At 39.7% G+C, this 239,353-nt stretch overlaps 27 protein-coding genes, 4 long non-coding RNA genes, 1 other non-coding gene and 1 pseudogene across 52 annotated transcripts; 19 read left to right on the top strand and 14 right to left on the bottom strand.

Moving 5' to 3' along the window:
- Window positions 1–10,662: 10,662 nt before the first annotated feature.
- On the bottom strand, window positions 10,663–18,625 carry LOC144026922 (histamine H3 receptor). Its single transcript, XM_077534059.1, has 4 exons — window positions 18,125–18,625; window positions 17,645–17,811; window positions 12,683–13,054; window positions 10,663–12,595 (listed from the first exon to the last, which is right to left on the bottom strand). Exons 1-4 carry the CDS (start codon window positions 18,354–18,356, stop codon window positions 12,110–12,112), a joined length of 1,257 nt encoding a protein of 418 aa, XP_077390185.1. The 5' UTR covers window positions 18,357–18,625; the 3' UTR covers window positions 10,663–12,109.
- A 5,582-nt stretch (window positions 18,626–24,207) lies between these two features.
- On the bottom strand, window positions 24,208–44,406 carry impact (impact RWD domain protein). Its single transcript, XM_077533996.1, has 12 exons — window positions 44,366–44,406; window positions 44,212–44,282; window positions 43,702–43,830; window positions 43,567–43,619; window positions 43,388–43,450; window positions 43,177–43,262; window positions 39,854–39,976; window positions 39,631–39,725; window positions 36,941–37,014; window positions 36,572–36,662; window positions 29,801–29,935; window positions 24,208–24,641 (listed from the first exon to the last, which is right to left on the bottom strand). The coding sequence occupies exons 2-12, from the start codon at window positions 44,260–44,262 to the stop codon at window positions 24,582–24,584; spliced, it is 960 nt and encodes a 319-aa protein (XP_077390122.1). The 5' UTR covers window positions 44,263–44,282; window positions 44,366–44,406; the 3' UTR covers window positions 24,208–24,581.
- Window positions 39,920–76,548, top strand: osbpl1a (oxysterol binding protein-like 1A). 5 transcript variants are annotated; one of them, XM_077533993.1, is made up of 28 exons: window positions 39,920–40,001; window positions 48,207–48,336; window positions 48,464–48,549; window positions 49,130–49,204; window positions 49,265–49,376; window positions 49,441–49,526; window positions 50,924–51,068; window positions 53,306–53,373; window positions 53,459–53,503; window positions 56,295–56,368; window positions 56,679–56,742; window positions 57,751–57,852; window positions 59,658–59,795; window positions 60,510–60,591; window positions 61,497–61,603; window positions 63,828–63,981; window positions 65,294–65,486; window positions 66,536–66,611; window positions 68,373–68,507; window positions 68,598–68,695; window positions 70,118–70,300; window positions 70,380–70,487; window positions 70,670–70,759; window positions 72,805–72,931; window positions 73,831–73,938; window positions 74,167–74,290; window positions 74,471–74,561; window positions 76,046–76,548. In XM_077533993.1, the coding sequence occupies exons 2-28, from the start codon at window positions 48,213–48,215 to the stop codon at window positions 76,146–76,148; spliced, it is 2,898 nt and encodes a 965-aa protein (XP_077390119.1). In that variant the 5' UTR covers window positions 39,920–40,001; window positions 48,207–48,212; the 3' UTR covers window positions 76,149–76,548. The 5 variants fall into 5 exon arrangements, 4 of the variants coding, with proteins under 4 accessions (XP_077390119.1, XP_077390118.1, XP_077390117.1 ...); XM_077533992.1 differs by lacking the exon at window positions 39,920–40,001 and adding an exon at window positions 44,630–44,706; XM_077533991.1 differs by lacking the exon at window positions 39,920–40,001 and adding an exon at window positions 44,632–44,860.
- On the bottom strand, window positions 67,475–67,546 carry trnap-agg (transfer RNA proline (anticodon AGG)). The gene has a single exon. It is a non-coding gene; the product is annotated as a tRNA-Pro (tRNA).
- Window positions 76,549–78,829: 2,281 nt separating the features above from the next.
- LOC144027690 (uncharacterized) lies at window positions 78,830–81,075 on the bottom strand. The gene is made up of 3 exons (XR_013285508.1): window positions 80,987–81,075; window positions 79,659–79,898; window positions 78,830–79,162 (listed from the first exon to the last, which is right to left on the bottom strand). It is a non-coding gene; the product is annotated as an uncharacterized LOC144027690 (long non-coding RNA).
- Window positions 81,076–81,100: 25 nt separating this feature from the next.
- On the top strand, window positions 81,101–87,159 carry ankrd29 (ankyrin repeat domain 29). The gene is made up of 11 exons (XM_077535456.1): window positions 81,101–81,421; window positions 81,638–81,748; window positions 81,976–82,074; window positions 82,921–83,019; window positions 83,102–83,200; window positions 83,441–83,539; window positions 83,610–83,708; window positions 84,576–84,671; window positions 84,755–84,853; window positions 84,932–86,290; window positions 86,753–87,159. The coding sequence occupies exons 1-10, from the start codon at window positions 81,410–81,412 to the stop codon at window positions 85,052–85,054; spliced, it is 936 nt and encodes a 311-aa protein (XP_077391582.1). The 5' UTR covers window positions 81,101–81,409; the 3' UTR covers window positions 85,055–86,290; window positions 86,753–87,159.
- Window positions 86,144–90,726, top strand: LOC144027683 (vacuolar protein sorting-associated protein 4B-like; annotated as a pseudogene). Its single transcript, XR_013285507.1, has 9 exons — window positions 86,144–86,290; window positions 86,753–86,822; window positions 87,042–87,158; window positions 87,408–87,564; window positions 87,640–87,761; window positions 87,846–87,927; window positions 88,914–89,133; window positions 89,406–89,547; window positions 90,443–90,726. The product of XR_013285507.1 is annotated as a vacuolar protein sorting-associated protein 4B-like (transcript).
- Window positions 90,724–97,478, bottom strand: plekhb2 (pleckstrin homology domain containing, family B (evectins) member 2). Of its 3 annotated transcripts, none has more exons than XM_077535460.1 (9): window positions 97,213–97,478; window positions 94,799–94,854; window positions 94,192–94,239; window positions 93,875–94,027; window positions 93,692–93,794; window positions 92,367–92,406; window positions 91,972–92,058; window positions 91,772–91,886; window positions 90,724–91,662 (listed from the first exon to the last, which is right to left on the bottom strand). In XM_077535460.1, exons 3-9 carry the CDS (start codon window positions 94,226–94,228, stop codon window positions 91,526–91,528), a joined length of 672 nt encoding a protein of 223 aa, XP_077391586.1. In that variant the 5' UTR covers window positions 94,229–94,239; window positions 94,799–94,854; window positions 97,213–97,478; the 3' UTR covers window positions 90,724–91,525. The 3 variants fall into 3 exon arrangements, with proteins under 3 accessions (XP_077391586.1, XP_077391587.1, XP_077391585.1); XM_077535461.1 differs by lacking the exon at window positions 97,213–97,478 and adding an exon at window positions 95,550–95,604; XM_077535459.1 differs by lacking the exon at window positions 97,213–97,478 and having other exon boundaries at window positions 94,799–95,392.
- Window positions 95,312–100,387, top strand: ing5a (inhibitor of growth family, member 5a). The gene is made up of 8 exons (XM_077535458.1): window positions 95,312–95,465; window positions 96,094–96,165; window positions 96,246–96,412; window positions 96,769–96,880; window positions 96,962–97,061; window positions 97,258–97,393; window positions 98,549–98,610; window positions 98,675–100,387. The coding sequence occupies exons 1-8, from the start codon at window positions 95,429–95,431 to the stop codon at window positions 98,712–98,714; spliced, it is 726 nt and encodes a 241-aa protein (XP_077391584.1). The 5' UTR covers window positions 95,312–95,428; the 3' UTR covers window positions 98,715–100,387.
- Window positions 100,388–100,699: 312 nt separating this feature from the next.
- On the bottom strand, window positions 100,700–102,025 carry cep19 (centrosomal protein 19). The gene is made up of 2 exons (XM_077535462.1): window positions 101,627–102,025; window positions 100,700–101,464 (listed from the first exon to the last, which is right to left on the bottom strand). Exons 1-2 carry the CDS (start codon window positions 101,781–101,783, stop codon window positions 101,118–101,120), a joined length of 504 nt encoding a protein of 167 aa, XP_077391588.1. The 5' UTR covers window positions 101,784–102,025; the 3' UTR covers window positions 100,700–101,117.
- Window positions 102,026–102,133: 108 nt separating this feature from the next.
- Window positions 102,134–104,137, top strand: pigx (phosphatidylinositol glycan anchor biosynthesis, class X). Its single transcript, XM_077535457.1, has 6 exons — window positions 102,134–102,280; window positions 102,389–102,470; window positions 102,589–102,724; window positions 103,084–103,297; window positions 103,362–103,462; window positions 103,722–104,137. Exons 1-6 carry the CDS (start codon window positions 102,211–102,213, stop codon window positions 103,857–103,859), a joined length of 741 nt encoding a protein of 246 aa, XP_077391583.1. The 5' UTR covers window positions 102,134–102,210; the 3' UTR covers window positions 103,860–104,137.
- Window positions 104,138–107,615: 3,478 nt separating this feature from the next.
- Window positions 107,616–114,822, top strand: pak2b (p21 protein (Cdc42/Rac)-activated kinase 2b). 2 transcript variants are annotated; one of them, XM_077535454.1, is made up of 15 exons: window positions 107,616–107,920; window positions 109,059–109,434; window positions 109,517–109,623; window positions 109,819–109,969; window positions 110,084–110,115; window positions 110,840–110,953; window positions 111,021–111,153; window positions 111,291–111,354; window positions 111,670–111,718; window positions 111,811–111,923; window positions 112,075–112,192; window positions 112,261–112,360; window positions 112,446–112,642; window positions 113,736–113,873; window positions 114,128–114,822. In XM_077535454.1, exons 2-15 carry the CDS (start codon window positions 109,245–109,247, stop codon window positions 114,212–114,214), a joined length of 1,593 nt encoding a protein of 530 aa, XP_077391580.1. In that variant the 5' UTR covers window positions 107,616–107,920; window positions 109,059–109,244; the 3' UTR covers window positions 114,215–114,822. The 2 variants fall into 2 exon arrangements, with proteins under 2 accessions (XP_077391580.1, XP_077391581.1); XM_077535455.1 differs by lacking the exon at window positions 107,616–107,920 and adding an exon at window positions 108,015–108,352.
- Window positions 114,823–115,135: 313 nt separating this feature from the next.
- rpp21 (ribonuclease P subunit p21) lies at window positions 115,136–116,798 on the top strand. The gene is made up of 5 exons (XM_077534000.1): window positions 115,136–115,296; window positions 115,414–115,514; window positions 115,713–115,792; window positions 115,881–116,021; window positions 116,131–116,798. The coding sequence occupies exons 1-5, from the start codon at window positions 115,240–115,242 to the stop codon at window positions 116,235–116,237; spliced, it is 486 nt and encodes a 161-aa protein (XP_077390126.1). The 5' UTR covers window positions 115,136–115,239; the 3' UTR covers window positions 116,238–116,798.
- On the bottom strand, window positions 116,494–118,467 carry aqp12 (aquaporin 12). Its single transcript, XM_077533998.1, has 3 exons — window positions 117,825–118,467; window positions 117,040–117,156; window positions 116,494–116,929 (listed from the first exon to the last, which is right to left on the bottom strand). Exons 1-3 carry the CDS (start codon window positions 118,417–118,419, stop codon window positions 116,805–116,807), a joined length of 837 nt encoding a protein of 278 aa, XP_077390124.1. The 5' UTR covers window positions 118,420–118,467; the 3' UTR covers window positions 116,494–116,804.
- Window positions 118,468–119,177: 710 nt separating this feature from the next.
- LOC144026896 (nucleotide sugar transporter SLC35D2-like) lies at window positions 119,178–125,112 on the top strand. The gene is made up of 12 exons (XM_077533997.1): window positions 119,178–119,608; window positions 119,787–119,820; window positions 119,919–120,005; window positions 120,091–120,158; window positions 120,235–120,306; window positions 120,376–120,444; window positions 121,383–121,485; window positions 122,286–122,378; window positions 122,486–122,553; window positions 122,673–122,751; window positions 123,069–123,151; window positions 123,779–125,112. Exons 1-12 carry the CDS (start codon window positions 119,499–119,501, stop codon window positions 123,882–123,884), a joined length of 972 nt encoding a protein of 323 aa, XP_077390123.1. The 5' UTR covers window positions 119,178–119,498; the 3' UTR covers window positions 123,885–125,112.
- Window positions 125,113–125,195: 83 nt separating this feature from the next.
- LOC144026898 (transmembrane protein 205) lies at window positions 125,196–131,696 on the bottom strand. Its single transcript, XM_077533999.1, has 5 exons — window positions 131,518–131,696; window positions 130,851–131,050; window positions 129,134–129,297; window positions 127,478–127,817; window positions 125,196–125,877 (listed from the first exon to the last, which is right to left on the bottom strand). The coding sequence occupies exons 2-4, from the start codon at window positions 130,948–130,950 to the stop codon at window positions 127,515–127,517; spliced, it is 567 nt and encodes a 188-aa protein (XP_077390125.1). The 5' UTR covers window positions 130,951–131,050; window positions 131,518–131,696; the 3' UTR covers window positions 125,196–125,877; window positions 127,478–127,514.
- Window positions 131,697–132,045: 349 nt separating this feature from the next.
- Window positions 132,046–135,635, bottom strand: LOC144027408 (transcription factor 7-like 1-A). Its single transcript, XM_077534892.1, has 7 exons — window positions 135,305–135,635; window positions 134,709–134,755; window positions 134,547–134,624; window positions 134,312–134,468; window positions 134,127–134,234; window positions 134,005–134,062; window positions 132,046–132,913 (listed from the first exon to the last, which is right to left on the bottom strand). The coding sequence occupies exons 1-7, from the start codon at window positions 135,365–135,367 to the stop codon at window positions 132,735–132,737; spliced, it is 690 nt and encodes a 229-aa protein (XP_077391018.1). The 5' UTR covers window positions 135,368–135,635; the 3' UTR covers window positions 132,046–132,734.
- A 716-nt stretch (window positions 135,636–136,351) lies between these two features.
- LOC144027403 (transcription factor 7-like) lies at window positions 136,352–138,723 on the top strand. Its single transcript, XM_077534888.1, has 7 exons — window positions 136,352–136,782; window positions 137,195–137,241; window positions 137,313–137,393; window positions 137,466–137,631; window positions 137,710–137,817; window positions 137,899–137,941; window positions 138,263–138,723. The coding sequence occupies exons 1-7, from the start codon at window positions 136,708–136,710 to the stop codon at window positions 138,718–138,720; spliced, it is 978 nt and encodes a 325-aa protein (XP_077391014.1). The 5' UTR covers window positions 136,352–136,707; the 3' UTR covers window positions 138,721–138,723.
- A 1,243-nt stretch (window positions 138,724–139,966) lies between these two features.
- Window positions 139,967–144,663, bottom strand: LOC144027409 (uncharacterized). Of its 2 annotated transcripts, none has more exons than XR_013285456.1 (3): window positions 143,438–144,663; window positions 143,096–143,239; window positions 139,967–142,491 (listed from the first exon to the last, which is right to left on the bottom strand). It is a non-coding gene; the product is annotated as an uncharacterized LOC144027409 (long non-coding RNA). The 2 variants fall into 2 exon arrangements; XR_013285457.1 differs by having other exon boundaries at window positions 143,921–144,663.
- Window positions 141,347–142,635, top strand: LOC144027407 (transcription factor 7-like 1). Its single transcript, XM_077534891.1, has 4 exons — window positions 141,347–141,506; window positions 141,585–141,692; window positions 141,774–141,816; window positions 142,047–142,635. Exons 1-4 carry the CDS (start codon window positions 141,402–141,404, stop codon window positions 142,493–142,495), a joined length of 705 nt encoding a protein of 234 aa, XP_077391017.1. The 5' UTR covers window positions 141,347–141,401; the 3' UTR covers window positions 142,496–142,635.
- LOC144027404 (transcription factor 7-like) lies at window positions 143,447–146,293 on the top strand. Its single transcript, XM_077534889.1, has 7 exons — window positions 143,447–144,262; window positions 144,700–144,746; window positions 144,816–144,896; window positions 144,970–145,135; window positions 145,214–145,321; window positions 145,402–145,444; window positions 145,766–146,293. Exons 1-7 carry the CDS (start codon window positions 144,188–144,190, stop codon window positions 146,209–146,211), a joined length of 966 nt encoding a protein of 321 aa, XP_077391015.1. The 5' UTR covers window positions 143,447–144,187; the 3' UTR covers window positions 146,212–146,293.
- On the bottom strand, window positions 144,672–147,659 carry LOC144027410 (uncharacterized). The gene is made up of 3 exons (XR_013285458.1): window positions 147,508–147,659; window positions 146,809–146,975; window positions 144,672–146,207 (listed from the first exon to the last, which is right to left on the bottom strand). It is a non-coding gene; the product is annotated as an uncharacterized LOC144027410 (long non-coding RNA).
- A 910-nt stretch (window positions 147,660–148,569) lies between these two features.
- LOC144027406 (transcription factor 7-like 1-B) lies at window positions 148,570–150,102 on the top strand. Its single transcript, XM_077534890.1, has 5 exons — window positions 148,570–148,663; window positions 148,737–148,902; window positions 148,981–149,088; window positions 149,169–149,211; window positions 149,505–150,102. Exons 2-5 carry the CDS (start codon window positions 148,798–148,800, stop codon window positions 149,960–149,962), a joined length of 714 nt encoding a protein of 237 aa, XP_077391016.1. The 5' UTR covers window positions 148,570–148,663; window positions 148,737–148,797; the 3' UTR covers window positions 149,963–150,102.
- A 1,137-nt stretch (window positions 150,103–151,239) lies between these two features.
- On the top strand, window positions 151,240–153,420 carry LOC144027220 (transcription factor 7-like). Its single transcript, XM_077534579.1, has 7 exons — window positions 151,240–151,606; window positions 152,029–152,075; window positions 152,147–152,227; window positions 152,302–152,467; window positions 152,546–152,653; window positions 152,735–152,777; window positions 152,975–153,420. The coding sequence occupies exons 1-7, from the start codon at window positions 151,532–151,534 to the stop codon at window positions 153,418–153,420; spliced, it is 966 nt and encodes a 321-aa protein (XP_077390705.1). The 5' UTR covers window positions 151,240–151,531.
- A 430-nt stretch (window positions 153,421–153,850) lies between these two features.
- LOC144027201 (uncharacterized) lies at window positions 153,851–156,023 on the bottom strand. Its single transcript, XR_013285398.1, has 3 exons — window positions 154,903–156,023; window positions 154,005–154,171; window positions 153,851–153,935 (listed from the first exon to the last, which is right to left on the bottom strand). It is a non-coding gene; the product is annotated as an uncharacterized LOC144027201 (long non-coding RNA).
- LOC144027199 (transcription factor 7-like 1-B) lies at window positions 155,019–157,173 on the top strand. Its single transcript, XM_077534541.1, has 6 exons — window positions 155,019–155,245; window positions 155,644–155,842; window positions 155,917–156,082; window positions 156,161–156,268; window positions 156,350–156,392; window positions 156,627–157,173. Exons 3-6 carry the CDS (start codon window positions 155,978–155,980, stop codon window positions 157,082–157,084), a joined length of 714 nt encoding a protein of 237 aa, XP_077390667.1. The 5' UTR covers window positions 155,019–155,245; window positions 155,644–155,842; window positions 155,917–155,977; the 3' UTR covers window positions 157,085–157,173.
- Window positions 157,174–157,226: 53 nt separating this feature from the next.
- dhcr24 (24-dehydrocholesterol reductase) lies at window positions 157,227–180,923 on the bottom strand. 11 transcript variants are annotated; one of them, XM_077534533.1, is made up of 16 exons: window positions 180,625–180,923; window positions 180,043–180,094; window positions 179,477–179,622; window positions 177,680–177,766; window positions 177,472–177,593; window positions 176,825–176,990; window positions 167,836–167,895; window positions 165,577–165,628; window positions 161,772–161,927; window positions 161,596–161,701; window positions 161,118–161,236; window positions 160,686–160,949; window positions 159,967–160,110; window positions 159,210–159,407; window positions 158,915–159,093; window positions 157,227–157,633 (listed from the first exon to the last, which is right to left on the bottom strand). In XM_077534533.1, the coding sequence occupies exons 7-16, from the start codon at window positions 167,838–167,840 to the stop codon at window positions 157,480–157,482; spliced, it is 1,377 nt and encodes a 458-aa protein (XP_077390659.1). In that variant the 5' UTR covers window positions 167,841–167,895; window positions 176,825–176,990; window positions 177,472–177,593; window positions 177,680–177,766; window positions 179,477–179,622; window positions 180,043–180,094; window positions 180,625–180,923; the 3' UTR covers window positions 157,227–157,479. The 11 variants fall into 11 exon arrangements, with proteins under 11 accessions (XP_077390659.1, XP_077390664.1, XP_077390660.1 ...); XM_077534538.1 differs by having other exon boundaries at window positions 177,684–177,747; XM_077534534.1 differs by having other exon boundaries at window positions 179,485–179,622.
- LOC144027200 (uncharacterized) lies at window positions 163,682–166,196 on the top strand. Its single transcript, XM_077534542.1, has 2 exons — window positions 163,682–163,998; window positions 165,807–166,196. Exons 1-2 carry the CDS (start codon window positions 163,682–163,684, stop codon window positions 166,042–166,044), a joined length of 555 nt encoding a protein of 184 aa, XP_077390668.1. The 3' UTR covers window positions 166,045–166,196.
- Window positions 168,605–172,331, top strand: LOC144027180 (uncharacterized). Its single transcript, XM_077534508.1, has 2 exons — window positions 168,605–169,115; window positions 171,262–172,331. Exons 1-2 carry the CDS (start codon window positions 168,871–168,873, stop codon window positions 171,437–171,439), a joined length of 423 nt encoding a protein of 140 aa, XP_077390634.1. The 5' UTR covers window positions 168,605–168,870; the 3' UTR covers window positions 171,440–172,331.
- Window positions 173,483–173,864, top strand: bsnd (barttin CLCNK type accessory subunit beta). Its single transcript, XM_077534578.1, has 2 exons — window positions 173,483–173,659; window positions 173,748–173,864. Exons 1-2 carry the CDS (start codon window positions 173,483–173,485, stop codon window positions 173,862–173,864), a joined length of 294 nt encoding a protein of 97 aa, XP_077390704.1.
- pcsk9 (proprotein convertase subtilisin/kexin type 9) lies at window positions 175,890–182,500 on the top strand. Its single transcript, XM_077534528.1, has 11 exons — window positions 175,890–176,167; window positions 176,835–177,023; window positions 177,487–177,622; window positions 177,686–177,807; window positions 178,014–178,155; window positions 178,355–178,542; window positions 178,611–178,794; window positions 178,929–179,105; window positions 179,502–179,662; window positions 180,618–180,750; window positions 181,441–182,500. Exons 1-11 carry the CDS (start codon window positions 176,021–176,023, stop codon window positions 181,572–181,574), a joined length of 1,713 nt encoding a protein of 570 aa, XP_077390654.1. The 5' UTR covers window positions 175,890–176,020; the 3' UTR covers window positions 181,575–182,500.
- Window positions 182,501–184,005: 1,505 nt separating this feature from the next.
- Window positions 184,006–220,479, bottom strand: usp24 (ubiquitin specific peptidase 24). Of its 2 annotated transcripts, XM_077533944.1 has the most exons (67): window positions 220,062–220,479; window positions 215,518–215,686; window positions 214,117–214,184; window positions 213,878–214,021; window positions 213,664–213,789; window positions 213,034–213,069; window positions 212,201–212,266; window positions 210,074–210,139; window positions 209,833–209,907; window positions 209,507–209,665; window positions 209,325–209,439; window positions 208,994–209,097; window positions 207,883–207,990; window positions 207,707–207,802; window positions 206,319–206,480; window positions 205,544–205,627; window positions 204,929–205,036; window positions 204,454–204,603; window positions 204,240–204,371; window positions 203,933–204,044; window positions 203,784–203,860; window positions 203,563–203,703; window positions 203,391–203,444; window positions 203,161–203,276; window positions 203,021–203,087; window positions 201,857–201,967; window positions 201,668–201,766; window positions 201,202–201,375; window positions 201,030–201,115; window positions 199,937–200,045; window positions 199,594–199,749; window positions 199,406–199,503; window positions 199,189–199,284; window positions 198,882–199,104; window positions 198,655–198,817; window positions 198,263–198,424; window positions 198,122–198,192; window positions 195,547–195,707; window positions 195,419–195,480; window positions 195,067–195,258; window positions 194,841–194,955; window positions 194,599–194,743; window positions 194,408–194,527; window positions 194,176–194,301; window positions 193,996–194,094; window positions 193,384–193,466; window positions 192,941–193,082; window positions 192,739–192,858; window positions 192,454–192,668; window positions 192,250–192,374; window positions 192,027–192,168; window positions 190,929–191,079; window positions 190,751–190,846; window positions 190,561–190,664; window positions 190,374–190,487; window positions 189,883–190,090; window positions 188,563–188,652; window positions 188,368–188,470; window positions 188,144–188,265; window positions 187,121–187,234; window positions 186,980–187,045; window positions 186,847–186,913; window positions 185,720–185,798; window positions 185,571–185,646; window positions 185,404–185,490; window positions 185,029–185,139; window positions 184,006–184,098 (listed from the first exon to the last, which is right to left on the bottom strand). In XM_077533944.1, exons 1-67 carry the CDS (start codon window positions 220,338–220,340, stop codon window positions 184,036–184,038), a joined length of 7,860 nt encoding a protein of 2,619 aa, XP_077390070.1. In that variant the 5' UTR covers window positions 220,341–220,479; the 3' UTR covers window positions 184,006–184,035. The 2 variants fall into 2 exon arrangements, with proteins under 2 accessions (XP_077390070.1, XP_077390071.1); XM_077533945.1 differs by lacking the exon at window positions 205,544–205,627 and having other exon boundaries at window positions 220,062–220,478.
- Window positions 220,480–221,343: 864 nt separating this feature from the next.
- On the top strand, window positions 221,344–223,470 carry bloc1s2 (biogenesis of lysosomal organelles complex-1, subunit 2). Its single transcript, XM_077533946.1, has 5 exons — window positions 221,344–221,566; window positions 222,090–222,206; window positions 222,333–222,452; window positions 222,532–222,636; window positions 222,979–223,470. Exons 1-5 carry the CDS (start codon window positions 221,401–221,403, stop codon window positions 223,008–223,010), a joined length of 540 nt encoding a protein of 179 aa, XP_077390072.1. The 5' UTR covers window positions 221,344–221,400; the 3' UTR covers window positions 223,011–223,470.
- The last annotated feature ends 15,883 nt before the right edge of the window (window positions 223,471–239,353 follow it).

Raw genomic sequence — 239,353 nt, 5'->3', positions numbered from 1 at the left:
AAGCTCCCCGTCTCGTTCCTCCTCCCGATGCGTCACCCGTGAAAATAAGCCAATTTAGTTATGACACAGTCCCTTGCCTTTGTGTGGCGGCAGCATTTTGTCCCGCAAATTGGAGACGGCGAGCGCAGGCAACGCGGAGGAGGGACATCACTCTCCAGGCAATGTGAGGACAACTCCTGATGCAAGAGACGCATCCAGCGCGTGACTTACAGGTGTCGGCGGTGTGTTTGTAGGGACCTAATTTGCTTTCATTAAAAAAACTAAACAAAAACAAAAAACAGTGGTCTTTGATGTTTTCAAATACATTTATGTCAGGTTCTTTGAAGACTCCCCATTGCCTTTTTTGTCTGCAAAAACAAATTGAAGGCTAATTTGTCTTTGATGTTCACAAAAGTGATAGCAGGTTAATTGAAAGTAATTGCCTTTGAAGTCTACAAAAACAATAATTGAAGACGAATGTGTCTTTGATGTTCACAAAACAATGTCAGGTCAATTAAACTAATTGCTTTTGTTGTCTACAAAAATGAGACTAAATTGTCTTTGTTGCCAGAAATTGTTTTAGGTTCTTTAAGACTCTATTGCCTTTGATGTTTACAACTAAACGGCCAATTTGTCTTTGATGTTGCCAACATGTCAGGTCAATTAAACTAATTGTTTTTGTTGTCTACAAAAACATTAATTGAAGGCAAAATAAAAAAAAAAACGTTCTTTGAAGATTCTCCACTGTTTTGAATGAAAAGTATGAATGAAGCACTATATTGTCTTTGATGATCTCTAAAAACGTGCATGTAATTGCTATAAAACCAATAATTGAAGACTAATTTGTCTTTGATGTTCACAAAATGTGTCAGGTTAGTTGAAAGTAATTTCCTTTGAAGTCTACAAAAACAATAATTGAAGACTAATGTGTCTTTGATGTTCACAAAAGTATGTGAGGTCAATTACACTAATTACTTTTGGTGTCTTCAAAAACAACTGAAGACTAAACTCTTTGTTTTCAAAAATAGTTTTAAGTTATTTAAGCCGACATTGCCTTTGATGTATACAAAACAATAACTCATGACTAATGTGTCTTTGATGTTCCCCAACATGTCAGTTAATGTTTTGTTATAGACAAAAACATGAATTGAAGACAAAATATTCCTTAATGTTTTCATGTCTGCAAAAGCAGGAATATCTTTGATGATCACAAAACATTACATTAATTGAAGCTAATTTTCTATGTTGTGAACAAAAACAAGAATTTTTTTTAAGACTAATTTGTCATGTTTAAAAAACAGACACGTAATTCAAATCGCTGCCACCTACCAGACTGAAATGGAACTGCACTTGCTGATTTTTCATGTTATGAAAGACATTATAAAAGCAATGACAAATTTGTCCGTCTTTGTTTGGCTTATGTAAGAAGCCTTCGGGAAGGTTTTCATCTCGATCCTCCGACACCTGACGACCAGCCTTGTGCGACGCGGCGGCATTAGCGCCGCGGGTCAAGTGAGGTTGAGGTGAAACGATCTCTACATCGATGTGACCCGACCAAGAGCTACACCTGAGACACCGATAATACCCCTAAATGCTTTCCAAATCTGCTCCGACTGGCAACGTGGCAAAACTCCGAGATTAAAAGCATCTTGTCTGTCGATGTGATAGCGACTGAAACGAGTCACTCAATTTACTCTAGTCAGTACGTTTGAGTCTTATCTTAAAAGTCCGCGGTCTGTTTGGAGGTGATTTTATTGAGTGGGGCTGGCAAAATAACAAACTCAATCTTTAACAAAGACGCTGGAGACCACGGACATCAATACGGCAGCGACCGTTTATTTGGGGAAATTGCCGAAACAAGCATTACTTCGAAAATATTCCGCAGGATTATTGACGCTTTTACCTCACGTTGTACTTGAGTGCTTGCATCTAATGATCGAATTTATACAGATAAAAGCTATGCGATGCAGTGCTTTTATTGATTATTTTGTCTCCACTTCTAATGGCCATGTTTGATTTTTGTTTTTGTTTGTATGGTTAACTCTTAAGTTGGTTTAACTTCAGTTAATCTTTCTCTTGGTAAGTTCGGTGTTTTTATAGCAATAGAACTCAATATTCTAATTATAAATCAGTCAAACAGCCTGGAGCGAAGGGGGTTTGCTTCTGTGAAAATGGCTGCGAGTGAATAATATTAACATTTCAAGTGAGATTTTTTATGGGGGGGAAAAAAATGTTCAAAATGATTTCTTGCAGTTAACTCCTTCACTGCCATTGACGGATATACACGTCAATGGCAACGGAATTGACTTAACTCATTCACTGCCATTGACGGATGTACACATCAATGGCAGTGAATGAGTTAATGTTGGTTTGCAGTTCAGCATTTTTTTTTTTTTTAATGCAAGAGAGCCCTTTAAACTGGAGGGAAAATCACAGTATGTGGTTCACCTTGTAGCTTGCGCCAGATGTTGCATCATCGTGGAGCATCTGCTCCCTCCCCTGCTAAACGTGATGGAAGACGTACATAAAAAAAAATAAGATAAAATCACGGTGGGCCTGCGCAGCCAACTGTCAGCCAAAGTTCAACCTTCATTCTACCTGACGGACGTTGTAACTTACACACACGAGAGCGCTGTAACGTTGTTGCATCATGTGCAGAAAACGACAACATGGGAAAATTCGCAAAAACGACTAAAGTTTGACTGCAATCAACTATGAGGCCTTGGAAGCCAAAAATTACATTTAGCTCAACTTGTGCTTCTTACGGGATTACCCAAAGAGAACAAAAAATGCGAATAGGTGAGTTTTCAGCGAGCAAAGATTCACGGTAAAATAGTGAAAAGATGAACTCATATGACATGCACCATAAAAATCTCAAACATACTCCCATAAATCTCTCAAGCACAGAAAATCCTAACACATATGAAAAAAAAGTGAAAATAATCACACACAGATTCAAATTGCACCTAAAATCTCACTCTATGAAAAATCTCTCATATAAACCACCACCAAAAACTTGTCATTCTTACCAAAAATCTTTCATAGGTCATAAAATCTCACACAATATTCTGTCCTCAATCACAAAAAAAACTCTTACAAACACCTAAAATCTCTCACATGCAACAAAAAACTCACACACACGAAAACCTCTCACACCCCACCAAAAAACCCTCACACATCAAAAATCTCTCTCACCCCGAAAAGGCTCTCTCACACCTACCCCAGAATCTTTCATACACACAAAACACAACCACACACCAAAAAATTCCCATTTGGAGCGTCTCTTTCCTGTCATCCATTTTGAGATGCGACAGCACGTCAATGCTAAAAGGGTGCTATCATGCAAAATGTCATTTGCATATTCATCACAGCCAATTAGGTGTCTATATACTCCTGTGGCTGAGTTCTTATTTATCTCCCGGCTGCTCATTTCCAAATTAACTCACAAAACGAGGTCAAAAGTAATCAAGCTTCAAATACGTATTTTAAAAAAAAACAAAAAAGGTCTCACGAGTGACAAGCAGTGAGTGAGTGACAAGTTGACAGCCTGTTGTTTTTCCACTCACGCACAATTAGAGTAACGATCAATATAGCTGATTTTTGGAGTGTCCACAAAACAATTCATCACCCTTGTGCAGTGTTTTATATGAGTTTTATTTTTGTCAACCTCCTGTTGCTTGTGTGTGGCGTAATTGCTGCTATCACGTCACTTACTGCAACTTTGACCTAACTTTGACTTTTATGAGGCTAGCATGGTAATAAATGTTTTGTTTTGTTTTTTTTCAGTATGCAGCTGTAGATAAGGGGGACAAAGGTGAGCAGCAACAGGGAGGGTGACCGCGGGGTAATTATACTACAATTTAAGACAGGGCTGGACTGGCCATCTGGCAACGAGCTGATGCTCAGTGGGCCGGTCTCCTTTTAGTGCTTTTTAATTATTATCTTCCTACATTTTGCCCACAATTTTGAAGGAACAATCCATTAATCCCTTTCACATGCAGATAGCAAACTGAAGCATCATTAATAAACAGTGGCAGAACTACACGTCAGGCTGGGCCGGCGAGCCTAAGTTCAAATTCCAGGGCCGATTTATTTATTTATTTATTTATTTATTGTGCCAGTCCAGCTCTGATTTAAGATGAATACTAATTCAGTTTAATCTGAAAGACTGATGCAAACATAATGAATGAGAGGGTTAGAACTATGTCTAAGAGAAGTGCATAGGATTCCATGATCGAAAACAACAATCCATTCAAATGGTTTATTTTAGCTTTGGGTACATAAATATATTATATAGGCTACTGTATAAATATATGCAGTATATGGCCTGTATAAACTATTGATGGTGAAAAATTGATAAGGGATGTGTTTTCTACTTATGTTATGGTTAGTTTTAATGTTGTTTGTGGATTTTTTGAATGTATACAGTATTTTCCCTGCTTAGTAAATAGTTTATATTATATATACAGTACATATTTTCTTTTCTCACCATAGGAACTATAAATGGATCAATTTATTGTTAATATAAAGCTAAAGTAGCAGTTTAAAATTTGTATTTTCTTTATTTTTATGACGTTGTAGCCACTCCTCATGGCCACTTGTGGGTTAGGCTACATTTAAAACTTGCTAGCTTACCACTCTAAGCTCTCCCTTTAAATATGAAATCTAAATCACTTTAACATGAAATGTACATGGCACATATGAGCAAAATAAAAACATTTGTTGACTACATGAACAGTCTAGTAAACATTATTGAAGCAAGGCTAATGTGATACCTTTGCTAGCTTGTGTGCTAACTTGGCTAGGCTATGTAAATACACACAAGAAAGTAGGGTAAAAATAAATGTTTTTGCTTTAGTGTTCTAAACTTCTTTTTCCACTCGAGTGTTGTTGATTTTGTCCATAGCTGATTTATCATTGTCTTTTTTCAGAGCAAAAGAACAATTAGTGCTAGCGCCTCCACAGCGCCGCTACTCCATTGTGACTCCATTTGAGATGGATCAATTGAAATCCTGGCTCTAAATAATGAAGATCAGAACAAAAAGCGACATTTCTCTAGGTTTATTACAAGTGCCAGCAACATTTCCAGTAACTGTAGTATTAGAGGGAGGAAATTGATAGAAAATTCAATAAAAAAATAAATAAAAAGTCAGTGGATAATGTAAGCAGTATTCGACTGTGAGGCTTTGTTGGTCCTCTGATTGTCGTCACTTATTATTCATGTCTCCTCCTGGCTTCAATCTGAATTTCGGGAATGGGATCACCGGGTAAAACATGACAAGAGCATTGGGAGAATTGCATTAGACGGAGCGCTTTGCACATTCAACTTTATCCGCCGTAAATTGTCTTCTGACTACAAAGTGACTTCCAGTGGAGAGCAAAACAACAAATGCTCAGGTGTTGTTGACCGCGCTGGCGCAAAAAGTCATTTGTCTGCCCAAAGTAATGATGTTGCGGCGCCTGGAGAATAACGCTGTAGAATGATAAGGAGTTAAAAGTTGCGCTTTTGTCCTTCAGCCTCAGTTAGCAATTGCTAGCCGAGATGTTTTAGAAGGCCGCCATGTCACAACAAGGCTGCAATGTCAGCAAGGATGTGGCGGACTGATGTTTTGGTCTGCAATTTCATGGAGTGAGATGGTAGGATGGCCTCTGTAAAATATGTGGAGAGTCTAACTGACTATTTCCTGCTGTGATATAACGTCCACAGTAGGACAAGACCATCCCACAGGGATCCCATTAAAACTGTAGCTTGTATGGCAAAGGGAGGAAGACTACCCAGTGTGCTAACCCGATTTCATCTTTTATTTGATTGTTTCATATTTGTGACCTAGAAGTGTTCAATATTTATTGTAATTGAGCCACTGAGAACTGGAGTGGAAAAACTCTAGTTTTGTCATGTATTAGAGTCATTTAAAGTATAATGGTGGCAACAAAATCTGGGGGATTTATATCTTGGTGATTCACATGGCAATGATCACTTCTGGGTACTGTTTTACAGGACCAAACAGGATTTTGCTATATTTCAAACATCCATCAAATCTATCAATTAAAAAAAAAAAGCTTTCCTAGCCCATTCTCTGGGTAGCTGTGGCTTTTGTCCAGATCGAGTTACTTTTACTGTAGGTTGGGGTAATTATTTTTGACCCAGCAGGTCACAATTTTGGACAGTTTTGCCACGTACTGAATTTGAAGTATCGTATTTTCACGACTATAAGGCGCACCACATTATAAGGCGCACATTCAATGAATGACATACGGTATTTTAAAACTTTTCATATATAAGGCGCTACAGTAGGGTTACGTTATGCATCCATTAGATGGTGCTGCGCTAAAGGGAATGTCAACAAAACAGTCAGATAGGTCAGTCAAACTTTATAAATAAATATATAAATTACAAACCAGCTTTCTGACAACTCCATTCACTCCCAAAATGAATAAACAGCTGTTTTTTTTATTTTCTCTGAGCTAAAGTATTAGTATTAGCTAGCGATCCAAGATGGCGGGATCTTCTGCGCATCCGATAGCGTCTTGACAGCGAGACCTGTTGCGGCTCAATATTGATCCATATATAAGGCGCACTGGATTATAAGGCGCATGGTCGGCTTTTGAAAAAATTGAAGGCTTTGAGGTGCATCTTATAGTCATGAAAATACGGTAATGTAACATTAAACTGTTGGGTTAAACTAACCAAAATGTGTGAAATACATAACCAAGCGCTGGGTCAAAAAAACGGAACCAATGTTGGGTTATTTATACCCAATGTATTGGGTTGAGTAGTTGACCGAGTACGTTAGGTTCAGATTTGGATCCAATAAGTGGTAAAAAGATCTAAGAATTTTACGTTAAATTTACTTCAAATACACTTAAAACAGCTCAATCAAAAACAACCCAATTTGGGTCAAACATTGGACTGACCCACTAACTTGGGTCAATTTGACCCAACGTTTTGTACAAGACAACTCACTTTTTTTTTTTTTTGTGCAGCACAATTATTATTAAAAAGTACCTTTTTTGCCCATTTGGATTATTTTTGACCCAACTGTTTTTACATTGTACCCAGAAAATGGGTTAGAAAAACCACACAGCATTTATTTAGAAAAAAAAAAATGGAAAAAGCTACAAACTTTTTTTGATGAAAGGAAACTTTACTCATTTAAGATCAATCGAAATCTTCTAAACGACTTGAAATACGGGTTTTGAAAACGACTGTAGTTCGTTAGTCCCAAACCACTGCTAATTAACGGGCTCCAAGGGGAATCATTTGGTGTCCTCGTCACTTTGTATTTCACATAAATTACTTCACACCTCGTTGCTACCACTTCCTTCTTGCGCGGCATACAAATCGGTTTGAATGAGAAGCACATCTGCCCGTTCACATCTGCCACTGTTTTTTTTTTTTGCATACTCACTAGCGGTCGTGTTGGATAATGATGTCGTTCCCTCGCAAGCGACATCAAAGCCACCTGACTATTTGCCATCGCCGTCCTACCAGCCGAGTCCGTTGATGCAAGTTTGAATTATTTCTTTTAAACTCAGCGGGGGCGGCGGGTAAAAATAATATTCAATGTGAGGGATTTGCAAAATATGGAATGGGGTGCTGTAAGAACTATAACCAAAATCAAAGTAATGTTGTTTTGTTACTTGACATCGGATGGATGGATGGATGGATGGATGGATGGATGGATGGATGGATGGATGGATGGATGGATGCAGACAGACAGCTGACAGATGGTCATGTTGCCGTGGACTAACAATTCTGGCCCCCAAAAACCTTGTTGTAACGCAACATGAGAGGTGCCTGGTGCTGATGAGGGGTCGCCATAGCAACCTCACAGAAGCTATTGTCCTTATTACGAACCAGTGAGGCAGCCAAATGATTTCCCAGCCGCTATTTTAAGGTCAAATTACAAAGTATTGCTCTAAAGGACGCAAGCCCGGAGTGGGAGAAAAGTGCAATGATGTGCACAATGGCTGCTTTGACCTCCCGCCGCACAATGCTATTTTTTTATTATTATTATGATTTCATCACTGTCCCAAGGACGCACCACCAGTGGATCTTTTAAGAGAGGTGATGATCACGCCTGTGTCTGTGCTTGTCATCATTCCCAAGGCAACAAAGCAAATCTAGAAAAATGTACCATAGGATGTGCTAACCAGGCCTGTAAATTCCTTTGTGTGTCATAAATTTTTTATGTAATGCAGAATAACTTAAGTTCTAAGAAACATTTAACAAGCAAAAAGAATCGTTGCAAACAATTCTCAGCTAAACAAAACAAAATACTGATACTTTAGAAAAGTGCAGCATCAATAATTTGTGTAATCTTTGCAACGTGTAATCTTAATACTTTCCATTTTTTCCGTTCTTTGTTTTTTTTTTTTTTTTTGGTTTGTTTCGAAAAGTGCCCCTCAATCATTTGTCTTCTTTTTAGGAAAATGCAACACTTGTTTGTGTTCTTTCTAGGAAAGTCAAGCATCCAAATTTCTTCTTCTTTTTAAGATACAGCACATCAATCAAGTTGGTTTTCTTTTTAGGAACTGCGAAATGAACTTTTTGTCTAATGTTTGGAAATTGCAACATCAAAAATTTGAGTGATTTTGGGAACGTGCAAAATGAATACTTGGCTTTCTTTTTTGGAACATCAATCAAGTTGATTTTCTTTTCAGGAAAGTGCAAATAAAGCATTTGTCTTCTTTTTAGGAAAGTTGAGCTTCAAAATTTGAGCGATTTTGGATATGCGCAAAATGAATATCTGGTTTTCTTTTTCTAAATGTAAACATCAATCAGGTTGATTTTCTTCTTTCAAATTAATCAGTTGACTTCTTTTTATGAAAATGAAACATGTAGCTGGACTTCTTTTTAGTAAAGTTTAGTCTCAAAAATTGTCTTTTTAAGACACTGGTCATCAATAATTATAATTTTTATTATATTATATAATATAAATAATTTGTCTTATTTTCGCAAAGTGCAACATTACTAGTTTGTCTTAATTTTAGAAATGTGCAACAATAGTTTTTCTTTTTAACAAAGTATGTTAATAGTTTTTCTTGTGTTTTGGAATGTGCAACTTCAAGTTTTTCTTCATTAAGTATAACATCAATAGTTTTTCCTTTTAAGAAAGTACAAATGAATAGTTTGTCTTCTTTTTCGGAAAGTGCAACATCATTAGTTTGTCTTCTTTTTAGGGAACACAAAATGCAAACAAATGCAGCAGTAATATTATAGTTTTAAACAGTGTGAATTATTATGCTTTAATGTTTATATTTTGATGCATATTTCTGCATTTTGCCGTCATGTATTCCGCAAACAATTCAACAAAAAGAGGTGTGATGTATACTTTGTGTTGGGGTGGAAATTGTTCCAACGGGCCAATTTTGCCGCCGTCACCCGGCATTTGATCCCAAAGCGATTTCGATGAGAAGACTGCGAACCGCCTGTAATTTCCTTTTCCGAATGGCTCTGACTATCTATCACCTGGTGGCTCTCCCCGGACGCGCTGAAACAATATGATTCCTTGCAGCGAGCTATTTGTTTTCTATTTGCAAGTCCAGCTGCGTCTCGTCACAGGTCACCTAAGCCGCAGTCTATTCATCGTATCCTCTGCTGCCCTTTTAAGAAATGCTTCTAAATTGACTTTGACACGTTGCTGTGCCTGTAAAAATGTGTCTGTCGGCCCCTCGTCCGACTCGACCGGTGGAGCCTATTTGCATCCAAACTTAAAGCTTTTGACGGGCGGCGCGTCTCGGGAGTGGGTCACTTGTTGAGGGAGCGTTTACGCCTTTGAGTGCTTGTTTTGCAACCTCCCAGGGTTTGCACATATTCGGCGAGGACAAAAAGAATAATAAAAAAAAAAGACAACTGCTAAATGGGGTTAGTGGCAGAAAAACAACACTGCAGTTTTTCTTTTTCTTTTTTTTAACAACTTTTTTGGATTCAGTGAAAAATGGATGCTTTTTCCTCCCTTTTTTTTTTTTTTTTTTTTTTTTTTTGCAATTACCAACTTCTTTTGCTGCTGCCTTTAATTCTTTTTTTTCTTTTTTTTCTGATAAAGGTGCTTCCTGTTTTATATCTCATCATGTACACTTATCTTCACAGCTCGGAAGTATGAACATACTGAATTTCCAAATGCATCCAAAATAAACAGAAATGTTTTTGCTAGCTAACTTTCCTTTGTGTTTTGTTCTTCATTATTAACAAATGTTTCATGATATTCTGAATTTACCTCAATGCTAAAATGAGCTAGCATAGATAAATTGGGACTTTAGGTCACTGCTGAGCTAAGCTAACGAGCCTGCTGAATGTCACGTTTTTTTGTAAACACTTTTATGAACATAAATAATCATGGGAACCCAAAAATGTATTCTTTCAAAGCTTTTGTGTCTACCATTTTCAAAATTTTTCGACACATATTTGGGGCAATTCAATAAGAGACTAGGAGTTTAGCTAAAACGTTAAGCTAAGCTAGCTAGCATTCTGAATGGAATATAAATTACATATAGTTAGCTGTCATGTCTTAACACCAAATATACTCTTTTAATTTTTTTTTCTCTCAAAACATTTATTTTGTGGGCGGATTCAAAAGGAAATATGGACTTTAGCTCAATGCTAATCTAAGCTAACTCATGCGAGCTCTCTAGTTAATATAAATAAAGACGTGTTCACAAGAAAATGTACTCATTGAAAGCTTCTATTCTTATAGTCATTTATTTTATCTTATTTTTTCCTTTGGCTACTCACACCAACACACATTCATCGCCAAGTTCCAAGGTTGTCAAGTCCTTTTTTTTTCTTTTTTTTTTCTCCTTTTTTTGCGGGGAGTGGAGGGGGGGTGGGTGAGAGTACAAATCAGTCTTTGAATAGTAGTAAATACTGCATTGAAAGAACACACAACTATTTAACACAGAGTTGCCACAGATATTTTTGTACAAAACCGCTTATTGTTCTGTACATTTAGGAGAGTCAAGTGCAGATTTTTAGTGTTGGCAGGTTTCACCTATTAAGCCAACTTTTCACAACAGATGATATAAAAACAAAATGACATTCAGTATTGAGCTCTTGACTTCCTCGCAGGTGTTCTCAATGTTAAAGACTCCCCATTTGTCACCATATTGCTGCGCGATGACAGGATGGAATTTGCTATCTTTTCAAAATGTAAAGACCTCGCGTTCTCCTAACGGCCCCCGTTGCTTGTGAAAGGACATTTTGTTGAAGGGGCCGATATTAAAAGGTATCATAAAACATCTTGGGATGAGTTATTGTCGTCATCAGCACACAAAAAGGACACATGCATACACACAACGGCTGGCGCGTCGCTGCAGAGAGATTGTCTGTGAACGTTGGCATGCGTTTACGCGTGGACATGTACATCCCACAGAGAATCTGTGCTTTTCATTTTCATTTTTTTTATGGTGCTTCTTTTACTTTTTTTTTATTTATTTATTTTTTGTTAAGGTGCCATAAGAGTCCCAAGCTGTTACCTCCGCCGACGTGGTTATATTGTGTTGATTTTTCTAAAACTTTATGAACAAAGAAAAAAGGTAAAGGATCAAAGTGTTTTTTTATTTTTTTATTTTTACCCACCACATTTTGCGGAGCCCCTAAGGTGACATGGTAGAAAAAAAACAAGTTTGCGTTCCCTCGCAAAAAACTTTGCGTTCCCTCGCAAAGATTGTGAGGTTTTTTTTTTCTTCCATGTCACCTTAGGGGCTCCGTAACATTTCGACTTCTTAAATGAGACATATAATGCTAATAATAATAATATAATTTTTTTCCACAATTGAAACTGTTTCCAAAGTATCTTAACAACTGTTATGTGACATGTTTTTGTCAAAATACCCCTTTACATTTTCTTTTTTTTTTTTGCCTTGCTGCCAGTTTTAAGAGCGCAGCCACACTTTTTTTTTTTTTTTTTAATTATTCTTTCATTTATTTTTTTTTATTTTAGATTGTCCGGCCTTGGCGGAGGTCTTCGCTCTTATCTTTATGTGCTTTGAACATCCTTACAGACTCTTTTTCGCTCTTTTTTTCTTCTCTCATTTTGGACTTTTGGGATGGAAGAACAAGGTGTTTTTCTTTTTGTTTTCTTTTTTTCACAGTTTGGCAGTTTTTTACATTGGCTCAAGAGTTTTACTCTTAACACGACTGCGCCTCCACCACGCGAGGCTGAACCGACTGTCTCTTGGGACACAGGATCTTGGTGAAAGCCCTTCGGAAGCTGCTGTGGCACAGCGGGTACAGGAACGGGTTGATGGCCGAGTTGAGCCACAGGAGCCAGAAGGTGATGTCGTACCAGAAGGTGGACATGCACGTGCCTCTGCAGGCGGCGCGGATGATCATCATCAGCGTGTACGGCGCCCAGCAGATGCCGAAAATGCACACGATGATGGCCAGCGACTTGGCCACCTTGATGTCTCGGGAAAGGCGGGATCCCTGCGCCCTGCGACCCGGCGCCGACACCGCCGGCGAGGGCTGGAGCGGCTGCGAGTTACTCCCTGCCGGCGAGAAATTCTCCCGCTGCGCCAGGATCTGACTGGCGTTGAGGTTGACGCTGGACGACGGCAAGAGTCCGTTGTCGTCTTCGATGACGGCCAAGATGGCGGTGGGCTCGCTGCACGACACCTTCATAATAATAATAATGATAAGTTGTTTTTGAGCACATTCAAACAGCAAAATGAAAAATGAGGAACGCGAAGTGTCGCGAGTAACCTTGCGCGTCTTGACGAAGAACACGGACCACGCCGCGCCGTCCCGCTGCTTCTTCACCGCCCGGGCTGCCGGCGGCTCCTCGAGGCCGGCGCCCAAGTTCTTGTTGCGCCGGTGGATGTTTTGGTAGATGCTGAGGTTGAAGTAGGCCACCGACAGGAAGGGGGTGAAAAACTCGAAGGTGGAGGCGGACAGCAGGAAGTACCAGGTGAAGTAGAACTCGGCGTAGCACTCGTGCGCCGGCACCACGCTCTTGCCCACCCACGCCTCCCAGAAGATGATGGCGGGGCCGTAGAGGAGGAAGGCCAGTGCCCACACCGCCACCATCTTGAGAACAGCCTGGTGCGTCATGTTGCGCTGCGCTCGGTATCTCACCTGAAATGGAAAACGGGCGCGGGCTGACTTTCGGCGACACAAACACATGACACAACTCAGTTTTTGGTTATAATACTATGACGTGACATGATTCTATAGCCTGTCTATGGTGGTGCAACGGATCAGCGTTGATCCGTGGTCGGTTCGTATCGCTTACAATCAGCGGATTGGTTGGTTGGTGGGGACGACGACAATGAATGACACCATTCAGGCATGTCAAGGAAGCTAAAACGTAACACACCGCTTACGCTCAGGCTAACTTCAAAATAAAGTTTGTTTACATTGATTGTGGCCCACATCTTGGCATAATATAGCTAGCTTAATTCTCTTTTAGACGTCTGTAATTTTAATAGACATTAAGTTGCGATCAGATCAACACAACGCTATCCCAAACTCACATTCAATCGCTAATTTAGGACACTAAGAGACCGCTAATCATTTACGCCGTCATCAATACAGCAGAAGTCTCCCCGACAAAAGTGGCTACTGGCTAGCATGCAGCTAGCTGTTAGCATTACCTAAGGGTACTTGGCTGGTAGCTGCAAATGAGTTTGACGACTGGTAACTGGCTTACTTGAAATTCTTTTTCAATATTCTGGACCAAGGCTACTTTGTAATTCACTCTCCTTGTTTAAAGGAAGGGATGTGCCTTAAAATTACACTTTGAGGTCTTTTCATTATTAAAAAAAACAAACAACAACTTTGAGTTCATTTATCTTTATAAAAACACTTTTGCCCATTAAAAAACAAAAACACTCAACTCAAAATGTCAATCATAGCATAGTTTAGATTGGAGGAACACAAGTACCTTGTACATGAACCATGTATAAAATGAGAATGTTTCTGCCTCATATTGTAAAGATGTGTTTCTAAATCTAAACGGCTATATTAGACATTTTGAATTTATTTTTTATTTAATGTAATGGGAAAAAACGTTTTTTGCAAAATAAATTAAGACACGAAATCCTAAATGGCTACATTAGACATTTTGATTTTTGTTTTTAATGGGGAAAAGCATTATACAAAACAAATGAAGACAAAGTACTACTGTATTTATCTTCTTTTTTTTTCCCCCAATCCGTGGCTCATATCCGTGATCCGATCCAGACTGTGACTTTTGTGACCCGTTGCAGGACTAGCGTTCAGTGTAGTTTATTAGCATTAAGCTAAGCAGACTTTCCTAAATCAAAGCTATGTGATTATTTGGAATAAGTGCACCTCTAAATGGGGCGTGGCCTAGTGTGTGACATCAACAGCCGGTTGGCCATTTTCCACGTCTGTTCCATATTCCTTGCAAGTGTTTTCATTGTGTACTTGCTGCTTAGTAAAACATTGGTTCTGGTCACAAAGTAAAAAAATTAAAATAATTGACCAAGCCATGGTACCACTGTACCTAAAAAAAAAAAGTACTTTCCACCGCTAGCGATGACTTATATTTCAATCCGCCACAACTGCCAGTGCCCTCGCCGAGCAGACAAACATAGCCTACCCGGAGCGGCGCGTTTAAATGAGCCCCGAGTGCTGCCGCGCTGACAGAGTGATGGCGTAAACAAAAAGCCACTCATGATGCTCTTATTCTGCCTTGTGACGATGGGGAAAAATGTAGGGCTGGGTGACTATCGCAAAAAATAATAATCACAATTATTTTTGATATACATGATTATTCACTGATTTTAAAACATTGTAGTTACTCAAGTATTCAACCTCAACTTTAAATATAACTAACAATCAGAAAATAAAACTGAAATAAAATAATTGAATTTTAAAGTGTTGTGTGCACCTTGGCCTCTAAGGGGCAGTGTGGGAGTACACTCGTTGAACATCGAAGTAGAAGAAGAACGTTTTTAAGTGTATACTGTATATACCTTTGAGTATTTCTACATTACTTGTGTGTATGATTTTCTTCAGTGTTTTTGTGTGAATATTTGTTATTTGAAAAAATAGGGTTTTTTAAGACATTTTGTACACTCAGTTAATAAAATTTTAGTGGTCTCTTCACTTAGCAACAATTAAAGTCACAGTACAAGTCATTTATATGTAAATATTAATTTTAAATGACAAAAATGCAGTATATATTTTGACGGTGATGCCACTCTGACAAGTGAACGGGTTCATTTTTCATTCGGACAAATCAAGCACCACTTTAAAAAAAAGGCGACTAAAAATAACGAAAATGTAGGCCAACTCGCTGTCAAAGGCAGCAGCTTGTGCCTGAACTGAATATTGAAACCCACCTAAAATATTCCAAACGCATTCATAAATCGACACAAAAAAAATGCTGCTTGATATTCTCCGGCTGTCAACATTTTTCCAAATAAACTCAAGGTTACATAACAGACGGTCTTGTGCCTTTCAAGTGCACATACGCTCGACATTCGTGGGTGTTCAAATGCATAAGGAATGACTAATGTTGGCCAATAGGAGGGAGCTGTGCTAAAAATGAACATGAAATGGCCAGTAATTGTTGTTTGAAAAATTCTCTTTGAAGCTCTCCTCAGGACATTTATTAAAAGTTAGCTTTCATGTAATTCCCACCCTGAGGCTTGTTTTTTTTCTTTTTTTTTCTCAAAATATTTGTTTTCTACACCATGCTGCGGCCGAGCTCGATGAAGTGATGCTCCCCGTCGTGCTGACCTCCGAGAGGAAGATCAATGGAACTGTGCTCATTCATACACATGGCTGAGTTTGCATGTTTGTGCAATGCAATTCGAGTGCGCGAGATCGTCGGCAGACGACTGTGAAGTTGACTAATCGGCTGGTACATCGGCCGGGCCCTAATTGTCACACTGCACTGTCGTCCAAAGTCCTCACTCACAGCAGCAATGGACTTAAATCAAGATGACTTGACTTGTCTTGACTTAACCATTAGGCAACATCTCACCAAAACTGATGAATAAAGTTTAGTTTTGATTTTGATTACTCACACCGACTTCCCGACCATATAAGAAGCCTTTCACACTTCACAAAGTACAAAAGAGGCGGAGCTTTACGACAACTGCGTCAAAATAAAAAACTAACCCAGTTAATACAGTTTTATTTTCTTCTCTGTGACGACCTATATCCTGTGCTCATGCATGCAGTCAAACTTAAACGAGTCACTGGCATGAATATGGAAAAATACTGGCTGTAAAAAATGTTTTACTTTCAGTTTTATGTGCTTGACGCTGGCTGGAGTCAGTTTCAAGTGTTGTATTTAACAGGCGATGAAAATTTCCAAGGATCAAAGAAAACTATTCGTAATATAATTTTTGCTAGATTAAATTTTTTTTTATTTAGATTCAAAGTTCTAATAGACTATTAGCCAATTAGAACAGTCTTTGAATGATAGTCTTCTCTCTATTAAATGATTTCATTTTATTCCAAGATTTTACTTTGGAAAATGCAAAAACACAAATTTGTGCGATTAATTAGTTTAACCCTCCTGTTATGTAATGGGTCAAATTGAACCACTACATTTTTTTTTTAGGTACAGTAGTATATTTAGTGACTCAATAAACAACTATAATTATTCATAAAATGGTGAATAATGAAGTTCATACTGCAATTTTGTTTTGTTTTATTTTTTCGAGTCAGGCATTTGGTATGACGGGTCAAATTGACCCAGACAGCCAGTTGGTGTTTTTGACAGAATCAGCTAACTCAACTGAAGCAACAAAAACTGGTTGACGAAAATTTCTTCCTGGTGGAGCGTTTACCCAAGTAATCGATGGAATAATCGACAATAATCAGCAGCTGTTGTTATTGGATTACTAGAACTCTCTTCCATTGTTTTACATTTTCAAACGATCACTTCTACCAACATTCCTAGAAAATGACAATGTCCCTTCAGTGATGAGCTATTCAGGCTACTCATGCATCCCTTGGGGCTAACTGGTACCCACGGGTACCAAGTTGGTGACGCGTTATATCAACAAACAAGCAATGAACATCAAGCCATCCATTTTCTACTGCGCGTTTTTCTCATTAGACTTGCGAGTGAACAGGAGCCGATCCAGCAGACCTTAAATAAACTTGGAAAAACACTTACTCACATTCACACTTATGGACTCAATTCATTTGGAATCTAAATGCTTGAAATGCTGAAAATGTTACTGGATTGGACAAAACCAAGGTCTGAACCCAGAACCACGAGGCAGAAATGCTCTCCATTTAGTCCAATGTGCTGCTCCATTCATTCCTGTCATTTTTAAATGGAAACATTGAAACCATAAAAAAAAAAAAAACAGCTTCTCAGAGTGACGCATGCAGTCCACCTCCAAAATTGAGCCTCAGCATCAACAGCACTTTTTTTTTTTCCCATGCAGCAGGTGCAGTGATACTGGAACCTCTAGTGACAGCGCATGAGAGAAGCGTACACCCTGGATTGGTCGCCGACCAATCACATGGCACATATAGACAAAAGACCATTCACACACTTTTTTTTTTTTTTTTTTTTCCCCCCCAGCCTTTGCCAACTTGTTCGGAGACAATCAAACATTTTTCGGTGTGACGCATTGCACCTCACCTCCAAAATTTCAAAACTGAGCTTCACCATCAAAATAATAAACATATATATATATATATTTTTTTTTTTTTTTGTGGTATACTCACAGCTTTAGTAACAGACAGGAATCGGTCATAGCTGATGAGCACGATGTTGAAGACGGAGGCGGTGCAGACCAGGTAGTCCAAGACCAGCCACACCTTGCACAGAGCCTTGCCCAGCATCCACCTGCCCGTCAGGTTGTACGGGATGTACACCGGGATGCAGAAGGCACCTGGGGGCACACCATCATGCATATCATGTCGTGCCAGTTTGCTCACGCGAGGGGGGGAATGCAATCAGACTCCCTGCAGTGGTTTGATTGAGGAGGTAAGGGGGTGATGGGTTAATTCACCCTGTGCTGCAGCACAAAGAGGGTAATGGGGAAGAAACCCCTCCAAAAAAAATCATACAATTTGATCTATTTTTAGATGATTGTAAGAGAAATAATCCACTCCATACTGAGTGATTGGGAGATAATTGCAGGGGGAACAAAAGACTTGAGGGAGGAGTGCGAAAAGAAGGCTCGACACAAAGAGGCAACTCACCCACGAGAAAATCCGATATAGCCAGGTTGAGGAAGAAGTAGTTGCTCTGAGTTCTCAGCGTTTTGTCCACGGCGAACGCCAGGATGACCAGCGCGTTGCCCGCCACCACCGTCGCCACCAGCGTCACCATCGCCGCCGACAGAAGCAGCACCAGGTAGGCCGGCAGCGCGTCGCCGCCGCCGGACGCCGCCCGGGTCAAGTTGCCGCTGGAGTTGGACTCCAACACGTCCATGGTTTTAGAGGGGCTCCCGCAGCATGGTCACCCCACCTTCGTCGCACCTGCCAAGTTCAACCGCGCGCTTCAATGAGATGTCCAAATGAGATGACGGAGACGCGCGGGTGGAGGAACGGGCCATTGTTGGTTTGAGGACTTTGGAGGAGTTTTTGGAAGAAGTGGGGCGGGGGGCGTCTTGTGGTCACCTCGCTGCTGGAGCGCGGGAAGATTCTCCTCTTGCGCGCGCCTTTATTCCTTGTGCGCATTGGAGGTGTGAGCGCACCGTCTTTTTTTTTCTTTGTCACCACGCAGCGGTGTTAACCACGCTCGACTTCCGCTTAAAGCTCCACAATAAAAGCATTCAGTACAAGGTCACACAAACACGCCATCAAAGCAGCAGGTGAAAAATGTATACATAAATATTTGGATAATGAAAAAATGTTCATGATTTTTGCAATTGGAGGCACCCACGATAGATTCAGTTTCATCTGCAAAGCAGGTTCATTTGTATGTGCTCTGCACTCTTTTTAGGTACAAAAGTGCTTTTAAACAGCTTTAATTAAGTGTTTTTTTAATTATTATTTTTATTTTTATTTTTATTTTTATTTTTATTTTTATTTGTATTTTTATTTTTATTTTTATTTTTTATTTTTATTTTTATTTTTATTTTTATCATTATCATTTTAAACTTCCTTATGTTAAATTTTTTAAAGTTTGTTGAATAATGTTTTAAGATTGTTAGTTTGTAACCTATTTTCATTTATTTTTCTTCCTCTGAATGTTAACTACTGTTTCTTGATGCTTATGTGTTGTCTTTCCTCGTGTAAAGCACATTGAGTTGCCTTGTGTATGAAATGTGCTATACAAATAAACTTGCCTTGCCTTACCTTGCCTTTACATAAAAGCATTACAGAAAGAGAAACTCATATGGGTCATATTTCAACAAGTTTTGCTTCTCTCTGTCTCCGTTCATTTCTTTTTTTTTTAGAGTGAAATAAAAATTTGGATTGAATTGAAAAATTGAAATATTTTGAAATATCATTAGCCAGCTGGGATAGGCTCCAGCACCCCCCGCGACCCTTGTGAGGAATAAGCGGTCAAGAAAATGGATGGATGGATGAAATATCATTCAGACATTGCAAAAAATCATAATTAAAAAATCATCTCAAATAATTAGATTAACAGTAAAAGGGTTTTAATCCTTTTACCGTTAATCTAATTATCCTAATCTATAATCTAATCCTTTTCGGTAAAAGGAAACCAAACAGAATAGAATAGAATAGAATAGAAAAGAAAAGAAAAGAAAACATTTCATCTTTGGTGCCAGTAGATCACTTATTCAAAAAGTCGGTCATAAATAACTCAATTCATGTTAAAACTGGATCAATCTATTGGGTCAATTTGACCCATTTTAGGGGGATTATTTTGTACATTATTTTGTAAGTTGGGTCATTTGGGTTGTTTTTATAAAAGGACCCAATTAACCCCTCCAAAACTGGGTTAAAAAAAAAACAACTAATTTCATCCCTCGTTATCAAGAAAAATTCATTCTTAGCATACCTCAGACACAAGTTTGAACAGAGGTATCCAAACTATGGCTCGAGGGCTATTTGTGGCCCACCGCCCACTTTTTAGCGGCCTGAAACGTATCCTAAAAATCAATTTTTACATTTGATATATTTTTTCTTTGCCATTTTCTTACACTCAATGTAAATTTTAAAACCTATGTTTGAACTTGCAAACACCACTTCATTTTTCTTTTGTGTGAACCTAAAAGAAAACTTGTTTTTAACACTCAGGCCCAAAAAACTCAAAATCAGTTACATGATTTTCATTTAGCAATGTTGAAAATAGAGAGCTTGTTTGTATGCAATATGAATATAACGGACAGCAACATTTAACTTGGTTCGATTTTGTAGCCTAATCTGCTGCAAACTGAACGCCTCCAAGTGAGTAACAGATGATGGTTTATGATTGACAGGTGAGCCATTAGTCATCCTGGATTTCTTGTGTCGCACTAAAATTGGTGCAACTAACAGGATGACGACGTTAAGAGATATTTCTTATTTTATATGAAAGGTACACCGTGCTCTCTCATGTCCACAAAGAAAGCACGTGCGTCATTCATTAAACTCGAGCACGCATGCACTGAATACTCTGGAAAGCAAATACAGAAAAACATCCAAAGTCAAACACCTCTGAGGTCGTACAATTGAGAACTTTCTGGCTAAACTATGCAAAAAAAAAAGGATCTAATGTATTCTGTGAGACTTTTTTTTGTCTTACTTTATATTTTAAGAATGTTTTACTTGTCAAAAATGATTAATTATTATTTTAATTATTATTTAATTGTAATCATTAATGATTATTATTAAAATAATTATCACAACAACATCCGTGAGAGTTTGACCCGGGAACAAAAAAAATCCCGAAAGCCCAAGGTTAAAAAACAAATCTGATGTTGTGTTCAACTTTGGAGTTTCCACCACAGTTGGAGCAGAATTTGAAAACATCAGCTCTCGCCCGGCACGAGCCGACTACAAAGGCAGGTAATTCCCATCAACCGCACCCCATGTTGGGTGTGCTCAGCTCAAGGCGCTTCCCTCCCGAGGATAAGAAACCGAGATTGAATCCTATTCTGGGATTATCGCAGCCGTCCGTGAAATAAAAGCCAAACGAGAGGCAAAGTTCTGCTGAGACGCGTTTGATGGCTCATCCCCAATGTCGACAATCGCTCAACATTATCCTCTTCACTATACGGAAGAGAGATGCAGGACTGTTGCAAAAGTCTTGGCCCACTAAAGGGATACTTGACTCATTTTACCATTTTAAGCAATAAAATTAACTTCATTATTTTTCATGTTGATTTAATACCTTTAAAAACCCACTTTGCTTTTTGCAGTCAACTTAAAATGACATCACAGGTACTAAGAAAACAGATAACGGCCAATCATGGGTCACCTGTTGGAAATGCTGCCAACTTTATTTCCTTTTGAAATACGATGCTTTTACTTTGACATGTCAAACCGGAAGTTGCGCGCTTGCAGGCAGTTCCGTCAATTAACGCAGCTGTAAACAATCATTGGACGACAGTGCACGGCTTTTTCCTTTCGAGCAGGTTGCCGTTCGTTATCATTCTTCGTTGGAAAAGTTGAGCAAATGGACAAAGTTGATTTAAGAAGCTGTCAAAGCATTCATGACTGTGATGATTGCTTGTGGAAGAAGACTACCGTTGATTGAGCAAACCAAAGTGGTGAGTCACATTTCAATTATCTATTGTTAGCTTAGATGCTACGCAATGCTATGTTTGTAGTAAATATGTTTGTTTGTTTTGTATGTCAAAAATTTTTGTTCTACGGTGTTTTGCTGTTAAATAAACATCTGTGCAAGGCACTGGAGACATCCAATCAATGGGCGCTATAGGCCTTCCTGTTTTCTTGGTTTGATCATGTGACAGAGCCATGATTGGTCGTTACCCGTTTCCAGAGCATGCGTGATGTCATCTTCAGTCGACAGCAAGTGGCAAAATGTGTTTTTAAAGGTATTTATTGGACATGAAAAATAATGAAGGTATTGTTAAATATAAATATAGACAATATATCAACTTTTTATTACTGAAAATGGCTAAATTAGTTAAGTATCTATTTAAAAGATATGTACTACAAGCAGCCATTTTTATACAGTAAACCAGTTAACGCTTGTCAATTTAGCGTCACCCATCTGCTTAGGATACATGCTACCGATTTTAAATAGTATCGCAATGCATGCATGACCGATGATTGTACGTTCCAAACAATACAACAACAAACCGATAACATTTCATTTTTAGCAGTACTCCATCATAAGGAAGTCATGCTAGCAATGTAGCAGCTTTAGCGTCCGACTGCGGGTCACTCAAATCTTGCTAGCAACCCCATTATCTTTTTACGCATGTATTGTACAGGAAACTCCACAAGGGGGCGCAAATTCCAGATACAAACGCCAATAATTTACACGTCACATACGATTGTGGCATGTGATGAAAACGAGCTTGACATCCCACAGTCACAGCGGTGGCCTAATACTTTTGCATACTATTGTCGATCCATGTATTGGTTTTTCACAAGCTTGTGGAGAAAATCTGGGCTGACACGATGATGATGATGATAAGCTTGTGGGGGCGTACTCGCCGCTCCTTGTGATTATTCTCACATGAACTTTGCACGTCGAACTGAATGCGGCATCCTTGAAGGCCACCCCCTCCCCATCCTTTCAGAGCTAGATGACTAAACGCTGAATTAAATCACCATTTAAAGAAGGACTCGTGAGGATGATGTATGCCGGGAGCTCTGCAGACGAACCTGCGGATAATTATAGGAGACAGTCAACATCTGCCCTAAGCCAACAAGTGAACGTTTTCCATATGCAGATGATGTCTCCCCATGAAGTGACATCCAAAGAGAGGTGAGGGAGCCCCTCCACGCTGAATGCAAAACACTTGACGATGACACATGGATGCACGGACATGAGCAAACTTCTCCCAAGTCAACTTGGTCTCTGATTCACCGGAAGATGGAATATATTTGTCGATCTCGTTTGGAATTGGGAACAAATGCCGACGGGGACAAAAAGAGCCCCCGCAATGACACTTGTTGGAGTGTTCACAGTTTTACATTATTTGTGAAACTGCCGCTTTGCTGAGAGAAAACCTTAACATCATTTTTAATGAGTACAACCACGGTCATTAATTGTACAACTCGAGTGGATGTCGAAAGTCCCCTGTTCAAATGTCATGTTTTTGTTATATGGAAAATGATACCAAGATTTAACTCTTTGACCGCCAAAAACGTTTAATAACGATTAGTAAAATCCAGATGTATGCTGCCATAAACGTTAAACGTTTTTTTTGTTTTGTTTTTTTTATCAATAGGCAGTTCACCATCTAAGTGCAGCACGCGCTGCCTGCTCAATGAGTTGTGGAATCAAAAACACTCACTATCCATGGCCAGCAGATGGCAGCAATGTATCTCTTTTAAATGGGCTCATTGCGTATGAAATTGCAATGAAACATGATGAAATCTGATGCAATTGGACGTTTTTTTTTTTGATAATGTGTGGCAGTAAGAGTTTTAAAAAAAAAATTCCCACAAGTAATAAATCCCTACAAACAAATGAGTTGTTGTGGTTGCATAAGTGTGCACACCCATAAGTGGGAATGTGGCTGTTCAGAATTAACTGATCACATTCAAACTTATTTAATTAATTTCAATGTTTTTAAAGCGTTTAAAAAATTTACTCAGTTTTATATACTGCTTCGTACAAAAAAGTAGCTGAGAAATGTAAGTACTCGTGATAAATTACGGCACATTTTGCGATTAATTCTGTTTTTTTTTTTTTATCGTTTTGTCACATACGTGCAAGAATTGCAAAGCCGCTACCAAATATGAGGTTCTAACATGAAATGTAATTTGTCCAGTTAAGATGTTTTTGATTGAAATTGATGTTTTATTTCTGCAAATACAGCCTCCTATTCAAATTCTGAGCATTTTCAGCTTTTTACAACCGATAGTGTCTTGATATATTGCTGTACATAATAATTTGGATCAGTGCGTTTCTTTTTTATTTTTTTATTTTTTATTTTATTTTTTGAAAAAAAAATATATTATTGGGAGGTTTGTTTGAAGGGATTAAATTATGCACTGATAGTTGATGATGGTGTGAAAATGATTTCCATTTGAATAGACTATTTGTAAAAACCAATTTGCAAATATAACGTAATTATTATTTAACCTTTTTCCCTCTTCCCCAGTTTTTCATGTGACCTTCACACTTCTCTATAACTGCAATAGTCATAAACCCAAATTGTGTGTTCAAATGAAAATGCTGAAAGTGAAATGCGGAAGGCTTTTAATGCTTATTAATATGCTTTCAATTTGACATTTTCTCAGAGTAAAACAACAAAGGCCGGAAAAACTGAACCTGATTAACACATTCACTGCCAGCCCAGCAAAAATGCATTATTTGACGTCTTTTTCCGTGAATGGCAGTCAATGAGTTCAGATGAGATGTAACCAAAATTGACGGATTTTTAAGCAAAATTTGCCTTAAAAAAAGAAAAAAGGAAAAAAGGATGCTGCAATATAATCACAAAATATATTGGCACATTGTGTTTAACACATTCACTGCCAGCCCAGCAAAAATGCATTATTTGACGTCTTTTTCCGTCAATGGCAGTCAATGAGTTAAAAGTCTTTCTCGGTATAATCATTTTGTCTTCTTGCTTTTTAGCCGCTTTGCCTTCCCCGCTGATTTGGTGACATCATTCTGTGAAAAAGCAAAACAAAAAGAAATTGTATTAGGGTCTTATGATTATGCTACATTAGTGTTCCACTTGGCTTTTTTTTTTTCTTCTTTTTTGGAGTAGCGCTTCAGAGCAGCTTTGCTTCTTCAACGTATGCCCATAAATGCATCAAACACAGCACTCCTTGATAAATTTTGTACAAAAGCCTCTCATGGCCTGTGTACCACCGTGAACTTTGACCCCAGCTGGATGGAAAATATCAGCCATCAGACAGAGGAGAAATAATCCGAGGGAATCTCACAAAGCTTACGAGAAGCCAGCTCATTTCACCTTCGCCCGCAGCCGTATCTTCCATCTTTTATCAGACAGCCGTTGAAATCAATACGCTTCTCGTTGCACAGGTTTGAGAATTGATTGACAAATTGAGTCTTTTAAGGGCTTTAAAAAGAAAAATGGAAAGTGAGTGGGGGTATCTTTTCGGCTTCTTTCGTGATTTGTTCAACATGCCTTACAATGGCAACAAAAGAAAATATGAATCGGCGCCCTCCACTGGCAGAACAATTCTTTATTGCTCAACCCAATGCACCCGCTAATCGATTCGCCACCTTTGGAGCTGATTAGAACCTTGAACGCACAATCTCGTTGCTACATTGGAACAAAATAGCATGCACTATTTTTCTTTTTAGCGATTTTCCTTCGATACCGGTTAGCTAATTCTTAGCAGTAAACACTAGGGATGTCACGATAAGGGCAATATCGTGATATTAAAACTGCCACAATATCGTCATCGTCATGTTCACAATATTTAAAAGGAACACATCTGTTCAAAAAGTCAGGTTGATTTCCATTTGTGCAGTTCTAGCACCCTCTAGTGGCTAGTTTATTAGCGCAATTTAATTTTCATTAGGGATGTTTTGGCCTTCTATGTTTAAAATCTATGCTAAATGTCAGATGAAGGGGAACCTAATTTGCTTGTGAAGCAATCAATGTGTGCTTGCATTACCAAGTAAGTGCCTCAATATTGTTATTAGATATTGTAGGTGGTTTATATGCATTGCTGTTATGTACAAAAGCACAATATTGTGCTTTTTTTTTTTTTTTAAGTATATGAGCGCTTTTTTTATTTTATTTTTTTTATTTTTTTTACAATATTGTGATCTTTTTTAAATATCGCCAACACCCCCACAATATTGTGATAATTATCGTATCGTGACCTTCATATCGTGATATCGTATTGTGATGTTTGGATATTGTCACGTCCCTAGTAAACACAGGAGTGAGACTAATAGGCATAAATCACAATTGCGCCAATCATAAATAATAAATCTTGCACATTAGTGTGTTATTTTAATTCCTCTTTAACTAAATAGGCAGCTAAGCTCAGATTAATGCGCCCTGGTCAGACCGTATTTTTCCCGCAAGGCCAACGTGGCTCATCATTGCAGAGTAAATCTAATTAATCACATTAATCGGGACACTTAAATGGGCCACACGGCTGATATTGTTACCGGCGTGCTAAAAACAACAGCACCGTGATTAATTTGTATCGATTACCTCCGCTCGGGAGCCTCGGGCCGGCTCACGGCATACGAGTAAATACTTGGATAATCGAGGCAGATGCTCGCCGATCGGCTATCTGGCTACGCCTGAGGAAATTTGTCCTCGGCGCAGACGTTACCTGGAGCGCCAGTCCATGAGGACTGTGACCTATTTATCTCACGACACTATAAGCGCACGGGTTCCCGGCGCCACGGCGGCGTTTTGCAGAGTGGGGAATCAGGATGCAATTAGAAGTGTAGATTGGGCCTGTGATTGCTTTCCAAATACAAAATTGAAGAGGTTTGTTTGACAAGGTGACCTTAGTGTAAACATGCGGAGTTCTAATCCACATAAACGTTTATCCATATTTTAAATATCATTTGCTACGAAATAAGAATTAAATTACATATTTTTTCTTTCCCCTTGGAAAAATTCCACAGAAAATTCCAAGAAAAAAAATGGCTTGTAGATTTAATTAAAAAATGAAAAATGTGGGGGGGGGGGGGGGGACTCAATTTTAAAAGTTGGACTGTGCAAAAAAAAAAATAAAAAATCACAAGATTAGGTGAATAAAATCCAATAAATTAATAATTTGAGAGAAAAATGTGCAAAATAAGAATCAGTCAATGAATGCAAGAATAAAGTCCAGTATTTTTAGAAATAGGTATCAGGATATTAGGAAATATTACAAGGAAAAAAGCCCTATTATGATTTTTGATTTATTTTTTTTATTTTATTTTATTTTTGGTACGGATGAGTCATAATAGCAAGACAAAAAGTCATCCTAATACAAGTTTAGAATTTGTTTTGTTTTTTCTGGGAAATGTTTTCCATGAAAAAAAAAATAGTAGCGGTAATACAATGCATTTCCCCCCATTTTATTTTATTATTTTTTTTAAGAGAAAAAAAAAACAAGAAAAATATTATTTGCATAAAATATAAATATTTTTGAAACTTTTTATTTTTTCATGAGGAGAAAAAAGTTTTTATTTTTTATTTTTTAGATCACAAAAAATATAGTAATAGAATGTGGTCCAATTTAAGAGAAAAAATTATTTTTAAAGACAGAAAATTTAGATTATTGGGCCGAAATAAATAAAATAATATCAGACTTTTTGGGAGAAACGTATCATAATAAAGTCAGAATAATATAAGATGAGAATAAAATCTTATTTTTGCGAAAAATTACAATATTGAGAGAAAAGAAGTCAGTTAAAGGAGAAAACAAAACTTATCTTCTGGGAAACAAGCCATCATAACACATAATTAACACACTTGTAAAAATATATGACTTTTTGAAAAAAAAACAAATTGAAGAGAGAGAGAGCGAGAATAGAGAGAAAAAAAAAAGTCAAAACCCCAAATGTTCTGATTTAAATGGCTCACATTTGTCTGTACAGAATTCCAACTGGAGCCCACCCGAGGTGAAATTTCATTTTATCTTCTAGCTTGTTATTCACGCAACAGACAAGACTAGTGTAATATTCATGCTTCAAATTGGTTCCAAGACCATTAGCAGGTAGTGCCATGCACCTGTTTCTGTGCACAGTTTGACGTTCAGCTGGCCATTAGAGCTGAAATCAAGCATCTGATTTTTTTTTTTGTCCTTTTTTAACAGTAAGCTGACATGTTTTTCAGGTCCTTTTTTGGTGACTACCTTTAATCTACGTGTGACGTTCCAGCTCAAAAGCTCCATGGTGGTATCAATGAAAGAAAATTGCGGAACATAAAAATGACTTCAAAGCGGACGGGCGGCCGACTATGGGGAGGAAGCGTTTGATCTCGAAAAGCAGCTGCTTCAAAATGGTGTCCGAATGTGAAGGCGCTTCCTGAAGTGACAGACGGAAAAGCCACGGATGGTATCAAGTATGCATGTGTAAGTTTTGACCTTCTAGTCTCAAATAAGACTTAAGGCATCTGACCTGGGCAAGTCAAGTCACCTTATTAATGCCGTCTAACCTGTAGCAGGGCTCCAGACTGCCCCTAAATGGGTGCATTAAGTTAACATAAACATTTTCCATCCAAATGCATATCTCAGAGGAACAGCGACCGGTGGAGATTTTCTTGAAAGTTGGCGGTTCCTTTTCAGCAGCTGCAAGTCCGAGGTCTTCTATGAGAAAGCCGTACCCGTCCGCTAATGGTCGCCCTCGCTCAGCGGGGTAGCGCCAGTTGTCACGCAGCCGCCTCACCGGGTCCTTGAACCCGACACTCAGTCGGCCTTCGGAGGCCTTTTTGCGGTCGCCGCATGATGCTATTACTGTGTCAACGTGACACGGCGGCACTCACTAATGTTTGCTGGCATTTTGATGGCTTTAGAAGTCATATCAGAGCCTCAGGACAGCGCCTGTGTGGAAGTTTAACACCTGATGTTGAAAGCCTCTCAAACCCTGGCTTGAAACCCAATTTTACAACGCTAACCCCGGCTTGAAATCCTGACTCTGGTTTGAAACCCTGGCTCAAAACGCTGGATTAAAAACCCTAATTTACAACCCTTAACCCTATTTTGAAACCATTATTTGAAATCCTAATTTGTCTTGAAACCTAAATCTTTAATTGAAACCCTAGCACAGGCAGGCAACTTAATTTAAAACTCTTAACCACTCACCCTGTTTTAAAATCTGAAAATGGGCTTGAAACTCTAAAAACCCTACAGGTATGATAACCTAATCTAATAATAATAATAATAATAATAATAATAATAATAAAGCCAGGCATTATCTCAAAACATAAACCAGGCTTGAAACCCTAATATGTAAACTTAATTTAGGCTTCAAGCCCTAACCAAACCATACACTCTGAAAACAGTTGCGTCAAAATTAACCCAATTTGGGTAAAATAAATAAATAAATAAATAAATAAAAATCTATTATGACTACTTGGATCACGTTGACCCAACTCTTTCAATTTCCAAAAATTAGGTTATTTTGTTCAAAACAGCCCCCAAAATTGGGTTATATTCTTCACAATGATCCCAAAAAATGGATTTTGTTCAAAGCAACACCAAAACATTCAGTTAGTTTGTAGAAACTTAGGTTATTTTGGTTTAAAAAATAATAATAAAAATAAAAAAAAATAAAAGATTATTTTGTACAAAATGAACCAGAAAGTTGGGTCATTTTGTTTAAAACAACCCTCCGAAAATTATTATTCAAAGCAACACCAAAAAATGAATTAGTTCAAACAAAACCACCCACAAAGTTGGGTCAAATTGACCCAAGTAGCAGATCGGTCCCTTTTTGACCCAAATTGGGTCATTTTCCCAACAGTTTTTAGAGTGTGGCCAACCCATGTTTTAAACCGTACTTCAAAAGTTTGGCCCTACCTTGAAACTTTAATTTGACACCCCAGCCCAAACTTTGCACCTTAACAATCTCTAATGCCACAAAATGTGTGATTTTGTGTCATCAGTAACAATACTCAGTTGAGGAATTGTGTACATTAAAGCTACATTGTTTTTTGCATGCATTATTATTGCTAAATCAAGACACCTTCATGTAGGGAGTTGTATTCATTTTCCACAAGGGTAATCAGTGTAATGCCTCATGAAATGATATTCAATAGCTTTTAGAAGGTGTTAACGTTTTTATTTGCAGCCGACACTTCAATAAAAAATAATAATAAAAAGAACAGAGAAGTGTCTCACCGATGAGGCGGTGTATCCCTCTTGCACTAGGATGCTTCGAGCGCAGTTGTTGATGTGCTTGAAGCGATCAGGGCCCAGCAGAATGCCTCCATACCACCGGGACACGACCACCAGCACGTTGCGTACGTCCAGAATCTATAGGGGGACACAAAGTGGAGATATTATGGAAACTCGGATTTCTTTTTATTGTAAATATAGAATGAATGTGCCAACACTTGGGTGTCAGGAGTGTTTGCCCACCTACTGCATCAAGTAAAGGTTTTGTTACATCCCTATTTCCCAAAATGGGTCAATGAGTTAGCTGTTGTAAACTTTTCTGTATTGTGATGTCACAAGCCGGTTCATTTTCATAACGTCACGGCTCACCACTTTTCTGAGATTCATCTGCTTAATCCTTACAGAAAACAATATTAATCAAAAACAGCTGTGCTTAGACTAGTGTGGCTACATACCACATCTTATTGCAGAGAACATTTTTGACTAGACTTTCACTTGAAATGGAAAAAAAAAAAGTTAATCACACCATGCAGTAGAGAAGCGTGGAGACAGGGGGGACTGATACACATCAATATGTCTGCGATGCGATAGCTCGATATGGAAAAACTTCATCCCAGATCTAATTTTAGATTGAATCATGATGCATGCGTAAAAAAAAAAAAAAAAGTTAAGAATTATGTTGAAGCTAGCAAAGTTGTGGGTCGTCTTCAAACCCCATTCCACATTGGTGCCTAAAGCAGACTACTGTACACTGATACCGACAATTTCCATTTTCCCCAAATCACTAAAGACTTGATTATCGGATGACCCGAAAAAGATTATCCGAAGGGATTATCATGTGGTATGGGCTGAGTGATTTTTCTTCCCAGTCCCAGATCTGCTCTGAAAACCCTGGGAGCGAACAACCGTAATTGTTAAATCTGTTCAATATTTGCCTTGGTGATCCACAAAGTTATTTTCAATATGACCTGAAATGGACACACAAATAAAGGAGAAACTGGTTGTGTTGTGTTTCTAGTTTGTGTGTAAAACAAACAAAAAAATAACTCAATGACAAGCTGCCAGTTAGCCTAGCTAGACTAACAGTTAGCCGAGCTAGACTAACTGGTAGCTAGGCCCTAGCGTTTCTTCCATTTCTTCTTCTACAACTACTCTTTCTTCTTCTTTGTATTTTCTGCCAAGCTTTATAAATTTTTTTAAAGACAATAAGGTGTGTATTTATCTTTTACTAGTTTTCCTGTACACTGCCACCTTCTTGCCTTAAAAAAAAACAAATTATTGTATAAAGGAGAAGACATGATAAACGTAACCATTAACGGCAGAATTTATGCCCTGTGGTACCATGCTGCCACTCATAGGTGAATCTTAGTACTGCGTCCATTAGTGATGCGTTGTCTTGGGGTCTATCTTATTGCATTTTTTTTTTTTTAACAGTATACAGTGGGGCCTTATGATACAAGTTGAATTAGTTGTGAGACGACGCAAAAAGAAAAAAAATCATTTCTTAAATCATAATTCCTCGTTGAAATTTTAATGTTTTAGCCCCCAAAATAGAATTTTTTTTTTAATAATAAAAAAAACAGCACTCTATATTGTACTTCATAAAATTAGACAGTAATTTAAACACATATAAATCTATTTTTGCTTCGGTTCAACAGATATTGCAGCTCCACAGTAAGCGGTAGTAATATTAGTCATTCCTCACAGAGGATAAAGAATATACTCCTGTGAGTATTGTTGTGTCATGTGTCCACGTTTGATACTAAACTTCAACTGAGAATGGCAGCAAACAGCAAGCAGAACTTGAAGCCTCTTGAAAGTTGTATCAAATGATGTCACATGTATGCCATTGCAAATGGAGTGTATCGCAACAGAGTAGCTTTCCACGTATTGTATGGTTGGCCAAATATCGAGACGCATATTGCATCGGCATCAGCAATGAAGATGCACAATCCCCCCCCCTCGCATAACAAGCTCCGCTGAAGACGGATTAAATTCTAATCCTCTCTTCAAAGTCCCAGTAAATCGCTAATCAGGACATCCTCTCTTTTAAAAATGCTCAACTCACACAAAGAGTCCAATCTTTCGGTTGTGGGGGGGAGGACTGCACATCTGGCCACCCAAATTATTAATCAGCAACTTCTTTTATTCATCATGGTGCACTTGGATGCTCAGTGGCGGAAAAGCACCAATCAAGAATGAGCAAACGGGAAGAAAGGCTTGCTTGGAGAGCAGCGAGATGAGAGCAGAACAGATTAATGCCGAAGCACTTGATGTAAATTGCTCTGCGCGCGCTGCGAGTGTCACAAGGAGAAGATGAACGAGCGCGCGCGTTCCCTCGCCGAGGCGGACGGAAAGATGGAAAGTGTCACTTTGAGATAAGAATGGAGCGCGTGCGCAGGTTTTCGCTCATGTGTGGAAGTTTTGACATCCATCAGGTGGCTCGTGCTTTTTGCGAACAATTTGAAGGCAAATGCGTGGAACAATGCGGGCGAGGAACTCCAAAGAATTCAATTTAAAGGTTATTGGTAGGAATGGATGTTCAATTGGCTCTGTTAGAACTTTTCTAACATATTTTCTTTTTCATTTGCTCATTTCCGGAGCTAAATTCGCTTTGCTGGATGTCATTCCTCAGTGGTTAGCTCGCACAAAAGACCACCTGGTGGGAAATTAGCAATTTAGTTGCAGAATTTATGCCACTGGATACAGAGTAGCTCCATTTCCAGAGGCTCAAAAGTATCTGGACAACGTGACAATTAGAAATTTAACTCCTTGAAATCTGGAAACATTTCTGGTTGGCATAGTTAAAGATGATTAGCCGTAAAACATGATTGTGTAGTTTAAGGCACAACTGTTTATTAGAAATTGCTTGTTTCTTTTTTTTATGTATATTTTGTGCGTATGTGTGCGTTTGTGTGCATGCATGTACGCGTGCGTGTAAATACGTGTAGATTTATACTCATTAATTCACCTAAAACCTGATAAAAATCCCATTACCATTCACCTTAAGTTCAGAAGGTCAGGAGACCAGAGGAAAGGTCAAAGAAAAGAAAGATAAATCAAAGTGAAATCCAGCACCGACTAAACACCTCCTGCCATCCACAGTTACAAAATCAGTCTTACGCCAACCCCAGAAACCTCCTAAATTCCAACAAATTCAGGAGATCTCAAGAGACCAGAGGAAAAACTAAAGAGAGGAAGGAGGGAAGGATAGATAAAGCAGAGTGAGATCCACAGACACCAGCACCCACTGATTCAACGACAAAATATTAACTTTTTATTGCTATAATGGGATAAATAAGTGAAGTATCCCTTTAATTATAATGCATAATAGATTAAATGCAACACTTTCCGGGTATCAACAAGAAAATGAAATGAAAGTGCCGCCGCCGATGGCCCACTTTGACCAAAGGAGTCGTCAAACGACATCTCCTGTCACTTGCGTCACGTGGAGGTCAACTCGCTCCAGCGTCAAGAATCAAAAGAGTGATTGGACATCCGTTTAATCCTCGGACCGCAAATGAACAACGCTCACCCGGCGCGACTCGGCAACTTCGCCTAACGAGCCCGGCGAAGGAAACTTTCTAATCGTTTCAAACTATCGCGTCTTCATAATGAGTTCCGCGCTCGCCTTCTGTGTCGCAGAGTCACAAAATGACTTGACAATTACTGGTGTGTGCGTGGGATTGTGAATCACGATGCCATCTGACAACAGCAGCCCAAACAAAACAACAACAGCAAGTGTCTCCTTGATATGAGAAATGAGAAGATTAATAAGAACTCTGTTGGGGAACAGACTGTCACGTTACACAATATGGAAATGCTGCAAGTTGTCTGTGCTAACTTGACTTAGGAGTTTCATCATTGTGTGACCGAATACCTAAGTACAATTACTCCAATATCAAAACACTCTTCCCCATTGAAATGAATCAAAACGACATTAATTTGTTCCAGCACCCCAAAAAAAATATTAATTTCACTGCCAGCCATTTTTAATCATTTTGACTATTTCAAGACCCACATGTTCAATGATTATATACATAACAAATCTAAAAAAAAAGTAAAAAAAAAGGCTTTCTCCTTTCATCAGAAAAAAAAAAAAGAATCAGCCTTTCCGGTTCGTTTTAAATCAACAGTAGAACAAAATTACGTTTAACAAAATGGAGTCCTTTCTCCGAGTGGACTCACAAACTGTCATGTCTAAAATAGTGCATCACTGCCATCTACTGGTGGTTGTGTGTAACTAAAGTTGTTATCAAGCTTGAAATTTACAGTGGAGCAGGAAAATTGTAATTGACGGGTATACACGTCAATGGCAGTGAACCTTAAAAAAAAAACACACCAATGTATTGTACACAAAAAAATATTTGTTTTCACACCAAGTTAACACCTAAAAAATGTTTTTCTCTCTAAGTATTACCATAATAACCAAGATAAAATAACGGCAGCGTGGTGTGCCCCGAGTGTTCCTGCTCTGTATTTAAAGAATGGCATAATTAAAAAATAGATTACGCCAAATAGAAATAAAAATAAACCAAAACTAGCCACTTCAATACAAAATGGCAGACTTTGAGACCTTTTTTTTTGTGGATCTTCTAGCAAATATCATGCTCCTACTTACCTATAAGTGAAACAGCCTTTCGGGGCTGAATTTCACCCCAAAAAAATCTAAGCTCATGTGAGCTCCTGATGGATTCCTAGTGCATTACAGATAGAATATCCATATGTAGAATGCGCCACACTTTTTGTTAAAGGTCAGCAAATTAGTGCGGAGAGCGAGCAAAGCAGCGGGTCGTGGGAGGCTGCGCCGCGGAGAGCTTCTTCCTCATTAACTATCACATTTTAAAAGGTTCGGCAGACTGTGGAAATGAACAAGTTGTGAGCTTGGAACAGACACAATTAGGAGTAAAACATTTTCTTTCTGATGCAGCTGGCAAATTGTACTGTGTTCATCTGTTTCGCAGCCAAAACTTTGCTTCTATCTTTCTTCTATGAGTCTATTAGATTTAAAAATAAAAATCAAGAGACAAAATCAACTGAAAATCAATATGGCTTTATCACTATATCATTGATTCCTTGCTTCTACTTCCAACTAGGGCTGGGTTTAAATTTATTTTTTTATTTTTTTAAATCGAATAATCAATATCAAATTGATTTTCCTTTTCGAGCCCGATATCGATTCATAAAACCATGATTTGATTATTTTAATATCTTCTTTTCCATAAATTAAGAAAATAGAATTTTTTTTTTGTATCTTAACTGTTTTCTTGAAATGTATTGTTCACATGAATTTTAAAGTATGTTCTTACATTATTGAAAGACCTGACTTATTGCACATTAAGACAATTCAAAACCTGAATACAGTATTTACAATTATTGAGTTTGTGGCGTTTTTATCATGTCCTTAACATTTAACTCTTTTCCTGCCGTTAACGTTAACGTGTACAGAAATCCCAACGAGTACTGCCATCAACGTGAATTGACGTCAACTACTTTTTTTTTTTTTCCAGAAATATCCACCCGCGAGACCACAAAATCACGGCGGTTCACGCTGGAGAGTTGAGTTCACGCGTAATAACCGTGTATATAGAGTCCTATTTGTACACAATATATACACTTGCCTGCCGTCACATCGAAATGCTTTTTGGACATTATTTCTGGGACTTCTTCAATGGCTCTTCTGCCATGGGTAAGTATGTTTTGTGTTTAAATGGTGTTATTTTGTCATGCTTAATTTATTTTGAGCTCTTTTTTTTTTTTTTTTTAAATGTCCGACTCATATCTAGCATTGTAGTTAGCTAGCTTCCCTCCCAAATAATGTATCTTTTCACAAAAAGCTTGTTTTCTCCATATTTTTTTTAGATTATATCATGGTGTCACTAAAATGACCTATTTTCAAATGGTGATTACTAAAGAACGAAATAAGGTAGGTTCTTTTTTTTCCTTGAAAGATGACTGAAAATGCTCACAATTGCCTGGCACTCTTGGGGTTGTCTTTTTGGATAACGTTCAGCAGTAAAAGACTTGAGTGATTTATGTTCCATAATTAATCGATATCCGATTGAAATGAAGTGAGTTGAATGGGGGAAAAAAGAATTATTGTGAATTGAAATCGAATCAATTGAGGAACTTAGAATTGATACTCAGCCCGACTTCCAACAATTATATTCAGCATAATAGTAAGTTGTATGATTAATCGATTGTTTTTTTACTTTCTTTTTGTTGTTTTGACGGTCCATGAAAATATATTTTTTGAATTTTTTTTCTTATTCATTTATTTTTTTATTGTACCATTGCAAATTTTTCCGTGAAAACTAATTGCTGTTAGGATTATGATGAGATCCTTGGAAAGTTGACCCCTGTATTTATTTATTTTTTTTCCCCTTTAAACCACTGGTGGGTCCTCAGAATGTTAAGGTTAACTCTTTGACCACCAAAAACGTTTCATAACGATCAGTAAAATCACGACGTAAATTGCCATAAACGTTAAACAACGTCAACAATTTTTAAAATTTTTATTCACAGTGCAACGTCTAAAGTGCAGCGCTGCCTGGTCAATGGGTTGTGGAATCTAAAACACTCTAAACTATGGCCAGCAGATGGAAGCATTGTATCTATTTTCATCAATGATCAAAGCCTCTGTCATATCAAAGTTTTTCTTTGATAACGTGTGGCTGTAAAAGAGTTAATGTAGTAAAAAAAAAAAAAAAAGTAGTCTCCACTAAATTTTCACCCCTGCGTTTCCAGCACGTAATGAATGAATGGAACGCTCACCTGCAGCAAATGGAGCAACCTGCCACCTGCTGCTGTCTCGCCGTCGTCCTCGCAGTCCTGCAGGAAGCTGTTCTTGTCCTCACAGTAAATCCTAGCACACGCACACACACAAAGTCTAAAAATTATTTGTCAACTTGTCACCACCGCCAGTGAAGTCTGCTTTAAATGTCAGCAACTCCTCCCCGGTCAGCCAGGCAGTGCTTCAGCTGCTCCACCTCATTAGAGCATGCTAAAAAAAAAATGGAAGAAAACACACAAAAAGGCAACACGCACACACATGTAGCAAACACAAGACAAGCCACTTGTTTTTTGACCTTTAATTTGCGCGGCATTTGGAGGAAAAGGAAAAGGAATGCGAGTGTCACCGACCTGTACGCGTAGATGTTGTGAGTGGCGCTGGCGATCTTCTTGTTGTCGTACAGCCGCTCCAGCACGGCTTTGACCTGCCGCGCGCCGGAACAAACAAGCATCAGCGACGGGCGAGCCGCGCTCAAAAATAAAAACGCCGTTCTGAAATTGTGTCACGCACGCACGGGCCAAAGGGAAAAACAAGAAGCTTTGTGGTCCTGATGGCAATTTAAGGAGGAGAGGGAGAGGTTTGTTTCAGGGGGTCTTGACACGTTTACAAGATACAAAAACGTAAACACTGTAACCTTCAAGTAACTTTGGAAGCAAAAAACATTTATATATAACAGGCAACACATGTTTTTTGAAACCCTAATTTGAAACTGTAATTTGCCAGCCTAATTTGAAAGCCCAACTTCGGGCTTGAAACCGTAATTTGAAACCCTGGCCTTTGTTTGAAACCCAAACATAGTTTTGAATCCTAATTTTACGTTGCAACAATTGTTTTAAATGCTAATTTGAAACCTTAATTGATGTTCAAAATCTTGCTGGAAAACCTTAATATCAATCTCTAAACCTAATTTGAAGCCAAACTTTGAAACCCTAACCAAGGCTTAAAACCCTAATGTTTTTAAGCTCTATACTTGGAACCTTAACCTGACTCAAAAAAGCCTCATTAGAAAACCATACACTGAAACCCTAACCAAACCCTAAATTGAATCACTGCCCTTTGTTTGAAGGCCTAATTTGAAAGACTAACTCTGGCTCGAAACCATAATTTGAATCTCTATCCCGTGTTTGAAAAACCTAACCCGGGCTTGAAACACTAACCAAAACTTCAAACCCCAATTTGAATAAGTAACTTTAAAAAAATAAAAAACAAAAAAAATAAAAAAATGGAACTTTAACCAGACTTGAAAGCCAAATTTGAAACCACACATTAAAACCCAAACCAAACCCCAATTTTAATCCCTAACCTTTGTTTCAGGGCTGAATTTGAAACCCAAACTCTGACTCAAAACACTCGTTTGAAACTCTAACCCTTGTTTGAAAAGTTCTAACCCAGGCTTGATACCTTAATTTTCATCCTTAGCACTTATTTGAAACCTTGTTTCAAACCTTATTTTGAATCACTAACCTTTGTTTGTAACTCTAATTTCAAACCTGAACCATACATAAAACCTTCATTTAAATCTCTAACCCTTGTTTGAACCCCTTACACTGGCTTGAAACCCTAATTTGAAACCAAGACTGGAAATGTCACTGACACAAGGGCCTCAATTCCCAATCATGGCGTCCATCAGCGACTGAATGACTCTGAATAATGTGTATTTATACTTGTAGTGAACCGTACACTTTGCACACAGCCTCTTGATAATTAACAAATGATTACACAGAAAAAGATATGACACTCCAAAGTCCATTTACCCTCCCGAGAAAGCAGACACAGCCTGTGTGCATTAGAAACCACTAAGAGCACTAAAACGTCACACGGAGCAGTCGGCAAAATGGGAGCTGGCGGAGCAAATGATTTTTGTGGCTTTTAGACAAACTGGCAGCAGCTACAAAAACGGACTATTTGTTTTTATTGTCACTGAGTGGCACTTATGAGAAAAGCTTTCAGATGGATTATGTTAATCATACATTATGATGACAACATTTGTATTTATTTTTTTTTCTTTCCTCTCACTTTGACAAACAATGAGGCACACTGGTGCAAAACACACACTTGTGGTAAAGGGAATTGCGCAATCCCGGGACATGGGAACTAGCTAATTTCAAGCTTGTTTAATACCCTACTTTGAAACTTTTAACTTTGAAACAGAATTTTAATTTTTTCATTAGTTTTCGTGAACTAAAATAACCTTTAATAGCACCTGTGCACCCTCCCTTCTTACTTTGAATATCTCCAAACATTTTTGTTTTTATTTTATTTGAACTGAGTCAAATGCCATTTTTAGCATATGTCGTGGGCCACTAAAAAATGGACGGCGGGCCGCAAATGGCCCCCGGGCCGTCGTTTGGACACCCCTGCTCTAGCACAAAAAACAAAAAAACAAGACAAAAAAAAAAAACATACATACGTCTTTGGGACACTTAAAACATTTAAAAAAAAAAAAAAAAAAAACATTAAAATTGAAACTTTATAATTATTATTATTATTAGTAGTAGTAGTAGTAGTAGTATTATTTAGTTTTATTTACTTTTCTTATTTAAACTAACTAAAATAACCTAACTGACTTGAAACTTAATTTTGAAGCTATCTTAAGCTTTGGTTAAAAACCTAATTTGAAGCCTTAATTCTAATTTAAAACCCTGATTGGGGACAAATCCTAGATTGAAACCCTGGACCTCGTTTAGAAACTCTAAAACTAGCTTGAGATCCTAATTTGAAACCCGAATCCTTAATGGAAACTTGAACTTGTCTTGTGTTGAATAAATTCCGGATCTCCTTAAATGACTCTCCTGTGTGAATTTTTCAGTAATCTCCGTATTAACCAGGCTCCATTTAACAAAATGCATTTGCATAAGACGTGAGCCGAAAATGAAGATGTCACTTTGTATTCACTTCCCTCATGTTGATGAACTTTAAAGCCGCTTATTCCGATAACTTCTTAATCCTTCCAGTACGTTTCCATGACTCTCATTCAATGATGCAGGTGAAATGAAGTCCAATGAGTAGAACTGCGTTTCTGTGTGTGTTGTTTAGTCACCTGTCTTGGCGTCACCACAGTGGCCAGGTGAGGCTGGAAGGTGCTGCGGCGATCTGTGATGCAGTCGCCATGTTTGATCGGGGGCACCTCTTCATCTAAGTCGGGGTACATCAACAAGTGTTTACGTGCGTTTCTCACGGTGTTCCACTGTGTTTAAATGCGGGTTTCAATGAATTGACTTGTGTTTTTAGGTGAGCGTTTAATGAACGGGCGTTCTTTGTACCGTTAGCGTGTTCCAGAAATTGTTGCGCCTCCTCCGCACTCAGCGTGAGACGTGTGAAGTCCGGCACATCTTCGCCATCCACGTCCTCCTCTGCGGTGAGGGTCACCTTCTTGGACTGCTCCACTGAAGTTGGGAACGGAAGAGACAGGTAAATTATTTTAAAGGTGTAAGGCGGTTTAACAGGGGAAGTTAAGTCAAAAACGTTCTTAAACTCATTTGCTCCCAATAACGTATAAATGTTATTTTTTTATGTTCTAAGTGTCCCAAAGACGTATTTAGACGTTTTTTTTTTTTGTTTTTTTTTGTTTTTTTTTTAATGGTAGAGCATACAGAAGGCTTTGATGTAGCCTCTCAACTGCAAAGAACGGTTGCAGAAATGGTAGTTATTACACAAACGGTCAGCAGGTGAGAGATCAACCAGGGCCATGTTGAAAAAAGCTCAATTACTCACAATTCTAAATAGATCTGTGAAAACTGATGAAACTTAGCTCTCTTCTAATGCTAATTGCTGCAAAACGGAAACAGATAGAAACATACTTTTTTTTTTTTCCTGATGAAAGAAGAGACTTTAATCTTTCTTTTGATAGGTTCCATGCTTTTATTGCAAAAGGACACAATATTCTGTGGGCCTTGCAAAATCAGTCAAAATCCAGTAAAACAGCCGGGAGCGAACGGGATTGCTTATGTGAAAATGGCTGGGAGTGAATGAGTTAATAAGTAACTAGACTAAGTGCAATTTCTGGAGAAATTGTGTGGGGCTGAGCTGACAACCAATCACGACTCACCTCTTTTATTTTTTTTTATTTTTTTTTGTTTTTTTTGGTTGACGTTTGCAAGCAGTATCAAGTTATCTCGTTATGTTTGTTTGTCTGTCTTTTAATACTTTGTGTCACTACTTTTTTTTTTTTTTATCTTTCCCTGTACGAATGTACATTAAAAAAAAAAAACATAACTAGCACTGTCTTAAACTATAAAAATAAAATAATGTATTTTCGAAGGAATAAAAACAAACAAAGCCGCTCTGGCTAACTCACTAGCAAACTGAATTTGAAAAAAAAAAAAAATAAATAAAAAAGTCAAAATGAAATAAAAACTAAATAAACCTGGTGTGTGTGTGTGTGTGTGTGTGTGTACCGCTATATGCGTGGGGGTGCGTGTGTATGTGAGACGGCGCATGTCACCCGGGGCAACCACATTATTCAGTGATGCGCTTTTAATTGTCTTCACATTAAAGTCGAGTGGGTGGCACAAAGGAATTTATGTCATATCTTGCCACACACAAACACGGCCAATTAACTGTTGCTGTGGTGGGGGGTTCTTTGTTTGGGAAGGGGGCCAATTTTAGCTTTTGACATAAACGATGGCATTAATTTTGCGTTTTGTCAACATACGATCAAATAATCAATGACCAAGTTGAACCTGTCTTTTCTTTTTATGTGGTCTTTGTCAAATTTGCCACCTATCATTGACTAACTCAAGAGCGCTCACCCAACTAACGCACCCCCCCCCCCCCCCCACCTCATTCCACCCTTCCCGACGATTCTTCAAGCGCGCCAACGTCATGAGCCATCAATCAGGCATCTCGTGTTAGATTTATTACCACATGAATCCCAAGAAGAGGACGTTCTCTGCCACACAACAATGGCGGCAGACCATTAATACCCTATCACAACCTGAGGTTGTTGCTCAAAAGGAGCATCTGTCGAGGTAATGGACTCCGTCGGGATGGACCCACAGATAACAGAATCACCCTGATTCAGAATGACACGTGTACAAAATCTTTCTTTTGGGTATCTAGTCCACCTCAAAAGATGCTGTCAAGGAAACGGCCGCCATTAGGTAGATATTTATCTAAATGTGATGCCGTCACTCAAAGCCGGACGCCGGGTCACCAGGCTTTTGTGATCATCTGGCTTATATCATGACGTTTTGTTCAAAAAAAAAAAAAAAAAAAGGAAAATGTTTATTTTTGTATGGATGGAATCTGAGAGAGGCTGCTCGCTGTCGCCGAGTCCGCCGCTTATTCAAGCCCCACAATACACCGCTAGTTGTCAGGATCTTTTATGCAAATGAGTCATCAGAGTGACGCGGGACTGTTCGAACGAAGATTGCATTGCGAGGCGGCTCGCAGGCGCTGCGCGGCGAGTGTGCGAATTGCGTATCCTGTTGAGACGGTGCCGTGAATCCACCTTGTGTCATTAACTGCTGGAAATGTATGAAAATTATCTACAGAGGTGGTTGACAGAAGCGCATGAATAACTTGTACATTAAAGGAGGAACAGCACAGTAGCTTAAATTCAGCACTCATATTGCCTTTATCCTTGAAAATATTATATTCGCATGTAGTAGAATGCAATTTTCAAATCACAGAGCTGCTTCATTTCAATTTTTTTGTGTTTATGTATATATTGTCAATGTCAAGATATGTTCAATGCCTAAAAAGCGCAGTCCACATGTTTACATGTAACTTTAACCGAAGCACATAAATTGTCTCATATTGCTTCATGGTTAACTTGCCTTTAGTTTACTCCAAGCCTAACCTATAATACCAAAACATTTATGTCTAATAAATATATTTTTTAATTGTAAATGAAATACAAATTAATTTATTGCTTATTTGTTAAAAAAAAACAGTATATGTGAAGAGGTCCCTGAAAAAAAATAATTACATTTTAAATCATAATCACAATATTGCTGAAAAAAAGTTTAGTATGTACAAGTACAAAAAAAAAAAAGGTACTGTAAAATTCCATGAATAACATCCACCACTGTAAAATACAAAAACAAAACAAAACAAAACATAAAGAGCATTTTTTTTTCTTTTATCCCTTATTTGGTATCCTTTATTATACGAGTGAATACTATGAATAAAGAGTCAAAACATAATGTGCATTTTTTTTTCTATCCAGGTTAATAATTATGCTCTTTCCCCATAACTTGGTTTAAGGTCAAATTATTTTTAAAACAAATATTTTAAAAATATTATTCTTGCACCGTACACTTTTAATAATTATAGTACGCATTTCTTCATTTATTTACTTTTAAATCTACTAAATTTACTTTAGCATTGCTGTAACTGTGTAAATGTTTTGCTTTTAATTACAGAATGTGAAGCATATTGAATTACATTGTTTATGAAATGCGCTATAAAACGATTTGGGATTGTTGTTTTTTGTTTTGTTTGGTTTTTTAAGACAGTATATGATTTTTCATTATATACCGACTTTTCGCCTATTGCTGGTGGGTCAGCAACGTCACCTTCACGATGAATATTCTCGTTTTTTCCACTATCTTGTGTCCTTTCAACAACCTGTCCATCTCACCTGTTTCAGAGTCTTGCGCTTTCTCCAGCAGAAATTCCCTGACTTTTTCCACCCACATGTAGAGGATGCTCTCCCCTGCATGCTCCCTGCAAAACATTCAGCAGGGTGACTTATTTGATACAACTCGGCGGGGGTGGTGTGAGGGAACAGTCACGGGGGCTTCTGTTAACGCCCTCTCGTCAAAAGCCAGAGATGAGAGAAAGGCACTCACACGTAGAGGTCTTCCAGGCTGTTGGCCAATCTAACCCTCTCAGAGCCCCGCAGCCACGCCGCACTACAAGAAGCCGAGAACAAACACAAGGGTTATGAAGTGGGGCCGACGAGTGGCTTGTTGTCGGATAAATTGGTCAGATCGCCCGAGAATTAAATTTGAAAGGCAAATGCACCGACTTGATCTGGTAGATTGGCGGGGCAGCGCTGGGATAATCAGGAGGGAGAATTATCTGGAGGAAAGGAGGAAGAAAAAAAAATCATTATCCAGATTGCAGGGGAAAAAAAGATGTCTGTTTATTTATTTATTTGAACCTGCAAACACGCCGTCAGCTTGGTCTCCTCCATGTGGTTTGATATTTTGATGCAAAATATTCTGGACGCCTCGTCGATGACACACCATTCGTCACCGTAGATGGACGACAGAGCCTCCACCTCCTCCATCTTAATCGAGTGACAATAACACATCAATCACATCACAATATTTACCTCCTCATCCTCCGCAACTAAGACATCAAAACTGTCACAAATGGCACATTAGTGTTGCATCAGGGAACCGTGCCGTGTTTTTTTCTTATGCATAGCACCTATTATAAAAACGTATATACAACTTTAAGAGAGGCAATTTAACTTCTTTGTGGGTTTCTTGATCCTCGAACCATCACAGAACCTTGCATGACTTCCGCTGGCATGCTTACAGTAAAAGTGATGGACTTACGCGCTCTCTGCAGGCTGCATCAAACCATTGCACGCTCAAAAAAAAAAAAAAAAAAAAAAAGTAAAGAAAAATGACATCTCGCCAGGTGGATTAAACAGGTAACTTACCTGTGACTGCAGATCCTCTTCTTCATTTTCTGTATTTATCGTGTCGGCCATCGAAACATCACTACAAGTTTCTAGTGAGGAAAAAAAAACACTCAAAGAGAGTTAATAAGTTGAAAAAAATACGAAATACGATGACGAGTGATCGTGGACTCACACGTGAAGACGACGAGCCTTGCATTTCCGGGAAGAAACAGCTGTTAGCGTATTGTGTTTATTTTTCCGCTTTGACCCTACAAAATAAAAGTCTAAAAACACATTTTTGTAATTCGGAAAGAGGTAAAACAACATAATACAATAAAATATGCGAAAATATCATAATATAATGTATTTGAAGCTAATACATTCTGCTAAAATACTTATTTGAGCCGACTAAATAAGCAAAAACATTTAATTTGAAAGACAACTCGAAATGAATTCCGCTATGTCAAGATCAGCTGATTCGAATGTAAACAGAAGACAGAGACGCGTGCGTATGTGCGGGAAGTGTTTACAACGGTGAGCTGGGTGTTGTGCCTGGGGCGATCCCTTGTAGTAATTACGCCTTAGTAACTTGTTGGGCTCGGGCGGGGGCTCAAAATACATCACATGCAGCCGCACGATAAAGGCAGCTGACACACTACTGCTGGATTTCAACGCCTAGTTACTTCCAGTAAGTACTACAATACTGTGTAGTATACTGACGTGTGTTGTGGCTTGCTCAAACGTGGCAAAAGTACTCAGGCTGTGTACTTGTATGTACATATACTTGCGTAAAAACAAATACTGATCTGGCAAGTAGTGATTAAAGTCCTTTACTAAGTAAAAATTGGACAAAAAAAGAAAAAAGTACAGCTTCTGAATTGTGTTTACACACATCAGTAAAAGTGAATTTTAGAATGTCACTTAAATAGAATAAACAGTGGTGAAGTACTAATACTTTGTTACTGTACTTAAGTATATTTTTCAGATTGGGCCTATCTTACTTGAGTCGTTTGTTTTTACAACTAAACAGCTATCTATACTTTCTATTCATTGTTTTGTATTAATAAACGTCCCTGTTGTTTTTCACCTTGTCCCTAACGATCCCAACCGCAGTTGACTTTCCCACTCTTTATTTACTTTTTTTTTTTGCATTGTGTCGTCATACACTGACATTAAAAAAAAGCAACAAGTAACGATTCTGCCAAAGTAAGGACACGGATCTGAAGGAAGTACAAATAAATAAATGGTGAAGTAAAATAGCGATACCTGAAAAAGTACAATAACTTGATTACTTCCCACTCCTGCTGCTTGTGTAACGTGTGCTTGCCTCATCACTCCAGGCTACTTCGTCTTTTTGAAGTGATGCAAATGGAAATATAGTGGCTGGACGTCATGAAATTTACTTATGGAACTACTGTAAATGGTATAGGGCAGAATTCATGAATCATAAATAGATTTGTTAAGAGAGTATAATTAATGCAACCTGTAGGTGTACAGTTGTGACCAAAATGGTCACAAATGTACAGATTTCATTAACCCACCCATTACTCTGCAAATTTCAATATGTCTGTTTAGCAAAACAATCTGACACAATGAAGACATTTCACCAAGTTACGCAAAACATATTGGAAATAAAATGCATGAAATTGAGAATATTCAGAAATGTGAGCAGAAATGGATCAGTAATATTATAGAATTATATAATGTATATAATTAAGAATCTCATCTAACCTTATCAAGAGTAATAAATGGTAGCAATCAAGACAATTACTTGTAGATAGAAACAGGAGTTATAACTGTGTGCTGCCATTTCACCAACATCCTTAATCATAGTACATTAATATTCAATGTTACCACAAATCCCCCCATAATCAGATTAATAGCGTCAAAATGTCATTTTCACAAGGCGTAATCACATGCAAAAAAAAAGAATGCGGAGAAATGCGGTTAGTTGTGGTATGCGGAGGGAATTTTTCATCTCTTCATGTTTAACGTTTTGCATTTGCTGAATGCCTCGATGGGAAGTTCAGCTGCCTGTCAGCAACTGGTGGTCAAAACAAAAGCCACATTTATGAACGTCATTGGAGAATTCCGCTAGTGTTGACACAGTTACAAACTTACATACAGTTCTGGTTAGATAAAAGTGTGTATTTTGATGAGTAGAGATGTTCAATACTTAGTTCGGATACTTCTAGTATTATAACAGTTTATTTCACACAGTAACAAAAAAACTGCAAACAGATGCATGATATTCGCAATGTGTAAAACTGCCGCAGTCTAGCGCCAACTACTGCCGAGGAGAAGATCAGCACTTCCAGTGTTGCAAGTAAAAATTAATTTTCCCTTTTCTTTGAAACGTTGATTAATTGTTAATAATTAATTCATTATGTCAGACAGGTCATTATCACATTTGGAAACGAGCTGTTATATCTGTATGATGTGCAAAATTAGTATCAGCAATATTCTTGGCTTGAGCAGTATATTAGAGTTTAATCGTAATGCTAATGCTAACGCTAGTGCTAATAAACAAGCTAATCCTTTATTATTTTTGCCCCACTAAAGTCTGTTCTTTGTTGTTGTTTTTGACTGTTACTGATAATGGCACACGCCAACCAGGTGGCCCCTCAAGTTTGAACATTTCCTATATCGTTTTTTCATCACCTCAACACGATCCAGGCATCAGTGGGGGCTGCACTTGATTGATTTTGCTGGTGCCCATGTGACCTTCTCAGCATGTCAGACCTCACGTCAGACCTTCCTGTTACGCTCCAGCCTTCTGATTCCATTGTGATCGTCCTATCAGGCGCTCGCTGACCGACAAATGACTCTCATGTGACTTGGCTCCTCTCGCATACTCTCCGCCGCCACAAATGACACAATCACACCGAGCGGTATTTCCTCAAAAATAGTGGCCCTAATTAGTGGCGGAGTAGGAACTGTAATCATTACAGTTCCTCAACGCTTTTGTTCACAGCATTGAAAATATTAATGGTTGAACTCATTTGAACTCTGTTGCTAACCAAAACAGCTGTACTACGTAAATTATTTGAACTCGAGCATAAGGGTCTCAAATTAGGGTTGCAAGGAAGGTTTAGGGTTTCAAATATAAGTAAAAAAAAAAAAATTGGTTCTCAAATTAGACTTTCAAACCTGCGTTAGGATTTCAAAGATTTAACGTTTCCTATTAGGGTTTCAAACAGTGGTTAGGGTATGAAATTACGGGTTTAGACAATGTTTAGGGTTTCAATGAAGGGTTTGAACTAAGGTTCCAAACAACAGTGTTGGGTTTAGTTTTTGAAGTAGAGTTTCAAACCTGGGTTCAGGTGTCAAAGTAATGTTTCCAGCCTGGGTTATGGTTTTAAATGTGTTTATAATACTAACTATATAATAAGCCATGGTTTCAAAGTAAGGTTTCAAGTCAGAGTTTCAAACCGTTTTAGGCAATGTTTGTGGTTTCAAATTAGGGTTAGGGTTTTAAAATAGGGCTACAGATTAGGGGTTCGGGTAGGACTGAACCAAAATCAGCATGTCTATTTAATCAGATGATAAGTAGCTGTTTATAAAAAAAAAAAATTAACACCAAAAAAAGGCTAAATAATTTGCAGATTTTTGCTGATTTTTTGTTGTTGTAATAGTTGAACAAATACTAAAAGACAAATTATTGTAAAACATCAAATCCTCTGCCTGTAATTCATATCATTATTGTTGCAAGCGTAAAGGGACCAAATATGAAGTTATTTTATTAATTGTGTATTTTTTTAGTTAATCAGGCGATTAATGGGATTTTTAGCATCAATATAAAAAAAAATCCATATTGGTCAAGCCCTAATTTAAAAAAAGATTTAAAACTTGGGTTTCCAGCCTTTAAATTAAGTTTACAAACTCGGGTTAGGGTTTCAAACCAGGTTTTAATCAAGTCAAAAATTCTAAATGAAAGATGCGTTTCTGTAGGTTGGTGTCATGATTTGAATGTGACGCGCTGTCATCCCGGAATCATCATGTTGTCGTTTCCCGTCCTCCGTGTGGCCTTTCAGGTGTTCATGGACGACCCGGAGCCGGACGAGCAGTTTCTGTGCTGCGCCAGGAACGGAGACCTGGACGCCGTTCGGAAGCTCCTCGCGTCCAAGGTGTGCGGGGAGAACGCGTTGGACATCAACTGCAAAGGTTCGTCGCCTACGCTACGTTCTGTTTGAGTTTGCTAACCAAAACAGCAGCACTGAATTAAAGCATGGGGTCTTGGTGGGTGTGCTTTCAAATCAGCATTTCAACGCCGATTGTTTTTATGTTCTAGGTAAGAGTAAGTCCAACCGGGGATGGACATCTCTTCACTTGGCTTCATATTTTGGTCACACGGATGTCGTGGACGAATTACTCAAGGTTTGTTCTTCAAAATTTGCAATAATCAATCACATGAACAATAATTCATTTGCTCCCATTAACGTGTAAATACGTTTTTTTTAAATGGTTTACGTGTCCCAAAGACGTATTTATACGTTTTTTTTGTTTTGTTTTTTTGTTTTTTTTTATGCTAGACAGAAGGCTTTGATGCAACCTCTCAACTGCAAAGAACGGTTGCAGAAATGGTAGTTATTACACAAACGGCCAGAAGGTGGCAGCAGAGGAAAGGGGCTCAACCAGGGCCATGTTGGAAAAAAAGCTCAATTACTTACAATTTTTAATAGATTTGTGAAAACTGATTAAACTTAGCTCTCTTCTAATGCTAATTGCTGAAAAACAGAAACAAATAGAAACATACTTTTTTTTTCCTGATGAAAGAAGAGACTTTAATCTTTCCTTTGATAGGTTCCATGCTTTTATAGCAATAGAACACAATATTCTGTGGGCCTTGCAAAATCAGTCAAAATCCAGTAGAACAGCCAGGAGCGAACGGGATTGCTTCTGTGAAAATGGCTGGGAGTGAATGAGTTAAAAATGTGCGTGATTCCGTTAAAACCAGGCAGGGGCGGATGTCAACTTGCCCAACAACGTCGGAGACACGCCTTTACACAAGGCCGCCTTCACGGGGAGAAAGGTACCTAAACGCGTCCGTTCAACTCAATCAATCGAGTGACCAATCAACCAAATCGTTCAGGAGGTTGTCATGCTGCTGCTGCGCTACAACGCCAGCGCCACCGTCATCAACGGAACGGCTCAGATTCCCAAAGACGTCACTCAAAACGCCGAGATCAGACACATGCTCGCAGGTGAGCGCGCACGCACGACACGTTGGGCTAATTGTGACTAATTTTCGCTGTGTTGTTTTTACAGCGGTCGAGAGGACGGAAGAGCGGCAACAGGAATGGAAACTTCTCGAAGCGGCGCGAGAAGGCGACATCGCCACTCTGAGTCAGCTGGTTAGTGGTTTATGCTGTTTCAACTAGCCTGATTACCAGTTTGGCAGTCAAGGTTTCATAGCTGTCACTTTAATAAATTCTTCTTTCTTTTTTTTTTTAGGTTACTTCTAAGTCGTGTGCAATACTATTGGCTACTTGCATAGATGAAGTTAATTGCCTCCAATTAACTTTTTTTTCCACATTATTGGGAGCAGGGAGGGGAGGGGTGAGTTATGTATGTACGGAGGAGGAGGGAGACAGCAAGACGAAAGATACTTCGAACATGGATGACTTTTTGCTTTGTTGAGTAATGAGCATTATCCTTAAAAAAAAAAAAAAAAAAAAAAAAAAAAGTGCCAGCGGTTACCAGTCAGTCCCAAGGACAATATGAGTAGCACTTTTCTAAAAATAGGTCACCAGTGATGAGACACTGATTTACTAAGAATAATTAAAACAGAACAACATTAACATGTATTGATTTATCGAAACTTAACGTGGTGCATATTTTTTTTGTGTACCAAATATTCTATATTTGGTTTAAAAAATGAAATTGATTGAAAATGACGTTTTTATTTACTCAAATATTTTCAAAAAAAAAAAAGTTATTTAGTAGCTGTAATTTTAATACAGTGATTGTGCAATATATTTTCTTGCTTGGACTAGATTTTCATACAAATGTTAGGGTTTCAAGCTTCAAATTCAGGTTGGGTTTATTGTTGGGTTTATCTACTATCTATTTACAATCTATCAAAAAAAAAAAAAAAAAGCCCTCATGATCCAAAGCATACCACATAAAATCCCAAACAACCATCCAGCTATCCATGGATAATGTTACGATCCAAAGCATACCACATCATATATCAGGCTAGGTTTAAATAAGTTTTTGGGTTTCAGACAATGTTTAGGATTTCAAAACTGGTCTTTAAATTAGGGTTTAAAGACTGTATTGTGGTTTCAAACAAGGTAAAATTAGGGTTTCAGGCCTGATTTCTACTATAGTTGGCGTTTTGAATTGGAATTGAAATCCATGGTTAGGGTTTCAAAGTAGGGCTTGTAATTAGAGTTTGAAAGTCAGGTTTCTAAATAGCAGGGTTTGAATCTTGAGCTATGTGTTTACACAAGGATTAGGGTTTCAAGGCTGGTGTGGTGTTTCAAACCAGACTTTGGGCTTTGAATTTGTCTTTCAAGCCCCGTTAGGGTTTCAAATAAGGGTTAGGATTCTAAAGTAGGGTTTCAGGACAGAGTTTGGATCAAATCCAAATCATACCACATCATCTATCCATAAACCATAGTGTACTTAAATTCCACACTATCACGTTCTCACCTCTTCACAATCTAATAAACACCTCAGGGAAGCTGGCAAAACCATCCGTGTTTACTTACTCTCTTTTATTGAACTTTTATTGAACTGCGTGTAGCTGAGCAGCAAGAAGGCGCCCAACATCGAGTGCACAGACGTGCTGGGCAACACTCCGCTGCATTGCGCCGCCTACCGAGGCCAGACGCAGTGTGCCGCCAAGCTGCTGAGGGCCGGATCCTGCACCGGTGTTAAGAACAAGAACGGTAAGGACAGCACGACACGGGACACCAAAATGTCTTCAAAATGTCGTTTGGCATTTATTGCCGTGAGTGAAGTTGTTTCAAACGTGTGATTACCTTTGGAAGTTCTCCATCCAGCTTGTGTTATTGTTTGAATGGAGTGAGGAAAATGAGATGGGACGGGGACTTTCATTTTGCCAAATCCCATTGGCAAGATGCTGACACGCTGCTCGGCGCACGTTCCCAATTATTGCCATTTGAATAGCAAATTGCTGCAGCACGCCGACATTTAACTGACACGCATATTCCATTACAACCTGCCAGAACTGTCAAGAGCAGTTTTTAGTTCATCTTTTCGCATCTGGCTGGGTCTAAAATATCGATATATCGATATCGAATCGATATTCCTATTCATTCATAGCCCAATATCGATTCATAAAACCATGAATCGATACTTTTAATAGTTGTTTTTTTTACCCTCTAAATCAATGTGCCAAATAGGACCCAACCGATTAACTCATTTGCTCCCAATAACATATAAATATGTTTTTTTATGTTCTAAGTGTCCCAAAGACGTATTTATACGTTTTTTTGTTTTTGTTTTTTTAATGCTAGAGCATACAGAAGGCTTTGATGCAGCCTCTCAACTGCAAAGAACAGTTGCAGAAATGGTACTTATTCAACAAACGGCCAGCAAGTGGCAGCAGAGCAAAGGAGATCAACCAGGGCCATGTAGAAAAAAAGCTCAATTACTTACAATTTTAAATAGATTTGTGAAAACTGATGAAACTTAGCTCTCTTCTAATGCTAATTGCTGCAAAACGGAAACAGATAGAAACATACTTTCTTTTCCTGATGAAAGAAGAGACTTTAATCTTTCTTTTGATAGGTTCCATGCCTTTATAGCAATCGAACACAATATTCTGTGGGCCTTGCAAAATCAGTCAAAATCCAGTAAAACAGCCGTGAGCGAACGGGATTGCTTCTGTGAAAATGGCTGGGAGTGAATGAGTTAATAGGCCGCCGATTATAATCGGCCGATTATTGGCCTTTAAACATCGGCCAAAACAATCGGACAATTGAGCTAAAGGTTGATTTTTTTCCCCATAAAACGTTATCAAAGAAAGCCGAAGTTTCCGACGCTATGAAAGTACCCTGAATACACCATTTTGCTTGCGTAGCATTAGCAAGTAGCAAGTGTGTCGCGTATGTTATTCTGTTGTCACAAGGCATCCTTTAAGCTGTTTAATGACGTCGCACTTGGAGTTAACTCTAAAACTAAATACACAATGTTAAGAATTACATCAACTCTACATTTAAATACAAAATGCCTTTCGTTTTTAAAACATTGCTAGCGTAGCACAAACAGGAAGTTAGCAAATGCTAACGGGAAGTTAGCATCGACTTCGGGAGTGTTTTTCCTTCAAATAAGGAATCGAATCGGGCCCTTCTGAATCGAATCGAATCGATTTTGGAAATCTGAATTGATACCCAGCCCTAGGAGAGACACTTCTGAATCTCACTGCACAATAAATTACAAAAATGCTGGGTTATTTTTCTAACCCGTTCCCTGGCTAGCTGTGGATTTGGAGAAGATTGGGTTACTTACTTTGACCCAGCAAATTGGTTTGAAGTTTGGATTTGCATTTATTTTTGCTAATAAGCAGCGGTAACCCATTTCTTGGTAGCTTTAATTCATCCGAATGCGTAGTTTTTACCCCTTGTTGGATCAAAATATTGACCCAATGCCCTTGGTCCAATTCTCAACCCAATGTGCTGGGTTTGAGTGAATAACCCAGCATTGGCTCAGTCCCTTTTGGACCCAATGTTGGGTTAGCCATTTCACCCAATTCGGGCTAGTTTTGACCTAGCAAATCACCAGAAAATACATTATAATGATTAGTGTTCCAGACTCAACCAACCACCAATTGAAAATATGTGATAAAGACACAGTGTAAAACAAAATGGATAAAGGGAAAAAAAAAAAAAAGACTTCTACAATATAGTGGTGGCTCGCTCAGTTCTTTTCTTTCCGTCTGATTAAATGCTTGACGCTGAGTGATTAGCGCCGTGACTCAAGAAGCGATGATTACACGAGAGGGCTGACAGTGCTAATTAGCCGTGATGCGGTTCCGTTTTGTTTCTGTTTATGTTGATGATGGTCACGTGTTCCTCAGTGGGAGCTGGTTTAGGTTTCATAGTAGGAAACATTTCAAGCTGAGTTTAGGGTTTTAAGATGTTGCTGTCACGTGCTTTTTCAGGTCAGACCGTGTTGGAGTTGGCCAGCAACGCGGCCATGAGACAGCTGCTTGAGAGCAACACACGGCGGGTGAGTGTTCACACTCAAGCTCATAGCACTTCCGCCCCGTTTGTCGTTTGGTTTTGGTTTTTAGTGGCGTTCCTCGTTTTTGCAGGGGATGAGACGCCACGCCAAGAAGTTTGAGGGACTCCTCTGGAAGGTGAAGTCCACAAAATCCTTGTTTGATGTGTATTAACTCATTCGCTCCCAGCCATTTTCACAGAAGCAATCCCGTTCGCTCTTGGCTGTTTTACTTGATATTGACTGATTTTTTTTAGGGCCCATAGAATATTGTGTTCTATTTCTATAAAAATATGGAACCTATCAAAAGAAAGATTAAAGTCTCTTCTTTCATTAGGAAAAAAAGTACATTTCTATCTGTTTCCGTTTTGCAACAATTAGCATTAAACTATAGCTAAGTTTAATCAATTTTCACAAATCTATTTAGAATTGTGAGTAATTGAGCTATTTTTCAACATGGCCCTGGTTGATTTCCTTTACTCTGCTGCCACCTGCCGGCTGTTTGTGTAATAACTACCATTTCTGCAATCGTTCTTTGCAGTTGAGAGGCTGCATCAAAGCCTTCTGTATACTCTAGCATTAAAAAAAAAAAAAAAAAAAAAAAAAAAGTATAAATACGTCTTTGGGACCTTTAAAATATTAAAAAAAAAAACATATTTATACATTTTTGGGAGCAAATGAGTTAAATGCCGTATTTGTGAGTTTCATTTTAAGATGTCAGCTGAATTGTATGCAGATGAAATTGTAAAGTAGGGTTCCAAGCCATCACGAGGATTTGGTTTCGGGTTTCAGTTTTTAGGATTTCAAGATGGAGCTAGCATTTAAAATGTTTTTTTTTTTTTTTTTTTTTTTTACACCTGTTTCAAGTTTCAAACCAGGGTTAGGGTCTTAAGTTGTAAATTCAGTGTTCAGGTTTCACACAAGGTGAGTTTCACGCCAGGGCTAGCATTTCAAAATAGGGTTGTTAAGCCTATGTTTAAGTTTAAAACCGCTGGGTTAAAAATAACCCAAATTGGGTTTAATAGCTAACCTAGCGCCTGGTCCAAAAAATATTATATTACATTAAATTTACTTCCACTTTAGCACACAATAGAACCAAGTTTCAAAGTTTCAATTTAGGGTTTCAAACTAGGATTTCATTTGCCAGGATTGGATTTCAAGGGAGGGTTTCAAGTCTAGTGTAAGGATCTCATGCCTCTCTTATGGTGCCAATCAAGAATTACAGTTTTGAGTTTGGATTTCAATCAAGGATTACGGTTTCAGATAAGGCTTACAGTTTCAAATTTGGGTTTTGGGTTTTAAATTGGGTCACCGATAGACTGGTTAACCTTTCAAAATAGGGTTTTTAATTTGAGTTTCAAGGCTGAGTTAGGATGCCAAGGTCAGAGCTTTTAAAATAAACATTGCGCCTGTGTAAGAGTTTCAAATCCGCGTTTAATTTTCCGGCCATGCACGTATGACTTGACATGAGACCTCACGAGACCTCAGCTCAACTGCTTGTGAGAGTGTAGCTGCCTTCACTGCATACATCAGCAAGCAGCCATATACAGTCGCGCATGCCGTGAACAACACTTGATGAAGCGCACTCTGAAAGTGGTTCAATACAACGTTGATTGCTCCATTTCAGCGGGCTCAATTCAAACGTGTACGTAATAAAAATGGACTCACGACCGGCCCCTCTTTGCCTTCTGTTTTCACTGGTGTCCGTCTGTAGCCTCACTTAGCAGCCTGTGAAGCGGCAATTGATTAGCGTAATGATTCCGTAAACACCGAGACAGTGATGAGTCAATGAAGTGTGACGAGATTACGGGCCGTGCGCTGCGGACGGCAGCTTTTTACTCAAGCTCCACATGAGATGCGCAATCATCTCACAAAGCACAAAGTCACGCATGTGCTGATTAGCTACTAAGTTAGTGAACTGGTGCTTGCTTGTATTAAAATGAAAAAAAAAATGTAAATGAAAGTCCTCACATGAAGAATTTATGAATAAATATTCAGATTAAAAATAATTATATAGAAGAATATATACAGTATGACTATGTATATAGTTTGTACACGTGTATATATCTATTATGTATGTACCATCACTGCTATGTGAAAAACACTTATGTCCATTTTTTCATTTCGTTTTTGGGATACATTCATCCCAAAAAAGAAAAAAAAAAATGAAAAAATGGGTGGGGATATGTTTTTCACATAGCAACGACAATTATGCACATTTATGTACATCCTTACATTGTATGTACATGCATGTATGTACATATATACAGTAATATAAATATTGTATTTTAAGATAAATAACAATGACATCTCAAGGCTCACCTGTTTTCTGAAGCTGAGCCGTGATTGGTAGTTATCAGAGTCCTAAGTAAATGTGATGTAAAATAATGGTAAAAAACAAAAAAAAAGATGTAAAGTAATTTTAATATAATAAAATATATCAATATACATAATATAAATACAGTAAAAATAATACTAATTAAAATTTGATACAAAATAAATAATACGAGAACAAATAACTAAATTATTAAACTTAAAAAAAATTGTAAAAATGTAATTAAAAACATTCAAATTGTTTAGAAATGGCAACTATCCATAATATTTAATGTGTAATGGATATGTCAACATTTAACTATGCAACTTAATCGACCCACAATTGCACCTCATATTAAGTATCTCTTAAATATATACCATATTTATATACATTTGAAACTTTTAATAATCACATGAATATTTATTAAAACATTTTGACAGCCAGGAACACTTTGTTGTGATTTGGATTCCTCATTTGTGCCTTTCAACCCCCTACCGGGATCGTTCAGAGAGCAAAGCGACTCGCTTGAAGCAAGAAATCCAAAATATGCAAATGCGTTGCCGCTGTCAAAATGAAGCGATGGTGCTGATTCCTCCCTCGTGTGTCATCCCCGCAGAGCTCCAGATTTTTGGGCTGGCGCTCCTACTGGGTGGTCCTCCACGACGGCGTTCTGTCCTGGTACTCCAAACAGTAGGTGGCGTCTCCGACCTTGCTCGCCCTTTGATTAGAAAGGTGGCCACGAGCGGGAAGTGGAAAAGTACCTGAAAAGTGATACTTGAGGAAAAAGTAACAGTTTTGAGGGAAGTTTACGTCTCATTGTGGAGTACTACTTCAGTAAAAATCTTCATGTATCTGACATTTTGTGTATCTATGTATAAAAAGTTGTTTTCTGGCATTAATTGCAGTTGAGTGGAAGTCTACATACCCCTTTTAAATGGCAGGTTTTTACGATGTAAAATTTGAGACCATGATGAATCATTTTTGCCTCCTGCTGCTCAAGATCAGACGCGGTCGCCAACGTCAGGAGGCAGGGATGCAAGTCCCTCACTCATGCTCAGCTTCTGGTGAGAACCAAACTGACTCTTCTTTTCATTTTTGCTCAAATTAGGGTTTCAAATGTTGGTTAGGGTTTCAAATTAGTGTTTTAAAAAAGGGTAAGATTTCAAATTGATCTTTGATAAATTTGATTTTGTTAAGCCTGGGTTACAGTTTCAAACAAGGGTTAGGCATTCTAATTTGGGTTTCAATTCAGGTTTCTACATAAGGGTTAGGGTTTGAAATTAACAGTGGTTTCAAACAGTGATCGGACTTTGGGATCAAGAGTAGGGAATCAAATTAACCCATTTTTACAGAAGCAATCCCGTTCGCTCCCGGCTGTTTTACTAGATTTTGACTGATTTTGCAAGGCCCACAGAATATTGTGTTCTATGTCTATAAAAACATGAAACATATCAAAAGAAAGATTAAAGTCTTTTCTTTCATCAGGAAAAAAAAGTATGTTTCCATCTGTTTCCGTTTTTCTATTAATCTATTTCGAATTGTGAGTAATTGAGCATTTTTCAACATGGCCCTGGTTGATCTCGTTTGCTCTGCTGCCACCTGCTGGCCATTTGTGTAATAACTACAATTTCTGCAAGCATTCTTTACAGTTGAGAGGCTGCTTCAAAGCCTTCTGTATGCTGTAGCATTAAAAAAACAAAAACAAAAACAACAACAAACGTATAAATACGTCTTTGGGACACTTAAAACATTTAAAAAAAAAACATTTTGGGAGCAAATGAGATAAGTGTTACAAATAAGAATTTAAGTTTCAATTAAGGGATTGAAGACATTTTTGGGGGATTAATATTTGGGTTTAAGTCATGATTGTGGTTTCAAAGTAGGGTTTCAAGCCTCATTTATGGTTACGAACAAGAGTTAGGGATTTAATTATTAGCATTATTATTAAACTATCGTATTTTATTTATTATATCTGAAAATAATAACGATAATAATACTGGAGTATATTTTTTAAAATACATTTGAAAACATGTATTTTATTTTGCTTGCCACTTGATTTTTTTTTTTTCAAGATGCGGTCCAAAGATAAGTGCATCTTCACCCTGAAGTGCTTCGATGACAGCATCCATTACTTCAAAGTATCGTCCAAAAAGGAACCCGAGGCGACAAGAAAAGTACGGTTTGATGTTTCCACGCTTTTTCGCTCCCTTCAATGCAATCTCCCGTCCCCGTCGATCAATTTGCGGGCGCCGCCTTCCTACGGCAACTTCTTTTTTGACGACTTGAAAAGTTAAGCTCCCGCCGGTGCGCCCTGTCACGTCCGCGCTCGCCATAACAAATACGTGTGACACAAATCGCCTCACATTTGGCCGGCCCCCTTGCACATTTGCTGTGACATTTGTGTGAGGTGGAAAAAGTCAATGGCTGCCTTGTTTGTCATGCTTTGTACGCTGCTATTTACCAGCTTTGGATGTCCAAATCGTTGTTGTTGTTATTTTTTTTTTCATGTCAGAACAGGCTGACAACTGAATGGATTTCAATAGATGCACACTTGAGTGGTCAGAATTGCAAGGTTAACGTTTGAAATTGGGCTTTTGAGATGAGGTTAGGATTTTAAAAGAGGTTTTCAAGACAGGATTAGGGTTTAAAAGTTGGGTTTTAAAGCCTGGGTTACAGTTTCAAATTAGGGTTTCAAACTGGATCAGGATTTAAAATGACGCCTTTACGACTAATATAGGGCTATTTTTAACCCCTGCGATTGGCTGGCAACCAGTTCAGGGTGTCCCCCGCCTGCTGCCCATAGCCAGCTGAGATAGGCTCCAGCACCCCTTGCGACCCTTGCGAGGAACAAGAGGTTCAGAAAATGGATGGATGGATATTTTTAACCCAGCAGTTTTAAGGTTGTAGGTAAGTCATAGTTATAAACTAGGGCTTACAACAAATTATATTTTAAGACAGGGTTGTGGTCTCAAATTAGGGTTTTAGACACAATAGGGTTTCAGAGTAGGCTTTTAAAACAGGGTTAGGATTTCAAGCCTGGGTTTGGGTCTCAATTTAGAACAGGGGTGTCCAAACTTTTTCCTCTGAGGGCCACTAACTTTTTAAGTTATTTATTAACACATTCATTGCCAGACCAGCAAAAAAAATGCATCATTTGACGTCTTTTTCCGTCAATGGCAGTGAATGAGTTAAACATGGTAAAAATCAATGAAGCAATTATAAATTGTTGATATAATGTGCAGTTACTTATTGAAAACGGCTAACAGTCACAAGGCAAATAGTGACCCCTGTGTGCCACTATAATAGATACGCCTCTCCACTGAGCAGCAGCTGATCCCAACTTGACATTCTGAACCACAACAAGAACAATCGGTCGTCAACTGACCACACTTCAGAACCATTAATCTAATGTGATGTTTTAACAAATTGGACCTTGACACTAAGCAACAAGTGGATGAAACTATTTTTATTTCTGAGACTGAATTATTAGCTGCAAATTTGTGTCTTTGCATAGCTAGAAATGTTTAATCCACCCTTTTTTTTTTCTTTTTTTTTTAAACAGCATTGAAAAATTGTTTTTAGTATTTGCTGCGGGCCGCCAAAAAATGTATGGCCGTAGTTTGGACACCCCTGATTTAGAATTTCAAGGCAGGATAAAGGCTTCAAAACAGGGTTAGGATTTTGAATTGGGGTGTCAAGAAGGTGTTAGGGTTTCAAGCCTGGATTTTAGGGTTTTGAGATAGGGTTTCAAAACGTGTTTCCAAAAAGGGCAAGTGTTTTCTAAGTAGAGATTTAAATAAGAGTTTGAAGACAGAGTTTGGGTTCAAATTACAGTTATTAAAATTGAGCCACGGTATAGGCTTTCACTTTTTCTTGTCATTTTGCACACAATACAAATGTTTGGTTTGTTGTTGTTTGGCTTTTGGTCGAGTCCCTGTCAGTTTTACAGGAAAGTTTTCCCCTTCTTATTGACTTGCAGGCTTGGCTGGACGCTTTGGACGAGCACACAGCCTTCAGCACACACTACTGCTCTCAGGAGCAGGACAGCCGGGAGGGCGACGAGGACGATGATGAGGAGGAAGGCTCCTCGCTGGGTCGGATCGCCGACGCCCTGCAGGTGGCGAACACTTACAAACAAACAACAGCCAATTAGAGTCATTAGAAAGACCCGACGTGGTGCAGGGAACACGCTGAGGAAAGGAGGCCCCCACTCACAACCCTACTGATTAAGTTTCTTTTTGTTGTCAGGACTTCAACAGTTAGGGGGAGGGTCTCAAAGTAGACTTATAGGCCTGTGCTAGCCTTTCAAAGTAGGGTTTCATGACAAGTTTCAAATTTGGATTTATGTATTCAAGGCAGTGTTTGGGTTCCAAAATAGACTTGCAAACTTGGATAAAGGTTTCAAATTAGGATTTCAAGACCATTAACACAATCACTGCCAGCCTAGCAAAAATCTGACGTCTTTTTCCGTCAATGGCAGTGAATGAGTTAAGGGCTCCAAATGAGAGTTTCAAGACAGAGTTGGGGTTCAAAATTCAGGTTTCAAGACAAAGTTAGGGTTTTAAAGTACATGTAGATTTTCAAGACTGTGTTTGAGTTCCAAGTTTTTGCTATTGTTAGGGTTTCAAGACCTGGCTTGAGTTTTAGGTCATGGTTTCAAACAAGAGTTAAGGTTTGAAAATAGGGTTTCAAGAAAAGACTGTGATTTCAAATTGAAGGTTCAAACTTTCATCAAAGTTTCGGATTTGAGTTAGGGTTCCAAATGTGGCTTTGAAACTATAATTAGGTTTTCAAAGTAGCACTGATCGATTGTCTCCCTTTCCCGATGCAGGCGGCGCAGACGAGCCACACCAAGATGGAGCAGGAAGTGGAAGCTTTCCTATCCGCTGTCAAGACTGACAGCCTGGCACAAGGTAACAAGCTTTATTTCATATTTACTGAAATAACCTCGCAAGATATGAGCAGCCGCGCTTCGGAGAAATGCGGCTCTAATCTTAAAATTAGACAGAGAGGCACTCAGACGAGAGCAGACCTCGACCAAGGGAAAACAACCGGCAACAAACAGATACCCGAATGTGCTCGTTAATATTCAGAAATTTAGCAAAATTGATCAAATAAACGTTCGCAAGGTGAAAATGTGCCACAAAGTTCTTTCAAGGAAGTTCATAACGAAGAAGTTTTCTGCTGAGTGGCCAAGGCCCAAAAGATGCGGCTATGGATTCCCACCAAATTGTTTATAGAGTTTGAATTTCTAAGTTGGGTTTTAAGACAGGGTTAGGGGTTCAAATGAGTTTTTGTTAGTTTGTTTTTTTGTTTGCTTTAATCAGTATTGGGATCAAAGAAGAGTTTATAGATGGATTATGGTTTTAAAGTATGGTTTTAAAACAGGGTTAGGCTTTTCAAGTAGAAGTTGAAGACATTTTTGGGGTTTCAAATTAGGGTTTCAAGACAGGATTAAGCTTTCAAAGTTTGGTTGTTAGAGTTGTGGTTTCAAACAAGCGCTATAGGGCTTCAATTTAGGGTTTTAGGACAGAGTTGGGGTCTCAAATTTTGGTTTAGATTTAGACTTAGCTTTCCAGAAGAGTTAGGGTTTTGAAACATTTAGGTTTCTAGGTAAGGTCTCAAGAAAGGGAATGGAAGTTTGGATTTGGGGGTTTGGGTTTCAAATGAGGCTTTCAAAACAAAGTTAGGGTTTCAAATCAGAGTTTTCTAATATAAATTTTGCCGTTTGAATTTTGATCTACTTTGCTGTAGTTTTTAATTAAATTGCACCCTTGCCCGGGTCTGTCCTCGACGATGTTCCTCTTTCCTTTCCTAGAGCTTCCGCCCTTCACGGTGGAGAAGCTGCAGACCATCCGCAACCTGTCGGGAGAGACCAGTTCTCACCTGGCCGTCTGTCTCGGACTGGTCTCCAAACAGGAAATGGTGAGTCATGAACAGTCACAATCCAACTGTGCTTAAATTGCAAACGTAATACTATAACAAATCTGACATCGAGGCTAGTTCCATCAGCCCTTCTATGGTGTTTTGCATTGTGTGTTAGCATCAAGCTAGTAGACTTTGGACATACAAGGTTATGTGGTATAGTTAAATACAGGGTGGGCCACAAGGTGGGTTACAGTTACTACTTTGTTATCTGTTTCACAATCACATTTTAGATATACATTATAGAAAATAATACTGAACCTTTACCCTACTTTTGGCCTTCCCTTTATTAGTTTTAGTCTTAGTTTTGTAGTAAATATCACCTGAGAGCTTTCTAAAATAGGTCTGCCAAACTGCTTCCTGTTGTGAAGTTAAAGGCAGAATGGTTAATTGAGCTCTCGTATCGTTCAGCTGTACCTAACGAAGTGTTCAGTCGTACTACACGCAGACACGGCTAAACCTCCGATAGCGTTCATTTCGAGCAGATCGGTCGCCATCTGCAGCGGTGTCTGTCATTCATGCCTCACGCTCGTTTCCAGAGCTCAGCGTGAAAAAAAAAAAAAAAAAAGGAGGAATGAATTAGCGTGCTCATTAGAGACCAAACAAGCTGCCAGATCATCCAGCAGCAGATTTCTGGGTTGCGACACCTTGGCCCCGGGCCTCCTCGGCTCAGCTGGGCGAAGCCTTTTCAACCGAGACGAGACGTGCGCGGGCATAAATGGCACACGGGCCCACCCCCCTCGGATTCTCACGAATAGGCTGGCGCTCAGTAGGAATAGCCTGAATATACTCCATCTAGGAGCAGCACACACGCCGCCGCCGAGGGTGAATGAAGCAGCAGGGTGTGCATTTAGGAGACGGAAAATCATCTCCAGCGTGACTCCAACCCAAAAGAATTTCACTTGTTAAAAACTGGCTTTTGTCCTCATTAAAGTAACTCTTGTTATATTTTATATAAGAAAATCTGATTCCAGTCTCATTACTTTGAGACTTTTTAATGAACCTGAACAACTTTTTATCCTGGAAAAAAAAATTCTTTATCTGATTACAACTTGCCCTGCAATTGGCTGGCAACCAGTTCAGGGTGTACCCCGCCTACTGCCCAAAGCCAGCTTGGATAGGCTCCAGCACCCCCCGTGACACGTGAGGAATAAGTAATCAAGAAAATGGATGGATGGATGGATGGATAGATGATTACAACTTTAAATCAGATGTGTGCAGCTTTTTATCTGGAAAAGATTGGATTTTAGTTTCAGAAAATTAACCTTTTAAACTTAATACCTTTTTAAATTAAAAAAACAACAACCTTGAACCAATTTATTCTGAAAAATGAAAAATCTTTTATCTAAGAAAATGAGATTATACTTGTCACTTTTTTTCATCATTTTCAAAATCTGACTTTGTTCTTATATTATGACTTTTCAACTCCTAAAATTAAAATTTTGTAAGTAAACAAAATTGAAAATGTGAAAACTTGAAAATATTTACATTTTATCTGTTAAAAATGTCATTTGACAACTTGAAAAAAATAACATTTTATTCTCTTTAGATACTTGAGTGTTCTTTAAAAATATATATTTTTTATTTAAAAATATGCAATTTTAGCATAGAGTAAATAGTCGAATTAAAAAATTGCAACTTTTTACCTTTTTCTTCCTTGTAAATACAAAACTATTTCTTGAAATTGTTTAGAAGTAGAAATAGAAATCGTCCCAATATTCGCCTCACTTGCTTTCACACCATCGGGCAAGACGTTTTGCTGGGCAAAGTACTGCTGGGATCTTCGCTATTACTCAGGCTGCTTTTGCTAATGCTCCATGTGACTCCATTACCCGTCATTTGATCTCCACTCCCGCCGACCAGTCGTGTTCTCGGGCAACGCGTGGTGGCAGCGGCCGCCATTACGCCTCGCAGCTGCATCCCCGTCTCGACGTAACGACGGCGGGCGGGTTCGGCTGGGCTCCGCTCTGCTTGGCTCGGGCACTTTTGTTTAGGTTTGTAAAAGTGGCACTAGTCCTTCACCTGAAGTGTGCGTAGCTCAATGCTAATGCTAATCACCAAATACACAAATATTCAACAAGGAGGTTTCACAATACTGATGAATGGCATTTGCATTCATTTTGTTGGCGTAAGATGCTTTGCTATGATTTTTCATTCAATTTCTGTTGTGTGACACCCACTGTACAAGCAGGAATGAGTCTCGTGTTTCGTTGTGTGCGTGCAGGTACGTAGCATGAAATTGGAGCTGGAGGTGGAGAAGAATAAGATCCTGTCCAAAGCGCTGCAGACGCTGGCCACCGAGCATCACGAGCTGGAGCAGGTCGTCGTCAAGGGCTCCAGCGGCCTCAGCGACGATGAGTTCCACGACGCCGTGTCTGGTCAGTTGAATGCGATGACGTTTGGCGGGTGAAAATGTGCAGCTTTTAAATGCAAAAAAAAAAAAAATCTGACTTTTTTCTAGGACTATCGTGACTTGTAAGAAATGTGTAAATTTTATCCCGAAAAACGTACGGGTAATTTCATTTATTTATTTATTTATTTTTTCAAGAATATGTTGTGACTTTTTCTTAAAAATAAGTACATTTTTGTCTTGAAAAAAAAAAAATCAATTTGAATCTTCTGTAATGTTTTTCTCAGCAAAAATGTACCACCTAAATGGAAAAAATCTGATACAAAAAAAATTCTGATTAAATCTGATTTTACTTCTGATATTGTGACCTTCATCTTGAAAATGTGCAACTTTATATTTATTAAAATCGGAGTTGTATGATGTTTTTTATGGAAAAATATTGGGTAAAATATCGGGGGGAAAAATCCCACTTTAATCTTGTTATGTAATTTTTGGGGGGAAAAGGGAGTACCTTCTTTGGAAAAAACTAATACATATTCTCATAATATTCCTATTTTTTATCTAAAATTATCTAAATTTATCTAAAAATATAATTTTTATTTAAAAAAAAAACACAAAACAAATTGGCTTTATTTTCATTATGTTACAACTCATTATGTCATTATGTTACAACATACTTTTTATATTTTTTAGAAGGACGCTCATAACATTATGAGTTTTAATAGAAAATAATAAACTTTTTCCCCCTCAAAATCTGACTTTATTCTCATATTTTGACTTTTTTTTTATTTAAAAAAATCTGACTTTATTGTTGTTACTGGAAAATAATTTTATTCTGACATTTTGACTTTTTTTATTTAAAAAATCGGACTTTATTCTTGTTACTAGAAAATTCCCGCGGAAATTTTGAATGGGGCTGCTCACTCTTGCAAGGTGGAAGCAACATGTTCTGGACTGTTTTTTTGTAGTAGTAGTAGTAGTAGTAGTAGTAGTAGTAGTACTTGTAATAATTGGAGTAGTAGTACTTGTAGTGCCTGTAAAAGTACTTGTTGTAGTTGTAGTAACAGTAGTAGTAACTGTAGCAATTGTAGTAGTAGTCGTATTTGTAGTGTACATAATATATATTTTTTTTACCCTGATGACAAGAAGCCAAACAGAAAATGGATGGCTGTCATTAAAATAATCTGACTTTCTTCATGTACTGTATTACAAAAAAATTTTCATCTAATAGATTTTTTTTCTTAACCCTGCTATCACTGAATGAAAAGCTTCTTACTCTAAATAACCGTTCTTTTTTCCCCAAAAAGTTCCTTTAAAAAAAAAAAAATGTCTTCCTCCAGGTTCAGATTCGGAGCTCTCCCTGAGCGGCTTTGAGACAGTGGCAAGTCATTCCTTCGAGGAAGAGGAGGACGACGAGGAAGCTCGCGTCATGTTTGGCGGCAGCAGCAGCAGCACTCGGCCCGACGGCATGTCGCAGGGCGATCGCCATGGCAACGACCAGCAGACGCAACCCAACGGGATCAGCAAGTATAGGTCAGCGGTGCACGCCGGCGTTCCGAAATGAGACGCTCCTGTCTTTTATCTCATACACTTAACTCATTCACTGCCAGCCAGTTTTCTTGATGACTTTTAAATTCCTCATCGGCAACTTTAAGCTGTTGCTACCTCCCAAACTTCTCTCCCCTCTCGCTCCTCTTATTTGTTTTGTCCCTCTCGGCTCTTTCCACTTGATGCGCTGAATAATTCAGAGCAGCGGTGGCCCCGAAAAAGAGCGGCACGGAAAGGACAGGTGTCTTTGTCTTCGCCGTTTAAATATTGATGGGGGCTCGGCGCCAGGCGCTAATCAGTCAGCTCTGTTGAGCGTTCCTTGCAGGTAACATTTAATGAACTGCTTCAAGCATGTGCATTGTGTACATGCGCCATGTCAAGCATCATGCAAAAGGCTCCATCACACTTATGTAAGACAGCACGACCATTAAGATGTTTATTTACCTACGTCCTCAGCACATCTTCAGTCAACAGCAAGTGAAAAAAAAAAAGTTTTTAAAGGTCTGAATTCTAAATGAAAAATAATGAAGTTATCACATTCATACTCGACAACCTTTTACTGCTACAAATGGCTCAATGAGTCAAGTATCCGATTCAAGTGCAGACACATATTCTTTATCCTCCAGCAGCTATGGAAGAACGAATGGACCTGGCTGACCCACTGCACATTTTGAGACTTCCAGCCCGGCAGGCCACTTATCATAGAAGCACAGTCGGCTATTGTTGCAGCGTGTCACTCAATACCCGAAAAGCCTCCTAAGCTGGCCGACACTTGAATAAGATATGACGCCCGTATCTATTGTGTGTCTGCCTTGTTTAATCAAATAAGAGCAGTCAGCTGACAAGTTATGTTCAGTGTAATTCATCGCAGATTGTGTTGAGGGTTAAAAGCTTTCAATATTTTCGGTGTACAGCTTGGTCTTGAAAATACTTTATGTGACTTAATCCAACCCAAAAATGAGACTTTAATCATTCTCTTGGTATTCGAACAAAATGCATAATGTTTCTTATCACGTGTATTATTATTATTTCAGAACTAGTTTACCTGCTCCCATGTTTTCAAGAAATGACTTCAGCATTTGGAGTATTCTCAGAAACTGCATCGGAATGGTGAGAACGTGTGCCCATCTTTCAACATGCTATTTTTTATTTTTATTATTACTTGTTTTGTTTCATTAAAGCTGCATTCTGCGTGATTTCGTTCCACATGGCCCCTGTGGTTTGACTTAATGACTGTTGTTTTCGTCAATGACGATGACATGACAGTGACGAGCGAAAGATGGCGGATGCCCTCCAGTACGCAATCGGTACACAGTAGCAGCCAAAGAACCTTTTTGACTGCCCCATTACTTGTCACATGGGCGACCACGTGACAATTTCCAAGAGAAAATTTGGGGGAAATCCATTCAAAAGAGGGCTTGTCCAGGATTCGAACCCAGGACCTCACAACCTAAGTGACAACAAGCCACAGGATGGTTTCAATGACCCTACCGGGCAATAATACTTCCAAACAGGGCTTGAACACCCTAATAGAATCATAGGCCAAAACCAACCGGCCAAAGAACTTTTTTGCTTGCCCCTGACCATGTGACCATTTTCAGCGATAAAGGGAAATACCCATTAAAAGTGGACTCGTCCAGGATTTGAAAACAGGACCTCTCACACCCACAGTGAGAGTCATACGACTATAGCCAGGGGTGGCGAGATCCAGTCCTCGAGGGCCGCATTCCTGCAGGTTTTGGATAGTTTCCTTCTTCAACACAGCTGATTCATGATCAGCTCATCAGCAAGCGCTGCAGAAGAATGTTAACTGGAATCAGCTGCACTGAGTAGGGAAATCTATAAAACCTGCAGGACTCCAGCCCTGGACTAGACCAACAAGCCATGGAAGATCTCTCATGACCCCCTTTCTTATTAGATGGGCAACCATCTGAGAATTACCAGAGCTAATGGGGTGGAAACCAATTATTTCAGGGCTTGTCCGGGATTCGAACCCGGGACCTCCCGCACCCTAAGCGAGAATCATACCCCTAGACCAACAAGCCACAGTAATGTGTTGATGACCCTACCTTAATTGTCAAATGGGCAACTGTGTGTACAGGAAAATTGCTTTTAAAAAAAAGGGCTTGAACCCAGAGCAATTCACGCCCTGGAAAAAAAATCACAGGCCGAAACCAACCAGCCAAATAAACATTTTTTTTTTAATGTCCCTGTTACTTGTCTTATTGGTGACTATTCTGGCAATTTCCAGAGCGGGTAAATAGCATTTAAAACTGGGCTCATCCAGGATTTGATCCTAGGACCTCTCGCACCAAAAGCAAGCATCATACAACTAGACCAACAAGCCATGGACGCCTTCTCAATACCTCCATACTTGGTGGGCCATGTAACACTAAGGGACCAGGAATTGGATCCAAATAGGGTTTGTCAAGGATTTGAACCTGGGACCTCACATCCTCAGCAACAATCATAACCCCAAACCAGAGAAGAGTCCTCTTAGCGGCCCTGATTGCTTGTCACATGGGTCACTGTGTGGCAATTGCGAGGGAGGGGAATAACCTTTAAAACGGGTCACATAGGTCAGTAGCCATAGCATAGCATAACCCTGACCTATTAGACCAAAACATTTCTGTATAATAAATATGATATATTTTTTCTTTTAATACAGATAAATGTACTGCTTGTGTTTAAAACAAAAATAAAACATGAGAAGAGGACCTTTGGATTGGATTATTCTTCAAAATGGTTCAGCCCCAATTGAAATGACTAAACTGTGATTAACACTAATAAGCATTTTCGTCCAAAAGACGAAAAGTAAGATGGCTGCCAAGGGCAACACTGCTTAATGAACCTCCCCGGCGTGGCTTCCAGGAGCTCTCCAAGATCGCCATGCCTGTGATCTTCAACGAGCCGCTCAGCTTCCTGCAGCGTCTGACCGAGTACATGGAGCACACGTACCTCATCCAGCAAGCCAACGCTGCCATGGACTCCCTTGACAGGATGAAGGTAAAGTTAAAAAGAGTACAAAAGTCCTGGCTTCAGTTGGAGTATGTTGTTGATTCTGCAACTTTTTTTTTTTTTTTTTGTTCCTGTCAGTGTGTAGCAGCCTTTGTGGTGTCTGCAGTGGCGTCGCAGTGGGAGAGGACGGGCAAGCCCTTCAACCCGCTGCTCGGAGAAACCTACGAACTGGTCAGGTGAGTGGGAATCAAGTCCTTTCATCCGATATTTCCTGACCGATAGAATCTGGCAGCAAACCAGCAAATAAAAAGATATCACAAAATCTACATTTCATAGAATGAAATCACAAATTTACTTAGTGTGAAGTCTGGGCCTGTTAAGTTGACCACAAAGATGTGATTCTGTTTCGTTATAGTTTAGATAGAGGAACAATGATACATTACCTGTAGTAAATTGATCACTTTCAGTGGTTGTAAGACATGAAGGATAATTAAAAACAGGAGCAGAGACAGAGAATAGTCTCCAACTAAGCTCCAGTAATAATCCTTTTTTTATTTTTTGTTTTGTTTTTTTCCAAAGCAGCTTTGTTTTTATAGCACATTTCTTACGCAAAGTTAAAAATGTAACATTCAAAGGTATTTGCAAAGAAAAGAAGTTAAGACATTTAAAAGCAAAGGGGGGAAGAGAGAAGTATTTAGGACATTTAAAAGCAAAAGTAGTTTATTAAAACCACTAAAAATGTTTTTCATATTATATGTTAGCATTAAGCTAGCAGATATTCGCTATCTGGTTTCTCTGATTATTTTGTTTTTTTTTAATAGGCCTATACAATATTTAACTTACAGATGTTTTAAAGTTTATAATCACCATAGCATCTATGCTAATTCACATTAGCCGGTCTATGGCATTTCACATTATTTGTTAGCATTACGCTAGCAGACTTTTATCTGGTTTGTTTGAACGTTGTCGTATTTAAATATACAATATTTAATTTGCAGTTGTTTGAAAGTTTATAATCATTATAGTGTCTTTGCTAATTCACATTAGCCAGTCTACGGCGTTTCACATGTTAGCATTAAGCTAGTAGACTTTTGCTATCCGGTTACTTTGAGTATGTTGGTATTTTAATATACAATGTTTAACTTGCATTTGTTTGAAAGTTTATAATCACCGTAGCATCTTTGCTAATTCACGTTAGCCGGTAGTTTGTATGTTAGCTTTAAGCTAGTGGTCTTTGATATCTTTAATTCTCTGACAAAAAAAAAAAAGCTGCTTGTGCCTTTTATTTTGAGAACGTCTTTTCTATTCGTCCAAGTGATTTAATACGATAGTCTACCACTTCTTGATAGCAAGAGAGTGAAAGCAGGTTCTAAGCAATGCCTTAAAAAGTCTGCTTTATTCAGTTTAAATGTGTTTAAAGTTAGTGGGATGAGTAAAGCTATTAACTATTACCGGTAAATATGTACATAAACTACTACTATTCTTACTGATCGCGGGTGGGTCTGGAACACGTTTATGTTGCGTTTTCATGAATACCAAGTCAAAGTCATGTGGAGTCTTTTCATAAGCAAAACATGTGCTAAAATCTGCAACTCAATCTGACTGAAGTCATAGCAGCCCTCTCTCTCGGCATCCCTGTTTCAATGTCATCCATACAGGGAGGACCTGGATTTCCGGCTCATATCGGAGCAGGTGAGCCACCACCCTCCCGTCAGCGCCTTCCACGCCGAGGGCCTCCGGCAGGATTTCGTCTTCCACGGCTCCATCTACCCCAAACTCAAGTTCTGGGGTAAGAGTGTGCAAGCCGAGCCCAAAGGAGTCCTCACGCTGGAGCTGCCTAAGTGAGGACCTCTAAAATACACCACCACGTCCGTTCGCTTTGAAATATGATGCTAAAAAGGTTTTTGGCGCGGCGTGCAGGCACAACGAAGCGTACACGTGGAGCAATCCCACGTGCTGCGTGCACAACATCATCGTGGGCCAGCTGTGGATTGAGCAGTATGGAACTGTGGAGGTCATCAACCACAAGTACGAGGATTTCATCAGTTGATAATGAAGAAGGGTTTCTCGTATTTCTGACTCACAGATGCTATTGCTAGTGCTAATGCTAACACATCTTGGATATATTTTTATTATTATTATTATTATTATTATTAGTATTATTATTGTATTCGTTTAGTGCTTTTTGCGCTTTTTTTGGCTTTGTGCAGAACTGGTGAAAAATGCTACCTCAACTTCAAGCCATGTGGCCTTTTCGGCAAAGAACTACACAAAGTTGAAGGGTACATATTGGACAAAAGGTACACACAAAAAAATCAATAGTATTGTATAGTTGAATTGCCATTGTATGCATATCTAACTACTTGCATCATATCATTATTGTTGTTCCCTAAAATACACGTTTTTTTTCCTTGAAAGTATCCATCTTTTTTTGTTAAGCAAACCAGATTGGAAATGAATGTCGAGCAGCTTGCTGTTTAATTGCCGCCATTTACAAAATGATCTGAAAAGCATCCTTTTCATCATCTCTTTAATCACACTTCATTATTCCTTGTGTACTTTCATTATTTCCAAACCCTTGTGCATAGTGGGAAGTACCGTTGTCATCACTCTTGCTTTCGAGTGATTCAGATTAAAGACGTTGCTGCGTCATGCCTGGTGCCTATTAAAAGCAAATCAAAATATCCTCATCCTTCATTATTTTTCCAAACCAGCATGATATAATTCACTTTAAGTATACTTGACCGAAATTATTTGTAAATCAAAACCGGTAGCGTGAAGTGCTTTGGTTGAACTCCAATGTTCGAGCATATTAATTAACGATTCCCGCAATTAATCAATCTTGAAATGCAGCTCTCCAACGTCACAAGATGAATTAAATTCCGTAACTGCCAAGTGGGATTAAAGAGGAACGTGACAAAAAACGTGGAGCAGATGGCTCATTGGAGAATGTGAGATAAGGTGGGATTTTGGGGGAGGCTTTGCACAGCATTAAAAGCTGGTGACAGTGATACAGTGATACCGCCACTTCGTGTGTAATTTGCGATATTACTTGGCGAGAGGCGAGGCGCGCACACGCCGACACACACGGCCAACAAATGCCGATAAGGACGCGTTTTGTGTTGACGAGTCACCCTATAGCAAGAAAACAAGCAAAAATGATGACTGTGTGAAAAAAGATGACAAACTACTCATGCTATATTTCCCTAAAAAGAAGACAAACTACTGATGTTGCACTTTTTTAAAATGAAGAAAAACTATTGATTTTGCATCTTCCTAAAAAGAACCAACTACTTACCAAAAAAGAAGACAAACTAATGATCTTGCACTTTCTTAAAAAGAAGACATACTATTGATGTTGCATGTTTTTAAAATGAAAAAAAAACTATTGATGCCCCACCTTCCTAAAAAGAAGCAAGCTGTTTATGTTAGCTAAAAAGAAGATAAACAAATGATGTTGTATTTTAATAAAACAAAGACAAGTTTGCACTTCGTAAAAATACACACTGTTGATGCTGGGCTTTCTTAAAAAGAAGACAAACTGTTCATGTTGTACTTTCCTAAAGAAAAGATAAACAATTGATGTTGCACTCCTCCAAAATGTGCTTTCCTAAAGAGAGGACAAACTAAAGATTGGTGTTGTACTTTCCTAAAAAGAAGAAAAATTATTTCTTCCTAAAAAGAACAAAAGAACAATTGTTCCAAACCGTTGATGTTGCACTTTCTTAAAATGAAGAAAAGCTATTGCTGTCACATCTTCATAAAAAGAGGCAAACTATTGGATGTACATACCCAAAAATAAGAGAAACGAATGTTGAGAATGTTGATCCTTACTAAAAAAGAAGACAAACAATTTAAGTTCCAATTTCCTCAAAATAAGACTAAAGTGTTGATGTTGCATTGTTAAAAAAAAAAAAGACAAACATTCCATGTTGTACTTTCTTAAAGAGAAGACAAACTAAAGATGTTGCACTTTCCTAAAACTAAGAAAACCTCTTGTTCTTGTAGAGAAGATGAGTGCAATTAAATTTCAAAAGTGCAGGAAAGGCAGCCAACAAGGAAAGCAACAAAACCGACCAACGGATGGCTCATTGGGGAAGGCCAGAACAGCTGACTTCTATTATTTGTACTTGTATATTTTTATTTTTTTTCTTTGCTGTTCATTTAACAAAGTTGAGTGTGAGACCACCACTAAATGCTCATTTTGCAACTTTCCTTGGCGAGAGGCACAAATGCTGATAAAGGCGGTTGTGTTGCGTCGCCTTGTCACCGCCTAGCAAGAAAACAAGCAAAAGTAATGACTTTGTGTGCATGTGCGTGTGTCTTTCTATTTCGCACACAAAAGCAAAAAGAAGCTGTGCGCGCTGTACGGCAAGTGGACCGAGTGTTTGTACGTTATCGATCCTGCTGCCCTGGAGGCTCACAGGAAAAGTGACAGCAAAGGAGCGGAAGGCAAAAACGCCAGCAGAAAGGTAACTTACTGGGACTATAACTACCTATACAGGTCATGTTTGCATTTTTTGTCATTCTACTTGAGATTTTATAAAACATACAACAAACAAGTGTAAATGATTCATGCTCTAGCCATATTTCTATTTTCTACACCATAAATGAAGACAGTGGACCGCAACCTCTGGCGAGCAGACAATCTATTGATGTTGTACTTTCCGAAAAAGAAGATAAATATGTAGCTGTGGTTTTATTTTATAAAAAGAAGACAAACATTTGATGTTCTATTTTCCTAAACAGAATACAAATTGCTGTTGTTACGGTCTCCTAAAGAAGACAAAATACTAATTTGCACTTCCCTAAAAAGAAAACAAACTGCACTACTGATATGGTGCTTTCCAAAAGAGAAGACAACATATCATTGTACCTTTATGAAAAGAAGAACAACTATTGATTTGTGTTTTCCTAAAGAGAAGACAAACTATTTATGTTGCACTTTCTTAAAAAGAAGACAAATGCTTGATTTTGTACTTTCTTAAATAGAAGATAAACTACTCTTGTTGGCCTTGCACTTCCATAAAAAGACAAACCACTGATGTAGTGATTTCCATTGAGAAGACACTTTCATAAAAAGAAGACATACCACTTTTGATGTATTATCCTAAAAAGGAGGCAAACTATTGGTGTGCTTTCTTAAAAAGAAAAATAAGCGACTAGTTGTGCTTTCCTAAAAAGAGACCAAGCAATTGATGCTGCGCTTTGCTATAAAGAAGACAAAATACTGATGTTGCACTTCCCTAAGAAGACAATGATGTTGCACATTGCTAGGGAAGAGGAAAAATGATTGATCTAATGACCTTAGATACGGAGTTGAACTCTGTAAAACTCGGATGGAAGTCGTGTAAAAGTGCATCATGTCCAGGTTGGCAGTGAGGATGACGTTCCCTCTCAAGCGCCCGACAGCGTGGACGTGATTCCCGGCAGCCAGCTCATGTGGAGGATCGCCCCCCGGCCGGCCAACTCCGCCCAGGTAGACTTGGAAAAAACACGACTAGTTAAATTGCAGTCCGTTTATGGCGTGTCAATTTTTTTTCTCCACAGCTTATCCTCCCACTAGGCAAAATTCCACTGATTAGCTGTAATAAGACTGTAGTAGGAAGAGCTGATTTTAAAGTTGTTTTTTGTTAAATATACTAACCTTGCTCGTTGCAAAAGTCCCCTTGAAATCAATCCAACTTGCCTCCTCACCTGATGGCAGATGTACAGCTTCACGTCCTTCGCCATGCAGCTAAACGAGCTTCACGAGGACATGGAGGGCGTCCTTCCTCGGACGGACTGCAGGATGAGGCCCGACATTCGAGCCATGGAGAACGGCGACATCGGTAACGATTCGTTTTGAGCACCGCGTGTGTAGTAAACGCATCATCTTTGAGGGTATTAGGCTCGTAGCGAAGTATATTTTTAAGCTGATAATTGGTGTGAAAAGTTTGCTCGCAACTGTTTTTTTTTTTTTTGTTGTTGTTTTTTTTTAAGAGTTCATGCTCTTGTTATTGTTTCCACAGACTTGGCTAGCGAGGAGAAAAAAAGACTGGAGGAGAAGCAGAGGGCGGCACGCAAAAAAAGCTCCAAAATGGATGATGAATGGAAGACGAGGTGAGTCCGTTTGAATGAAAAGTTCTCAGAATGCTCCACTTAACAACCACTTCATATTTCACGTAGTCTTTCAATTGGAGCCTAAATGGGCACTGGCTGTCTTTGTTAATGACAAGACGGATCCGCCGGAGGCCTTGTCCTCATCAATTCAACAAAAATGGCCCGTAATTGATCGTTGGTATTCAGTGTCCACTCTCGTTCACGTCTGTTTAATGTGCTAAGATGAGCTGCCGTTTTGTGTTAATTATTCACACTGAAAGCATCTTTGGAGGAGGTACTTCTTTGGCAATGTGCTCGTTAGCTTTTCTTCCTCATGCTGAGGTAGTATGAAAAGGTTAGTTACGCTCTCAGGGTTCAAATATGATGCTTAGCTTAGCTCGCAAAGAAGGACATGGCTAGCTTTAGCTACAGAATTAATCCATGAAATATATGAGAGAAAGTAGTTATTGGTCCTTTTGAACACACAACAAAAAATCCACATCCCCTTCCACATATGATATTTGATACATCCGGTCACACTACTTTAAATTTGTGCATAATAAACAGACATATCAATATATCCAAAAATCAGAAAGAACATTCCCCACTATTAATAAGTATAGATGTCTCTCCTTTCTCAATTGGGGCAATCTGCAAGGTTGCTGGAAAAGCCATCAGCTGGGTGATACTGCCCTCTAATGGATTATCCGTGCAATGCATGTGTCAGATCATATACGTCAGGGTTTTAATGGGAAAAAAGGTATTATTTTTCAACCATTAATTCTAATGTGAAAAGCAAAAATGTGAAAGTTAGGCCACCCCCAAAAAGCAATTCATTACTTTTCTATTAGACAGAGCTATGGCCTGTACAAATGAAGCGCCTCCCCATAATTCAACATTCCAAATGTTTTGTTTTTCAGCACTTCAGAACGTTAACTATAAATCTTTCCTCCAATTTGTTGGTTGCTTTAAACGCTTGCGCTAAATGGATGTTTATTTCTCCTTCCATGTGTGTTTAGTGCTGGCGCACTTGGCCCAAGGTTAGACTTTGACGGCTACGTGATCCACATGCACGGTGGGATAACCCCTAAAAATAATTGAAAGAAAAGCCTTTCATATCCTCCGCGTGGAGATATCATCTTGAAATGTGTCTCCCCTCTCGTTGAGATGGACTCGACGGGGGGGCCGGCGAACGATGTGCTTTTATCGCTCATCTGCTCTACTTTTTATCCAGTCATGCACCTCCCTTCCTTCTTTCAACAATAATCTTCCTCTACTTGTGTACTCTAAATGCAACATTCCAAACAAACCATTCATTTAACTAATCCGATACATATTTTTTTTGTTCATTGAACTGGTGTGTTGATGTGTCGCAATGGGCTGGATCTCGCCAGCAAGTGCACGCGTCATATGCGGGCTGACTATTTGTATACAAGCAATTCAAAAGTCCATTTTTCATTCCATGTCGTTTGTCTTACTACTCGCCTGCTTGTCTCGGTTGCCAGGTGGTTCCAGCAGGGCCCCAACCCACACACGGGCTCCCAGGACTGGATCTTCACCGGCGGATACTGGGACAGGAAGTACCCTCATCTACCAGATATTTACTAGAATGCTCCGCAAGCAATACGCGCACATGAACTGAGGCCTTCAACTGTTTTGACATTCAAGAAGTGTGCGTATAAATGTCAGAGTCTCTGGGGGGCAACAAAATGTTCATCATGGTCGACTTTTTAGCTTGTGCGCATGTGTGTTGTTTTTCATAGGCTGCTGTCTAAATATTTTAAAATTCCTGAAGTTCTTGTTTGTTAAGTATAAACACACCGAGCCGTCAACAACCTCAATTTGCTAAGCTACAAAAAAAAAAAAGGATGTTACATTTCCATGTATAGAAAAAAAAAGAGTAATATGATTATGTACTGACACTAACTGATCACTTTATGTATAGCCTACTTGTAAAAATTAAAAGACACCAAATTTGTGAACTGTATCAAAAAATCTTTGAAAAATTTTTGGCCACCTTGCTTCCTTTTTTGAACTATTCTAGCTGGCTGTTTGTTTTTTAAACAAATGTTATTTTTCAATTTGAGTAAGATTGGTTTCATTCTAGTCTCAATACTTGAAAAAATTTCCCTTATATATTGTCATTTTCTCATGGATACTACCTTTGTTGCTGGACTGTAGTCTACAAAATGCTAAAATAATGACACCCAATTGCTAGCATTCCAGCTTTAGCTCCCATCCTTAGCAAATTAGTTGTTTGCTGGCATGTTTTAGATGTATAATTTTTACCAGGTTATGAACCATATTATCTTCATATTCGTACAACTTTTGTTTAGTGGTCTACATGTGACAAAATGGTAAAATAACTAATGAAACACAAGCTCGAGCATGCTAGCATGTTAGCGCCCACTCGTAGTAACATAGTGCAAAACAGACCCATACTGTAATATTATTTAAAAGGTTTTTTTTGTTTTTTGTTCAAGGTAGTTAATCATGGTTTTAGTCGTCTAAACATTTAAAGAAGAATGCAACTTACAATATGCTGAACGAATAACTCGGCACAAATGCTATAATTCCTGCTAGTTAGCTAGTACCTAACAGATGCTATGCTGCTACTAAATATATTGTTTTACCAAATAACGAGTTTTTAAAACATTCTTCATGGTTATCTATGAGTTAGTAATTTTATTGTTTTGTTAGAAATAACCCAAAAAATTCCATTTATAGTAAATTCCCACCCAAAGTAATCTTATATCAGAGAGTAGCGCTATTTGCAAATGATGTTGTTTTCTGGTTCAGAGGTTATCAACCTCGCATGCCCATCCAGTTAAGGGTTTTCAAAAATTGCACCACAAACTCGTAAGTCAGCAGCAGCAATAGCAAACATCTTGAGGTTGTAATTGCTTGAGCAGACTTTGCAGTCCATTTACTCCGCGCCGGTGTCCGTCGTTTGTCTTCACATTGTGGTTGATGACTCTGCTCGGCCCAAGTGACATCTTAATCTTGCCGTTTGTCACGTACAGAGCTAGCGGGGGCACCAGACCCGTGCCCTGAACAAAGAGGGCGACACCCTTGGGCGACTTTGGTCTTGACGTCTAGGGAGAAGTGAAGCCTGAGTCGGTAACAAGATTTGTTCGTGTCAGTCAAGCTATGAATCCATTTTGAAAACATCTGGCATTGAGATTTTGATATGGAAAATAATACGAGGATATTGTTGGCCCATGTCAAAATGTACTCGGATGTGTCCAAGGAAAATGAACAGTATGTAAGGGTCAAGGTGAGCCACCTTGTCAGCAGCCGCGCGGCTTAATGATCACGACACGGCAGCATGTGGTTCCTCTCCTCGGGAAGGACCGGAGAGGATTTCTTTCAAATGTGACATCACCTGTAATTAAGGTCCCACTGGGGCAGCTTGTACTCCAGCCGTCTCCCTGTGAGAGCTCGCAGCTGCCGTGTGGCGCTCGCCGATGTCCGCGCTCGCCGTCTGTGTGGGCCGCAGTCTGACACGGCGCACAAGTGACGAGCGTGTAACCGAGTGGAAACTAATTATTAGCTCTAAAAAACATAAAATGCTGAGAGATGAGACAAAACACAGTGAATATAAAATGTCTGCACTCACATTTTTTTCATGCTATAAAAAATGAGAACAAGACAAATCATTACAAAAAACTTTGTCCACCATTAGTGTGACATACAACTGATTTATTTTTCTGTACAAAAATCATTTTTTGAAGGGCAATGCTGTAAAATGAGTTTGGAAGCAAAATACTTTTATTTAACGCTTGATATGTGGGCAGACAGTCATCGACAACTTGTATACAAACAAGCCAATTTACATAATGAATCTCATTTAAATGTCAAGACTACTGCAGTTCAAACTCAGCGCTGGGAAAATAAAATAAAATAAAATCTGCACCGCTTCTCTGCGTTGACATACATGAACCCAAAAATGAGCAAACAAAAATGAAAGGACTTGGTTGAACATCTGGAGCTGTCTGCTCACGTCTGTGGGTGAACATATACAGTTTGCGTTTTTTGCTAGCTAGCATTTCTGCTAACTAGCTAGCAGGCGCAGCAATGTAAACTATGCGAAAAGTGAGAATTACAATTATGCTATTATTAGTAGTATTGTTTATTCACTATTTTTGTTTACTTTTGAAAACTATTTTCATTAATTTTTTTTTAAATATATATCATTCATTAGTATTATGTTGTAATAATTTTAGACGGAGTTCATCATACAGAACCACTTTTTTTCCTTTTTTTTTTTTTTTTTTTTTTTACATTATTTCACTCAAGTCTGAGTTCAAAAGATAAAATCTACCAATCCCATTTTTAAATGTATCCACTTCAAAGTCTAATAAATGATTATTAAAGATCAACTATAAAAGGCTTTTTTTGACTTCCCTTGACTGCCCTTATTCTAATTCTTAAGAAATGAGCATTACACTATTTGCATAAAAATTAGCATGCGTAAGAGAAAACAATCAACATCACCTTTTTTTTGCCATCCTCCTTACGGTAATCGCCTCTTCGCAAGCCCTGCGTCTCATTTCCTCCACCGGCCTCTTCCATCTTGGCCTTCCTTCCAGCCTGATGGCATCTGCAGCCTGACTCGGCCGCTTTATTAAATCGGACAAACAACAATAGCACGCGTGTACGTGATCCGTCTGCGCCATGATGTGATGCCGTACTTCATGATTTACCTCGTAATGGCGCCAGAACAGACTCAGGACAGTACAACCTTTAGCCTCATTGGCGCTTTATGACCAATTTAATGAATGAATGATTTTATTTATTTATTAAATGAGTGGTTCTAAACTGGTGGGTGAGGATCCATTTGTAAAAAAAAAAAAAAAAAAAAAGAATGAATAATTTGTGCATCGTGATTTATTCATTGTGGCTCCTTCTGCACAACTTGGCCACTGGGGGCAGTATAATACAGTCACGAAGGCTCAAAACAAAGAGGAGTTTCACAAGTACTGTAAGTGAGTTGTAGTAATATTAGCCGTTTTTCCCAGAGTATAGTCTGCTTACATGTTAGCTCATCAATAGCTTTTACATTGTCTGCTAGCATTAAGCTAAGTGGGCTTCTACTGTGGGGTGCAGGAGGTTTACCTGCATGTGTAAGGTGGTCCGGGTCGTATCTGATCGTGTTCACGACTTTTTCCAGCTGCTCAGCCTTTAACTCCACATGTCTCCTTGATGCTGTAACTCTTCACTACTCTCTGAGGAAAAGGAAGCCACCGTAGTCTCTGAAGCGTTGAAACAGGAGCAGAGATGCGAGTCCGCCCACGCAGGTGTCGCCCTCGTTGGCCCTCAAGCGGAGAAGCAAAGCTTCAGTGCAGCACTTCAAGGCTGTCACGGGATAACAAGGAGAGGCTTCATTACTACTAAAGTGGTCCACTGGTAAACCTTAAAAGTGCTCAGGGAGCGATTGCAAGAAGCTCACTGTGGTCGTGAAGTGGTCCTCACCACTGTTGTTGCCGGAATTTTACAAAAGTAACAATTACAGTAAGAATCATAACAGTAAACTTAGCTTAAAAAATAATAAAAGTTATTTCAATTCTAACGATCAACTACTTATGTTAAAATCTTAATTTTAAAATGTTACCAGTAACAACGTTATATTATTACTCCAAAGTAAAGTAAGAATAATTTATTTGGTTTTCAATAAAAATGAATAGTTGATTAAGTAAATAATCATTCCTTTTTAAACAATAAAAAAACACTATTGGTAAGTATGATTATTTCAATAATATCCATAAACAAAATACTAAAATGAATACTATCATTGATCAACTAATTTATATATATTTTTATTTTTTTAAACAAATACCAACATTCTAATAAATTAAATAATTATAGTAAATAATAATCATACAATACAAATAATTTATCAATTAAATATATAATAACCAGTTAGTTGTTAAATAATTAAATAATTGCAATATAACTACTCTTTTTAAAATTAATAATACTAATGCACATGCACAATAATTGTTTGATTAATTACAAATAGTAATAATAATAATAATAATCATAACTATTTAAAGCTACCCAACCAACTTCCACAAAATTAAGATGTTTTCTTTCTTTTTTTTTTCTTTTTTTGGAAAATGTTGATGTAAAATACATAGGCCCGCATTAATAATTAGTATAATAAATATTTTTTTAATAATATATTTAAAAAAAAGAGCTACTAAATGTAATAATTAAAGTAACACATAACTATCTGTAATTTTTTGTTGAGTGTTTTATTATTTTCTGTTATAGACCTACAATATTACTGGTAGCAATTGTAGGAAAAGTAGTAAAATGATTATTTGATTATTTTATTTCTTCAATATGGCTAAATGAAGCCACCGATGGAAGTGGGTCAGTTGGTGTTGCACGACCTTTAATGGAGGTCTTTGCACTACTTTCTCAATGTCGAAAATGTTTACCTCCGGTGAAGGAATGACAAATGTTCCCATCACCATCTGTGTCGCACTCGCATTGGCTTGCAGCTGCCATCGCACGCCGCTGCGTCGCCATAGTAACCAAATGCACATCTTCATAGCCACGTTTGCACACTCAACCACTCCTATGAAGCCCGACTTGGACAAGGAACGATATCATCTTTACGTTGCAATTTATTTATTCATTTATTTTTTTATTTTTTTATTTTGCGTGTGTCAGCAGCGCCTCCCAGTGGCTAAGAAAGTGTATAGCTCGGTCTGTGTGCGCGCAGCACTGCGGATGAAAAGCTTGTTTGCTCCTTGGCAAGCTAGCTGCCGCATGCCTGCTGCTGTGGTTGTGCGGACGCCAACACTTCACTGCTCAGAATGAACCAGAAGGAAGGAACATGACAGCGTGAAAACTGCAGGATGTCTTTCAAGGTAAAACAAAAAACAAAAACATGCATAATATGCTGCCTCCCTGCAGTGTGTCCGACCTACCATGTTTTCCTCCGTCATGGGCAATGTGATTGGCTGCTTGCATGTGATGATGCAAAACCCCCTACGTGCATGCTTCCTTCAGATCTAAACAGGCTCTCCACTCATCTCATACAAATCGTGTTTTCTCTTTGTGTGTGTGTGTGTGTCCTCCTCCAGAAGGACACACCGCTGGCCAATGCCGTGTTCTGGGCGGCCCACAAGGGGAACGTGGCTCTCCTCCAGCTGCTGCTCAACAGCGGGCGAGTGGATGCAGACTGCAGAGACAAAGTACGAGCTGTAATCATGCAAAAACAGACCCTCAGAAGGATTGGAAATCTACATAAATGTGCCTTTTGGGGTATAATGGCTTGTCTCATAAGTTCTGCTTTTGTCTCATTCACTACCTTTTGACCCTGTAAAAAGTAGCCGACACAAAGTGTCCAATAAACAGCCAGACAAGCAATATTTGTGACAATGCATGTTTAAATATTAAATATGTGTTTTATACACTTCAGTGTGGAACAACGGCGCTGATGGTGGCATCCTATGGCGGCCACAAAGAGTGCGTCAAAGAACTCATCATGCAAGGAGCCAACATCAACTACCAGAGAGAGGTATCATGGGAAAGCATAGTGTCTATTTACAATTATAATTGTGTAATTTTTAACTCATTCACTCCGCCATTTTCACTGAAGCAACCCCCTTCGCTACCAGCTGTTTGACTGGATTTTGACTGATTTTGCGAGGTCCGCAGAATATTCTGTTCTATTGCTATAAAAACATTGAACCTACCAAAAGAAAGATTAGTCTCTTCTTTCATCAGGAAAAAAAAGTACATTTGTATCTGTTTCCGTTTTGCAGCAATTAGCATTAGAAGATAGCTAAGTTTCATCGATATTCACAATCCTGGTGAAAACATTGGCAAAAAGAGCTTGTTGCAACATGACACTGGCTGATCTCTTGTACTATTCTTCCACCTGCTAGCTGTTTTTTTGTAATAACTACCATGTCTTTAAGCCACCTCTTCATGACAGAAGCTGTATCAAAGCATTCTGTATACTCTAAAATAAAAAAACATAAAAATAAAAACGTTTTCAGGAGTGCAGGACAAAGTATTAAAAAACGTATTTATACGTTTTTGTGTTTGAATGAGTTAAGTTGCGTTAAATTAAAGAAGACAAAAATTGTGCAATTTTTCCACAAAATCCCCACAATAACTCAAGGATGAAGAATTAGTGTGATCACGTTTCACTTGTTGTAAGCCTTGTTGAAATTATTATTCATATAGTGTAGTTGGTGGCTTGAAAATGGCGGATCACAATATTTACATGGTTGTGTAAATTGAATTCACACTTGACGTGTTGGATGGACTGGATTATTTGTATGCAAGCAAAAAAAGTTCCTTTATAGGTCTCCTTTCATGTATATTTTTCATGTTTATTGTTTATGGTTTGCTGCAGACAGGTTCGACCGCTCTGTTCTTCGCTTCCCAGCAAGGTCACAACGACGTCGTCAAGCTCCTCTTTGAATTCGGTGCCTCCACGGAATTCCACACCCAGGTGGACTTCTGGAAATAATCGTTAGAATTACATGTTTACCGCCATTTTTTATTTTTTTTGGTGACATTTTGTCTTGTGGCAGGAAGGAGGCACCGCTCTCACCGCCGCTTCCCAGCACGGCCACGCCGACGTGGCGGAGACGCTGCTGAAAAACGGCGCCAACGTCCATGACCACCTGAATGTGAGTAGTTATAGTTACCCTTTTACGTCTCTGTTATTTTGCCTGTTTGATTCCTGTAAAATGGGAATTCACAGTCATTAACTATGAACATGGGCAAGAATAAAACAATTTGTGCATCATGATTTGGCCACCAGAGGGCAACATAATACAGACGTAGATAATACGCAAAGAAGAATTTCACAACTAAGTGACTCACATAGGATAAAGTATATAAGTATATCAATTGTTTCTTTGCTACAGGACGGCGCCACGCCTCTTTTCCTCGCCGCTCAGGGCGGTCACGTGACTGTCATCCGTCAGCTGCTGGCATCCGGCGCCAAAGTGAACCAACCGAGAGAGGTATCGAAAAACATTTGTGTCTCTCAATTTTTCTCTTTTCTTGAGTTAATCTGGAACAAATCTCTTGCAGGATGGCACTGCCCCCTTGTGGATGGCGGCTCAGATGGGGCACAGTGAAGCGGTCCGAGTGCTCCTCTTGCGCGGTGCAGATCGAGATGCTTACAGAGAAGTAGCCTATATTTTATAAGTATTTTTTTTTTTTAAACAGGGAAAAGGTACGGAAGCGTATTGCATTCATTTGGGAAAAAAAATCTTTTTTTCTGACGATTTTTTTTTTTTTTTTTTTTGTAATTCTGTTTTCCTGAATATTTTTCTCTGTTTTACTGAATATTTTTTTCTGTCATAAAAAAAAATTCCGATAAACAGAAAAAAAAAATATTGCGACAAACAGCACCGACTTCTATTTTACGTAGTAATTTTTTTTTTTTAACCTCTGAACTCCAAGTGACTTGTTTCAGACCATTGATCTGCATATAGGGCTGGATAGCTGATGGCCCATACATATTTTTCCCCCTGTTTTTCAGAGTAATTTTTTTTTCTGTTTTTCTGAATATTTATTTATGACAGAAAAAAATATTCAATAAAACAGAAAAAAATTCTGAAAAACAAAAAAAAAAAATTACTCGAAAAAACAAAGCTCCAAAAAAAAAACGTTTTTTTGTTTGTTTTGTTTTTCAAGTGAATGCAATACGCTTCCGTAAAAAAAAAGGTGATGTCAACAGCAGCAGGAATAGTCAGAAGAATGTTATGCCACGAAAACTACATGAATTTTCAATTGTTATGAGAAATTATTATTCTTAAGATATATTTCGCAATCCATTTTGTCCCTGAAAGTATTGCATAACTTTCAAACTGAGCATGCGCAATGTAATTTCGACCAATCAGAAGCTGTCTTTCAGCATTAGCTTAGCAACAAGTCGAAAATATTTCCTTGTCAATGGTGGTGCGACTTATGATCAATTCGTGTCGGAAGTTTACATATAATAAATATCTGCAGCATTTTTTTTTTATGCTCATTTGCTTTCTGTGTCACAAGGATGGCTCGACGGCGTTATTTAAAGCGGCTATGAAGGGCCACAGTAGCGTCATCGAGGAGCTCCTCAAGTTTTCTCCGTCACTCGGCCTCCTCAAGGTATGTAAATAGTCAATACTTGTTATTGTTATTGATAATGTTATCAGGATCAGCCATGATCAAATCATTCGTGTTGTCCACAGAATGGCTCCACGGCCCTCCACGCCGCCGTCGCAGGCGGGAGCGTCCAGAGCGTTCAGCTTCTCCTCGGCGCCAACGCCGACCCCACGCTCGCCAACAAGGTCGAGAAAACGAAAGGTGCCAAAGACGGGAAGCGACGTTGACTTCACTTCCTCTTCTCCTCTCCCGTGTGTTTATAGAACGACCAACTCCCGGCGGACCTCGCCAAAAGCCAACGCATCTTGAGGGTTCTTCGTCCCAAAATCTTGAACGTGACGGCAGACGACAATCGCTGTTCCTGTCTCCGCGTCTGCCTGCACTAAAATCAAAACATTATACAGTGGTGCCTTGAGATATGAATGACATAATTGTCAAGATGGAAGCCTTTCACTTGATATTTTACTGTCGAACTAAACATAAAATGGAGAATTACAGTGTATTTAAAACAGCTGTTGTCTGCTAGCTTAATGCTAATGCTAACATTGCCAATGATTAGCATCTGTATGGCTCTGTTTTAACTCAAAAGCCGTTCAGCAATACATGTAGGCAAACAATGTAAGTACTCAGTTAGATACTGTATTCTTTATCCTCGGCGAAGAATGACAATATGAAATCCTCTTGAGTCCGAAATAGGATAATTAATTCATTTTAACTCTGTTTATGTCAATGCTTTATGTTTTTGTTTTGTTTTTTTTGTTTTTTTAAATAAATGTTAATATAGAATGCTATTTTTGTTGTTTAAAAAAAAAAAAAAAAAAAAAAAGACGGAAGAGATTTTATGTCACTTCATTTGAGTTACCAGCGTGGTCAAGGAACAAATCAAACTTATATCTCAAGGCACCATTATGTAGATATGTGATGTCATGACTGAATGTTTAATTTTATTAAATAGCACAAATATCACGCAGCCAAAACTGTGAAGCATCGCCACCATCGTTTGACATAACAGTTATATTATTTTCCACTCTGTTTCCTTCTCTTTTCATTAAAGTGTGGCTTTGATGATGTGAGCAATGCCCATGTTATTAAATTTAAATAATTAAGTTCAGATTCAAAAGAATTGAACAAAGACCGCAAGGTTAGTGCCAAATGTGTACAGTTAAAGATGTCACAACCACTCATTGGTGTTATAAAAGCATAATAATAAAAAAAACTATATGCAGTACATATTTTGACCCATATTTGTTTATTAATTAATTTTCCACTGTTTTTAACACATCTGGCCCGCTCTATTCTTTTTGCACCATTTTCATGAGCAAACGTAAAAGTCCTGTAATATTTGTTACATTAATTTAGCCGTTTTTATCCACAATTAGCTAACATTTAATCACATTTTTGTTTTTAGTACAATCGACCTGAGAGCTATCCCGATTGCGTCATCAATGAGAGACCGTCACGTGACCACCGCGGAAGTGCCATGTACGTGTTTTGTTGACGCCGAAGCAAGAGAGTTTAAAAAGAGACAAAATTAGCTGGAATACCGGGACAAAAGAACACACTGGATTGGTGGATTAATTTTTTCGGAACATACAACCATAACGGCTGATGGTCATTTAAATGTGAGTGACAAGTTGCAACATTTAATGAAGAGAAATAAACGAAAGAGGAAAACATTGCTTTTTGCCGTTTTTTTTTTTTTTTTCTTGTTGTCACTTTTACAATATATTTTTAAATATTGTTTTGTTGTTGTTGAAGTTAGTGTGGAAAAACAAGCAATATCATTTATGAATGAATTGAAATTAGCAATAAAATAACTGCAGTTTGAAGCTTCACTGTTACAAACTCCATGAGTAGGAATGCAATTTCATTTTTTATTTATCAGCCCTACCACGGGAAAAAAATTGTTGATTACCACAATTGATAAAATCTGGAATATAAGGTAGTTTATGACGTCTTTTTTTTCTTTCTTTTTTTGCATTAGCCTCTAATCTTATTTTACATACTGTGTAAATTTTGCAAGCACTTTTCACTTTATCTCGCATCTCCACTTCCATTTTAAAATGTCTATTCCATCTTGACAGAAAACCATGGATCTCGCCAAAAAAGCTGCTGATGAGAACCCAGCCAAAATCTCTGAAGAGGCACTCCGGTGTGAGCTTCTTGATTCATTATCATCATCGTCATAATAACAAATACAAAGTAGGAATATTTAGAATGCTGATGTCGAACATATGATAGGAAATATCATTGGCACACGGGCTAGCCATTAGCATTTGAATTATGTGGCAGTACAGTTCCAAAATCTGCTGTTGAGTGAGATGACAAAATAAATACATTAAGAATCAACACGTGAAATTGTTATCATCAAAGTGCTCATGACGGAGAAGTCAAATATTAAGTGGAGTGATGTCGCTGGCTTGGAAGGAGCCAAAGAGGCCCTGAAGGAGGCCATCGTCTTGCCCATGAAGTTCCCTCATCTCTTCACTGGTACGTTTAAAAAAAAAAAAAAAAAAATGTTTGATTGAATTGTACTTCAAAACTTGAACATCGTCAGTGTTACGTTGTTCAGTTTAATGGCATCCTTCTGTGGTGGCATCACATAAAAAGTTCCCCAAAAAACACTTTTTTTTTTTTTTTTCTTTTGAGGTGTATTTTCCACACAAAAAAAGGGCTTAAATTCAAATTGCACCAGTTGAACTTGATTCCTGCTGTATTTTTTTTTTTTAATTGTCACAGGAAAGCAAGCACCCTGGCATGGAATCCTCCTGTATGGGCCTCCGGGAGCAGGAAAGTCCTACCTGGCCAAGGCGGTCGCAACGGAGGCCGACACGTCGACATTCTTCTCCATCTCCACCTCGGACCTGGTGTCCAGGTGGCTGAGCGAGAGTGAAAAGTGAGTCGTGTCTTCTGTTTTTGTCTTCTTCACGATGAACACGTCAACACTACAGAGTGGTGTTTCTTCTTGCAGGTTGGTGAAGACCATCTTCTCGCTGGCCAGAGATCACAAACCTTCCATCATCTTTTTCGACGAGATCGACTTGTTCTGTATGGCACGCAGGACCGAGACCGAGTTCCTGGTCCAGATGCAGGGTGTGAGACCACCCGCTCCCTCTTCTTCTTTTCTTCTTAATCCATAATTATGATGCGGTTTTGTAAAGACTTTGCACCTTGCAGGTGTCAGGAATGATAATGATGGAATCCTTGTCCTGGGAGCAACAAGTAGACCATGGACTTTGGACTCAGCCACCAATAGAAGGTTGGTAGTAGCCACGCTAGCCGTGTGGGGCTATTATTGTGATTTTAAATGGGACGTCACCAATATCGCTCAATATTAGCCCTTTTTAAGATCATCACAATTAGCGGGAGTTTTGCTGATTAAGCTCCAATGTATGCTCACTTTCTCATGTAAAGGTCAATGCTAATCCCATACACCCCCGTGCAAGCTGTTGAAGTCACAGGGCGGCCATCTTGCTCCTCCCATTTAATTTTTGCCTTTGCTACTTTTATGTGGCAGAAAAAAGAAAAAAAAAGTGGACAGTATGCACTGCTTTGAAGATATTAGATTTGGCAGATGCATCTTTTGTTGAACTACAGTTATAATTCTTCAATAAAAAAATATAAACAAGGTTCCTCCTGTAAATATCATTAAGCATATAATTTATACTTGTATTTAAGGCAAGTTGTAAAATGTCTGAAGTCCTTTTGTTTATGTTGAACAAATTTAAAACATCATAAATCATGCTGTTGCTACTAAGTACTGTCTCAAATATTCTCCAATTTCGATACTGTAAATGTATAGGATCGTATGCCAAGAAACGTCTTGGGAGGAGTAATATGGCGGCCTCGCGACTTCAAAAGTCTTGGCCTATCAACTATCCGAGTCACTCACGATGATGTCATTGCGCCATATGTCCAGTAGATGGTGCTCTAATTCTGACCAAAAGGCATCTTTCTTGAGACAATGACGTCAGTGGCAGATTACCGTTTTATGTTGCTTCTGGAGATTTAACATTATCCTGCATTATGGTTTGCCAGTAAATAAGATCGTTGCCTTGCTTGGTATGGTAAGTGCATAAAGTAATCTATTAATGCTTTTCTGCCATGTTTTGTACTTGAAAATTTCTCTCTGTTCTAAAGCTATACAATACTCAGGGAATTATAAATTAAAAATAATAATAATAAATTAATGGAATCAGCAGTTGTGTGGGTCCTAATTTTGAATATTGTATGCTGTGTTTTTAGTTTTGAAAAGCGCATTTACATCCCGCTGCCGGCACAAACGGCCCGCTCCGTCCTGTTCAAGCAGCAGATGGGCTCCACGCGCCACCAGCTGACGGAAGCCGACTTCGTCATGCTGGCGGAAAAGACACAGGGCCATTCAGGGGCCGACATCGCCGTCATTGTCCGGGACGCTCTCATGCAGCCCGTCAGGGAGGTGCAGGCGGCCACCCACTTCAAAAAGGTAAAGACGCCTCATTTCCTCAAATACTGTTGTGGCGTCTCTCTAAAACACTACTGTCTTTTGTCATCAGGAATTAAAAATAAAAATAAAAAAAATAAAAAAGTAGTAAGCGTCATTATCTCAGTTTACACACAGACATGAAATAGTTAACACTGTTGCTAACCAAAACAACAGCACAATAAAGGCCCTATACTCAATTATAGTAAAGCCATTCCCTCCCGTAAATAAATGCACTCTAGTCAGTATTTTATTTTCCGTCCGCCCACAATCAGGTTCGAGGCTCGTCATGCAACAACCCCCGACATCATCACGGATGACCTCCTGACACCGTGCTCACCGGGCGACCCCGGCGCTGTGGCCGTGACGTGGATGGACATCCCCGTGGAGAAGCTTCTCCTGCGCGTCGTCTCCATGGTAACAGTCGATGCGTGACGAACCGACCTCAGGTTAATGTAAATTAAGCGTGACCGTAGGGCCCTCCAGCTGCAGGGGGTCACCATTATGCACTTTGATTTTTTATTTATTTTTTTTCTTCAGGGTTCATCAACCTTAAACCCAGAAATTTTAACCTTGAACCCCACAAAATACTTTCAACATCTAAAATGAAAATTGCAGGGTTGGAGCATACTTAAAAAGAAAAAAAAATTGTCAATGCTTTTTTGAATCATCTTCGTAATTATGAAATGAAAATCTGAACTTAAATTGTCAACCTCTAGTAAACCAAAAATGCACTGTGCGTCTATATACGCCATCTTTGTATCACTTGTACTGGAACACATGCGTCATTTTGGATGTGACTAGTATTAACCACAGAATTTGCCATTTGTATTTGTAAAATGATGTAAGAATGGCGAAATACAATCAAAAGTAATGTTTCAGTCTTAATTTTATGAGTTCTGGCTCTGTGTGTGAATCCATTGCTACAGCTCTAATCACAAAGCACTTAACTTTGCCACATTCAATATGGCTGTGATGTGGACGTATGATTCAACACAATGTATAGGCGACAGTAAGTATGGTCAATGTTGTCTTTGGTTAATACTTAACCGTGTTTTTGTTTTAATTTAACGGTTCGCCATAATTTTTAAATTCCGAATTACATTTTAAAAAACTAACCAATCCAAACAAAAATGAATTACAGCACTCATTCATTTTCTAAAGCCACCGAAGGCTCCAGCAGAGGGAGTAAAGAGTCACAAATTGCCAACCCCTTTACCAAAGTCATTTGGAACTTAGTGACTCTGGCATTAATGCAGCGTGACTGGCGTTTCGATCATTCCTCTCACGTGTCCGTTTTTCGCCGCCGCAGGCAGACATGCTGCGTTCGCTGTCCAACGCCAAGCCCACCGTCAACGAGGACTGTCTGCGCAAGCTAGCAGAGTTCACCGAAGAGTACGGTCAAGGGGGATGACGGCTCATCACCAAGTCGACAGGTCGAACTCGTGTTACATGAAGACAATCATTGCTGCATGCAAAGTGCTGTAAATGGAGTCGAAATTGGTTATATAATTACAAAGACAGTTAAAACAATATTCTCTCGATTTGCAAAATGTGTTACGTGAAGAAAAGTCTGAAATAAACAGTCATTCATGATATTGTGGATACATTTAATTGTTAAAATACATCTCTTGGATAAACAGTCATACATTTAGCGGGAATATTCATAATTTAGTACATTTAGCTAGACATCTTGTAAATATTAACATCCTTCAGTTAGTGCTATTAACTATATTTCTACTGAGAATGATTTAAGAGTCAATCTCGAACCGATTTGAACTTATGTGCTTTGCATACGGCTTAAAAAAGTGAACAGAAATGTAACTGGTTCTCCAAACAAACGCAATTGTCCCAAAACGCTTGGTGAAATTAAACATACCATAAAAATAAAATAAAATAAACAGAACCACATTTGACATCCCTTTTCACTCTGCGCATAAACCAGCCTGTGAAAAGTGAAGACAACTCAAAATATGTGAGGAAATTGAATTGAAAACATTTCTTTCTTTGGATGCTGGTGCACCAGAAGGATTACATGAGTTTGAGCTAATTGACAAGGAGAGCTAACTTTGTCATATAGCCGTATTCTAAACCAAACATAAACAAAAATCCAACATATAACAGCACCAATACAGTAAACAAAACACAAAAACATGATATGGCTTTTTAAGATCAAAAGTACAGTGTGTGCATGTTAAAACAAGGAGGTTTTTTTGGGGTTTTTTTTTTTTTAAACATCACATCCTGCAAGGCCATCGCTCACACGACAGTGCAGAAGTTAATTGATATATTTTAGGACCGTCAAAAACACTTCATACGCAGAGAGGAAGCGGATTGCTGCGGAGTGGAGAGGAATATATTTGCTCTAATAGGCGAACAGCGACGCGCGAACGGCTTAGAAGACGGAGAAGAGCGAGCCCAGCGCCAGACCCGTCGCCGCCCCCGCCAGCATGCCCATGGCCACGTCGCCGCCGTTGTCGCGCTGGCGCTCCTGGATCACCACGTGGTTGACTCCTGGTGCGGCGTAACCGCCTACCAGGTAAAAACACAGCAACACGATTTACAGTATTTTTTGTCAATGTTATTTTACTATATCTGAAAGTAGTACACGCCAAGTATTCGTGACTAAAAAGTGTATTACCTTGGTACTGGTAAGGGTAGGCAACGGCGTAGGGCTGCCCGTCGGCGGCGTACATGATCTGTGTGGCCTGCGGGGAAGCTGCGACGTAATCGCCATACTGGCCCTGAGTGTAGTACTGATGTGGAAAACATCGTGAGAGTTCTCGCAAGCCCCCGGTGTGTCATCATGACATCGTTTAATAGCGTAAATTGTGTCCTTACCTGGGGTGGGGGTGCGTATTCTGAGTATGGGGGCGGAGCAGAAGCCATCACCTCTGGTGTGAAGTTCATCTGAGGAGCTGTGACCATCTATAGATGTATATAAAAAAAAATTTTTTAAAAAGCAGGAATATCAGCTCAAGACAACTTGCAATTTGATTCATCTTGGTTAAATATTTCAAAATATTTAAATCTATCTTGGAAAGTATTTTAAGGCTTAATCAACCCATTTGCATTTTTTTTTCTTTTTGTGAAACCATCCTCAGTCACTGAAAGACTCCTATGCACCATATTTAAATATAATATTCTTTGTTTCTTTGTCACAAGTTTGCTTCTTGTTGCCAGGCAACAATTTGGAAGCGAGGAGAGCTCTCAAGCTTCATTCGTCCGACTCTCACCGTGTTAATTCTGGCATCCTGCAGTGCCATAGTCCATGCCCTGGAACGAAGAATAAAGGCCATTTTGAAACCAAGGATATTCATGCACATAATACAAAATACACGTACAGTTCAGAGGTGTATCATATCCACATGCAGAAACAGTGTAACTGCCTCGGGTTGAAACTATGTTTACTCTGGAAACATTGCGCTTCAGTCTCTGGCAAGTGGATGTCAAGCTAGCGACATGCTACATTAAACTCATTTGAGATGGAATCACATGGCTGCAAATGTCTATGCATTAAAAAAACAAAAACAAAGTGTGTATAGCATAATGTATGCAGGTAGTTTTGTGTCCTGCATTCCCTAAAAATAAGACCACTTAATGATGCTGTATTTTCCTAAAAAAGAAGACAATCTATTTATGTTGCACTTAGAAAGAGAAAAAGAAGAAAGCATTGTTTATGTTGTGCTTTCCTAAAATGAAGACAAACTAATGATTTTTCACTTTGCACTTTCCTACAAAGAAAAATATGTCCATCTGTAATATATTAGATTTGTTTAGGTAATTATTTTATTATCTTATTGTACATAGTGAGTTTATTTGGTAATTGGTCAGTTAACCGCTAGTGGTTTCATTTTAAAGGGATCCTTGACTCAGAGCCATTTTCAGTACTATTTTTCATGTCCAATTGATACCTTTTAAAAAGTAATTTTTCTACTTGCTGTCAACTGATGATGACGACATCGCTACCAAGGAAGTAGGTAACAACCAAACATGGCTCAGTTTAACTGAACAACCCCAGAAAATAGGTGAACCATGATTGGTCGTTACCTACTTCCTCAGCACAGGGGATGTCATCATTTTCCACTTGCTGTTGACAGATGACATCATCTATCCTGAGGAAGGAGGTAACGACCGATCACCACTCACCTGTTTTCTGAGTTTGGTCAGCACACTGAACCATGATTGGTCGTTACCTACTTCCTCAGAACAGGTGATGTCATCTTCAGTTAACAGCAAGTGGAAAAATTTGTTTTTAAAGGTATTAATTGTACAGAAAAAAATAATGAAGTTATCAAATTAATTCTGAACAAAATACGAACTTTTCACTGCTGAAAATAGTTCAATCAGTCAAGTATCCCTTTAAATTCCATTAAATATTAAATGTGTTCTTGTTTATACAAAGGAAAAGTACATTCACATTTTGCATTTTGTTCCTTTACTGTCCCAATATGACCGGAACTGTCCCCTTAAAATTCCAAAGTACAAGTAGCTTTTGCACACTTTCAAAGTACACAATATCAAAAAAAAAGAACAATTGAATGACTTAAAAGTGACTTACAGGGCATCATCTGCACTGTCTGCACACAAGCTGATAACTCTTCCGTCCCTGCACACGATCTGCAGCAAAGCGTCGCGCATCTTCCCATCGGGAGGGTTCAACTCTACAGCCCGGACGCAGAAAAAAACGTCACGAACCAAATACGTCATCGCTGCGACAGTCGAGGTTTGAATAAAACCACACCTTGACACGCGGCGGAACCGCGGATGTTGATGCAGTCCACCCTCATGTGGATGTCGTCCTCCATGTCCCGCCGCTGCTGGTCGTTGTAGAAGACCAGGCGGCCGTCGGACCACAGGTCGAACCAGTTCTTCTTCCAGCGCCGCAGGATGGTGCCTGTTGAGAAGATCAGACCCTTAGAGGGAAGTACAAATACTTTGTTGCAGTACATTTTTGAAGTAGCTGAAGATTTTTTTTTTTCTGATGGCTTTTTACAGAGTCATCAAGCAGCATTAAGTGAGCAGTGATACAATGACAGTTGTGCAGATGATGTTCCTTACTTTGCCTGTGGAGCCAGCCACTCTTCACCATTGCCATTTTGGAGACCCCTGAACACACGCACACAGTTAGTCAGTCCAGAGAAATTGTTCAATTTCACTTCACCTCTTTTACATAACACATCTTTGGTTGTCTATCTATGCCAATGTCAAGCAGAGCAATTGCAATTAAAAGCTCTTCCACTAGATGGCAATTAACTTGTGTACAGTTCTATACGTAGACACATTTTTGTGGTATTTCTTTCTTTGGGTGGCGTGCCATGACATTTTTCCTAATGTAAAATAGTGTGTTTTAAAAAGATTGGCAAACACTAACAGTCAATCCGTGTGGACGTGATGGCGGGTGTGGTGTGACCAAACAAACCTTGTGACCGCTGCAGCCTTGTCCTCATTCTGATTTGTTAACCTAGTTGTCATAAACTCACGAGTACAAATACTAAATGGTTGTATTAAGCAGAATATGAGTACAAACTGCCCTGATCGACATCTTTGACGACGCCAGAATGTCTTTATTATCTGACCTTATCCACAAATTAGCGTTCAAAGTACTGAAATGTTTTTTGTAGTATTCAAAGTACGTCAGGATTTCTGCAAAAAAGGTCGCACTTGCCTGGTTTGTTGTCACTGTGGAAATGTTATGGTGGCTGGCTGGCTTCAACTTGAAACCTAAAAGCGGAAGTGAAATGTTTTCTTGAAAAATAAAAGATAAACACCCCTGGACGAAAAACCGGAGCCAAGTTATTTTAAAGATCCTTCCAGCAAGGCTTTCAAAGAGTCGGGTGACCGAGTATGCTAGCTATGGCTAATTACGAGTCAAAAATTTCCAACAGGAAGTACAGTGTTTATTTTCATGACGTAAGCTATCAGCTGACGGTTTTGGAAAGTGCTAGCAAAAAAAGGGTTCCCTCGTTTTGTCAGTTTGTATCCTACAGTAGTCACGTGGAAGCCGTCAATGCACTGTTTAAATATGGTGGTAATTTGGGAAATAATACTTATTGGTTGATTATGCAAACAGATGTAAACATTATGGAGCACCGCTTGCCACCGCGCATGTGAAGAGCGAGCATGTAAAATAATATTCAATCGTACATTTACTAAAAAGTACCGTTCCTTTCCGCTCGCCACCCACCGGCGGTCGACCTTGTGTTACAAAACAAACCCTACTCGGATACTACAGCCCACCGTTTTGACAGCGTTAACGACGTGACGTCACATGCAGTAGCTCCACAACTAATCCGAAATGGCGACGGCAATTTATTTGGAACATTATCTAGACAGTGAGTATCCAACCGAACTATTGTTACCCACTATAAAACGAACACTTAAACCGTTTTACGCTTATTTAAAGTTAATGCAAGGACCTGTTCTCGTTTTGGGCTAGAAGGTGACAGCAAGTTGCTGTCAACCCGTGAGCTAGTTTAGCACTTAGCATCCTCGCCTGGCGCCATTCTAAGTTAATAACATGCTTATTAAGTTAGCTACGGCGTCGCAAAAAAAAATCGTCACTGACGCGTTTAAAGTGCCCGTTTAGGCAAGTGGCTCGTGAAAAGTATGATAATTGTTGAATCACGTATAATACAGAGACTCCATGCTTTTGCAACCTGTTGGTTCTGTCAGCCGCCTTTTTTCTGTAACCATTTACGCGCCAGATAGAACTATAAAGAATAGATGTATGCTAATGTACTATTAAAGATGGACTTACTTTATTTATTAACAGTTTAACGCCATGTGACTAAATAAAGAACTATTAACTAATTGCATCAATTGTGCAATTGTGTTGTTAAATAAATACTATTACAGTACCATGAAGTAATGTATAGGATTTGTTGATATCAAATTGTGTGTAATTGACATGTACGCTATTGAAAGAACTGATGCAAATGTTAATCTGTCATTTGCTTTTAGGTATTGAAAACCTTCCGTGTGAGCTGCAGAGAAACTTCACACTGATGCGAGACCTGGACAACAGGACTGAAGGTGACTTGTGTTGTTAGTGTGCCATTATTTTTTTTTTAAATGCATGATGCAAAAAATATCCAAACATGGTGTCCTCGCAGAAAAAAAGGTAGAGATCGACAAGCTGGCCGAGGAGTATGTAGCCAAGGTGAAAAATCTGGCGTCAGAGCAACGAGTGGAGCACCTGCAGAAGATCCAGAGCGCCTACAGCAAGTGCAAAGAGTTCAGTGATGACAAAGTGCAGCTGGCCATGCAGACCTACGAGATGGTTGGTGACAAACACTGAAGAATTATTAAAAAGGCTAGCCTTTTTTTTCTTTTTTTTTTAACTGAGTCCAGTGGACTCTAAACATGTAAACAACCCAAGCCAAAGCAAGCTCTAAAGTCTGATTAAATGTTTAATTTGCTGTTATTTTTATTATTTAACATTTATGTGCAACACGTTTTAATTGAATCATTAAGTACAGGTGTATCATATTCTGACGAAAATCAAATCAAAAGTCAAACAGTCTCGCAAAGCAGATGGTGTTTGACTTTAGAAGCTGCACTGTAATTTGATTCATAACCGTTAACGAAACCGAGCGCACACGCATAAATTCTCGTGTCCTCCTTTTGTTGACACAGGTGGACAAACACATACGGCGGCTGGACGCCGACCTGGCGCGATTTGAGAACGAGCTGAAGGAGAAACTGGAAGTGAGCGGCTATGAAAGCGCAGAGGGACGAGCGTTGAAAAGTCAGTATAGTCGCAGGGGAGCCTCCATTTTGGACAGCATCACACAATATGATTTTATTTCATTTTTTTTTGTGCAAACAGAGGCAGAATCCCGTGGCCTCCGAGAGAAGCGCGGCTCTCGGGGACGAGGGAGGAAAGGTTCTGATGAGGATTCTCCCAAAAAGAAAAAAATGAAAAACAGGTTTCTCAATATATTTTTGCATAAAGTGCAAATGAAATATCTATCATAACATTTGAAATAGTGTATCTAGACTCCTTTTTAATTGGCTGTTTAGCTACAAATATTTAAAAGTACATGCAGAAAAAGGAGAACACATACAGTAGAATCTCACCTGTGAAACTTTTTGTTCTGATGACACAAAATGTCCAACTTGCAGCCCAGAGTTGAGCGACGCCCTCCTGCCCATGCAGCCGTCGGACGTGCTGGACATGCCGGTGGACCCCAACGAGCCCACCTACTGTCTGTGTCACCAGGTGTCGTACGGCGAGATGATCGGCTGCGACAATCCCGACGTAAGCTCTCGCGTAACCATAAATACTTGCAGGGTTTTTCCTGTGTACGAAATTCAGAGGCGGCCACCTCCACCTAATTTGCTTTGCCACCTCCAGCCTGAGCCACTGATATCAATCAACGCAGCGCTCCAGCTGTGTTGATTGAGCTCGACAGGGACGCATTTTAACTGCAGTTGCGGTGTTGCGCCATTATGGAGGCGCTATATCAATAGCAGTGCACTGGAAAGACCTGAAGGAACAACCGAAGATGAAACGGCTTTCTTTAAAAAACAAAACATAACTTGTAAACCATAATATATACAATAAACATAATAGTTTTTACACCCACGCTGAACTTTATTTACAATTTAATATGTACTAGTGGATGTTTTTTCAATGATTGTAGTTAAAAAATGACAAAATTAATGGCAACTTTGTATTCATATAATTTCTAATTTCTAGTCCCTGATCATAAAATGGCTGCAGGAGGGCGGCCCATAATGGTATTGGTCACCGCCGCGAGTACAGATACCTTAAACGGATACTTGACTCATTGTGCTATATTTAGCACTAAAAAGTTAACATTTTGTCAGGAATGACAACTTCGTAATTTTTCATGCACAAGATGACATCACCTGTGCTGCGGAAGTTGGTCACGACCAATTATGGCCCAGTTTGCTGGTGAGCAGTGATTGGTCGTTACCTCCTTCCTCAGCACAGGTGATGTCATCCGTCAACAGCAAGTGGAAAAATTACTTTTTAAAGGTATTACTTGTATATGAAAAATTATGAAGTTATCAAATTCATTCTGGACATTTACTGTTGAAAATGGCTCAGTGAGTCAAAGCACTGATACCTGATATCGGTATTCACTCATCATAGTCAGGGTTATACCACCTCTGCCTCAATTTGAGCCAGGAAAAACCCTGTTATGTCTAATACGCTACTTCAGGAAAAAAACAAAACAAAACTTTGGCATATTCAGCGTTTGGATAATTGAACTATTGGATATGTACGTTCAAAAGTTTAAGGTCAAACTAAATTAAACAATAAAAGTTATCGTGCATTTTAGGTTCATAAAATCTCACCTGAAATCCTGACTATCCTGAAGTTTTGTGAGTAGTGTGTAATATATTTACTGTAATACATAAAACTCTATCTGTCGCTTGTTGCCAGTGTCCCATCGAGTGGTTTCACTTCGCCTGCGTCGACCTCGCCACAAAGCCCAAAGGAAAATGGTGAGGAGGCGCTAATGTCGATCACCTCATTTGATACTCAAAGCATTGATTGTTTCTCTCTCAGGTTTTGTCCACGATGCACTCAAGACAAGAAGAAAAAATAAGAAGAAATACAGCTATTATATTGTGGTAGTAAAATAGTGTCATTATATACAGAAAGATATATTTTAGCTCATCTTCGTACAAGGTCGCTTAAAAGGATCTAATGTGGATTTTTGGATTGTAGTTACTATGGTTGTAACTAGGGGTGTGAATTGCCTAGTACCTGACGATTCGATTCGTATCACGATTCACAGGTCACGATTCGATTCAATACCGATTAATCCCGATACGAATTTATAAGTCGATTGTTGCGATTTTTTTTCATTCAAATTTAGAAAATACTAATCAGTAAGCTTGTAGAGTGTAAGATTTATATGAAAATGTATTATTTATTTATCTGAAATTTCAGTCTTACAGAGGTTGTAATCTGTTTCATGTTTGAACAGCATTAAAATAAAATATTAAGGCTTAATGTTCCGTTCATATAACATTCTTCCATGCTCAAGGTGTGAATCCGAACCCGAAGTCAGACGTTTTGTTGAATATTTTTCCATTAAAAATGGAAGTTTAAAAATCGATTCACACACACACAAAAAAAAGAAAAAAAAGGCAATGATGATAAGACGAAAAAATATCGAAAAATATCGATTTTTTTTTTTTTTGGAATCGATTCGAGAATCGCGCGATGTAGTATCGCGATATATCGCCGAATCGATTTTTTTTAACACCCCTAGGTGTAACGGTACAAATATTGAAAAATATGTTCCAGTTTAAATGTGTCAGTGTAGGAAGGATTGTTTTCTTTTTAGGAAAGTGCAACATAGTTTGTCTTCTTTATAGTAAAGTGCAGCTACAATAGTTGATCTTCATTTTGGGAAATTACAACATGTTCGTCATCTTTTTAGGAAAGTATTAAATAATAGTTTTGGCTTCTTTTTGGGAAGTTCCAACATCATATGTCATCTTTGTAGGAAGTGCAACATCACCAATTTATCTTCTTTTTAGGAAAGTGCAGCATCAATAATTTGTCTTCTCATTTGTAAATTGTGACATCAATAATTGGTTTTCTTCTTAGTGAAATTAAACATTTTACGGTATTCACATTGTGTGATGGCGCAGTTTGATGTACTGTTCTGCCAAAAGCATATCGCTAAGCTGCACTGCATTTGTTTACACAGTAGACTAGAGTATAAGGGAATCACACTTCCGGAACCTACCGAAAACAATCTTAAATGTTCTGTATTTAAACCCGAATACATGTCCCGTTACACCCCTAATAGCTCCATTTGCGCTGTATCACACCAAGTAGCTTTCAAATTGACTTGCCGTTTGTGCACACTGGTTATGTTTGTATAACAAAGGCCTCGTAAAGCCAGCATTTTCCCGCCTTCGATGCTGGAACAAAAGTATTACATTTAACTCCCTGACACTCACTTGTCTCACTCTGGTGTAGTGAAAGCAATTGCGGCTCCTCCAATTATTGGATGGTGTACTTCACTTGTAATTTTAGGATACTTGAAAGTCCAATTTATGAGAGTTATTTTTCTATAAAAGCCTGCTGAGAAATTAAGCTTTTTTTTTTTTATTAACGTCCTGAGATTTGTGGCGGTGAACTGAAGAGTGTCAGAAATTTCATTGACCTACTACCTCCAGCACTGATGTTTAAACAAGATCGGATCTGCTCAAACCAAACCCATAAAACGTGACGTTCCTCGTCTGATTTTTATTTTTTTTTTTAAACAAAGTTAATGAGTAAAAATGTGACCTTGTTGAATGTATTGTGGTACTGGTGGTCAGTGGTATTAAAAGCACTTTTAACAAAGTTCCCCTTTTAGTGTTTTGACACTGCAAAGTTTATATTGTTAAATTATCATTTCAAACCTCAGACTATATGGGAAAAATATATTCGTATGTCTAATTTTTGTGGGGGGGTTTTGTCCACTAAACATTTAATCAGCTTTAAGTGTCTTCTCTCATGGTCGACTGTGAAGATAAGTCATGTAAGCCACAGATAAGAGCCAAAAGCAATGTATTTTGTATATTCAATATTTTATATATCAAATAAATATCTTCTATTAATAAAAAACTTGTCTGTCATTGTGTGACTACAGTTTTTTGTTTTGTTTTTTAAGTACATCTTATGACAATGAGACAATAATACATTAGCTGTGCCATAAATGACAATGTTTAGGTAGTACATGTGCTAATGTAAGTTTAGCTTAAGACTCGAGCATAATTGCATATAATTTTTAAAATGTGTTTTCGGAAAACACTTTTCCAACACAGTTGCCTCGATTACCATAACCTGGGTGACTATGGGTGGCATATCTTAAATTTACTCATAAACCTAATTTGGCCATTTTGACCATTGGAAAAATGACTCCCTGATTAAAGGGTTGTCTCGTCCCAAGAAGCTTGAGAATCCCTGTAGTTCAACGCCAAAAATAGCATTTTTGGGCCAAACATTAAAATCCATCATCGGATTCTTCATCCCAGCTGCATTTCTCATCGGCCACCTTGCCAAAATCCACCTCCAGGTCATAAACAAAATCCGGGTCTTCTCTGTGAGTTCGGTTTTTCTCGAACAGCTCATCCATGTGGCTCTTCTTGCGAGCCAACACGTCATCGTCCAGCTTATTGAGGTCCTCGTCCGGGTCCACCTGCAGCGAGGCCAGGCTGCACTCCAAACTCATGCCTTGCAGGTGGTCGCGGAGGATGATGTGCAGCCTCTCCAGCTGGCTCTGGGAGACCGCCTCCAGGTAGTCCTTGTGCCGGGGGTGGTTTTTAAGCCTTTCGGCAGCCAGGCTGTAATCTGCAGGGCAAAGTAACATTTGGATTCATTTGTGGTTTGCACAATAAAATAAATAAAATGTTTTTCCACTAGATGGCACAAGACAAAGTATACACTTGTTGCCATTATTCATGCAATCAAATAATAATTTTGTCTTCCTTAGGAATAAATGCTTGAACGTACCGGAATACTGCGAGAAGCTCCGTACTGGAATTATTCGTTTTCTCACTTTGTTGGTCTCCGTGTTTAGATAAATCAACACTATGGAAGGTGGGGTGAAGCACACTCCGCAACGCTTTGCCTCGAAACGCATGGTTAGTCGATGTTTCTCCACGTACATCAGAAGAGTACGCCGTTAGGATTAAAACAAAATAAGCATTGCATTATGCATTTGACATATGTAACTAAAAACTAAGACTTTATTGCTATGTTCCGAGAGCCTAGCCTAGCTACATCCACTCGGATTAGGACCTTCCTCGCTTTTGGCCAAATACTGCCTGACTTTCATGTAGCAAATAACGATAAATGGTAACATACCCCGATATGTAGAGTAAGTAAGAAGGATGTTCACTAATGTTATTTTGTCCACAAACTCTTTTGACACAATGTTCCGCCATTAAGGTTTGATTATAACTATTTTTAGTCAGGCACTATCTTAGATGCCATAACAGAAAGGGGCCTTAGATTTACACTTCCGCAAACAGATTAAAAAGGCATCTGAGTACATTTGTCGTTTCAATTATAAAATTACTTACTAGAAGTATTTGATGTATTTGACCCTTTCCTATCAATCTGTCTTAACGATTTTATTAACATGTCATTATTTGACTGTGAAGGGTAAGAGATGTCGTCAAACCTGTTATCTTCAAACTGTAGTACACTTGGGAAAATGCCCTTAAATATCCCCACTGTGCCATTTAACATAACTTTATGATTTTTCTGTAGGCGAGAACAGTTGCGCCGCCCGAAAGCAGTGGCTCCAATCAACTGCAATTTCACAACAGATCAAGAACAAGGGTTTTCACAGGTATGAATTTGTTTTTGTTACTGCTTGAAATGTCAACAAGACAACACACAAATAACTTTTCGGTGCATATGACTTGCATAATGTGACTGCTTAAAAATGACTGTTATGTTTGTATTAGGGAAGTAGAGACGACAGTTGAAGTCCAGCCTGGTGCGTCCAGGGAAGTCCGAGTTTTGCTGCTTCACACATGGCCCAGTGGGGTCTATGTGGACCCCTACCAGCTTGCTTTCCTCAGCGATGCAGTTGATTGGCAGGTAAACACAAAGACTGTATGCTACTGTCCCCAAGTGCATTTATTATTCTCTATTTGTTTTTAAAATAAAGTAGCAATATTCCGAACATTTGTTTGTAGAATAAAGTTATACGTGGAAAAAAAATCTACATATTGAGAATAACGTTGTAATAGTCCAAGAAAAAATATATTATTCATAACAATAATCAAAAGTAAAGCAATACCATGAGAAAACAGTTGTAATTTTACAAGAATGTTGCATATTTGATGGGAAAAAGTCACAATGGTCAGAGAAACATTATTATTGTACTATTTTTCCCCTTGGTAGTAATTATTTACTCTCATAGTAATTGTTGATGTATTACTATTTCTCTTTGTCAGATTTTAGTGGATTCCGCCATTGACCTGGAGATGCCTGCACACAAGGCCTCCGGCTTCGTCACCTACGTTTATCCCGCCTTCAGTGAGCAAAACCCCGGCATGCTCAAAGTTCGCATCCCCATCCACGTCCGCTATCACCAGCCCTCCTTTGGCGGGGAAACTTTTCAATCCATCGCCATCGAACCCCCAAAGCTGCTTTTGCGCACAGAGGAATGTAAGTACCGGTAGTTATATTTGCTCGGAAGATGTTTGTCTCTTGACGCGCTTTTCTTTCCAAGGTTCACAGTTGGATTATTCGGAGCCTCACACGGTGACGGAAGCACCCTGCAATGCTGACAATACCAGCATGTGTCTGTGGATTCAAGTGCAACATAAGCAGGTGTGTTATGTTTTATGAAAAGGAGATTTTAATTTTTCATAAATTATAATATAATGTGAGGGGGGGGGGGGATCTACATTTTATGATAGGGAACTCGTTTTAAAAGAAAAAAACAAATATTCTACGACAAACAAAAGTTACAAAGAAAAAAAGTGATGAAAGAATAACCTAAATTTTAACAGAATAAAATTGTAATTTTTGAGGCAAAAAAATACATATTAAGTTTGATTTTGATTTCTTTTGGACCGTCTTCCCGTAGAGGCCTAGCGACGAGACCTTACGTTTACCAGTGGGCGACGGTTCTCTGGTGGCGCCCGTGTGTGCCGCAACGCTGGCGGTCACCATGATTTGCTGTTTGGTGCTCTCCAAATACATGTGGAAACATCGGATAGTTTGAAACACCGCAGTGGTTAGTTTGTTTGCCAGCTATTTTTTCCACATTAAACTATGTAAGTATAGATCTATGTCAACAATCATGGCTCTATTGAAGGCACATATCTAACACACAGGCACTAAAATAATGTATTTTTCTATGCATTTTATGCTTGCAATGTTTTTTGTGTGTGTTTGAAAATGTTTACAGTTTGGTGGAAAAGTATTTTATTTATTTGATTCCAAATGCAAAACATGTTGATGTTGTTTTTAAATCATTAAAAACTGCAAATCTTCCCTCCATATGATGAGTTTGATTTAAATAACAAATAAAACTAATATACTGTGATAACAATAATTAATCACATTTAAATATTTATTTCATTTAAAACATTTAGAATTTGACAACCATAATAAAAAAAAATACTGAAATTAACCCATAAGAACCCAGACCCATTTTTCGTTGAAGGAAAATTATTTGGAATATATTAACAGACCAAGTGGACCACATAAAACACATTTCTGATGTTTTTTTCAGAATAACACTTTTTCATACCAAAGATCTGTATTGTTACATATATATCACATTGGGCGTTAGTGGTAAACAATATTTTTTATTTGACATTAAGTAAACATAAAAGTTTTTAGTCCTTGTTACATGAAAAGTGCCTTTTACTTGCATTTCAACAACATATATTGTAGCTGTGACTTTAATAAAGTTTTACATAAAATTATTCAGTTTTGCTTTGTCACAAAATTGCCAACTGTATCAAAAATAAATAATACTGCATATTTGGAGGCGTTCGTAGCAAGCTACCATGGGTACAAAGAACTGAACAACAGACCCGAAAAACTAAAGTTGTGCAAAACAAAAAACAAAAAGTGTTTTAGCCTACACAAGATGGTCAGACTTGAAACAGTTTCGTTCCTCAGTGAAGCAAAGATGCACATCACATTTCTCACAGAGTGGTTGTTGCACTGACTTTGCAGTGCTTGCAGCGGGCAAGTTTGTCACACTTCACAGGCCAATGTGCAACTTGGTCAGAGCGAACATCATCTGGAACTCCAAGCCGAACCCTTTTTGGCGGTCGTGATTGTGGTGGTGAAGATGTAGGATTGAGTGATGGTCGGCCTTTTCGTGCCTCCAAAAGAATGAGGCTAGTGGCAACCTCTGCCTGGAAGCTCTTTTGTCGCAGTACATTTTTGACATCAAGCAGTTTACAGTCATGGCGGTAGATCAAGCAAGCGTTAACCAGACCTAACATGATGGTGTGCCAGAACAAGTAGGGGTACCACCTCCGTGACCTCATGTGGTACTTGCACCTTGCAATGCATGAATCAAGGAGATCTACTCCTCCCATGAATGTGTTGTATTCTTTCACTATGTTTGGTCTTCTGACCTCCAAAAATTTCTTGTCTGCTTTGCTCCAGCGTCGAGCATTATCTTGAGGCTCAACTGCACGGTAGGATGAGATCAGGGTAACAGATTTGTTGTCATACCACTTGGCAATGACCAGCCTTTCTTCTTTTTCCACCCTGGCATCAACAGATCCTCTGATTCTCTTGGCATGACTTTTATCATCTTCAAGCTGACACCCAGCCAAGCAATTGCCATGCAGAGTTCCCAAAAACTAGATCCTTCTGCTGAAGAAGTTTGAGTACCAGTGGTGCTGAAGAAAAAAGATTGTCAGCAAACACTGTGTAGTTTTGGTCTGATGGGAGAGTTTCACACAGCTTGACCACAACATCACCTCCCATGCCAAGTAAAGATGTTTTCCCAGTGCAGAATACACAATAATTAGATATTTTCTTTTATAGGATAAGCATAGGATAATAAAACTGTTAGCATTATATTAGCATACCAAACAATGCTTCACTTTCACATTCTTTTAGGTTTCTATTTGTTCAGTACACTTTTAATTGACAAGCAGAACATACTTCAACTGAATAATACCAGATTCCACTAAATAGATTGGGCAGATTATTACCAATTTTGTTATTGTGACAAACATGTCACATCAATTTTTCATTCGTATTTTACGGCCTTTAGCCCAATGTGACATGTATGACACAGCGATATTTCAATACCTGGTTTGATATTAGTTTCTTCAATAAATCTGGTGAGACCAGGTTGAGTGTACTATAGGACATGTTAACAAAGTTTTGGAACTGTCAAATGAGTTTGAAATGACCTGTAGCATCAAATAACAGGTCTTTGATGTTGTCTGCTTCTATGAAGTTAACACACCAGCCATACCACCATATTGGAGTAGTCAGTTCCTGACAGAGTCACATGACTATCACATGGTCTTCATTCCAGGATGTTGAGTATGCGTCACTTAGGGTTTTAATGGGATAAAGTCAGACATAGCGTTTTATAACAAAGAGACTGGGGGGTTCAAAGTGTTTGTTACACTGGCATCACCGTGGGTTCTTATGGGTTAAAGATAGTAATACCAAAATCGTGACTACAAGATAATAGCTATATTTATAAAATACAATAACAATAAAATTTAATATAAAAAAAAAAAAGTACAAAGTGTGTCAGCTGTGAGGAGGGGGAGGTCGTCCCGAATTGCGCAGCAGCGGAAGATGGCGACTTTCTGAAAAATGGCGGCTTCCTCAACTCTTGTCTTGTTTTTCTTCTCGCATGGAATCTTCTGTTGAGAGTGTGTCTTGTTTGTCCTCGTTGCTTTCGTTAGGGAGACTCAGGAGAGGAAAAGGCCTCTTCTGACTGGGCCACGGGCTTCCTCCTTCTGTTTTTTTTTTATTTTTTATCTTGCCTAAAAGTTTTTCCATTATGTACACTTCTTAGAATCATCTCTTGTTTATGTAAAGCAAAATGAAGTTTTGATGTTATGATGATATGTTTATATTATGGGAAATACTGTATGTTAATATTTTGTTGTCATGTAAAAGCCAAGTATATATACTGTAGATTCTTTATTACTAGGAAAACAACTATATTAGTAATTTTTAAGAAATCTAATACTGGTACCTGTATATTATATAGTCTAGCAGTTTATCATGTCTCGCACCTTTTTCAGAGTAACAGTCGAACCACGTCCTGAATCAGCACTGGTTCAGGAAGTGGTTTGAGCATTGCCGCAATTTGTGAAGATAGAGTACACTAATCACAAAAAGTTAGCGATATCCACAAATGGACCAGTAAATTTCCTGGTTTGGTTAAACAGTCCTCCTCATCTTGCTGTTTTGACATCTTGAAAAAGGCACCTAACCTAATTTCATCATTGTGAGTCTTTAAACGGTATGTTCTCAGAGAGAAGTGAGTTCAGCATCAGCAGCAGGTTGCAACGGAGACTGGGTGAGTCACAGAAAGGTTTATGGTGGATATTTCACCTACTCCTCATTAACAACAGTTGGGCGAGTACATTCAAAGGTTTAGAGAGGTAACTCAAAAGGTTACAGAAGTGTGTAGTGGTCATACAACCTTATTTTCATAAAATAACTTTTTTTCTTTTCTTTTCTTTTTTTCATTGGTCTCTAGAAAATTGACTTACAGTATTTTTAAGTTTAAAAAAAAGTATGACATTAATCAAGCATTATTTTTTCATTATCAAAAATATTTTCTCCATCCATTACATCCATCCATCCATTTTCTGAACCGCTTCCTCCTCACAAGTACTTACATTCATAATTATGGTTGTTTTTGTGGGGTCTGAAACATATCTGTTTTCAAATTGATAGAGTAAAAGTAAAAGGCTGTCTGAAAAATTATACAGACGTCTGAAAAAAATCAACTTGGACAGTAACGAAGTATACTTCGTTACGCAGTAGTATACTTCGTTACTTCCCACCACGGCCCTTCACTTGAAGTTCCGCTTCCCCCTTATCGCCATAGCGGATTTATCATCGAAGGGCCCCAAAAAGACAGAAGGGGGTGAAAAAGTTGCATTGTAAATAGTTGTCACCTTTTTTAATACTAGAGCTTATTTATGGACGACTTTCATATGAAGTACTGTACTTTCCTTGGACTTACGAACATCTTTTAAAGCATCGAGGGAGGACCGACCGCAGGGAGTCGAGGAGTTCTGTTCACGTTTTAACTGCCGTGGAAGCTCTCCGGTGAGAAAGTGGCTTTGTGCTGGATGCTCGACCGGCCTTCCAACCGAGTCTATCCACCACCTAAAAACGACATTTATTTTCGTATTTATCCACCATTTCATTCTACTACTTGAATGAGTTGTCATGGAGGAGTTACCGTTAGCCGCATGCTAACTCACAGTCGGTGACCAATGAGTTCATATGCTAACGTTAGCTCGTCGGAATGATTGAAGTTAGCGAGGCTAATGTTAGCCTCGAGCTAACGTCGTCGTAGTGAACCATAGAAGCGTTTAGCCTCGAGATAACGGGCGTGCTAACTCCAAGCTAAAATGCTAAAGATAGCTTGGAGCTCGTCCACTTGTTGGCCGAATAGCGGATGCTAACGTTATCCCGCTAGCCGCCCTTGTTGGACAGTAATTCACGAAGGGCACACTATCCGCACGGACCTTTCAAGTAAATACTTTTAATTTAAATAAAGTATACACAGAGAAAATATTTCTATTAGGTTATTAGACAAAGTAGATAATTACCGCCATTATTTAATGTGTGAGCGAAAGTTGCCTCATTGTTTATTTTATCCTAAGTTGTCCTGTTACACTATCTTTTGATAACTACAATGTAGTAGTGCCTGTCTAATTATGTAGTCACTACATAATTAATATTAACACAAAATTCAAGAGGTATACAAAACTTAAGTAAATACAACTGTACAATTGATAAAACAAGAAGACAGGTAGTTTTGGTGCTGCCAGTATTTGTATATTTCCTGTCAGTGTTTTTGTTTTAAACAGTTTGTTTGGCTTATTTTAAGCCATTAACACTCATATGACAAAGATAAATTTAAATATTACATAGAGTGTCCATATTTCCCCTATGTAAGTGAAAAGTAGACGCACCCCTCGCATTTTTTTTTCCAAATTAGACATTGCATTTTAAATTCTTTCTGTAATCTAATCTAAAAACAAAAAAGCAGACAATTTGTCACCATAAACATAATTTAAAGTAACAATAAAAATACATTTTTGCCTCCTCTGATAGTGTCCATGTTTTTTTGCTTATAAAGTGATATTTGTTTCTATAAACAAGCCCAGGTTGTTTCTTAGGCTAAAAATATCACATGTGAGTGTAACCAACCATATTTTATTGTGTTTTTTCCTAGGTATAGTTCTTCCTTCCTCCCCTGCCTGCACATCCTGCAGTGATGCATGAGCACACGCGTGCTTCATGCTGATGTGATCCTCCCTCTCCGCTTGCCGCCCTGTCCGTCCTCGCCCCCCGCCCCCTCCTCCTCCTCCTCCTCCTCACCTCCTGTGAAAACAACAACAACACAACTCTTGCGTGAGCCATGTGCGACAACGGCGACCCCGAGGACAAGCCCCCCGCCCCGCCGGTCCGCATGAGCAGCACCATCTTCAGCACCAGTTCCAGCAAAGACTCGCTGTCGGCGAACCACAGCTCCAAGCCGCTGCCGTCGGTGCCTGAGGAGAGAAAGCCTCGCAGCAAGATCATCTCCATCTTTTCCGGGGCGGAGAAAGGTGAACGGGAGTAGAGCTTTCAAAAAAAAAAAAAAGAAAAGCGGTATTGGGTTGGTTATTAAAAATGTTTACCATTTTTCAGGCGGAAGAAAGAAGGATCGAGACAAAGAGCGGCCGGAGATTTCGCCGCCTTCCGATTTTGAGCACACCATACATGTTGGTTTTGATGCTGTCACAGGGGAGTTCACTGTGAGTAGGACCATTTTTGTCTTCTTGCTCTGAATTATTTTGTTTGTTTGTTTGTTTTTCAGTAGAGCTTGGTCATGTCAATTATGTTGTGGCACAAAAGTTCAGAGTTCAAAATTCCGACTCGCCTATACACTGTAAAAACAATTGCGTACAGATCATGCTTTTTAAAAACGTCCATCTGGCCGTGCCTTTCAGGGTATGCCGGAGCAGTGGGCTCGGCTACTGCAGACCTCAAACATCACCAAGTCAGAGCAGAAGAAGAACCCTCAGGCCGTGCTCGACGTCCTCAAGTTCTATGACTCCACGGGCAACGGGCGTCAGAAGTACCTCAGCTTCTCGTCGTCTGGTGAGTCGACACACGAACCATCTCAAGTTACAGTCGTCTGTGTGCCAGCAAACGTCTAACTTGATGTGACACCACAAGAAGTTGTGAAGCAATCTACTTTTTGTTCCTTCACAGAAAAAGAAGCGTTCACTCCAGCGCCGCAATCTGTAAGTACATCAACAAATATTCATACTATATGCATAAAAAACTCAGACAACAAATGGTCTTTTTTGCCTCCAGTATTTTATTTTGAGACAATTTATCCCCTTTGGAAATGCTCTGGCAATATCATATTCTTCATGAGTGTAAAATTCATTAAAAGTCAAGAGGGACATTTAACTTGATCTATGATGGGGAAATTAAGCAATAATAAACATTATTTTTGTACATTTTGAATATTTTATATGTTCTTTATTAGAAAAGTATATATTTTTTTACAATTATTTGAACAAAAAATAGCTTTGATGTATATTTTGCATGTTTTATGTCATATATCACTTTAGCACAAGAATATATGTTATAATTATTTGAACAAAAAAATATTGTTTTTGTATATTTTGCATATTTTATGTTGTATATTATCTTTAGCACAAGTGTATATATTTTATAATTATTAGAACAAAAAATATTTTTTGATAATTTTCATATTTTCTGTTCAAAATCCATTAGTTTTGATGAAGAGGTTAGGTTTTTTTTTATTTTTATTTTTTTATTTTTTTTATTTTGAAGAGAAAAATTTGCTATTATCTTGAAAAAGTTGTACGTTGGGTAACTAGTAAGAGCGACAACACAATTTTGGTTAATTCTATATTCTTATTACAGGTTTTGTTATCTCATTAGTTTATTGAACTATAATGACCTTTTGGTCTATTTTCATTTCCTCTAATCCAGCCAGTCAAAAAAGGCGCCGAGCCAACATCTCCGACTCTCAAAGACATTGACGACGACGATGACGACGAAGCCCCGCCTCCCGCCGTGGCCCCCAGACCGGAACACACCAAGAGCGTAAGACGACGACGAAAACCCGTCATGTCGAACAGTTAGTAAATGTCAATTTGTTTTGTGCGGGCAGGTGTACACGCGCTCCGTCATCGAGCCCCTCCCGGCGCCCAGCCTGAGCCCGGACGCCGACGCGGCGTCCAAGGCTGCCGACAGACAGAAGAAGAAGGGCAAAATGTCCGACGAGGAGATCATGGACAAACTGAGTAAACGTCTTTCATTCAGCACGAGTTCACAAAATACTTTACGCAGTTTTTTTTTCTCAGTTCCGTGGATTTTTGGATATAGATGAAACACTTGAAACTACTACTTTTAAAATACTTCTTTTCACTCTCCCTCACAGGAACTATAGTCAGCATTGGAGACCCCAAGAAGAAATACACCAGATATGAGAAAATTGGACAGGGGTGAGTCATGAATGAATTGCGTATGAGAGTAGAATGTATAGAGATACTGTGGCAATGAGTTCAGTTTATGCCACTAATCTGTTCCATCGCCCAAAAAAACACAAACAATGAAGTACATGAAGCTCTTACGCCACTCACATTTTAGCTTGCAACACAAAGCAAAGAAATTGCCAACTTTTTAGTGTTTATTTATTACATAATTGATGAACTGAGCAGTGACCTTCAAACCAGGATGCATACTGAACCGTGGCTTTGGGCAAACATTTGTAAGATGAAATGTTCTGTCATTAAAAACATGTTTGTCTGCTCTTGCAGAGCTTCCGGAACGGTCTTCACTGCCATCGACGTTGCCACAGGACAAGAAGTAATAACAAATAAAGCATCTTCTGACAGACTCTCACTGTATTCTGTAAATGAGATGTGCAAGGTTCAAGTGTTTATGTTCCCTGTTTGTAGGTGGCCATCAAACAGATCAACCTCCAGAAGCAGCCCAAGAAGGAGCTGATCATCAACGAGATCCTGGTGATGAAGGAGCTGAAGAACCCCAACATTGTCAACTTCCTCGACAGGTGACACCGGAGTTCCCCCTCCTCTGTATTAGAAACTTGGGGCGCTAATTAGTGGACCACCAGTATTTATTTTTATTTTTTTTCATGTTTCTTGGACGTTTTTTGCATACTTGGCCCATCAATTTGATTCTGATACGTGTGCGTGTTGCAGTTTCCTGATGGGGGAGGAGCTATTTGTGGTGATGGAGTACCTGGCGGGCGGCTCACTCACCGACGTGGTCACGGAGACGTGCATGGACGAAGCCCAGATAGCCGCTGTCTGCAGAGAGGTGGGCCGTCGTACGCTTACGATTAGGAAGAAAAAAAAAATAAATCATAATGATTGATGTCCTCGCAGTGTTTACAAGCGTTGGACTTCCTGCACGCCAATCAAGTCATCCACAGAGACATCAAAAGTGACAACGTGCTGCTCGGCATGGACGGCTCCGTCAAGCTGAGTGAGTGGTTAGCCTGCAGTGTTGGCTTAACGTCAACGGGACCCGATAAGCGTGTAAGTCAATATTTTGCTCTCGCCCTCGGCAGCCGACTTCGGCTTCTGCGCCCAGATCACTCCGGAGCAGAGCAAGCGCAGCACCATGGTGGGCACGCCCTACTGGATGGCCCCCGAGGTGGTGACCCGCAAGGCCTACGGGCCCAAAGTGGACATCTGGTCGCTGGGTATCATGGCCATCGAGATGGTGGAGGGAGAGCCCCCCTACCTCAACGAGAACCCCCTACGGGTGAGTATGACGACTTTTATGACATTTATATACAACAACTGGGTGGTTGGATTCTTATATCGGTTTGGTCAGTTTGGGCAGTTGCTAAGCTATCAAACAGGAAGTAGCCGGCTGTCTTTTCCTCTTGATTTGGATGGAAAGTCGATGTACTGGCATAGCTGTACCATTTTTACTCAGTGTGGGAACCTTTAATTGTCTCACGATTCGATTCGATTCCGATTTTTGGGCGTGGGATTCGATTCAGAGCGATTTTTGATTCAAAATGATTTGACTGACAATGATTTCTGCTTCAATTTAGAGATGTATAAAGAATCGTCATGATCTACTCCAGTCTGCCTCGCTAATGCTAACTAGACTAAGTGCATTTTCTGCAGAAATTGTGTGGGAATGCTGAAAGCTAATACCTGAATACTAAGATGAATGCTTATGAAGGAAATTGATGGATAAATTCTGTGAAAATTACAAAGTAATTAACTATTATTTACTAGCAGTAATAGTAGTAGTAGTAGTATTACTAATAATTTTTAAGTAGTATCTTAGAGTTGAATGACAAATGAATAAAAAGAAAGTTGAACTGGAATCTGGTGAAGTGCACCGCTGAGCAATATCAGAGGCTAAAACTTAACAGTGTATCAGAATGTGCGGAAACAATGCCCCTAAGTGGCCAAATCGTGCGCAACATGAACAGCGCTCCACTAAAGGTGCACACAAACAAGGGCAGGACAGTATACAATAATTTAAATAAAATCAATTTTGTGTAAATTAAAAATTAATTCTGAATCATACTAAATGAGAATTGCAATTCTTATGAGAATAATTTTTTTATTTTTTTATTTTTTAAATTATTATTTTTATTTTTTTTTGGCACATCCCTAATTTTTCCCACATCATAGTTTGTATTATACACACAATACATAAACAATACAGTTTGTATTGTGTCCCAGGACTCGGGAAACCTAAGATTTTTTTTTGTTTTTCTCTCTCTCTCTGTTGTTTACCGTACAACTTTTTCAAACTCTCTTGCTGTCGTCGCTCTGGAATCACTCCGCCGCCACCTCTCTCTCCTATTGGACGCGTCTCCCCGTCTTCACAGGCCTTGTATCTGATCGCCACCAACGGGACGCCCGAGCTGCAGAACCCCGAGAAACTGTCGCCGGTCTTCCGAGACTTCCTCAACCGCTGCCTGGAAATGGACGTGGAGAAGCGAGGCGGAGGCAAAGAGCTCCTGCAGGTGACCTAACGAGCACCTGTGGAAGAAGTGTGCCACACCGTTGTTTATTTATGAATATTTTATTGTATTTCTTACAAGTCAGTTGTTTAATGATAACATAAAAACATTTTTAGCGACCTTTTAAAAAGTCTATTTGAAAGGTGGAATTTTGCCATTTGAAGGATCCTTCATGAAAAAAAAAAGTGTGAGGTCACTATTAATCGCTACTTGGACTTTTATTAATTTCATTTTTTATTTTTTTTTCCTGGACACAGCATCCCTTCCTGAAGCTGGCCAAGCCTCTGTCCAGCCTCACACCGCTCATCCTGGCCGCCAAGGAGGCCATGAAAGGCAATCGTTAAGAAGAAGACCACACAACAGCCAACCATTTTGAATTTATGCCAGAAAAAAAGGTTAAGAGTATCAGAAATAAAGAAAAAAAATCATCACTGTGAAGAAGACCAAAAAACGTCAAGCATGAAAGACACACGCACACACAACCATCCGCTGTCCATATGAAGTCTCTGACAAACTGGTGAGGACTGGGCTTGTATTTAATGAAGAAGAGGCCTCGTTCTCCTTTCTAGTGTTGTTGTTTTTTTTTAATCGACTGCCTTAAACAAATGGAAAAGTGTTGCCTAATGTATTGTTGATTTGTGTCTCCCCCCGTGATTTTTACTACTTTTTTTTTTTGTAATTTTACCTTCCTCAGCTCTGTCAGCATCTTTGTAGTTCTTTTGATACTTGAATCTCTGTCTCTCGTTCCATTTCATTCGACTGCTTTTATAGGAAACATTTCAAGAGCGCAATGGTGTCTCGATTCATTTCACGTCACACCACACACACAGACAGAGCTACTGTACCACATTAGTCCCTTGATAGCAGAGGTGCACCTTACAGGCAAGTTCATTTTACATGGACCGGGTTTATATTTTCCTCTATTGTTGATATTAAAAGTGGAAAAATTGTCCGCCTCTGTCTGTTTCACATCATTTCCCATTTGCTCATAGATGGAGGTGGGTCATATATAAAATACAATAAAAATTGTGCATAAATGAATACAAGTAATTGCTAAAAAAAAAAAAAAAAATGCCAGTTCTCAAAAATGTCTTCTCAAATCATATGTACACGTTTTTTGTTTTGTTTTTTTTGTCTGTAAAATGTACAACTTTTTTTTCTGGAAAAAAAAAAAAAAGAATTTCCTCAAATGTCTCAGAGGAAAAAAATACAGTACAGTATACTTAAATGGATTTGTACCTTTATTTTGAAAAAAATAACCGGATGCCATATTAGATCGCTGAAGAGGTGGATGAAAACGTTGCTGGATCAAGGTTACGGAAAAACAGAATTTAACAGCCACTTTTAGCCTAGTTCACATTTACGAGCAATGTCCGGGCACATTAAGGATAAAGAAGCGTACTTAAGACTGAATTATCTCTACCAGGTAAGTGAGTAACATTCGGCAACGAAGCGCGTTCATTCGGAATTAGCTAGCTGCTAACCAGCTGGTTTCCCTTTACATTTCTGTCATAATCACCTTTTCCCATTTCTTTTTAAACAGGCTGCACATTGTGTTTTGGCACACAACCCTGATAATTTAGAGTTGGCTCGTTTCTACTGTTTTACTCAACGGACTATCGCAAGACGTCTTGTTCTACGACAGTAAGTTCGCTCAAACGCTTGCCTCAGAAAATGCACTCATTTTATTTTGAAGGCGCAGTTTAAGGCAGCTTCCTGTCATTTAATTTAATCCACTCGCTAGACAAAACATTAGGTACACTTGTTGTCCTTTTGTTCCCCCTTAAAAATACACAACTTTCTTCTCATTCTGTATCAACGATGTAATTTTAACTTCTGCAGAGATCCATCTGTGAAAAGAACAATATGCAAGAAGTGTTGCTCCCTGCTCATTCCGGGTTTGACGGCCACAACCAGACAACGTAAGCAGCACGTCTTATTCCCTTGCTCCCACCTGTCGGAATCAAACCGGATGATGTTGACTTTTATTGTGGCTGCGACTCATGCCAGGGAAAAGGGGCAAGAAGAGGCGCGTCACGGTGCTGCGCTGTCTCAGCTGTAAACAGAGCAAGACGCTACTGAACGAGCCGGATTACTGCTTGTGGCAGGACCGTCCGGAGGCTCAGGCTCAGATACAACAAAAACAACCAGGTCATAAGATTTTTTTTTTTCTTTTTTTGTAAATGTGCAATGTTCTCCCACATTTCCGAAGATAATATAATGGACCACTTACATTTTTTTGTGTGTTTTTCATCCACAGATCAAGATGCATCTGTTAAAAATCAGCCCAAAAAGACCAAACCTGACCGGACCGAAGGTTCCAACCCCAGCACAAGTTCTGCCACGACAGAGCAAACGCCTGCATGACCGCACGTAATGTAACTTCACAAAATCTTTTGCCAAAGACATACAACTGAAAAATGAGTTAGATTTTATTTATTGAGTCCACTTTATGGTAACTTGAAAATTTGATGGGTGGTCTGTCGCTGGTAGGGAACCTGCAAAAAGATGTTTTTTGTTTTGTTTTGTTTTTTTTAACACCTTGAAAAAAAATATATATATATATATATATATATATATATATATATATATATATATATATATATGTATATGTAGGTACCAAAAAATGTTTGTTTTTTTGCCTTGAAAATCTAATATATATAGGCACAAAAAAAAAACTTTTCAAAAAAATTCTTCATGAAAATGTAGGCTATTTTCTGTTTTTGTGCTTAGGCCAAAAAACAAGATTCCCCACCCCTGCCCAACATAAATACATATTTAATTTCATTTATAAAAATGTGTTTTATTGAAAACTAGCAACATTTTTGTATTGACATTTTCCCCTCCATTTTGACTACTTTTTTGTTCTTGGTATCATGAGGCCTTAGAAAGATGGATATTACAAACGGAATAAAAGCCAAAACCGAATGTCATTCATTTCTTCCTTTCTTTTTCGCCTCCTTTTCGCACCCGGAAACGCGTCTTGTGAAAATAGAGCAGGTTCTTGGCAAAGATCCTCGGGATGTGGCCCATGTACAAGAGGAGGGCCAAGATCATTCCTAGAAATGCACAAAAAAAATCACTTTATAGGCAGGCAAGTCCTGCTCGGCAAGGCCAACTGTTTGCTTCCGAACCATCAATAAGTGCATAAGTATTCGTGTGGGTTTACCTGCGATCGGGGCCAGCCAGTAGACGAGCGCGTACTCGGCGAAGGTGAATCCGGAACAGTGGAATGTGAGGCCGTAAGCTAGTGAGGGATTGACGTAGGCGGACGTGTAACCTTTGGCTGCAAGCAAAAAAATGCCACACTCTCATTTTATCACTTAGACATGAAATTTACACTTCTATTTTTTTTTCTTTCAAAAATTTGACTTTTATTCTCAAATATATATACTGGACGTACCTCCAAAATCAGCACTTTTTAGGACACGCAAAAAATTTAAAAAAAATAATAATACGTCAAAGAGCACATACCATTTTGACCAATAGTATAGATTTGTGGGGAAAAAAATGGTAAATTTACCAATTTTTATTTTATTTTTTTTAACCCCTGAAGCAGTTTTTCTCAAATTATGCAACTTTTGTCCTGAAAAAAAAAATTTGGATTCTCAACTATAAAAATGTACATTTAAAAACTCTTTTTTTCCCCTCAAATCTATACATTTTCTATTATAATAAATGGCTTACCGTACTTTTTCCCTAGAAAATGACCTATTCTAAAAAAGAAAACCTGATCTTTTCTTGAAAATGGGCTACTATATTATTATTATTATTATTATTATATTTTTTATTACATTATTATTTTTTTAAACAGATTATTTTCTAACTTTTTACGTCAACTCAGAAAGTACCAAAGTACCACCTCAAAAAATATTTAGCTTTCCAAGTACCACAATAATGGCCAACATTAAGGAAAAAAAATAAGTAAATAAAAAAAAATACCCAGGTGCGTACCTATATGTGACAGGAAGGTAAGTAGCAGGGCTCCGACGGGCACCCGGATGAGCGCCGTCCTCCGTCTGAGGAAGAGGTGCGCCAGGTGAAAGAGGAGCGCGCACACCCCCTCGGCGAAGAAGCCCTGCACGGGCGTCACCAGCAGCGACGTGCTGCACTCCCTGGACATCAGGTTCTTGATCATGTGCATGTCGGTCAGCTCCAAGCTCCAGTAGTACGCCGCCGCCAGCATCGCCAAGTAGGCCCCCAGGAAGTGGGAGGCGACGGCCAGGACGGTGGCGAGCGGCGCGGCGTCCAGCTGGAGGAACCGCAGAACGCTCACGGTGGGGTTCCCCGAGTGGTCGCCGCAAACCGCGCCGTGGGCCAGCAGCACCGCCGCCAAAATGGTCAGCGTCACGTCCGGGCCCAAGCCCCCGGCCCACTCGCCCACCTCCATGATGGTCTGCACCTCCAGCCGGCACGCCACCAGCATGAACGACGACGACAGCTCCGACAGGAAGGCGAGCCGCGGCCACCTCTTCAGAGGCGTCCGCAGCGAGGCCGCCAAAATGCCGCACGCCAGGAAATAGCCCAGAGTGGCGTTGAGGCCCGACATGTTCGCTGAGGGTTCGCTCTGTAATGACAACGTGGCGCACGCAAGCGCTCGCGCTTCTTATCAGACACGGCGGGCCGCCAACACCTGCCAAAATACACACGGGCCTTTTTGCGAGGTCAGGTCAGCAAGCGGGTCACAAAATTAACATCCAATAATCAAAGTTCAATACATCTTGTGCAGTAGAGTTATTTGAGCATTTAAGACCAAAACATTTTTGTGCAATAAATCTGATATTGTTTATTGGATCGTTTGTGTTTGTTTGTTTGTTTGTTTGTTTGTTTGTTTTGTTTGCTAGCGTTGTTATTTAAATATCATTTATGGGTTACCACAAGATCAGGTCAAAACCAGGAAGTACACGTCTGGTCAGAACCCGTGGTTTTCCCTCTTGAAATAGTATAGTATAAATTCGTCGTCATTACTATTTGTGAATACCCGATTGACTTAAAATGCAAGTTTCCGCGACACGCCCCTTTTGAGTAGCTTGTCTGTGGCACATTACGCTAGGAGGGGCAAAATCATCATGGACAGCGAAATAGCTCCGTACACAAAATCATAAAAACCGAAGTGTTTTTATTTATTTTTTAATTACCCAACTGTTCTGTATTATAGCACGTGTTTTAGCATTGGTCCAAAAACTTGATTTAAAAAATAAAATAAAAAAAAAAGTGAATTCAACGCTATTATGATGGGGAAAGTTGCCCCTACCAACATGGCCGTCGGGTATTGTGATTGGTTACGAAGATCACGTGTGCGCTCAAAACAGGCAGCGCTTCTTCGTAAGGGCGGAAGTCATTTATCACGTTGTGAAGCGTGTAAAAACGTCACATTCCTCCACTCATGTCTAAATGTAACCCATGACAATCTTGATTTTGAACACGGGTAATATTAAAAGCATATTGTACTGATAAAATGGTTAATTTAAGCGTTACTGAGAGAGCCGGTAAAATAAGGGCGGAAGTCATGAATAGCATTGGTTACGTACGTACATACTTGCGTGCGCAAGAGCAAGCCAGGCAGCGACTCAATGGCAGGGCGGCCGAAGCCGACGGTCCACAGTGCGGAATGACAACTCGACGGGGATGGCGGACAAACCTCCGACGGTGTTCTCCAAACTGTTCGCCGCCGGCTTTTACGCACTCAGCTCGTTCGTCATCGTGGTGGTGAACAAGAGCGTGCTCACCAACTACAGGTAGGCCGGCCGAGTGAACTAAAAGCTAAGTTGTTAGCCAAGTTAGCTCAAGGCAACTTTGAATGTCGCTTTTTAAATAGCCACCTTCCACTCTCACGCGGTGGAACTCGGAGTGCGTTTAGCACACTTTTAGCTGATTTTTACTTGGACTCACGACCACCCCTCCATGTTTCCTTAGGTTCCCCTCGTCGATATGCGTAGGCATTGGACAAGTGAGTTTCGCAACCATTTCCCCTAAACACAAGATTCATTGACTTGGAGCTGGGATGGATGCAGCTGTTTTTATTTGACCGCATGTGTGTGTGCGCAGATGTTGGCCACGGTGGTTGTCCTGTGGGTGGGCAAGGCAGCGAGGGTGATCACCTTCCCAGACTTGGACGAGAAAGTACCTCGCAAGGTGAAACAACCTGTATATTGTGTTGTTATTATGCTTTCTTTTGCAACTTATTTAAATGTTGCCTTTTTTCTTTTAAATTCTTTAGACATTTCCTCTACCTCTGCTTTATGTGGGCAATCAAATTAGTGGTCTGTATGGAACCAAAAGGCTCAAGTAAGTTCTTGTATTAATGGTTAGATGTAATTGTTCATTTATTTGATCATCCTCCTTTTTTTTTTTCGCCCACTAGCCTGCCGATGTTTACTGTGCTCAGGAGGTTCTCCATCTTGTTCACAATGTTGGCCGAGGGATTCCTGCTCAAGTAAGCAATTTGCATTTCAACTCAATTTGGAGATGAGATTCATGTGGAGTCGCTCCTCAATTTCGACAGGAAGAAATTCTCCAGGTCGGTCCAGCTGACAGTATTTACAATGATACTTGGGGCCTTCATTGCTGCCAGGTAAGTTTATTTTATTTATTTATTTTAACATCATCCAGATTGTTTGTCATACCTGAATTGGCGTCATTGACAGAACTGACCCTGATACGAGAACTGAAAGATTTAAAAAAATAATTGACTTATTTTTTTTTCTAAAAATAGCTTGGGAACAATTCTATGAATGCTGTTGAACACAATTTTCTGAGAAGTGTTTTAAAACTCCGCCTCTTCCCACACTCTGCTGGAGTCGTGCCAGATTTTGTAGCCTTAAGATGGAAAGTCTGATTTGAGACAATTATGATTGAAATAGTCAGGTCAAGTGTCAGGACACGTGCATAAGCTTGTTTTATTTTTATATATATATTTTTTAAATAGATTGTGTTGCCAAACAGAATGTTCAGTTTGAAGATGCCTGACAGCGACGATATGCAAAATGTGCTTATGAAGAGAGCATTCAATTGTTTTCATATTTTACATTTACTCATGTACAGAACATATCAGTGGAAAACATTTTTTGTTTTGTTTTGATCTATGAATTAATTTAAGCTTTAAGAACTGTATTGTCTTTAAACATTTATTCACATTTAACTTTTGAATTGAACCATTGTTTTCTTTAATGCATTTTTATATTTGATTATATCATATTTGATCTAAATGAGGGTAACCTCCATACTGTTTTCCTTCATTTGTGATGGGCCCACCCTAAACTTACTGTAACAAATTTACGTCATATTCGTCGCTTCATGCTTTTGCTGTAGCTGAGATTTACAGCGGGTGTTTTCCCACATGGCGTATTTCGATGATGTTGACGCCATGTCATAGAATTGTCATCATATGCCCATTAATATCTAAGTTTATATATGTTAAAGTTTATGCTTGTGCCTAGTCTGCATTATTAGTGTTACAAGTAGCTCTGATTTCAGTTGAACTCTGTGTAAACATTTGTTGTGGTTTGACAGCGCAGACGTGTCCTTTGACCTGCAAGGCTACGTTTTCATCCTCCTCAACGACGTGTTCACCGCGGCCAACGGCGCTTACGTCAAGCAGAAATTGGAAGCCAAGGTACTGCGTGTGAATGGCAGTCATTGTTCGGGGAGGGGGGGGCGGGGGCGGCCATTTTTGGCATTGGGCACAGAGTTGTCCTTCTGCTCTCAAGGAACTCTGCATGCTTTGACTGGAGATGTTTTCTGAACAACAAAAAAAGCTTTCTTGGGTGCTTTTGGATAAAAATACACACTTATAAAAGCTGGAGGTATTAATTTTTCAGTGGGTAGTCAGTGACTACATTATGATAATGAGTTATATAATAAGATCATTGGTGAATTGTACAAATAAACAGCTTATAGTATTATTAGTTAACAAAAATAGTTAATAAATGACACAATTAGACAAAATTTGGACAAAAAAAAAACCTGACAAAAGTCGGGCAGACAAATAACCAATAAACTGTCCAAAAAAATTATTCATTATTGAAAAAACGAACAAAAAGCAGGATAAAAACTTTCAAAAATTTGATACAATATATTGACAGAAATTTGACATAAATTAAAATACTAAAAATAAAAGCACAAATAAAATCTTTCAAAAATTTGACATATATTAACAGAAATTGGGCATAAAATAAAAATAAAAGTACACATAAAATCTTTCAAAAAATTTGACATATTGACAAATTGGGAAAAAAAAAAAAAATTAAAGTACAAATAAAATCTTTCAAAGTTTTGACAGAAATTGGGCATAAATTAAAAAAAAAAAAAGTACAAATAAAATATTTTAAAAAATGGACATATTGACAGAAATTTGCATAAATAAATAAAGTACGTGGACAAAAAATGATGACAGCTTGTCTATGGGTTTCACAGGAGCTGGGCAAATACGGCTTGCTGTATTATAACGCATTATTTATGATCTTACCCACTCTGTTGCTGGCTCACATGACCGGAGACATACAGAAGGTACGTAAAGCAAACTTTACTGCTGCCACCTTTCCCAAATCAAGCCCCAAGCTGCTACTTAGGATTTATGTCGTCGTTTGAACGTTCGTATGTTTCTCTGTGAGCAGGCCATGGACTATGATGGCTGGTCAGACGTGTTCTTCCTCATACAGTTCTTCTTGTCCTGCATTATGGGGTAAGAATATGGTAGCACCCCTTGAGGACCTAAATGGCTTCTTTCTTGTTTTTGTATTTAACGTTAAGTCAATTTGTCTTGCTATTTTTATTTCAAGTATTGTTTTTTTGTGTGCGCAGGTTTGTCCTCATGTACTCCATTGTGTTTTGTACACACTACAACTCTGCACTGACCACCACCATCTTGGGCTGCATCAAGGTCAGCGACATGATAAGGAATTACAGCAGAACCTCTCGTCAAATCGTTTAGATTTAATAACGTTTCTGGGGGGGAAATAAAAATAAATATAATGGTTACATATTGACAGCCTGGTAGCATTAAAATTGCCACAGATTCATATATTATTATGTGCACAGCTTTGACATTGAAGCTCTGGTGAAGACCGTTTTATTCTAGAATAAATACAATCACATTATCTCAAAAGGAAAGTGAGGTTTTTTGTTTGTTTTTTTTGTATCCAGTTGTTTCAATTTTGTGCTGTAATGCCAAATAAATTCCTCTCGATGATTTTACAGAATGTCCTGGTGACGTACATTGGAATGGTGTTCATTGGAGACTACATCTTCTCCTGGACCAACTTCATAGGCTTGAACATAAGGTATGGAATGCTGCGTTCTGAAGCAGAGCACACATGGTCCGGTTTGTTTATTTATTTATTTGTTTATTTTTAAACACAGCAAGCCGATTTCAAAGCTAACTTCCCAATATTATTAATATCCCATTTAAAGTATTTTGACTGCTCTATCAAGATCCACTGAATATTGTGTTCTGTCACAATATATATAATCATTAAACCTATTAAGTCTAAGTCTTCTTCTCGCTGTCATTTGTGTAATTCTACTACAGGCCACAAGATGGCGGCACACTAGTTTGAGGCGGTATAAATTTGAATGCAAAAAAAAAACAGGAAGGATCTCAGCACAACCTAGTTTTTTATTTAAAATATTAAATGTCATTTGCTGTAATCCTACTTTGAGCCTACAGAAACCATCATTTGTTTTCGTTTTATAATGTTCATCTTTGGCCCCCCCCCCCCCCCCCCCCCCCCAAAAAAAAGGATTGGTGTACTACTGTAAACATAGAGGGATCAGTACTTAATATTTTTGTGTTATCCATTGCGCTTGCTCTCAATATTATATGAGTAAATAGAGTATTTGTATGTTGTAAATTTAACATATTGTGACATTTGTACTCTATTTTTTTTTTTTTGTGTGTGTGTCGGCAGCATTGCAGCCAGCCTGGTGTATTCGTACATCACCCTGCGAGAGGAGCAGCCCAGCAAGGCCAGCGAAAGCACTAAAATGGAGATTAAGGGCAAAGTGGTTGTATGACACTGGATTCTTCTCATTTTGCTCATGTACATCTTTTAAACATTTTATTTATGTCCGAGGAGGAATGGATGGTAACAAATCATCATTGGTCTACAAGGTTACACAAAGACGGCTACAATATTTTTTTAAAGAGATGGTAGTATTTGTATTTTTAATTGTTGAGAAGGGAAACATATTTATGGGACTTTATAGACATTTTACTGGATGAACATGTGAGAGTGTGTTACTGTTACTTTCAGCAACTTGTTCACGTCAGAAATGATGCTTTTTATGGAATCAAATGAGGTATTCCTAGGTAAGCACTCATTAGCCAACCAAAACCGATTTATTAACCCATTTTTTATTTGGGGTTGTTTAATGATTAAACAAACCCAAATGAACAGCTAAGCAAGATCGCACAAGATGGCAGTGTAGTTGTACTCGGCAAATATTTTTTAAACTTCTTGGCTACTGATTAATGGGATGGGTTACTAGTTTGATATGCACATCGATTACAGGTTATTCATACTACGGCTGCAAATAGCTTCATCTACTATGAAAACAATAGCTAATAGTTGCCTCGCCCTCGTCAATATGATTCAATAGCATGTGAGGAAATGGGCAAAAATGTTAGCTTTCCAAAGTAAAAGCAGCTGCTTTGCATTAAGGACTTCGGAAATGAGAATGTTAAATGTCAGGAGGCTGACATTTTGAATTTAAAGATGATCAAAATGGAGCTGATCAAGTGTCAATGTATCGATTGTTACACTTGTAAGTCAGCTGTTTACAAGAAGGAATGTAACATGGATGCCTTCAATGTCATATTTTCTGTGCACGCTTTTGAGTCTGTTACCATGTTTTGTTTTGTTTTTTGCACGTGCACTGTTACAACATTGGGAGAGGGTGTGGGGGGGGGAAGTTTACTTTTAGCTTTGTCAGTCAGTGCTACATCATGTTGAAGTGTGTGCATGTGGTGGGCTGGGATGCAGTTTTTACATGTTAGTGCACTCTTAGGTGACGGCCTTTTTTTTTTTTTTTTTCTTTTTTTTAAAGTCCGGTACGAATGTTTTTTTATCAATTGTATTTTGGCTTAAAATGAATTTGATTCAAATTGTGGCTTTTTTTTTATTTTTTAACTTGAATAACTTTTTTTTTTTTTTTTTTACAAAAATGCTTTTTGTGATGTTAGAACATTTGTTCCTGTCATCAAATTAAAAGATGAGCCATTTGGCATTTTTCCAGCTTGCTGTGTTTTATTGAATCGGAATATTGAGTTTCAGATGGCATTTATGTGAACTTAAAAAAAAGAAGAAAAAAAAATCACAGGACAACTTTGACAGTTTGGCTTTGTTTTTTTTTTTGTAATTAACATAAAATACAAATGACACCAAGTCAAGATTTCACTTTCAAAGTCAGTCTCCTGTACATAAGTCACATTGTCCCAAAAACAAAAAATTCCTTAAGTGACATCAACTTTAACTTGTTTTCCTGAGCATCACAGTCCAGATAGTGAAGCTGAATATGATATAATCCAAAATGTTGTTCACACTAAAAAGCACCAAAACCTCACATCTACAAATACAGAAGATGACTTCCAAAAAAAAAAAAAAAAAAAAAAAAAAGATTAATTGCATTGTATATGCCTTACATTTAATTTTTTTCTTCAAACAACCTTCACCTAAAATTTGCACTGCGCATTCCAACATGCTGGCTTTTCATCTTAGCGAGTCCAAAGCACAAATACATAAAACCACACGCTAATCCAAACCAAACGTTACGGCTCAATACCATAAAAAAAAAAAACAATTTTAAGAAAAGTATCGATTGTGATGTGATGTAGCGCGTGAGGCTCTTAGCAGTAACTGCCAGTCTTTTGCTTTTTGGTTGCAACCACGGTTGACTACTCATGATGTGTAATGACAAAAATAGAACTTACTTGTCAACGTGATGCTTTTATCTTTGTCTTGGTTGCTCAGTACAAAATGTCTAAAGCGACAATAAATCGCCCGTCAATCTGAAAAGAGAGATGAAGAGACTGAATGAATGAATGGTGAATATTCCTTTTTTTTTTAAATCATCAATAATCATTCCATTAATAATTCCATGTAAGACTTAAAATAATCTATAGTATTTTTGGAAGATTCGAACCCAAAACCAGGCAGTTGAGTCATTAGATGCTGTCAAAGCATAAGTAAGCAGTTTTATGATCAAACAAGATGAGCCAGGGAAGAAGAAAAAAAAAAAAAAACAAACATGACAAGCTAGTTGTTGGTTATCAGTTCCACCCAAACAGGAGGAGCAGGACTGAGCAGCATTTATTACAAGAACTCTCTGAAGTTTATCTTGTTTAAAAGGGAAACTGCTTCTCATAAAAACGTCAGACGCGAGACTGACTTGACACGTTCCAGTTTTGAAATAGCAATGAAATGCCATTGTCAACTTCCAGGTAGAGTTCAAATTAGTTTTTCTGGACATAGTCATGTAAAATGAATTAAGGTCCTTAGTCAAGGTGGAGCAAATAAATAACCAGCTATTAGTCGAGCGTTTTAAGGTAAAGCCTGTTGTTAAAGAACATCTGTACTTTATTTGGGGTTCATCAGCAGTACTTCAATGATAACGATATATCGGTATCAGAATAAATTGTGATACTTTGTCTCCTGATAGATTATCGACACGCCTACGCAAAGTATCGCAATATTTGTCGTTAATATACAGCCACTGTAACGGCTCTATTGTTCGTTACTTATTGAGCAATTACTTGGCGGGCCACTAGGGGGAGCACCTCATAAGAGTGGTGGGGAAATGTACGGAAGTCTTCAGGCGAAGAAGACTCATGAGCTTACTTTGGTTTAAGACATTTATCTGTCCAGCAGCTGACTCAGTTTTGCATACGTTTCTATGAAAAAATGTGTATTATATCTTCAAATTTAAAGTTTTATGTTAGACTTTTTGAAGCACACAATTTCTGAGGAATATTAATATTGTTTTAATATTTAAGTCATTTTATTTATTTACTTTTGCATGACAATAGAGTTTAAGAAAGACAAATTTGTTCACAGAAAGTTGTCTCTGTTAAGAAGACATTCGTACTTGTTAAAAAAAAAAAAATGAAATAAAATACACTAAAGTACTCACTGTGAAGAAGACATCAGTTTTTATATTGTGTTTCAGTGATGGTACAAAAAGAAACTTTTTTTTTTCTCATAGGGAAAAAAAAACATATCAGTTTATGTCTTGAGTAGTTTTATCATAGATTATTGTGAATTATCACCTGAGTAAGTTCTTGATATTGGCGGTATCGTCATATCGTGAGATAATCATTATCATGAGGTACCCGGAGATTCCCACCCCGAATGATGACTGCCATTTAGTATGCTATAAGTTTGAATGTGATTGTTTAATAACATGGTTTTAATTGACCTGCTGATTATATATAGACCAATATTAGGCTTTTTCAAAAATAATAATTGGCTTAAGTTTTACTAATTAAATGCCAAAAATAATCATATTTTCATGGCAAAGTCCCAATTCGGACACTTTTGGAGCGTTTCACTGTCGTCTTTGAAACACATAAGGCACGGCGAGAAAAGGACGTTATGAAATCGATTACTTACAGCTTCTCGTGACAATAAATACGGCGCGGGCCGTCCGTCAGAGCGTGCGCAGGTTCTCGGCCATGTAGCTGAGGCTGCAGAAGTTGCAGGCCACGCAGCAGACGTTGCACAGCGACGACAGCAGCCGGTAGAGGCGCAGGCGGCCGCTCAGGTGGCGGTACTTGGCGTCCGTGCGGCGCAGCTTGGCGTAGGCCTCGCGGTTGGACGACAGGCCGATGTCCTGGCCCAGGCCGCACGCCTGCTCCACCAGGTGCATGTCGGCCATGATCTCCGACGTCATCTGGCCGAACCACTGCGCGTTGACTGCCGCCACCGTCACCGACACGAAGAAGATGAAGATCTGTCGGAAGAGATTGGAAACAAAAAAAAAACAATGCTGAGATCTCGTCGCTTTGGATTTTCGTGGCTTGAGGCCAGCTGTTGTGATATGTCGGCCATTTTATAGCTTTTTAAAATGTTCAAAAGCCAAAGGATATTGTGTTCAATATACACAAAATCTACCAAATGAAAGAATAGACTCTCTTCTTTCACCAAGTTAAAAAATGAGACTGATTGTGCCTTTTTAACCTCTTCAGAAGGAGAAAAAAAGGTAGGTTGCACAAAATGCAGCCGCTTCTCCCAGTGGGCCAAACTGTGCTGAACTCATATTCAAAATGGGGCATCAATGCCATCTATTGGTGGTTGTGCATTAGTAAAGTTGTTTCCAAGTTTAAATTTACAGTGGAAGACGCCTCCCCACTATGGTGGCTCAATTATTGGAAAAATAATAATCACAATTATTTTGGCACTAATTGTAATCACGATTATTCAAATGATTATTTTTAGGCACGAAAGAAAATGTTTATGTATGGAAAAATATTAAGACCAATAAAAAAATAATAATAGAAAGGCTATAATTATGCAAGTTCCTTTTGGACCAAAAATGTTTATGTATAAAAATATTAAGACCAATACAAAAAATAAAAAAAATAAAATAAAAAAAATAATAATAATAATCATAGAAAGATTATAATTATGCAAGTTCCTTTTGGACGAAAAATGCTTATGTATAAAAATATTAAGACCAATTTAAAAAAAAAATTAGAAAGACTATAATTATGCAAGTTCCTTTTGGACAAAGCAGAATTTATAATAATATATATTTTAAATAATATGTATGTATGTATGTATGTATGTATGTATGTATTTATTTATTTATTTATGTTGGTTAAAAACTTGGAGTGCAGCATGTAGGACGAGCATTTATTTTTTGGTACCATTAGAATTTACAGGGGGGATTTAGCTTCAAATAAGGAATATTCACACACAGACATGTAATAACACATATACTCTTCCTTATCTGTGAAAAATTAAGTATTATTAAAACTAAATTATGACTTAATTATTTAAGAGGCCAAGGCTTGCACAGCAGGAACAGCAGGTTGTTCTTTTTTTTTTTTTAAACACTTTTACTTTGACATAATTTACTTGTTACTAAATTATTTGCTGGTTTATAAAGTACAATACAATAGATATCTATTATTGTCTACTAAAATATAGAAACTTTTTGTGGGGGCTGTAACAGATTATTTCAATTCACTAGGGAAAGATGGCTCTTAGCAGATCGCACCACTTTTTTTGCGTCAATCAAAGGGTGGCGATTGTGTGGAAACCCACTTGGAAGGCCTCTCGCTCGTCCAGCATGTCGCTGGGATGGTACACGGCGAAGATTGTCAGGTTGAAGAAGGCGCAGGCCGAGCCCAGGTGGAGGTAGAAGGGGACCAGGCGGCTTTGGATGAAGCCGTACGTGTGTCGGTTCAAGTGGTTGTCCATCACGAAACCTGGTCGCAAAACAACAACACGTCATCGGCAAGTTAGGCAGTGGCAGTGCCCGCATGTTTTTTTTGTTGTGGTTGTTTTTTTGTTTTTTTCTTAATATGGTGACACTTTATTGACAGCTACAATTACTTTATTATGTTTCGTCAGGATGCAAGTCCAAATATTTTTATAAGGAAATATGCACTTTTTCAAATGGTCTGACATGATAAGTTATGTTAAGACTAATTATTTTTGCACCTTTGAGAACCACTTATATAATGGATATGTGACTCGTGTCAACAAGTTCACAAATCCTTCATCCGCCATGCAAGTTTAGCATGAAGCCAAATTGCTGTGACGTCTAACTTGACAGACAGACCTTTGCTCCACTTTCTCCGCATAGTTGTCACAATTACTAGCGACTCGTTTCAAGCCTTTAAGCTACCTCACCGGTTAAAAGGTAAAAATGAGGAAGTGTAATAGTAGCTTGAGCTATCGGGAGTATTTCCTACTGTAAGCTGCCATTATGCATGAAAGTGAGATATCAGTGTGCTTCATAAAGACAATAATCAAAGCATAAACTTGTTTTGCATGTTTTTTTGACATTTTACTTTTTAGGGCTCAAGCAGGAAGGTGCAAGGGCCTGACTGAAATAGCGTCATTCTTATTCTGTTACAGTGCAGGGTGTTCCAAAATGGTTAACCCCATTTCGTAGGCCAATAATTTTGACAATTTTCGTTGGAATGACCTCAAATTTTCACAGCTTGTGTAGAAACGTTTCAAGTTTTTGTGTGTAACGTTTGGCATTTCTATCTTTTCAGGTTAAGAAATGCCGTTCACTTCAAAAGAAAAGGCATTTCGCGTGTTAGAGTATGCTCGGACTCAATCACCGAAGATCACCGCCTTCTTAATAAAATTTGCAAAGAAGGCACCAACTACAAAACAAATTAGGACTTGGCACCAAATATTTCAAGAAAAGGGCCCTTTTTGGCACAAGCTCGAGTACCGACTCGACGTGTGCAGAGTCACAGGTAGCCCTCATATTAAACATTTATGAAAATCTGTCATAGAACCAACAAATATTTGTACTTTGCAAATTTAACCAATAAAACTTATGACGTTCACCATAAATTGTATTTAGTTTCATTAAGATCCACCAAGTAGTTTCCGAGATATGAGCATTTAGAATGGGGTCAACCATTTTGGAACACCTTGTATTGTTAGGGAAACCAAATAGCCATGCCTTTAAAAAAATAATAATAATAAAACAAATAAACAGTATGTATCACTGAGTCAAAAACATAATTCATCTAATTTCAATGAAAATGTACAATAAGTTTGAACTTAAAATGTTTAAGCATCGTATTATTTTAATAAGGACTTAATCTGTTTATTATTTTCTTCAATTTATTGAATGCATTTTAGCTTTTTGTGTAGAGGCTTTGTACCTCACTCTCTGAATGTCCCATGTTGTCCAAAGTTACTACAGTCCATAAATGATGTTTAGTTTTGTTTTTAGCTGTACGTGAATGCCTTGCAGAAGCTCGTGTGTACGTTGCGTGAGTGTGGCACCAACTTGAAATGAAGGTGACCCAAATCTGCATTCCCCAATAGGTGGAAAGCAGCATTAGCTGGGCCAGTTTGACGGTGAATGAGGGCTCCTGGTCGGTGGCCATGCTTTCCAACGCTCGCTCCCTCACCTCCGGACAGGTGGTCTCCAAATCCAATAACAGAAGTTTCCGGAAATGCCGCTCGGTCAAGCGTTCTGTCGCAGAGCTGTTTGGGAGACGTGACACTTGTCAGTGTAAAGCTGTGACAGACATAAAGTACAAGCAGTAGTTTTTGTCTTTTTGGCTGGGTAAATCTGCGCAAACTTTACGCGCTGTTGTCAAGGAAACTGCGTTTGACAGCCACTCGAAAATGGAAGCGCACGCCCACCGCATAGTTAACTGCTAGCGAGAGCGACTTTTTCGCCGAGTCTAAAACCACAATAATGTCAAATTGCACTCTTATATTCGAGCCAACAGTTTCGTATACATACGAAGCGAACTTCAACTCATTGTAAATGTCAGTTTTGCTAAGTGAAAGCGGCCGAGTTAGCTTGCTAACAAGAAGGACACAAGGTTACTTTAACATACACACTAACAGCGAATTTTTGACAACACTTTTTTTGTTTGTTTTGTTAACTATTTTACGGTCACGGAGCTGTTGTAAATAGTCAGAATAGTTAAGAATATATCTACCTGTGACGACGCTGACGTTGAGAGAACACCTGAGAGGAAGAAAAGGAAATGTAACTGTCGGAGTGAAAAAGTTCCGCCACAACAAACTGGTTCCACCGAGCTCGGAGCCAACAACACGCACACACAGGCAACAGTCACAACACTTGACGTAAGAGCGTCACTCGACGCCTTTGCTACTTGCCATTGCAGCTGCTTGAATAATTGGGAGGCGACACCTGCACGGGGGAAGTCGTTCACTCCCTCACCTTCGATTTACTTACATAGAGTTAACATTTTGATTTGCAGTCAAATAAACGTTCACCATGACAACTTAACAAAATTCTACCAAACAAGTGTGGCGGAAACGTAAATCATAAATCAGATTTCAACAATAATGCAAACAATATGACATGTGGACTGCAATTTTGAAGCACTGAATTTATCTCGAGACTGGAATTAATAAAATATACATTAATAAACATAATGGCAGAAATGGATTTCCCCCCCCCCCCAAATTGCAGCTGTTCATTCTTACACAGTACACGGACATTTTTACAGCCATAAAATCAATTTAATTATATTTTACTTTGTCAATACATGTTTTTCCGAGATGTTATGGAACGTATCATTCTTCAGTTTCATTCGTTCCCTGACCACATTAGTAGCATAAAAATAAAAACATGTAGTCATCTCACACTGACATGAACTGAAATGACATTTACACTGCACTGCAGTTCTGTTAATTTTAGAAAGAAAAAAAAACACCCCATACCATACATAAAAAATATATACATTAAAAATAAATCACAGAAATAAACTGCACATGTAATGACTGTACGTTGGACCGAAATAACAAGAACTTCAATCATTAAGAACACATTTTTACATTCTCTGGAGCGAGAAATATATGTACAGTAGTTACATTATTTCTGTGTTATTGGGGATTAAAAAACATGTTTTAAAAAAGGATTAAAATCTAGTCTGTATGTGAACTAAAAAAAAAGCAAACTCAAGACAGAAACAAACATGTTACTGTCATTTTGCTTTCTCTAAAAAAAGAACGGTCCGGCAACCACAAGTTCAAACAAACACTTCAGGCAACAACTTCATCGTGCCTACTGGAGAAGTTCATCCGAGATGCCCACAGGTATGTCTCAAATGATTTCGCCTGGATTTCAAGATTTGTTTTCTTTCAAGTTGCCCAACTTGGATTTACGCATGCCGCCTCGTTGGGTGTCCTACAGCACCGTGTAAGTGGAGCCGGAGGGCGAAGACGAGGTCAAGGGGACAAAGGTCGCTTCGAAGGCTTCCAACTCCGTGAACAGGGCTGAAGTCAGATCCACCTCGGGTGCCGCATGCAGGTTGCAGATGGATGTGGACGGCGCAGGGGGCTGCGCAGGGAGCTCAGGTGCAGGCACTACAAACACAAAACGCCCGTCAGTCCTCTACATGCGAGACTTCACAATCTAATGAGATCCAGTGCAATATTCTGCTTTTATTAAGGTCATATAATCCTCAATTTTGACTGACATGGTCTGTCAGATTAGTCAAGAATTCGAGGAGACAGTGGGGATGCACATTGTGCAAACTTCAAGACACTTTGTAGTTTAAAGTGAAATTATAGAACAGAAAAGTACAAAACAATGCTACAAAACAATGACAAGGGGAAAAAACATACACAATTGAAGTTGGACAGTTCCAGAACTAAATTTAGGAGCATCAAGTCCCACGAGTAACTACAATAAATGTGTATATTTTCATGTATAAAGATATGCACGTTTTCAGTGTTTTCAACATAAAGCAAATGTTTAAAAATTAAATATTTTGTAAATAAATGCAGTCTGTAAAGTAAATGTCACAAATGTTTTGGAAGAAATACCTTGATGAGTAAAAAATAAATAAATAAATAAACTTCAAAGCTTACTCAGCAGTCATCTCTTTGATCTCATTTCCTGACTTGACTTTAATCTCAAAATATACAACTTTTCACCCTTAATATATAACTTTTTCCCCCCCTTCAAATGTCTAACGTGACTCTAGGAATTTAATCTTGTCCTGCAATTCTTGTCCTTCAAAAGCAACCATGAACTATTCATGTTACAACTGCATTGCATCATACTGAGATGTTTCTAATATTGTGATTACTTCACTAACATAAAGGACATAGCTATATATATATATATATATATATATATATATATATATATATATATATATATATATATATATATATATATATATATATATATATATATATATATATGCCACACCCTAGTATTCCAGCTCTCGTAACATTATGCAATAAATGTACATACAAGTGCTTAGTATGAAAATACTTTCCAGAAGGCAAATTCACATCTCATGTTTATATTCAAAATCATCTGGAGTGCTTTTGTAATTCACAAGTTTATTGGTGGTTTAAAAAGAAAAAAAAAATAGCGCTTGAGGTGCACCTAAAGAATTGGGCTGTGAGTTGGAAACAAAAATTAAGAAGAAAGAAATACTTACCAGTGAGATGATTTGAACTGGTGGCTGCTTTGCCCCACACTCTCTTCTTCTTTTTGCCCTGCGCAAAAACAACATTAGACACTTTTGCTGACTTTTATTCAAATAAATGAGTGTCGACTCACGTAATTGTCTCGGCAGGACCAGCCTGGGTATGTGCTGGCGTGGATCAGGTTGAGCCTCTCGGATTCCTCGAAATATTTCTCCTGCTCTTCCTGGCTCAGCGACTTCCACTGCGGACGTCATCGCAGGGTGAGCACGAGCGCGCGTGACGAGTTAAGATGGACGCGTGTGTCGTAAACGCACTCACCATCTGCCCCAGGATCTTATTTACCGTGGCGCTGTCCTTGTTCACAAGTTGCGGCTTGACCAAAGGCCGCTGCTCCTTCATGAAGAGCATGAAGGCGTTTGGGGGCTTCTTTATATAGGGGTTGTTGGGGTCCTGGGGCCCCGTATCCCTCTTTCTCCTATTGGGAAAACAAAAGCAGAAGCATGTCGTGAGCGTGTGGCCGTGCCAGGGAAGACATTTTGCAGAGAATCCTTACTTTGGGGCTTTTGGTGGTGGAGGAGAAGGTGGGACAAAAGACGAGGCTGGTGACAACTCATAAAAAAGTTGTGCATCGCTAAACAAACATTACACATACAGACATATGGATAAGACAACAAAAAGTATGAAGATGCAAATATGATGTATGTGTGTTACTTACATAACCTCAACAGGCGTTTCGTTCGCCACCAGTGGTGCACCACTGACCTGCAAAAAAAGAAAGAAAAAAAAAGAGCAACAATGGTTATTAATATGCTTGTTATTAGGGTTTAGTTGTAATGGTAACATGTGAAAGTGATTCATCCTATAGAACATGTTAACTCCATCAACCATTTCAAGCCTCATGGTTGCATACATGTTCCAAAAAGTTTGTGTGCATTTAAGATGTTCGTATTCATTCCCATCTAGCTGTTACTCATCATATGAAACAGATACGAAACAGGATTAAATCTGATTTCAAACAGGATAGTTCTTATCGCCCCGAGATGAAATGTAGATGTGGCAGCATGCAGCAGATTTAGAAAAATGGAAATAAAAATATATAGCAACTAAGAAACTGTTACAATAACTTTCTTGAGGCATAAAGTGCATGTAACACCCTCAACCCAAACACCCCCAAAATCGGGTATTAAAACCAGGCATTGAGTGTGGGAATTTTATGGGGGACTTTTTCATTTACTTGAGCGATATAGTAATTTCATTATAGCCACAAATTTACGTGTATGCTCCAAAAAGTTATTTATGCTTAAATCTTACCTGTTGTTGATTTAAGTCCGCGTTTATAACTTCAAAAAGTATGTCCCACTCGACGTTTGCCATCCTGTCTGGTCGCGAAGTTTTAGGACAACTTTCGATTTTTTTTCTTTTCTTTTCTCATCTTTGTTACGTCATCATGCGCCGGCCCATCCGTCCTGCACTTGACCGTTGGTTTAAAAAAAACAAAAAAACAAAAAAAAACTTGACCGTTGGTGAAAGAGCGACGGCTGCTAAAGCTAACGAGCTAGCTAACAGTCGGACAAGGGGGTACGGTCGCATCGAAACACTTAAAAATTAAAACAGCAAGAAAGAACATATCGTACCTTCCGAGACATTCGTGATAATTTTTATTTTATTTTATTATTGTTTTTTTTTTTGGGGGGGGGGGGGGGGGTGGGGGGGTCGTGGTGGTCGCCATTTTGAGAGCCTGACTACATAAATAAAATCAAAATAAAAAAACAACAAAAACATTTAATATTAAAACCTCATAAACATTTTTAAAACAATATGCAAGGCACTTCGCTAAATGTCATGCTGCTTTTGCCAAACAGCACAATCAGTTTCTCGATCTACAGCTGTCACATTTGGGCTACACAAATTTGGAACAAATGGCAGTCTTATGTGATTTTTCTAAACTACATTGAGCTGGCCTCCATTTGTCAACTGTCATACACATTTACACTACCAAGTAGGAATGGTATTACTACATACAATAATTTGCTGTTAACTTTGTTTGCAAGGACCAGTTAGGGCAAATCTAAAGTTACTTTTTTATGTGGGTTTTGCCAAACATATAGCCAAATGTACAGTTTGTTGGCAAACTGTTTTGATAAATGTCATATTGGCTGTGGAAATGCAAAATGTCTAACCAGTGAGACGTTTTTAGCCACCTGTACAATCGGTAGGGAAGGGCGGGGGTAAGATTCCCCTTTGAAAGAAAATACAAATTCGCTTTGACTTCTTTTGTGTTTATATATATTTTAATTTATTTATTTTTTTAAACAAATTACTAACGCCCCCCCCCCCAAAAAAAAAAAAAAAACTCAACTCAACTCAACTTTATTAGCTCACCGCATCGTGTTGGCCACGGAATGTACAGCTTCCCCCCCAGTCTCTCTTGTGCAGTTAACGGACAAAATAAACACATTTTGGCTTAAATTGTATGGGGGCTAAGTCATGTCCAGCCGTTAGTTAGCCATCTTGGTATTTAGCAATAGCAATAGCATAACGACCGATGGTTATTTGAGGGACCTCCCATGCTCTTTCAATAACCGTCAAGTGACGTCAAAAATTTTGTCCTTCGCCCTTGCCATTGGCTAAATTTCGGGAAATTTTCGGGAATTTTTTTTTTTTTCCCCAGTCCACAATCAGCGTTCCTAGCCCGTCGTCAGTGTCCAGTGAGAATGGCAAGCACACAGGTGTACGGACTTCTCCAACTTCCCAACGCGGATTTCGGCATGACCAGCAATCAAATTCAGGTAAGGAAAAGATTTAAGCATGAATTTAATGCACATTAGTAAACTTTTTTGTAACATACATGCATTCAAACAATTACAATTCAGTCGGAAAAAGTCCCCATAAAATGTACGTTTTTTTTTTTTTTTTCTTAATCTTGAGAGGGGATGAAACATACGATCAAGAAAAGTACAGTAATTGTGTGTTTCTTACTGCATTTGCTTCTGCAACTGCATTTCCTTTCTCAGAGATAATTTTAAATGTTTAACGTATTGTGTTTCAAATGCTTAGTGAGAAATTCTTGTCAGATGTAAATGAAGAAAAGTCCAATTTTTGGGTTGCATGAAAAACAAGTAGTCCAAAGTCCAAACGTTCATATGTAGAATTACATGTTGCTACTCAGAGTATGGTGATAACGTGTTTTTTTTTTTGCAGGTTAATGGCACACCAATGGTGTTCGGCCATCTTCCTATTCGAGTTATGTAAGTAACAAACAAATGTGTGCATCTTCATTCATGCTTCTTGTTGCCTAACGTGTGTCTCATGTGTGCAGAATTGGACAGGATTGCTACCAGTTGGCACCTGTCACTTACCTTCACCCTCCTGTACGACCACCAACACCTAAGTCCTCACAGTAAGTATTAAATATTTTTCTTAAAAAAAAAATCCATATGTAGCCACACTTACACTTTTGTTTTGTCAACAGGAGAAAGAGGACTAGCGAGCCACCCACCAAGCCATACATTAAAAAGCCACCAAATGCCTTCATGCTCTTTATGAAGGAGCAGCGGCCGATCCTGAAGGCCCAAATTCTTAATGAATGCGCAGTTCCTCAAGACAGCGCCACAGTCAACAAGATTTTGGGTCAAAAGGTGAGTGCTCTCGTCCTCTTTGCTTGCATGGCGGTGGTATACATGCGCGTGTGTTGACACTTTCGATTACGTCCGCAGTGGAAGTCGCTGACAGTTGAGGAGCAGAACAAGTACTATGAGGAATCTGAGCGGCTCAGCCAAGTTCATGCCACCATGTACCCTGACTGGTCGTACAGAGAGAATTACGTGAGTCTCGTTTGTCGTTTAGTCGGAACACAGTGGAACAATTAAGTACTTGTGTAATGACTGTCTTTTTGTTTTGTGCAGGGCAAAAAGAAGAAACGAGTGTGGTCTCGCCAAGCCACCAGCAGTAAGTAGAGAATTAATTCACAGCCTATTTAAAAAGTGCACCTCAGTAAATGTTCATTTTATTTCAAGGGGAAATCAAGGCGAATATTTTCTTTGAAAACTAGTCTACAAGATATTCTGAAATTTGCAGAATAAGAATCAGGCAGTTGAATCCATTCATGACATTTTGTCCTGTATGTTTGCCTTTCAATAGAAGACTTGAATATCATATCTAAAAATATTGTACTGATAAAAACAAAACAATATCTTAGGACAGAATCTTGCATCAAATCTCACCAGATGATGTCAATTGGTCTCATGGTTGTTTTGCGTTTGTTCACAGCGCCTGCACCTGAGGTTCCTGTGCAGACCACCATGCCGGGCACATACCCGCATGAGGAACCCACGGCGGATCCGGTCTCCACCCACACAGGCGAGATGATGGGATCGGCCGAGGCACCCTCGTCATCCGCAAACTTCCAGCATGTGGGGCTTGAGGAAGACGTGCTCGCCAGCGTTTTCCAGGAGCTGGAGGAGGCCTTGGAATCTTCCGCCTCCTCACCCGCCAGCAGCCTAGATGAGGAGGCCATGACCTCATACCTTTATAGGCAGCTGGAAGCCTTGGAGGCGGCGGAAGCGGTGGCCGAGGAAGCCTCAGCCTCATCTTTGTCCACCTGCACCATGTTTGAGAGGCCTGAGGAGGAACTGACTTTTTCATTTTTCAAGGAGCTGGAAAACCTGGAGGTTGAGGCCGCCTCGTCTTCAGCCTCCTTTTTGTCCTCATTCGCCTCCTGCTCCTAAGGCGCAGACATGGACAATGCAAAGAGTGACTGGATTCTTTATTTTTTTATTTTTACATCTACTCTTTAAGTGTGTGTTAATGTTTTTAAAAATGTGTTTTATGAATTTTATTTTGGTTGTAAATAATAAAAGCAAATGAAAACTGTAGTTTTATTTTTATTATTGATGAAAACAATGTGCTACAAAATTATCTCCTTGTTTTTTATTCTTAAAAACATGTTAAGTCATAAGTATTGAGGTGTTTTGAATTGATATTTATAGTGGTTATTTTTTTCTTTTCTTTTTTGTCTTAATATTTTTAAATGCTTAAACATTTTCTTGTTTTGTACCAAAAAAAATTAATTTGAATAATTGTGATCGCGGCGCTACTAAAATACTCAAAGATACTTTAATTGTAATAAGATAATACAACACACTTCCAAAATGTGATCGCTACTATTCTGTAGTAAGCCACAAGATGGCGCCCAAGCCCGTTTACTGGCTTGAGGGCCCCAAGCAGCTTCCTGGCTTGCCTTGCACGTGGACAAGATTCGTCTAATTTGGGTCATAAAAAAAAATCAACATAAGAACTCTTCACACCATTTCATTTTTTACTCTTTCCTACCTTATCAGGCTCGGCGTGCTCGCTCATGCTGACCGTCATGACGACGGCGGAGTCCAGCGTGAACTGGATGCCCTCCACGAAAGCGTTGCCCTTGTTGCGGGATGCCTCGGTGAAGCGGCGGCAGATGTTGTCCAGGCCTCGCACTGGCTTGGAGCGCAGCTTCACCCACGGCTTGGCGGGCACAATTTTGATCTCAGCAGCCACCAGGAAGCACAGAGTACCACAGGGCCACGGCACGGGTCCGAGTTCACCTCCTGGTGGTCAAAATATTTTGGAGTGGATGGGTGGATGGATAGAAAGATATAGATACACATTGACCTACAGACAGACAAACAGACAGACAGACAGATAGATAGATAGATATTGTCATATTGAAAAGATAGAAAGCATCAAATTAACAGATGAGCCATTTGGCATTTTTGCAGCTTGCTGTTTTACTGAGTCTGAATTATCTTGAGGTTCAGATGACATTTATGTGAACTTGAAAGCGATATATAAATAAAGATGACTTGACTTGAAAAAAAAATCACAGGACAACTTTGACAGTTCGGCTTTGGTTTAATTGAGTTTTTTTTTTTTTTTTTTTTAATGAACATGAAATACAAATGACATCAAGTCAAGATTTCACTTTCAAAGGCAGTTACCCTTATATAATCACATTGTCCCCAAAACCCCCCGAATATTTTCAAGTTTGGTCGGTTTCGTGGGTGACAACGTAAGATGGCTGCCGGTGGCTTCACTTCTCACTATGGTGAATAAGTGACATTTCGCTCACCGTAATCCATGAAATGCTCAAGAAGTTTGCATGAATGCACAGTCACACGAAAAATTAGAGGGAACATTGGTAGGTAGGTGGGTGGATGGATAATTGTCGCTGTCATTTGTGTAATTCCACGATAGACCACAAGTTGTATATATATATATTTTTTTTTTAATTTATTTTTTAAACACGTTAGTACCGTTTCCGAAAATATTTCAAATAACGTACCCTAGCTTGTCGAAATGGCGGCGAGCACGAGCGCCCCCCCACCCGAAGTTTTGTCCAGCCGTTAGTTAGCCATCTTGCTAGTTAGCAATAGCATTACGGCCGATGTTTATTTGGGGGACTTTCCATGCTCTTTCAATAACCGTCAAGTGACGTCAAAAATGTTGTCCTTCGCCCTTGTGATTGGCTAAATTTCGGGAAAATTTCGGAATTTTTTTTCCCCCCCGAGTCCACAATCAGCGTTGCTAGTCCATCAGTGTCCAGTGAGAATGGCAAGCACACAGGTGTACGGACTTCTCCAAGTTCCCAACGCGGATTTCGGCATGACCAGCAATCAAATTCAGGTAAGGAAAAGATTTAAGCATGAATTTAATGCACATTAGTAAACTTTTTTTGGAACATACATGCATTCAAACAATTACAATTCAGTTGGAAAAAGTCCCCATAAAATGTACGGTTTTTTTTTCTCTTAATCTTGAGAGGGGATGAAACATACGATCAAGAAAAGTACAGTAATTGTGTGTTTCTTACTGTATATGCTTCTGCAACTGCATTTTCTTTCTCAGAGATAATTTTAAATGTTTAACGTATAGTGTTTCAAATGCTTAGTGAGAAATTCTTGTCAGATGTAAATGAAGAAAAGTCCAATTTTTGGGTTGCATGAAAAACAAGTAGTCCAAAGTCCAAACGTTCATATGTAGAATTACATGTTGCTACTCAGAGTATGGTGATAACGTGTTTTTTTTTTTTTTTTTGCAGGTTAATGGCACACCAATGGTGTTCGGCCATCTTCCTATTCGAGTTATGTAAGTAACAAACAAATGTGTGCATCTTCATACATGCTTCTTGTTGCCTAACGTGTGTCTCATGTGTGCAGAATTGGACAGGATTGCTACCAGTTGGCACCTGTCACTTACCTTCACCCTCCTGTACGACCACCAACACCTAAGTCCTCACAGTAAGTATTAAATATTTTTCTTAAAAAAAAAAATCCTTATGTAGCCACACTTACACTTTTGTTTTGTCAACAGGAGAAAGAGGACTAGCGAGCCACCCACCAAGCCATACATTAAAAAGCCACCAAATGCCTTCATGCTCTTTATGAAGGAGCAGCGGCCGATCCTGAAGGCCCAAATTCTTAATGAAGGCGCAGTTCCTCAAGACAGCGCCACAGTCAACAAGATTTTGGGTCAAAAGGTGAGTGCTCTCGTCCTCTTTGCTTGTACGGCGGTGGTATACATGCGCGTGTGTTGACACTTTCGATTACGTCCGCAGTGGAAGTCGCTGACAGTTGAGGAGCAGAACAAGTACTATGAGGAATCGGAGCGGCTCAGCCAGGTTCATGCCACCATGTACCCTGACTGGTCGTACAGAGAGAATTACGTGAGTCCCGTTTGTCGTTTAGTCGGAACACAGTGGAACAATTAAGTACTTGTGTAATGACTGTCTTTTTGTTTTGTGCAGGGAAAAAAGAAGAAGCGAGTGTGGTCCCGCCAAGCCACCAGCAGTAAGTAGAAAATCCACTCACAGAAATTTGCGGAATAAGAATCAGGCAGTTGAATCCATTCATGACATTTTGTCCTGTATGTTTGCCTTTCAATGGAAGACTTGAATATCATATCTAAAAATATTGTACTGATAAAAATAAAACAATATCTTAGGACAGAATCTTGCATCGAATCTCACCAGATGATGTCAATTGGTTTCATGAGTGTTTTGTTTTGCGTTTGGTCACAGCGCCTGCACCTGAGGTTCCTGTGCAGACCCCCATGCCGGGCACACACCCGCATGAGGAACCCACGGCGGATCCGGTCTCCACCCACACAGGCGAGATGTTGGGATCGGCCGAGGCACCCTCGTCATCCACAAACTTCCAGCATGTGGGGCTTGAGGAGGACGTGCTCGCCAGCATCTTCCAGGAGCTGGAGGAGGCCTTGGAATCCTCCGCCTCCTCAGCCGCCAGCAGCCTGGATGAGGAGGCCATGACTTCCTACCTTTATCAGGAGCTGGAAGCCTTGGAGGCAGCGGCCGAGGAACCCTCAGTCTCATCCTCGTCTACCTGCTGCCGGTTTGAGAGGCCTGAGGAGGAACTGACTCTTGCATTTTTCAAGGAGCTGGAAAACCTGGAGGTTGAGGCCGCCTCGTCTTCAGCCTCCTTTTTGTCCTCATTCGCCTCCTGCTCCTAAGGTGCGGACATGGACAAGCAAAGAGTGACTGGATTCTTTATTTTTTTATTTTAACATCTACTCTTGTGTGTGTTGTTTTTAAAAATGTATTTTATGAATTTTATTTTGTGTGTAAATAATAAAAGCAAATGAAAACTGTACAGTTATATTTTTATTTTTGATGAAAACAATGTGCTACAAAATTATCTCCTTGTTTTTTATTCTTCAAAACATTATGTTAGGTCATAAGTATTGAGGTGTTTTGATTTGATAATTACAGTGGTTCTTTTTCCTTTTTTTTGTCTTAAAATTTTAAATGCTTAAACATTTTCTTGTTTTGTACCAAAAAATAATAATTTGAATAATTGTGATCGCTACTGAAATTCTCTAAGTTACTGTAATTGGAATAAGATAATACAACACACTTCCAAAATGTGATCGCTACTATTCTGTAATAATCCACAAGATGGCGCCCAGGCCCGGTTACTGGCTTGAGGACCCCAAGCCAAGCAACTTCCTGGCTTGCCTTGCACGTGGACAAGATTCGTCAAATTTGGGTCATAAAAAAATCAACATAAGAACTCTTCACACAATTTCATTTTTTTTTTTACTCTTTCCTACCTTATCAGGCTCGGTGTGCTCGCTCATGCTGACCGTCATGAACTGGATGCCCTCCACGAAAGCGTTGCCCTTGTCGCGGGACGCCTCGGCGAAGCGGCGGCAGATGTTGTCCAGGCCTCGCACAGTCTCCTGAACATAATCACACTATCCCCAAAACAAAAAGTTACTTAGTTACATTATTTAAAAAGCGACGTCTTCCTGAGCATCGCAGTCCAGATAGTGAAGCTGAACATGATAAAATCCAAACTTTTATTCCCACTAAAAAGCACCAAAACCTCACATCTACAAATACAGAATATGACTTCCAAAAAATAAAGACTAATTGCATTGTCTTTGACTTACTTTTTCTTTTTCTTCAAACAACCTTCATCTAAAATTTCCACAATCCCCACTGTGACTTTTCCCATCGTGCACTGCGCAGGCTGACATTTTGAATTTAAAGATGATCAAAATGGAGATGATCAAGTGTCAATGTATCGATTGTGACACTTGTACGTCAGCTGTTTACAAGAAGGAATGTAACATGAATGCCTTCAATGTCATATATTCAGTGCATGCTTTTGAGTCAGTTAGAAGCGTCTCTGAAAATATATTTAAAGTAACCCTAGCTTGCCGTTAGTTGGCCATCTCGTTATAATGGCCGATGTTTATCTTAGGGGACCTCCAATGCTCTTTCATTAACCGTCAAGTGAAGTTAAAAATCTTTCAATTGTATGAACCAAAAGTCGCTTAGACTTATTTTGTGTCTCTGTGTGTGTATATATTTATTTAATTTATTTTTTAAACACGTTAGTACCGTCTCCGAAAATATTTCAAGTAACGTACCCTAGCTTGTCGGAATGGCTGCGAGCACGAGCGCCCCCCCCGAAGTCTTGTCCAGCCGTTCGTTAGCCATCTTGCTAGTTAGCAATAGCATTACGGCCGATGTTTATTTGGGGGACTTTCCATGCTCTTTCAATAACCGTCAAGTGACGTCAAAAATGTTGTCCTTCGCCCTTGTGATTGGCTAAATTTCGGGAAAATTTCGGGATTTTTTTTTTCCCCCCGAGTCCACAATCAGCGTTGCTATTCCATCATCAGTGTCCAGTGAGAATGGCAAGCACACAGGTGTACGGACTTCTCCAACTTCCCAACGCGGATTTCGGCATGACCAGCAATCAAATTCAGGTAAGGAAAAGATTTAAGCATGAATTTAATGCACATTAGTAAACTTTTTTGTAACATACATGCATTCAAACAATTACAATTCAGTTGGAAAAAGTCCCCATAAAATGTACGTTTTTTTTTTCTTATTAATCTTGAGAGGGGATGAAACATACTATCAAGAAAAGTACAGTAATTGTGTGTTTCTTCATGTATATGCTTCTGCAACTGCATTTTCTTTCTCAGAGATAATTTTAAATGTTTAACGTATTGTGTTTCAAATGCTTAGTGAGAAATTCATGTCAGATGTAAATGATGAAAAGTCCAATTTTTGGGTTGCATGAAAAACAAGTAGTCCAAAGTCCAAACGTTCATATGTAGAATTACATGTTGCTACTCAAAGTATGGTGATAACGTTTTTTTTTTTTTTTATTTTCTTTTTTTTTTTTTTTTTTGCGCAGGTTAATGGCACACCAATGGTGTTCGGCCATCTTCCTATTCGAGTTATGTAAGTAACAAACAAATGTGTGCATATTCATTCATGCTTCTTGTTGCCTAACGTGTGTCTCGTGTGCAGAATTGGACAGGAGTGCTACCAGTTGGCACCTGTCACTTACCTTCACCCTCCTGTGCGACCACCAACACCCAAGACCTCACAGTAAGTATTAAATATTTTTCTAAAAAAAAAAAATCCTGATGTAGCCACACTTACACTTTTGTTTTGTCAACAGGAGAAAGAGGACTAGCGAGCCACCCACCAAGCCATACATTAAGAAGCCACCAAATGCCTTCATGCTCTTTATGAAGGAGCAGCGGCCGATCCTGAAGGCCCAAATTCTTAATGAATGCGCAGTTCCTCAAGACAGCGCCACAGTCAACAAGATTTTGGGTCAAAAGGTGAGTGCTCTCTTCCTCTTTGCTTGCATGGCGGTGGTATACATGCGTGTGTGTTGACACTTTCGATTACGTCCGCAGTGGAAGTCGCTGACTGTTGAGGAGCAGAACAAATACTTTGAGGAATCTGAGCGGCTCAGCCAGGTTCATGCCACCATGTACCCCGACTGGTCGTACAGAGAGAATTACGTGAGTCTCGTTTGTCGTTTAGTCGGAACACAGTGGAAAAATTAAGTACTTGTGTATGACTGTCTTTTTGTTTTGTGCAGGGCAAAAAGAAGAAACGAGTGTGGTCTCGCCAAGCCACCAGCAGTAAGTAGAAAATTAATTCACAGCCTATTTAAAAAGTGCACCTCAGTAAATGTTCAGTTTATTTCAAGGGGAAATTAAGGCGAATATTTTCTTTGAAAACTAGTCTACAAGATATTCTGAAATTTGCAGAATAAGAATCAGGCAGTTGAATCCATTCATGACATTTTGTCCTGTATGTTTGCCTTTCAATAGAAGACTTGAATATCATACCTAAAAATATTGTACTGATAAAAACAAAACAATATCTTAGGACAGAATCTTGCATCGAATCTCACCAGATGATGTCAATTGGTCTCATGGTTGTTTTGCGTTTGTTCACAGCGCCTGCACCTGAGGTTCCTGTGCAGACCCCCATGCCGGGCACATACCTGCATGAGGAACCGACGGTGGATCCGGTCTCCACCCACACAGGCGTGATGATGGGATCGGCCGAGGCACCCTCGTCATCCGCAAACTTCCAGCATGTGGAGCTTGAGGAGGACGTGCTCGCCAGAGTTTTCCAGGAGCTGGAGGCGGCCTTGGAATCTTCCGCCTCCTCATCCGCCAGCAGCCTAGATGAGGAGGCCATGACCTCATACCTATATAGGCAGCTGGAAGCCTTGGAGGCGGCAGAAGCGGTGGCCGAGGAACCCTCAGCCTCATCCTCGTCTACCTGCAGGCCTGAGGAGGAACTGACTTTTTCATTTTTGAAGGAGCTGGAAAGCCTGGAGTTTGAGGTCGCCTCATCTTCAGCCTCCTTTTTGTCCTCATTCGCCTCCTGCTCCTAAGGCGCGGACATGGACAATGCAAAGAGTGACTGGAATTCTTTATTTTTTTATTTTTACATCTACTCTTAAGTGTGTGTTCATGTTTTTAAAAAATGTATTTTATTAATTTTATTTTGTGTGTAAATAATAAAAGCAAATGAAAACTGTACAGTTTTATTTTTATTATTGATGAAAACAATGTGCTACAAAATTATCTCCTTGTTTTTTTAATCTTAAAAACATTATGTTAAGTCATAAGTATTGAAGTGTTTTGATTTGATAATTACAGTGGTTCTTTTTCGTTTTTTTGTCTTAATATTTTTAAATGCTTAAACATTTTCTTGTTTTGTACCAAATAATAATAACAATTTGAATAATCGTGATCGCTACTGAAATACTCAAAGATACTGTAATTGGAATAAGATGATACAACACACTTCCAAAATGTGATCGCTACTATTCTGTAGTAAGCCACAAGATGGCGCCCAAGCCCGGTTACTGGCTTGACGGCCCCAAGCAGCTTCCTGGCTTGCCTTGCACGTGGACAAGATTCGTCTAATTTGGGTCATAAAAAAAATCAACATAAGAACTCTTCACACCATTTCATTTTTTTCCTACCTTATCAGACTCGGTGTGCTCGCTCGAAGCGGCGGCAGATGTTGTCCAGGCCTCGCACTGGTTCGTCGCGCAGCTTCACCCACGGCTTGGCGGGCACAAAATGATCTCAGCAGCCACCAGGAAGCACAGAGTGCCGCAGGGCCACGGCATGGGTCCGAGTTCTCCTCCTGGTGGTCAAAATATTTTGGGATGAATGGATGGATAGAAACAAATATAGATACACATTGACAGATAGATAGATAGATAGATAGATATCATCAAATGAAAAAGATAAATAGCGTCAAATTAAAATATGAGCCATTTGGCATTTTTCCAGCTTGCTATTTTTTTTTTACTGAGTCTGAATGATCTTGAGGTTCAGCCGACATTTGTGTGAACTTGAAAGCGCTTTTTAAACAAAGATGACTTGACTTGAACTTAAAATAAAATAAAAAATCATAGGACAACTTTTGACAGTTCGGCTTTGGTTTAATTTAGTTTTTTTTTTGTTTTTTGTTAACATGAAATACAAATGACACAAAGTCGAGATTTCACTTTCAAAGTCAGTTGCCTGTACATAATCACAGTCCCCAAAATAAAAACGAATATTTTCAAGTTTGGTCGGTTTCGTGTGTGACAACACAAGATGGCTGTCGATGGCTTCACTTCTCACTATAGTGAATAAGTGACATTGTGAGTCTGTCCGTGGATTTCGCTCACCGTAATCAATTGAATACTCAAGAAGTTTGCGTGAATGCAGTCACACGGGAAATTAGAGGGAATATATTGGTCGGTAGGTGGGTGGATGTCGAATTGTCGCTGTCGTTTAATTGTGTAATTCCACAAGGTGTGTATGTATATTATTTAATTTATTTTTTAAACACGTTAGTACCGTCTCCGAAAATATTTAAAATAACGTACCCTAGCTTGTCGAAATGGCGGCGAGCACGAACACCCCCCCCCGACGTTTTGTCCAGCCGTTACGTAGCCATCTTGCTAGCAATAGCAATAGCATTACGGAAGATGTTTATTTGGGGGACTTCCCATGCTCTTTCAATAACCGTCAAGTGACGTCAAAAATGTTGTCCTTCGCTCTTGTGATTGGCTAAATTTCGGGAAAATTTCGGGAATTTCTTTTTTTCCCGAGTCCACAATAAGCGTTGCTAGTCCGTCGTCAGTATTCAGTGAGAATGGCAAGCACACAGATGCACGGACTTCTCCAAGTTCCCATCACGGATTTCAGCATGACCAGCAATCAAATTCAGGTAAGGAAAAGATTTAAGAATAAATAATTGAATGCACATTAGGAAACCTTTTTGGAACATAAAAACAATTACAATTCAGTCGGAAAAAGTCCCCATAAAATGTTCGTTTTTTTTCTTAATCTTGTGAGGGGATGAAACATACGATCAAGAAACGTACAGTAATTGTGTGTTTCTTACTGTATATGCTTCTGCAACTGCATTTCCTTTCTCAGAGATAATTTTAAATGTTTAACGTATAGTGTTTCAAATGCTTAGTGAGGAATTCTTGTCAGATGTAAATGAAGAAAAGTCCAATTTTTGGGTTGCATGAAAAACAAGTAGTCCAAAGTCCAAACGTTCATATGTAGAATTACATGTTGCTACTCAAAGTATAGTGATAATAACGTTTTTTTTTTGTTTTGTTTTTTTGCAGGTTAATGGCACACCAGTGGTGTTTGGCCATCTTCCTATTCGAGTTATGTAAGTAACAAACAAATGTGTGCATCTTCATACATGCTTCTTGTTGCCTAACGTGTGTCTCATGTGTGCAGAATTGGACAGGATTGCTACCAGTTGGCACCTGTCACTTACCTTCACCCTCCTGTACGACCACCAACACCTAAGTCCTCACAGTAAGTATTAAATATTTTTCTTAAAAAAAAAAATCCTTATGTAGCCACACTTACACTTTTGTTTTGTCAACAGGAGAAAGAGGACGAGCGAGCCACCCACCAAACCATACATTAAGAAGCCACCAAATGCCTTCATGCTTTTTATGAAGGAGCAGCGGCCGATCCTGAAGGCCCAAATTCTTAATGAAGGCGCAGTTCCTCAAGACAGCGCCACAGTCAACAAGATTTTGGGTCAAAAGGTGAGTGCTCTCGTCCTCTTTGCTTGTACGGCGGTGGTATACATGCGCGTGTGTTGACACTTTCGATTACGTCCGCAGTGGAAGTCGCTGACTGTTGAGGAGCAGAACAAGTACTATGAGGAATCTGAGCGGCTCAGCCAGGTTCATGCCACCATGTACCCCGACTGGTCGTACAGAGAGAATTACGTGAGTCCCGTTTGTCGTTTAGTCGGAACACAGTGGAAAAATTAAGTACTTGTGTATGACTGTCTTTTTGTTTTGTGCAGGGCAAAAAGAAGAAACGAGTGTGGTCTCGCCAAGCCACCAGCAGTAAGTAGAAAATTAATTCACAGCCTATTTAAAAAGTGCACCTCAGTAAATGTTCAGTTTATTTCAAGGGGAAATCAAGGCGAATATTTTCTTTGAAAACTAGTCTACAAGATATTCTGAAATTTGCAGAATAAGAATCAGGCAGTTGAATCCATTCATGACATTTTGTCCTGTATGTTTGCCTTTCAATAGAAGACTTGAATATCATATCTAAAAATATTGTACTGATAAAAATAAAACAATATCATGTCAATTGGTCTCAGAGGTGACTGTTGTTTTGCGTTTGTTCACAGCGCCTGCACCTGAGGTTCCCGTGCAGGCCCCCATGCCAGGCACATACCTGCATGAGGAACCCACAGCGGATCCGGTCTCTACCCACACAGGCGAGATGATGGGATCGGCCGAGGCACCCTCGTCATCCGTGAACTTCAAGCATGTGGGGCTTGAGGAGGACGTGCTCGCCAGCATCTTCCAGGAGCTGGAGGAGGCCTTGGAATCCTCCGCCTCCTCATCCGCCAGCAGCCTGGATGAGGAGGCAATGACATCCTACCTTTATCAGGAGCTGGAAGCCTTGGAGGCGGCGGAAGCGGCGGTCGAGGAACCCTCAGCCTCATCCTCGTCTACCTGCAGCCGGTTTGAGAGGCCTGAGGAGGAACTGACTCTTGCATTTTTCAAGGAGCTGGAAAACCTGGAGGTTGAGGCCGCCTCGTCTTCAGACTCCTTTTTGTCCTCATTCACCTCCTGTTCTTAAGGCGCAGACATGGACAAAGCAAAGAGTGACTGGATTCTTTATTTTTTTTATTGTTACATCTACTCTTGTGTGTGTTGTTTTTAAAAATGTATTTTATGAATTTTATTTTGTGTGTAAATAATAAAAGCAAATGAAAACTGTACAGTTTTATTTTTATTATTGATGAAAACAATGTGCTACAAAATTATCCCCTTGTTTTTTATTCTTAAAACATAATGTTAAGTAATACGTATTGAGGTGTTTTGATTTGATAATTATAGTGGTTCTTTTTTTCTTTTCTTTTTTGTCTTAATATTTTTAAATGCTAAAAAATTTTCTTGCTATGTACAAAAAAAAAAAAAAATGAATTGTGATCGCGGCGCTACTGAAATACTCAAAGATACTGTAATTGGAATAAGATAATACAACACAGGCGGCACGGTAGTCGAGTGGTTAGCACGTCCGCTTCCCAGTTCTGAGGTCTCCGGTTCGAGTCCAGGCTCGGACCTTCCTGGGTGGAGTTTGCATGTTCTCCCTGTGCCCGCGTGGGTCTTCTCCGGGTACTCCGGTCTCCTCCCACATTCCAAAGACATGCAGGGCAGGTTAATTGGGCGCTCCGAATTGTCCCTAGGTGTGCGTGTGAGTGTGGATGGTTGTTCGTCTCTGTGTGCCCTGCGATTGGTTGGCAACCAGTCCAGGGTGTCCCCCGCCTACTGCCCAGAGCCAGCTGAGATAGGTGCCAGCAGCCTCCGTGACCCTTGTGAGGAATAAGCGGTCAAGAAAATGGATGGATGGATGGATAATACAACACACTTCCAAAATGTGATCGCTACTATTCTGTAGTAAGCCACAAGATGGCGCCCAAGCCTGGTTACTGGCTTGACGGCCCCAAGCCAAGCAGCTTCTTGGCTTGCCTTGCACTTGGACAAGATTCGTCTAATTTGGGTCATAAAATAAAATCAAGAAGTCAAGATTTCACTTTCAAAGGCAGTTACCCTTACAAAATCACATTGTCCCCAAAACCCCCCGAATATTTTCAAGTTTGGTCGGTTTCGTGGGTGACAACGTAAGATGGCTGCCGGTGGCTTCACTTCTCACTATGGTGAATAAGTGACATTTCGCTCCGTAATCCATGAAATCCTCGAGAAGTTTGCGTGAATGCACAGTCACACGGAAAATTAGAGGGAAAATTGGTAGGTAGGTGGGTGGATGGATAATTGTCGTTGTCATTTGTGTAATTCCACGATAGACCACAAGGTGTATATATATTTATTTAATTTATTTTTGAAACACGTTAGTACCGTCTCCGAAAATATTTCAAATGACGTACCCTAGCTTGTCGAAATGGCGGCGAGCACGAGCGCCCCCCCACCCGAAGTTTTTTCCAGCTGTTAGTTAGCCATCTTGCTAGTTAGCAATAGCATTACGGCCGATGTTTATTTGGGGGACTTCCCATGCTCTTTCAATAACCGTCAAGTGACGTCAAAAATGTTGTCCTTCGCCCTTGTGATTGGCTAAATTTCGGGAATTTCTTTTTTTTCCCCGAGTCCACAATCAGCGTTGCTAGTCCATCATCAGTGTCCAGTGAGAATGGCAAGCACACAGGTGTACGGACTTCTCCAACTTCCCAACGCGGATTTCGGCATGACCAGCAATCAAATTCAGGTAAGGAAAAGATTTAAGCATGAATTTAATGCACATTAGTAAACTTTTTTTGGAACATATATGCATTCAAACAATTACAATTCAGTCGGAAAAAGTCCCCATAAAATGTACGTTTTTTTTTTTTCTTAATCTTGAGAGGGGATGAAACATACGATCAAGAAAAGTACAGTAATTGTGTGTTTCTTCCTGTATATGCTTCTGCAACTGCATTTTCTTTCTCAGAGATAATTTTAAATGTTTAACGTATAGTGTTTCAAATGCTTAGTGAGGAATTCTTGTCAGATGTAAATGAAGAAAAGTCAAATTTTTGGGTTGCATGAAAAACAAGTAGTCCAAAGTCCAAACGTTCATATGTAGAATTACATGTTGCTACTCAAAGTATAGTGATAATAACGTTTTTTTTTTTTTTTTTTTTTTTGCAGGTTAATGGCACACCAATGGTGTTTGGCCATCTTCCTATTCGAGTTATGTAAGTACCAAACAAATGTGTGCATCTTCATACATGCTTCTTGTTGCCTAACGTGTGTCTCATGTGTGCAGAATTGGACAGGATTGCTACCAGTTGGCACCTGTCACTTACCTTCACCCTCCTGTATTACCACCAACACCTAAGTCCTCACAGTAAGTATTAAATATTTTTCTTAAAAAAAAAAAATCCTTCTGTAGCCACACTTACACTTTTGTTTTCCCAACAGGAGGAAGAGGACTACCGAGCCACCCATCAAGCTATACATTAAAAAGCCACCAAATGCCTTCATGCTTTTTATGAAGGAGCAGCGGCCGATCCTGAAGGCCCAAATTCTTAATGAAGGCGCAGTTCCTCAAGACAGCGCCACAGTCAACAAGATTTTGGGTCAAAAGGTGAGTGTTCTCGTCCGCTTTGCTTGTACGGCGGTGGTATACATGCGCGTGTGTTGACACTTTCGATTACGTCTGCAGTGGAAGTCGCTGACTGTTGAGGAGCAGAACAAGTACTTCAAGGAATCTGAGCGGCTCAGCCAGGTTCATGCCACCATGTACCCTGACTGGTCGTACAGAGAGAATTACGTGAGTCCCGTTTGTCGTTTAGTCGGAACACAGTGGAACAATTAATTACTTGTGTAATGACTGTCTTTTTGTTTTGTGCAGGGAAAAAAGAAAAAGCGAGTGTGGTCCCGCCAAGCCACCAGCAGTAAGTAGAAAATCTACTCACAGAAATTTGCGGAATAAGAATCAGGCAGTTGAATCCATTCATGACATTTTGTCCTGTATGTTTGCCTTTCAATAGAAGACTTGAATATCATATCTAAAAATATTGTACTGATAAAAATAAAACAATATCATGTCAATTGGTCTCATCAGTGACAGTTGTTTTGCATTTGTTCACAGCGCCTGCACCTGAGGTTCCCGTGCAGGCCCCCAGGCCGGGCACATACCCGCATGAGGAACCCACGGCGGATCCGGTCTCCACCCACACAGGCGAGAGGATGGGATCGGCCGAGGCACCCTCATCATCCGCAGACTTCCAGCATGTGGGGCTTGAGGAGGACGTGCTCGCCAGCGTTTTCCAGGAGCTGGAGGCGGCCTTGGAATCCTCCGCCTCCTCATCCGCCAGCAGCCTGGATGAGGAGGCCATGACCTCATACCTTTACAAGCAGCTGGAAGACTTGGAGGCGGTGGAAGCGGCGGCCGAGGAACCCTCAGCCTCATCATCGTCTACCTGCAGGCCTGAGGAGGAACTGACTTTTTCATTTTTGAAGGAGCTGGAAAGCCTGGAGTTTGAGGTCGCCTCATCTTCAGCCTCCTTTTTGTCCTCATTCGCCTCCTGTTCCTAAGGCGCAGACATGGACAATACAAAGAGTGACTGGATTCTTTATTTTTACATCTAAGTGTGTGTTCATGTTTTTAAAAATGTATTTTATGAATTTTATTTTGTGTGTAAATAATAAAAGCAAATGAAAACTGAACAGTTTTAATTTTATTATTGATGAAACAACGTGCTACGAAATAATCCCCTTGTTTTTTATTCTTAAAAACATGATGTTAAGTCATAAGTATTGAGGTGTTTCGCTTTGATAATTACAGTGGTTCTTTTTTTGTCTTAATATTTTTAAATGCTTAAACATTTTCTTGTTTTGTGCCCAAAAAAATAATAATAATTTGAATAATTGTGATCGCGGCACTACTGAAATACTCAAAGATACTGTAATTGGAATAAGATAATACAACACACTTCAAAATGTGATCGCTACTATTCTGTAGTGAGCCACAAGATGGCGCCCAAGCCCGGTTACTGGCTTGACGGCCCCAAGCAGCTTCCTGGCTTGCCTTGCACGTGGACAAGATTCGTCTAATTTGGGTCATAAAAAAAATCAACATAAGAACTCTTCACACCATTTCATTTTTTTCTTTTTCCTACCTTATCAGACTCGGTGTGCTCGCTCGAAGCGGCGGCAGATGTTGTCCAGGCCTCGCACTGGTTCGTCGCGCAGCTTCACCCACGGCTTGGCGGGCACAAAATGATCTCAGCAGCCACCAGGAAGCACAGAGTGCCGCAGGGCCACGGCATGGGTCCGAGTTCTCCTCCTGGTGGTCAAAACATTTTGGGATGAATGGATGGATAGAAACAGATATAGATACACATTGACAGATAGATAGATAGATAGATAGATATCATCAAATGAAAAAGATAAATAGCGTCAAATTAAAATATGAGCCATTTGGCATTTTTCCAGCTTGCTATTTTTTTTTTACTGAGTCTGAATGATCTTGAGGTTCAGCTGACATTTATGTGAACTTGAAAGCGCTATATAAATAAAGATGACTTGACGAACTTAAAATAAAAAAAAAATCACAGGAAAACTTTTGACAGTTCGGCTTTGGTTTAATTTAGTTTTTGTTTTTTTGTTTTTAACATGAAATACAAATGACACAAAGTCGAGATTTCACTTTCTAAGTCAGTTGCCTGTACATAATCACACAGTCCCCAAAATAAAAACGAATATTTTCAAGTTTGGTCGGTTTCGTGTGTGACAACACAAGATGGCTGTCGATGGCTTCACTTCTCACTATAGTGAATAAGTGACATTGTGAGTCTGTCCGTGGATTTCGCTCACCGTAATCAATTGAATACTCAAGAAGTTTGCGTGAATGCAGTCACACGGGAAATTAGAGGGAATATATTGGTCGGTAGGTGGGTGGATGTCTAATTGTCGCTGTCGTTTAATTGTGTAATTCCACAAGGTGTGTATGTATATTATTTAATTTATTTTTTAAACACGTTAGTACCGTCTCCGAAAATATTTAAAATAACGTACCCTAGCTTGCCGAAATGGCGGCGAGCACGAACACCCCCCCCGACGTTTTGTCCAGCCGTTACGTAGCCATCTTGCTAGCAATAGCAATAGCATTACGGAAGATGTTTATTTGGGGGACTTCCCATGCTCTTTCAATAACCGTCAAGTGACGTCAAAAATGTTGTCCTTCGCTCTTGTGATTGGCTAAATTTCGGGAAAATTTCGGGAATTTCTTTTTTTCCCGAGTCCACAATAAGCGTTGCTAGTCCGTCGTCAGTATTCAGTGAGAATGGCAAGCACACAGATGCACGGACTTCTCCAAGTTCCCATCACGGATTTCAGCATGACCAGCAATCAAATTCAGGTAAGGAAAAGATTTAAGAATAAATAATTGAATGCACATTAGGAAACCTTTTTGGAACATAAAAACAATTACAATTCAGTCGGAAAAAGTCCCCATAAAATGTTCGTTTTTTTTCTTAATCTTGTGAGGGGATGAAACATACGATCAAGAAACGTACAGTAATTGTGTGTTTCTTACTGTATATGCTTCTGCAACTGCATTTCCTTTCTCAGAGATAATTTTAAATGTTTAACGTATAGTGTTTCAAATGCTTAGTGAGGAATTCTTGTCAGATGTAAATGAAGAAAAGTCCAATTTTTGGGTTGCATGAAAAACAAGTAGTCCAAAGTCCAAACGTTCATCTGTAGAATTACATGTTGCTACTCAAAGCAAGGTGATAACGTTTTTTTTTTTTGCAGGTTAATGGCACACCAATGGTGTTCGGCCATCTTCCTATTCGAGTTATGTAAGTACCAAACAAATGTGTGCATCTTCATACATGCTTCTTGTTGCCTAACGTGTGTCTCATGTGTGCAGAATTGGACAGGATTGCTACCAGTTGGCACCTGTCACTTACCTTCACCCTCCTGTACGACCACCAACACCTAAGTCCTCACAGTAAGTATTAAATATTTTTCTTAAAAGAAAAAAATCCTTCTGTAGCCACACTTATACTTTTGTTTTGTCAACAGGAGGAAGAGGACGACCGAGCCCTCCACCAAGCCATACATTAAAAAGCCACCAAATGCATTCATGCTTTTTATGAAGGAGCAGCGGCCGATCTTGAAGGCCCAAATTCTTAATGAAGGCGCAGTTCCTCAAGACAGCGCCACAGTCAACAAGATCTTGGGTCAAAAGGTGAGTGTTCTCGTCCTCTTTGCTTGTACGGCGGTGGTATACATGCGCGTGTGTTGACACTTTCGATTACGTCTGCAGTGGAAGTCGCTGACTGTTGAGGAGCAGAACAAGTACTTCAAGGAATCTGAGCGGCTCAGCCAGGTTCATGCCACCATGTACCCTGACTGGTCGTACAGAGAGAATTACGTGAGTCCCGTTTGTCGTTTAGTCGGAACACAGTAGAACAATTAAGTACTTGTGTAATGACTGTCTTTTTGTTTTGTGCAGGGCAAAAAGAAGAAGCGAGTGTGGTCACGTCAAGCCACCAGCAGTAAGTAGAAAATCCACTCACAGAAATTTGCGGAATAATAATTAGGCAGTTGAATCCTTTCATGACATTTTGTCCTGTATGTTTGCCTTTCAATAGAAGACTTGGATATCATATCTAAAAATATTGTACTGATAAAAATAAAAATATATATTTTAAGGCAAAATCTTGTATTGAATCTCACCTGATGATGTCAATTGGTTTCAAGAGTGACGGTTGTTTTGCGTTTGTTCACAGCGCCTGCACCTGAGGTTCCCGTGCAGGCCCCCATGCCGGGCACATACCCGCATGAGGAACCGACGGCGGATCCAGTCTCCACTCACACAGGCGAGATGATGGGATTGGCCGAGGCACCCTCGTCATCCGTGAAATTCCAGAATGAGGGGCTTGAGGAAGACGTGCTCGCCAGCGTCTTGAACGAGCTGGAGGCGGCCTTGGAATCCTCCGCCTCCTCATCCGCCAGCAGCCTGGATGAGGAGGCCATGACCTCATACCTTTATAGGCAGCTGGAAGACTTGGAGGCGGCAGAAGCGGCGGCCGAGGAACCCTCAGCCTCATCCTCGTCTACCTGCACCACGTTTGAGAGGCCTGAGGAGGACTTGACGTTTTCATTTTTTCAGGAGCTGGAAAAGCTGGAGGTTGAGGCCGCCTCATCTTCAGCCTCCTTTTTGTCATCATTCACCTCCTGCTCCTAAGGCGCGGACATGGACAAGGCAAAAAGTGACTGGATTCTTTATTTTTTTTTATTTTTACATCTACTCTTAAGTGTGTGTTAATGTTTTTAAAAATGTATTTTACGAATTTTATTTTGTGTGTAAATAATAAAAAACAAATGAAAACTGTACAGTTTTATTTTTATTATTGATGAAAACAATGTGCTACAAAATTAATTTATTCTTAAAAACATTATGTTAAGTAAAAAGTATTGAGGTGTTTTGTTTATTTAAACACGTGAGGCACACTGTGAATTAAGGTAGATGATCACATGACACATTTGACAGCAGCAAGCTCAAAGGCATGTGGGTGCAATATAAGGCAAGTTCGATTCCTTTTCCAGGCAGAAGCTGACCCAACCTGTGGCTGTCGAAGATCAGTGTCTGGCAGCCTTACAAATTTTGTCATAAACCTCCGGGAACGCGTCCTTACAGCCGAGCTGCTGTCTCAATTTGTGATACAGTTGTCCGTCAAACATCTCCCAAAACTCGTCGCGTTGCATGTAGACGTCAGCGTACAACATCTGGAATCTGCAGAGTCAGCCCACAATACGGGTATCAATATTTTATATATTAAAATTTTACTCTATATATTGCATGCAAATATTACTAGTCTAAACGCAACCTATTGATTAATATTGTGTTTGTGTAATATGAGTGAAGCAACATAATCCACCCATTTTCATCCATCTCAGGGGGCGGCCATTTTGTCACTGCCGTCACAGTTGCTCAAGGCTCAGGTAACGACCAATCACGGCTAAGCTTACGAACGTCACATGACCAAACTCAGAAAATAGGTGATAATCTGACATACTGGCTACACCAAAGGGGCCACTTGCGAGAGATGGGAAAACAATCCAACTGTGTCATTGATAGGGATGTAACAATAACGGCAATATCGTGATACTGCGGTATTAAAACTGCCACAATACCGTCGTCATGCCACAATATTAAAAGCAGCATATCTGTTTAAGATGTCAAGATTTAAATTTGTGCAAGTCTAGGCGGTTCTAGGCGGTCTCTGGCGGTTAGTTTTTTAGTGCAGTTTAACTGTTTGACCGCCAAAATGTTTCATAATGTATGCTAAAATCCTAATGATTGCCACCATAACCGTTAATTGACGTCAACTATGTATGTATTTATTTATTTATCAATTGGCAGTGCAACGTCTTGTGGAGCGCTGCCTGGTCAATTGAGTTGTGAAATTAAAACAACCACTAACTATGGCCAGCAGATGGCAGCATTGTATCTCTTTTCAATGGGCTCAAGGTGTACGAAATTACAATGAAACATGACAAATCTGATGAAATAGAACGTTTTCAAAGATGACATGAATGATCAAAGTTGTTGTCGCATTATATCTAATTCCCAGAGTGTTACTAAACAAAAAAAATATTGCCAAAGTCACTGTTGTGCAGAAAATGTATCTTTTCACAAAAATGTTTTCTCCTTTTTCTATTTTCGCTTATGTCACTCAAATTAACTATTTTCAAATGGTGATTCCTAAAGAACGGAATAAGGTAGAAACGTACTTTTTTTTTTCTAATAAAAGAATAGAATCTAATCTTTCATATACATTACAATATTGTGTTTGCCTTGAAAGATGAGTGAAAATGCTCAAAATTAGAGATTGTATGTTGTTTATGTGCACTGCTGTTTTGTACAAGAGCACAATATTTTTTTTTAAAGCATGAGCTCATTCTTTTTTTTTTTACAATACCCTGACCTTTTTTAATATCCTCTCCACAATACATTTGGCTATCGTTGCATCCCAGTCATTGAGCCACGCAGTGTAAAGCAGCATAAACATACCCGTGGACGTCTCGGACGAATTTCTCCAGCCGCCGCGTTGACGCCGTTGCCTCGAAATGTTTGACTTTGGGCTCACCGTACGCGCCGACGTCCACGTACAGCTCCTCCTCGTCACCGTTCGGGTGGACCATGCCTCTGCCGGCTGGCAGGAGGAACGGGCAGAGCCACAGAGGGTAAACCTGGACACACACCGACAAATGGGTAAAAAAATTGCCTTAAAATACAAGTAAAATCCCGGATTTGTTGTCACGAAAATCTGACCTCTCTTGGGTCCGTGTAAATATCGCATTCCTACCTCAATGTCGTGGTGAAAGCGCGTGATGGCGTCCTGCAGGTGCTTCATGGGCACCAGCATGTCCTGGACCACGTGGTGCTGCTCGTACAGACGGCGGATGGTTTCTCCCTGCGTGAGCTTCAGCAGGGAGATCTTGGGCGGGACCATCCAGCCAAAGAGCCAGCGGAACGCCGGGTGGTTGCCGAAGGGGATGATATCCTGGTGGGGAGACATTTTCACCCTGTCACTCAACTTTTGGTGACATACTTCACACATCTCGATCTCTGAGAACTTTGAGGCTAAAGTGCGAACCACAATAACACCGTGCTGCCCATGTTTTTAACCTGCAATCTGGAAATAGGTTCTATCAAAAGTCATACAATATGTAATATGTGACATTCGATATTATTTTTCAGGTGAAGAATTTGATTGATCGTCTGGAGATTTAGCAGAGTCAGCCCGTCCCGTGACATCGCTTTCAAACTCGGCAGCCGGCGTCCGCAGAGGCCAGCAGATGAACACGTGTCAGACCAGCGCAATGCATAATTAAACACACCATTAACTGGCTGCACGGGACCACGTGCGCCAATCTAATGGCTTCGTGGGCCGCAAGAGAAAAAAAAAACGAAGAGGCGAACATGCACAGCTGGAAATGTAGGATGATGACAAGATAATGTTACATTGCATTCAAACTGACATCGCAATGTAGAAGGCAATTATTAAATCGTAAAAGTTGGCGATTTTTTTTTTTTTTTTTCTAATTGGACAGCCCGAGTACCTGGAGCTCCCAGAAGATGCTGCGTGTGTGTCTGTGGTAGTAGTGTCTGAGTGGGATGTACTCCACTCCATCCTTGCCGCCCGTCAGGTAGCCCTCCACGTGCTTGAAGAACCAGGGTTTGAAGTGCAGGCCGATTCTGTTGATCTAAAGTAAAAGAAACCAAACAAGAGTATTATTATGTTTTTATTCAGTGTTGTTTATGCTCACAAAAACATTTCCATCCTGTTAGTCATTGTGTACCTAGAATTTTTGGGGGTTTACACAACATTGTTTACATACAGAAGGCTTTGAGCAACACACAGATATTATAAACATGGGCATATATTCTTTATCCATTCTTTATCATCCAAAATGAACTTGTATAATTTTAGTGTTTCAAAGAATTTTATTTGTCTTAATATTTTTTATTTATTTATTTAATTTTTTTTTATGTTGTTTATGTACATTTTCTTGTTTTGTACCGATTATTTTTTCCATAATCGCATAATTGTCATAATCACAGCCCTATTAAAATACAAAATATATTGTAATTGGAATAAGATAATACAACACACTTTCAAAATGTGATCGCTACTATTCTTTAGTAAGCCACAAGATGGCGCCCAAGCCAGGTTACTGGCAGCTTCCTGCTTGCCTTGTGGACAAGATTTGCCAAATTTGGGTCATAAAAATCAACACACCAACTCTTCACACCATTTCATTTTTTTACTCTTTCTTACCTTATCAGGCTCGGCGTGCTCGCTCATGCTGCCCGTCATGACGACGGCGGAGTCCAGCGTGAACTGGATGCCCTCCACGAAAGCGTTGCCCTTGTCGCGGGACGCCTCGGCGAAGCGGCGGCAGATGTTGTCCAGGCCTCGCACTGGCTCGTAGCGCAGCTTCACCCATGGCTTGGCGGGCACAATTTTGATCTCAGCAGCCACCAGGAAGCCCAAAGTGCCGCAGGACCACGGCACGGCGTGGAAGAGGTCCGAGTTCTCCTCCTGGTGGTCAAAACAATATTTTGGAGGGGGATGGACGGATGAATGTGTGGATATTTATTTGAGGAAAACCAATATTTCTGACAGTCCCTAAAGGCAACATCAGACAGACAGACAGACAGATAGATAGATAGATAGATAGATAGATAGATAGTTTCCCGCCTGTCTCACCTCACTGCAGCGCACAAAGCTGCCGTCAGCCAGCACCAGCTCGTAGGCCACGCAGATGTGCTGGAAGAGGCCGTGAATGTGAGAGGACGACTCGATGCCGGTGCCCATCACCAAACCACCTGAGACAGACAGAGAGGGAGATTGAGAACGTGGTGTGATTTAATTTCTGGCAGCACAACAACAGACGCGCGCACGGACGTAAACGAATGCGCGGCGGCCTGATGGGAAAACATTAGGCCGCGTTGATGTGCAGTTTATGGCATCAGGAAATCCATTATGAAACCCGATCCCCGGGCGCCTCCAACTCCACGGCCATTTCCGCCCTGGTTTTTATCTGTGCAGTTCCAGCGTCGCTCCTCTAATAGTATTAGGGACGAGGCCAAACAGGAAGCAGTGATGGATGGGAGACCGAAGCGCCCTCCCGTCATCACACCCCCTCCTACTCGGTGATGATTCCCGAGACATTAATGCGACGTACCCACGGTGAGGTCATCCAGCTCGGGGAGCACAGGCAGAGTCCAACCAATGGATGTGAGGAGTGCCGTCACCTGACCCATGTTGGCTAGGGGCTCCACTCGCACCACCTAAAGAGCAAACAAACACAATTGACGTCATGTGTGATGTCAGGAATTTGAAAAAAAAAAAGAACCTCACCTTCTTTTTGGTGTCCACCTCCAAGATGTCCATCATGTTGATGGCGATGTTCCTGTGGGTCTTCTTGTACTTGCCCACCCGCAGGGACACAGTGAGCCAGCCGGGTCGGCCTGTGCACATGAAGCCCTTACTGCCCTCCTCCCGCCACTCGCGTACCTGAAAACGAGTCAGAATTACGTTTTATAACATTTCTATTGATGATGTTCCATGAGATTATTTTTTTTAATATATGAAATGTTTATTAAATAGATTTATTTCTATTAAACAAGTCCTGAAAATTTAGGATGAACAGTTTTAAAATATAAATAATTCCCATGACATTTATGCACGTTACTTGGGTTTATGAGGGGGTCCTTGTCCTAATGCTGCCATCTGCGCATGCGCCAGGTTTGCTCACCTGTCGCTGGATATCACGCACGCGTTGTTCGTGCAGTTTGGGCGCCGAGCACATCTTAAAGATGAGCCAGGCTCGCACGTAGAAGTACACATCGAACACGACGGATAGAGGCAGCAGAAACAAGCACACGAACATCCACCGCTGGTGAACTAGCACGTAGTCGACACCTTTCACTTGGACCCAGAGGAGGAGCAAAAGAAGCCCCAAAAAACATAAGCAGAGAAGCGACTCCATAGTGTACGCTCGCGAGGACGTCGAGTCGTACTGTAAAACAGCTATTTGACACACAAAGTTTATCTTATCGTATGAAAGTTGTCAGAGTTTCCGCGGAGATTGGTTTGTTATTGTGCCAAATACCAGCGCATGTCACCCTACCCCAGTGATAGGTGAGTGGTTCTCGCTCAACCCGAAGTCACGCCCACCAGAAGACACCCATTGGTGAATTCCGTTCTAGAGGCGGAACGAAGCGCAGGTTCCACGCTGCGATTGGTCGAACGCGCGAGAAAGGAAAAATGTTGCTGGCTGTCTAGCCGGGCTTTGACCAATCGCAGCGCAGGAAATCTGTCACACCATCCCACCCTCAAGGCTGTGTCACTGTGCCCAAACCATGCTTCTTGTGTTTGTTTGTTTATTTATTTATTTATTATTTAAAAAACAAAACAAAACGTTATTTGCGTACTGGCCGTACATTTCAATATTTTTTGTATTAATTTTTTTATATGCTCTCCACTGTTGGTGAGAATTGCTTGGACACATGGACACTGCAACAATGTTATATCAATATGTACAATCAATTTTATGAACATTAAAATACGTATAGCTAGCCTATCCCTTTCCAGAATTGATAGCTAGCTACCTTTCTCGCTAAGTAACTATTTGTGACCACTTGAAAGTTATTGTTTGGTTGCCTGTGATTAGAAATTATGAATACATCCAATTCATATATCTCACCACTTGCTTCTACAATACTTTCTTTTTATTGTAAAGTAACTTTGAGGACAATCTGTATGTATTCTTTGTGGCCGGCCATCATCATGTTATTGGAATTGTTACCACGCATCCTCTTATTTCTGTAATTGATGTCACACGCACAAACCCAGTTTGTATGTCATCAATTTTCTGGATACACACACACGCGCGCACACTAAAGTGGTGCGCTTCAGACACATTAGACAGAGGAGGGTGGGGCGCCAGTAAAGATTTCTTAATGGGCTCTTCGGTCTTCTTGTCCATCTGCTGTGATGACAAACCACGCCGTGTCCACATCAGCCCTCTCTGCAAACGATTCCTTCCTTCAGCATCAAAAAGGTCACTTCGAGCGCCTTTCCCAGAACCGGAGTTTCTCGCCTTTCTACACTTTCCACACATGGGGATGAAAAAGTGAGTTTTTCTGGATTTCGTGAAGGAATACGTGGATGTCTGATCACCTTGCGAGCACATGGGGAGCTCCGTCCCGTCCGCACCCGAGTGACACCGTCCGTTCGGCCTCGGCGCCGACCTCGCAGTCTGGAGGATGCCGTCCCTGCACCACGGAGCCATCTTCATCGGCGCCTTCCTCATCGTGACCGGCGGCTCCACCGCCTTCCTGGCCTCGTCGCAGAGCCGCCTGCAGCCCTTCTCCCTGTGCTGCGTGGTGCTGGGGGTGGTCATGCTCATCCTGGGGCTCTTCTGGGCCATGAACAGCAAGAGCAGCTCCAACTACAACCAGCAGGAGTTTGACCCCGATTGCCCTCACTACCCTTACAATGAGTACGCCGGCTACAGCAGCCATGCCCTCTTTGCGCACGACGGCAGTCGTTTCCCGGAGTCCCAGTCGGTGTTTCTGCCAGGGTGAGTTTTGAATTTTTTATTTTTTTTTCTTACATTTCCTTGCACACTGAACTGAAGCACTAAAGAAGTAAGGAAGTTCAAACATGTCTGTGGTTGTCTGCTGGTCTGGGGCTGCTCTATTACTCCAGGACATGGATGCCTTGTGATTGATGGAACCATGAAACCTTGTCTTTACCAGAAAATCCACACAGAAACGTGAAAGCATCGTTGCTAGTTGTATAAAACACTTGATTTCTGTTGTTGCTGCTGCTGAGGGTTTTGTTTGTCTGTTTATATTTACACAATCTTAAAAAAATTACAAATATGGCAGCAAAAATTTTAAATAAATACAACACATACGAAGGTGAGGTAAAAACCCATTACGGGCTTATCAAAGACCCCACCTAAGAATAAACTAACATTTAAATAAAGATATATCATCAACATAACTGATTTATTACTTTAGTTAAATAATTCCATAGCAGCACATATATTAAATACTCTGTACAATATACACAACCAGTTAAGCTTGTGCAGCACCAAATCACTTAAAGCTTCCTTAAGTTTCATTTTATATTTAGACAGAGACATAGAATCGGTTAATAAATGTGAAATTGTCTTCCATAATTGGACACTACGATATCTTAATGAAAACTGACCTCGAGATATGTGATACAATGGTAAGTAGAAATTGTTGACTTGACTAGTTGAATAAGAATGAACTCGAGAATTACAAATAAGAAATGTTTGAAAACTTTGAGGCCAGTCTGAATCCATGTAATTCAATTTGAAAATACTTATACATATTTGCAGAATATTTACATCAAAAATAGCCAATACATTTCTACATTTTTAAAAAAAAATTTTTTAAGTGGAGCGGTTGGGGCATATGACTTGGAAGAAGTAGCTCATCTGACAAAATGCTTTTCCAGCAGTAGGAAAAGTACTGGCCCATACAATATTACAATAGGTGTGATATGGATAAACTAAACAATAATGTAATGTTAAAATACAAGATGAATGTACAAACGTACCAATTTCCCTGATGAGGGTGGCACAAGAAGGTAATTACTTATCATGCAGGGCATGTATGTTCGAGGATTTTATTTCAAAAAGGAGAATTTGAGATACTTTTTCAAAACTCTAGACCCAAATTTAGCAGCTTTAGGATGTAACCGACAGAAAATAGACTCCAGTTCACTCCAAACGCTCCTTGGTGCAGTAGTTGTCAAAGTTTGTTAGTTCTACAATTGGCTTCTTTGACAGTATTTACTTGTGCTGTGACCAAATCAATAGGCAAGAGACTGCTAGACGTGCTTTTGGGTTGTGCCGCAAATACATCTGTCTACAGGCGTGCCTAAGTGGCGGCCATGTTGGTAGGGTCAATGTTTCGACCACAGGTAATGGAAAGCATGGCCGTTAGCTGAGCGTCAACATAGGCACTTAGCTCAAAGGGGGCATGTCGTAGCTACATATTCATATGTGTGGCTGTTGTGTACTCGGGTGCTAATCGCGTACAAGTTTCAAACATGCTAGACTGTACTGTTTTTGGTATACAGTTGCTTTGGTAATGGAGGTGAAAAAAGCAAGCGCACTAACCTCGAGGGAGTCGAGGCTCTTGAAAGAGACGAGCTGCAAGCCCCTCGAACACCTGCAAGATAAGTTTGGATACACTTTAGAACTATTCAAATAGCTGCAAGCATTTTTAAAAAATTATACTGAAAAAACAACAACATAAAAACACAAACAAAACACACAGCAAACCCTGAACCTAAGAATTATAATGCTTCCCCTTTTAAAGAAAATAATTTGCATTTTTTTCTGTACAGGACTCTAGATTGCCAAAGACAAGGCACTCGCAGCGAGGACTTCGATTATCCCCCCATGGATCACAGTGGCTTCAGCCCGCCGCCGCATCCGCCCCCCTGGCTGGGCCCGCCGCCTCCCTACGAGGTGGCCATCAAAACCACGTGCAGCTCCACGCACCTGCGCCGGGCCTACTCCGATACGCACCTGGCCGCCGAGCCCTTATTCGGACGCTCCAGAGAGATTAGCTTTGAAGTTTAAAAGACACATCCGTCCATTTTCTGCTGCACTTAGCCTCAGTTGGGTGACGTCATGGGTGAGATGTAGCCTTGCCCGGATGACTTTGGGTTGAGAGACCCTGGACTACTCATCAGTACAATTGCAGGGAGCATACAGACAAACAAGCACTCACACTCACATTCACATTCACACCTACGCACAATTCAAGTGTCTTCAAGTAACATAATACGCATGTTTTTGGGGACACACAGTGAATATAAAAAGTCGACACACCCCTGGTCATGTTCGAATGCGAGATTATTGTGATAAGGAAACAACACCAAGATACATCATTTCAAAAGTTTTTTTTCAAGAGGGGAAGTGAACATAAAGAACTGAAACGATGAGGTTGCACAAGTGTGCACACCCTCATAAGTGGAACGTGGGTGTCTTCAGGGGGTGGGTGTCACATTCAAACTCATGTTAAATGGGAGTCAGCACACACCTGCCACCGTTTAAAGTGCCTCAGATTGACCCCAAATACATTTCAGATGCTTTAGTAGGTTTTTCCTTTATAGCAGAAGCCTGAACACTGGCTGTTATTTTGAACTGATCATAATTCGCTCCACTTTAACTAAGGTCGTAGTTGCAGTTGAAGAAAAACAGCTCCTGTCTATGATGATGCCACTGCCATGCTTCACTGTTGGTATGGTGATGTGCTTGCAACAAATTAAGGCCAGAACGTTCAACCTTGGTTTCATTTGCACCATAACAAAATCACTTTTGTATTATGTATTGCTTATCAATAACTAATGTCAGGTGTTATGCTTTTAGACTGAAAGATACACATACTTTATTTTAATGTATTTTTATTTTTAAAAAATATATATTTGAGGTATTAGTTTATTTGTTATTAATATATTTGTATCTATTTATACATCCAATATAATGTCAGACAATGTGGTTGGTGATGACTTGGAATATAGATTATGCATTTATTATTATTTATTATTATTATTATGCAAGTTTATCTGGAGATACGTGGCCCTGCATATGCATGGTTTTAAGGGTTCATAATGCAAGATAACAACAAATGAAAAGCTCATGCAACAGATTTTCATTGTGTGCGAGTAGACGTGCGTGAATGTAATCTATCAACTGAATAAAATAGTGATTAAGGCCACAAGTGTACTGTGCAGATGGTTGGTTGTCTTATTTTTAGACTTGTACTTAAAATACAATACTATACTATTTTTTTATTTCAAGATGTTACGACTAGTTGGGACTAAATTGATTGCGCCCTCTGCTGGTTAGTGTATAAAAAGTATTTTTTTTTCTTCTGTCTAATATTTGAGTACTTTTTTTTTTTTTTTTACTAACATTTTATATATTTTTCATTGACTTAAAGAAAACCTAATATTGTACATTGTAGTTTTCAGATTTTTTTTGCAGCCTTTTCTTATTTTTTTTTGTATAAATAATTAGATTTGTTTAGTTCATGGCTATTTTTATTGTAATATTTTAGTACTTTTTTCCTGTTTTTCCGTTGTGTTGTTTTTCTTTCGTTGCAATACATTTGTATTTTTAGACATTATTTTCTAAAATTTTGAGCACAATTTTACTTCATGTCACTCACTGAAGTATTTCGTTGAAATGAAGAAAATACTAACCATGATCTTTTTGGCCAATGCAATCACATTATGAAAATTTCCCACTGTTCCATCGGTAATAGTGACCGCACAACACAAGTGTGTCGATATGAACACTGGATTAATGAAATTTCACATTTCTGTCTGTTGTCATGTCTACGCATAAGTGTGAAATATCACATACCGCATCAGTAACAGGAGAGAACAAAGCCAGCAGGAACGGCGCCGCCGCAAAATGGCACATCTGTCCAAATAAAGCGTATGAAGATAAAATTAGGCTTCAGTCTGTTAAATAGCACACCCAGTTGAGGTTTATTGTCCAACTAAACATAAAACTCAGAGAATTCCACTTTGTACATTTAAAACAACCAGATAATCTTTAATAAGTCCACTAACTAAAAGCTAATGCTAGCACATAATGACAACACATATTTAACTCCTGCAATACATTTAGACATTCAATATAACTACTCAGTCATATATTCTTCATCCTCTGTGAAGAGCTGAGACCTGTTTACTGCGCAGATGTCAAAGTATGGTATGTCTGTCTTATACTGCCCCCAGGTGGCCGACATGGGAAGCAGAAAATTTCCCATTCAACTGATGACAAAACGGTTGAACTGTTTTTAATTCATATCATAACTGTTTTTATAAAGTAGAGTGCTATTTTGGAACTTGAATTACATAAAAAGTTCAACATCACGCTGCCTATAAAGTATAAATGTTACATTTTGACATACATTTCACGTTATAACAAGATAAGTCAAAACGACCTCTAATAGTTGTTTTCATTGAGGTTGTAACTGGTTATATATGCGAGTCCAAAAGATGCAGCAAACATGCATGGTACACATTGGTGACAATGTCCAGCCCACCCGGGTCTCGTCACAGAAAACCCCTCCTCGTGTTGTTGAAAAAAAAAAAAAACACACACAAAAAAAAAAACACTTCCTCCCTGCTGCAGCCCCAAAGCAGACGCGACGAAAGTTCCCCGGCTACCGCGTCTCTGCTCCGCCGCCAACCCTCGACGCAAACCCGGATATGTTCGCTCCCCAGACGGCGCCGCGCAGAAGCTTCTCCCCCTGAGCAGGAGGAGGAGGAAGCGGCGGCATGGGAGTGTTTTCACCACGACGAGATGCTTGAAGAAGCGCACGCGTCTCCGCTGCAGACTGGCTGAGGACTCCCGGAGGAAGGCGAGGAGGACGAGGGGACGGCGGCGATGCCGCTGCGCCGGGTCGCGCTGCTCCTCCTGGGCGTGCTGCTGATGGTGGCCGGCGGGTTGGTGGCCCTGTGCTCCCCTCTGTCCGTCTTGGGGCTCTCCCTGGGCATGGGGGGCGTGGGCCTGCTGGTGAGCGGGCTGTGCATGGCCATGAAGAACCTGCAGGCGGCGGTGCCGGGACACTTCCTGCTGCACCCGCGCACGGGAACGCGCTTCAGCCCGCAACAGTCGCTGGCCATCCAAAGGTAGAAAGACGAACTAAGAATGACGTCATGTTCTTCCGGGTGGTGAAAGATAGCTTTTTCGTTTTAGTGAAAAGGGAAGTCAAGTCAAAAGTTTTGTTTACAATATGTTTTATGCCAAAAAAAAAAAAAAAGTCTAAAGACAGCATTCTGATAAATATTATTGTGTGGAATATTAATTCAGAAGCATCCTTTTATATCCATATTTGGGGGTGGGGGGGTTATTTTGCAATTGCTGTCTACTGAAAATGACATCATAAGTGCCTAAGGACTCCGTTAACAACCAACCACAGGTCTCGGTTTGGTCACATGACATTCACAAGCTGAGCCCGTGAGGTACTGTGATGTCATTTTCAGACACCAGCAAGCGGCAGTGCAAGACAAAATGGCCGCCCACTGAGATGGCTAAAACGGGGTGTTTTTGCTGGATAATTCATATTCCATCCATCCATTCATCCATTTTCTGAACCGCTTGCTCCTTACTACGGTAGTGGGGGGTGCTGTAGCCTATCCCATCTGGCTATGGGCAGTAGGTGGGGGACACCCTGGGCTGGTTGCCATCCAATCGCGGTTATTAATAAGAAACATTTTGGATTTGACTAGCCCCCTTTAAGTAAATGTATCTATCATTATGAATAATATAACTCAAATAAAAGTAACAAGTAGTTCTAATTCCTTTTTTTAAATAGAGGATAAAGAATATATGCGAGTATTGTTATATTGTCTACATGCATTACTCCACCATTTGTGTTCAAATAAACACATAAAACAAACTTACTGAACATGGAATAAATCGTGCTCAAAACTTTTCACAAATGTCATGAAAAATAAATTACTATATACTGGCACGTTCCGAAACACAACAATAGCTGCAGTGTTTTATTTACCATTTAGAGGGAAAATAAATGGATTAAAAATAATTGTTACTGTGATATAAAATGACAGTAGCTATTAACCATTGATTGGAAATTCTGCCTTCACAGTGATAAGAATACTCATTGATTACATTGACCTGGTGTCCCTGCATGCAGAGTGTGTGTGCTGCAAAGACATTGACGCTTTAGTTCCAGTCATCTAATAATAACTTAAAGGGCGCACTACAGCACAAATACCTCTGACAAAGCTCCTGTAAGCAAACACTAAACAGAGCTCATCCATTATTTATTTACCCTGTTTTAGTGTAGGGAGCTGAATTCTTGAGGAGATAAATAGGAGGCGTTCATATCAGGTGAGGTGTCTATTAAATCGGGGCTCCTATTTTTTTTTTTTATCATTTGAGGAAATAAAGTATTTTTTGGATAGGACTGGAATTATATTACATTTGATATGATTTGAGGAAATGATGTGTCGTATAACTCCTAAGGGGAAAATTGAGCTGTTTATTTGGAGTCAGGATTTTGAATTGATGACGCAACTGGCGCCAGCTCCCCCCGCGACCCTTGTGAGGAAAAAGCAGTCAAGAAAATGGATGGTATTTCCTAGTAGGCTCCAAATTCCTGAGGGGAAATAGGAGGTGCTTATTTCAAGTCAGGCATTTATTTTTTGAAACAGGTGACGCACCTGACGATTAATTTAAGCATAGCATCCATTAGGGCAGAGGCTACTACTGCACCTGAGGAAATATTTCGGTATTATCTAGAGAGGTGCAACAACGACTCTTTTAATCGGCAACTAATCAATTATTGAAATGTTAGTTGCAGCCTTAGGATTTGTACTGGATTTGATGCTCAAGTGTACTTCATGTTGTGGTTATCACTATGCAGTATGTACTACAAGTTAGTGTGTAGTTTGTCACGTTGTAGCGACGTGCTTCAGGGCTTTAGTAAGAAGACGGTGAGAATAAGACAGCGGCAGCTTTATGGCTTGACTATCGGATGTTGTAACGCATAACGCTTGACACTCTCCATTGACGTGGTCTGTTCTCAAACACTAAACAAGATGTGCTCGGCTCTGCGTTCAATCTTGCAACTGTTTTACACAAGGCACCATTTACACAACTACAGCGGTTAACCATTCAGAGGATTTATCGGTTTGAAAATTTCAAACGGCTTAAAAAACTTTTTTTTTTTTTTTTTTACACCATTAGGTTAATGCCTCAAAGTATTAGAGCAGAAGTTTGAGGAATTGTGGCATTTTCTCCCCGTTTCAGGAGGTTGGACCGAATTCGCCGCGAGATGTCGACGGACTCTGTCGGCGGTGCGCCGGACTCCGAACCGGCCCTGGAGCCGGTCCTCCCGTCCACCCCGCCCCCCTGGACGATGGACCCTCCCCCGTCCTACGACACGGTGATGAAGATCCAAGAGCACGGCGTCGAGGAGCAGCTCTAACGTCACCCTCCACCCTCCACCCAGTGGACGTTTTTGGACTTTGATGCCTTATGCACGTTGTGAGTGCTTGTGGATCAAATGGTCGCTAACAAGCCGCTTCACTTTTCATTCGGGTGCCTTTAAGTGGGACCAAAGGACTTTCTTAAAGGGAAACCGTCAAATTTGATTGGCTTGCTTGAATTGGCGTGACCAACTACTGTGGCGACACAGCAATTCCTGTTTTAACAAAGCATTCCCTGAGCACCAAGTGCCTTAATCGGAGGCCTGTTTTTACACGGAGAACCCCTGCAAAGCTAGAGCATCAGTCATGACAAAAAATGCTAAATTATTCAGTATTCACATTAGACTTACATGCAGAACCACGCAAAAGTGGGATCTGAAGTTGTGAAGAGAACAATTGGAGGGTTTTGAGATGCACCGTTCCACAATCAGATTATTAGATAGCATGAGTACCCTGGAAAATAGGAGACTTATTTGAGATGAGGCATCTGTAAGATTGGAGGCAAATTTAAAGAAATAAAGGTTTTATTTTATTAAGGAGTTATTTGAGTCAGCATCCAATTCAGAATGCGCCTGCACTGCTCACAGCAGGCATTTAAGTAGTACCTGGGCAATGCTATGATATGCGTAATGTATTACCCGCCGAATGATTTTTTGCTGCAAAGATATCACCTTAAAATACCCAATTAAATTGCTCGAATGTTATTCCCCATGCTACTGACAGCCACTAGGGGGCATCTTTGCACGGTAACTGCAAATGCAATGTCCCTTTTGGGCACAAAAATGTTGTCCAATCATGTCATTTTCTATGCAACTGGCAACCACTAGGGGGCACCTTTGCATGATTTTGGGTGATTGCTTGCTCGACTGTTATCAATTTCTTGGTTGTCAATGATGTCAATTGTGATGTAATTGTTTGTGTTCTATATAAAACATTCACACATTTGGTGGATGCCCGTCTCATTTATTGATAGTTATTTCACGTGGTTGGTATTAATTGAAAATGACGCCACAGTGGCGTCACAGTCCAAACGTCCAGGGTGCAAATCGTGGGTCTCAATTTTCTCTGACCTCCAAAAACATGCATGTTGGGCTCATTTGAAGACTGAATCAGGGATGGGCAACTGGCAGGACCACACTTGGAGTGTCTCTTGATTTTTATTTTAAATGAAAACTATTTAATGTAGCATTTTTTCGTTGTAACAGTGTTCACTCACTGATTAAGAACACCAATCCCATGACTGTACTTCTCCACCAGACAAGAAGAGTGCTTCTGGCAAAAGCCAGGACATAATGTATACATATATGTTCACTTAATTTAAAGACAAACCTATTTGCCTAGCTTGCTAAAAGATGCTGTTTTCTGTACCCAAACACCAAGTTTTTTTTTTTTTTTTTTTCCACACAAGAACCACAAGAACCATTGAGAGTTCCTTTGAAGTGCGACCAAAGCCGAGTCAATAATTCACAAATCTTTGCAATTGGTGGCAGGGCTCGGTCAAATGGTAGGCTCCAGCTCACCCATGAGCAATTTTCTTCCACAATATTATTACAGCTAACAAAAACTAATGAAAAACTAAAATTGAAAGAACATTTTCGTTAATGAAATAATATAAAAATAAAAATGCTTTAACTAAATCAAAAACTACTGAAACTAAAACTATAATAAGCACGAAAATGTCCTTTGTTGGAGTTCATTTGAGTTGTATTTATTTTCGTAATTACCCTATATATATATATATATATATATATATATATATATAAAGCATATAAACAATACTAAAACTAATGCTCAAACAAATAAAAACTAAATTAAATGAAGCATATTTGAAAAATAAAATAAAAACCAAAAAGTCAAAGCAAAAATAAAAATATAAAAAGTAACTTACAATACAATACAATGCCAAACTATTCTAACCCTGGGACAAAGGTGACCTATCACAACCCAACCCTCCAGGCCTTGCTTAATAGGCAGCAGAGTGGAACCTTAACCGCCCTCCTCCTCACCCACCCATCACCTTGAACTGTGAGTATGCTGGGGCCATGGCGGAGGGGAAGCCGTACCGCTACGGGCTGATCGTGGCGGGCTGGTGCGTGGTTGCCGTGGGCCTGTTCATCATGACCAGGGAGAGGCCTCACGTCTACGCCACCATGTGTGCCCTGGGTGGCGCCATGGTTCTGGTCGGGACCGCGTGGAGCGTGTGCCAATGTTACCCTAAGGTTGGTTCCATTGAAATTAGAAATGTGTTGTTTGTATAAGTGACGTTTGTGTGTGCGGTTTGTGTGTGCGTGTGCATATGTTATATAGGTTATTCTAGCTCCCGGTATGTGGGATGAGAACCTGGAGGAAGCAACACCCAATAAGCAATATGAGAGGTACACAGACATACACTACCTATTTTTACAGCATTTTACCCAGAAATAAATAACCTAATTATTATTTTTATTACAATGTAATCTGTTTTATACTATATTCTGTTGGCACTCTTTTATTATAATATTGTTGTGGCACTTTTTATTTTGATGGAAGGCATGCAGATGCACACACTTCCTGTGTTACATCCCTGAAGAGGCACAACAGCTGTCCCACACTACATCTGCTCTAACTTCACCATTATCGTCTTTGGAAAGGGATTTATTTTATTTGTATTGTCATTTGATGATGGTTGAAGAGTGTCACACTGAAAAAAAAAAGCAATAAATACATGTAGAAATTAAGGGTGTCACGATTTCGATTTTTTATCGAAATCGATCGAAATTACGTCACGATTTCGAGCATCGAAATAGAAGAGAGGACACACGATTCGATGCCCCCCCCCCCCGCGCCCGCCGCCACCGCCGCCACCGCCGCCACCGCCGCCACCGCCGCCTCCCAGGAAAGCAAATGAGACGCAGCCATTCAGCTACTAGCTAACGGCACTTGTTAGCTGACTTCTCCTGCAGTCATGATGGCAAGAGCGGACAGACACAGCAATGGTGCTTCAAGCCGCTCCCGCTTCTCTCGTCACCAGTTTGGAAACATTTTGCGTTCCCGGTGAGTTATGTCGACAACGTTCACGTTGTCGATAAAAAGACCACAGTTGCAAGATATGCTATGTACGCGTACTGTACTCGGCCACGGTGTTACGCCCGGCTCGTCAAGGGGAAGGGAAGTAACACAATAACAGAAAATATAGAGTAGATAAACACGGGTCGACTTTAACATCTGAGTAGTTTTAATTGAAATTTCAGGCAGGGGTTTGACAAGGGAGTGAAAGTGGAAGGTGAACAAATAATAACCGCATTTGACAGAACTGACAGAACGGAGGAGAAACAATAACTAATAGGGGTATAATACACGGATACACAATAGCGTCGCGCTGGCACAGTCGTCCAATCGGAGTGTCGCGCTGGCACAGTCGTCCAATCGGAGTGTCGCGCTGGCACAGTCGTCCAATCGGAGTGTCGCGCTGGCACAGTCCTCCAATCAGAGTGTCGCGCTGGCGCATTCAAACTGAATGGCCCGAGCCGCCAGCCGTAACAACGGGAAACACGACAAACATGACGGGACATTTACGCAGGCATCACAAAGATTTAGATTTATCAAATTCAACTAGAAGTGGGAAAACAACGGTCCAACCAACTATTTCATCCTCATTTACAGTGAAACTTCCACACACTTCAGCTCGCGCGAAACGCCAGATCCATAGGTCTATTTATAGCAGCAGACCTGCAGCCTTGGAAAACGCTGGATTCAAACATTTAATTAGTGTACTTGAACCACGCTACAGTATGCCCAGCAACTGTAAATGTTGGGATATAGTTTGTTCAGGCTGTATTTGTTCCATGACTTTGGATACAATATATTTTTTGTTGTTGTTGCACATTGCACATTATTTTAAGAGGAACGCACAGCACACTGTTGTAACCAAAAACAGTCAATAGATGGCAGGCACCCACTGTGACTTTTTGTTTTTGTTTTTTTATTTTTTATTTTACACTTCAGTAAGAACAAGACGGTTAACTTTATATTGTAAATAAATTCTTTGAATTTGATCATTCCTGCCTAATGTCAATTATCATATATTACATAAATTTACACAAAAATAATATGGAAATTGCATCACCTATATGTAGCCGATCTTTTGAAATAAGATTTACTGTACAATGAATAGAACCAATGATCATAGACTAGCCTTAGCCTACAGAAGCATATGCCTCTGTGTTATAAAGTGGGGGAGCGGAGAAAAAAAAAAAAAAAAAAAAAAAATCGAAAAAAAAATCGAATCGTGACCCCAAAATCGAAATTTAAATCGAATCGTGGAGTTGGCGAATCGTGACACCCCTAGTAGAAATGCATTCCATTGCTCTTATTTCAGCGCCTATGCTGCTCACAACCACCAGGGGGTGGAATTGTATCATCTCTATCTAGTTGTGTGACGTCACTGTGCTTGCCACCAATTATCACAATCAACGGGCACTTTTTTTTTGGTGGTGGTGGGAGACACATGCAAGCTGGCACACATCGATTGGAGTCTTTTGCATCTTCTCTGTAACTGTCATCTTGTAAAACACAAGATTGCACTAGATTAGAGGGTGATAATGTCACACATGGTTGGCTGCCTCGTTTTGTGCGCGTGTTGGCTGTTGAGTACGTGCGACCCGATTCCCCAAGTACCGGAACCACTGATCTGGATGACGAACGAGACCAGAAGCAAACCCCATGCAGAGTTTCTGCAATGCCAAAAGGTAAGGCACACGTGCATCTGACTCATTTGCATACAAGCTTCACCTTTAATAAGTTCTTCAACTCCAAATAAGTTTAAGTATGGATTTTTTTTTTAATCAATATTGGATTTGTGTTATTTTCCATATTTTTGTTAGTTTCAGTCTTTTGTGCACTCTAAGACTCATCATTTGTATTTTTTAAAATTCCTACACGTGTTACTTTAAATGTTAATTGTTTTTCTTGTGTTTATTTTTAACAAATAATAATTTCTAAAGGAATACTTAGGATGTTAATATTTCACACATCAGTGAATGTCGTGCACAAGCAAGACAAGATGCTGCGTCCAAAGTCCTATATTTGTGTCGGAAATAATGGTATCGGCATGTTACATGTAAGTACTCACCGATACCGATACCAATGTTTTAATGCAGTATCAGGGCCTCTGCCGATACCAGTATCGGTATCGGAACAACACAACTGAATACTCAAAGAGTGAATATTTGTACTGATGTCGGTCAGAAAAAAAAATAAATAAAAAAGTAATATTGAACATCCTAATTATTATTATTAATATTAATAGTAGTAATAAAATAGTGTTTACAATGGTTATAATAATTTTGTAGTGTTCATGCGTGTTTTTGTGCTACATTAAAAGCAATAGTCATTTGACTTTTTACCTCCTCCAAGGTGACGTGGCGCGTTCCGGGTCGTTACATAGTTATGCTGCACGGTGAGGGCGATGTGCACGCGAGCATCAAGAGGCTGCGGATCACCGCGGGCAGGTTGGGCCACCAAGTGGAGGTCCTACGCACCTTCTTCTTCCCGGCGGCCCTGCGAGGCTTCCTGGTCAAGATGAGCAGTGATGTCATCCAACTGGTAACGCCTTTATTTGGGCTAAAGCTTCTAGTCATGCAGACGTTTTTTTTCAATTTATAAGCAAACAATTGGAATTTTGGTCATAGAGCTGGGCTGACTTCATGTCAAGACCTCACTTGCTGTGTGTTGCATAGCAAATACATCCCAGTTCCCCATAGGAATTCTCGTCTATTTGACAATGTGACAATGACAGGAACTGCACGCAGACTTGCAGTGTTGGGGGAAAAAGATGGACTTCAAATTTCAGGGCTTAAAAGTTAGGGGGAAAAAAAAAAGCATCCCTTGACACCAGTTTTATGCGATCAATGCAAAACTTTTTTGGCCATGTCAATCACAACAGTTAGTTTTGAAGCAGACATTTTGGGCAAATTCATACTTGGACATCTAATTTGTATACAGTGACATGTGAATAGTTTGTTCTGGCCAAAAAGTAATCTACTGTACATACTTTTTGCGTGTTCAGGCACTGACGCTCCCTCACGTCCAATACGTGGAGGAGGACTCCTTCATCTTCGCTCAGAGCGCCCCCTGGAATCTCCGCAAGTTACTACAGCCTCATCCTGGCAGCACCTGGGAAAACACAACATACACGCCACCCAGTATGTTATGCACTTTGACACACGCACACATCAACATATTATTGAAGAGCCTTGTACTTGCAGATGACGTCAGCATGGCGGAAGTCTATCTGATGGACGGCGGTGTTCGGGTTTCTCACAGAGAGCTGAAAGGACGAGTTGTTGCTACAGATTTCAATGATAACCCAGAGGAAGATGGAGTCAAAGTACATTACACACAAACACACACAATTAATTTTCCGGGTCATATGCCACTTGTTGCTAGGCAGAAGAATAAACTACCTCATAAACCAAAGGTGAAAAAAAATGTCAGCCACGCCCACTAAACAGAACTGGAAGTCAGACAAACATTTTACTCATTTCTTTCTGCTCTGTATTAAATACAAAATACAGACAGTTTACATTTCTCCAGGCTAGTCGGTGTAACAGTCACGGCACACACGTTGCAAGCGTGGTGAGCGGAACCGACTCGGGAGTGGCCCGAGGTGCAAGCATCCACTTGGTGCGGGTGCTCAACTGTCATGGAAAGGGGACCGTCTCAGGGGCTCTGGCGGGTACGTGAGGCTCCTTTGAAAAAAATTAAGCATTTTTTATTATTGTCAAGAAATGTTCAAGGTTGACTTCCCCTTTAAATATTTTTTTTCTGGACCCTGGGTTTACGATTTTTTTTTAAATTTTTTGCAAAAGATTGCATAATTTCATGAGAAAATACTGTAGATTGATGCCTCTTGTTTAATTTTCATTTGTTGTAAGGCTTAGAGTACATCCGGACCACCTCACACGGACTTCCAGCCGTCGTGTTGCTACCTTTTGTCGGCGCCTTCAGCCTCTCGTTAAACGCGGCAAGTCGGGAGCTGGTGGGGAGCGGCGCCGTGGTAGTGGCCGCAGCCGGGAACTACCGAGACGACGCCTGCCTCTACTCTCCGGCATCCGAACCTGAGGTGACACCAAGTGGGGGGCCCAAAGTGGGCTGGGGGTGATTTTGTCGCATCACCGCCTCTGCGCACAGGTGATCACCGTGGGTGCCGTTGACGTTTGGAACCGACTAGCGGCGCAAGGCTCGGGCGGGACCAATTTCGGGCCGTGCGTGGACCTGTTTGCGCCTGGTGATGACATCATCGGTGCTAGCAGTGAATGCGACACTTGTTTCACAGCCCGGAGTGGAACCTCACAGGCGGCAGCGCACGTGACAGGTTTGTGATGCCGTATTAAGTCTTACTCCAGTCCTGTAGGTGGCGGTAATGAGCATTACTAAGTGGGTCCACTAGGTGGAAATTGGAAAAATCCTAACTTTACATTTCATCGTTTCTTTTTAAATTACTATTAGGCATTGTGGCTGTGATCCTGTCATCCAATCAGAAAGCGTCACCACTGCAGGTCCTTCATATGATGTTGCGCTACTCCACTGGCGGTGTAGTGGACCTCCGCACGCTTTTGGGAACATATCGCCTCACCACCCCTAACGTGGTGGCCGCCATGCCGCCTCATGTCACCAACACGACAAGTAAACAGAATTTTAATCACTACTTTGGTAGACACACTACTCACAAAAGTTGTGTATATTGGGCTTTTGTGTGATTTATTTTTTGTAAGATTCTGAGATTTTCATTTTGAATGCACATGTCCAATTGGTCAATGTTTTATTACTTTTACTAAGAGAGCTAGCTGAATGGCACAATTCAACAATTTGACGAAGGACCCAATTAACCATTAAATGTAGCAGTGAATTTTAGGTTTATTCTGGTATTTTAAGTATATTTAAGTCCAACACTGTATCCCTAATTTTTTGGGAGAAGTGCATGAATTTGATTTCTGAAATTTACATTTTGTTTGGTGGTGTGTCTTTAAATGTCTAAATTAGATTATCAACATAACTCATCTACGTTGGGGGGTAAACTAGGTGGGGTGCTTCTGTGTCGCTCGGTGTGGTCAGAGAAGCCCGGACCCTCCGGTAAAGACCAGACCGCCACCAAATCCACCAGTCGCTGCCGTGCGGGGGAGCTGATGATGCACTGCAGCACCTACCATCCACACGGAAGCAGACCGGGACAAACCATTCATGTAGGCTATGAATGTTTTACATTTAGAAACTTTTTTTTTTTTTTTTTTTTTTATCATAGGAAATCATCAATGTTTTACTGTCATTCGCCTTGTTAGCAATGTGTTCACTTTCTAGCCCATTTTTGGGGGGTGCTTTACCCAAATTGAATCCCAGCATCCCTAAAATTTATTAGATGTAGTTATTTTAAATAAGCTAGAAAAGTGTGTTAACATAAAGTACTTTTTTGAAACCTAATAGTTAACAATATTAGAGCAACTCTGAGCCAATGTGCTACTCCAAGCTAACAGATTTGATGCCCATGACTAAAAAGATGTTATGCTTCCCTTTCTTAAATGAGGGAATGAAATGTCGTTAAAATGTACAAAACGGTTAAATTTACCTTGCCTGGTTGGCAGCTCAACACCCCTAAACCTCTGACCCTAGAATCGCCCCTGGATAAAACAATTGGAAAACATTGTGTAAATTGTTTGCCGAGATAATGCACTTTACTACCGAACTGACAAACTACCAGTAAAAAAAAAAAAAAAAAAAAAAATGTTCATAACTTTGTGTAAATTCAATTCGTTGCATAGTTCAAGCAAATTCATGCTGTCTAGCTAAAACTCATTAACAAAATTTGATGGCTAGCTAGCAAACGAGCTAACAAGTAAACTAGCTACCTAGGTAGTCAAATAGCTAGCTAGCTAATGAACAACTAACAAGCTAACTAATAGCCAACTAACATAGTCCAATATAAAAAAAAGGAAGACAGAAAACATAAAAAAATAAATAAAAAAAACAAAAAAACAAAAACAACTTCGAAATAGCTACTTCGAAAGGAGTCAATTTTACCATGGCAATTCGTCAAAATTCCATATCCTTTTGACATTTTGACAAAAGCATACAACAGAAAACACCTTGAAACAGTTTTAAATTCTGAAGAAGAAAAAAAAAGCACAATTATGTTTTCTTAAGGTCCAACCTGCCGATGTGATGGAATGCGTGGCCGATGGGGGCTTCCACGCAGTGGCCCGCTGCTGCGTGACGGACAGTCCGCAGACAGGTGTACAAGCGCAGAGGCATGATGGTCCGCAACATCACCTGTCAGGTACATACGATAACGACACGCGTACATGAACGTGTTAGAACCCCTAAATCAGGCTTTACAGCCTTTAAAATGGGGGAGACAGTAGGCTAAAGAGCGAGCGTGTCTCGTCTAGAGCAGAGGTGTCCTACTATGCTCCGAGTTCGGAGTCCATTTGCGGCCCAGTGACCACCATTTGTCGCCTGTAAAGCTTTAAAACAAACAAACAAAGAAAAAGTGCTTCTACACAATTAATTAACACAACACATAATTAAAACAATTCAAAATATTGTGTTGAATAAAGCTAATTCAACTTTATAAGTACAAATAGTTTGTTCCACATTATGCTTGTTTGATTTGGTCCAATTTATGAACATGTCACATTATGAATCCTTAAGTAACAGTTTTAAAAACGGTCAATTACAACAGTTTAGACTTGTTTTGGTTTGAATGCGGAGATGACATTCTGCTACTTTTCAGAACAGGGGTGTGTCTAGTCTAGTGATATAGTGTCATTGGCCACCCCAAAATCTTGGAAATGAAAAGGTTTGGACACCCCCTGGTGCTCTTCGCATTAATCAGTAGCCAAGAAGTAGCTCCCAGTTGGTGTCTCCTGCTCTCAGTATGCATATGCTAAATACATAATTGTATTGTTTTCCTTCGAAAATGGTTGGAAACATGGACATTTAAAATGGCGTCTCCTCCTGCTTCTAGGCTCTGAGTGCAGAGTGTCAGAACCGCGGCTCCAACCTTCCTGTCCTCCGGGCTGGACCCGGACCGAGTGGAGGCCGGTTGCCAGGGACGACGGAGAGGGGGTCACCGTCTGCTGTCGCCGCAAAAGAGTGTAAACCTGTGTACCTAATGATGTGGCCAATCACCAGCAGGCGGCATGAAATCAAATCGAGCAATCAAATGGAAAGCTTGATGAGGCGGCGGCACATAATCAACATAATTGGAGTCGGCCTGATTAACATTGAAGACTGCATGTGGTTTTTTGGCGCTAAACACCTTCATGGAGGTAATTCTGTTATTCAGGTCAAACTTGATTATTGTGGGAATGCTGAAGCATTCCTACATGTTATTGTGATTTTTATTCAGCTCACTTTTTATCCATGTAACAACTCCCACATAATAATTCTGATTTACACTGTTCAAATTTCAACTTGCTTCAAATATTCACGCCTCCTGGGGTATATATCGTCTGATTTTCCACATTACGTACAGTATTCGCACAATTTAACGTTAAATATAAACTTTTCCCCATTCATTTTCAATGGGATAGACATTGAACCATTTCGAAGTGTCACTTTCCACACCCACTTCCATACATATAACTTATCATTACCAGGTGTTTGATACTGCTCTTTGGCACAGTTGGTAAAGTGCATTGTAACCAGGAGGTTATCATTTCATAATTTATCTCTCAATTTACTTCATAAGCATTCCAATCTTACTATTCAGCTTTCAGCATTCCCACGCAATTTCTCCAGAAATTGCACTTAGTCTAGTTTTATTAATTATTGGCATGATTAGTTTTTTTTATTACACATCCATTGCTGTGTTTTATTATAAACTAGCAAATTCCTTTAAAAAAAAAAAAAGGTAATTTTTTTGTTGTTGTTTTATGATCATGTTTAAAAAAAAAAAATCGAAAATACAATAATGCTATTAGGCATTATAATACCTCCCAAAATCTATGGGACAAAATATTAGGAAACACACTTTAGGTAATCATCAAAGTGTTGCACAAAAACTGCAATTAAAAACCAAGAGTTTAAAAAAAGAACTTGTGCATTCCAGTTTATTTTATATCAAATCCCCCCCCCCCCCCCCCCCCCCCTGTAATCAAACTGTCGTACAAATTAAAACTCGGGCGTTTTAACATGCGTTACAGATACTCACACACACAAAAAACGTGTGATGGCAGATTGTGAATCGTCAAAAAAAAAAAAAAAAAACCCTGACGGTAAAACCGGCACATATAATGGCACCCCCCCCCCACCCCCCACCCCCGTCCCCTCCCCCCAAATATCATAACCCCTCCCCCTCCTCGACATTAAAAGTAAAGATTGAGTCAAGTGTTTGTTTTTTTTCTTCCTTTGCACATGTGAGAGGAAGTGCTCACAAAACAGCACAGTGAGGGGGCTAGTTTTTTTTGTTTTTTCGAGTCACCCTCCAACACACGTACACAGACGTCACACATCAGGAAGTTGGGCGGTTTCTGGGATCACGTGACTGTTCAAATTGCTTTCTAGGTCCTCGCCGTGTAAACATTGACCTGTCAAATCCTCCCCCCAACACACAGTTACATTTACATTGCAGATGACATTTGTAGGGGGGTTACGGTGGAAGTTATCGGGAGATTAAGGCACTTCGGAACTCCCGATAACTGGGCTACACGTTTGTGTGTTTTCGAGTCAAAGCTACGTTTTTCTGTGTTTGTTTGTGTTAAAGACGGCATGAAAGACACACAAAAAAACCAAAAGGCAAATAAAAGCTTGGCAGAGGTAATATTAGCATTAAGTAGCAGATGTGTGCGTGTGTGTATTATAGATGGCACAAAAGACACAAACAGGCAAATAAAAGCATGGCAGAGGTAACATTAGCGTGTGTTTTTTTTATGTGTGTGAATGTGAGACATTGGCATCTCCAAATAACTCCCCACCCCTGTTCTGTTGAGCGTTTCCTTGCATAAAGCTCGCACCAGAGTCCAAGAAGGTGGTGGAGAGCGCTTAAAACAAACAAACAAAAAAACAAACAAACAGTGTGTTGTTTGAAGTGGCGCTCAGTACTGAGTAGTAGTGTTAAAATAAGCAGAAAAAAAAAGGTGAGGAGGCTCAAGACCGAGGAAGCGCATGGTGAACGTGGCAAATAAAGTGCATACTTACGACAACCCCCAACCAAGCAAACGTTTTTGTGTGTGTAGATGTGTTCACGTTGAGGTTCCTCCAGAAGACTTTTAAAACATTGGCTAGTGTGCGTGTGTGTGAAGACAACGACAAACAAAGGGTAAAATGCCCGCCCCCCCCGCTGTAAAAAGATGATCGTGGAGGAAGAGTGTTCGCTTCCCCTTTAATCCAAACTGCCCTTATAAATCATCTCCGTGGAATTCATTCATGACTTTCTCCGTTTTTTGTCGTCTTCCGCGTCAAGTTGTTCAACAAGCGTTTGTTTTTTTGTTTTTTTAAACGTCCTTGGGCCAATAAAAGTGCCCCAAATGGGTTTTGAGGCTGCGTGGAGCTCGGCCCGAGTGTCTTCAAGGGCGAGTTATCTTCCCCCCCCCCCCCCCCCCCCAAAAAAAAACAAAGTTTAAGGGTCCACGTCTTCCAGGTCGCTCTTGGAATCGCCGAGCATCATGGGAGATTCGGATCCCTGTAAAAGAGGAAAGGCGAGTTGAGTGTTCAATTAAATTTTATTACATTCCATTAAAAAAAAGAAAAATGAAAAGGCACAGAAAGAAGTAAAACTGTCCCTAATCAACAACAACAAAAAAATAACACAAAATAAATGACAGCGAGCGGTCAAGACGCTTTCAATATAACAATCCTCTTTTGTTTTTAAAAATGCAGAAAGACTTTCGAAGATGATTTTGTTTTACAATCCAGACTGTTCCATAAGCTGATATCGTGAGTTGATATACATCGTTCTTTTTGTTTTGTTCTATATTTTGTTTAGGAGAAAATATGTGTTCCTCTTAATTTATACTCACTTTCCCCTTTTTTTTTTTTTTTTTAAGAAAATGTAATTTGTATATTAACTGGTAACATTTCATGATGGGCTTTAAACATGATTTTAAGACGGTTAAACTCCATCAATTCATTGAATTTTAAAGTATCTAGTTGTATAAATAACGGATTAGTGTGGTCTCTGTATCCACAACCGCAAATGACACGAATTGCATGGTTCTGTAAAATTTAGTGTTGGAAGATAAAAGAATACAGTACGCTTCCTTTTGCATTTTTTTTTTCATACCATGAATACACCATGTTAAAAAAAACTAAATCTAACACTAAAACTAATTAAAACTAGCCTAATTAAAAAATAAATAAATAAAAATTTGAAATGAAACGTGCTTGCCTACTATTTCATATGTTACAGTTGGCTGTATGACAAATTTGGCATCAGAAAAAGAACACTGCAGCTCCGAGTCAGTCTAATTGCACTCGTGGGTGGGAGAAAATTGCCAGTCACATGCTGCCTTCCTGTGTATGCGCGCGCGTGTGTGTGCGCGCGTGTCATCCCACTCACTCGTGCACGTGATTGCGCCCACGTGCCGGCGCTGTCGAGCGGTACACGCTTTACCTGTCTTAGGCTGCGTTCGGCGTTGTCGTTGGCGGGGCTTCCGTCGGATCCGTTGCTGCTGCCCGACTGCTCCTTCTCGTTCAGCAAGGCCGTAGCGTAGGCCAACGTGTCCTTCACGGGTTGCAAACAAAACGCAGACACGTGAGTGTGCGTATGTGTGAGTGTGTTGGTGAAATTAACAGTGGATATAAAAGTCTACACACCCTGGTTCAAATGCCAGATTTTTATAGTATAAAAAAAAGCTCTACCTTGGTCTCATCAGACCACAACAGATTTTTTTGCAACATTTTGAGACCTTACAACCTTAAAAAAACAAAATGAATGTGGTAAATAATTTTCACAATTGCCTTCACTGATGTACGCACGTGTACTGACCTGCGCCGAAATAGTGCGCTGGAAGCTCTTATTGGTGGACGTCTCATTGGACACGTTACTCTGTGGCGTCCAATAATGTTCCGTCATCTGAGGACAGGTGGAGCAAACATGATGATCGTATCCTTGTAAACAATTCATACATTTTGAAAAAGTGCATTGAAGCGTGCCTTCTTTTGTAGCCACTGCACTGCCCAGCTCCAGTGACCAGAAAGGTCCTTGAAATAATCCTTGGCTGGAGCACACCTGGTGGCAAAAAAAAAAAAGGGAGTTATCTTACTTGTACATATAATATGGATTTGAATGAATCACTACCAACTTCTGGGCCAGCGTGACCAAAAACTTGACACACTGGTAGCAACGTCTGCTGTCCACGTTGTTGCTCTGGTGCATCAAAGCTGCGGGCGCAAGATTACATTTTAGTCCAAAGCTTTACTTTACTTGACTCATTGAGCCATTTTCAGGAGTAAAAAGTTAATATTTGTGTCTATAATTAATGTGGTAACTTCATTTATCGTTCCCTCGTTTATCGCGGGTGTATTACGTTCCAAAATCTACCTGCGATGATTGAAATCCATGTTAATTAAAAAAAAAAAAAAATCAGTTACTTATATAGATTTTCCTTTTTTTATATATATATTTTTCTTATTGGCATGATTTTTACTTTATTATAAATGCTTTTTCATTCACAATATATGTTCTTTTTCCATTTCCATTCATTTTTATTAAAAGTATGTTTATTATTTATTTATTACAGTATACAGCACAGTAGCCTATATATTTTTTTATTTATTATGTTTTGTCATTTCGGTATTATTTTTAGTTTATTATGAATGCTTTTCCATTCATATATATATATTTTTTTAATTTACAGTCATTTTTGTCATTAAAAGTACGTATTTTTCATTTACTTGTTATATAGGACAGCAGATATTTTCTATCTCCGTAATGCAATGTTGTGCAATAACGGGACAGACACCATTGGAAAGGTCTCGTCAAGACGTCCCCAGTCGGTTCGAGAGAAACGGCCTCGTAAAAGACCAAAGATATAAACAAACCAAAAAGCATGTTCAAAAAAAAAAAAAAAAAATCATGCTATAAAAAAGATAAAGCCGCGATAAACGAGGGAACACTATACAATTAGTACCTTTAAAATGTAATTTTTCTACTTGCTGTCGACTGATGATGACGTCACCTGTGATGAGGAAGTAGTTAATGGTCAATCATGAATAATGAAGAAAACAGGTGAGCCGTTTGCTACTTCCTCAGCACAGGTGATGTCATCATCAGTTGACAGCAAGTAGAAAAATTACTTTTTAAAAGGTATTAATTGTACATGAAAAATAATGTTAACAAATTCATTCTGGACAAAATATTAACTTTTCATTGGTGAAAACGGCTCATGAGTCAAGTATCCCTTTAAAGGCGAGTCAATCAGTGACTTACCCAGCAGGCCTTTCTCCGACTCAAAAGCATACTTGAGCCTCTGGGACTGCAGAGGGTCTTGCACGACCTGAAGCAGAAAAACCGACGCTCATCAGCATATCGGTGACACGCGCGCGCGCCACTCGCGACTCACCAGGAGCTCCTGCAGCATGTGAAAGACGTTCTTCAACTCGTGGGGCGGCGCCGTCTCCAGCTGCGTCTGCCGGGATACAAAACATTCACAAAAGGTTCAAATCAAATGAAGACACGTTAGAAGTTTGCAAAGGGCTGTCACCTTGAGGAGCTGCAGCACCCCCAAGGAGAAAGGCTCGTTGCAGTAGGAGCAGTAGGTCACCATCTCGATGAGCGGCGTCAACGGGCCCGAAAGCTCACGCATGGCGAACATCACCTGGAGGACAGAAACAGCCTTGTTATGTCATAATTCTCATAAGGACGTGGCAAAAGAACAGAGAGAGGAATGGTTTGGTTGGCTGGTTAGTTAGCTGGATTATTAAAAATGAAAATAACTCATTCGTTAGCTAGATTATTAAAAATGAAAATAACTACACAAACCTTAACACGAGTTAAGGAAAACGCCTTGAATTTTTGGACACAAAAGGTTGACACATGGACCACCGAAGTCAATTAAAGTTGAAAGAAACTACAGAGTGACACAAGAGCCAAGTAAGAATCTTTGACATTTTAGTGTACAAGACAAATGGTAAGGGGGTTGACACATTGGCCAAGGAAATCCGACGTGGTTGCAAAAAACTACACAAGTTGACACAGGGACCAAGAAAGTCGATTTGGGTCTAAGGAACGGCACAGAGGGTTTGAATTCTGGTGTGCTATTGATTTATTGATTTAAAAGCTCTGACCTGACCGCCAAAAACATTTAATAACGCTTAGTAAAATCACGATGTATGCCGCCATAAACCTTAAATGACGTCAACTACTTTTTTTTTAAATCAATTGGAAGCGCAACGTCTAAGTGCAGCGCTGCTGGTAAATGGGTTGTGGAATCAAAAACACCCACTAACTATGGCCAGCAGATGGCAGTATTGTATCTCTTTTCAATAAGCTGCCGGTGTCTGGAATTACAATGAAACTTGTTTTCTTATCTTTTCAATTTTCGCTCATTCAAATTACCTATTTTCAAATGGTGATTAATAAAGAACGGAATAAGGTAGAAACATACTTTATTTTTCTAATGAAAGAACGGCATGAGATCTTTTATGCGGTACCAACCTTGTATGTTGTAAAAGAACATCTCTTTGAATTTTGGTTTTAAAAATGTGACACGTGTGAAGAAAAAGACCTCGAGAAGGTAGGGTTGCCCCTCTGGGGTGAAGACCGTTGCCAGGATGTCTGCATGGAGAGGCAGGAGTGGCGTGGAGGACGGGATGCTGCTGTCGACATACAGGCTGAACCCTTCTGGAGCTGCTCCGACGACGAGGACACGGAACACAATCAGCTGTTTTTTTTTTGTACAAGCGGTTTCGATCTGAAGATTAGGATGGGGGGGGGGGGGCAACGCCTCACCGTGCGTCCGCTGGCAATCGAGGTTCGAGTGCGTTGTGATAAGCGCCAGGGTGCTGTGGAGGTGGAGAAACTCTCGAGCCTGGGCGGGACTCCACCGCCGGTTCTTCGGGGACACGTAGAAGGGCAGATAATGATCGATAACTGCCGATTACACCGAGAGTTTCTTGCGGATCAGGAATGTGAAGAAAAGTCTACCTGGTTATTTTGCCGATTGGGTCCCAGAAGGAAAAGGAGCATCCGACGATAGGCCGAGTGTTTCAACAACAGTTGACAAGCGTCACAACCCTGAGTGAAAACATCAGTTAATAATTGGCACTGCTTTTCTATTAGACAGCCTGTGAAATGATAACCTCAGATTAGGGATAGAGTGCTCCCTCGCTTTCGGTTAGGCTCTAAAAATAAACGAAATCCGCAAAGTAGTTAGCTTTATGTTTCACATTTATTATCAATGTTTTAAGGCTCTTAAAACCCCTCACCACACAGTTTAAACATTTTCTCATAAAGGCATTTACGTTTTCTCACATTTCTTTCGTATTAAAGATTCTCAATGTTCAAAGTTCAAGCCTTCATCTATTTTATAAAATATGTACATTACTGTAAAAACTACAGGCAAGATTCCACAAAAAAAAAAAAAAGTCTGCGATACAGCGAGGCCCCGAAAAGTGAACTGCGTTATAGCGAGGAAACACTGCAGACCGATTATGGGCTGGGCCGATTATCAGCGCAGATATTTAGCATTTTGATGAATATCATTATCAGACATTTTGAAGAATCATACAGCCGAGAATAGATCCATTTAAAAAAAAAAGAAAAAAAAGAAAGTGTCCCGTAATTAAGGGAACTAATTATGTAAATGTTCATAGATGCTTCTGACCCTGGGAACGACTGTCTTTGTTTGAAATTAAAACTATATAAGTAAAATTTTAATACTTTCAGATATTTTGAAATAAAAAAATTAATAATTTAATTTAAATTTTTATTTTTTATTTTATTTTTTAAACTGTATTTACTGATGAAAAAAAGACAGGGAGCTATTTTAGTTTTTATTTAACTTTCGAAAACATGCTATGCCCCCTGGAAGATTTCTGAACTTTTCGTTAGATTTGTAAAACAAAGATGTCTATTGACTTTTTTTTTTTTTTTACTCCATTTTACGAACCCTACACAAGACGTTGTTCAATAAACATATGCTTAAAAAATAATTACATTAATTAAATAAGAGCTGGAGTATGTATTTTTTATTATTTTTTTATGCCAATATTTTCCCTTTTAGTGAAAATATATATCGGCTTCAAATATCAGTTATCGGCATCCTTGACTCTTGATGAATAATCGGTATCGGCCCTAAAAAACAAAAAAAAAAAAAACCCCAAAAAAACAAAAAACAAAAAAACGTCTACCTAAAACAGTGTCAAAACATTATCTAGTGTTAAAGCAATTAAAAAAAAAAAATCCCAATTGTTCCTATTTTAAGATATTATAAAGCACTGGCATGTGTGTACCCGACTTTGTTACCTTCTGAGAGAAGTTACTGAAGAGGCTGAAGTACTGCGCGCAGTTCTTGACGTTCTCGGGAACGTCCTTGTCCAGCAGCGAGAGCAAGGCATCAGTCAGGCCGTCCAGGCCCGGGTCGGCAAAGTGCAGCGCGCTCTCCAGGGTCTTCTCCAGGATGGACGCAACCACCACCCGCACCTCCCTCATGCCGCACTCCAGCAGACAAATCCTTCAAAGGAGGATGGAAATCAAGAAACAAAAAACAAGTTCATGAAATCATGTTGTTCAGATTACCTTTGCATTGGACCGCCTTGAAATTAGCATATTTATCCCTCGAATATCTACTATTATGGCATAAAATTTTATATCATCAACTTATTGAAAATGGGACTTAAAAATGGCTCTTTCAGCATGGCATACATTTTCCCATGTAAAACCAAGCTGGCAACTGTCTTTATAATTATTAATATAAATGATATAAAAACGGCCCATAAAGGCTACGTAATTCCCACCTGGTCATCTCCCGCCCCTCAGATCCAATCAGGTACTGAACCATCCACTGGCAGGCGGCGCTGCTCTTTGACAGCAAAATTTCCACGGTGGCCATCCACTCCTCGGTGTCCACGCTGTGTAAGGAGGAGATCGTCAGATAAACGCGGCCGCTCAGGTGAGAACTCTTTGTGTACGTTATGCTCGTACCGGAGCTTCTTTTTAGTGTGCAGGTAGGTGTGGAGGAGGAAGTGGACGGCCAGCTGGAGACTTTCTTTGGCCATGGCCTGGTAGTCGGGGTGCTTCAGCTTGGTCTGGAGCAAAAACAAATGAGCTTGCAACATCAGCAAATCATTTTTGGACAATCATATTCCATCCACATAAGCGCATAAAGCCATACTGCATTGACGGAGGCCAGGCAGTGCGTGAAGTTGAAGTAGTCGCTGTTGTAGACGTCTCTGTTCCTCATGAACTTGAGATTCTCGTCCCTCACCACCTACTCGGGGGAAAGGGGACATGACCGGAGGTCAAGAGGGCGACTACGTCGGTAAAATAGGCGGGGGGAGCTCGATGCTCACCTGGTAGATGCTGGCGGGCATCTTCTCCACAAACAGGCCCTTCTTCTCACCCTTGCGCACCAGGCGGGTGAGCAGGGTGAGGCGGTCGTTGTTGGCTCTGGGTGGGCGAGGCGACGACTGCGGCGAGACGTCGGGCGAGGAGGGCGCGGACCTAAAAAACGGACATGGTAGAATTAGGGATGTAATGATACCGGTAATATCGTGATATCGCGATATTAAAACTGCCACAATATATCGTCGTCGTCATGTCACAATATTAACTCATTCACTCCCAGCCATTTTCACAGAAGCAATCCCGTTCGCTCCCGGCTGTTTTACTGGATTTGACTGATTTTGAAAGGTCCACAGAATATTGTGTTCGATTGCTATAAAGGCATGGAACCTATCAAAACAAAGATTAAAGTCTCTTCTTTCATCAGGAAAAAAAAATATGTTTCTATCTGTTTCCGTTTTGCAGCAATTAGCATTAGAAGAGAGCTAAGTGTCATCAGTTTTCACAAATCTATTCAAAATTGTACGTAATTGAGCTTTTCTACATGGCCCCGGTTGATCTTCTTTGCTCTGCTGCCACCTGCTGGCCGTTTGTGTAATAACTACCATTTCTGCAACCGTTCTTTGCAGTTGAGAGGCTGCATCAAAGCCTTCTGTATGCTCTAGCATTAAAAAAAAAAAAAAAAAAAACGTATAAATACGTCGTTGAGACAGAACATTAAAAAAAACAAACGTATTTAAACGTTATTGGGAGCAAATGAGTTAAAAGCAGCACATCTGCTAAAAAAAAATTGTACAGTTCTAGCACCCTCTGGCAGTTTAAATTTCACAAGGCATGTTTTGGCCCTTCTATGTTTAAAATCCACACTAATGGTCAGATGAAGGGGAACGTAAGATGCTTGTGAACCGACTCAATATGTGGAGGATCTCAATGTGTGATTGCATTAGCAAAAAATAGTTGGCCGATTAAATAGTTGTCAAAATTTTATTGGCCTAAAAAAAACCCCCCAAAAAACAAATGGATAAGGCCCTACTTCTAAGTATAGCGTGTGATAAAATGTAAAAAAATAAATAAAATTCTAGATGTAAGAAGTGACGTTCACTCACAGTGTGAGGTCCTCCGCTTCCTGCCTCATGATGCTCACTCTGCTTTTTTTGGGCAGGACAGGTGAGTTTTGCTCGCTGATTTTCTGATAAAACAACATGTAGGCATTCCAGTATCTCCTTCTCACGTCCGGGTAGGGGTTGGCTGCAAACAAAACAAACGCACACACAAAATTCAAGACTTTGCTAATGTCATTTACACACACCTAAAGGGTATGTTGCTCACACTGGTCGTAAACTTTGGGTCGATACTCTCCTCCGAAGCACTCGTACTCCAGCGTTTCGTCGTTCATGTCGAACTCCTCCACCACGTTGTCGTTGAACTTGTACCAACGTCCACGTGAGCTGCCGCTGCGCACAGAAACATGAGCACTATGAAGCTATTTTTGTCATACACTGTCCATGAAGAATATGAAGAAGCTCTCCTTACCGTCTATCTTTAATAAAGGAGTAGTAGTGCCCGGCGTGCGCCTGACCGCTGTGGACCACCACGCCCACCAGCTCGTAGTTCTCCGAAATGGTGACCTTCTTCCTGGGTGATCCGCCCGACGCGCCATCGCCTCGCCCTTCGCCGCCGTCCCCGCTGCAGTCTTGACGCGCCATGCCGGACACAGTGTACGGCTCCATGTTTAGCACCCAGGGGAACTGCAAACACGGACGGTTTACACCTGTTTTCCCTCAACATGGACAAATAACATCCTCGTTTGATACGCACCCGAATCTGTTCGTCATATTTGATGGAGCGTCCGCTTTCCCAATCAAAGCCGAAGCGCATGAGATGGATGCAGAGAACACTGGGAAGGGACTTGATGCACGTCCTCTTTACCGTGGTCCTCTGTTCATGTCAATACAAGAGATATTCTAGGAACGTTTGACACAAAAATCGTGAAGCGACACAAAGTGATGCATTTACGTGCCTTTTCCTTGCATTTCTCACAGTAGTAAGCGTTGCTGCCCTCCAGCACCTCCCCTCGGACAAACTGGTCCAGTGAGATCTCCAGACTCTGGCAGGACGTTACGCCAAGGTTCAGCGCCATGAACGTCTCTTCACGCTCGTACCTGCAATCCAGTTTTGCACGCACACAAACAAATACTGTATTGACATTCTTTTTTATTATGCTTTTATACAATAGAGTATTATTTTTCTTTATCAAAAACACATATACAATTAAAATTGTATTTCTTTTGGGTCTGGAACAGATTAAAGCCATTTTAATTAATTTTACTGACAATAGTGAGATTCAAGTGTATTATAAGAATAAAGCAACTTTTTTTTTTTTTTTATCAGCTCCTATGAGATTGTACAGGTGTACCTAATGTTGTGGCCACAGTGAGAGCACCATCATAATTCATGACTTACCGATGAGGACAGTCTTTGCAGATTTTTTGGTCGGAAAAGATGCCCTGAAATGTGTTTTTGAAGATTTGCTCTCGGCCCATTTTCTGGCAGAAGGGAAAAGTCATATGTAACACATTGTAACAAACGGCTTATATTAACTCATTCAAACCCAATGTTTAAATACATTTTTAATACTTTGTCCTGCACTCCCAAGAACGTATTTATACGTTTTTTTGTTTGTTTGTTTTTGTGTTTTATGCTAGAGCATACAGAAGGCTTTGATACAGATTCTGACATGAAGAGGTAACTTACAGCAATGGTAGTTATTACGGAAAAAAAATAAATAAATGGCCAGCAGGTGGGAGCAGAGTATAAGAGATGCATCAGGGCCATTTTGCAAGCCACAAGCTCTTGTTCCCAGTGTTTACAACATGTTTGTGAATAATGATCACACTTAACTATATTTTAATGATAATTGCTACAAAATGGAAACAGATACAAACATACTTTTTTTCCTGACGAAAGAAGAACTAGGGACTTGCAAAATCTGTCAAAATCCAGTAAAACAACCGGGAGCGGGGATTGCTTCAGTGAAAATGACTGGGAGTGAATCATTTTAGATGACCATCATACCTTGAGATGTTCATCAAGCTGGTCCACCAGGCTGGTGAAGAATTCATACGCGTCCTGCTGCTCTCGAACGTACAGCTCTTTGTTCCACATCTTGAAGATCTAAAACACACCAATTTAAATGTTACAGAAAATGTAACAATAATAATAGTGAGAAACACATTTTTGTCAGTTCCCAAATACCTTCCAGAAGTTCTCCGGGACGTAGTACTGCAGTTTGCTCTCCATGAGGTGACCAAACAAAGACTGAACCTGGTAGAAGACGCTCTCATCGGGCTGGTCTGTGTCATCCTCAATGGACAGGAACGCCTTCAGAAACAATCACATGAATGCCAATAAAACAAAACAAAAAACAAAACAACAACAAAAATATAGATAAAAAAACAAAAAAACAAAAACAGAACACCACGTGTACCTCTGGTAAGCCCGGCTGCATGTATAGCTGCTGGAAAACAGCATTCATATAACACGTGGCTCCACCGTTCTTCAGGCCCACAAAACCCGAAACCGAGCGGCTCTCTACGGGGGGAAGATACTGACATGGGCGAGATTAAAGTTAAACTTCACCGCTTGCTTATAAGTAAGTATCCGATATCGGTGCCATACATCAAACTCTTTACAGAGCGACGGGTCCGACTGGTGGTGCATGGAGAGCAACTCTCTGGTGATCAGTCGCAGGTTGGAGAGCGAGCTGTCGGCCAGCATCACCAGGACCTCGTAGGCCGCCAAACGGCTGCTGGCTGTGCTGCACCTGGTGAGACAGTACAGACCTTAAGCAGGGTGTAATTTGATCTTGTTTTGATAAGCCTGAATGGTTATCTTGTGGTGCAGTTGTGTGAACACCTTACTTGGGGTGGAAATCGTGGCTGGGGGCCGGGGAGGCGGTGGAGTTGGAGGTGTTGATGATGATGCGTGACGCTCGGAACAGGAAGTCATCCAGCAGCTGCTGGATCAGCGACGGGCCTGCGAAGAGAGCCCGGCAAGGTCATATGACGCACACGCGCAATTTTTTTTTTTTTTTTCATAGTGTCACAGTTAGGTGTCCCAAAACTTTTGTCCCCGCATGCTACTTACCGAGATGTTCCTTCTCCTTGCCGCAAAGCGAGAGCAAGGTCTTGATGAGCCGCAGGTGTCCCGCCAGGAGGATGTTGTCCGCCTCGCTGGTCTCCATCTCCGAGCTCCAGCTGGGCTCGAAGTTGTCCAGCCAAGAGATTTCGTCCTCCAGCATGCTGGCGGTGATGACATGTGACGCCTCCATCTCCGTAGCTGCATGGGGTAAGCGGTAGGGTGGCGAGAGACAAACGATAAGCGATTTGAGCACCCTTAATGTGCAAACTTTTTAACTCGAGGTCTTGAATACGATGAACTCCCGTTTATACAAGAATCTCACAATAAAAAGACGATATAAAATGACTTTAAATCTTACTTGTTAGATCATCCAGTAGCTGACATCGCAGGTCGAAGTATTCCGTGCACTGGGACAGCAATCTGAGGATGAAATCGAACCGACAGCATTAGTGCCTTGCACTTTCTGACCTCTTTCCTAAGATTTACCTCTGGTTGACTCCTCTCATAACCGACGTGGGACTCCACAGTGGCAGCTGAGCAGTGAGGATGACGGAGAGCAGGAACAAGTTGGGTTTCTGCACGTCAGCGAAGCCTGACGTGTCTGATTGGCTGAGAGTGTACAGCTGGTCACAGGCCACGCGGCGGATCTGAAAGAGAAGCAGTTACTAAATTATTTAATCAGCACTTTTAGGACAGTGTTTCCCAACAATCATTGAGTCAACTGTCAAGGCACAATTTTTAAAAATGGAAAAATCTCACAGCATACCACCAAAAAAAATATCAAAAACATGTACTGTCTATATACTTGTATTGAAATAATTATGATCTCATATCAATTTACTCACAAATTTATTTACTCAGAGCAAGGTTATATTAGTTTTAGATAAGTAAAACTAACATTATATAATTATAGCAAAAATGTCCATTGTCTTCGTAATTAATTTATTGCATGAGCTTTTGGGGATGATTTTAAATGTAATTTTAAGTAGATTTATTTTGATATTAACCAGAATAAGAATGATTGAAAATGTGTCACACAGAAGTGATCTAGCAGTAGCCAATACAAAAGCACCTTCAGATGATGTCGCCCCCATGGTGTTTATTTGAATATTGCATACAAGTAATACACATAAAAATAAATAAATAAATAAATAAAAAATAAAAAATAAAAACAAAAATATAAAACTAGCTAAAACTAAGCATTTATTAAAATAAGTAAAACTAATAAAAACTAATTAAAACCACACTGAAAACTAATTAAAACTAACTAAAAAACTAAAACTAAAAAACTCAAAATGAAATAAAACTAACTAAAATGAAAATTCCAAAACTATAATAACCTTGACTCAGTGTAAAACTTGAAAAGCTATTATTAATTTTTATTGAATTATTATTTATAATATTAAATTATTTTTAAGAGTGGCGTGGTCAATGTTACAACTGGTTTTATGTTTATTGGAATATTTTAATGTTACAATAATTTAACACTTTAGGCCCGTGCCCGTGAGCACAAGGTGGCCCCGAAGGACCACACGAGTTGCGCGCGGGCCTGTTCTAAAATAGTTCACCAAGGATGAGGCATTGAGATTTTCTCGGAATGCTGTAGAATTAATTATTTGAAAATGTTAACGATGGCAGAGTGCTATAGAAATAAAGTGTTCCATATTGACATTTAACTGTCCTAATTATTGTGAGGAAATCATCAACATGATTGACATCTCACATTTGAATATCATTAATTATGAATAATGGCATATAATGTTACATAAGGTAATTCGATCCAAGAAGTAGCTTTCGGTCTCGAAAAGGTTGTGTTAATTGCACTTTCCGCCATCTAGTGGAAAAGCATTTACTTGCTCTCTCAGGGATGTCACTGGCATAAATAGATGAACAAAGATAAGTATATTGAAATTTGATAATTTAAAAAAAAAAATGTACCTGATGTTCTAAGCGGCTGAGAATCACTTTCTCATGGCGTGGAAATAAGTCTTTGTTAGGGAAAATTGACTTGCACCTAATTAACTCATTCACTGCCAATGACGACTATAGACGTCAAAAATCCAAGCAAACAGCCAGTGCAAATTTTGACAAGAAATTTGAATTTAGTTTTAGTTATACATTGTTTTCATTCAGAGTTATTAATCACAATTGTTATTAACTCATTTGCTCCCAAAGACGTATTTATACGTTTTTTGTATTTTTTATGCTAGAGCATACAAAAGGCTTTCATGCAGCCTCTGAACTGAAGAGAACGCTTGAATCAAAAGTGGTTATTACAAAAACGGCCAGCAGGTGGCAGCAGAGTATAAGAGATCAACTGGGGCCATGTTGCAAAAAACTCTTTTCCTCACTGTTTTAAACAGATTTTTGAATAATGATTAAACTTAGCTATATTCCAATGCTAATTGCTGCAAAACTGAAACATAAAAATATTTTTTTTTCCTAATGAAAGTAGAGATGCTAAACCTTCTTTTGGTAGGTTCCATGTTTTTACAACAAATAGAACACAATATTCTGTGGGCCTTTGCAAAATCAGTCAAAATCCAGTAGAACAGCTGGGAGTGAATGAGTTAATAACAACAATGACAACAATTTCATTACTAAGTGCTCCCATCGTGCATAGTGATTGGTCTTGGTCTTATTGAGACCACAAACTGGGTCTCGACCTCCAGAAGTCAATTTAGTCGACTAAAATTGCTCTTTATTTTTTTCGACTAAAGTTGGATTAAAACTCAAATACAATCAGGTGACTAAGTTATGACTAAGGCTTTAATTATATTTAGTCAGAAGAATATAACTAAAACTAAATTGAAATTTCTTTTTTTTTTTAATTAAAATTTTGATTTAATTTTATTTAATTTTATTTTTGACGTCTATAGTCGTCATTGGCAGTGAATGAGTTAATCGGGTGTCTGGAGTGCAAGCCCTCCCAACAAGTGTGAAATTAAACAACTAGGTTTGGGACAATGTGTCAGTGAGGCATTCAGTACACCTATCCCACTATTACAGAAATGTTAGAAAGCTGAGAAAGAAACACAAGTCTCCTTGAAATGCAGTTTACCTCTCCGCTGGGAGATCCCAGCAGCACATCAATGATGAAGTCGTTGACAGAAGGCAGGTTGTAAAAAGAGGCTGCGGAGAGAAAACAAACATGAGACACAGAGCGAGGGGCTGCGAGCAGGACTTGCGGCTTGATTCTTACACAGCTGCTGACAGCGTAGCTGCAGGCAGGTGACCAGGAGCGACAGAGCCTCGCGAGCGATGATGGCGTCTTTGGTGGAGACGCTCTGCTGCCGGACGCAAATGCCGGCGTGCAGTGCGGTTGGCGTGGTCTCTCCCTCGCTGCTGGAGCTGCAGTTACTTCCTGCATACACCAAACAAATTGTTAGCATGGTGACTAATAGCCTTCTTCAGCATTTTCTCTTTGGATAACTACAGAATATTGGAGTAATCTTAGAAAAGATGCATTTTATATATTGAAATATTATAAAATATTATTATATTATATATTAAAATACCGTGATCTAATCCCTTAAAAGGAATTCCCATGTTTCCTTGACAAATCCACCTTCTATCTAGAATGCAATCTCTCACCTGTGCTACTGACTCTGGTGCGCACCCCCTGAGATAGAAGTGAGACATGAGTCTCTCTGATTGGCTGCGGGCTGCCGACAAGATCCAGCCGCCCTGCCGCCGCCGCCCAGGTCAGTCGCATGAAACAGGCTACGGTGGAGGTGAAGTCGCCTACCTCCATGGTCTGGAACAGAAAGGAGCACGCGTGTTGTCGCTGAAAACTCCAAAGACAATTTATCCCGCGTTACCTGAATAGCCACACGGGCGGCGGGTATGATCTCCTCCACTCTGATGGACGAGCGCTCAGACAGCGACATCTGCCTGTATGAGGACTTCTCCGGCGTCGCGCAGAGAGACAGCTGGCGGCCTGCGCGGCCCGCGTTGCGGAACGGGCGCGACGACAGCGCCTCGCCGTCCCGGATGACATCATCATCTAGTGCCATGGGCATACTCTGACCAACCAGAAGGAACCTGTGGTCAATAAAAAATAAAATAGTTCAGCACGGGAGATCTGATTCTCGGGCGCCCTATGATGCGTTGGACAGTCTGCTGCACCTGGCCAACTGAAGACAGATGGAGTAGACGCCTTGTCGGGTCTCATAGTCCACCTCTGATGGGATGGAGTCTCTTTGCATAACATTCACCACCAGACTGCAAGTAAACAGAGGCTACTTTTAGGAGAAGAACAAAAGAGAATTTTCTGGGGCTTGTATTCCAATTCAGCCACCCCACCTTTCATATTAACTATTTCCAAATACTGTATGTGTCATACCTGAGGCCTCCTGCTTTGAGGAAGTTGTCACAGAAGGACTTGCTGCTGGTTTTAGCCATCTCATCATCAGATGTGGGCATGAGTTTTGAACTCAGCACCTGAGGCGTAAATGATTACAATAATAACAATAATTTACTATAATACTTTATTAGATTGAAGCTGATTTTCTGTGTGTCTATGTCACCTACCTCGAGGTTGTAAAGCACTCTAAAGGTAGACATGCCCGGGGCCGAGGACCTGAACAAAGACTCCAAGATGGACGCGGCGCTGGGTTGATGCTGATTTTTGGAGGCCATAGATGGTGAGCGAGAGCCGGTCCCCTGGCCAAGGGTGAACAACGTCTTCTAAAAGAAGGATAAACAGAGTCTGACTGCAAAGTGGCAACATGCTGCCTCTCACAGGTCAGTCTTGGTACTACAACTTAACATTGTCATGTGAGGTTTGCTGTTTTCTTGAGTAAATCACACACTAAAAATGAAATAGGTTTAACATTTATAGTTGCCACTCAAAAACTAAGATGGCCGTCTTTACCTGATGGCTCCATACGCTGGATTCTTTGGGGACAAAGTTGTCAAGAGCGTCCTGCACCTCAGGATCTGTTGGGATCAGGAGGAGCAGCTTTCTTACACGTAGAGTGATCCTGTAAAAAAGAGACATTTTATTGTCAGCTGACCTGACTTCTTTCTGATATATAGGTGTATTTCAATAAATCAGACTGTCTACGGTATTACAGTAGTTCAATTTAAAAAGCCAAAGTTAAATATTATACTGCAAACCCCACCTATTTGCTGAGGATAGGGACCAAAGATTAATACTAATTTTTTAACTATACATTTGCACCTTTTTTAAAATTTAAAATAACCAATGTAATAAATTTTGTTTCATCCAAAAGGAACTTGAATAATTATTGTTTCAAAGAATTTTATTTGTCTTAATATTTTTTATGCTTAAAAATTTTCTTGTTTTGTACCAAAAAAAAAAAAAAAAAAAAAAAAAAAAAAAAAAGATCGTCCTATATACACAGTGCACATGCTGCACTCCGACTTCAGGTTTTTGCCAATGTGAACGAATTAATAAATAAATAAATATTATTATAAATTCTGTTTGGTTCCAAATTAACTTACATAATTATAATGTTTCTATTTGTTATTGGTCTTAATATTTTTAAATACGTAAACATTTTCTTGTTTTCTACCAAAAAATACTCGTTTGAATAATTGTGATTTCAATTATTGCCAAAATAATCGGGATTATTATTTTTTCTATAATCAAGCAGCCCTAATTAACACCCCCCATTAAAAGTGTTTGGATGCGTATGTACATGTGAATAAAATGCCCCTTAACTTCCCCTCACAACCAATGCTAAGTTTGGCTCCTCCCCAAAAACACACAAAAAAATGTTAGTTCCTCAGTCTAAATGTTTCACTACAAAATACCCCAAAAAATAGCATTTACTGTATTACTTCCTATTTATACAGGGCTATGGCGGCATCCTAGTGCCAGAAAAAGCACAACAACGGTGAATAGCTGGGCATAGGTTCCACAGAAAAAAACAAAACAAATAGGTGAATTAGTGATTACTGCACTAAAAATATGCATGGGATGACTGAAGAGAGTTTTCTACCTGCTTTCATCCAAGTTAGCCAGTTGATAAAGCATCTCAAACACATTGCACACCAGCGCCATAACAACACCAGGCAGGGACTTCTCCTGGTAAGAGACAATCGCACAATTACATCAAAGCCAAAACAAAATGGGGAAAGTAAAAGTGGCTCTACTGGTCATGAGGACGCTACCTGCTCCAGGGCGTAGGCGGAGTTGAAAACGGCCGAGCTGGAACTGCTGGAGGCCGAGGCGGACGACTCGGAGCTGCCCGAAGGCGTGCCCGTGCCGGAGCTCTTCACCGTCAGGCTCTGCTCGTCGCTAAAGCCGAGTTGGGACAGCAGTTTCTGGTCCCGGTTCATGGTCAACTAACACGTGGTGAAGGGACAGCGGAGGGATCGAATGAGAGAAACAAAATAAAATAGAAACAGGAATGCCGCTTAAGTTGGTGTTTCCCCTGCCACTCTGTAGACGCTTTTAAGCCAAATGGATACGACAACTTAGAATTGACATTGACTTCAGGGGAAACACATGACTGGGAGAGGAGTACAATACTTTAATGAGGGAGTGACACATAAAATAGTATTTTTAAACAATAAAAAAAAAGAAAAAAAAAAGAGGAACTCAGAGCTCTTATTATTTACAATCACTAACACGTACCACACTATCATTGGCAAAGATCTGGACATTATCCACCGGACAGCTCAAGTGCTCGGATATCTTCCACCGGATGCTTCCTATCGTCTCATTACTGTGGGTCTGCAGGGACAAAGAAGAGAGCAGAAACGAAATGAGATTTCCTCTGGAGATGGTCATCAATAAACGCAGGGCACTAAGCAGTTACAGTACCTCTAAGGTGAACGTGACTTTGGTTGACTCATAAGTGATGTGAAGAGTGACAGGGTGTCCGTTGAAGGAAGCCCCGTGAGGTAGTATAGTGCGAGGAACTGAGTACATATCCTGCAAATGGGGATGAAGCGCTTTAGAGATCAACCATGAGATCATTTCAAATGGTTAGTATTATCCATTTAAAATTTTATTTGACATTAACACTGTATTTAGTGTAATGTGCTATTCAAATACCCTTTAAAGACCAAGCGAAGGCGAAAGTGACTCAATATTATAACTTTTAGTGACTCCTTAAAAAGAAAATGTAACTAATGCCGCAGTTAAAAGTTTTTCAGGACAGAAGTTTATTTGACAAAAAGTATTTTCATAAAAGTCGTACAAATGTGCTTCCTTTAATTGATTAATTGGGATTAATAAAAATTCACTACTTAATTATAAGTCAATGTTTTACTCAAGTCCCACCTCTAATAAAAACATCCCTACCATTTTCGTCATTTCATGTATGTATTATTTTGCAATCATGAAAATTTACTTGGGTTGTACCTGCTCATAATTTCTAACATCAAGAAGTACACAAAATTGGTGAGTTCACATTCTTTGCATTTGCCATATTATCTATACAGCCACACTAAATAAATACAGTATTCTGGTTAACATTGCATAAGTGGAATATGATTTAAGTAACAAAATCCAGCACTTTTTATCACCATCAGAAGGTGGCCACTTGCTGCCGAATGAAAATTACATCACAGTTGCTCAGGTCTCAGGCAACAACTAATCACACCTCAGCTTCAGAAAACAGGTGAGTTGTGATTGGTCGTTGCCTGAGCCCCGAGTAACTGTGATGTCATCTTAAATTGACAGCAAATAGTAAAATAGCCGCTCCCTAAGATGGACAAAAACAGCTGGATTTTGCTGCATAACTCATATTCCACAAATGTAATATTAATTTGAATGTCATGTTTAGACTAGTGAGGTCACATAAAACATATTATTGTCAAGAAATGTTGACTTCCCCTTTAAAAATAAAACATCTAATGATAAGATTATTACTTAGGTTATGCTAATCGTTATCATCTCTACCTGCACAGCAACAATATTAACAGCCTTTGATCACACATACTGTACAACAAAAGAGGTGTCCGTTTCATTGAAGCGGCCTACCTCTATAGTGATGACGTAGCGTTCAGCTAACAGCAGCAGTCTTTCTATTATGACGAGCTTCGTGGATCTGGATAAAGACAAGAGACTAAGATGGACGAAGATCACATAATCCTGAAGATAAAATATTTCCTACATTGTACCTGGAAGGTGATTGTACAGACGTGGCCACCGTGGGCATGGCGGTGGCTGTCAGCATCTTGGTCGCTCTCGTAACAGCGTGGGTCAAAGTGGGGCCACCCAAGGCCGAACTGGCTGCCTGATATCAATGCAAAAAACAAACAAACAAACAAACAAACAAACAAACAAACGTGTTTTCAGGGGTGTGACTGAAAAAGAGATTGTCTTAATAGCGTAACGCAAAACCACTCACCTCTAGTCTCTTATAACAATCAGCAATGAATTTCTTGTGCAAAGATACCGAATCCTGTGAGGGGGACAAGTTGAAGTGGATCAATAGGATTTAATTGGTCAGCAATGGTTGAATACATTCTAGCGCTTCCTTTATTGTCTGCTCTTCAGAAAGAAGTGACACTGACACCGACCTTCTTCATCTTGGGGTTGAGGTTGGTGTAGCTGTAGGTGATAATGAGCTGAATCGCTTCATTGGCTATCTCTTCATCAGGGGTTTCCATGGCGATACGCCAGATAAAGTCCATCCCTGCCAGGTCAAGGCGTTCCACACACTGAAACCACATTGAAGACCGTTCTCTTTGCTTATTTATGGAACGTCACATAACTGATAAACACGCGATTCGGGACAGACCAGCTGAGTTCCTTGGCGTTTCAGTCGATGATCACACAGATTGACGTTCTCAAAGAAGGTCTTAAACAGGTTGAAACCTTGAAGGGGCACATCAAAGATGTTAGGAGGTGCATCAAATATTCGATTAGGTCAATAAAAGCACGCCTGACCGTTCATGGTGATCTCATACGGCTCCAGTTTCAGTATCTTCTCCTTGAAGAGCTGCTGCTGAACATCGCTCTCTAGATCATGCTGGCCTTTGGTGAACCACTCAAAACACATCTGGAATACACCATGGATACAAGACGATCAAGGTTAAGAATATAATCAAATAAGAAGTTGAGTATGGTGAAAGAGGTAAATGTGTAGTTAAAATGGATTGAAAATTTGATCATGTTTGATGATCACCATGAGAGAGAGAGAGAGAGAAAGAGAGAGAGAGACAGACAAGACAGACAGACAGACAGATCTGCATACCTCACGGTCCAGTTCACAAATATCCGGGCCGGACACCAGGCACTCCCAGATCTCCTTGGCCCTGTTCCAGACCAGGTAGAGGCTGGCCTCCTGGAGGAAGAAGGCCAGGAAGCGCAGGTGGCCATCCAGATACTGACGGTAGAGAGGAACGCAAGTCCAAAATAAGGAGAGTAGAAGACAAGTAATTATGTTGAACTGAAACAAAGAAAAACACCTCCTGGTAAGTGTATCTTCCGTCCACCATGGTGGAGCCGGACAGGCAACCGTTTCCTGCTGCGGTCACCGCAAGTCGATGGCAGCAAACGAGGGAACCCGTGATCAGCTTGACAATCTCAAAGTTCTTTTTCAGGTCTTGGATGATGCTCTGTAGGAAGCCACAATACGACATTAAATATTATAAAAAAAAATAAAAATGTCCTTTTAGTTCTTTGTCTTTAGCCCAACTTTAGGGTTTTTTTAGGAAACTTTTTTTAAATACACCCAAAATCAAAAAGCAGTTCAACGTAGGTGAAATTAATCCAACCTAACTGTTGCGTTGACTATATAATCATCAGAAAAAAAATTCAGACTTAACATTTTGAATAATTCCACTTGCCTCGATTCAACATTATTGATTAGCATGTTGGATTAGAGAATGCTGGGATATTTGGCCTGTCAGAGCTCTTTATGACTTTTTTTGTTTGTGTCACCTTGTCTTGCTTTTGGTAGGTCTGCTTGATGAAGGAGCGGGTGATCTCGTGCAGCTGACGCAGTGCGGGTACCACCCAAACTGCTTGAGGGCTGCTCGGCTGAGAAGCCTGTCATGTACATAGACAAGGACAATATAGTGAGTGAAGGATCACCTCTTACTTTTGATCTTGCTTGGTTCGCCATCGCCGACCTTGGATTTTCGTAGCGAGACCCACGTGAGGAAAAGAATCAGCGCCATGGATGCAAAATAGGATAATTACGATTCAAATACGAACACTAAAATTTTGTCCTGGATCCACGGCTCTGATTGAATTCCTTTTTGCACACCCACCATAAGATGACCACTCATCAAGCAGTTACGGCACCTTCATCCGGTTCAGCGCCGCTGTGTAATCATTAGCCAGTGCCAAACCCAAGATTAACATACACCTGGTTGAGTTCGCTCGGGTTACAATCAAAAGTGAAATTATCAACCCGTGACCAATGAAAGCCCACTCCCGACGACCCTCCGTGGCGATTGGTTGGCAGGCGTGAAGCAGCGAGAATGAAGACAAGAGAAGGGGGGGGAGGAAAAAAAATCAATAAAAAATATCAAATCGGGCGTCTTCTCTTACTTTCAACGACAGAGATTTCCTCTTTCCCCAAGAGCCAGATAGAAATGAACTTTGAGTGTCGCTGCCTTTTGGGTCCTCTTGAGTCTGGACAGTACACATTTCCTTTGAGCTGGGTCACACAATGAATGATGACACGCAGGTAGGATAACCCCAACACCACGAGGGACAGTTGCAATTTTCAATTCAAATGATCTAAATGTAATTCCACAATGGAAAATAAACTTTGATGAACTCTTTTTGTGAGTTTGTTTTTCTTTTCAGACTCTGAGCTGCTTGAGAAAATGTAACTGTTTACTTAGACGCAAAGTAATAGCGCCACTTTGGTTGTCATGGTAACCGGAGCCACTTGGCTATGACGTAGGGATGAACAGGTGCAAAACCCACTAATTTCAGGCTTAGAGGGGGAAAAGTATGATTATTATTGATCTGTGGGATAAAATTCAAAATCCAAACTAATTAAGGAAGACCATCTCTAATTGTCCAATCATTTCTTTTCTGTTTACAATCTTGTCTGATCTTCGGAAAAGTCCAAGAATACAATTAGTTAAAAAAAAATAAAAAATCAATTAGCTTCTCACAAATCACTCCAGCTTGAGATGAAAGCGGTCGCAAGCAAGTGAAGAAACGCAGCGCTTGCTTTAAAACCGTAAAACCCGCTGAACCTTGAGCCGCCTCAACTTTATAACCATAAAGAATATACAAGAAAAAATGTATACTCAAGGAGCGAATAAACGTCAACGAGCAGGGAAGAGTGCAGGTCTGCGCCTCCCCCCACCTTCTTGATGTCCTCGATGCATTTAATGATGTAGTTGCGTTTGACGGTCTCCTTGACGGCGTAGGCGTCGCTCAAGATCCCCAGGTGCTCCTCCAGCGCCTGCTGAACCAGACTGGTGGGCAGCGTGGGGAGGTGCGCCAACTCCCAAAGCACCTCCAGCACCTGAACGCAACGCACATGCACACAATTTGTATGTCAGACTGGATTTATCGTGAACGGTTCAAGTGACAACTCCGACTTCTTCTTTCATGGCACTGTAAATTGGGGGGGAGGGTTAAATTAGCTCATTTCAACCTGCTATCTGCCAGACTAGCATGAAAGTACAGATTGGATTAGCTTGTAGTAATTGAAATCAAGGGAACCCCCATTTATCGCAGGCGATACGTTCCAGAACCATATGCGATAGGTGAAGGTCGTCAATAAAGTGAGACCATATAAAAAAAAAAAAAAAAAAGGTGAGACCATATAAAAAAAAAACATTAAAAATAGTTCCATCCCTCTCACTAAATTTAATCACATTTATAATTATTAAAACCCATGTTCAGTATCTTTAGTGCTTGTTCTCATTCTCATACACTCACATCATTCAGAGGAAAAAAAATATGACACTGACTCACACATCTCCCAGTTAAGAGACACAGCGTGCTTGCTTCAAGTTGCGTTTGTAACTCCCAGTTGGAGTTTACTGTAAAAGTTAATAATTTTCTACCTTAATGCAAATATATAATGTGAAACGCCATAAAAGAGCTAACAGTAATTAGCATAGCTGTTATGGTAATTATAAAACTTCACTACTCTTCCACTTTATTTCTATAGCAAATTTTACAACAAACTATAAAAAAACAAACAAACTGAAAATAAAAATACCAAGTAAAAAAATAAATAAATAAAAACAAGTAAAATAAAAATACATACAAATTAATAATTAATTTAAAAACAAATAAAAAAATAATAAAAATTAATTTTAAAAAACGTGAAAAGACCCTGAGGACTACACAATTCATGCTGAAACACACACAAAACAATGCTCTTAGGCATATATTTTCTCTGCTCTGTGGGAAACAAGACTGACTGGAGTTTGTATACTTAGTTGGGAACCTTCTCTGCCCCTTCTTCTTGCTTCTAAATACATGCAACATCTCTTCCAGGACAACACAGTAGGTGCGTAACATTGTACTATACTGTACAGTATACTGTGAAAACCAATCAAAAAAATATTGCTTAAAAATCAGCAATACATCATGGGCACAAGTGATAGATGTCAATAAAGTAGGGGGACACTGATGGCATTGAAGAGTGTAAATCCCGCCTTAATTTACACACAGTTCAGACAGGCTGCTCACTCCGAGTCCAGCTGCTTGACCGATGCAGACATATGTGCGACTCACCTTGCCGGTGGTGCTTTCGGAGCGCGCCTCCCTGCCGATCCTCCCGATCAGACTGAGCAGCTTCTGCCTGACGCGATCGCTCTCCACCTCCCAGCTCTGAATGAGTCACAATGCGCATTTTAGACGAAGGACGACGCTTTTTACTCGACGCGACTCATCCTTCCGTTGTCGCCGACCTTCTGTATGAGCACAAACAGGTGGGTGAGCTGATCGAAGCTGAACTTGACCGCGGCGGCGGCGATGATTGTGTGAATGTTTTCGATCACGGTAGACGACTGGCCGGCCTGAAATGTAAACACAAAATGAGATTTTTTTTTTTTTTTTAAATAAAACTCCACTTAAAAGGGGTCTTCCGTTTTCACTCAGGAAAATGCGCAATATAAATACAGGATGTATACCCATGAACTCCTTCTCAATCTACACCTCTGGGCTTCTATTAATGTGTGGTGGTAATTTTTTCCTCTACCCCCACCCCCCAGCCTGTATTTTGCCATTTTGTGTTCGTTTTGTCAACAGCAGGACATTTTTGTGCAGAGACAGTTGTTTACCCCTCCAGCCAATCGCAGAGCGGGGTGGTAGCGGGGGGCGTGTCACGGGAGAATTTCTCGGCTGCATGACGTCACTCCCGTGGCAACTTGACAGCACGCACAAATGTTTTAATTTTTTGTCACTCGCTCACTCACACAAGCTTATTGCTTTAGAGTTGCGTTGTTATGACAACTTCATAATATCACATTTTTCGCCGGGCCTGAAGAGTGTGCAAAGTTTGATGAGTTTTCGTAAATATTTAGGTCCTCAAAAATGCGATCGTTTGCGAAGAAGAAGAAGAAAAAGAAAAAGAAGAAGGAGAAGAAGAAGAAGAAGAAGAAGAAGGAAAAACAATAGGGAATTCGCAGCGGTAGCTGCTCAGATTTTTAAATAATTAATAAATTAATTAATTTAAAATAATAATACTAATAAAAATATGGATATTGTAAGTTTTTGCCAAGGGTGTGGCCGTTACGGTGCCGCAAAGTCTGATGATTTTTTCGTGACATAAAAGCTGCTTTAACTTGACCCGGATGACCTATCTTCTCAAAATTTTACACATTTGATGAGAGTCCAGCCCTGAATACAGGCTGGGGGGGGTGGGGGTAGAGGAAAAAAATTGCCACCACACATTAACAGAAGCCCAGAGGTGTAGATTGAGAAGGAGTTCATGTGTACAAATCCTGTATTTAAATAGTGCATTAATTTTCCTGAGTGAAAACTGAAGACACCGCCTTTAATGTGCTCACTGATGCTAACCTGTATCCTCCAGATCTTGGAGAGTTCATCAAGGGAGAGTTTACTTCCCAGCAGCTCAATGATTCCCTTTATTCTCTCACAGTATTGAGCCTGATCAATATTGCCTGTAATGACAAGAGGGAATAATTTCAACATTATTAAATGCAACCTTTGCATGCGAACTTAACTTGAAGTGTATTTACTGTATTCGGCATTAGTGTACGGTACATTAATGATAGATGGATCATTCCCGCTTACCTACAAAAGATCTATAAATGTAGATTTGATTGCACATCTGTACCTAATGTTGTGGCCATGCTCATCAATTACTGCTGACGATTGCATTTCTTACCCTCTAGCGCTATTGACAGGACAGAGTTCTCCACAAGCCAGTCGAGCAGTTTATCGGTATCTATAGCATTCTTCACAGTCTTCGCTACCGTGCTCTCCTCTATTAATTTGGTCACCTGCAAGACAACGACCAGGGTCAAAAGGTAGGAACGCGAGGCACGGAAGGAATTTGCGGTGGCTCACCTCTTTGAGGGAGTTCATCTTGGTGGAGAAATGGGGGGTTTTGAGCATGCGCAGCAACGTGTCGAGCCGCAGGTCATCCACCACCGTGACCATCTCCCTCTGGAACTTCATACACAACAGCTTGATGGCCGACAACAGGTCAGGGATGCTCACCAGCCGCTACAGTTCAAACAACAGAATTTACAGGCATACTAATACTCCTCAGTTGAGTAGAAAAACCCCACGCTGGAAATTAATTGCAGAAACTAAAAATACATATTTGCATGTTGGTCTTGCATCCTCCAAATCTCAGTCAAATTAGAATGGAAATATACATAAAACACTACCTTGTCTTTGAGGTCCTTTTCCTCCAGGTTCTGTACATATGTGATCATTTTATGGATGACTGGATCAAGCATAGGCTGGAACACATACGAAAAACACAACACTTTAGGGCCCTTAGCAACATGGGAAAAAAAAAACTTACAATACCATCAGTATAAGTCATATAAACACAGCTAGATAAGAATAACAATAAATGATATTCACTGCACATATTGTGATGCACCTGCACATGATATGACTTACCTGGACAAGGCTGGAGTTGAGGTATTCGGCGCAAACGCCGAGAGGCTGGACCAGAGCGGATACATACTGTAGGACACACACACAAAAAAAACACTTTATGTTTGTCTGTTAGCTGCTTGTTTAGCTAGAAAATTCCTTTTTTTAATTTTTTTTAAGAGAAACGATGGAACAACACATGGAGCTGAATAATATAATAATACTCAGACATATATTCTTTAACCTCTGCTAAGATTTACTCATTTTACTTAGGCTTCCTGAGGAGATACCAGGACTAGCATGTCTGTTAATTTGAAGCAAAGAAAAAATCCATTTTAATTAATTGTCTATCATTACAGCATGTTTTTATAAAATACAATATCACAGAGTGCGCTTTTGTAAATACAAACATTCTAAATATTTTTGCTTTTTGAGGGCTGGCTACAATGCAATGGTGAAAGACAATTTAAGACCTGAGTGCTTTGAGTTAGGAGCATGTCAACGCACCATTATAACTGTAATTCTCACAGGGCTGTGGGGATTGGCTGTTATGCACAGCAGGACGAGAGTTACATGTGAATTGATACACTCGGATTTCGCTGGAGTGTGAATGTAGGAATGAGGTAGGTGGTGGGTGACATAAATAGATCTTCCCATGTTAAATGAGAGGGCCTAAATGAATGAATGAATGGCTCGTGTGTTTCAGTCTGACAGTGTTTGATCGGCTTGAAGCCTCGTGCTGCTACTGCCTCCCCTCAGCTATTCACTGCTGCACTCGACTTCCTGTTTCTCAGCAGACAAATGAATGGGTCGCCCCTGGGAGCCGGCAAAGGAGGATGCCATCCTCCTACTCTCCTTCTGTGTTCACCTCTCACTCTCACTGGCTGCTACGCCTGTTACAGGGCTTGAAAAAGACACGATCTGTATTTCTTTCCCACAATTTAGACCAGTTTGCACACATCTTAACAAATCTGACTCTTGGGGTAAAATTTTACACACCCCGTTTGTTTTGTCTCACCGATATTCATGCTGAAAAGGAATTTTGCAACCCTTGATACACCACCCTATATACTACCGGGCCTATGTCGAGTTTGGCTTTTGTTACCATGACAACCGGGGGCACTGTACAGCATGTGGTGCATGGAAAACACCAGCAAACACAACCATCCTGATACGACAACTTTATCACACAATCAAGTATGGTCTGTTTTATAGACGCTTTTGCTAATTGTGTGCATCAAAAAAAAAAAAAAAAAAAAAAAAAAAACAATGCATCTCTGCTTAGTTTCTAATTTTGTTAAGATAGATACTTCACTTATTTAGCCCATTATAGCAATAAAAAAAGTTAATATTTTGTCTATAATTAATTTGATACTTTCATTATTTTTCACGTAAAATTAGTACCTTTAAAAGCACATTTTGCAACTTGCTGCTGAATGAAAATGACATCACAAGGGCTCAGGTAACCAATCACAGCTCACCTGTTTTCTAGGTTTGGTCATGTGACATTCACAAGCTGAGCTGTGATTGGTTACCTGAGCCCTTGTGATGTCATTTTCAGTCGACAGCAAGTTGCAAAATGTGTTTTTAAAGGTACTAATTGTACATGAAAAATAATGAAAATATCACATTTATTATAGGCAAAATATTAATGTTTGACTGCCAAAAAATGGCAAAATAAGTAAAGTATCCCGTTAAGATGGCAGGTCAGACAGGTCAATTTTCCATAATGTCCCTTTTAATACTCAGAACATGAACAGTACGCTTCCACTATCCCTTTCATCCTATTAATATGCTAATAGTCAGGAGCGCCCTCCCCATTAAAAAAAAAAAAAAAAAAAAATCAATGCCTTCCAACCACTGTGCTTCCGGCAAGGTTCCCCGAAGGAAGCACGAGTACAAAGACGCTTCAGAAGAGACGAAACAATAGAACATTTCAACCATTACAAGGTGGCGGGATAAGTGAAACCTTAAGACCCCTGCAGCCGAGAGCAGACAAGGGTGGGGGGGGGGGGGGGGACGCCCGTCTCAAAGTCAAACTCAGTCTCTTCGTTCGGAACCAGGGTGGAAAGAATGTCATTACTCTTCAAGGTATGTCAGGCTGTTTGTAAAGCAAGGAAGGGGAAGGGACATGCGGCCGGTTAGTCTTACAGCTATTTCAATCTCCTCCGCGTTGAGCTTCGTTTGGATGGCGGTGAATCCTCCCAACTCTCCAAACTACACGAAACAAGCAGACACAAAGGCACACGTAGAGTATATTTAAACAAATTGGCAATCCAAAAAGTAAAAATAAATAAATAAATAAAATACACAAAAAATATAACTACTATCTGTCCGATTGGAAATTTGTTGGCAGGTTGTTAAGTACACGGTGGTGCTAGTACTCAAAACTACCACATAAGCCAATCAGAAACCTGGAAAAAAACAAAACAATTTCTTCTGCTGGATTATTATGTGGCACAGTTGGGATATTCGTTATGGCAGGTGTAAACTGAAAGAAACAAATGGAATCAAATATCTTATTCTTCATATAGGCCACTTCCAACAGAAGATAAAAATCTGACACGTATACGACATTTGCCAATGCAATGGTAGAATAACTGCACAGATCAAATACATAAGCTTAACATCATTGAAACATGCAGACTGCTTTATATATGCAAACTTGCATCTAACTAAAGAATAGAAATAAACACATTAAATATGACAATACGAACCTGGGAGTATTGTGGAGGTTACCCTAATTTAAATGAGTGGGTTGTCAGCCCAAGCCAATTAAATTGTATGCAAATTGCACTGTTCCATATTGATGTTATTTATGATTATGGTTGACTGCTGTGTTGTTTCAGCCTGGTGTTGACACTTGAGGACTAATTTACTGCGCACGTGTATTGTTTCGTGTCAATCCAGCTGAGACCAAAAAGGCAGTTTCTGTGTGGACAAAAGGCAGAAACCAGAGAGAAAACAATGTTGAAATCACTTACTTGATTGACTAAATCCACCAGCCAACCGTGAGGCTCCTGAAACAGATCATTTGTGCTATTAGTGGGTTTATTTCACATTATCGCACACACGCATGCACACGCACACGCACAGCTGCTGTATGTCAGTCATACATTTATGTCTGTGTCTCACTTGCGCAACACTGGTGATGAAGAACTCACTGGCCTGCCCCTCCAGCATGATTTGATTAGTTATTGTAAACCGTGTATGTGTGTCAGTAACTTCAAGCAAAAGTAAATAATTAATGCGTCTGTGACTGGTGGTAGGTCAAAACACTCTTGGAAGAGATTCCTTTTGCTGCCCTTACCCTGGCTGAATAACCCAGATCAAACTAAATTAAATATTTAACTGCCCCCTAAAGGGTTTTTTAAATGCAGTTTTCCTAAACACACATTCACACGCTCAAGTTTTTATAGGCAGTTATTGCAGGTCGGTTTTAGCTGACCCGCTTTCAGGTCCATTGGGTCCAACAGAATTTCCATCAGGATCGATATACAGTAGTATCTCATTTGCCTAACATCCCTATAACTAATCTAGCTTTACAATCTTGTACATCTCACATTAGATACACCCTCTGAAAAAAAATCAGCATCGGGTGAGTTCAGCCCTACTTTCTGGTAGGTGTTGCTTGGAGAAACAGCAAACATGTTGGCCTCGTCTCCAAACACTTCCGCCCAGTTCCTCTGACATGCCTTCATCCGATTCTTAAAATGATACTCGTTGTCTGGGTTGAAGGCCTGAACACAAACAGGAAGTGACGCGACTGTGATTGGAATGTGGGCTGTTTGACAGATGGAGAACAAGAAAAAATGAACACACACACACCATCGCCAAGACACCCATGAGGTGGACGGGAACCGGGTCTTGCTTGACCCGCTCGGCCACCAGTTCCACCAGCAACATCAGCATGTTGTAGATTCCCTCGTGAATCTCCGTGCCCCATTTATGGACGGCGCTGCTGGTAAGCAACTGGCGACAACGAGATGACGGATCATTCAATAAGGAGAGAAAGTCATTGGTGAGGTCTTCGAAGTCCGTTGGGAGGCGCTGCGCCGACGGCTCACCTTTTTAAAGGCCTCCGGCATGCAGCGCTCCACGAACCTCTTGCAGTTTTCGTCGGCGTCTGCGAGGCCTGATGGAGATGGTGGAGATATGTGCCATTAAAGCCATTATTATTTATTTTTTTTAAATCGTAAATGTTTCCCAAAATATTCCACATCCTTTTGCGTCATCAAAAGTGGACTTTCAGAATGTTCACGCCAAAGAATGTACATTGAGTTGATTATAACATTTAAAAAAATCTTTCCTTTATTTGTAGGTGAATTTATATACTAATATACAGTGTTCCCTCGTTTATTGCGGGTTCACTTTTTGCGGCCTCGTGGATTTTTTACAGCGTGCTTTATTTTACAGCGTGCTTTTTGATTTTTGTTTTTTTTGTTTTTGTCATTGCACAACTCCATCTCTTGAACTCTATACGACATCCGCGGATTCATCTCAATGAGACCTTTCCAGCACTGTCTGTCCCGTCGCTCCACGACATTGCATTCCAGAGACAGAAAATACTGTATGTATATACTGTGCTGTATTAATAAGTAAATTAAAAACAACAACAACAAAAAACATACTTTTAATGGAAAAAAAAATACTCAATAAAAAAAAAAGATGAATGAAAAAGCATTCATAATAAACTAAAAATCATACCAAAATAAAAAACATAATAAATGAAAAAAATATATACTTTGCTGTTATAATAAGTAAATTAAAAAAACATTTCATTTAATGGAAAAATGAATGTAAATTAAAAAAGAACATATATGACAAATGAAAAAGGATTTATAATGAAGTAAAAATCATACCAAAACGAAAAAAAAACATAATAAATGAACGGGAATTTTAAAAAAATAAATAAAAATTAATTAACTGAGATATCCATTATCACAGGTACGGAACACCTGCGATAAAGAGGGAACGATGGACAACAATAAATTTTTAAAGTCTTAAATACTGTTGCTTTTTTATTGAAAACGTACAAGTTTTCCCCCAAAATAATAATAGCACGTTGAATTGTAATTTTTTTTTTGTAACTTTTTATTTTACAATTTTTCAACATACGAAATAGAAATCACGTTGAATTGTAATGTTAAGTCCAAGCAACATTTTCTTCTACTTTCTTTTTGTTTTTATTTATAAAGGGAAAACGTTTAAATATTTATGAGGAAAAGCCGGGTTAAAAAAATGTTGAGAAAAATCTCATATGAGGTAAAAAAATAAAAAAAGTTATACAGAAAAGAGATGTCATGTTTATGACGACGTTAAAAAAAAAACAAAAAAAAACAAACAAACAAAAATTATGACCCAAATTTGCTTTTTCCTGCATATAATAATTAGCCATCTGAAGTTTCCTAAAGCTGAAAGCCATCTTTTGAAACAATATGTCTTTATTTACATAGAGTCAGTTTTACCGTGCCGGGCGAGGCAAGTAGAGGCGATGAGACATTTGCCCAGTGACTCCTCCCTCTTGTAGGGAATGGACCAGTGGTCGGTGAACACTCGGCTCTCCAGCTCGTACAGGTTGGTGGTGGGGAACTCCATGCTGGCGCCGGAGCAGTTTCCGTTCTCATCATTGCTCCTCTGCAACAATAAAAAACATTAAGCAAATGAAAATGCGTGACTAGATGTCTCTTCGGTGGGCCATCAGTGGAAATTACAAAAGGTGCAGTTAACAGCCTCATGTAAAGTAGAAATCGAAACAACACACTTCCTCTTGCAGTTTTTTCTTTTAATGAATATTAAATCAATGGTGGTAAGTAGTTAAATTCCTTGGAATGTGAAAATACATTTCTTAGAAATTTGACACAGCACAGACAAGAGAGAAGCCTGCCAAATTTGAATCATAATTAAAAAAATAAAATAAAATCTGCTTGAATATTCGATTTCCACAACTATCTGTACTCGTACTTAGTACAAAGTATGAAGATTTAGTGAAGGCCACTTCCTCAAATGTCAATCTCTCGAGTCAAAATGTTTCCTGCTCTTTTTCTTCCCTCCTTGTGAAAGTGGAGTGAGCATCCTGTGCTCTGCAATCTGCCCTTCATCAGTACATCTGCTTGTCGCTCTTTGCACCCCCACAAAGCTCAAAATAAGACAGCTCGTTGTGCAAAAAATTCACAATCAGTCGCACATGCACATAATCAAACTTAAATCTAAGACCTGAGACCTGTCTGACAGCAATATTCTTTTGGTTGTTTTACTATGTCCACTGCTTTCAATTTGATTGCGAGTTAAAAATCAACTTTTATACATTTGGCATTTTAAGCTTTAAGTTAAAAAAAAAACAGCAGCAAAAAACAGTATCTGAATCCTGATGAACTAAAGAGGATACTATTTTGTTCTACTCACGTTGAAAACAAATAAACATATATTTCAACACAAGTTCAACAGCCCACTGTTGTCCATTTTTGCCTCGTCATTTTTAATCAGTGTGAGCGCATCTCCACTTATGAGCAGTAAACAATAGTCTCATGTGTTCGTTCCTGCACTAGTATGCGGCTCAACTAATCAGTGACAGTAAAAAAGGGAGAACAGGAAGGAGCGGAGAAGGTATTAGAGAATAGAGAGGGATCACATTTCATTCCATCCTCTTTGGAAAAAATTTAAAATGACATGCATAGATAGATGAGGAGAAGATAAAAATGAAGAATGTCACTTTTAGTTTTATGGAACATCGACTTTTTAATTGCTTGTACACAAATCGGTCTCTGGAGTGCCTGCTCACCTATCAAGTGTGAAATTACACAGTCCCAAATAATATTTTGTGAGCTGCTTATTACTGAAAATGTGTCTGGGATTGAGCCCTTCTGAATTATGCAAATCGGAGCCTCACTATTCTGTTCCCACATGCGGAGTTTCTCTGCTCATGAAAAGATCAGCTTGGTTGGGCTGAGATCACACACTGCTTGAAAGACCATCATGCTTTAACATCCACATTCCCCCACGGGCGTGACACTCCTGTTATGTCAAAAACAAAGGTAAATAGAGCTGCATTGATCTTGATAAGAGTACAGATTAGCATGAGCTAGTCGTGTTAGTTTCTGATGGGTCACTCACATGACTGATTGGTGAAATGGTCAACACGGTGTCAGGGTATTTATTTGCTGGCACGGGCATATATTCTTTATCTTCTGCAAAGAACGAGTGATATTACAGCAGCTTACTAGGAGGTTGTGACCATGTGCATGGACAGTGGAACATCAGTTTCCAAATATTAATTAAATATGTATTAAGTGGGCACTTTAGGTTAGTGGCGCATCTGCATCCATGCAACCACAATAACAGCCATATTAAAACATCATCACCAGCACGCAGAAAAGCCACGTGGCACGTCGACGAGATGCACAGATCTCCAAGGCAGCAGTGCCGTTACTATACACCCGCCGAATCCCTCTGGGACCCTTTTGAGAAGCCTGCAACGTGTTTGTCAGAGACACTGCAGGGCTATATTTAGGAGGATGACATGAGGCAGGCGACCTGCAGGAGTCACAAACTTGAGTGGACACGGAAGGAGGGGAAAAAAAATGGAAGGAACATTTTGTAGCTTCTTCGTGTTCCTGAGTGTTGCGCATATATATATATCATGCAGCAAGGTCATTTTGGTAAAAGTCCCATTAATGCCTTGACAAGAAGAGGCTATTATTGTGGAAACTTTACATTTGAACAAAATAAAGGGAATTTTGCTATTTCAAAAATTATTATTATTTTTTTTTAAATTACTCCCACAGCCTCGCAAAAAAATGAAACTCTGCACTGCTGCAAGCGACAAAGATAACACTAATTAAAAATATAATTACAGTAATCCCCCATTCATCACGGGGGGATACATCCCGGAAATTTTAATTAGGAATGTTTTGGCCACTGTGGTGGTTATCTCTCATATAAATCAGTCATACTAGCAAATATATTTTACATTTTTTGGTACAATATCATGAGTTTGTACACAGTATCGTAATTTAATTTTATTTTTTATATCTGCCAACCTCCCCACAATATCGGAGTGATCATTAACATATTGTGAAGTTCATATTGCTATCATTATTTTATCGTGATGTTTGGATATTGTTGCATCCCTACATTTTACTACAATACACTTATTACAAAAAATTACGACAATTTATTAAAACACACTCTTCGAACACATTTTGAGGGTTTGTGGTGTAGCATATGATGTCAGTGATCATGAGTGTGCCTGGGTGTAAGCTGTGGCCGACTGCAGCTTTATGAGCAAGTGTGGTCATTGTGTTTGTGTTTTACTGTTCTTCTGGCACTTAAATGGCTGAAAAGTGCATTGGCGGCTATGGCTCTCCTTTCCCACATGCAACAACATTACAGTCAGTAGTTTGCTTTAAAAAAATCATGAACAAAACAGTTTAAAAAAAAACAAACAAGTTAAGGGATTTCTGCAACACATATCTTCCACGAAAACAAAAATCTGCGAATTAGCAGGGATGCAAATGACTATAAATCAAACCTACCCTCACACTTGACTGTCAATCAAAAGTGAGCTACACCATCTTTCTGTTTCACTGGCTCTCACGTCACATGATTGTGCAGGTGTACCTCATGGTGCGTTCAGTAAGTTGATCTGTGATATTCTCAAGCTCCTGACAACACCGAAAACAAGACTTTCTCTCTCTCCACATTGATGCGCAATTGTTTGTGCATTGCGCAAAATGACAACTGTCGTTTATATTTAACAGCTTGCATCACAGCGTGACAGCAGTGATTAGCAGCCAGACAGAGAGAGAGACAGAGACAGGCCAGCAGGAAGTGGTCAACAGGTTGTTTACATGCATGCTGCTATTCACAACTCCCAGTGAAATAACAGTGCAGATTGTTTGAAAGCATCAGAGACACATTTAGAATACAAGGGGGCGTCATATTATTGCAGGCGGGTTCATTGAGGACTAACTTGTTCTTAGGTGTGAATGTGAGTGTGAATTTTTGTCTACGTGTACCCTGTGATTGGCTGGCAACATGTTCAGGATGCATCCCGCCTCTCTCCGTTATGTTCATTGAAGACTCTAAACGACCATAGGTGTGAAATTATGGGAATGAGATGAGATAAATGTTTTGCTCCAAAAACATCAACTGCATTTGTTTTGCTATTTTTTTATGCTGAACTATACAATAAGACGTTTGACCTACTGTAAGAAACATACAAGGTCGGCCAGCCAGAGGCTGAGCAGCACTGAGTTTGTTTACATAATAGATGTGTCGCTAAAAACCCTAAGACGTTACACTCCCTGTAAACAAACGGGAAAAAAAAAATACAACAAAAAGGCCACATAGTCCATGCGAAACCATGACAATTTTTTTTTGAAAAATCCAGCTGCAGTGGAATATAATCCCATGACATGAGGGCCCGGTGGTCCCCTAAACCCGTGCAAAGTGCATCAATCCATCCATTTTCTGAACCACTTGCTCCACACAAGGGTCGCGGGGGCGGGAGTGCTGGAGCCTATCCCAGCTGGCTATGGGCAGTAGGCGGGGTGCACCCTTACCTGGTTGCCAGCCAATCGCAAGGCACCCCTATGCAAAGTAGACTTGTAAAACAGATGCATTCGTTTCGCCAAATCAGCTACTAGTTAATGTTTTTTTTTTTTTTACATCAGTGCATTCCCAAAGATGCGGTGCAGCGCGTGCTCCCTTTTGCAGAAACTCTCAACTAGCTAGGCAGCTACTACGAGCGAAATTAAGCAGTACATTTAAAATCCCGATTATAAAAAAAATCCCGATTGCACATTCGATCCCGGGCCACTACGAGCAGGTGACCTGCCTTGGCGCCAAAGCACCGTGGGAGCGATCCACAGCCCCCACGCCTGCAGTGACAGCTCACGTCGGGCTGGCTGCGCAGCTAGCATCGATGCTAAAGCGGAGCTAGTTAAATGGGCGAAGCCGCTCACACACACTCCCCGAGTTTCAATACCGATAGACGGGAGTTCGTTCTCACCTCCCCGTCAACGACGTCGTGGTAAGCGGGCGGAGGGTCGAAGCCCCCCGTGCCGGTTCTCCCGCTCGTCTCCCCGTCACCGCTCGTACTCAAGGCGGGGGCAGGCCCGCTCTCCATGGGCTCATATCCGTAGCCGAGCCCCGGGCTTTCGTTGGTCAGGAGCGCGACCGCCTCGTTGATGTCGTTCTTCGCCAAGCGGAGCGCCTTCCTTATCACGTCGGGGTCCGGGAAGCCCATGCAGAGGAGCGTGGTGATGTGCTGCTCCTCTTCGGTCTCCATGATTGGGGTGTCTCCGTGTTCGCAGCCTAAGAGCGTATGGGTTTGGGGCACAGCCCTGTAGCTGTGCACGCCGCCATGTTTACAGCCCCGCTGATGACTGACTGACTGTCACGATCTGGCTTCCCCCAACTACAGCGCCCACACAGGTGTTATGCACACTTCACCGGACTCGGAATTTTCAATTTTCCCCGAAACACAAACAAACGCTTCAAATATAAATACATGTAATAATACAACATCTATCACAAACGTTTGTAGACTACAACAAGTTTGTGAAAGAGAAATCGTGAACTGTTTACTCGATAATTTGAGTTATCTAATGATTAATAGTATTTATTGTCTTTTCCCGAAGGAGCTTATATTCCCCACTCATGTCATATTATTTTCCAGGTTAGCTTCATTTTATAGAGCACTTTTAAAATCAAGCATAAAACAATCAACATAAAGTACAAATTTGTCATACAAAACCAAAGACAGTTAAAATAAATTGAAAATTCCTACCATAAAAATAGTAAACACAATTAAACACTAAAACAATGCTCATTCTGAGTCGAAAGCCAAAGAATGAAGTAAAAGAGTGTTTATTATGCGGTGAATTCTCGTTTAATATAGTCTGCAACTACTTATTGTAACATTTCCCATTTACTTTCGATTTGAATATTTTATTGCGAGAGACGCGTTAAAATAAGTGTCTCGTTCAACGAGACAAGCGGAAAAAAAAAGGAAAACACTTTTTTTTTTTCACGCATTTTATACAATTCAAAAACACTATATATTTTAAACAAATAAGTGTATGATGAAACTAATGCAGGTACGTGCTTGTTTAGAATTATTTCCTAGATTTATGTTCCTCTTTGAAATATGTTAACTTGGTTTCTGTTCTGGGTTTGATTCATAAAAACGAAACCGATTAAGTGCTTATTATTCACGCTTACAAGGGTATTATTATAAGGGCGTGGCAGTGCGTGAAAAATAAAGGAAGTGGTTGTGGTGGCGGGCGGAAGTCACGTGTCCACAACTCACGAGACAGAAAGGGGGTGGGGGTCAAAACAGACACAAAATGGCTGCCATAGGAGACGACGCCGCTGCAATGGACAGTATTTCCAGGTCGCCTGGGGCCCATTCTGCTCCTCCGAATGCCGCTGCGGATTTAATGAGTCACGTCGAAGGCGCAGAGGACTTGAAGGAAGCACCGGTGCTCGCGGTTAAGAAACCCAATACGAACAGTGAGCGACCAATCGATCCAGCTTCCGTAGCGTGCTAATGCTAATAGTTCACAACAAACGAAACAATTGTTTCTTCAAGTGACGCGTTTGCTGAGTAGCCCGCGGTCCTGGAATAGCTCACATTTTTTTGTTATTGTTCTAAAAGCGGCATAAAATGACGCATTCATTTGTGTGAGTTTGCTCATATTAAAAAAAAAAAATAGAATAGGTCAAAGGCCATTTACGGCTGTAATTGAATAATCTTTATCAGGGAGGTGTAAATACAAATGTTGTTTCTAGTTTCATTGTAAATAATTGGACAGCAATGCAATGTCCTTCATTGCCACCCAGTGTATAAAGTTAGTAGTACAGTGCAGACAAGCGTCAAACATCCCATGTCAATTAGTTTTGTGTAAACTGGGGTCCCTAAAAAATGCAAATGCAACATTGGCTATAGTTTGGATACCCATGTGGCTTTGTTAAATGTGGATGCATATTTTGAAGATTTTGAATAATTGTTGTTTATGCCTTTTGCATACTCAAGGTGATGGTGGTGTGGAAACGGCAGAAGAAGCTGTGGAGCCCGCAGAACCAGACATCAACGCGTTGTGTACTGACATGTTTGAAAAGATGGCCGTCTTTCTTCAAGGAGAACTCACAGGTATTGTTAAAGTTTATTTGTGCACATATTCCTTGTTTTGTTTCCCCGTCCAGAATGGAAAAATGCTGTCTTCCCATGTCTTTTTTTTAATTTTTTGTGACCCCATTCGCGTAATCCTCATTTCAGCCACTTGCGAGGATTATCGTCTGTTGGAGAACATGAACAAGTTAACCAGTCTGAAATACATGGAGATGAAAGACATCAGCATCAACATCAGTCGAAACTTGCAGGATCTCAACAATAAGTGTGAGGCGCACATAAAACTCGTGTCATCCTCGATTGAGGAACAATTGGCACCTTTATTTACCTTTGTGTGTTTTCATAGATGCTAGTCTTCAGCCCTACCTGGACCAGATAAATCAGATTGAGGAGCAAGTGTCTTCGTTGGAACAAGCTGCTTATAAACTGGACGCGTATTCCAAAAAACTAGGTGAGAAATTCAGGAACACAAAGGCAAAGTGTCGTGTTGTGCAGTATTATGAAGTGCACTCATTAACTCTTGCAGCACTCAAAGGCTGTATGAATAGAGTAAAATTCAATTCTAACAAAGTGTTGTGGAAAACGTGTACAGTGGATAGTTTATAAGAAGTAACATTTTGCCCATGATTTATTTCGTTTTCAGTATTTCTTATGGGAATAATTGACTAAATACTATTAAGAAAGCTAATCAATTTGTGTTGAGTCTCCAGTTCACCAGCAGATGGTGGTATTGCACTGCAAATCAACTTGTGTTTGTAGCTCTCCTCGCATGAAGTCTTTCCTTCTCCTGCAGAGGCCAGATTCAAAAAACTGGAGAAGCGATGAAGGAAACAATCGGGAGCATGTAGGTTTTCGTCCGTCACCTGGCCTAACTCTACTTGATGTCCGCTGCAGCTCCGGCAAAGCGGGAGGACCCAAACTGACAATCGAGGCCACTTTGACTCCTATAACGGGATAGTGAGGAGGGTGCAGCTCAAGGCTGCAGTGTTTGGGCTTTGATTTGAACAGGCATATCGCTAAGTGACGCAGCAAAGGTTGTACAACAGTGAGTGTGCATTTTTTTATTTAAAGAGCAACAACCTCATCCTCGTGTAATGGTAGCTCAGCAGCTCACGTATCGAATGTAGAGATAGATGAAGCATGTTCGGACACTACTGAAGGCAAACCTCCTCCTTGAATAGTAGCCTGAAATATATTTAATATGACTTAAATGTTCTATGTTGTAATATATTTACTAATACTTAACATTACTTTTTAAATAAACAATGATGAAATGAGCACCCCATATACTATCTGGGCTCACTTTCTGACCTCAACATAGGTGGTTTCAAGGTTGCATAATGTATGCTGTTAAATGAACTCCTTTGCTGGACGACGAAAGGATACAGCTTTGGATTTGATAGTCACACTTCTACGACTAATCATAACTGATCTTGACTCATCCACGGTTTCCTACCAGAGAATGCGTGATAGGTCCCGCATACGTGCGTGCACACGTGTGTTTGTGTAAGGCCTAATCTAAACCAGGTCTCCGCCATTAGTCCAGCTGGGGCCCCGGCACACAGGGGGAACTCGTTATTCATACTGTAACATTATTTACTGTTGCATTGTGATCCTTCCATGTCTATCCCCCCCCCCCTGCTTGTTTGCAAGGCTCTGTGGGTGCAAATTCATCTCCCTCTCCCAGAGGCCTTTCAATCTGGGTCTATTTATTAAAAAAAAAAAAAAAAATCCCCTTTTTTTCTGTACTGCACGGGATGCCAGCAGTCAGTCGTGCACAGAGTAGGTAATTATAGGTAAATGTGTTGGAATACTCTGTATGTGATATAACATACAAATGAGACCCTATAGTAACAATAAGGCTTGGGGTGTGGAACACGAAAGGCTCACAAACTACTGTGCTGGTTAGCCCATTTGCCATATTTGCAGATTTTTATTTGATAGTTTAATATTTCCAACGTCTGGAAGTGATTTTCATACAAATATGTATTGTGATTATCAGGTTAGCAATTGACTACGGTGTTTTCCAGGTAAAAAGTAATTACAACAATCCGGCAAAAAAATAAGGCATGAAACTAAGAAAAAATGGAACTTAGGATAAAAATAAAATACTGAAATCTCGCTAAAACTGACAAAAAGTATCGGGGGGGAAAATGTGTTGAGTTAGTGATGATGTCCTCGTAATCAGAATGGAAGACTTGTTGTAAACCGAGAACGAATTGTCCAACCATCTAAGACAGTGATGGCAACTGGCGACATTAATTTTTGCAAATATTTTTCTCCCATCGTGGAGCAGTTTGCAGTTGTAATAACAGTGTTCACCACTAGATGGCAAACATAATTTAAGAGCAATTCAACCCAAGACTGTATTTCTCCACCAGAGAAGAAGAGTGGGGCCTCTCGGTTGTTGTCTTTCAGGTAAAATAAGGAGCAGTATAATATGTTCACCGAATTTAAACACAAAACTATCTGCCCTAAAACTATTAAGCCCCCCACCCCCAACACTCACACACTATTGGTCTTTTTGACCAATCTTTTTTTTCCTCTTTTCTTTCTGGGGTCTTCCCAGAAAAAAAGACATCTTGGGCAAAAGAAAATGGGGCGCAAGCTCATCACTCCGTAAATCTCAATAAGTGGGGACAGGGCTCAGCGAACAGCAAGGCACGCCGCCACGCCGCAGAGTTGTGTAACAGACAAACCAGCGAGCAAAAAGATTGTGAAACCCTGCTCATAAATGAAAGCGGACACACAGACACTTAAAAAGTCCTTTTAGTGACCACATTTGTTTGGTGCTTTTCCAGAAGTGTCCCAAACAAATCAGACTCTGTTGAAAAACACTGATCTTTATCCTCTTGGGGGAAGGAAATGACTGTATAGATTTCCCAAAAGTACTTTTGAAAGCGTATCTATTCACTATTATTTTCAGTTATGTCTGTTGACATTGTATGCTGTATTTCAAAATTGTGACGGGAGAGGGGAAAAAAACTGTAGCATTAAATTGTTTTTATTGTTGAGTTAATATGGTGCATTGACTATATGTTTAGATCTATGTTAATGAGAAAAGATCCTGAAACGCTAAACGATGCACCTTTAAAAAAAAAAAAAAAAAAAAAAAAAAAGGGACAGTGCATTTTAATGACCATTTGTATGTAAATATGACAGATTCCTGTATAGCCATAACTTATTATCTGGCTTATTATCTAGGTTATTATCTGTCTCTGGCCATGGCTCTGATGTGCTTGCGGAAATCAACCCTAGATATAAAACGGGGCTATTACTTGTTACTTGAAATTTCATATAGCAGTGGACATGTCAAAATGGCCCTGTTGCTACCATCACAAAAATACTTCTTGTCATTTAGCTTCATATTTGAAAGTAGAATTTTCAAAACCATTAATGTATTGGAGCTTAATCAATCTTGTGGCTGTCTTGAAACCACATTTGTTTACTATTTCCCAGCAGTGTCTTCTCATGATATCATATTGCAACACAATGCCTTTTGTTTGCATGCACAGAACAATGGAATACATAGCTGTCGTAACCGTGCCCTCCACCCGATTAAAGAGTAAATCGGCGACACCAGAGACAAAAATACATGTCAATGAGCTTTGTGTTTACGTCCCATATCAAAGCAGCCAATAGATCTGGGAGGTATTTGAGTGCAAATATGAGCCACATGTGAGAGTCCCGACTTCAAAAAAAGCCTGCACGAGAGGGGCATGACAAGCCACATGAGGTCAACATTTGGCACCGCAATCACTCACACCTTCATGTACTACGTACGTGCGCACGAATACAAGGATACGAGACTTTACACTACGGCACGTACGAGCCTTTTGAAATTCTATTCCAAACGGCGGCGCCTGCAGGTGTGTTGATCTTGGAGTGTGACGGCCAACGCAATCTATTTTGATTGCGGCAAAATCTGAACACCATTCCTCCATTATTACGAATCTAAAATGGGAACAGATGGGAAGCTGTGTAATAGAAAAAGAGGGGGCACAAAACTACAGTAGAATTTCTATAATCCAGCGCAATCTCGGTTGATTTGGAAGCAGTTTTATCCAAAGGATGTAATGGAAATACATAACTTGCCATCATATCACATATACGTCTCATATCTTATTTTGTACCTGGCGGCATTGAACGCAAATCGTGCATGTTTTGTGCTATAATTTGTGTTGCCAATTTGATGCTTGCCTTTAAAGGGCCGATCTTCAGCACACTTCCGTTCTTCAAGCGCGTTTGTGCGACAAACAAGACAAGCAACAAATAGATTGTGATTTACAGCCCATCTGTTCCTTTTGAAGACCAAAGACGGATGCTAACATTATGTGATTAAAAACAACTTTTAATTGCATGATTGTTTTTTTGATTAGCGTGAATACGCTGTTGTTTGTCCCAAACTTGAAATTTCTCACAAAACTGGTGCGAAAGAACACGCAAGATGTAGCCGTTTTGAAAGGAAAGTGGCCTGGCCAACCTATGACCTCTTTCATTGCAGTTCCTCAGTAAATAGTTTAAAGTTGAACAATTGCCTCTGTCTGCTCTCCAGTCCCCGATGCCGCAACTCCCATCAGACAACAATTTAGCCTAGAATGGATAACCCTGATGATTGCAGGGAGGTCACGCTGGAACGAAGCATTGTCTGTGACTCAGAACATGTTCTAAATGAGCCAATATAACTTTTGTTTGATTTACTTATATTGGTATATTATAGTGAGAAAAGAAAAACTATTACTGGGCGGAGCTAATGGCACATGAGGTGCATTGATCCAATCCCATCTGATTTTATTATGTACTGTATAAACAAACAACCGATCACATTCACACAATGGAGAGTCCTAAAGTAACATTAGAAGCATGTTTTTTGGAATGTATTAAGAAGCTTGAGTACCCGCAGAAAACGCACACAAGCAGGGAAATATCATGCTGACTCCACACAGGAAGGCCGGAGCACAGATTTGAAATAGGCCCTAAAGGCAAGCCAAGCAAGTGAGCCTCTGCTTTCTGTTAACATGAGCACATGGGGTCAGTGTGTGTGTATGAGGCATCCAAAAAGAACATTGAGTTAAACCAGCTTTTATTCCCGCAACGTACTCCGTTGATGCTATTTGAGAAGCAAGCCAAAGCACAACATGAACAAAGTAAAAAGACTTTCTGGAGCGGCTTCATGTCTTCGTATATATTTGATTTAATAAAGTGAATCAACATGACATAATAAAAAATAACGTCAACGCTGCCATTAGTTTTAACTTGTTGCTCTCCTGCAACTTTGAGTTCCATTCCCTGGTTGTAATAATATTTTCCCCCAAGGGAGCATAAACACCTGAGTCAGCAGTGCCCACCCGGTCACTTGTGTGTGTTTGCAGCCAGTAGCCAGTGGCCACACATTTGGGTGGTGACAGGGTCAGACACATTTGTTTTGAACCGGATGTTTAGTGTCGAGTAGGATTTGGATCAAGCTCACTTTAAATCCTGCAATGCACCAAAATTATGGAACCTGGGGGCTGTCATGCATCTACAAAGGGCAAAATTGCTCACACTATGTACTTAACTCAAAGTACAGTACAGGTACAACTTATTTGGTAATAATTCCAAAATAATTTTCAAAATGTTAATTTTCTTACCAAAAACCCAAAACGTGTTCAATGTTCCATGCAGGGGGCGGCCATTTTGCCACTTGCTGTTGACTGAAAATGCCAGCACAGTTGCTCAGTCCTCATGTAACGACCAATCACGGGTCAGCTTGGAAACGTCACATGACCAAACGCTGAAAACAGCAACAGTCAACAGCAAGTGGCAAAATGGCCGCCTACTTTAGTCATGGTCCACAAACGCTATATTAATCAGAATGTTATGTTTAGATTAGTGTCTCGATTTTTCTTCTTATCTTGAAGATTGTTGCAAGACTTAGAAAACGGTCAACATTTCTAACACCTGCTTTCTGCCAAGATTCAATTCATCCTTCGTAAAGCTTGTATGGATTTAGGCCCAAATGTCTCCCGGCCAACTCCCCAGCTAGTCCTTTTTCGAAATGGACTAAAAGTGTTTTATACGACGTCATTGGGTTTAACGGCATGCTTTAGTGCTGAGAATGGATGACGTGATGACCACTTACCATACTCGCCATTATATGTGTTGTATTGTGTGCAGTTGTACGTGATCGACGTACGTTCCAACATTCTAGAACCATTCTCTGAAGAGTGTGAACTTGTATTCAACTTCCCAATTATCCTATCAAAGCTCTGTTACCCCGAGGACCTGTCCACATATTAAATTAGTGGGCATGCTGCCCTTTCATTTGGTTGGTTGTCAATGTCCTTATGTGTGAGTGTGAGAGAGAGAAAAGTGTGAGAGAGAGTCCCACCTCAGTATGTGACTAACCAGCATGATATTTCTATTTTGAGAGAAAACAGGAAGATGCTCCGACTTCCAGCTATAATGTAACAGTAAACACACACATGCATATAGTATGTTGCTGCCCCGCCGGGTTGGGCCGCATGCATGGAGAGAAAAAGAGAGCGCGAGCGCATGATTGATGGCCTGACCCCCTCGCGCTCGGACATTCGTGAGCGATCTGTAGCAACTCTAACCTTCAACAGATGTGCCAGTTTTCCGCGTACTCCGACTTCCTCACACATTCTAAAAACATGCATGTTAGGTTCAGTGAAGATGCTGAATTGTCTTAACCTTGCTCTCGCAAGAGGAATTCTCGCGGTATTTGTGAGTTCACAAACTCCGGAGAATACATCCTGTACCGCTCTTGTAGATTTACGCCGTTGTTCGGACCAAGCACAGAGCGACATTGTGTTTGGGGGCGGGATATGCAACTGTGACAAAACCAGGAAGCCAGCGCCGACGCGGATGTTAACAAACAAACCTAATGTGGACGAATGGACGCTATAATTAATTCTGTTCTCGCAGAATTATTCACCGTTTCTTTATTGAATATTGAACAGCGAGCGGTGCTTTGTGCAGTCTAGCTGGTAAGATGTTCGTGCTTTCCCCCCTTAAACAACAACGAACATGAAATTTTCATCTGTGGCCGTGATTGGTTAAAACAAACGTGTAGAATGTCGCATCGTCCAATCGGCTCGAATTATTGTACAGAATGTCCCGCCTTTTCCCGACGAAATTACTGTGGAGAGGTACCAGATGTATATGTAATATCTGGCTATTGCCCGGTTAAAAAATTGTCTATACGTGTATATGCTAGTTTGTCAAGCTAGAGATTGAGTGGCGACAAGTCCTGTGTGTGTATCTCATCTCACCTAAAATCTCTTACTGTGCGCATCATTTGCTCGTTTGCTCGCAGCCTACTAGCCTAGCATTTGCATTCTTGGCTGGATGAAAAACACTTTTGAGAATCCACCTAAAATATAATTCAAATACAAGTGAAGCTGCAATGTTAATCTGGATTCACACCAAAATTCTAACTGGCCTCGGCGAAGTTTCGCGGAAATCAACTGTGTCATTTCATTTGCGTAATCTTGCTAACGGCAATTGAAATAATACTTTTAGTTGCCAGCAGTCGTCAATCAACATTTAAGCCAGTTGTTCCGCTAAATTTACATCATTCGTGTTCAGCCACAGCTTTATTATCACCAGGGCCTCAAAAGAGGCACATTTCTCCGAGTCCAAAGGGAAAACAAGCTGGATGCTATACAAGTATACATCCTTATGTTTTCTGATTTGGGTGCTATTTTGAGAGGACCTTGGGTGTGCTTAGTAAACACGCGTGTATGTGTGTGTGTGTGAAATAAGAATTGTATGCAAGTGTTCCTCAAGGCGTGTTCGATTCCCTCCTGCGCGACGTCATGTCACTTCCCCCCTTTGTTTCCCCCATTCTAAAAATGCCTCCTTGTTTAATGGTTCTCAACAGCCCTTCTTCCTCCGAAGACTGAGTTGTGTGCATTTTGTGTCGCGTATATGTGCTGTGCGTGTATTTAGTGCTACCCTATATAGTGGCTAATAAAAACAGGAAATATTGAGATGTAGTAAAGGGCGTGTGCATTTCCCGCTTGTGTGGACAACTGCTCACCTCTGTATACAATAATCTCCAAATTGGGGACCGTTTTGCACCCTATTGATGTTTAATAAATCAGCTGGGATGGAACCAGAGCTACAAATAAATAAATAAAAAAGGATGCATGGTGGTGTTGCAGTCATAAAAAGGATCCTTAAATGACACTTGAAAAGTGGAAGTCCAAGAAAAGCACACATGCTTTTGTTCTCGATGGAAAAGTGGGCCTCATTCCAGTACTTCCAAAAAGCTTTCCTTGATGGGAATACGACAACAATGAGAAAGTATACTGTAGGATGCACTGTTGAGAAGAGCTGATAAGCCCTTCTCTTGGGACACAGACACCTCCAGTAAGGTGATAAATGATCTGGGAAATGGACAGTGCTGAGTACAAAAACACCTGGCTGTCGTTACATTTTTATGGCAGCACTAGGGAAAGATCAAATTTTTATTTTTTTGTTGCCAATTTTTGCATGTGACCAAAGGCAATAGTTCATTTCGGAAAGGGTTAGGTTCATTCAAGACCATAAATTGTCTCTAATCATCCATCCACAAAATGTAACACCCTACACACACCCTCACTACCCTTCCTCTGCCATTTCCATCCACTCAACAGGAGATCCTGACTGAGAAATTCTATCTCTTTACTCCTTAAAGGCCACCGGCATGCTTGTGGTCTCTATTTTCGGACCCGGTGTGAGAGTTGTTTGTGTGTTTTCCGGTATTGCTGTTCGGAAATAGCTCTGGCCGAAGAAGAAAGCATGCCCTTCTGCCATGCTCCATGGGGGTGAGTTTTGAGGGTCTAGAATCTAGACTCTAGATGGAGACAACCTATGAAGAAACAGCTGTCAATACGCCCTGTGTGCATCCATTGGTTCATGATTTGCTTTGGCAGAGGTGCCCAAATGGACTCAAATTCTGTTCTTACGCTGAAGTACAAATACTTGTGTAAACAAAAGTTCTGGTAAAAGTTAAAGTACTGATTCAACTCCGTCAATTAAATAGAAAAAGTGAAAAAGTATGGACCAAAATGGCACCTGTGGAGAAGTGCTCATTTGACTATATGTAGTACTGAATTTGTGAGCTAAAACGTGATGTATTTTTCTGCATTTTAGTTGACTTTTTGGGGGGCAAGGTTAAAAAGGCACCAATTCCCCACTATATGATAACTGTGAGCACCTTTATTCGCATCAGTAATATCCAGCGCAATTGCGAGTAACTTAATTAGGCTACTAGGCTAATACACCATGTTAGTTAGCTAGCTATGTCTGCGCTCCAGAAATGCTTATTTCCTGCGTGTCACAATTTACAACAGCATTTAACAGCTTTATGTTGTTTATTTCAATCCCCAAAAAAGACGTTTAGTTTCACTTACAGGGAGTACAAGCCATTAACTGTGATCATATATTAGAGACCCCACAAGGCACCTTCAGGCCCAGATAGCATTGTTATGAGGCAAACTGCTTCTTTGCCTCTTCGTCCAAAAGAAACTGATTTCAAAAGCAGGAGCCTGCACATACACTTGCTTGTGCCTTGTGTGTGTGTGTGTGTGTGTGTGCGTGTGTATGTGTGCACTTCCAATGCTGCCTGTTGTGTGTTTGGCTGTGGATCAGAGGACATCAGTGCTGCAGTTCTAATCCAAACTTTTGGTAGCGTCCTGTGAGAGTCGAGATCCATCCCTCCACAGCAGTACAACAACACAGAGAAACACAAAAAGACGCACGGGCGCTGTTTCCCATAGGAAATCATGGAAGTCATCTGTTCCAGGGTCAAAGTGTGGCCATCACAACAGAAATGATTTGAATGGTCATACGAAAATAAATCAACTAATGTTAGTAAAACACTCAATTTAAAATGAAAAATGGTCAGTCGTTGCGCACAAAACTCAATTTCTAACCCGTAAATCTTGGGTCATTTTGACCCAACAAATTTAATTAGTCACAGTCAGAAACGCCCAAGATACATTTTTTTTTTTTTTTTTTTTTTTAAGTATCTCATTATAAGATTTGTTACTCATAATTATGTGTGACGTTTAATTCTGGAGAAGAAAAAAACAAAACAAAAAAAACTTGGAACCATTTTAAATATTTTTACATTAACTTTTCTGGAAATTGGTCAATTTGACCTGCAACAAAATAGGTGGGTTAATTGTAATTCAAGTGTAAAAATAAGTTATTCATTTGTTAATTAAAAAAAAATAAAAAAATAAATCATAATTTGTTTTTCATGTACAATAAAATACTCTTAGGTCACTGTAACATGGCTTTAATACCAAAAACGTACTTTTGTTGAACCTGCATGTAATGATTATACAAGTATAAAAATAACTTAAAAAAATAAATAAACTTTTATGACAAGACTTTGATGACAAATTAAGGCTTGAGTAAGTTGCTGTGTCACACACAACCTTACTGTTACACTTTTTCCTCAGGAAGAGCATTCATGCCCTTGCGTCACTTTGACCCAGGATATATTTAACTAGCCACTAACAATTATTATGAGACTTATTTAGGTGTATTTTTCCAGAATAAATATTAAACATATACGCTAAAACCCGCACACAAATAATTCACAAGCAACCAATTAACTGCTTTCCACAAGTGCCCCCAGGGTTTCGATTTAACAACAAAAACATGCGGTAATGTCGGTTTGTATGAGTCAATGTGCTGTTTAAATGCAGCAACACAATCAGCGGACATGTTCAGAGCGAGCAAACGCTCTCACATGTTGATGCTGTTTTAACTTTTTTTTTTTTTCTTTTTTTTTTTTTTTCTTTAATGACCCAAATATGTGATGTACTTTTCAAACTCTGGCTCGCTCAAAACATTAACATCTGTGCAAGCATGCTTTTGAAAAGTCATCGCAAATAGAATTGGATCTATGGGTACCCCGCCTCCAGCATCAGCACACACAGACCCTAGTAAATATAAGTAGTACATGGAATGAATGGATGATCGTTAATTAGATCCCACATGACAATCATGACTAAGCGGAGTCACTAAGCACAGTCCTATAATATGATCAACTCTGGCATTTTCTATGACACAGGTATCTAGCTATAGACCAGATATCATAGCAGTTCACTTCAAAGACCAGATAAAGAACCTTTGAAGATTGGGAAGAGGTTTTTGGGGAGGGGTCATGTAATCCTCAGATAACTTTGTGGGGAACTCGCACTGAAAAACACTGAACAGCCATTGTGACGGTCAAACATGCTGAGCTACGGTGCCTGTCTATTTGTGGTGTAATTCTAATGTCGACCACGAGATGGCGGCACATTATTTTGTTTGACACTGTAAATTTGAAAGAAGAAGAATGAAAACAGGAAGCACCAGTGTTGCCAGGTGTACGATAATTCGCGTATTTGTACGATAATTTGACCGTCTGTACGATCAATAATCCTAAATAATGGCAAATGTACGATAATTTGACCATTTCGTCTTTTTTTTTTTTGCGAACCCTGAAGGTATCTGTTCTCATTTGACATAATACCAGCCAATCACGCTTTTCTGAGCATGAGAAACGAGTGGCGTCCATTCATTGATTGGCTAAATGGTAAGTGTCCGCCCCCAGGAGACACTCCCAAACAGGAAATCACGCAAGACTCAAACCATCTATCCAGTAATATATACGGATCAGTGACATTAACCTGCAACAAAGCCCTGAGTGCCTGTGAGCATTTTTAAACACAAGAACGACTATATTTGACTGTCGCGAACCAGTGTATTTTGGTAATGACGGGTGTACGATAATTTCAAAAATTATTTCAACTATTAATGCTCCAAGTTTGAGGCACACCCCATCACCAGAAATGGTATCATTCTTTTGAGATGCAACAGTTGTTAAGATGGCTCTGAAGGTCAGTAAATCATTGGCTGGAAAAACTAATATTCGTCTGACAAACAACAAAAACACAGTCCCTTGTGACTTCAGAAATAGCTTCCTAAAAAAAGGATTCCTGATTTTTTTTTTAAAGGTCTTCACTTGCACTTGCAGTTGCTTGATGGTATGTGGGGGTCGGCGTTGGAAGTGTGCTGCTTGCTGGGGGTCAGTCGTTTAACGTCACAATCTCTGCTTGTTTGACAGACAGGATTTCCTGTCAGCAGGTTGTTTACCTTTGGTGCTCAGCGGAGTGGTGGGGCGTTGTGGTTTTCAAGGGCGTGGTCGGACCCTCAAAGAGGATGCGCCGTTCCTGGTCATCACTTCCGACATCCGCCAGTCTCCGTAGCTATCAGATCAACATGAGGCCATCAGTGGTATCCGTTCTCCTCCCTTTTAGGCCCTAATAACATCCCCTCGGTACCACCAACAGTTTAGAACCGTCACTCAGCATCAGCTGGGGGGGGGGGGGGGGGGGGGGGGGGGGTCACTCAAAAACACGCATCTGAACCCGTTGCTGTAAGCTCGCACCTGTTTTCGCTTTACGGGGTTCAGAGGTGAAGCGTAGATGGCTCGCGATGGCAGGTCAGCCACGAGGCAGGCGCACCCGGGGAGACCAATCCCACTGATCCGACAACAAGTTTTGATTGACACCACCGATTCGGCCCCAGCGGGGGTTTATCGTCTCATCGATATCTGCTGATCTCCCTGTGAGGCGGCTGTCGGTTGGAGGGAGTGCGTCGCGGTACCTTATCTGCGAGCCTTCGCCCCCCTGGCGACCATTTGGCGCTCGGATGGTGTTTATCTTGCAACATAGAGGACCAGTAGAAAAACAGAGAAGGAAACACCGAATGAATGAGTGAATGTCACGTCCATCAATCAGGAGAGACTGATGTGGCACTCACATTTGGCCAATATAAAAAAAAAAAAAAAAAACTACTTAAACTCGGACATTTTTCGTACAATGACTAATGTGACCATTCCTTATAAACGCACTTTTTAAATCTTAAATCTTGTTGCAAATGTTTTTTTATTTTCATCAGCAGCACAAATAAGATAGATCCATTCATTGATCACACAATGTCTTCCAGATGAGCCAGGGTGTTGTCAATGCTCGGCACCGACGAGGTTCTCTCGCAAGGCCGCGGTTATAATTACTGAATATTTTCAGCAAATCATGCACAGTCGGCGTGAAGCAGGAGGTAGCCAACAAGTTCCAGAAATTGTTGGATGCGTGTCAAACCGGCTTTTCTGAATATGGATTCCTGCGGTAACTTGGTGGTGAGATGAAGCCCCTCTGAGGAGTTTGCCCAATTACACGAGTTGTTTTGCCGCATAATACAGTCGGCGATGTTGGCTCCATGCAAAGTTCCCGGGAGAAAACGCTTGGAAATAATAGAACGATAAGTCAAACAAAAGACAAGCAACATATGCAACAATTTGTCTAAAGGATTCTTGGGCGTTTGTTTTAATGTGTTTATTAACACGTTCTGGCACACAGTGTTGTATAGTTTTGGGGGACAAAAATGTGTTATTTATAAAATAGTGTATGTGGGGGGAAAGAAAATCTTTGTATTTGTATAATTTCAAGAAAAAAAAATATATTTTTGGAAAAATAATGTTTATTTGAAAGCAAAATGCAATTTCTTATATTTTATGAAATGTTTGTATATTTTTCTACATTTAAAAAAGATTTTAAGATATAAGAGGTGTATAATTTCTTTAAACAAGTTGTATTTTGAAGAATAAGATGAAAAAAAATTGACCGTTTTAGAAAAAAACAATGTAAAATCTGTAAAATTAAAAAGTCATAAATTTGAAAAAAGAAAAAAGAAATCAGTATTTTCAAGAAAAAAAGTGGTATATTATTTTCTATAAAAAATCTTATTGTTTAAAGTCTCATTTCTGATTAAAAAAAAGTCACATATTTTTGAGAAATTAATATTTATTAGGTGGAAGAAAATTTTCTCAGAAAAAGTTTTATAATCTATAGAGTTGCACATTTATGAGAAAAGATTTATACTTTTGAGAAAAGTTGCATATTTTCAAGAAAAAAAAAGTGGTGTTTTCTATAAAAAAAAATCTTACGTTTAAAGTCTCATTTCTGATTTAAAAAAAAAAAAAGTCACATATTTTTGAAAAATAAATATTAGGTGGAAGAAATTTTTCTCAAAAAGGTTTTATAATCTATAAAGTTGCACATTTATGAGAGAAGTTTTATACTTTTGAGAAAAAGTTGCATATTTTCAAGAAAAAAAAAAGTGGTATGTTCTATAAAAAAATCATATATGTTTAAAGTCTCATTTCTGATTAAAAAAAGGAACATATTTTTGAGAAATTAATATTTATTAGGTGGAAGAAAAATTTCTCAGAAAAAAGTTTTATCTATAGTTACACATTTATGAGAGAAGTTTTATACTTTTGAGAAAAAGTTGCATATTTTCAATCAAATAAAGTGTTTTTAAGAAAATAAAAAAGTTGAGTATTTTGTGCAAAAGCACTCCTGAGAGTGAAGTTAGAGAAAATGTGCATATTTTTGAAAGAAGGCTATGTTGCAAGAAGTCTTACTTCTTTTCTTGGAAAACATTTATTTATTTTATTTTATTTTATTTTTTATTTTTTTTTAGAAAACAATTGTATAGTTTCAAGTAGAGCTCAGACTCGTGCCCAAAATTCGTTTACAATTTCAGCAGAGAATCCCCAGAAATTGTTGGATGCGTCACACCAACATTCCTGCGGTAAATTGGCATGATTCAACCCCTCTGAGGAGTTCAACCAATTACACGAGCCGTTTATCCGCCGACTACATTCAAGAGAAACCTCAAACTAAAAATTGCACGTGATGAAATAGCCGCTTAAGTCCATGTGCCGAGTCAAACAAACGACAAGCAACACATGCGCCAGTTTATGTGAATAGCGTGCGTTCGCTGATCCTACTGTGACATTAGTCATGTGTCGCGCATGTTACAGATAAAAAAAAAAAACACAAGTGTTCTGGCACACTGACCCACTAACCCGACCCCGTCACGAAGTTTCTATCATCAGGAGCTTCTATCTGTTGTTTTTCTTTTCGCTTTATCATTTACCTGCAGGCGTTATTGTTACAGGATTGTGTTACTTTTGCGTGTGTGCGTTTGCTCAGCCCCAACTGCCATGCAAAGTCCACATCTGCTGTTCATTACTTGCGTTTAGCCCATGTAGCCATCACACACGCATAAAACACGTACATTATACAGTACGTGCTCATACTGGGTGTTTTTGCATCTATACAGAACAAAGCAACAGCTGATCATAACTAGACTAAGTGCAATTTCTGGAGAAATTGTGTGGGAATGCTGAAAGCTGAATGCTAATTGCTGAATGCTAAGATTTGAATGAAAGTATGAAGTAAATTGAGAGATAAATTATGAAATTATGACCTCCTGGTTACTGGACAAGGCACTTTACCAACTGTGCCACCGAGCAGTGTAAGACACCTGGTAATGATGAGTTGTATGTATGGAAGTGGGCGTGGAAAGTGATACTTAGAAAATGTTCAGTGTCTGTCCCATTGAAAATGAATGGGGAAAAGTTGATATTACAAGTTAAATGGTGCAAGTACTGTAAGTAATGTGGAATCAAACGATATATACCCCGGGAGGGGTGAATATTTGTAGCTCATTGAAATTTGAACAGTGTAAATTGGAAGTATTATGTGGGAGTTGTTACGCGGCAAAAAAGTGTGGAGAATAAAAATCACAATAACATGTGGGAATGCTTCAGCATTCCCACAATAAACGGTGCACTTATGCTGGTTTTGTTGGTGGTTACTTTTCGAAAAAAAAAAAAAATCATAGTTTTTTATCATAGGCTAGTTTTATGGAAATAAGAAAATAAGTTTTTTTTTTGTTTTTTGTTTTGTTTTGTTTTTTGCTGTCGACTGTTATTGGTCTCAAGATGCCTTCGGGCTCGCATTGCGAGTGTCATGGCTCAATACTGGGTTTGGTCACATGACGTTCACACTAGGGATGTAACGATATCCAAACATCACGATATGATGATATCACGATATGAAGGTCACGATATGATAATTGTCACGATATGGTGGAGAGGTTGGTGATATAAAAGAAGGTCACAATATTGTAAATTAGCTCATACAAAAAAAAAAAAAAACCCGCACACAATATTGTGTTTTTGTACATTACAGCAATTAAAAAATAAAAGTGGAAATCAACCTGAATTTTTTTTTTTTTTAAACAGATGTTGCTTTTAATATCGTGACATGACAACGATGATATATTTTGTCACTTTTAATATCGCGATATCACGATATTGCAGTTATCGTTACATCCCAAGTTCACAATGCGAGCCCGATGGCACTTTGTTGAATACATATTAATCAGGATAACGTGTTTAGAATTTTTAAATGTATTTATTTTTAGTTACGCTTTTTATCAACAAAAGTTGCATATTTTCAAGATAAAAGTTCTTCCGTATATTTCTTGGAACATATATCTCAACACAGACCACATACTCAAAATACAGTTTAACGAAAGCCAGGGTTCATCAGGGACGTAAAGGAAGATCGAGGATGCTGAAATAAAAAGTTGGAGTCAATTAGAGGGGAGGGAGAATAAGTAAATATTGAAAAGCGATAAGGAAGGAGGCGAGCGCCGCTGACACCGTTAGAGGACAGGACGCAGGTGTGTTTACGTTATGAGGCAGCGTGTCTTTGTCATTCGAGCATTCGCAAAGACCCCCACGGACTTCTCCAGTGGGGACCTGTTGCAAAATACCGAAGTCTGCGTGTGTGTATGGTGACCTAGGGTCCGAGAGGATAGAACAACATATGAGATCAGCGTGTTATCGGCGCAGCTCGAGGCTGCTCGCTCGTTCTCTCGGGGAGAAGGCTCGTTAATGCGACTTGAAAATGCAACCGCTCCATTTAACATGGCCCTCGCGTGTCTTTTAGTCTGCGGTCTGAGAGTCGCATCAGTTGCATATTTTCCAGAAGAAAAAAAATTATTCTTTCCAGAAAAGAAGTCACATTTTTGAAGAAAAAAATAGAAAAAAAATATATTCAGTTTGTGTGTGTTTTTTTTTTTTAAATATTATTTTAATACACTTGCTAAGAGCTTTTGTAATGTGACATGTCAAAATTCTCCAAAGCCCAAAGTATTCAAGTTAACTCATTTGCTCCCAAAAATGTTTTAAGTATCCCAAAGACGTATTTATACGTTTTTTGTTTTTGTTTTTGTTTTTTAATGGTACAACATTAAAGAAG

The sequence above is a fragment of the Festucalex cinctus genome, chromosome 10, assembly GCF_051991245.1.
Source record: "Festucalex cinctus isolate MCC-2025b chromosome 10, RoL_Fcin_1.0, whole genome shotgun sequence".
In the NCBI taxonomy this organism is placed as follows: Eukaryota; Metazoa; Chordata; class Actinopteri; order Syngnathiformes; family Syngnathidae; genus Festucalex; species Festucalex cinctus.
This window is presented reverse-complemented; position numbering and strand designations above follow the sequence as displayed.

Coding starts and splice junctions, on each gene's coding strand:
- cep19 (XM_077535462.1), bottom strand. CDS start 101,783: ATGTACGTGGAGAAACATCGACTAACCATGCGTTTCGAGGCAAAGCGT. Junction 101,465..101,626: donor GAGCTTCTCGCAGTATTCCG/GTACGTTCAAGC, acceptor TTTGCCCTGCAG/ATTACAGCCTGGCTGCCGAA.
- LOC144027406 (XM_077534890.1), top strand. CDS start 148,798: ATGCTTTTTATGAAGGAGCAGCGGCCGATCCTGAAGGCCCAAATTCTT. Junction 148,903..148,980: donor ACAAGATTTTGGGTCAAAAG/GTGAGTGCTCTC, acceptor TTACGTCCGCAG/TGGAAGTCGCTGACTGTTGA. Junction 149,089..149,168: donor GGTCGTACAGAGAGAATTAC/GTGAGTCCCGTT, acceptor TGTTTTGTGCAG/GGCAAAAAGAAGAAACGAGT.
- plekhb2 (XM_077535460.1), bottom strand. CDS start 94,228: ATGGCAATGGTGAAGAGTGGCTGGCTCCACAGGCAAA. Junction 91,887..91,971: donor AATACGCACCCCCACCCCAG/GTAAGGACACAA, acceptor TTTCCACATCAG/TACTACACTCAGGGCCAGTA. Junction 91,663..91,771: donor CTACCCTTACCAGTACCAAG/GTAATACACTTT, acceptor TTTACCTGGTAG/GCGGTTACGCCGCACCAGGA.
- pcsk9 (XM_077534528.1), top strand. CDS start 176,021: ATGTCACACATGGTTGGCTGCCTCGTTTTGTGCGCGTGTTGGCTGTTG. Junction 178,795..178,928: donor GGCGGCAGCGCACGTGACAG/GTTTGTGATGCC, acceptor AATTACTATTAG/GCATTGTGGCTGTGATCCTG. Junction 180,751..181,440: donor TCCGCAACATCACCTGTCAG/GTACATACGATA, acceptor TCCTGCTTCTAG/GCTCTGAGTGCAGAGTGTCA.
- bloc1s2 (XM_077533946.1), top strand. CDS start 221,401: ATGGCTGCCATAGGAGACGACGCCGCTGCAATGGACAGTATTTCCAGG. Junction 221,567..222,089: donor TAAGAAACCCAATACGAACA/GTGAGCGACCAA, acceptor TGCATACTCAAG/GTGATGGTGGTGTGGAAACG. Junction 222,637..222,978: donor CGCGTATTCCAAAAAACTAG/GTGAGAAATTCA, acceptor CTTCTCCTGCAG/AGGCCAGATTCAAAAAACTG.
- osbpl1a (XM_077533993.1), top strand. CDS start 48,213: ATGGACGACCCGGAGCCGGACGAGCAGTTTCTGTGCTGCGCCAGGAAC. Junction 48,337..48,463: donor GTTGGACATCAACTGCAAAG/GTTCGTCGCCTA, acceptor TTTATGTTCTAG/GTAAGAGTAAGTCCAACCGG. Junction 72,932..73,830: donor GCAAAAACGCCAGCAGAAAG/GTAACTTACTGG, acceptor CATCATGTCCAG/GTTGGCAGTGAGGATGACGT.
- dhcr24 (XM_077534529.1), bottom strand. CDS start 162,402: ATGGAGTCGCTTCTCTGCTTATGTTTTTTGGGGCTTCTTTTGCTCCTC. Junction 161,237..161,595: donor GCTGGATGACCTCACCGTGG/GTACGTCGCATT, acceptor TGTCTGTCTCAG/GTGGTTTGGTGATGGGCACC. Junction 157,634..158,914: donor TTCGTCCGAGACGTCCACGG/GTATGTTTATGC, acceptor CTGACTCTGCAG/ATTCCAGATGTTGTACGCTG.
- LOC144027180 (XM_077534508.1), top strand. CDS start 168,871: ATGCCGCTGCGCCGGGTCGCGCTGCTCCTCCTGGGCGTGCTGCTGATG. Junction 169,116..171,261: donor CAGTCGCTGGCCATCCAAAG/GTAGAAAGACGA, acceptor TCCCCGTTTCAG/GAGGTTGGACCGAATTCGCC.
- LOC144027199 (XM_077534541.1), top strand. CDS start 155,978: ATGCTTTTTATGAAGGAGCAGCGGCCGATCTTGAAGGCCCAAATTCTT. Junction 156,083..156,160: donor ACAAGATCTTGGGTCAAAAG/GTGAGTGTTCTC, acceptor TTACGTCTGCAG/TGGAAGTCGCTGACTGTTGA. Junction 156,269..156,349: donor GGTCGTACAGAGAGAATTAC/GTGAGTCCCGTT, acceptor TGTTTTGTGCAG/GGCAAAAAGAAGAAGCGAGT.
- aqp12 (XM_077533998.1), bottom strand. CDS start 118,419: ATGTCGGGCCTCAACGCCACTCTGGGCTATTTCCTGGCGTGCGGCATT. Junction 117,157..117,824: donor TACCTTCCTGTCACATATAG/GTACGCACCTGG, acceptor TTTTGCTTGCAG/CCAAAGGTTACACGTCCGCC. Junction 116,930..117,039: donor CTGGCTGGCCCCGATCGCAG/GTAAACCCACAC, acceptor GTGCATTTCTAG/GAATGATCTTGGCCCTCCTC.
- LOC144027403 (XM_077534888.1), top strand. CDS start 136,708: ATGGCAAGCACACAGGTGTACGGACTTCTCCAACTTCCCAACGCGGAT. Junction 137,242..137,312: donor CATCTTCCTATTCGAGTTAT/GTAAGTAACAAA, acceptor TCATGTGTGCAG/AATTGGACAGGATTGCTACC. Junction 137,942..138,262: donor GTCTCGCCAAGCCACCAGCA/GTAAGTAGAGAA, acceptor GTTTGTTCACAG/CGCCTGCACCTGAGGTTCCT.
- ankrd29 (XM_077535456.1), top strand. Junction 83,020..83,101: donor CCACGGAATTCCACACCCAG/GTGGACTTCTGG, acceptor GTCTTGTGGCAG/GAAGGAGGCACCGCTCTCAC. Junction 84,672..84,754: donor CGTCACTCGGCCTCCTCAAG/GTATGTAAATAG, acceptor TGTTGTCCACAG/AATGGCTCCACGGCCCTCCA.
- ing5a (XM_077535458.1), top strand. CDS start 95,429: ATGGCGACGGCAATTTATTTGGAACATTATCTAGACA. Junction 96,413..96,768: donor CCATGCAGACCTACGAGATG/GTTGGTGACAAA, acceptor TTGTTGACACAG/GTGGACAAACACATACGGCG. Junction 97,394..98,548: donor TCGGCTGCGACAATCCCGAC/GTAAGCTCTCGC, acceptor GCTTGTTGCCAG/TGTCCCATCGAGTGGTTTCA.
- pak2b (XM_077535454.1), top strand. CDS start 109,245: ATGTGCGACAACGGCGACCCCGAGGACAAGCCCCCCGCCCCGCCGGTC. Junction 109,624..109,818: donor CTGTCACAGGGGAGTTCACT/GTGAGTAGGACC, acceptor CGTGCCTTTCAG/GGTATGCCGGAGCAGTGGGC. Junction 112,643..113,735: donor TCAACGAGAACCCCCTACGG/GTGAGTATGACG, acceptor CCGTCTTCACAG/GCCTTGTATCTGATCGCCAC.
- LOC144027408 (XM_077534892.1), bottom strand. CDS start 135,367: ATGGCAAACGTCGAGTGGGACATACTTTTTGAAGTTATAAACGCGGAC. Junction 134,625..134,708: donor GAAACGCCTGTTGAGGTTAT/GTAAGTAACACA, acceptor ATGTTTGTTTAG/CGATGCACAACTTTTTTATG. Junction 134,469..134,546: donor CCACCACCAAAAGCCCCAAA/GTAAGGATTCTC, acceptor TTTTCCCAATAG/GAGAAAGAGGGATACGGGGC.
- LOC144027200 (XM_077534542.1), top strand. CDS start 163,682: ATGCCGTCCCTGCACCACGGAGCCATCTTCATCGGCGCCTTCCTCATC. Junction 163,999..165,806: donor CAGTCGGTGTTTCTGCCAGG/GTGAGTTTTGAA, acceptor TTTTCTGTACAG/GACTCTAGATTGCCAAAGAC.
- LOC144026922 (XM_077534059.1), bottom strand. CDS start 18,356: ATGGACGTGTTGGAGTCCAACTCCAGCGGCAACTTGACCCGGGCGGCG. Junction 13,055..17,644: donor TCCTGTCTGTTACTAAAGCT/GTGAGTATACCA, acceptor TTTCCATTTCAG/GTGAGATACCGAGCGCAGCG. Junction 12,596..12,682: donor TCTTCGTCAAGACGCGCAAG/GTTACTCGCGAC, acceptor ATTATTATGAAG/GTGTCGTGCAGCGAGCCCAC.
- LOC144027407 (XM_077534891.1), top strand. CDS start 141,402: ATGCTCTTTATGAAGGAGCAGCGGCCGATCCTGAAGGCCCAAATTCTT. Junction 141,693..141,773: donor GGTCGTACAGAGAGAATTAC/GTGAGTCCCGTT, acceptor TGTTTTGTGCAG/GGAAAAAAGAAGAAGCGAGT. Junction 141,817..142,046: donor GTCCCGCCAAGCCACCAGCA/GTAAGTAGAAAA, acceptor GTTTGGTCACAG/CGCCTGCACCTGAGGTTCCT.
- LOC144027404 (XM_077534889.1), top strand. CDS start 144,188: ATGGCAAGCACACAGGTGTACGGACTTCTCCAACTTCCCAACGCGGAT. Junction 145,136..145,213: donor ACAAGATTTTGGGTCAAAAG/GTGAGTGCTCTC, acceptor TTACGTCCGCAG/TGGAAGTCGCTGACTGTTGA. Junction 145,322..145,401: donor GGTCGTACAGAGAGAATTAC/GTGAGTCTCGTT, acceptor TGTTTTGTGCAG/GGCAAAAAGAAGAAACGAGT.
- bsnd (XM_077534578.1), top strand. CDS start 173,483: ATGGCGGAGGGGAAGCCGTACCGCTACGGGCTGATCGTGGCGGGCTGG. Junction 173,660..173,747: donor TGTGCCAATGTTACCCTAAG/GTTGGTTCCATT, acceptor TATGTTATATAG/GTTATTCTAGCTCCCGGTAT.
- usp24 (XM_077533944.1), bottom strand. CDS start 220,340: ATGGAGACCGAAGAGGAGCAGCACATCACCACGCTCCTCTGCATGGGC. Junction 209,098..209,324: donor CCTGTCAATAGCGCTAGAGG/GTAAGAAATGCA, acceptor TTGTCATTACAG/GCAATATTGATCAGGCTCAA. Junction 194,095..194,175: donor TCCCGGAGAACTTCTGGAAG/GTATTTGGGAAC, acceptor GGTGTGTTTTAG/ATCTTCAAGATGTGGAACAA.
- LOC144026896 (XM_077533997.1), top strand. CDS start 119,499: ATGGCGGACAAACCTCCGACGGTGTTCTCCAAACTGTTCGCCGCCGGC. Junction 120,307..120,375: donor GCCGAGGGATTCCTGCTCAA/GTAAGCAATTTG, acceptor CAATTTCGACAG/GAAGAAATTCTCCAGGTCGG. Junction 120,445..121,382: donor GGGGCCTTCATTGCTGCCAG/GTAAGTTTATTT, acceptor GTGGTTTGACAG/CGCAGACGTGTCCTTTGACC.
- LOC144026898 (XM_077533999.1), bottom strand. CDS start 130,950: ATGGCCACCGACCAGGAGCCCTCATTCACCGTCAAACTGGCCCAGCTA. Junction 129,298..130,850: donor TTGGGTCACCTTCATTTCAA/GTTGGTGCCACA, acceptor TTTTGCGACCAG/GTTTCGTGATGGACAACCAC. Junction 127,818..129,133: donor ACGAGCGAGAGGCCTTCCAA/GTGGGTTTCCAC, acceptor CTCTTCCGACAG/ATCTTCATCTTCTTCGTGTC.
- pigx (XM_077535457.1), top strand. CDS start 102,211: ATGTATTTGACCCTTTCCTATCAATCTGTCTTAACGATTTTATTAACA. Junction 102,281..102,388: donor TCATTATTTGACTGTGAAGG/GTAAGAGATGTC, acceptor ATTTTTCTGTAG/GCGAGAACAGTTGCGCCGCC. Junction 102,725..103,083: donor GCGATGCAGTTGATTGGCAG/GTAAACACAAAG, acceptor TCTCTTTGTCAG/ATTTTAGTGGATTCCGCCAT.
- LOC144027220 (XM_077534579.1), top strand. CDS start 151,532: ATGGCAAGCACACAGGTGTACGGACTTCTCCAACTTCCCAACGCGGAT. Junction 151,607..152,028: donor TGACCAGCAATCAAATTCAG/GTAAGGAAAAGA, acceptor TTTTTTTTGCAG/GTTAATGGCACACCAATGGT. Junction 152,228..152,301: donor CCAACACCTAAGTCCTCACA/GTAAGTATTAAA, acceptor TTTTCCCAACAG/GAGGAAGAGGACTACCGAGC.
- rpp21 (XM_077534000.1), top strand. CDS start 115,240: ATGTCCGGGCACATTAAGGATAAAGAAGCGTACTTAAGACTGAATTAT. Junction 115,297..115,413: donor GACTGAATTATCTCTACCAG/GTAAGTGAGTAA, acceptor CTTTTTAAACAG/GCTGCACATTGTGTTTTGGC. Junction 115,793..115,880: donor GACGGCCACAACCAGACAAC/GTAAGCAGCACG, acceptor GACTCATGCCAG/GGAAAAGGGGCAAGAAGAGG.
- impact (XM_077533996.1), bottom strand. CDS start 44,262: ATGGCCGACACGATAAATACAGAAAATGAAGAAGAGGATCTGCAGTCA. Junction 43,831..44,211: donor AAGAGGATCTGCAGTCACAG/GTAAGTTACCTG, acceptor CACTCGATTAAG/ATGGAGGAGGTGGAGGCTCT. Junction 24,642..29,800: donor AGGGATACACCGCCTCATCG/GTGAGACACTTC, acceptor GCTTTTTCACAG/AATGATGTCACCAAATCAGC.